A 243,793-nucleotide genomic window follows, 5' to 3' on the forward strand; every position below is an offset into this window, starting at 1 on the left:
TTCTATGTATTTTTCCGGGATAAAAAGTATCCTATTTTATGCCCAGGTTAATAAGGTATAATTATACCAAGTTTCATCGAAATCGACAGACAGACAGACATACGAAATTTTTTTTAATCACATATTTGGGTTTGGTATCGATCCAGTAACACCCCCTGCTATTTATTTTTTCAATATTTTCAATGTACAGAATTGACCCTTCTACAGATTTATTATATTATGTATATAGATTTCTACTACTATTGTTTAGCAAGGAACAGCAATTACTTATACAAAAAATAACTGGTAGGTAATACTGTCTTGTGTAATATGTGTAAATAATAATTAAATCGATCAATTCATCAAATTCTCTAGGTTGAATGTGAATGGACACCCATCTATTGAGATGATTAAACAACCACCTCTACAAAACCTTATTTCAAACGCTACATCAAAAATGTTAAAGAAAAAGGAAAAATCTTTGAAAAAAGCCTTCAATCCTATTAATCTACACTAATATTATAAAGAGGAAAACTTTGTTTGTTTGTTTGATTGTAATGAATAGGCTCATAAACTACTGGACCGATTTAAAAAATTATTTCACCATTCGAAAGCTACATTATCCACGAGTAATATATGCTAGGTTTTTCAATAAAAATATAGGCTAGCTCAAATTAATTATTTTACCGTTTGATTCTTTAGATTTATTTCTATAACTAGCTTCCGCCCGCGACTCCGTCCGCGCGGAAAAATGAAGATTTATTTTTTAATACATCTACTGTCAATAAGACATCCTAAGGCGGCCACTGAAAATCAGTGATAACACACTGAGTGGTTGGCCTAATTATGGCATACGTACTTATATCTTTTAAGTTCCTTTTTTCTTAACTAAATTGTATCTTTTTTTATGTGTCCATAATAAACTTATTTTCATTTCATTTCATTTTCATTTCATTTCATTTCATTTAATTTCATTCTACGTAATTTTCCGGGATAAAAAGTATCCTATTTTATGCCCAGGATAATAAGGTATAATTATACCAAGTTTCATCGAAATCGAACCGTTAGCTTTCACGTGATGCCTGAACATACAGACAGACAGACAGACAGACAGACAGACAAACAAAAAATTTTTTAATCACATATTTGGGTTTGGTATCGATCCAGTAACACCCCCTGCTATTTATTTTTTCAATATTTTCAATGTACAGAATTGACCCTTCTACAGATTTATTATATGTATAGAATACAGAATATAATAATCAATTCTGTACATATAAATTGACCCTTCTACAGATTTATTATATGTATAGAAGTAGTCTGTCTGTCTGTCTGTCTGTCTGTCTGTATGTGAAGGCATCACGTGAAAACTAGCGGTTCGATTTCGATGAAACTTGGTATAATTATACCTTATTATCCTGGGCGTAAAATAGGATACTTTTTATCCTGGAAAAATACGTAGAAAAAAATTTATCTTAATTTTTCAGTTTTATCCATAGACGTTGTTCCGTAGAACCGCGAACACACGTTGCGTATTATTATAGGCCTAGCCGTATTTGGGAATTGGGTCCAATAGATATTTATAAGATTTTATTGTCAGAAGTACCTACTCAAAATGGAGAAATAAACCATCCACGCGAAGACCGACATCCGCGCGGACGGAGTCGCGGGCGGAAGCTAGTAGATAATAAATTTAACTCTATGTAAATTATAAAGCAATACAATTCTCCTCGTTTCTTCCTTCCTTCCTCCCAATACCTACATTGTATATTTTTTAGAAGACATAAAATGATAAAATTTTATTAATTTCATACTCCTCTATCCGTGCAATTTTCTTACGTCACGGCATCACGCGTGAACGGGTGGACCGATTTCGATAATTCTTTTTTTATTATATTCCTTGAAGAACGAGGATGGTTCTTATGTAGAGAAAACGTAAATATGTACCACGGCGGACCGATAGTTAAGAATATAAAAGAAAAATACATGTTTCATATTAATTGAGATGCCAAAAACCACACAAATAGTTTTTTGGTTCCTGAATTATATTTAAACTAGATTTCCGCCCGCGGCTTCGCCCGCGTTTGCAAAGGAAAACCCGCTTAGTTCCCGTTCCCGTGGGATTTCCGGGATAAAAACTATCCTATGTGTTAATCGAAGTTACCCTCTATATGTGTGCTAAATTTCATTGTAATCTGTTCAGTAGTTTTTATGTGAAAGAGTAACAAACATCCATACATCCATACTTACAAACTTTTACCTTTATAATATATATTAAGATATTAAGATAGATAAATCGTGTTTCAAACGATGTTGTTTTAGCATAGTTTCATTAAATTTATACGAAGAAGCTTATTGTTATTAATGTTACGTCATTCCAATTTACATCATTAAAATAGTTAAAGGTTAATTAAACATTATCGAAACCGCATAAATTATATCAATTTATACAGTAACTAGCTTTCCACCCGCAGCTTCGCCCGCGCAGTCAAAGAAAAACCCGCATAGTTCCCGGTGTGGGATTTCCGGGATAAAACCTATCCTATTTCCCGGGGTAAAAAGTAACCTATGTATGTGTGTGTCCCTCTCGGGTATCTAAATATCTCTATACCAAACATGCAAATTAGTTCAGTAGTTAAGGCGTGATTGAGTAACAGACAGGCAGACAGAGTTACTTTCGTCGTTTCGTTATCTATTTATCCAGAACTAGCTGCTCCGCGCGGTTTCACTCCCGTGTCTCCACTCCTGTTATTCGTAGCGTGATGATATATAGCCTATAACCTTCCTCGTTAACGGGCTATCAAACACCGAAAGAATTTTTCAAATCGGTCCAGTAGTTCCCGAGATTAGCGCGTTCAAACAAACAAATAAACAAACAAACTAACAAACTCTTCAGTTTTATAATATTAGTATAGATGAGTTGAAAAAATTGCGTAATCATGACAGTTCGTAAATGGTTAATATTCTCTGTGTCTGTTTGTCATATACATGTACCTGCAGGTGAATTGATTTTGATAATCTATCACTTGTAGGTACATAATATACTAGCTGAGCCCCGCGGTTTCACCCGCGTGGCTCAGCTCCTGTTGGTCATAGCGTGATGATAATATAATATAAGCCTATAGCCTTCCTCGATAAATGAACTTTCTAACACCGAAAGAATTTTTCAAATCGAACCAGTAGTTCCTGAGATTAGAGCGTTCAAACAATCAAACAAACTCTTCAGCTTTATAATATTAGTATAGATTATAATAAACACAAATAAACTATATTTGAGTGACAAAATATGTTACTAAAATATATACAATTAATGTTAAGTTTGCGTTTATGTTATTGTTTTACTATAATTATTCACTAGCCGCATAAAAGGTTCCCAAGCTTCCCAAAAAAACTAATAAATAATCCTACATGCGAACGTTTGTATGTTTTTTTCACTGCTAAGTATTCCTTCAGGCAAAAACTGCTGAACCGATTTTCATGAAAATTTGAAACACAAATATAGAGTAAGTTGAATTAACACAACAGGAACACGGGAACGTTTTCCTTTGACTATAAAAGCTATAAATGCGCCATACCTAAAGTAATTACGCTGCTTCCTGGGTTCGATCCCGGTGGGTAAAAATGTTGTGTGGTTTTATGAAACCACGGTAAAACTGAAACTTTTTTTCACACTATAGACATTTAACTAAAAATTATCGTTCGTATCGTGCGTCACGCGACATGCGCTACACAGACCAAAAAGTTTGAAACGATGTAATAAAAGTTTCACTTTAATAAAATAAAATACGGAACAGCAAAAATCTCTTGGTCTGGCAGTATACCTAGTTGTCCGTAAAGAGAAACTGATTTACAGGATGTCCCACTGTTGGTATACTAAGCGCACAGGAATTTACAGTTATGCATACGCTGAGTATGTAAAAAATACTTATAAAATTCCAGACGCAGTTTTTTTTCAAATAGATGAATTCTTAAAACTTCTTAAATGTGTACACCCATAACAAGCAACCCGCCCCAGCTTTGCCACCAGCACGTGAGCTATCGTTTAAGATTATGTTTTCATACAAAAATGCTCACTAAGCGGTATATGCCGACTGTGCGAATCTAGAGAAAAAATCATGGATTTTCAGGAAAAATTTAGCAAATTTTTTTACATATTATATCGATCAGTGAAACATATATATATACAGGGTGTCCCACTGTTGGTATACTAAGCTCAAAGGAGGTTATAGTTATGCATACGCTGAGTACGTAAAAAATTCTTATAAAAATCCAGACGCAGTTTTTTTTTAAATACCTAGATGAGTTCTTAAAACTCTATGAGTACCTACAACCATAACAAGCAACCCGCCCAGCTTTGCCACCACCTCGATCAGGATTATGTTTTCATAGACAAAATGCTCACATTAGCAAAGCGGTATATATGCCGGCTGCGCGAAACTAGAGAAAAAAAATGTTGTGTGGTTTTATGAAACCACGGTAAAAGTGAAACTTTTTTTCACATTATAGACATTTAACCAAAAATTATCGTATTTGTACGATAATTATCGTACGGTACCGACCGTCACGCGACATGCGCTACACAGACCAAAAAGTTTGAGACGATGTAATAAAAGTTTCTCTTTAAAAACATGGATTTTCATTAAAAATTTAGCAAACATTTTTTTTATGTAAAACCCGCATACGTATAGTTCCCGTTTTCGTGGGATTTCCGGGATTAAACCTATCCTATGTCCTTTCTCGGGTATCAAAATATCTCTATACCAAATTTCATGCAAATTGGTTCAGTAGTTAAGGCGTGATCGAGTAACAGACAGACAGACAGAGTTACTTTCGCTTTTATAATATTAGTAATTAGTATGGATTTAAAGTAAATACTTATTCAACATTTAACTTTATGTTACGGTATTTGATTTGGACAATGAAATACTCAATAGACAGCCTAATTACGTATTAAGTGTAAATAATTTCAATGTAATTGTCATGTTGTTTTTTTCTGTACCTCTACCATGACTTGACCTTAGGACTTGACATAGTTAAATCGTCTAACGTAGCTACAATAAGTAAACGCGAATATAGTTCTTAACTTTCACTAGATTATTAAGAGCTAGCGCGCAAGAGCAACTTTTGTCTCCGCAACTATTTAGTCTCTCCCATCAACTCTATGGGCTAGTAAGAAAGTGCGCGCACGTAGCGACGCATCTCCCCATAGAGTTGATGGGAGAGACTCAATAGTGAAGGAGACAAAAGTTGCTCTTGCGCGCTAGCTCACCGTGAGTGTATCTATCGTCGAATAGTTATAAACTATGACAATATATTGTGTCAAAATTAGAACTCATGGTGCAAAAATTGTATGGTTACTACAGCGAGTGTAGTACCTATAGTTTAAACTCAAACTCAAACATTTATTTATTCAATTAGACTACTTTTAGTAGCACTTTCGAATCGTCATTAATCATTATATATAAGTATTTTTAACATTTACCACTGATTCGGAAAGAAGTATCTATGGAGAAGAACCGGCAAGAAACTCCATAGTTGCTCTTTTAAAATCATGTCAATATTACAATATAATAATATGTATCTTATATCTAACTACATAATATATCATACTATACGTTATCTACTGTAGTATACTATTGCACCTTATGGTAGGCTTTTTAGTTCCGCTACGGCACGCTAGGGGCGCTGTACGAAATTTTATACAAACCGCTTACTGCAATCGTTAGCGAGTATCGTGTGCGTAAGCTCATGGTAAAGCTACTGCAACTGTAGATATCGTTAGATGGGTACCTAATTTCTTCTTTTAACTATTGTATTCAAACTCATAATATAAAGACAGATTTTACATGTACAAAGTTTAATACTGAACTGGTTTTAGAATTTTAGCCTAATTCACTCCTTGGTATCTATCTGCCATTCAAAGTCGCTTATAAATCGGTCCAGGCAAGAATCGTAGGAATAAACATCTGTTTGTCTATCTATCTATGTATTGAAAAAGCATTTATTTCAATACTTAGTAGTTACAAAATAGAGTCTCCAATTGTATATATTTTTATTTGTTTATAGATAAGGCCTTATTATTTTTTTAATTTATAAAAAATAGGTTTAGATTAATGTAGTTTTGATGTTAGCAGTCACTTAATCATAATGTTAAATAGTATTATTTCTTCAGAATACTTGAGGATATCATATTATTTTCCAAAACTGATTAAGTACCTATAAGGAACTAGCTTACCGCCTGCGGCTTCGCCCGCTTTGTCTAAAACCTAATAAATTATATACTAAAACCTTCCTCTTGAATCACTCTATCTATTTAAAAAAAATTGCTTGCATCAAAATCCGTTGCGTAGTTTTAAAGATTTAAGCATACAAAGGGACATAGGGACAGAGAAAGCGACTTTGTTTTATACTATGTAGTGATAATCCATAATATATTCACAGAATTATGATGTCTTGTTACATAAGGATTAGGAAAGGAAAAGACATAATAAACACAATAAGGTTGCAGAGCTTGACCGACCATCAGTGCGTACGTCAGTCGCGCTTGTCATATGTATGGAAATTCATAAACCCGTTCATAGCTAGACCGACCATACGCACGCGTATTGTCATGCGCATTAGTGTCATAGTCATACAATTGTTGATGCGTATCGTCAGGACCGACGGTACGCACTGACGGTCGGTCAAGCTCTGCAACCAGCCTAAATTTTTTCAATACATATTTTTCAAACAAACGTCGTTGATGATATTTTTCCGATTTTCAGTACAGATGCGGGGTTTCTGAAAATTATTTTCTTAACAACCTTCTAGGTAATAAGTTTTTAACAACATACATATTTCATTCGAGACTTAATTTTTGTTATCTGGGAATCGAACCCAGGACTTCGTTGCTAATTCATTGTTTACTAGTTATGAAAATTACTATAAATTTATTGATTATATTACTGTATTTATTAATCAGGGAATAGGTTAAAAATAAAACACATTCAATTCATTAAAATTATATTTAAAAAATAATTTATTCTCCCAGTAAAAAGTTATACGTCCATTGGCAAAGAGAGGGCAAAATATCACGACTGTAAACGAACCAAATTACTGCAGTGTAGAATAAAAACTTCAGAGTTAGATCCAAGTAGAAGAATCTGAAAACAATAAAGTAAATTTTAAAAAGTATATTTCACAGGCTATCCATTGGTGAAAGCAGAATGAATATCGATGCAGTCGTTTTCGAGTTTATTGCGAAGAGACAGACAGACGCGTTTTTGTATTGTAAAACATTTTATTACAACATTATTGTATTGACACCAATAAGTACAAAGTTTTAATCCATACTAATTTTTGTATTATCAATGCGAAAGTAACTCTGTCTGTCTGTCTGTTACTCAATCACGCCTTAACTACTGAACCAATTTGCATGAAATTTAGTATAGAGATATTTTGATACCCGAGAAAGGACATATGATAGGTTTTATCCTGGAAATCCCACGGAAACGGGAACTATACGGGTTTTTCTTTGACTGCGCGGGCGATGCCGCATCTAGAAAGCTAGTAACTAATATATTTGTAAAGATATTTTACCTTTACACCTTTGATCAGTGGACAAAGTTTGAATTAAATCTGTCCGTTTAAAATGAGTCAAAATCGAGTCTAAAGGAGTCGGTTACATACAAACATACAGGTGAAGCTAATACATTATACAAGCGTGTTAAAAACTTATACTTCGGCTATAGTTTATACACTATATTTTAGTAAATAAATATTATCTACTAGCGGTCTGCCCCGGCTTCGCCCGTGGTACATATTAACATAAGAACATATAGTCCAAGATCCCAGAGCGATAAGACATAACTTATTTTCTAAAAGATGAAACTTTAAGTTCTCAGTAGTGTCTCGTGTACTTTGTATACCTGCGGGTTTGTGAAGTTTGCCCAGTGACACCTGGGCAGGTACCAGGTGAGAAAGGTGACTAAAAATAAGAGTTACTTTACTTAAATTTAGATGGCTGATTTTTAGATATATTTTATAGAATATCATTCTCAAATGGTATCGCAAGTATCAGACACTTTTCATGGACCAAAACTTTAGTCAGACGCTTTAAAGCTCCACCAAAAATAAATGAACTTTACTTATTTTTTAATGTCTGATTTTTTAATATGTTATCAACATAACTATTACAAAATTATATTTAATCAGTCAGACAAATTGGAATGACCAAAAATCCACTAAACACAAAAAATATTCAGCCGTGAGTACGAACGCGAGAGCACTATGCGCATGCGTGTCAGAGCGAAGAATGTAAATATTCCAAAAAGTACTTACTGCTTTCGATAAAATATTTCTGCATCTCTTTACAACATTAAGGTAATAATTAATAATTATTAAAATTAAAATAATTTATTGCATATATTCGGTAAATTAATTTTTAGCATAGAACCTCCACCTTTTTGTTTTAGGATGAAAAAGAAAATAGTGTGACAGGCTTATAGTGCTTGACAAAGTGGTAAAGTCACGTATCGATAAAAATACAATAACCTTGACTTGATTGACCACCGAGCGGCCCGATTGATTACGGGGGCTGAGGGAATAATTATAATATCTATCTTTTTCTTCCCTAATATTTACGCAATTATGCACATAAAACAAGATTTTTTAAGGTTTCCATTTTTTTAGATTTTTGTGCTCTTCTAGATTGCGTAAAAAATAGATGCGATCTTTAAACAGACTGGACTCCTAATAGGCTAATAGTGACTATTTGTAGCTATCATTTTGGGAGAAAATATGTCAACATAATTTAAAACTTATGCTGCCATATCTATAGAAATTTAAAAATAGTCTCTTTTTAACTTGTAGTCAGATACGGTATGTACAAATATATTTATTGAAAGGGCTACAAACTGAAACAATCGATATTTATTTAATGTGAAATGACATCACTTTAAACTTTTTTCTATACTACGTATCTTTGTTATTCAAAATCTGTGGATGTGTCACCCGCTACTATCGATCGTGCCCTCAATAGCCTGGATACTCGTAAACACGCTTGCTTGTGCGCGTGAGACATTTCGGACGTTTTGTATGAAGTTTCCTAACTGTATGTATCTGTATATTGTGTTACTATGGACGTCTCACTCGCTCTGAAACGCATGCATAATGCTCTCGCGTTCTACTCACGGCCGAATAATTTTTGTGTTTGGTGGATTTTTGGTCATTCCAATTTGTCTGACTGATTAAATATAATTTTGTAATAGTTATGTTGATAACATATTAAAAAATAAGACATTAAAAAATAAGTAAAGTTTATTTATTTTTGGTGGAGCTTTAAAGCGTCTGACTAAAGTTTTGGTCCATGAAAAGTGTCTGATACTTGCGATACCATTTGAGAATGATATTCTATAAAATATATCTAAAAATCAGCCATCTAAATTTAAGTAAAGTAACTCTTATTTTTAGTCACCTTTCTCACCTGGTACCTGCCCAGGTGTCACTGGGCAAACTTCACAAACCCGCAGGTATACAAAGTACATGAGACACTACTGAGAACTTAAAGTTTCATCTTTTAGAAAATAAGTTATGTCTTATCGCTCTGGGATCTTACTCTAATAAGAACCATCCTCATACTTCAAGGAATATAATACAAAAAGAATTAAAGAAATCGGTTCAGCTCAATGTTCAGCTGTTCTAAAGTTATGCGCTTACCAACACATTTTGGGATTCATTTTTATATTATAGATTAAAATATAGAGATTTAGCTGCTAACTAGTTTTTAAGATTTTTGAAGTGAACCTTCTTTATGCGCGTTGAGAGTAAAATTTCAAGGGGGTGTCATGGCAATACCGGCACGTGGAGTAACGCGACGATTTTGGTATCTTTGAATCTTGACAAAGAAGTTTCACTTCTGACACGTGTGCTCGGCACAAACTTTTTTTTTTGCTACTCATTTCTCGTTTCTTTGTAAATTGCAATACATATACTTTTTTCTTCTTTTTCTTTACTCACCGTTTCCAATTCTTCTTTGCCTTCGGCAAATCTTCCATTTTTTCCTTCAAAATGAATACTTTTCCAGCGATACATCCATTTTTGAAATACTGCAGTCTATCAATTGTCTCCATTTCATAGAAGAATTCTCTTTTGTCTTCTATTCTTATTTTTTCTCGTAATTGTAGAATGTTATTGTTAACGAACTTCCATTGTTGAGTTAGATAATAATTCAGAGCTATGTTTGCCGAATAGATACGCCGTTGGAGTTTTACTAGCCTGAGAAAGGAAATTATAATAAAAACTAGCTTATCGCCCGCGGCTTCGCCCGCGGCTTCGCCCGCTTTCTTTAAAACCGAATAAATTATATACTAAAACCTTCCTCTTGAATCACTCTATCTATTACAAAAAACCGCATCAAAATCCGTTGCATAGTTTTAAGTATACAAAGGGACATTTTGATGTAAGGAACCTTGTTCAAAAGATGATTTTTATTTATTTATTTTATTTATAGGGACAGAGAAAGCCACTTTGTTTTATACTATGTAGTGATGATGTAGGTACAAAAGGTTTGTTTGTATATAATTATAATCTACTTCTATACTAATATTATAAAGCTGAACAGTTTGTTTGTTTGAACGCGCTAATCTCAGGAACTATACTGTTCTTTCGGTGTTAGATAGCCCATTTATCAAGGAAGGCTATTATAGGCTCAGGGGCGTAGCTACCGCCGTATCTGCCAACGTGCGCTTTTGTGAGAAATCTTTACCCTTCCTAAGGGCACCCAAACAAATTTTTATACGGGGCCCCGCCAAGGCACGCTACGCTTCTGTATAGGCTATATGTCATCACGCTAAGACCAACAGGACCGGAACAATGCGGGTAAAACCGCGGAGCACAGCTGCTAGCACTACATATAATTGTATTACTATAATACTAAAGTAATAGTAATTTATCACTACATAGTATAAAACAAAGTCGCTTTCTCTGTCCCTATGTCCCTTTGTCCTTTTGTATATCTACTTAAATCTTTAAAACTACGAAACGGATTTTGATGCGGTTTTTTTTAATAGATAGAGTGATTCTAGAGGAAGGTTTTAGTATATAATTTATTAGGTTTTAGACAAAGCGGGGGAAACCGCGGGCGGTAAGTTTTGTAAGTTTCGATAATATGGAGCTGATTTTCATAAATTCTTTCACGATAAAAAGTTTCATTATTCTTAGTCATTGATATTATTTTTGTTATAACGATAAAAATGATTTGCTGGTGTGATAGAGTACTTTAAAAAATATACTAGAACGTATCAAGCATTGATAATAATATAACATAGTTGGAATAAAATAACAAATTCATTCTCGTATATTATATTTTAGATACTTTAAAACTTTACTTATAAAGGTTAAGGGCCGGTTTTTCAATCCTTGGTTAAAATTTATACGTCCAATTAAGTATTACACGAACATTTTAAAATGTCACCTGTAAACTGTCAAATACGGACAATTAGAATACATTTTTGAAATGGTAGTTTAATACGTTATTCGATGAATAAGTTTTATCCAAGGATTGAAAAATCAGCCCTAAAAGACAGGAATTATCGTAATGTTCCCCAAAAAAAAAAACAGAAAAATAATCTACAAAAATACTTACAGTGGTGGTTTTCCTGAAAGTGATAACAGAAAATCAACTAATAACGCCGGAAGTAAATGCAATATTATAACCTGAAAATAAATAAAACAATTAAGGGCCGATTTTTCAATGCTTGGATAAAACTTATTCGTCCAATAAAGTATTACCTACACGATATAATATTAAAATGTCACGTAAACTGTCAAATACGGGCAATTAGAATACGTTTTTAAAATGGTAGTTTTATACATTATTCGACGAATAAGTTTTATCCAAGTTTTTTTATCCAAGCATTGAAAAATCGGCCCTTAATGTAAAAAAAACATACTTGATAGTTTTAGAAGTGTAAAACTTCTTTAGTAAAATTTCAACGTCACATCACGGAGTAGGCGATTTTTGTATCTTTAAATCTTGCCAAAGAAGTTTCACTTCTGACATTTGTTCTATCCCTACTATATATATTAATATATATTAATATTAATATAATATAATAATAATATAATATTATAAATGCGAAAGTAACTCTGTCTGTCTGTTTCGCTTTCCCGCTTAAACCTCTCAACCGATTTTGATGAAATTTGGCACAGACAATCTTTAGACCCTGAGAAAGAACTTGCTACCTTTTATTGCGAAATATGTACCACGGGAAAAGCCGGGGCGGACCGCTAGTTTAAAATAAAAATATGTAAATTTTTAATATGTTCGTGTAATTGTAAAAATTGAATTGTGTGTACATTAATTAAATAATTAGATTAATTAACTTTCTTTTTTAATATTTGCACACCCAATCGATGGGTAGAATGTATTAGCCACATAATATTGTAATGAAAACATCTGTAATTTGTAACTACATTCTTGCAAATAAATATAATTTGAATTTGAATTTGAATACAAACCTTCATATAATGCACCAATCTGGACTTCGTAATCCCCCCATCACTGATCCACATCATCTTATCCAATGGTACTTCTCGAATGATCTCTTTCCCGTGATCTATGATCTCTCCGAGCGTCATAGTTTTCATGTGGCTCGTGGAACAGTGGTATACCTCTACGTCGTCAGTGGGTTCGATTCTGTTAATTACATAAATACAATACTATACAAAATTCTTTATTTAACACACACGTACAGAAAAAAATAAAAAGAAGAGACAAAAAGATATAAGATACAACATGTAAAATAGGCGGCCTTATCGCTTTTAAGCGATCTCTGCCAGGCAACCTTCGGATAGGATTAGTTTTATGAAATAGAAACCTACACTTTACGGTGCATTTACATCAAACGAGCGAATAAAATAAATAAATATTTCAAACAATTTTCACACACGGCACGATCTGATCCCATACTAAGCTTTCGCTTGTGTTATGGAAACCAGATGGCTGATAAACATACATATATAATTTAAATATATATTTATATATGCGTAGATAATTAACACCCAGACACAGAGCAAACATCTATGTTCATCACACAAATATTTCGGGTGGGAATCGAACCCACGACCTCTGGCTTGAAAGGCAGGGTGTGTGAATAGTGTGGTGAATAGCAACCAAATCAACCGGATTGGCGCGTTGAAACAAACAAATAAACTCTTCAGCTTTATAATTAATATAAGATTACTTACTTTTTAGATCCTCTCAACCAAGCACCAACTATGAACATTTTTATAGCAACATCTACCGGCATGTAGTCGGCTACTAAATCTGGATCTGAGTAGACAGATCGGAGGATACCTGGGAAAACAAAAATTTGAATTATTTATTTATTTATGAAACCTTTTTGTACAATACCAGTAATAAAAAAAAACATATATAATTTAACATGGAGAACATGAATATGGTAGGTGCACAATTGGCAGCCTTATTGCTTAAAGCAATCTCTTCTAGGCAACTGTAAAAATAAAGGACATGTACGATGGTTAAACGCACATATTATTTTGTTTACTGTGCTTTTTGAACTTAATTCGCTATTAAAATAAAATGTCTACCATAATGTTGAATAAAAAAATCAATAGGTACACCTTTAAAGTTAAATATTTTGTATGAATAAGAAGTAAAGTTCGATTAAAAGATATAATATTATGCTGCTAATATGTTTGCTTAAAAATAATCAAAGCATAAATTTCTTTGAAATCTATGGAAAAGAAAAAAATTTCCAGTATTTACTTAGAATATCCTATCCTTCCTACTAATCACTACATAGTATAAAACAAAGTCGCTTTCTCTGTTCCTATGTCCCTTTGTATGCTTAAATCTTTAAAACTACGCAACGGATTTTGATGCAGTTTCTTTTAATAGATAGAATGATTCAAGAGGAAGGTTTTAATATATAATTTATTAAGTTTTAGACAAAACGGGTGAAGCCGCGGGCGGTAAGCTAATATTATAAATGCGAAAGTTTGTGAGGATGGATGTGTGTATGATTGTTACTCTTCACGCAAATAACGCTGAACCCATTTCAATGAAATTTAGCACACGTGTAGAGTTCATCTTGGATTAACACATAGGATAGTTTTATCCCGGAAATCCCACGGGAACGGGAACTATGCCGGTTTTTCTTTGAAAACGCGTGCAAAACCACGGGTGGATTATCTAGCAAACTAGGTACCTATTTTTACTTACCTAAACCACTGGCTATAAGTAATCCGACAGGACCGTTTAGATTTTCTATCCATCCCGGGATTGGCTCACTCACACTTGATATCACTAAAAAATAATGTAATATATTACATTTAAAAAAAAACTACTCAACCATATTATCAATGTCCTATTCTAAAAATAATTTCTGGTTTATTTTCGTTTATTGTCATTTTAATAACTGATAGTTATGCCACATAATTACCATATTAGGAAAATAATATTGTAATACTGTGGTTATGCTATGAAACAATATTCGGAAATAGTGAAAATGTACACGAAACTCATAAAATGTACCTAATTTTGTATTTTTACTATAATATAAATTCTTTTAAAGTTCTTTTTCGTTTTATCAAACTTGTTTCTTGTTTTATTTTCACTTTTTATTGTTAATAGGTATATCCTCGTGATTTTTTTGATATTACTTTTCCTTAATCATCTATCTACAGAAAAAGAGATATAACTTACCAATAGACGGTCTCATTATGATAATAGGTAATTTTCCTCTTTGTTCGTATACCACATGCTCTGCAAGTTGTTTAGTGAAAACATAAGTATTTGGTAACTCTCCTAAGTACCTGAAATATTATTTTTTTATCAATTTTGTATCAATTACTTTGTATTTGTGAAAATATTTTACACATTATTATTTAAGTTTCTCAGTTTAAATTGTAAGATCATAATTAGTTAAATTGGTCCAATCATTCTCGAGTTTTAGCGAGAGAAACGCACAGAAAAAAAAAATTTGATTTAAATATTACAAACTAGATTGCAAGCTAATTAATACCCGCGACTTCACCTTTGAATATCTATAAAGTCCATCGAAATGTATACATTTGGAGATATTCAAACACGTAATAAAAATCATAATGTAGTTTTTGAGAATGAGTTATTTCACTGATGTAAATAGTTATCGCCTACGTTACTCTCTAGCTTCCTAACTATCTCTATACACAAAAATCATAATAAATAAAATTGTTGCGACGTGAAAGAAGGTCAAACAAACACCCTTACGCATTTATAATAATATTAAGTAAGTAATGATACAGATTATCAGGGCGAGCGAATTGATTACTGCAGTATCCAATAATCTGTACATTAGTTAAATAAAAAATAAAAAGGTTTTTTTTTTATCACGAGGCGGGATTTGAACCCGCGTTTTTTTTGCCAAACCGGAGCAACGCCTAGCCTCCCGTTGCTGTAGGCCGTTGATCTAGCAGTCGATATTTTTTTCTATTCTTTATCATTTAAATGCTATAAAACTCAATATTAATACACATTATTCAGTTTGGATTTAGACATAGCCGACAAATCATAATTTTTCGTGATTATCAAAAATATATTTTGTACACGTAAAAAATAGGAAAACACGTACTTAGGAGTCAAATACTTTAGCGTTGTATCGTCCATACTGTTGCAAACATCAAGTGTGTCCCTCCAGTTGGCGTGTGGAGGATATACTACTTCGTCTATACTGGCCCGGTTTGTGTTTGCGTATGACGTTGATACGTGGACTAGTACCTGCAAGTAATGTAATACTTATTAACCGAGTTCAAAAAAAGAGGGAGGTTATCAATTCGGCCGGTATATTTTTTTTACACTTTATTGTACACTTGTGACTCTCCGCTACACAGACCAAAAAGTTTGAGACGATGTAATAAAAGTTTCACTTTTATAATGAACTTACTCTAAAAATATATTTTTTTTAACTTTAATTTGACTAACAAAAATTCCCCGTTAAATGTTTTTAGAATTATCCAACCTTTTCTAGGTGCCAAATTCATATCTAACCACTTTTCATATCAAACAAGTCTGATGAAAATTAAAATATGTATATTTGCATGTGTTTTTTAACTCTATAAAATTTATAGTAAATACTTACCTCTAAATTCCTAGTTTCCTTTGCGAGTTCAATGACCTCCTTTGTTCCTCTGAGGTTGAGGTTCACAGCTACTTTGAGAGGATCATCGAATCTATAACAATTTTATTTTACTACTTATAACTTACTAGCTTGGCTCCGCTCTTGTTAGTCTTAGCGTGATGATAATATATAGCCTATAGCCTTCCTCGATAAATGGGCTAACTAACACCGAAATAATTTTTAAATCGGTCCAGTTATTTCTGAAATTAGCGCGTTCAAACAAACAAACAACTCTTCTTTTTTCTTTATAATATTAATAAAATATAGTATAGATTTCTATTGATCGGTGTGGTGTTCTGTCTCTTCTTACCAACCTCGTACTTCAAGGAATATTATATAAAAATAAATAAAGAGAGAATTAACGGAATCGATTCAGCCGTTCTCGAGTTTTGCGCTTACCAACACATTTTGCGATTCATTATGATATATAAGATATGGTGTTCGAGCAATTACATTTTATTTTCTTAATTATTTTAAATACTTGAAAGTTTTAAATATAACTCCGTAATTTAGCAGCATCCTATAATATCAATAATTTCTAAATCGTTCTGGTTCATTACATAACTAGGTCAGGTATTAAAAATGGATAATAACTGTACATTATCTATTTAAAGGAAGTAATTTTAAGATAATTCTATGAACATTAAATCAGTAAACAACTCTGTGATGTGTTAATCCAAATGACCCTCTACGTGTGTGCCAACTTTCATGAAAACTCGTCAGCAGTTTTTGTGTGAAGGAGTAACAAACATACACTTTCGCATTTATATTTTACTAGCTGTGTCCCGCGGTTTTACCCACAGTGCTCTGCTCCTGTTGGTCTTAGCGAGATGATATTATATGGCCTATAATCTTCCTCGATAAATGGGCTATATAACACCGAATGAATTTTTCAAATTGGACCAGTTGTTCCTGAGATTTGCGCGTTCAAACAAACAAACTTTTCATCTTTATAATATTGATTAAAGATAATTTTATATAGCCGGTAGGAATATGTCGTAGTAGAACTGTATAAATCGCTATATTGCATTATGGCTAGCCGTTTCCAAAACAGGACGTTTTGTATTGCGGCTAAGTGAAACTTCTTTATCGGGGTTGGAAAAAAATTTAGTGTAACATTTTTCCGTTACGCGCCATATTTTTCTTATCCCTACGACGCGTTTCGACGTATTTCTGTAAAGTTGCATATAGTAAATTATTTTTTGAAAAATAAGGTCATAAAGAAGTTTCATTTCTTACGTGTGTACTGTGTACCTACGCTAGTGCACGCACACATTTTTAAATATCGTCATATAGGTACTTTGGGTTAACGTATTCGTGCGAATATGAGATTTGGCAGTAAAGTCACAAGGTCGAATTTCGAACACCTCGGTTCAAATAATTATAATTAAACATTGTATACAATGAATGTATTAACATAATCCTATATCAACGCAATTGCATGACATTGCCAATTGGTTTTATGTTGATTTATGATTAAAATTATTTATTTATTGAAATTGGTTATTTTCTAGCGATTGATTTTACGAGTATTTTGTATACGTGCATCTAACTCTATACTAATTAATATTATAAAGCTGAAGATTTCTTTGTTTTTTTTGAACGCACTAATCTCAGGAACTACTGGTCCGATTTGAAAAATTCTTTCGGTGTTAAATAGCCCATTTATCGAGGAAAGCTATATGCTATATATCATCACGCTAAGACCAACTGCAGGAGCGGAGCACTGCGTGTACAACCGCGGAGCACAGCTAGTATTGTGTACAACTCAAAAGTGATTGACTGACTGACATAGTGATCTATCAACGCACAGCCCAAACCACTAAACGGATCGGGCTGAATTTTCGCATACAGGTAGATGTTAGGACATTGGCAGCCGCTTAAAAATGATTCTGATTAATTATACCCCCAAGATCCTACCGTTCTAATTAATAAATTGTTTATTTCCTACCCTATCTCAGCTTATATCCTGCAATTATAATTAATAAAAATCGATATTTTACCTTACACTAGCAGCCACATGGAAAAATATATGTGCTCTGTTGACAATCAATGTTCTATCCTCTTCTGACATACCTGAAAAAATAAGGATAGAATTAAAAAAATTGCTTAAAGATTAATTACTGCATTAGGACGCTTTTCCACCAATAATGTGCGCGGATATGTAACGAGGAATGTTTTTTGAAGTGAAACTTTATTATTGGGGTTGGAATAAAATTTAGTGTAACATTTTTTTCGTTACGCGTGACATATTTCCGTTACGCGCCATCTTTTTCTTATCCCTACCACGCGTGATTCGACGTATTTTTGTAAAGTTGCATAAAGTAAATTATTTTTTGAAAAATAAGGTCATAAAGAAGTTTCACTTCTTACGTGTACTAGTACACGCACACATTTTTTATTTTATTTTTTCTTTGGGCCGCTGTTTCACCTGATGGTAAGTGACATTCTGTGACAACGCGTCCTAAGTTGGAGCATGCTTACCTAGAAGGTGCCTTCACATTTGCTTTGAATAGATTAAGTAAGAAGCCGGAAAAACTGTATTCGGTAGAGTTCCAATCCTTAGATGTTCGCAAAAGAAATTCAAATTCAAATTATATTTATTTGCAAGAATGTAGTTACAAATTATAGATGTTTTAATTACAATGTTATGTGGCTAATACATTCTACCCATTGATTGGGTGTGCAATTTATTAAAAAAGAAAGTTGATTAGTCTAATTATTTAAACGTACACACAATTCAATTTTCACAATTACGCGAACGCACTACGATTTACACGATTATATCACTACACACTTCACTTATCACACACAATTCAGTTTACACTACTTCAAAGTCATAAATTCTTCAATGTCATAAAATTCTTTTACCATTAACCAGTTCGTCAGTTTATTTTTGAAAAGATTTACTGAAATGATGATGCATGATGATGATGTGTTTGTAAATCTATACTAATATTATAAAGCTGAAGAGTTTGTTTGTTTGTTTGAACGCGTTAATCTCGAGAACTACTGGTCCGATCTGAAAAATTCTTTCGGTGTTAGATAGCTCATTTATCGAGGAAGGCTATAGGCTAGGTATATATCATCAAGCATACGACTTACAGGAGAGGAGCCACGGGGGTGAAACCGCGCGGAGCAGCTAGTGAAACTTCTTTTGCAAGATACAAAGATTTTTGCAAGATGTAAAGTCATCGCCTTCCATGACGTGACGGTATTCCCATGACCTTGGAATTTTACTTTCAACGCGCATAAAGAAGTTTCACTTCTATAATATAATAAGTAATTTAAAACTTACCCAGGCCTATTTCACTGCAATCGCCGGCAATGAAGTAAACCTTAGATTCAAAGACACCAGGCTTATCCTTCTTTAGTCGAGAGAAACACTGAAATTTATAGGAAAATAGGTAATATTAATTAATCTCTCTGCCTTGATTATGGTACTTATGGTTGAATGAGAAATCCTTAATATTATAAAGCTGAAGAGTTTGTTTGTTTCGCGCTAATCTCAGGATCTACGGGTCCGATTTGAAAAATTCTTTCGGTGTTAGATAGCCCATTCATCGAGGAAGGCTATAGGCTAAATTATCACGCTAAGACTAACAGGAACGGAGCCAAGCGGGTGAAACCGCGGAGCGCAGCTAGCGAGAAAATATGGGTAAAAATAATAAGATGCTATTTCGTGGTAAAATTATAACACAATTTGCAGAATTTAGTTATTGATGCGAATACAAATCAATTTGATAACTGTATGTTTACAGAAATTGTTAACTATTCCAAGGACCTAACCTATTTCTTTTCGTCAAAAGTTTTTATTAAACAGTTATCATAACATCGAAGGAATTGGGAATGCCTACCTATCCGTACTAATACTTCTAAGGTATTACATTCAAGATGCATAGGTACAAGATCTAAAATGCATTCTTTATTAAAATCGGTTAACAACATAGGTACTTAATATTATTATGTCACGGATAAAAATCATACGTCACAATAATAACCGTGGGAACGAGTCCACATTGTTTTAAATCGATTAATTTCTTTGTATATTTACATCACTATTGCATAATGAGCGACTATGGAGTTTCTTGCCGGACGCGGTTCTTTAAACTCAAAACATTTATTTATTCAATTAGACTACTTATAAAAGCGCTTTTGAATCCTCATAATCTTTTTTATCAGTTACCACCGATTCGGAAAGCAGTATCTATGGAGAAGAACCGGCAAGAAGCTACGTAGTTTATCTTCTCCATAGATACTGATTTCCGAATCGGTGGTAAATGTAAAAAAAATCCCACCAAAACATAAATGTGAAAATTGGAGCCGAGTTCAATCGTTGACTTAATTTGCCAAAAAAAGAAATGAGATCTAAATGTTTGCCAAGTTCTGTAGACAGTTCAGAAATTTATTTACAAAGATGTATTAAGTTCTTAGGTGAACTGAAAACTCTATTGTTTTATTTTCCCTTAGAGAACAACGTTTGTTCCAAAATATGACTTTTTTAATTTGAATAATATATTTATTTATTTATTTATCACACTTTATTGTAATACAACCATTATATAACAAAAAACAATAAAAAGGAGATATATGGAACGAGAAGGACGTATTACAATTGGCGGCCTTATCACTAAGCAGTGATCTCTGCCAGGCAACCAAGCGGCAAAAAAAGCGAAATATTTAATAATAATTTTTTAATTGAGCTGAAATTGGAAAACCATAAAAAAAAAGAATAAAAAAGAGTTATACACTAAATGAAAATTATATGCACATACATAACTATACATATATGTATAAAAACTATACTATAAATAACCTAACATAATATATACAATATATTATAATAGAAAAATAAATAAATAAATGATAATACATACATAAAACATATAATTATTTTCACAAAGCAAACAACTATGGAAATGACCTATGGAACCCCATAATTTGACTTGGCTAGTTTTTAGAACCTCACAAAATATAAACAGTATGTAAAACTAGCCTCATCAAATTAATAAATCAAGTTAGAAAGTTTATGATTTTATTATTTAAAAATGCATTTTTAAGGCATATCATTGTTAGACTGTTAAAAAGTATTTATAAAAAAGTTCCTAATATAAATAAATATTTCAGGACAATTTACACACACGACACGATCTGAACCTATACTATAAGCTTTCGCTTGTGTTACGGAAACCAGATGACTGATAAACATATGTACAAATAATATTATATTTATATGGCACTATTGTTATAACAAACAAGGAATATCAACGAACAAGACTGCGTTAAAAACAAACTTCAAACTTGCACTTGCAAAATTTACAAATACAGACAAAAATGCTCATAAAATAAAAACTACTGGGCCTATCCGAATAAAAATTTTATGGGACCAATTCGACACTATCCCGCATCGAACAAAAAAAGAATCACGTAAATAGGTTCAGAAACCTCGGAGTAATCGGTGTACATACATAAAAAAAAACATACCGGCCGAATTGATAACCTCCTCCTTTTTTTTGAAGTCGGTTAAAAATACTTACTTCTGAGGCGTAAAGCTCCTTCAAGCGATCCTCTGGTTTGACTCCCTTTTTGGTTCGTAATAAAAGATAAATCCTATCCAAATTTGAGCAGGAATACAACAGCTTTTCTACCAGAACTTTGCCCATAAAACCTGAAATCATGTTTAAAATTTTAAAGATAAACATATTATAATTGTATTGTTTTAACTGGGCTGGATGTAGTCTTTAGTCTTTACTATAATAACATTTTTATTCTTTTTTTTTATTGTTTATTATTGGCTAATAATAATATGTATAGATAAGTACCTACAAAGTTTTAAAAACAATTCGAAAAGTGAATGGAGTAGAGAAACTTCCCGAATCGGCTTTAATTAACAATTATGATAATTTTTCGTCTATCTAAAAATACTTAATTATTTATTTGAGTTTAAGTTTTGCTTGAGTGTGAGTTTGAGTTTGAGTTACCTGAACCTCCAGTAATAAAGATTGTTTTCCCTTTATAATACTCTTTGATGTTTGGAAGATTACTGGTATCTACATCTTCTAGAAACCCCATCGCTCTCTGGAAAATAAAAATTAATATTATCTATCCTAATATTATAAAGCTGAAGAGTGTGTTTGTTTGAACGAGCTAATCTCAGGAACTACTGGATCGATTTGAAAAATTCTTCCGATGTAAAACAGCCCATTTACCGTGGAAGGCTATCATCACGCTAAGACCAACAGGAGCGGAGCAATGCGGGTGAAACCGCGGGGCACAGCTAGCAAGAATATAAAGTGCCTAGGTAAATAAATTTATTTATAGTGTAATACATTAATAGCTTATTTATTACATTTCTTATATAAATATATGATATAATGACGTAGGCATACTATATACTATATTTCTGTATCAACTTTTCCGTAAATAAAATCAATATTTTTGAATTATGTGGTTTTATTTCTGTTGTTTATCTTTAACCAAGGTTTAAACTAATTACTACTGTTTACCTCCTTCCTTATTTCAAATAGTAATAAACGTTTTTTATAAGTTTAAGGAAAGTATTCATGAATATAGTTTAGTTTAAGCAAGGAAATTTGTACTATATTAGATACTTATGCAGGTATTTAAGATAAGGGTACTGTCCGGACACGGTTGTTTCGGGCGGTACCTGTGCAAAGTCGCCAGACGGGAGCCGCAAATGGCTTGTCATTGGTGCGACTGTCCGGAGGACACGGCAGACCACACTCTCGCCGTGTGCCCCGCGTGGTCAGAGCCCCGTGCTCGCCTAGTCGCAGTCGTCGGCCCTGATCTCTCCCTGCCTTCCATAGTTCGCGAAATGGTTGACGGCGACAGATCGTGGTCCGCGGCTATCACATTCTGCGAGTATGTGATGTCGCAGAAGGAGGAGGCAGAGCGGGTCCGCGAGAGAAACCCTTCCTCGGATCCGATTCGGCGTCGTCGTCCTATTGGGCGTCGTCGCCGTGTCGCGGCCGCTTTACACGGTCGCGACCTGCCTCCCTAATGATGGGCACCGGATGGTGGAACGGGGATATAATCCATCATCCGGTGCGGAGAGGCGGCGTGAGAAGTGTTCCACTCACGCCGCCCCCCTAGGAAGGTAGACCTGGCGGCCTCCCGCCACATTCGCGTTGGGCCTGGAGATAGGCTGCCGCTGACGGGTCTGCGGACGCGGTTCTACCGAATACCCGCGGCCCCATCTATAAAGCGGCACGGCGGAACACAGTGGAGTTTAGTCGGTAGGTCCCTGCACTCAGCAGGGTGAGTCCGACATAACCCAGGGCTCTTTCCCCGAGTGCCCTGGGTATGCTTAAATGCATTCTCCACTATAAAAAAAAAAGGGGCCGTATTATAACCTCTTATTTACAGATAGTTTACGCCGTGAATTGAACTGACTGGCAAATTAATATAATACCATAATGAACCATGGCTGGTTATTGCGATCATAATATGAATTTGCCAGTCAGTTCAATTCACGGCGTAAACTGTCTGGAAATAAGAGTTCATAATACGGCCCCTGGTCTAAGTAATAACATAAACTGTACTATTTTAGCTACTTATCGATACTAATATTATAAATGCGAAAGTAACTCTTATCTGTCTGTTACTCAATCACGCCTTAACTACGGAACCAATTTGCATGAAATTTGGTTTAGAGACATTTTGATACCCGAGAAAGGGCATACGCTACTTTTTACCCCGGGACAAAGGATAGGTTTTATCCCGGAAATCCCACGGGAACGGGAACTATATGGGTTTTCCTTTGACTGCGCGGGCAAAGCCGTGGGCGGAAAGCTAATCTATACTAATATTATAAAGTTAGTTACGGCCCTGCCTTCACACAAAATTGCTGAATACGCCGTTCGCACGGGAATAGAATGTGGGTGCGATTTCCCTTAGTTAGCATCCAAGCTTACGTCTTTATAATTATTTTAATGTATAAATTCATTCTTTGACTCCGGTCTGCATCGTGCGGACATGGGTGTAAAGTATCATTTTAGTCATTAAATGTAGTTTCTAAGTATATCTGAGTTTCTTTTGGGGCCTCCGGCTGTGGGACATGTAATTAGCTGAAGAGTTTGTTTGTTTGTTTGTTTGTTTGTTTATTTGTTTGTTTGTTTGTTTGTTTGTTTGAACGCGCTAATCTCGGGAACTACTGGTCCGATTTGAAACATTCTTTCGGTGTTAGATAGCCCATTTATTGAGTTATAGGCTATATATCATCACGCTACGACCAACAGGGGTGGAGCCACGGGAGTGAAACCGCGCGGAGCAGCTAGTGACTAATAATTGAGTATTTATACAAAAATGCAGTCGTCATGATTTAGACTATAATTTGAAAACATCACGCAATGCAAGGTATCAAATTACGTGCATGTATGTAATTGATATTACCTAGACAAATAAGAATACGCTTAGATTAGGTACAGATGAATAAAATTATGAATTTAGGGCCGATTTTTCAATGCTTGGATAAAACTTATCCGTCCAATAAAGTATTACACGATAATATTAAAATGTCACGTAAACTGTCAAATACGGGCAATTAGAATACGTTTTTAAAATGGTAGTTTTATACATTACTAGCGGTCCGCCCCGGCTTCGCCCGTGGTACATATTTACGTTTTCTCTACATAAGAACCATCCTCGTACTTCAAGGAATATAATAAAAAAAGAATTATCGAAATCGGTTCAGCCGTTCTCGAGTTATGGAATTACAACGAAAAGTGGCATTGATTTTTATATATTAGATTCGACGAATAAGTTTTATCCAAGCATTGAAAAATTGGCCCTAGTATCTTTTCATTCCAATTATTATCTAGGTAGCTAATAATAAAAGAGAAAGGAAAGAGACCGCCACCTTGGTACAGTGGTTGACGCGTGAGCGTAGCACTGAGGGGTCCTGGGTTCGATTCCCGGTGGAGACGAAGAAAAAAAATGTATCGGTCTGGTAGAACACAGAAGGCTGATCACCTACTTGTCACTAAAGAAAATCGATCAGTGAAACAGATGAATGCATCTGCCCCTTACCCCACTAGGGGACACGGGACTTCACTTTCACTAATAATAAAAGAAACCTGATTATATTAAATATCTGTATCTATACTTATTATGTAGAGCTGAAGAGTTTGTTTGTTTGAACGCGCTAGTATCAGGAACTAATGTGTCGAATTGAAAATTCCTTTTTCGTGTTGAATTGAGCAAACAAATAGCTACTGTCATCACATCGTGTACCTATAAATGATAGAGTAACTCTCTGAAACTACTTAACCGATTTTGATAATCCTTTCATCAGTAGAAAGACGATTGCGTTTGTTATACAGGGTGTTTCAAAAGAAAGTTTATATTTTGTGGATGAATAAAAAAAAGTAAGCGGTGTATTGAAAAAATGTTTATTAATTATTAAAGTGCATAATATGGGAATTTATTTCTTAAAAATAATATCGTCCAAATGCAGTCCATTGCGTTCACGGCACTCATTTAATCGAACAGTAAAATTACAGTATTTATGACAGCTCGGCAGGTAGACACAGTGATGGCTGCCAATTCGTGCTGGATATTTTCTTTTAAATGCTCTAGAGAAGTTGGTTTGTTGGCATACACTTTAGATTTAAGATACCCCCACTGTGTCTACCGGCAGGCATCACTGTGTCTACCTGCCGAGCTGTCATAAATAATTTTAGTGTTCGATTAAATGAGTGCCGTGAACGTAATGGACTGCATTTGGACGATATTATTTTTAAGAAATAAATTCCCATATTATGCACTTTAATAATTAATAAACATTTTTTCAATACACCGCTTACTTTTTTTTTATTCATCCACAAAATATAAACTTTCTTTTGAGACACCCTGTACTTGATTAGTAGAATAATCTATTTTCTATGTAATTATAGTATTTATCTAATGAAACTCTATACAAATAACTATTAAAGAGTAATCAGGGTCAGTCAGATTTCTCATAAAATTATTTTATGTAAGTAAAATTAATAATTTAATTACTTAACAAGAATCAACGAATGACGTCATCTGCGTAATTCAATATTCTACAGTCATTAAATTTATTTATTAGCTGTTTCCTACAAAACAGGCGCCAAGTCTGATTAAAAAAAATCCTAAATATTTTTTTATTTCATGTCAAAATATGTCTATTATGGTCCCAAAATATCAAATGTATACCTAAGTTTAAAACTAATATTATTAACAAGAAAGAGACGAAGTTACGCATTTTTAGCTATTTAAAATAAAAAATATCATGATCTATCAATTTTACAAATCCCACTAAAATCAGTATTATATTTTAGAGCCTTTGGTTCCTCCTCATGGATCACGTACGTGTAGGAGAATTTTTGAAATCGGAAATAGTTCCTGAGATTAGCGCGTTCAGACACACAAACTTTACAGCTTTATAATATTAAGTTTTACTAGTTGTTTGAATTAGAATAGTTTTGGTAGTAAGATAAAAATAACTCACGTCAACAGTTATCCAACGCACACTTCACCGAATTTTACTATTAATAAAAATAAATATTATTAATAAAAAAATATCGCAATGACTGTGCGTTAATTCGTTAACAGCCAACGACTGACTAAGTACAAACGAAGGTAACAAACAATGAGGTTAGGGCTCGTTCACACAGAGTGTAGTGAAAATATTTATTTTTATTATACTAGTTGTGCACCGTGGTTTCAGCCGGGGGAGAAAACTTTCATGTTCTATTTTTATTGTTTATGATTATTGAAAAAGTAGACTTTCGCTTTTATAATATGTCTAGCTTTCCACCCGCAGCTTCGCCCGCGCAGTCAATGAAAAACCCGAATAGTTCCCGTTCCCGTGGGATTTCCAGAATAAAACCTATCCTATTTCCCGGTATAAAAAGTAGCCTATGTCCTTTCTCGGGTATCAAAATATCTCTATACCAAATTTCATGCAAATTGGTTTGAGTAACAGACAGACAAACAGAGTTACTTTCGCATTTATAATATTAGTATGGATGTATTTTCAAAACAAATTGTAATCATAATATTTTAAAGGGGAAATCTTTTTGGAAATGGGTCAAAAATATTTATTATTTTATCCCTTCATTCAACTCTTATTGTAACTTATTGTCCCTGTAAATAAAATGAAAATCCCACGGGAGCGGGAACTATGCGGGTTTTCCTTTACAAATGCGGGCGAAGCCGCGGGCGGAAATCTAGTACACAATAACAATGTAAGTAGATCGGATACTACTTCCGATCGAAAACCAAAATCAGGTTTCCATTGCCTCGAATTTTTGGATGACATTGACTAAATTGTTATGACATTTAGAATTTCATGTAGCAAACAAAGAAATATATTTTCCTCACGAAAATAAAATTCTGTGAGACTTGTATGCGACACAAAATTAAAATAAGACAAACCGTTTTGTAAGAACATTTTAATGGCTTTAGTCTTTCTCAATTTTATACTCATACTAGCTTTCTGCCCGCGGCTTCGCCCGCGTTTTCAAAGAAAAACCCGCGTAGTTCCCGCTCCCGTGGGATTTCCGGGATAAAGCCTATCCTATGTGTTAATCCAAGTTACCTTCTATTATATGTGTGCTGAATTTCATTGTAATCGGTTCAGTAGTATTTGCGTGAAAGAGTAACAAACACATACACATCCTCACAAACTTTCGCATTTATAATATTAGTAAGAGTACGAAGTAAGATAAGAAGTAAGATAACGTGGATTTCCATCAGTTTAATGATTTTAAAAATCGTTTCTGCAAATTTAGTAGATTACCCCCTACAAAGTAACAAACTTACAAATTCACAAACTAACTATATATTTAATATTATTATTACTGAACACAGACCCTTGAATCAATAGTCAGGGGATCTCCAATAAATTTGTAAATGTCTTTCCTTTTCAAAATGATTTTTATGAATAAATAATTTCATAATGATGTCCATAAATTATCCCACGTGCGTCACTAAATTGTTGGGTAATTTTTAACAAATATATTAGGTTGTAATCACTACATAGTATAAAACAAAGTCGCTTTCTCTGTCCCTATTTCCCTATGTCCCTTTGTATGCTTAAATCTTTAAAACTACGGAACGGATTTTGATGCGGTTTTTTTAATAGATAGAGTGATTCAAGATCAAGAGGAAGGTTATTATATAAATTATTAGGTTTTAGACAAAGCGGGCGAAGCCGCGGGCTATAAGCTAGTCTTTGTATAATTTTCTACAAAAAACGTCATTTTAACTCTATTTTTAATAAATGTAATCCAATACAATGCGTGGTAATTCATTATACTACTTAGATGAATGTATGGTACTCTTTTATATAAAAAGGATGATTGGATTTCAACCAAATTTCGATAGACATCAATAAAAAATATGATAAATACAAAAATATCTATCTATTACGCATTTGATGATATTTGGTACAGTCCTTAACTATGGAAAAAGAACTCAATATAAAACATTTATTTATTCAATAAGACTTCTTCTATATAGAAGCACTTTTGCAACATAAACTTTTATCACAAAAACAAAGTTGAAGGTAATACAATAATCAAAGATATCCACAATATATAATGTCAGTGTGATATGGCCTTAACGCTGCAGTCAAAGGTGCAACGTCAACCTTTCTTAAAAACCTTTAAAAACTGCATTATAAGGTTATGTCGTAAATGCAAGTGGCATTGAATGTATTCAACGTTGTATAAAAATTAATGGTAATGGTTTTAAAGATTTCAAATTTACATATTTTATCTACTTAGTTGTAAGTTAGATACTGTTTATCTGTGGTATATTGAATTCATGTCGTCGTTCGAAAGTCGTTTTAAATATGGACGTTCACCACAATAATCGAAATTTTATATAATACTAGCTTACCGCCCGCTGCTTCGCCCGCTTTGTCTAAAACCTAATAAATTATAAATACTAAAAACTTCCTCTTGAATCACTATATCTATCTATTAAAAAAACCGCATCAAAATCCGTTACGTAGTTTTGAAGATTTAAGCATACATAGGGACATAGGGACAGAGAAAGCGACTTTGTTTTATACTAGGTACTAGGTAGTAAGTACCTATGTAGTGATGAATGTTTTAATTGCAAAAAACACAGGATTTTGAAATAGCTCTAAAAATATAATATTTTTAATCGAATTATCTGGAAAGTTATAGGTTAGGCTAATTTATTAGTTTAATGTTATTGTTACACGTAGGTACCTACTATTATATATTATGTGCCTATTGGTAGGTACTTTTGGTATATTTTTAAATTACTGCCATTGTCGAACAAAGACTAATTTATTCTATACTAGCGGTCCGCCCCGGCTTCGCCCGTGGTATATGTTTACGTTTTATCTGCATAAGATCCATCCTCGTACTTCAAGGAATATAATAAAAAAAGAATTATCGAAATCGGTTCAGCCGTTCTCGAGTTATGCGCTTACCAACACATTTTGCAATTCATTTTTATATATATAAGAAGAAGATTATTTATTTCATTGTAATCGGTTCAGTAGTATTTGCGTGAAAGAGTAACAAACACACACACATCCTCACAAACTTTCGCATTTATAATAATAGTAAGTACTTACGAAGGAAGTAGGATTAGTGAAGTGTGCATAAATTGCCTGGAATTAATAATTGATTTCTGCAAATTTCTGCGTTTATTTAATTTAAATTTAAAATTAAATAAATATCATGTGCAAAGGTGCAATACATCAACTTTTTTCTAATTAAATAATTAAATTTTGTTTTAGTACTTTCATTGTAAAATCCGACTATAATATTATGTAGGTTATTTTATAAAGTCCTAGGACCTAGACCTTTATTTAGCTATTGTATGTAAAACAGATTAATTGTTTAGGTCAATGAACCCAAGGTTTTATTAAATTGTAACTTAATTTATTTTTATACGATTTATATTTTTTTGTCATTTTGTCTCTTAATTGCCATTCTTTCATAATATGTAGGTCTTCTAGATTCTTTTACATATACATAGGTACATATACATAGGTATTAGGTACATATAAATTTTAAATAATAGATTATTTAGATTACGCATAAATATAGCCTTAAAGATTATTAAAGTATTTTAGTTATAGTTATAGATTAAGTTATAGTAAAAAGATTTATTATTATAAAGGTTTACAGCGTATAAAAAATACCTTTTAGCTACATTTTTGCATGATATTTGTAAGGAATAAATAAAAAAAAACGTTCCAACTGTTTCTTATTGTAACGAGGTCTTTCTGAGATATTTATTTATTCGGAATGATTAAATGTTAAAACTATCATTTTAATATTAGATGAAGTCGATCCACCTAAAATCTATACTTAATATTATAAAGCTGAAGAGTTTGTTTGAACGCGCTTATCACAGGAACTACTGGTCCGATTTGAAAAATTATTTCGGTGTTACATAGCCCATTTACCGACGAAGACTATATGCTATATATCAAACCCAAACTCAAACATTTATTTATTAAATAAGAGTTCTTCGAGAAGCACTTTTGACACGTCATATTTTTTACATTTACCACCGTTTCGGAAAGCAGTATCTATGGAGAAGAACCGGCAAGAAACTCCATAGCTGCTCTTTTAAATCATGTCAGTTTTACAATTTAATCTTACAAAATATGTAACTGTATATTATCATAATAATATCATCACGCTAAGACCAACGAGAGAGGAACAATGCGGGTAAAAGCGCGGGGCACAGCTAGTCCTTCATATACCTACAACATCGAATAAAAAAAAACAACAAACAGTTTTAGTATCTTAAAATCAAAATCGTTAGTATATAATCTACTAGACGTCCGCCCCGGCTTCGCCCGTGGTACATATTTCGCAATAAAAGGTAGCCTATGTCCTTTCTCGGGTATCAAAATATCTCCATACCAAATTTCATGCAAATTGGTTCAGTAGTTTAGGCGTGATTGAGTAACAGACAGACAGACAGACAGAGTTTACTTTCGCATTTATAATATTAGTATGGATTAATTATTCAATACGTAACAAAAGGGAACATTTAAATTGTTAAATGAATTTTATTTCCAGAATACATAATAAAATTGTTCTAATTTTATTCTGGAACATTCTTCAATACATTTTAAGTTCTTAGTATGCTTACATTGTTATTTTTGGTAGATTTTATAAGTGAAACTTCTTTATCGGGGTTGGAAAGAAATTTAGTGTAACATTTTTCATTTTGCCGTTGGGCGCCATCTTTTTCTTATCCCTATCACGCGTGATTCGACGTATTTCTGTAAATTTACTTATAGCCTATTTTTTTTAATAAGGTCATAAAGAAGTTTCACTTCTTACGTGTGTACACTAGTACACGCACACATTTTTTATAGTTTAAACTATCTAGTTGTAAGAATCTATTAAAATTATTATTATAGGTACAGGTAAATTTTGTATGGGCCCTGGAGAGAAATTACTTGAAATACTGGAGATAGCAAATTTTGATGAAACGAAACATTCCTTTGTTTTTAAGATGTAATAGAACTGCAATTTGATTTTTGAAAAAACACGTCACAACCATTGAGATATTATTACTACGTATGGAGACGACACCGCCTACATCACTTATGTTCCATAGGTCATATGGCTTATCTGCACTCAGTCGTTTGCTCGCTAATTGGCGAGAATGTCATGCTCATTTTTTGTTTGTTTTAAAGTGAAACTCATCAAATACTCCTTCGTGTGTGTAACGATATTGCAAAAATAATACAAATAATACGGAAAAGTGCAAAGGAATAACTTTTCATCGGTAAGTACCTAACTAGATAATAATTTTTAAAACTTGGTTCGAGCAAAAATTGTTATTTCATTACTCAAGTAAATAATGTTAATTAACAATTGCACGTATTCGAATGTTGTGCATAAATAATACAAAGTTAAACTAATGAATTTATAAATTTTTACAGACTCAGTTCGACGATGACCTAATTCAAAGAAATGCTGAATAATACGACGCAATTGAATAAATTAAATTAAAATTAAAATTGATAAAAATCAAACAATGTAAAGTTCCATATTTCAAACAATTGGTAATTTGTTGGGTAAGCAATGTAGCGCGCAGCCAGTGTATGGATGGGTAACCACATAGTTGCAATATTATATTTGTCACTAGCTTACCGCCCGCGGTTTCGCCCGCTTTGTCTAAAACCTAATAAATTATATACTAAAACCTTCCTCTTGAATCACTCTATCTATTAAAAAAAACTGCATCAAAATCCGATGCGTAGTTTTAAAGATTTAAGCATACAAAGGGACATAGGGACAGAGAAAGCGACTTTGTTTTATATACTATGTAGGTATTAGTAGATAGAATCAGCGAATCAGCATCACTCCAAAAAGGTAGAAAAATAATGTGTGCGTGTACTAGTGTACACACGTAAGAAGTGAAACTTCTTTATGACCTTATTTTTCAAAAAATAATTGCATATATGCAACTTTACAGAAATACGTCGAATCACGCGTGGTAGGGATAAGAAAAAGATGGCGCGTAACGGAAAAATGTCACGCGTAACGGAAAAATGTTACACTAATTTTTTTTCCAACCCCGTTATAGAACTTTTACTTCAAAAAAGTAACGTATTCTTGGCGCAGTCTATCTGTCAAATTGACAGCTGCGTGACGTTCAGAATTTTGAACAGAGAATTCGCGCCAAAACGCACGATTCGATTTGTAAAAATCAAAATGCCATTATTTTATACAGATAAGATATGATCACAGATAGTTTCGCATGAATAATACAGATAAGATAAAGAATTAACGTATTTAATATTTTAATTTTTATCATAATAGTTATGTCGCGTGCGGTGTCAACTTCTCTTTGATATTCGCGAAAACTGTTCTACGATGTGTTTTTGTAAGCAATGTGTTTGTTTATGTGTCGATACGGAATGATTTGGCAAATAATGTAAGTGTGTTTGACGTCATCACTACATAGTAGAAACAATGTCGCTTTCGCTGTCTCTATGTCCCTGTGTATGTTTAAATCTTTAAAAATACGCAACGGATTTTAATGCGGTTTTTTTTGTAATAAATAGAGTGATTCAAGAGGACAGTTTTTGTATATAATTTACTAGCTTTGCTCCGCGGTCACACCCGCATTGCTCCGCTCCTGTTGGTCTTAGCGTGATGATATAATATTATAGCATTCCTCGATAAATGGGCTATTTAACACCGAAATAATCTTTCAAATCGGACATGAAGTTCCTGAGATTAGCGCGTTCAAACAAACAAACTCTTCACCTTTATAATATTAGTATAGATTAGGTTTTAGACAAAGCGGGCGAAGCCGCAGATGGAAAGGTAATTTTGTATAAATTGTATGCGTTCAATGTTCACAAAATATTAGATCGATTCTTTGAAATATATTTAATGTTTACTGGATACAGGTGTATATTATGTAATTTTATCGGGAAGGAATTATAAAAAAGACAATCGTGTACATATCGTGTAGGGAATGTTATTTTTTGATAAAATATTATGAACGTGAAGTTAAAATAATTACGATTCTTACTATAGAATATTCTTATAATTTATTTTGTACATGTATTTTACAATACAGAAATAGATTTGAGAATAAAACTTTTAAATAAGTGCACGCTATTTATTTATTGATTCATAAAATCACAATTTAACACTATTTATAAATAACACCTATATCTGTAATTGCTAAAGATAAACATAAAATAATAAGGAAATAGATAAATTATGATACGATTTAATAAAGTAGTTATGTCTTAGAATGCAAATCAAGATAATAATATGTAGGTATTTTATCAAAATAAATAATGCTAATCACTATCATCACTGCATAGTATAAAACAAAGTCGCTTTCTCTGTCCCTATGTCCCTTTGTATGCTTAAATCTTTAAAACTACGCAACGGATTTTGATGCGGTTTTTTTAATAGATAGAGTGATTCAAGAGGAAGGTTTTAGTATATAATTTATTAGGTTTTAGACAAAGCGGGCGAAGCTGCGGGCGGTAAGCTAGTATTAACAAAGCAATTTCTGATGGGATCACGGGTGGCCGAGTGATTCGCCAAGGCGGAAGACCGTCCGATTCCCGCCTAGTGGTTTTTTTTCCCATTGTTTAAAAATGTATATTTATAAAGCGTTTGTGTATTATAAAATTATAATATCAAATTGAACTTTAATAGTTCATTGAAAAGTAATATTGAGCACACCCCGGACACTACATACATACAAAATTATCGTTTTGACAGTCACACTGTAGAGACTGCAAATGTGTGTGTTAACGCTTTGTGGTTGGCACATTTGTGACTAGCGTAAAAAAAATCGCGTTTTTCTGATGAAATACATCCGTAAACAGCACAATATCTAACCATTTTCTACGAAAAACGATAATCACAAATCCAAAATAATAATATTACTTTAAGTCAATTTGATTAATGTTGTCAATCTTCGTTGCGTATCGTCCTTGCAGAAAAATACGGACCATTTTCAGGCTGATCGTGCGGGGTGAGGTAAGTGTTTAATTTTGGCGGGAGGAGGAGAGTGTCCGTTCTGTAGCGTTTAGCTACTATTATGTATTCTGTGCTACAAGTTTGTGGGGTCATGACACTTGTTCCGTCATTTTGAATCTACATCTTCTAATATATAAAAATCAATGCCACTTTTCGTTGTAATTCCATAACTCGAGAACGGCTGAACCGATTTCGATAATTCTTTTTTTATTATATTCCTTGAAGTACGAGGATGGTTCTTATGTAGAGAAAACGTTAATATGTACCACGGGCGAAGCCGGGGCGGACCGCTAGTTATATAATATACTAGCTATGCCGCGCGGTTTCACCCGCGTGGCTCCGCTCCTGTTGGTCTTAGCGTGTTAATATATAGCCTATATTACTCGTGGATAATGTAGCTTTCGAATGGTGAAATAAATTTTAAAATCGGTCCATTAGTTTATGAGCCTATTCATTAAAAACAAACAAACAAAGTTTTCCTCTTTATAATATTAGTGTAGATAAAAATGAAACCCGTTTCGCGTTGTCACGGCATCACGCGTGAACGGGTGGGCCGCGGGCGGAAAGCAAGTACACTGTACAATTACTAAAATAATTTTTTTATTGTTTAGATATCAACCAACTACAAATGTCATGTTTTTTTATCTGTCGATACACACGATGTGTAATAGCTGAATTGATTTTAATTAATTTATGGCCTGCAGAAGCCTACTTTACTACATAAACTGCATTGTAAAACAAAGTCTATACCATGTCTCTCTGTTCCCGTTACATTCAAAAACAACTGCACCGATTTTCATTCTATTTTCATCTATGGATAGCGAGGTTTTCGATGTTCATTAGGTACACAAATATTTTCCCCGGGTGGGAATCGTACCCAGGACCTTTGGCTTGGAAGGCAAGGTCCAGCCAAGCCAACCGGTCAGTAATATCTTTATGTATCGTGTTAAAAAATAGTCTGTATTGAGATGAGTCACAATACGCGAAATAAAGATAAATCTTAGATAAATATATGTATTCATAAAATATAAACATCTTATTAGTCATATTCGCAATGTATTATACTCTGTAGCTTAGCAAAGATATCAGTCTGGAACTCTCCAATCTATACTAATATTATAAAGAGGAAGGGTATGTATGTATGTATGGTTTTCAAGCATAAACTACTGAACCGATTATAATGAAATGTAGCACACACATAGAGGGTAACTTGGATTAACACATAGGATACGTTTTATTTCGATTTATTTAATTTTTGAATTCGAACAAGTTGTTTCCGATATAAGCGAATTACTTAATACATACCCATTTAACTCAAGTACTAGTGAACCAATTTCAAAAATTCTTTCACCACCAGAAAAATACAGTATATATCCTTCTTAATATAATGTTTATTATTTTATTTTAGTTATTATTTATTTACAGTTTAACCTACATTCTTCACATACAAATAACCGATGGCCGTACAAGCGAATTCAGAGGTATCCGGGAGAGAGAGCGGCAACAATGCCTCACTGGGTACATGACTGATGTGCAGTCGTGGGTCACGTCGGATGGCAGATTGAATGTTGCGTTGAGTAAGTTTAACACATGTAGATAGATTGTCAGATATAGTTATATTTCCATATACAATAGAAGAAAGAAGAAGAAAAAATAGGCAATAGGCATCTCCACGTACAAGAACTTCGATTGCGAATCCGCTCACAATGCAAATCATAGGAATATACATTTTTACTTATTTTTATATCAAAAAGTGATCAGACCTACATTCAACGTCCGATAAAAGAGGATCAGGCATGATTATATATCTCGCATAAATCCGTTCTGAGTTGGTACACTTCCTTTTCACTATTAAAGAAAGTTTATACAAGTTTTTAATCCTAGTAGTTTGCTTTGTTATATCAGTCAGTCCCTTTGTGTAATTAGATATGATTTTATACATAATCCACCTCAATTAATTTCCAGAGGAAGGAGTGGTGGATCTATCTAGTAGAAGTGATGCAACACCAGCTTTGAAAAACTTGCTAAGACTGCAAAGTAGGAACAACGGAGTCATCAAATACCTGAGCATGGCCAGGTGTGGTTTTCGACAAGTTCCATCGGTATAATTTTTATTTATTAATACCTTTTATCGATCCCTTAACTGATAACTTATGAGAGGCCCATGTCCCTGCAGTGGGAACATATAGTATGGGTTGAGGATGTATCCATTTATTGATCGCTTATGGGAGGCTCGTTTCCCTGCAGTAGGATCATATTATATGGCCTATTATTTTACCTTTTCACTCATACTCGAAATATTTGCATGTGCTATTTCACTTGCATCATGCAACATGTTTTATTCCATTGATTAAAGGAAGGCTTTGTTCTTTCCCAAAGTTTATTCTATATCAGAAAGTTAAACAGACATATCCGCAATTAAAATATTATTATTAGCAGCACTAATTGTATTTTATTTTTTCATAGAATCCATTTAACTATCGCTCTTTGTATTTATTTAAAGTAGGAAATACTTAGTGTGGTTTTTCAACGTCCGCGTCGTCCCATTTAATAGAAGTAGGCTTATTCTACACCATGAAATATATTTAGAAATCTTTATCCACATTACCAATATTTTTCTTTATAATCTTAACACAGTTTACCATAATTCCGAATATCAGGGTCTGAACAAAAATAAATTATTTTATTACCTAATCATTATTTTCAGGTAGTTTACTTGCGTGATAGTTCTATGGATCTAGCGGCTTCAGTCGAATATATAACATTTTACGGCAACAATTTTGGACAATTTCTAATCACTGCAGAGAGATATGACTCCATATTGAATACGACGAACGCTAAAGAAGTCTATCTGGGCCCTGAGAGCGTGCAGAGTAAGATGATGGTTAATTTTGTTGTTCATCGATTTATCTGTCACTTCTAAAATACTTCTCTGTTCCTTATTTAGATTTAAGTATCTTTTTTTCAAGTTATGTCTTTATTTCAGGGAAATCAACATGGTCGGTGGGACTGCTAAGCGCTTCTTTCCCCAAACTTAAAGAATTAGATTTACGAGCTTGCCAAATCGAAGTACTGGACGCCTTCATTTTCCAAGGGATGCCATCTTTAACTTCTTTATACCTCGGCGAGAATTACATAAGTTTAGTAGACGCTCATGCGTTCGTTGGTCTGACCAGTCTACGGCATTTGGACTTAAGTAGGAATAGAGAAGACGATCTGAAAAGAATTATGTTTTTCGAATCTTCGGACACTCTCCGACGTCTGAACTTAACATCCTTAGACCTTTCCTTTTCAGCGGTTGGTGCTCGTATTTTAGGAAACTTTGGATCCAAATTGGAAAGACTCTCTCTATGTTACACAGGACTTTTTTCATTACAGCGAAACACATTCGCCAACACGTCACTAAAATACTTAGACTTGTCTGGTAATCCCGAGGTTTTGCTCGAGAATGGCGTGCTTAACGGACTAGAAAAATCACTGAGAGTCCTTTACGTAAAATCATCACAAGTAAAGTCATTAGATTTTATTAAGGACTTCACAGAACTGGAGGTACTTAAGGCGTCACAAAATGAAATAACAACCATATCGCAAAATGTGATGAGAACGATGAAGAGTTTACAAATTCTAGATTTGCGCAGTAACAGAGTGTCCTCATGGTTCACAAATATTATATCTACAATGCCTAAACTGAAAGTACTAATCTTGGTTGATAATAACATGAATATAGTAACGGATCGTATGATCGCTGATGTAGCAAACGTGAAATATGTGGCGATATCCAAAAATTTAATGATATGCTATTGCTACGTTAGGGACATGTATGAAATTGCGTTTCGAAATGAATTCAGGCTTAAAGATAAATTTATAACAAGCAATTTTATGGAAGACGACGCACTCATGTTCCACACTGGATTCTCTGATTATAACAATATTATAAGAATCCGAAGAAACGTGTCAGAATCGTGTTTTAAATTACACAACTCGACGGACGTGTTTAATTGTTTCGCTGGAGGTTTCAGTACAAATTTAACTGGTAACTTCTTGTATTTGGACTACGTTGAAAGAGATTACCACTGTTACTCCATGTCTCAGGGTAAAAATATTTCGTATGGTGAAGCAGTACCCTGTCAAGACCACGATCGACGCGATTTAAGACCGGAACTAAAATTAAAACGCAGCCGTAACAGCTTATATTTTTCTTTTATGCCGTTAGTGCTGTTACCAATTTTAGTTTTCATCTACATATTTAGAAGAAACTTCAGATATTTCCTGATAACCATGAGAAATTCTGCAATGCTGAGTTTGATTAATGAGAAGAATGTAGTCGACGGTAAGATTTTTTACACTATCATTGTTATCCAAAAACAAAAGTTATTTAGACTAGCGATCCGCTCCGGCTTCGCCCGTGGTACATATTTCGCAATAAAAGGTAGCCTATGTACTTTCTCAGGGTCTAAATATTTGTCTGTGTCAAATTTCATCAAAATCGGTCCAGTAGTTTATTTGGAAAACCATACATACATAATTACAAACCTTTCCTCTTTATAATATTAGTATAGATTATAATCTTTAGCTTGATAAGCGTACCTGCAATATTACTTAAACAAGATTTGATTATGGTTAGGGAGCCAGGTGCAAATTTGGTTAATTATTTCCTCTCAAGAGATAATTCGTCAGACGCATCAGAGTATAGTATTATAAAGCGTCGTGAACGTCAGCTGGCGCTCGGTTGGGGGGGTGAGCGGTTGTAGCCTCCCACGCACGTAGGAAAAAAAATACATTCATTCATTTCCTCTCAGCTAAAAATTTGTCAAATTGTAGCTAACCCAATATCTCAACGAAAAAAAATAATCAGCTGGTTACAACATGGTGTATTATACGTCAGCTGGTGTCTCGAACATGAAAAAAATAAAATTATTTTCCGTGATTTCCTCTCAAACTAAAATTTACCTGATGATAGCTTATATGTAACTGTGGATATATATATAGGTCAGCTAGCTGTATCTGGGTGGAAAAACCGTCAGCTGATACTTTGAAAGTTATTACATAGGAGTTAGACAGAAGCATCTATTGCCAATTTATATGCATCAACTTACTAGGTTTTCCTAGAATTATTGCTAGCTGATTTTTTTTTATTTATCGCATCAGTATATTAACAATCAGCTCACAAATTTTCATCTGAGATGAAATGACGTATCTTTAATTATTATCGTTATTTTTAAAAATTCAAGCAACACACGCTAGCATAATATAGACAGTAATAAGGTACTTGGAGGTGGTTAGTTGTGCACATGATTACACTACGTACATTCAGCCACATCGGTAAACATGTTTTTACAAATATTATAAACTGCATTTAAAAATAACTATCATAATAATTATCATCAAATTCACATAACTACCTAAAAGTGTAACAAATATGAAATAACCCACTAAAAACATTAGTTAACTATAATTATTAAAAAAATAATAGTATAATATATAATTAATAAAGTTATTACTTATATTTTACGGGGACTTATGTTGATGGAATTCCACGTATCTCGATGATTTGGTTAATGTCTCATTATATTCGAGACACCAGCTGACGCATAATACACCATGCTGTAACCAGCTGATTATTATTTTTCGTTGAGATATTGGGTTAGCTACAATTTGACAAATTTTTAGCTGAGAGGAAATGACTGAATATACTTTTTTTTCTTACGTGCGTGGGAGGCTACAACCACTCACCCCCCCAACCGAGCTCCAGCTGACGTTCACGAGGCTTCATAATACTATATTTTGATGCATTTTACTAATTACCGCTTGAGAGGAACTTGGTCATAAAATATGCTTCTGGCTCCCGGACCATTACACTATTTGCTATTTTTCCATCTAAAAGTCTTCTCAAGTAAATGACATCTAAACTCATTAATGAATATAATATTTTTATTAATTCTAGAGACGAAAATCTTCAATTACGACGTGTTCGTATCATATTGCAATGAAGACAGAGCCTGGGTATTGGACCAGCTCTTGCCACATGTGGAGAAAGATTGCCGTATTAGTGTTTGCTTGCATGAACGAGATTTTCAGGTATTTTATAATAACTATAACGCACATATATTAATACTAGCTGTTGCCCGCAGCTTCGCTTGCGTGGAAATGATAAATTTTCATGGTATAAGTTTTCATCGCCTATTTTACTCCTTTAGGGGATGAATTTTCTAAAATCCTTTCTTAGGGGACGCCTACGTTATGACATCTACCTGCATGCCAAATTTCAGCCCGATACGTCCATTGGTTTGGGCTGTGCGTTGATAGATCACTATATCACCTTTGAGTTTTATTTATATAGAAGATAGATAGGTAGATACACGCATCCATACACAAACACATCATACACTGAAAACTGCTACTATAGACTTTGAACAATTCTGCTACGAAATAAGATATTAATTTCAACGAATGTCTTACATACATTAGGCGATTGTAATGGCATTTTTCCTGGGCATGAAGCTTGAGCATGAGGCTTGAACATGAGGCATGAGCATGAGGCTTGAGCTTGAAGCATGAGCATGCAGCTTGTGCATGCAGCTTGAGCATGCAGCTTGTGCATTCAACTTGAACATGCGGCTTGTGCATGCGGCTTGTGCATGCGGCTTGTGCATGCAGCTTGAGCTTGTGCATGCAGCTTGCGCAGGTGGCATGAGCATGCGGCTTGAGCCTACCATAGTAATTCCTGAATTAATGTCAAATATAATCTACCGGTATTTTGTTATGTTGATGTAAGACGATTTTATTTCAGGTGGGTCTATCGATACTAGAGAACATAGTGTCGTGCATGGATCGCTCCCGCTTCATCATGCTTATCATCTCACGGCGCTTCCTCTTGAGCCAGTGGTGCCAGTTTGAGATGCATCTCGCACAACACAGGTATCTTTTAATATGCTGTTTATTTAAGTAAAAATATTCTGCAAATGATTGACTGACTGGAGCTGGATCCACAAGGATCCGTTTGTCCAAACTAAAAATATTGGATAACGAATTCTCGACATATTGTGCATATTACAAAACAGCGATATTATACGATTTGCCATGGCAGGCATGTGTGTGTCACCGTCATCTAGTTGAATCTGCTATTTGGTTGAATTACGAGCGTTATATCCGCTCTGTTCAAAGGGCTATGTAATATGTTACAATCCGTAAACTAGTTGGACGATGATAGACGGTTGTTAAATCAACGTTCGACTAGTCATTCAATTAAATATCGTCAGTGAACGCGCCAATCTTTCAATCAAATAGCAGATTCAACCAGATGACTGTGACATGTACATGACGTAACGTAAACCCGCCCCTATCCCCAGGCTACTAGACATTCTCCTATCCAATAAAGACACTTGCCAAATAAAACTCGCCTCTGTCCTAATGGACATTTCTACTAAGACAGATCCTACAATAGCCCCTACCAAATACATGCCAAATAAAAAGCGCCCCTATTACCATGCTACTAGAGATTTGACTCACGATACTACTATATAAGCTCCTGTGCCATAATCACACTTGCCAAACAAAACCCGTCCCTATCCCCAGGCTGCTAGAGACGCGTCGCGAGGACCTGCTGCTCGTGCTGCTGGAGGAGATCCCGCGCAGCCTGCGCCCCAACACGCTGCACTACCTGATGCTCACCAAGACCTACATCGTGTGGCCCGCGGACGGACACACTGACTTCTGGCGACGGCTCAAGAGGTCGCTTATTACGCAGAAGATGAAGACCACGGAAAATGACTCCTTGGCATAAAAGCTAAATTCGTGATGTAGTACTCTAATAAAAACGCACTCGACGCTACCTGATGATAATCATAGAGACCACACATCGAAATTCGTGTCATGGCTCTAATGAAACTATAATGTAATCAAAGAAGCAAATTAATTAATTACCTTGTGACGATCACAGGAAGACCATAAAGCGAAATTTATGAATATACAATAGCGACTTTTATTGTAACAGCTTGTGCTTGTTATTAAGAACGTTTGCATTACAGCCACTACACGAAATTCGTGTTATGGCTCATTTACAATGACCTATTCGCATTGTTAGCAGATTTTTCTCGTTAATGTGTGATTTCTGTCTTTAATAGTACCAAAGAATATATGAAAATTCATATAGAAGCGACAATCCGTCCGCAAGTTCGAACAACCCCAACCCGCATAAATTTTTAGTTATAAAGTTTATTTTGAGCACGAGAGCGAAGCTGCGGGCAACAGCTAGTTACATATATTTTAGGTTAATTTATAATTAAATTTAGTATAATTATTTGAATAATTCCTGACAATGCAGTATTTTTATTTTTATTGAATAAAATATTGTGTATGAAACGGAAATGTGTGAATTAATTGTAAGAGAAATATACACTTTGCTTTACATTTGGTTTTATTTATATTATAGATTCCGATAGACATCTTATAAAATATGTATAATAATGGTGGAGATTTAAACTACGATGAAAGAGATTACAACTATTAAGTACTCCATGTCTCATGGTAGAAGTATTTCGTATGGTGAAGTTGATCCCATACGAAATACTTCTACCATGAGACCCTGTCATGATCGACGCGATTTTTTTGAGCATGCGGCTTGTGCATGTGGCTTGTGCATGCAGCTTGTGCATGCGTCTTGTGCATGCAGCTTGAGCACGCGGCTTGTGCATGCGGCTTGTGCATGCGGCTTGTGCATGCAGCTTGTGCATGCAGCTTGAGCATGCAGCTTGGTGCAGCTTGATTATTGTATATAAAACGCAAATTTGTGAAGAGACAAATAAAACTGGTAAAATATCCAGCTGCTGTGCGGTTTCTCTCGCAGACGAAGCAGAATAGCTTAAAGAGTTAATGGACTATTTTTAATTATTTAAAATAATAATTTAAAAAATATATCCATGAGTTTTCAATCTATAGTGGTTTAAAGTTAACTCAAAAATGGAGCATTTTCGTAAATTTTCTAAAAAATCTTAGAGAAAGTGTAAGAAATGTTATAGTATGCTATATATTCGTGATTTACTCAATAAGCTCTTTCATTTGATACCACACACGACATGTTTTGGAAATTTTTATTTTTTTCTTTGTATGCCATATTTAATTACCGGGGTGGGGAGAGGGGGACCACAAAACTGGTTGGCAACATCTGTCTATAGGATGTCTGGGATCTATACAATATATATCAGAAGTCAGATTTAGGTCCGCTATTTTTGCAAACGAACATCTCCTTGGAGCCTGCTCTATAGTAGTACATCCTTATAAATAAAATGTATAGAATAAATTGTTGTATTTTAAGTATAATATAATAATTCAAAGGGGAGTAAGGGGAGAACGGTTACTAACATCAATACGCCGGCCCTAATGTCAACCTCACCTGCACGCGCTGATAGATAGATAGCGGCGACAACCAGAGGAGTCGTGGTGCTCCCTGCTAGATAACGAACGAGGCTCTGGCGACCGAGCTGTGGCGGGATAACCACTCACCTTCTTGGGCGACCGAGAAGAAGAGGCTCCAGCGGCCTTGAGAATTAAATAACCTCTAAAATGTCTGGCGCAGAAGGCAAGGGGAAACCACTGCGGCTACATTCCCAAGAAAGTCACATGAGAGTACAAATAAATGAGACACGATCGCCCTGCGAACCGATTAGCGACCGGCGCTGCGCTGCGTCCGGGGTGCGCGGTGTGAAGTTGGCTACCGGCCATGGCGGGGTAGGAGACCAGGCCCCCTATGGAAATTCTGCTACTGGAAACTCTATCAAGCTACGACACCTCCAAACGATAGGAACTTGGAATGTGCGCGGTTTAAATCAAGTAGGAAAACTCACCATACTGGAACGAGAAGTGGTAAGAGCCGGTATAAACATCTGTGGTATAAGCGAAACACATTGGAAAGGCAGCGGACACTTATTAACAGACCACCACGTCGTTTACTTCTCTGGCAACGACGTTAGCAGCAGCAACGGTGTAGCATTTTTACTACCTGTTCACCGGAAAAACTGCGTGATGGGATACGAACCAGTAAGCGATCGGATTATCAGCATTAAGATAAAAGCCTCGCCGATGAATCTTAACATTGTCCAAGTTTATGCCCCAACCTCTACCGCAAGTGACGACGCAATCGAGAAGTTTTACTCTGAACTAGAACGTACAATAGCGAAGGTACCAAACAGAGAGCTATTAGTCATCCTAGGAGACTTGAACGCTAAGATCGGGGAAAACGCTCATCAGCTGGGCAAATGCGCGGGGAGATTTGGACTCGGTAAGCGGAACGAACGAGGCGAACGCTTACTGCAATTTGCTTCCGAAAACGACCTGCTGATTGTTAATAGCCTCTTCCAACACCACCCTCGAAGGCTGTATACTTGGGTATCACCCGATGGAAAGACTCGCAACCAAATAGATTACATAATGACTCGTTCGCGATGGAGATCATGTGTAACCAATGCCCATACGTTACCTGGAGCTGACTGCGGGTCTGATCACCAGCTTTTGATCTCTAAACTAAAGCTCAAGCTGACAGCAGCCCGATACATCAAAAAGCCGAGGAAGCTAGAGGTGAAAGATGGTCAGAAATTTCGTTCGATTGTCGAACAGAACTGGTCACAGTGGTCGGAAGCAGATCTGATTAACGAAGCACCTGATTCACTTTGGGATCGAGCGAAGACACTCATCACCACAGCCGTGGTGGAAACTGCACAACCAACCACAACCCACAAAAGACAGCACTGGATGACTGACGAAACCTTCAAACTCGTTGAAGAACGCCGGAATATGAAAGCAGCGGGAGCCGATGTAAAGGAACTCAATAAGATCTCGGCACGAATACAATGTCAATGCAGACAAGATCATAATGCATACCTACGCAATATGTGTAAGGAAGTTGAAGCTCATGCAGATAGATATGAGTCAAGGGATTTGCATCACAAGATTCGTCTCATTACTAAAACGCTGCCGTCAAAGACCTGGGCCATAGAAGATCAGAATGGCCAAGTGGTCACTGAACTGGACAAAATATCGGAAGTTTGGAGAAACTATTGTCAGTCCTTGTTTGAAGACCCTCAGTCGCAAAATTTTACATCTACAGAGCCTGCGAGTGATATGCTGGAGCCGGATATTCTTGAGTCAGAAGTGAGAGCCGCTATTCAACATCTTAAGAATGGGAAAGCCACAGGAAAAGATGCGATCCCTATTGAAACAATTAGGGCATTAGGAGATCGGGGCGTTCATATCTTCCACATCATCTGCAACAAGATATGGCTCACAGGCAAATGGCCCTCTGAATGGGCTCATACAGTTTTCACTCCTCTTCATAAAAAAGGTTCCACTAAGAAGTGTAGCAATTTTCGACTTATAGCTCTAATTACACATGCCAGCAAAATTATGCTACACATCATCAACGAACGACTAAAAGCTTATTTGTCCAGAGAAATTGCGCCTGAACAAGCCGGTTTTGTGAAAGGAAAAGGAACCCGTGAACAAATTCTCATCGTTCGTCAGATCATTGAGAAAGCTCGAGAATTCAACAAGCCTACATATATATGCTTTGTGGATTTCTCCAAAGCGTTTGACTCGGTGCTATGGCCAACGTTGTGGAAAACATTACTGGACATGGGCACACCACAACACCTTGTGCACCTGCTAAGGCAGCTCTACGAAGGGGGCACAGCTTCAGTGCGGACAGATGACCTCCTCTCAGATAGCTTCCATCCAAGTGCGGGCGTCCGACAGGGATGCATAATATCACCTTTACTTTTTAACGTCTACACCGAACTTGTAATGCGAATCACTCTCGAGGACTGGGACGATGGTGTTGTGATTGGTGGACACAAAATTGCAAACTTGCGGTACGCAGATGACACTACCTTGTTTTCAAGTAACGCAGACCGTATGAAGGAATTGCTTCTCAAAATGGAGCGCGTATGCCGTACGTTTGGGTTAAAGATAAACCGTTCTAAGACCAAAATTATGATTGTAGACCGCGCCAACGACAATTCGCCCGAAGTGACACAGATTGCGAACTGCAACGTGGTTTCGACCTATGTATACCTTGGTGCTTTGATCTCAAACAACGGCGGCTGCGTAGATGAAGTAAAAAGACGTATGGCCATAACCAGAACTGCGATGGAGAAGTTGAGAAAAGTGTGGAGGAATCGTAATATCACTAAAGCCACAAAAGTCAAGCTCGTACAAACACTCGTATTCCCCATTTTTCTTTACGCGGCAGAAACGTGGACAGTGCGCGAGTTGGAAAAAGGGAAGATAAATGCTCTAGAAATGTGGTGCTGGAGGAAGATGCTGGGGATATCGTGGACAGAGTTTCGCACCAACGAGTCCATACTCCAAGAGCTCGGCATCAAACAGCGTTTATCGACCGTAGTACAGTCGCGCATACTGCAATACTTTGGACACGTGTCTAGGCGAGATAACAACTCCATTGAGCGGCTAGTGGTACAAGGAAAGGTGGAAGGAATCAGATCGCGCGGCAGGTCACCAATGCGCTGGACCGACCAAGTGAAATCTGCTGTAGGAATTCGCGTATCAGACTGCGCCAGACAGTCTAGTAACAGGAAGAGATGGCGGGAGATCGTGCGGAAAGCTGTGTCCGCCTCTACCACCGATGTGGACGTCTCAACGTGACCACGACCACTCTGCCAAGAGTGAATCGACAAAGAAAGAAGAATAATAATTCATAATACTTACCGAACGTTAGAGAACTTAGAAAATGACAATTACTGTTACCACCACAGGTTAGGTACCACCTTAGATTACAAAATAAAGTACAGATGGAGCATGACAACCGCCCGTCGCCCTTGTCAAAGAAAATACGAAATCAAAAACAAATACGTCGCTGCACCAGTGCTATAGCGCATATAGTGTCATGCAATACGTCAAAAAGGGTTTGCAATTTTAGTAAAAAAATGCCGTCTTGTGATAATAAAACGCTGTAAAATTTGTTCCCGAAAACAAAAAAAAAGATAAAACATCGTTTCACAGGTTTTCTGTAGATTATTTGGCTGATTTATTTCTTTAATACGAATAATAATTTTACAGATATGAAGGAATACAAAACTTCAACGTATGTTGCCAGTATTTTGAAAATGAATTTGCCATTTTTATTGGTAAAACGGTAAAATGGTTAAAGGATCTTCAGGGTAATGCTGTTGGATTTTTCGATCGTGAATGTGATTATTTGTATAGTGCACTAAAGGTTCATGATAATTATTAGATTATTTTAATAAGCATAATACATTATTTTGTTACTTTTATAAAGCTTAAAAACGTCATAGTCGTTTTCGCTAGCGATTTAATTTATGTGAACTCCATGATGGATATGATGAAAATAAAGTGTCCCGTATTCTCGACTAAAAACTACCGCTATTCGTATTCATATATTATGAAAAATAAAAAATAATATAATTATTATAGTTAATATTGAAACTTTTTTTATGTAATTTATTTAATAAAAAATTGAATACAATTTTTTTGTCCATATATAACTTTAGTAGGCTTTAGTACTTTATGTAATAAAAGAATTTAAATAAAAATTAAAACTTGACTTCTCATTTATGTATATAGCCTACGTCACTACCGCCACTAACATAATAATTCAGATCATTGCAATGAAACCTCACAACTCAAAATCGGTCCAACGGTCTATACTGCAGGGCGTGTCCAAGAAATATTATACATACATCCATAAACTCGAAAAACATAACCCTCTTTTTTGCGTGGTCGGGGAAAAATTTGGGAAATTTTTCAATATCTGGCAACATTACACGCACACAGAAGCACCGTGTACGTACAGTGCAGCGGCGAAATGACAGCACACATAGCTTTATTGAAAATGACGATAAACTATTCGGTTTAGTTCGGCAACGCTCCATCTGTCTTTTATTTTGTAATCTAAGGGTACCACATTTAAAATTGTTTAACTTTACGCCTTTAGTACACCGACGCGTTCGCGTGCGGCAGCGAATCTCTGCGAAACTACAGCGTAGCGAAATATCAGCGAAACGTTAGTACACAGCAATGTTTCGCAACTTTTTCGCATTGATATGCCATTGTCATTTTTGACGACTGCAGGTGCAGACGTAATTTCAGAATGTCATCTCAGTCAATGTCATTTTTAGCAACTGGTGACACATATACAACAATATATTTTTCTTATCGTTTGGGTGAATGCACCGTTTCAAAGATAGTAACTCAAGTATGCGAACAAATTTGGAAAATACTACAGCCAGAGTACATCCCGGTTCCTTCTACTTAAACATGATTGGAAATAATAATGGGGTTTTCCTAATTGCCTCGGGAGTATTGACGGCAAGCATATTGTTATTAAATTTCCACCTAACAGCGGCTCACTGTTCTATTGCTATAAAAAACGATTTTCTACTGTGTTATTGGCAATAGTTGATCCACATTACAAATTTACTTACATAGATGTAGGATCATAATTATGGTAAAGATTCCGATACTACAATATTTGAGAACTCATCATTTTATCAGCTTTTAAAAAGTGGACGGTATCTGAATTTGCCAGCTCCAAAACCTTTGCCAGGTTTCAAACAGACTACACCACATGTATTCATTGAAGATTTAAATTAGAAACCTTTCTAATGAGACAAGAGACGCAGCAATGAATGACAATGATAAAAAAAGATTTAATAAATCATTAAGTAGGGCACGAGTAGTAGTAAAATGTGCGTTTGGCATTTTAGCACAAAAATTTAGAATATTCTTGAGGCCCTTTGAAACAGATTTGAATAATACTATTAAAATTGTTAAAGCTGCAGTATACACATACGAAAATAAACAATTTTCGGACACTTTAGGAGCATTCGTACCAATGCATGCCAATAGACATAGGGTAGACTTAGCAGCGCTTAATGTTCGATCACAATTTGTAAATTATTTCAAAGAAAATTAAAAACATAAAATGTATGAAATATAAACAATAAATTTTTTACCATCTATCAGAGTCTTTTCTTGAAGTTTTCTCCATGCTACCTCTTTTTTGTACGTATTTTTATAATCTGCGTGTCCAATTGCGTATAATACGGGATAATCTCGAATAGAATGCAAAAATAATTCAGTATTTTCGGCATCCATGGCCAATGATATTTTATGTATAGATACGTTATTATAATACTCACAAATCACAATATAGTATATAAATAAACAAATAGTTGCCATGGCAATTGGCATTTTGGCACGTTGGTGGCGTATCTAGGTACCTCTTGTCTATATCTAGTATACATATAATAAATCTGTAGAAGGGTAAATTCTGTACATTGAAAATATTGAAAAAATAAATAGCAGGGGGTGTTACTGGATCGATACCAAACCCAAATATGTGATTAAAAAAATTTTTGTCTGTCTGTCTGTCTGTCTGTCTGTCTGTATGTGAAGGCATCACGTGAAAACTAGCGGTTCGATTTCGATGAAACTTGGTATAATTATACCTTATTATCCTGGGCGTAAAATAGGATACTTTTTATCCTGGAAAAATACGTAGAAAAAAAATAATCTTCATTTTTCAGTTTTATCCATAGACGTTGTTCCGTAGAACCGCGAACACACGTTGCGTATTATTATAGGCCTAGCCGTATTTGGGAATTGGGTCCAATAGATATTTATAAGATGTTATTGTCAGAGGTATTCAAAATGGATAAATAAACCATCCACGCGAAGACCGACATCCGCGCGGACGGAGTCGCGGGCGGAAGCTAGTATATATTATTTCTATATCACTTCTATATAATATCATTGTCCATGGACGCGAAAATCTGTCCTCACCGACAGAATGCGAGCGGACGCTATGCGATGCGAAACTCACGCGAAACTTCACTAGCGAAACTTATGCGTCTGTGTAATGGCCATTTCGCAGTTCCTTGCGAAACAATACTGACAAGGACGCAACTATTTCATCTATCTATGTGCTAGAGTGAGACATATCATATGCGAAAACCTTCCATACTACTGACAGATTTTTCGTTTTTTCGCTGCCGCTCGCGAATGCGTCGGTGTACCAAAAAGGCGTAGTACACAGCAATGTTTTCGCAACTGTTTCGCAATGCGTCTGTGTAATGGCCATTTCGCAGTTCCTTGCGAAACTATACTGACAAGGACGCAACTATTTCATCTATCTATGTGCTAGAGTGAGACATATCATAATATGCGAAATCCTGCCATAGTACTGACAGATTTTTCGATGTTTCGCTGCCGCACGCGAACGCGTCGGTGTACTAAAGGCGTAAAATTCATTTTATAAAAAGAAAACAAAAACACAGTTGACAGATAATAATATAGACTACGTACAAAAAGAACTAATTCTTCCGCGCGTAAAACGAATTTTCAAATTTGTCTTCCATTTTTTTTTTTTAGGAAAGTACTGACTATTCACGCTCCGACGTTTAGTTCATAAAAAAAACATTGACGAAAATTTTTCATAATTACAAAAAATTCTTTCAAAAAACATGTTATATGTATATTATTACCTACTTTAATAGTAGAGAATCCTTGTTTTTTTTTCTGTAGAAAAAACAAGAGTACCTATATTTTTAAAAAACATTTAATTTAACAATCAGTTTTAAAGTTCTGTGGTTTTAATCACAGCAATATTATATTATTGATTACTTAAAACAATAACGTTAAATTCAACAAAATTGAACAAACAAACCTTGGAATACAATTAATATTTAGTTACTAGAATAATAAATTATTTAAAAAAAAAAGTCATTATACATGCGTTTTGAGTACAATAGTCAAATTTCAAAGGTCACTGGTCACTATAATGAATTATTAAAATAAAAAAAAAACAACTACGCCGCCATTATAATTATGCGGCATTCATGGTTCATTGACATTTTTGTTGACATTTTGGAAATTAAATAAATTGTACGAAAGTTTTACAATGGCAAAGAAAGATAAAAAGAAAAAGGTATTTTTATTGTTTTATTAATAGATTAATACAATTAAGTTTTATAAGAAACAGTAAAGAACGAAAATTGTGCATCGTATGAAATTAAATGATACAATAATACTAAACTTACTGTAGGTACATAATGCAAAATGAAAAATAATTAATAAACAGAAAAACACATTTAGGTATAGTAGGTACATTGTTCATGGAAAATAACTTTTTGATATATAATATATAGATATTGTTACTTTTCTATAGTATTCTTTTATTTTCAGGATGAAGAACCAGCAGGTGAGTGCTATCATAAATACTGTCTTAACCCCTTACAATAAGAACTATATTTATACTTATTTATTACTAAACAATGAAAATCGGATTAAAATTAATGCAGTCGTTTAAATTATGGACAAACTGGAAAATTTTCATGAAGAGAATCGTATTCTGGTATCCCGACGTTCGATATTCGAATATTCGAATACTAAAATTAGTTTATTTTTATGAAATTGATTTTTTTTTTATTTTGCCGCCTTTTTATTGTGTTATAAAATTATTACTTTGTATATAGGTAAGTATACTTTTCTTGCAGTAATTTTCTCTATTAGTGCTTCTTTAATATTATTTACTTACTGCTATTCTACCTAAATTTGAAAGGTTGTGAGAATGGATGTATGATTGTTCCTCTTTCACGTGAAAACCACTGAACGAATGTAAATGAATCCATACTAATATTATAAATGCGAATGTAACTCTGTCTGTCTGTATGTTACTCAATCACGCCTTAACTACTGAACCAATTTTCATGAAATTTGGTAGAGATATTTTGATACCCGAGAAAGGACATAGGCTACTTTTATTCCGGGAAATAGGATAGGTTTTATCCCGGAAATCCCACGGGAACGGGAACTATGCGGGTTTTTCTTTGACTGCGCGGGCGAAGCTGCGGGTGGAAAGCTAGTAATACATAAGGCATAGAAATACATGCTTTTTTATTGAATTCAATAGCCATCTTCACAAAGGGCAGCGTTGGGCGAGTAGAGGCAATCACGATTGGCCTAAATGGCTATGATCGGCCGTCATGTTTATTCATAATCGCCGTAATGTAATAACATCGACGATCATTTGTTGGGCCAACGCTGCCCATAGTGATGAGGGCCCATATATTGTTTTGCTGTTAAGTTACGATTAGTGGCCATCTTATAAATAAACAAATCGTCACAAACATGGTATTACAGAAGTTGAGATCCAAGAGGAAGTCATGGAGGTCACAGATCTGGAGCCAGAGCCTGAAGAAATCCAGTATACCGATACGTCATACACCAGCGCTTCTTTTGAAAGCCTACCTCCTGTTATTGAAGGTGAGTTAAAAGTTTGTGAAGTGAGAGATATACAGTAAAAAAAAATACGCGGAATGAAAATATAAAATCAATATGATTGGTTGCCATAGTAACCTTAATTCAATGCAGGAAAATATTCTACTGTAGTAAACTGTGTTTTTTATGGTAAGTGTTGAATATAGATTAGGAATTTGATTTTTTTTAGGGTTCTCTAACAAATAAAATGTAGATAAGCTTCTATTATTTTTAAATTTAGAAAATGGAATTAACATGACGTGTAATTAAAAGAATCACTTGTCGTCATAGTATAATAAAATATTGTTTCCAGAACCAAAGCCCAAAAAGAAGAAAGGCAAGAAAAAGGCAGAAGAAGTAAGTACAATGAAATTATTGTCTAAAATATATCGTGAAAATACAAGTAAAATTATTAAAGCGTAATAATAAATTAGTAATTCTTCGTACATTTATGTACGAAGAATTATTTTTTTATATAAAAAAACTAATTTCATTTTAATTTTCTGATAAGGAGTACATAAGTATGTATAGATATGGTTTATTTCTATACACCAATTAACAATAAATTACTTTAATAATTATACAATAGTTGAAGTAATTTATTTTACTTTTAAGGTAGTTGAAGTTGTGAAAAAGACGAGCAGCGAATTATTTCAGTGGTCTGAGGAATCTATAGTTGGAGGTGAGTAAAACTAATAATAATTAATTATAAATATTAAAAACACATTAAAATTTAGTAACTTACGATTCGATTAATTTTCTTGCTAAATCCTAACGTCTTACCGTTAAAAACATATTTAATGACATAATATCGTTAACAATTTCATAAAATATTGTTAACATTACAGAAGAACAGCAGAAAGTGGAAGAAGAAGAACCAGAGACAAAAAAGAAGAAAGGCAAGAAAGGAAAGAAGGAAAAGGAAAAAGAAGAAATACCCGTTTTCGAAAAGGTAACAGAAGTTTCAATGTTACTACATATATTTTTAGATGTGCTCCGCGAAAGAATTTTTCAAATCAGACCAGGTAGTTCCCGAGATTAGCGCGTTCAAACAAACAAACAAACTTCAGCTTTATAATATTAGTATAGATTTAACTAAAGACGTAGGTACAAAAACTTGACAAAATATAAAATTATTTCTTTTTCAAATAAAAAACGTAATATTCTTTAGAAAGATGCAATATCTTTTCAAATGTGATACCCGAAGAAATAAAATTCCATTATTATGTACTATTAGCATGCTATCATATATTTGTTTTGTTTTTCTGCACCTTAGTAACAAGTCAGTATAGAAAAGTTATAGGAATAGGAAGTACAAGTGTATACTTAATAAAAAAATACGTGTGGCACTCGAGGACTGCCGCGGTAAAGCATCGCATCGCTGTGCCGGTTGGAGTGGGGGGTGTTAGGTTTTTTCGTTACGGAATTTTTACATTCGGTCGCCGCGCTCAGTCTGAGCTACAAGCTATGCAATATCTTAATAAATATTTAGTAATGAGAAGTGGATAGAAAAACTTTGTAAGCTTAAAATGGGCAAAATTATAGAGTGTTTTTCCAAACTTCTGAAACAAGCAATTCCAAGATATAAGGAGTTTATAAATTGATTTATATTTATGGCAAATCATCAATTATTGGTAATTGGTTAATAACACGTATAAGTTGACCAGATACGTAAAAAATACCACTTTCTAAAGTAACTTCTGCAAAAAGAACCATCAAAGTTATTCTAGAAATCTCTAAAGATTTTGGGTAACAGCCAAAAAATTGGAAAAGTATGAACAAGAAGGAGAGAGAAGCCTGGATGCAGGCGAGGATTGACGAATGGAGGGCGGAGAAAGAGGCTGAAAAGTTAGTTTTTATAGTCTAGATATAAAAAACAAAGACGTTTAATGCAGTTTAGTTTTATCAATAGAGAGACACATAAAAACTGAAAGAAAAGAATAAATTCGATCGCTCTGTCGGGTCACGAGTGCCTGAATTGGTCAAGCATCCGCCCCGGATTGGCGAGAAAGGATGCGGGTTCGAGTCCTGACTCGTGATCGATTTTTTTCTATTCTTTACAAATTTATGAGCAGCAAGACGTTTGGAAAACTATTTTGCTAAGTTATGTAGTTAAATCGGAACTTTGATTTAGAATCACAAAGTGTATTCTCGTAATTCTACAAAATAAACTAGACTTCATTTAATATACCCCAAAAGTATTATTATTATGTATTATGTATTACATCTTATGGTATACTAGCAACATCCCTATCAACATCTTTATCAAATAAGAGACCAAGATTACCTAAATTTTCGACTTTCGTAGTGATAAGTCATTTTTATTTATGTATAATATTGCTTAAATTACCTATTTGCGTACTGATAATTGATTTCCTATCTATACCTACTATCATAGAAAAACCTTTAAAAAAACTAGATTTCAAACATTTCGCCCGCAGACAAGCAATTCTAGCAGGTGCTAAAGAAAAACGAGCAAACCTGGCTAGAGAAAGAGCTGAGTTAATGGCCAAAGATCACGCGGAACAAGATATACGAAGGGACATACTGGCAAAAACGTGCGCTCTGTTTCATAGTGAGTGAAGCTATGGCCACAGTAAATAGAATATGAACAGTATGGAAACTATATAGAAAACGTTCGAAACCGAACATTCGTACAAACATGTATAATCGAACCAATAAAATACAATACTTTTTGAAACGAAAATTTTCATATCTACCCTCTTCCAATAATGTACGAAAAATTTCGTTTAACCTAAGAATATTATTATATTATTTGTGGTTCAATTTACAGATAAGGATGTCATAACAAGTTAAAAAATTACAAAATTATTGCTCAATGACAACATTATTGCTTAAAGACTCAGTTGCCTTACTGTTCGTATTCTATTAAGGCGCGCCGCACACCAGGCATACATTTGTATCTCGATAATTGTGGCGCCACATTTGAAACGCGACACATTTATCGCCCCCATATATTTGTACGCGAGCACGCACACCGAGGAAACATTTGTAGCGGGCGCACTTTGTGGCGAGACGTTGTCCGCGCTACACGAATTCAAGATGGAACACGTTCGTTATTTGTGGCGCCACACCAAGAAATCGTCGTCATCAGACGATGATGTCGACATTCTCAAAGCGGTGCCACGCTACAACTGTGCTTCCGATGTGCGCATATACAATACATTTGTAGCAAGCTGAATTGTAGTGCATTGATTGTGGCGACGTAAATGTTCGATGCATGTAGCATGTGGCGCTGGTGTGCGGCGCGCCTAAGGCGCTGTGGCAAATCTACTATATTAACCCTAGATCACTACCCTTCGTCGATTCGACGACGAGTCACCAAAAAAATAGCTATAACTTTTACGCGCGCGACCGTATGGTTTTCTGACTTCAGCTAATCTTAGCCAACCCGTTGCGCTTGCGATGGACGGTAGTGCTTTGTACGTGGAAGGTCCACACGCGCTGTTCCAGCAACCATGGCTCGTCACATCGACGAAGGTTAGTATTAACGTAACTTTTCGTACTATTTAGTTAAGTTAAAATTACGTTATTTTATCTTTTATAATGGTGCCTATTATTTTATTTTTTAGACACGATTCATACGTTATTTTTAGAAGTTGAAAGCGATGAGGAAAATTCATCTGCGAGAGAGCCTGAAGACCACATTGAGGCTGAAGAGGCATGAAACGGAGGGTGATGATGAAGTTTTTACTGTCAATAAAGAGCAATTTCCAGATCAAGATTATGAGGCAAGTAGTAATACATCTCCCCACATTCTATTGAAGATGAGACACTTAGCACTACAGCTGACCCTAGCGATTTGATTATAAGACCATCGCGTACCATTCTTCGTGGGAAAGACAAACACATATTATGGTCATCACAACAGTCAAGGTCACAAAGCAGAAGACCTTCAAAGAACATAGATATATAGTACGTGGGCCTGTACGCTTTTTTCAAGATATTTTAGATCCTCAATGTTTTTCAAGTATAATTACTGGTGACATTACTGATACTCTGCGGAACTCAATCACATAAATTTTAAACATGCCAGGAAGAAACAATGTGAAAGTTATAAATGAGACTGAGCAAAGTAATGCTGCTAATGTACCTCCATAACAAAATAAAATAAACATATATGCTATATGTCCCTCCGTATAGCAAAGGTAGACCAAAAATAGGTGCACTAGGTGCAAAAAATCGTTGTGTGGGGAACACAAACTTGATGTGTGTCACAAATGTTTTAGATCCTAAGCTATTATCAAAATTATATTTTTAATTAATTTTCCAGACATTATTTTTGTAATTAATAGTTTATTTCGAGCAATTTAGAGGTATATATTATATGTACGGAATTTTTCAAAAAAATTAAGAATGTTCATAAAGCGTGTAAACTGTGATCTCATTTTGATGACTATTTGAATTAAAACTATGTTAAAATAAATATTTTAATATTTTTATATGTAGATTAATACATTATGCTTAAAATAAAACATAACTACAAATATTTTTTTTTAATTAAACCCTTAAATCCCCTCCAATAAACAGCGTAGTCGAAACGACGAAGGTTAGTATTAAACGTCGAAAAATAAGGTTAGTGTTCTAGGGTTAAAATACGTCACGTATTTAAAAGTTTATTTAATAAAATTAAGGCCCGATTTCTCAATCCTTGGTTAAAATTTATCCGTCCGATAACGTATTACACGAACATTTTAAAATGTCACCTCTTTAATGTCATATACGGACAATTAGAATACATTTTTGAAATGGTAGTTTATTAGGATATTCGATGAATAAGTATTAACCAACGATTAAAAATCAGCCCTAAATACTGTAACATAAATTTTGAGAACATAATAATTTTATTAATCCTTTTCAGAATTTGAAAAACAGAAAATCGATTATGCCAGGACAAAACAGTTGGAAGCAGAGGTACTTATGTCACAGATTAGAGACTAGCATATGTTAAGTTTTATTACACTACTAGATGTGTCCTTTAAATCTTACAATATTATAATAATTTAATAGACGCCTAGTTATTATTTTGTTGGTGTTTTTCACTATGAATTATCCTATAGTGTTGTTATCGTTAGTCAGTAAAACTATAAAGATACCCTGTATCAATGACCTATTATACTAGTAGACGCGGCATACGCCAACATCATTGCACTAAAAAACAGCGTAATTAATACATACCTACTTACTAACGCATTATCACCAATACAGTTGTTCTCCCTTTCACTCTCACGCACGAGACATAATACATGTCTCACTCATGTACTTCGTAATAACAACTGCCGATTAAAATATAAAAAGAACGTCCAGCCACGACGCTAAATGGTGCGTGACTAAGTGAAACTCGGGCACTTAGCTGAGTTTTTTCTTGCCAAAATAGAGAGCGGGTAACGTATCTAGCTATTTTATATATCATAGGCCTGTATAATGTTATGTTAATAAGAATAGAAAATATTACAGTATAGTAGGTACTAGCTGTTCCGCCAAACTTGAACTACAAACACGAAAATTTTATACATATATTTGTAGATTACAGTAAATATTATAATTTATTAGTTACTAGCGGTCCGCCCCGGCTTCGCCCGTGGTACATATTTCGCAATAAAAGGTAGCCTATGTTCTTTCTCAGGATCTTAAGATTGTCTGTGCCAAATTTCATGAAAATCGGTTGAGAGGTTTATGCGTGAAAACCATACATACTTATATAATTACAAACATTTCCTCTTTATAATATTAGCATAGATAAGGATAGTAAGTATAACCTTCATCACCAATTTTATCACCAGTGGCAACAATACCTCCGTTGCGACGGTCTCCCCGATCCCAGGGTGGTGACACAGATGAACACATATCTTCACCTATGGAGGATCAATTCCAAGTGTGATGATGATGAACTGGATGTCAGGTGTCGGGATGCACTGCCGGTAAGAAATGGTATGATAAAAAATGTGGGGTAGAATGATGATGATAATGGTGATGATATGAGATATTTTCGCTAGTGCCTATGCTTTAAAAAAGTTCACTGGCCAGAAATAACGCAAAGTTTAACTTAACATATAAACACATACCTTCATCTGTGGAGGATCAACGCGAAGTGTGATGATGATGAACTGGATGTAAGGTGTCGCGATGCACTGCCGGTAAGAAATGGTATGATAAAATAAAAATGTGGAGCTAGAATGATGATAATGATTGTATGATGGTTGGTGATGATGATGATGTTAATTATGGTTGATAAGACGATGATGTTATAATGATGATGATGAAATGTGGTATTTTGGCTAGTATTTATGGAATGATATCTAGGTAAATAGTTTATTGGCACAGCGTAGTGCTTCAGTTTAATTTGAATTGTGAACCTTTTTCTGTGGAGGATCTACTCCAAGTGTGATGATGATGAACTAGATGTGAGGTGTTGAAATGAGCTGTCAGTAAGGAATGGTATAGAGTATGGATGGTAATGAGGATGAAGGTGATGATGATGATGAAAGTATAATGATGATGATTATTAAGCTAGATTTTCAGTAATCTGGGTATTTTACTTTTAAAATTATTTTCTGGCTCTAAACAGATAAAGGCTATAAATTCAAAATGTCATGTAGAAAGTATTAGCAGTATTGAGCAATTTAACATTTGGAAAAATTCGCATGTCTAATTATTGACATGTTCTGAATTATCCTTTTAGATGCTGGCAATGCTGGAAGAGTTTGTGGCTAACTCAAGACAATATACGGCTTTACAAGCGCAGTCATATAATGAGGTAAGTTATTTAGTTTTTTGTTTTTGCACGCCTCATAAGCGAAGCGTTGAGGTGGGTACTACTGTCACTTCGCGCAAAACATCTGATTTTTCAAACTTAAAATGTCTTTATGTATCATACATTGCACTTGTAAGATAATACATACACACATTAAGAAAAAACACTATTTTTAACATTCATGATATTTTTGATGTCATTTTTGTTATTTAAACTAGTTAAAAAACAGTTTAAAAAAGTTCTGTCTTGGACGTCCGTGTGTCTGTATGTGCGGAGGATTTTCTTGTTAACACGATAGCGACCGAAATACTTTACTAATCGAGTCTTTTTTTTCTCTTACGCTTGAGTATGCTCAGGAATAGAACCCTTTCATTTTTCAGAGTCTGATTCGATGTGGTTTAATTGTTATTAAATAAACAAAAAAAAATATCGACTGTTCTCCATAATTTTAGTACTTATATCTGTATATTGTGTGTATATTATATTCTTTATTTTTTTTTTATATTTATAGTGTACTCAAAATTCACCATTATAAACTCGATTCTTTATACTATAAGCCAAGGTTTAAAAAAATTAGTTGGTAGTCAGTCCCTTAAACCTGCGCAGTTTCACATCTAGGTGGGGCCACAAGAAAAATAGCTCAATTATTACGGTACCGCTTTCTTTACTTTTCCAACTGTTTTATTTTATTTCTTTTTTATATTTATAGTGTACTCTTTATAAATAATCAATTTTATTGTAAAGGATGAGATTATGAGGCGTGCACTTTTGGATTTTCCAAACTATTTTTTATTTTACGGTGATCAAATTAAGATTAAAAAAAATATGGGTCTAGCTTCCTATATAAATAAATATGTAGCTGTTAATATTTCGATAGTGATACTGAGTACGAATTTTTGTCGTGTTTTATTTTGAATTTTGTTATCGTCTGCAAAATTGTTTTACATGAAGGAGATTAATAAGATATCGGTAAATTTTGATCAACATTGAAGTGAAACTAGTAATCCTATATATCGTTATATTATTTTAGTTTTTTTATATTATTGAAGTGAAACTTCTTTATCGGAAGGGGAAAAAAATGTAGTGTAAAATTTTTTCGTTACGCGTGACATTTTTCCGTTACGTGCCATCTTTTTCTTATCCCTACCACGCGTGATTCGACGAATTTCTGTAAAGTGGCATACATTAAATTATTTTTTGAAAAATAAGGTCATAAAGTTTCACTTCTTACGTGTGTACACTAGTACACGCATACATTTTTTACACTGTAGAATAATATATTGTTTTCTTATCACCATTTTAAACAGGTCCGCCTAGCCCTTCGAGAACAACTATCGCACGCTATACAATGTGCCTCGTACACAATTCTCCGCGACTTGGAACACAAACTGGTTTGGGATTCCATCAGATTGGCCACTTATGGGAGAGAATTTAATGGATTACGTTTAAATATATGGGTTGCTATACCGCTGCCGACGAGAAGATTGAAGCCGGTTGAACCGGAGAGGTATCAAAATTATAATCATCATCATCATCATCTTCATCGTCGTCATCGACGCTATTCTTTTCATCATCATCATCTTCATCGTCATCATCTTCTCTGTCATTTTAATCTGCCCACTAGAAGATTGAAGCCGGTTGAGCTAGAAAGGTGTGAAAAATCGTCGTCAACATCATAACCATCGTCATTGTCATTGTCATCATCATCGTCACCGTCACCATTCTTATCATCTTTGTCGTCATCATCATCATTATGTGCATTTCATTACTACACTACATTTTTTTTATTAAAATGTTATATTATATTGTACTCTCACTCACTCACAAAAAATTTCAAACTCAAAATTTCAGAGAGCCAGTTGAACTATCGTTCCCATCTATGCGTGTAGGCGTCAAACTACCAAAGATTATAGACGGTACGAACGTGTGCGTTCGCGCAGCTAGATCTATGGTAGATCTATTAAGCGAGAGTTCTAGATCCTTCGCGTTAGCTGCAGAAATGCCGAACCGATATGAGGGTAATTTGATGTTTTAGACAAATTGAAAGCTTGTGGTTTTTTAAGGTATTCTAAAATTTTCTGTGTATGCATTTATTAGATGTTAGTAAATAAACGTTTATTTCTTTTAAAATTACCCTATCGCATTACTGGGTAGTGCCTTACAACTCAGAATAAGTTAGGCTGTATGTTATGTAGGTATGTACGATTTTATCGATGATGAAAATAACATTTTATTGCCTGAATCTCTGCAAAATGTGTCAAACTTTTAATATGTAAACGCTTTAAACTTAAAATATTATTAATTGGTTTGAAATCACAGCTATGACGTCATAATAAGAGCTCTATTCCGTTCATGCTTTCATAGCGATTAAGAAATCTAAAAAAACGACATGTGTCATTCGGGGACTGCCGCGGTAAAGCTATTGCATGCTATGCCTTCAACTTTCAAGCCACACCTCCGCCCGTCGGAGTGGGGAGCGTGAGGTTTTTTCGTTACGGAATTTCTCGATTCGGTCCCCGCGCTCAAGGCCCGCTATGTAATAGCTTAAAAATAATCTATTTAAATTTATTCATTCTTTCTATAATTCCTTTACATTTACAGACCTCTTCATATTCAACGTAAAAGAGCACGTGGCTACTTACAAACTCAAAAAGGAACAAGACGACATACGGAACAAGTTTTACAAAGAAATAGGGCAGAAGATAAAGGAAGTCGAAACATTTTTAAAGGCTAATCCGTTAGTACATGTTCTAAACATGTTTTGCATCATGCCTCATGCTCAAGCCCCACGCTCAAGCCTCATGCTCAAGTCTCATGTTCAAGCCTCATGCTCAAGCTTTATGCTCAAGCTTCGTGCTCAAGCCCCACGCTCAAGCCTCATGCTCAAGTCTCATGCTCAAGCCTCATGCTCAAGCTTCATGCTCAAGCTTCATGCTCAAGCCTCATGATCTAGCCTCATGCTCAAGCCTCATGCTCAAGCCTCATGCTCAAGCTTCATGCTCAAGTCTCATGCTCAAGCTTCATGCTCAAGCCTCATGCTCAAGCCTCATGCTCAAGCCCCATGCACAAGCTTCATGCTCAAGCTTCATGCTCAAGCTTCATGCTCTAGCCCCATGCACAAGCTTCATGCTCAAGCTTCATGCTCTAGCCTCATGCTCAAGCCTCATGCTCAAGCTTTATGGTCATGCCTCATACTCAAGCTTCTTGCTCAAGCCTCATGCTCAAGCTTCATGAGCAAGCCTCATGCTCAAGCTTCATGCTCAAGCCTCATGCTCAAGCCTCATGCTCAAGCTTCATGCTCAAGCCTCATGCTCAAGCTTCATGCTCAAGCTTCATGCTCAAGCCTCATGCTCGAGCCTCATGCTCAAGTCTCATGATCAAGACTCATGCTCAAGCCTCATGCTCAAGCTTCAAGCTCATGCTTTGCCATTTTCTATTTTAGTGTTATCCTTTCTCTATTTCTAGTAAAACATATAAAATTTAGATTACCCGTATATATTAAATGTCTGCAAAAAATATTCTCAAAAAAATAACCAAATCAAAATACAGTTTGTATAATAATAATATATTATGAATATTTTTAATGACTATTTTGACAGTTTTTACTTTTTAACTGTATTTGAATGTAAACCGGTTTGGGTACTTTACAGACTGTTTACAAATATCTTATTCTGGCTACAATCGTTTCAGATATACAAAGAATGAGAAAGAAAAAGAAGAATTGGATAACTTGAACATGGCCGAGCCGCCGTTCTTGCCCGATCCTAGAACTTTTATTGGCGAACAAAATGGTAATATTTTGAAATTATCAGAAAATCAGAAATAAAGCTTATATAATTGGAATCATCAAAATCAGTCCGCTCAGTCGAAAGTATTGAGCTAACAAACTAAAAAAGAAATTAAAAGTTGAATTTATGGATAAGGCCATCCGCCATATCCATAATATATTGCAAATTATTTTAATTAACACTTGAATTTGACTTCTTCAATTACCTATACATAGATATTTTCCAAATTGCAGAACTCATCTTTGCGAAATATCTGAAAACTTGCATGACACGCACACGCACCGGTGAAATCAATTTGAGGAAATACAGGTAAAAAACAGCGTGTGCGCCGAGCACACGTGTCAGAAGTGAAACTTCTTTAGCAAGATTCAAAGATTCCAAAATCGTCGCCTTACTCCATGACGTGGCGGTATTGCCATGACGCGACTGCAATTTTACTCTCCACGCGCGTAAAGAAGTTTCACTTCACTTCTCTAGTTTAGGAGTCAGCGTACATATTTTTGTAAAATTAATTTTTTTGGCAATTAAAGATTTATTTATTTATTTATTATTAAAAAGAATTACAGATAAAGACTTTTCATTTCAATAATTTATTTCAGAATATGCAATGGAGTACTAAATCTAGACTTGTTAACAACACCGCCTCAACCTAAACGTATGCTGGGCGGCGTAGTGCTTACTGCATGTAAGTTAACAAACTGTTTTAATAAATAGGTACTAGCTTTCCGCCCGTGGCTTCGCCCGCGTTTTCAAAGAAAAACCCGCATAGTTCCCGTTCCCGTGGGATTTCCGGGATAAAACCTAGCCTATATTACTCACGGATAATGTAGCTTTCGAATGGTGAAAGAATTTTTGAAATCGGTCCAGTAGTTTATGAGCCTATTCATTACAATCTAACAAATAAACAAAAAAAACTAAGTTTTCCTCTTTATAATATTAGTGTAGATGTCGTGGTCATATCGTAGATTTGATCATTTCATGATATGAGTGGCCATTTCACGAAATGGTCGCATATCGTGAAATGGCCAATTTAGTTTGGCCACATCATGATGTGGTTTGGGCAGATCAATGAAAAGAAATCGTTTCACGATATGGCCAATTAACGCACGGTTTTTTCATGAAATGATCAAAATTATTTGATCATATCGTAAAATAGTTACATTAATCGTTGGTAGAGGTGCTGCAAGCTCTGTGTTTATGTGATAAGATGGCGGCCGCTGGCGAAAATTAAATTTTTCGCAGTTAAAAACTTCATAATTCGTTTAATAACAATATTATGAAGAAAGTCATAGCAAAGAATTTACGTCGAAGAGGTACGAGTACTATGGAAAATGTGGATATCTTATATGTATTTAAGAAAAAATGCGACTTAAATAAAATAATTGAAGAAACTACTATTATTATAATTGTTTGTTTTATAAAAAGCGATCCGCTTCTGGCACTCGCCGGCCGCTGCCGCGGCACGCTCGCTTTGCTCGCTCGGCTCGTGCGTTGTTTATCAAAGTCTAACCTAACCTAACCTAACTGTTTTCTATTGCAAAAAACGATTCGCTTCTGGCATTCGCCGGCCGCTGCCGCGGCACTAACTTAGATGACATTAAACAAGTTTTTAGAATATAGTTATTCTGAAATTTTTTAATATTTTATGGACTCTTTATATTTTATACGATCTGGCCAAATGTGGATGACCAAATCGTGAAACGTTGACGATTTAACGATCTGATCAAACTATGTTGGCCATTTCACGATATGCGACCATTTCGTGAAATGGCCACTCATATCATGAAATGATCAAATCTACGATATGACCACGACATAGATACAAGGTGTCCCACCATAGGTATACTAAGCTCAAAAGAGGTTATAGTTTTGCATACGCTGAGTACGTAAAAAATACTTAATAAATTCCAGACGCATTTTTTTTTCAAATAGATGAATTCTTAAAACTGTGTACACTCCTAACAAGAAACCCGTCCAACTTTGTCACCCGCATGTGTGTTTTCATAGAAAAAGTGCTCACATTAGCGAAGCGGTATATGCCGGCTGCGCAAAGCTAGAGAAGAAAACATAAATTTTAAGAAAAATTTAGCAAAAAATTTTTGACGTAATTTTGTTGTTTTAGTATTTTTTACGTTATCATTGTATGCAAAAACTACACTAGTGTGACAGCCTGTATATATTAGCAATTTAACAATAATTAATTATTTTTTTATATTTAAAATTTGCTAGCTGCTTGTGATTCTATCATGCTTTTATTTTTACACTAGAATACTAGATGTTAGAGCCCGTGACTTCGCCCGTGTTGTCAAAGAAAAATAAAAATAAAAAAAGACGTGTGGCACTCGGGGACTGCCGCTGTAAAGTTATTGCATGCTATGCCTTCAAGCCACACCTCCGCCCGTCGGAGTGGGGAGCGTGAGGTTTTTTCGTTACGGAATTTCTCGATTCGGTCCCAGCGCTCAAGGCCCGCGATAAAAGCTATGCAATGGTTTAAAAGATATTTATAAAAGAATTCAATAACATACGAAATTTCATAGATCTTTCCATGGGAATGATATTCGTTTACGTGTCATCAAAAACATTTAAATATTTTTTTTTTAAATAAAACAAAAAAATTTAAATCAAAATATATTTGTCGTAAAATTACCTTATACCTACTTACATTAGCACTTATTTATACCTTTATTTATTAAATAAAAATATAATAACTTAAAATATTTAATTTAACTGTATAAAACGCAACAACCCGTGTTCCCTTGTTGGTAATTATCCTATTTGATAGGCAAAAGAAATAATAGTTACCTAAAAACCTAATTAATATAAACATTGGTTGGGTACAGTAAATAAATAAATAGCCTTATATTTAAGAGAGCCCTCATTGTAGATATACAGGGTGTAATCGTTAAGTGTGCACAGGCGATTTTTCCCTAACTATTACAGATAACAAAAAACTTTAAACTGATATCGAAGGTACTTAACCTAATGAGTAAAATGGCCGCAATAAATTTTTAAAAATAGAACGAGAAATATTAAAAAAATTATCTTTAAACCCTCCCATACATTTAGTATGTGATATGAATATCCCATGTACATTTAATATGAAAGATTTTAACTTTATCTTTCTTTTTTTTGGTTTTCTGCTTTAATTACTAATTCGCAAATTTGAAGGGAAGTTCATTTAGAAACTTTAAATAGAGCTCCTCATTGTATTGCACAATGAGGACGTCATTTCGAAAATCTGCTATGAATACAAAATGTATGGGAAATCAAATGTATGGCAGCGTTTAATGTAACATTTTCGGATATTTCTCGTTTTATTTTTAAAAATTTATTATGGCCATTTTACTCATTAGGTTAGGTACTTTCGATCTCAGTTTAAAGTTTTTAGATATCTGCAATAGTTACGGAATAATCGCTTGTGCACACTTAACCATTACACCCTGTATATAAGATTTATTTTACACAATTCAAAAATATAGGCATAAGATACTATTCACTTTTGTTAACTTAAAATTAATGTCCCAATACCTATAATAATGAACAAATCTTAAATATACAGGGTGTCCCACTATCGGTATACTAAGCGCGAAGGGACTTGTAGTTTTGCATACACTGACCACGTAAAAAATCGATCAAAATTACGTCAAAAATTTTTTATGAATTTTTTCCTCAAACTCCATGTTTTCTTCTCTAGGTTCGCGCAGCCGGCATATACCGCTTCTCTAATGTGAGCATTTTGTCTATGAAAACATAATCTTAAACGATAGCTCACGTGCTGGTGGCAAAGTTGGGCGGGTTGCTTGTTATGGGTATACACATAGAATTTTAAGAATTCATCTATTTGAAACTGCGTTTGGAATTTTAATAAGTATTTATTACGTACTCAGCGTATGCAAGACCTCCTTTGAGCTTAGTATACCAACAGTGGGACACCCTGTATATATACATAATATATTGTTTAATTCATATACATATTGTGGTATCTTTGAATCTTGCCAAAGAAGTTTTACTTCTAACACGTGTGCTCGGCACACACCCTTAAAATCTCTGTTCTGTATGGTCAAATTAGTTTTGACTACATTTCGTTTCCCTTGAAATTGTTCCCTTTATACTATTACTAGCTAACCGCCCGCGGCTTCGCCCGCTTTTGCTAAAACCTAATAAATTATATACCTTTCTCTTGAATCACTCTATCTATTAAAAAAACCGCATCAAAATCCGTTGCGTAGTTTTAAAGATTTAAGCATACAAAGGGACATAGGGACAGAGAAATCGACTTTGTGTTATACTATGTAGTGATACCAGATAACATTACCAAAGATACGTATTCTTTAGTATTGTTATGTGGCATAATTTAATCATGCCAGCGAATCGTTTTCCGTGTTCTTCATCGTCCTCGTAACGAGCGACCTCTTGAGCCGTCGCCAGAAGTCACTGTGTCCGTCTGCGGGCCACATGATGTAGGTCTTGGTGAGCATCAGGTAGTGCTATGTAACATTCTAGTTTCATTAGAGCCATAAAACGAATTTCGCTATGTGGTCTCTCTTATGATTGTCACATCGAGAGCGTTTTTATTTGATTAATATCACGAATTTTACTATGTATTACTATAACATTTATGCCAACGAATCATTTTCCGTGTTCTTCATCGTCCTAGTAACAAGGGACCTCTTGAGCCGTCGCCAGAAGTCAGTGTGTCCGTCCGCGGGCCACACGATGTAGGTCTTGGTGAGCATCAGGTAGTGCAGCGTGTTGGGGCGCAGGCTGCGCGGGATCTCCTCCAGCAGCACGAGCAGCAGGTCCTCGCGACGCGTCTCTAGCAGCCTGGGGATAGGGGCGGGTTTTGTTTGGCAAGTGTGATTATGGCATAGGAGCTTTTATAGTAGTATCGTGAGTCAAATCTCTAGTAGCATGGTAATAGGGGTGCTTTTTATTTGGCATGTATTTGGTAGGGGCTATTGTAGGATCTGTCTTAGAGGAAATGTCCATTAGGACAGAGGCGGGTTTTATTTGGCAAGTGTCTTTATTGGATAGGAGAATGACTAGTAGCCTGGGGATAGGGGCGGGTTTACGTTACGTCATGTACACAGTACATGTCACAGTCATCTGGTTGAATCTGCTATTCGATTGAATGAATAGCGCGTTTACTGACGATATTTAATTGAATGATTAGTCGAACGTTGACTTAACAACCGTCTATTAACGTCCAACTAGTTAACGGTTTGTAACATAGCCCTTTGAACAGAGCGGATATAACGCTCGTAATTCAATCAAATAGCAGATTCAACTAGATGACGGTGACACATACATGCCTGCCATGGCAAATTGTATAATATCGCTGTTTTGAAATATGCACAATATGTCGAGAATTCGTTATCAGATATTTTTAGTTTGGACACACGGATCTTTGTAGATCCGGCTCCATAGTCAGTCAACCATTTGCAGAATATTCTTACTTAAATAAAAATATTATAAAAAGATACCTGTGTTGTGCGAGATGCATCTCAAACTGGCACCACCGGCTCAAGAGGAAGCGCCGCGAGATGATAAGCATGATGAAGCGGGAGCGGTCCATGCACGACACTATGTTCTCTAATATCGATAAGCCCACCTGAAATATGATAAATCGTACTTTTATTAATCTTTCCTGTATATCTATACTAATATTATAAAGCTGAAGAGTTTGTATGTTTGTTTGTTTGAACGCGCTAATCTCAGGAACTACTGGTCTTATTTGAAAAATTCTTTCAGTGTTAGATAGCCCATTTATTGAGGAAGGCTTAAGGCTATATATTATCACGCAAAGACCAACAGTAGCGGAGCTATGTAGGTGAAACCGCGCGTTACAGCTAGTAGATAATATTATAAAGCTGATGAGTTTGTTTGTATGTTTGTTTAAACGCGCTAATCTCAGGTCTTGAGATTAGCGCGAACTAGATATGGATGAATCGGTATTACGCGGCAATAACAATACAAAGGTAGAAATAGAAAATGATTGAAGTCCTATTTCACGGCTTCCTGGTAAATTAAAATTTATTGACAGCGAAAGCATAACGCGTATATTTGCATTATTAATTTATTAGCATACCATTATCGGTATTTGAGTTTAAACATTAACTGTCTTATCACAAAAATCTTCAGACAGGGTTTAACTTTAAGCGCGGGTTCTCTTAAATCTGGTTTTGTCATATTTCAAATAGACAACTATTAAAGTGACAGATTGGTTGGTTTAAAGATAAACTGTGTTTAAATTGTTTTGTGTTAAAATCAAAGGTTACCTGAAAGTCTCGTTCATGTAGGCATACACTAATATTGCAATCTTTCTCTACATGTGGCAAGAGCTGGTCCAACACCCAGGCTCTGTCTTCATTGCAATATGATACGAACACGTCGTAATTGAAGATTTTCGTCTCTGGGATAAAAAAAATATATATTCAAACATGTCCACAGTCTCATAAATCTAATTTACAAAATAGTTTAGTAAAGAAGAAAGGAAGAAAATATTAAAAAAGAGTAGTAAGAGAAGAGATCAGTTTTAATACAAAATATTAATTTAGTTTCACAATTGCACAAGAGATTAAAAATCTAGAGGCCAATACATATATTATATAGTATTTACTTTTTCTTAAATAACAGATTTTAAAAGACTATATTGATCTTACCATCTACTACATTCCTCTCATTAATCAAACTCAGCATTGCAGAATTTCTCAAAGTAATCAAAAAGTATCTAAAGTTTCTCCTAAACGCGTAGATGAAAACTAAAATTGGTAACGTTATCAAAGGTATACACAAAAGTAGTAAATTGTTACGACCCTTAATCAACATGAATTCCGGCCTCAAATCTCGTAGGTCATGACCACACGGTGTAACATCACCATAGGAAATGCTTCCACTGTGAGAAATTGAGAAGCAATCGTAATTCTTTTCATCGTAGTCCAAATATAAGAAGTTACCAGTCAGATTTGTACTAAAACCTCCCGCGAAACAATAAGATACGTCTGTCGAGTTGTTCAACTCAAAGCACGACTCTGACACGTTCTTTCTCCTGTTTATAATTTTGTTATAATCATAGAATCCAGTGTGGAACATGAGTGCGTTGTCTTCCATAAAGTTGCCTGTTATATTGGTATCTTTGAATCTGAATTCATTTTGGAATGCGATTTCATACATGTCCCTGACGTAACAATAGCATACCATTAAATTTTTGGACATCGCCACGTATTTTACGTTAGCTATATCAACGATCACCTCTTCAGTAATTACATTAATGTTATTATTAATGATGGTTAGTAATTTCAATTCAGGCATTGTAGATATAATGCTTGTAAACCATGCAGAAATTCTATTACTGTCCAAATCTAAAATCTGCAAGCTCCTCAATGTGCTCATCACATCTGGCGATAGAGCTGTTATTTCGTTTTGTGATGCTTTAAGTACTTCCAATTCTGTGAAACCTTTAATGAAATCGAGTGATTTAATAGCAACCGAGTTAGCATAAAGAACTCTTAGTGATTTTTCTAGTCCGCTAAGTACGCCCTTTTCGTGCAAAATCTCGGGAATACCAGACAGGTCTAAATATTTCATCGCTGTGTTGTTGAATGCGTTTGGCCTTAATCGGTAAAGACCCGTGTAGCATAGAGACAATCTCTCCAAATTTGGACCAAAGTTTCCTAAAACACGAGTTCCAACCGGTGTGAAGGATAGGTCCAAAGATGTAATGTTCAGACGTAGGAGAGTATCCGCGGATTCGAAAAACAGAATTCTCTTAGGGTCATCTTCGTGTGGATATGTATTACCACTTATGTCCAAATGCCGTAGACTGGTCAGACCAACGAACGCATGAGCGTCTACAAAGCTTATGAAGTTCTCGCCGAGGTATAAAGAAGTTAGAGATGGCATCCCTTGGAAAATAAATGCGTCGAGAATTTCAATCTCGCACGCTCGTAAATCGAATTCTTTTAGTTTGGGAAAATAGGCACTCTCCAGTCCCGCCGACCATATTGATTTTTCTGTAATAACAAATTAAAAAGTAGACAATCAAATGACTTTAAAATCATAATACATACATGTTTGCATGTGGTCGTACAGTAGATATTTATAGAAAATATTTGAGATAAGTTACTTTACATAATGATGAATCGGCAACGATTGTACTTTTGATAAAATTTGTCAAAAATCAGGTGATATGTTATGTCTTTTTAATTAATATATACGAGCACTATTTAAACTATTGGATGTTGACAGGCGTGTTTTTAGACTTACAATCCCCGTACCTACAAATGTTTTATGATGTTTTTATTTATTATTTAGTTTTAACTAGCTTTCCGCCCCCGTTTTCTCCCGCTATGTCTAAAACCTAATAAATTTTAAACTGCCAAAACCTTTCTATACAATCACTCTATCTATAAAAAAAAACACATCAAAATCCGTAACGTAGTTTTAAATCATACAAAGGGATAGCGAAAGCGACTTTGTTTTATACTATGTATTTACTGTACTTTTTTCAATCGACTTCAAACAACCGTTCTGATAATCTGAAAGCGGTTAAGTTCATAAATAATTATTATTAGATACTAGCGGTCCGCCCCGGCTTCGCCCGTGGTACATATTCACGTTTTCTCTACATAAGAACCATCCTCGTACTTCAAGGAATATAATAAAAAAGGATAAAAGAAATCGGTTCAGCTGTTCTAAAGTTATGCGCTTACCAACACATTTTGGGATTCATTTTTATATTATAGAGATTAATTGAGGATTTAAAATACCCCCTAACCTGTGTGATAAAGAGATTTTACAATCCATATTTTCAAGCATTTTATATTCAAAAGATATCGGAATAGATAATTTCGTTTTATCCATCGAAATGTGCTGTAAAACTGTAGTGTAATACTTTTAAAAGATAAAAACATATTGTACTGTTATCTATCGGATGTGAAATAAAAAGATTGAATACTATCTCATGAATATCACGAGATATAAGTATCCAATATGAATGCAGATAACTGCCATTTTTTGCTCATTATATTAGCCAACATTGCATGCATGTCCGAGCAGCGTTGTAAAAAAAACATTCATTGAAATTAACACCTTATTACGTAGCAATAATGTTCAAAATTTATTGTAACGCTGAAAAGTCTGCCTGACAGATGCGTAAGCTATGTATGTTTCGGACAATTTTGTCCTTCAATAACTAATTGTTAATTGATGACTAGTTGTTTTTTTCTATTTCAATAAATAAATGAAAGATAATAATCTTACTCTGCACGTTCATAGATTCCAAAGATACTTCTTTAGCGTTTGTCGCATTCAATAAGGAGTCATATTTCTCTGGTGTTATTTGAAATTGGCCAAAGTTGTTACCATAAAATGTCATGTATTCGACCGTTTCTGCTGGATTCTCATACGGACCAGATGGACTCAAGAAAACTACCTGAAAATACAGATTAGAACACGCTTTATCAGCTTCACCTGTATGTATGTAACCGACTCCTTTAGACTCGAATTTGACTCACTAGACGGACAGATTTAATTCATACTTTCTCTAATCTAAGATCGGTGACAATACAATAATATTATGAGATTATTGAATTAAAGCGTATTTTTGTTTTACGGAATAATATTTTCCCAATTTGAACAACGTACAACTGTATATACATATAAAAAGAAATCGACATCAGTGACACCGTCACCGGGTCAGATAAGTTTGTGGCACTATACAATGTTTTGATTGCAAATAAATTCATAATCTGATTTCCGGTTACATGCCTCACGCGAATCTTAAAAATTCAGAAGCTAACAAAACAACATTTATACAAAGCTCTCTCTCCCCATATCAATTTTGCAGCATAACTGAGATGATTGACAATAACTATTATTGTTAGTTCCTTGTGTTTGCTCTTTAGAAATATACTTTCAGATTTAAAATTAAGAACGCTCGTCATTATGATAAATCCATCTTATAAATCAAGAATATTATGAAAAAATCAGAATGTGTAAGGTAATAATAGTACATATTATAATATATTTTCTGAATTCAGATTCTGAATTAAGGGTCTGAATCCAGATGTATTCCTATGTGACTATAACAAAACTTTATACTAGTGAAGAACTATTAGTTTACAAGCAACTACCTGTGTGTCTTTTGCAAAATCAAGTACAAATACCTATTTCTACTGTAAAGTTTCATCAAAATTCGTCCAGTCATGTTTTCGTATAGGTACATACATCTATCCTCACAAACGTTCGCATTTATAATATTAGTAGGATAATAAGAGTATACATACCGTTGGAAATTTCCGTAAACCACACTTGGCCATGCTCAGATATTTGATAGAGTCATTGTTCTTGGACTGAAGTTTTAGAAAAGTTGTCAACGCTTTTGCAGCAACGCTTCTATTTGATAAGTCTGCTACTCCTTCTTCTGGAAATTGAGAGAATTTCATGTATGAGATAATAATATATCAACACAAACTACTACTACCTATGTGCCCTTAAATAAACTTACTCAACGCGACAGTCAGTCTACCATCCCATGTGACCCACGACTGCATGTCAGTCATGTACCCAGTGAGGCATTGCAGCCGCTCCCTGTCCTTCAGGTTATCTTTGTGTCTGTCTTGCAACCCATCGGCTGCTTGTATGTGGAGTATGTAGATTAAACTGCAAAATATATCGGAGTTAATAACCAGATGGATGGCGGAACATGGTCAGCTCGTAAAAGAAATATTATTTCAATTTTTCCCAACTTTTCAACCAACTTCAAAAAAAGGAGGACGTTCTCAATTCGTCTTTTTGTCATTGTTACCTTAGAACTTTTGATTGAATGAACCGATTTTAATGATTCTTTTTTATATGAAAGCTGTTGCCTTTTCTTTAGTTCCTAGATAATATCAAATATGAACGTGGTTTAGTTGTTTTATTTTTTAAGAATTATTTGTCGATGTTACTGCTCTTTTGATAGTAAAGTATAGTTCCTGAGATTAGCACTTTTAATGATACAAACAAACAAACATGCTAATTATAGAATACATCTATAGTTCAAACGCAATCACGTGATTTTTTTAATAATAGGTATGTTTTATCTGTATTTCGACACTCATCTCAAAAGAGACTATCTTACATGAGATATTATAATAGATAAATTTATTATTATTTCTATAAATAAACCAATTATATAATATTACTAGCCATCCGCCCGCAGCTTTACCCGTGATTTCAAAGAAAAAATCTCATAGTTTCTGTTCCTATGGGATTTCCGGCAAAAAACCAATCCTGTGTGTTAATCTAAATTACCCTCAATTTGTGTGTGCTAAATTTCATGAAAATCGGTTCAGCGCTTGCTCCTTAATAAAATGTAGGCCATTCCGCTCCTGTTGGTCTTAGCGTGATGATATATTATTATTAATTAGAGGTATAAAAGCCTGCCTCAATCTATAGGCTATCTAATATTGAAAGAATTTTTCAAATCGTACCAGTAGTTCCTCAGATTTGCTCTTTCAAACAAACAAACTTTGGAGCTTTATAAAAGATGTCAATAATGTACATAATTTTATCAACAAAAAATGGCTTGTAACTCTTAAATCTAAAAATAAGTATATGTAGTTTTACTAACACTAGAATAAGTACTACTAACAATATATGGGCAATGCTGCCTGATATAAATAAATAAATAAAAAATGTGTGCGTGTACTAGTGTACACACGTAAGAAGTGAAACTTCTTTATGACCTTATTTTTCAAAAAATAATTTACTAGATGCAACTTTACAGAAATACGTCGAATCACGCGTGGTAGGGATAAGAAAAAGATGGCGCGTAACGGAAAAATGTCACGCGTAACGAAAAAACGTTACACTAAATTTTTTCCAACCCCGATAAAGAAGTTTCACTTCAATAATATTAGTACAGATAAATTCATTGATCAATAATCAATGACAAATAAATCTTACATAAGATAATACGTATACTACATAAATAATCTTATTTGTGGTCCTTGACAGTATTTACTATCTAATGAAATGATCTATCTCGATTCGCGCCACATGTTATGTATCGTATATAGATTTATCTATTTCCTATTAATAAAAAGTAGAACAAAAAAAGACGTGAGGCACTGCCTCGGGGACTGCTGTTAAAGCTATTGCATAGCATGCCTTAAACTTTAAAGAGTTTAAAGCCACACCGCCGTGCCCGTACCCGTGAGGGAGGGGGGGAGCGTGAGGTTTGTTTTCGTTACGGAATTTCTAGATTCGTAACGAAAACAAACCTTCCCCGCGCTCAAGGCCCGCGAAAGAAGCTATGCAATAGCTTTAAAAAAATATCACTCTGTGGGATTCGAACCCACGTCTTTCGCCTTGCCAGGCGAGGCGCGACAGGTGACTTCTCAGCCACCCGTGATCCCACCAGAGCAATCAAATTTATTCTTACTTTTTCGGTTCTATGTGCCTAATAAATCTATCTGCGTTTAAGGCCAGTTCAACTCTAATCTCGTACCGATCGGCTGTTCGCTACCGTACTCGGATCGGTACGCAATTTATTTATTTAAATTAAATACACATAACAGGTCACAATCTTGCCGGGTCCACAGGCGCCACATTAATTTCACGAGCAGATCGCAACCCAACAAAATGTGATATATAACAAAATGTGATATAAATACAATGAGATACAGCTTACAGTTATCTAAAGCGTATTACAATAAATTCATATTTAAAAATTCGATAATTTAATATCTATATATTATATAAAATATAAAACTCAAAGGTGATCGATCTATCTGAAATTGATCTATCAACGCACAGCCCAAACCACTGGACGTATCGGGCTGAAATTTGGCATGCAGGTAGATTTCATAACGTAGACGTCCCCTAAGAAAGGATCTTAGAAATGGATTGGATTGGATTGGATTTTTTTTTCATCCCCTAAAGGGGTAAAATAGGGGATGAAAACTTATACCAAGAAAATTTATCTTTTCCACGCAAGCGAAGCTGCGGGCAACAGCTAGTTAGATATAAATAAAAGACAATTATAATAATGGTTTCCTATACAATAACAACAAGACTAGGACATCATTTCAATGCGATTAGTCTCTATAATATACTACGTAAGATGTATTTTAATCGCGTGCCCATCGGGATACCACTACCCATGGCGGTAGCGGATACCGCTGTAGTTTGAACAGGCCTTAAATTAATAGGTTTTCTGTAACTATTATTAAATATTGTTTATTATATTTGAGATAAAGATGTAGTAAAAAATAAATATGTGGATTACGATTTATATCGTTTATGAAAATTGTTATCAATTTTATTTATTAAACGTAATAAATAATATGTAATCCGGAGGAAAATTAATGTCTTAGTTATAAAGTTGAAAATAAAATGTTATGTTCTTTACGATATGAGATAAACAGAAAAATACTTAAATGTACTTTTTGTGTGAACATTTGCATCATGTTATTTTATTGTAATTTTACAATCATGTATGTATTCATATATATTTTAGTGCCACGCGGGTGAAAAAAATAGTAAAACATAATATTATACCTAAACTATCCAGTCAGTTGGATGTGTTTTATTTTATATATGTATTTTATTCGTATATAGAATCGATATCATTATTCTGAAAGTTAACGGTCTTATAATACGTCTAAAAATGTTAAAAATTACCTACAGCAATACACCTAAAACTCTATAAAACATATCATGGATTTGTTTATCTTCTATAATCCATTTAAACCAATATAATACCATATATCTACTAGCTATAAGGTATTTAATAAATTAATCTACAACCTAATTAACAAAGCACATCACTATTCAGAACATACGACTTACATAGTTTGCCAAATCATTCCGTATCGACACATAAACAAACACATTGCTTACAAAAACACATGGTAGAACAGTTTTCGCGAATAACAAAGCGAACTTAACACAGCACGCGACATAACTGTTATGATAGTTATACCTACAATATCATTATCTTATCTGTGATATTCCTGCGAAATTATCTTTCATATTATATCTAATCTGTTTTATTGGCGTTTTGTTTGTGTCAAACGAATCGTGCGTTTTGGCGCGAATTCCCTGTTCAAAATTGTGGAAACGTCAGTGAACTGTCAAATTGACAGATGAAAGCGCGCCTTGAACTATTTAAATGTACGATACTGTTTATTGTGCCATAAATCAAAAAAAGTATTCACGTTTGCTTGTTCTGACGTAACTACGTACAAAACATATTTATACAAATATATCTTTTGTGCATGAAAAATATTTTATCGAAACATGACGATATAAGCTATTAGCAATACGGTCTATCATTCCTATGTAGATGAAGCCGCGGGCATCTTCTAGTAATTACCAAAACATTCTGCAAAAACAACTTATTTATTTTATATGATGCCTCTATTCGAACAAACTATTAATGGTGATAGTTTTTTATCACGAACAGATAGACGGGCTGAAAGACGTTTTTTATACTATGTAATAATTGTTTTCCTACCCTCCTCAATAAAACAACAACAGTACAGCTACCAAAGCAATTGCAACCGATGAAGTACCAAGTGCAGTACCGGGCGCCCTCTCCCCCCGCGCCGGGGGTCACGCGCACCCCGGAGGAGATTGAGGCCGAGCTGAAGAGGATAGAGGCGGAGTACGAAAAACTGGCGCTCGTGTTTATTGAGTGAGTATTGAGTCTGATGTGATCAGTGAGCGAGTGCGTTGTTTACGATCACTCACCAAATGTTGTGCTACACTTGTAGATTTGCGTGCGTGCGAATATGAGGGACCAGCATTACGAGTAGGATTCAAAGTGGTCATTGAGTGAGTGTGGTGTAGGTAATGTGAAAGATCAAAGAACTATATTGTACTGGTTTTTCACATTTTAATTATAATTTGTGCATGCACTACATCACTGCTATTGATTCATCATTCAACATCCGTTGAATGAAAATATGATTTTAGTGTTATGCCGGGTCCAGACTGGTGAAACGTAACATGCAATGTAACATTCTGCCTTTCATTGCATGTTCGCTGCTGGTGTGGACGCATAGCGCGCTCATAACGCGCATTCACTACGAACATCCCGCGTTCGTCTGTTTCCGCCATTCTGCCGCGAACACGGCCCTTCGATACACGTTTTTTTCGTGCGCGTCAAACCGGTAGATCACACGAAGCATGGAGTCCGAAGACCACGTTCTTGCTATGACGATTATCAGTACTTCATTATTAATAATACCAAACATAAATTAACCAATCAAAATATACCAAACAAAAATTCCACGCAGTCTCGTCCTCCATGTTCGTTGCGTTCTCAAACGACCGTCCACATTGGCTGCTCTGCGCACACTACGCGCCCCTTTGTGTTCGTCGAAAAACCGACAAATTTCGGATCGCTCCGCGCGTGGCTTGTAATGCTCGTAGCATGCGCGTGTAATGCACAATTCGCGCGCGCAAGACGTCCAAACTATGAGAAATTGTTACAAAGTGTGTTACCTTTCATGATACATTGCAGCAATGTGGACGGTGAATTCTTTCATTGCATGTTACATTGCATGTTACGTTTCACCAGTCTGGACCCGGCATTACTCGCTAAACACTGTAATAATAAAACTTCTCACTTCGTTACAGTAACATAACAGTGTATGGAAATAACAAATTACTCATATTTGCATTACTATTTTCTATCGTGGTTTCACGGACTTTTTGGAAATCGTTAATAAAGACAATATTTTTTAATTGCACTACACCACAGAATAAATAGACTACACATCAAATTGTGACCACATTTATATCCTATTCAAAAAACGAGTTTTAAACTTGTGTAGAAAGTAATTAATTCGTAAATAAATTAGTTAATGCTAACAGATTACCGCAAGACATTATGTGGACGGAGCCGCCGGTCATGTGCCAGTGGCAGGAACAGAGAAAGCTATGGACCAGCAACTATGTGAATGATTATAAATTCAATGAGGACAAACTTACCATACAATTTAGGACTGGTGTTTTATGTGAGCATATTGAAAAGCTTATTTTCATACTTAAATTAGTCAGTATATCATAATATTATGTCATTAATGTTGTTATTGAGATGTATATATAATATAATCTATAGATAAATAAGATTACCTGAAAGAAGAAAAAGTCCTAGTAGAAAATATGATTTTATATAGTAAGCATAATATAGTACATGTATGCACAGACAAATTTTTGAAATAAATGTAGCATGTTTTCAAAAAGAAATTCGAAATAAAACACTTTTAACGTATTTTAAAAATCTTTAATGTCTTATATTCGCATAAAATCGAACACAATAAATACAATACAAGATATCTTTTTTCTGTATTCATACATACATTTAACATAAAAAAAATGAAGATGATGTTTATAATGACTATCTTTACAATTTTTTAAGTGTAACTTCTTTATGCGCGATGAAAGTGAAATTTCAAGGTTGCGTTACGGCAATATCGTCACGTCACGGAGTAAGGCGACGATTTTGGTATCTTTATGATACAAAGATGCCAAAATCGTATACAGATACAAAGGCAAATGGCAAGCCAAAGAAGTTTCACTTCTGACACGTGTGCTCGTCACACACGCTCTTTCTTTCATTGTTTATTCATTTACAGGGCCAATAGGTATAGCAACATTACGGTACGGTAACATGCCGTACCAGGGGTGGGATCTAAGACCGGATCCTAATGGGTAAATAATGTTTTCATAAGATTCATTACTTAATATTTGAAAATCATTATAACGACTAGCGACCCAAGATGCCTTTGTAAATAAATTGTTCTTAATAGATATTTAAGTATAGTAAATAGAAAGCCATATAATTATTTCTTAACGTTTATCCAATTACTTTTCTATCTATTGGAAATTAATAAAGAATCTGTGTTCTTCTACTGTATGCTCATTTATTTACAATTCATGACTTAATACTTTTTTTACGTATAAACAAAAATATTCCTTTCCCTTCCTCGTTTTCTTTCTTGCTTTCTTTTACTTATCTTTTATTCCAGCAAGGGCGTCATCATAACCGTCACAGGCGTATCTATAACAGTCACATGGGTGTGTCTCGGAAATACTGTTAAATTAAAGTGGATAGCTAACGCGACCACTTCTGCGTTGAAGCAACACTTCAATAAGCCGTATAGCGTTAAAAAGATGATACAGGTATAAACTCACACACACTCAAATTGAAACTCACTCATGTTCGCATCCACTCACTGACTTACACACTCAGTCAGTACTTTTTTATGCCACGGTTTTTCATTTACAACAACTTCTTCACAATTATCATGCAATTATATTATACCTAGGTACATATTAAAAAATAATATTTCGGTTTTCAAATATTCATGCTAAGATTTTTTTGTATTTTTGTCGTAATTCAATTAATTAATAAGACAAGATTTTGGAGTGAAACTTCTTTAGGCGCATTGAAAGTAAAATTTCGAGGTCGCGTCATGGCAATACCGTCATGTCATACATATACACATGCTTTTTTTTCATAATTGAAGTAGTTTTGCCTTTTTTATACTCTTCGTGTTTTAACTATCTATCTATCTTTTTTGCGTACCTATTTATCTTAAAAAAAAACTCTAATAGATAATGCGCGAAGCTGCTTGCGACTTTTTTCCCGACTTTGACGGGCACAACCACGTGGAGGGCACTTGCCCCAAGGAATGGGTCGCCGAGAGGCATAACTATCACGCGATGGCCTTCCTCTCGAGGGCATACAACTTTCAGTGGAGTCGGTGAGTTGGAACAAGAAATGTATGGAGTGGGTTGGTAGTAAAAAATTGTGGAGTAGGTGTTAAAAATATATTTCAGTAGAAAATATGTTTTATTTATAAGATTATCATGCTTTATTGTACAAACTAAAACAGAAACAATGCTTTAGTGGAATAGTCGAGTAATTTAAGAAAGAGTTAACATTAATTTGTAATTTAGTTTTTCAATATACAATTAAAAATACAATAGTTGATTGAAATACTTGGTAGTTCAAAATTTATATTGAGTTTATGATTTTTTATGCATACAGTCCGTTCATTTGCAATATTTAAATTTTAACCCCATCATTGAGAACTGTAGGTATAAGTTACCTACATTCCATGTTGCTTTTTTGCGAGATGCCTGTTCAAAGTAATAAAGTTTCACTTCTTACGTGTGTACACTAAGTACACGCACACATTTTTTTATTATTATTTATTGCTCATTATGTTGAGTAGATTTTTTTCTTAAATAGCTGGAACGTATCAGCCGGCAGTCGGAATATCATTATGCAGTTGCGGGAAGCTGTGGATAAGAAAAGAGAGGTATTATAATTGACAAAATTATACAATATCTTACTTATTTACTAATATTACTTTTTCACCATCATCTTCATCATCATCATCATCATCATCATCATCATCATCTTCATCTTCATCTTCAATTTAGTATCATCCTCGGCTGTATATTTGTTTCATACACTCATAATATTCTACTTAGAAAGTTATACTTCATTTTGAATTTTCGGGTGGTGACGTTAAAACTTCAACTGTTAGTTTAATGCATGTGCATAAACTATTTGTTTACTAGGTCAGGCTTAACAGCTCGACTGAAATGAATAGAACTTTAGCTCGCTGATAGTGGATGGTTTTATTACTATCCAAGTTAAATAATATTATGTGTGCACGAGAAGAATATTTAGCCGCGGGTGATGTTAATATTGATCGTGGTGGTGAAATTGATGATGATGATGAAAATGATGAAGTTAATGGTGATGATGATGATGGTGATTACAGGGTAAATTTCAATTACTGCACGTAACACCGCAAAAAGCGTGTATACTGAAATGCAACGAGCTATCTCAAGAATTTAACACGGATCCTTCTGTTGGTATGCAGGTAAATAATAATATTAAAAAATTAATTATAAATAAATATTAATAAATTCTTCACTACATAGTATAAAACAAAGTCACTTTCTCTGTCCCTATGTATGCTTAAATCTTTAAAACTACGCAATGGATTTTTTAATAGATAGAGTGATTCAACAGGAACGTTTTAGTATACAGGGTTATTTGTAAAACACCGGCAACCTCGCAGGACAAGATAGCTAACATCATAAGTAACAACATTTGTTCTACGACTTTTGGCATAACGCAATAAATTATTTTTAAATGATTTTTTAAGCTTTTATTGTACTCTCCTAACATTTGTAAGTCTATGTTCTATTCATTATCGAAAGGACGACGCGACGCCCCCTTTCCCCTCCCGTTCGCTTCTTGTTTACGTAATGTTTGGAATGCGCGTAGAGTTTATAATATTCAAACGGAAAATTAAGTGAATATTTATTTTTGTATGAAAATAAAATCTAACAAATTATCAAAAGTCGTAGAACAAATGTTATTACTTATGATGTTGGCTATCTTGTCCTGCGAGGTTGCCGGTGTTTTACAAGTAACCCTGTATAATGTATCAGTTTGTAGACAAAGCGGGCGAAGCCGCGCGTGGAAAGCCAGTTTTAGATATATTATTTAATTTTAAATTATTATTAGGTATTTACACTCAAAACACATAATATTATAACTGTTTAGACGCTATGTTCTAAGATTTTTTTTAGAAACAAAGTCAAATAGTACGGATTTAATTAAACACGCTTTTATTAGCATTACCTGTATGTTTGTATGTAACTTGCTCCTTTAGACTCGATGTTGACCCACTTTAAACGGACAGATAGAGGTAGCGCGCACGAGCAACTATGTGTCCGCAACTATTTTGTCTCTCCCACCCATGGGCTAGTATGAAAGTGCGCGCACGTAGCGACGCAACTCTCCATACAATTGATGGGAGAGACAAAATAGTTGCGGAGACAAAGTTGCTCGTGCACGCTGTCTCTTAATTCAAACTTTGTACACTTATCAAGGATCGGTGACAATACAAATCATTTATTTATCTTATTAAAGCGTGTTTTTTTACCTCTTTTCCAGTTTTATCCAGATCTATTCACACTAAACATGTCATATGGTTCAGTGGACGCTCGACGAACAACTTTCAACATGAAGTATCGTCTGGTTGAAACTGTCTTTGAAATGCTCCAAGAGTTGAAATTGTCGAGTTATTCGTGATTTTGGTACAAAATTGTTGTTAATAAATTGTAAATTTAATGTGTTTTTTATTTGTATGTGTACTGAAAAATGATATCATCATGTGAATAAGAAATATATTGTGTAATTTGGTAATGTTAATAAAAATTAAACCGATTTCGTTAATTCTTTTTTATAATATTTCTTGAAGTATTATAAAAAAGATGGTTCTAATGGAGAGAAAACTTAAACATGTACCACGGGCGAAGCCGGGGCGGACCGCTAGTTAACAATAAAGACATTCTAACATCAGACCAAAATACTACTAACCACTAATCTTAATCTTACAAAAGTGTACAGAGTCAGTTTAGTTCAAAAAATTAAATGCCTGTATTCCTTAACTAATACAAAATTATGCTTTATACATATAGTCATTCAGTATATTGTACTAAATATATTGTTTTAATTAAATAATTCACGTCTATTATCCACAAGACCCAATTTCTTGGCAGTTGTGCCCCATTAAAATACCTAACAATTAGGATACTTAACTTTCAGGACTTTTTATTCTATTCTAGTAACTTGTAAGTACTATTGTTCGCTAATCTCCGTCTAATGTTTCCAAAACATTCAAACCATTCTTCAACACAACAGCAATGACTTTAGAACTCCAAAGAAATTTTTAAAATCAATTTACTCTTAATTTTCTTTAAAATATTTTTTACTAGTTCTTTTTTTCAATGTCTCGTTTCGACTATGACACTATTTTTTATAGAGTTTTCTGTGCTACCATCTTGGGTATTGCTTTTACGTTTACAGTTATTTTAACTAATGTTTTCATTGATATAGATGGATTGTTATCTAAAAAAGATGGTGAGTAAATTGTTCAAGTAATTATCATAATGTGTGGTAGAGATAATTAGGATTCATTAATTAACATCGGCTTGTTGTTACCTGGGTCAACTGGATTAATCTATACTAATATTATTTTAAAGCTGAAGAGTTTGTTTGTTTGAACGCGCTAATCTCGGGAACTACGGGTCCGATTTGAAAAATTCTTTCAGTGTTAGATAGCCCATGTATCGAGGAAGGCTTTATAGGCTATTTTTAGGCTATATATCATCTCGCTAAGACCAACAGGAGCGGAGCATTGTAGGTAAAACCGCGGAGCACAGCTAGTAAAATATAATTTTCTAGGTAAATGTACCTTTCTAAAACAAGAATATAAATTGTTCGGGTTATTTTTAACTAATTTACTAATCTTTACCAAAGATGTCCCCATAGACACTTGTAGAATGTAGATACAATATGTGTTATGATAATGAGGAAGAAAGAGGCAAGAAGATTAAAAAAAATAACAATACATATACATTGGGCATAGCAAAAACAAATTAATAGCACTAATTATTATTATAATTTTAGATAACAGTCCACACTCCACACCAAATATCTTGGAAGATAAACCAATGGAAAGTAATAAAAATGAAATCGAATATTATAATGAAGAACAAAATTATGTGGATGATTCTGATTCCTACAGGGCTAAACGTTCTATAGGTAAGACTATTTAGGTGAAAGAATATTCAAAATTAATTATTCTACACTAATTAAGCTACGTATAATATATCATATTTTAATTTGACTATGTTTCAAACAGAAACATTCGTTAGCCGTTTGATTAAAAAGTGAAATCCAATTTTTTTACTAAAGTTCTCAGATTTTATTGTAAGACGTTACTCATTTCAAATTTAACATTATCCTCTCAATTTTATCATTTATTTAACTACGTTAATATTAACTATACTGTACTTAGTTTCAATAAAAATTCTTGCAGAGCCAAACGATTTCGTATTCCAAGTAAAAAATCCAAACATGAAGAAGATTTTAACAAAAAAATTAGCAACACTGCTCGAAGAAATGGATCAAGAAGAAACAGCGAAAGGTGCTGTGAAACCAGATGAAAAAGAAACTAGAAGGAAAAAAGAATTAGACGAAGCAGGGAACGATAATATGTTACATTTAGCAATGCATAACATTTTGTTACAAGGTATAATTGGTCATATGGACTTAAACGATGTGTATAAAAAGGTTCATTTGCTGATCAGAAACTTTTATGATGGCAAAAATTCTGGTAATTAATTTTTCAATAAATATGTCTTTAAAATAATATATTATGTAGTTACTTAAAATGGTTGTTTACTATAATATATTTTACCTCATAAACCTTAATTATTTTGTAGAAAACCCTCAAAAGCAAGGAATAAAACAAGCATCTGGTACAGAAGAACAAAAATTCTTCGAAGAACTGTTAAAATGTAAATCATTACAAAACCAATTAGCTGAAGAGACGAAGAATGAGAGTCAAAAACCTAATTTAAAGCATAAAGGTAAATTTTGATTTTATACTTTATACATTTTGTTGAATTGTGTGTGATTACCATAAACTAGTGATTATTTTTTTCAGAAACTAAGCTCTTCATAAAAACAGTCATTGAAATAAATGAAAATAGAAAATTCAATAAGGAAAACGATTCGTAAGAAAACTTTTGCCAATTTAGGTACAGTTTAAAAAAAAATTGTCAAATCTATTAAAACTTAATTTCTTTTTCAGACAAAACAAAGATATAATTGGACTTATTAAATTAATATACAATGGTAAATCTATTAAATTTCAAAAGATGGATGATGAAGAAGCGTTCCCAGTTAATCAAAAATCACCAAATGAAAAATACAAAACTTCCAAAAAACATTCAGAATTTCAAATGCATAATAATGAAGACATTGCAGAAAGTACTACTGTACAAACAATGGATGAAAATTTTATGTCAAACCCTGCATTCCATAAAATTATCGAGTCGTATTTGAAACAATATCCTATGGGTAATCCGTCACAAAGAGATGTTGATAAAAAAGCAACTGCCAATCGTTTAAAAAGGCAAATAAAAATACACTACGTTGATAAAGCTTCAACACATAAACCTAAGCCAGCTCATGATAAAATTAAAAAAGTCGACGAAGAATTGTACATTGAAATAGAAACGCATTTCGATGGAAAGGGCAGTAAAGGCGAAAAGAAGAAAAAAATGGTTCGTAACCTCATTGACAAAATACAAAAGGCTATCAATGAAGATAGTAATCATGAGAAAAAAGCAAGTTTCAAACATATTAAAGTTAAAAAACGAAATCAAGATCCTATCAAGCCCAAACATGATAATTTCTTTAGCAAAATAGTGCCTTCTCTTCTTAATATTGATCGCAGAGAAGTGGATCCTATTGGCAAAATATTACCACATGTGGATGATATTTTAGACTATCGTGGTGATAACTGGAAACGTAAGAACTTTGGTCCTGCCTTTTTGACGTCCTCAAAATCAGTGAATTCTGCTGAAATGGGCGAACTAGTTATTCATTATGATAGTATGTTGAATGATGACATCCCCAAACGAATACAAAAACCAATAACTATCGAACAAGATAATCTCAAAGCAGATAATACTAATAATGTTACATTTTATTTGAAAGACATAGATGGATCTGGATTTTCAGTAGGTTTCAATCAATATGTTGATGAACCACCAGATGCTGATAGTCTTAAATTGTTTAATGGTCTAGAAAATCTTATAAAGGAATATCATAAAAGCTATGACACTGAAGACGTTAATATTATGGATAAAGTTGGTAATTTTGTAGAAGAACAACAATATCCTAAAAGAGAGCAAGAAAGCATAAAAAATAGTCATGAAATAATCAGGCGATCAGTAAATATGGATAAAAATTCAAACTATAAATCATTATTTAAACGATTGATTATTCCTTTTTCTTTTCGTAAAAACTTAATCGGTAGTACGAAGTCTTATAAGGTTTTAACAAAAGATCAAAACACAAAAAGTAACTATCGGATATATCCTCGTAATATTAATCTAATATCAAAACCAATTCGAATCAAAGATTTATCGATCGCAGTTAACAACAACTATTACAATTATTTAAACCCAAATAAACAAATAGATCGTACATTGAACAGACAAAAACGTTCTGTATCGGTACAAAAGATTTCAAACATCAAAACAAAGATAAAATTAAATAAATTTCTCAACACTAAAACAATGATGAAAAAGCGATTGTTTTTGAATAATAAGAGGAATAAGAGGGAGGTAAATAAAATAAGAATTATAGCTAGAGAACGTTCATCTCGACCCGAAAAAAGATCAAATGAAAATGTATATTTATTATCCCCAGAAAATGCAGATTTGAATAGAAAATCTGCTATAAAAGACACAGAAATACCTGACACTATGGCAGATGAAGAAGTACAAAATAGTGATTTATTACCTCTGTCAGATTTTCTAGATATAAACTATCCTAATCAACCAGTTTCACCTCTAGAAGATGGCCGTAATTTAGAACAAGCTGTACTCATGTCAAAATACCCGCATATATTTTTCGAAGAGGTTCCCAAATCTAAAGAATATTCCTCCGAAGAAAAACCACAAATTCAACCGTATAGAATACAAGCAAGAACTCGTAATGTACAACCAAAAGTCAACTCTAATGCATTTGGAAACTTACCAGATAATGTTCAAATACCTGGCGTTGAAGATATAGTTAATGCAATACTACCTCACTCAAAATCTAACTTTAAAATCACTGTTAAAATATCCCCCAAAAACATTTCTAACGATTTACATTCAGGTTTTAAAGAAATACACACTAGTGTTAACAAAAGTTATGATAAAAACGGTCTTAGATATTTTTCAACACTAAATGTATCACAAATATCAAAAATAGAGAATCTCAATGATAGTACACATGTTAAAAATGAATCGAATACAAGTCGAAAGTTTATGCCTGAAATAGTAATAAATAAAGAAGAAACAGAAAGAGATAATCAAATGAAACTACTTTTTGAACAACATAAGAAAAGAATTGATGAACAGTTGGACAATTTAAAAAGGGAACGAGTATATTTAGAAAACTTATTGGATAACAAAAAGGACTTTAGTCCGAGCCCTTTCTTCGATGCCAAAGACAATTTGTACAGACAAGATTATGTCACCGAATTAACCCATAAAACTGAACCTATAACAACTACTATTAAAACAACAACAACGAAAACTACAACAAGTTCTCCATTAACAACAACACATGCTATAACTACATCAAAACCAATTCAAGACCAAGAAAAGGAATTACTTATAACAACTATAAAACACAATAAGGATACTACAAATGAAATATTACAAAAAATAAACGAAAATACGAATTTGTTAAAAACATTTCTAAACAAATTATCAAAACACTTAGAAAATACGGAGAAAACAACAGAAATAGATACAAATAAATCTAATAAAGATACTATGGATTGGAAGAACTTTGCACCGAATAATCAGCTTTTTCGACAAGTATCCGAATTTCATAACAGTACCCATACTATTCCCTATATTTATACCTTCCAACCAGTTGATGAAAATCCTTCATTAAATACAGTCTACGACACTCATATTAAAACAAATAAATTGGATATTCCAAAACCAATGAAAGCAGTTCATAATTTTATAAGACAAAACCAATCGAGGTTTTTTATTGATGAATTGGAGAACATAAACCCTGATGTTTCAGCTACTATTAAAATTAATACAACCCATGCGTTAACATAAGAATGTTTTCATTTGATTAAACTATATTATTTTAAGGTTTAAAAATAATTAAAATTAACTTTAAGTACCTCTATATCGAAGTATTGTATAAGTCAATTCTCTTTAGTATAAACTGTGTGTAATAATATAAGTATTTTTTACTTCACAATAAATTATTCAATATTTAAAATTTTACTCGTTTATTTCTTTACCCTTTTAACTATAAAGCCTTTCAACACATCTTAATACTATTATAAAGGCGAAAGTTTGTAAGTATGGATGTATGGATGTTTGTTACTCTTTCACGTAAAAACTACTGAATGGATTTGAATGAAATTTAGCACACATATAGAGGGTAACTTGGATTAACACATAGGATAGGTTTTATCCCGGAAATCCCACGGGAACTAGGCGGGTTTTCATTTGAAAACGCGGGCGAAGCCGCGGGCGGAAATCTAGTATTATTATACTAGCTTTCCGCCCGCGGCTGCGCCCGCGTTTTCAAAGAAAAACCATTGTAATCGGTTCAGTAGTATTTGCGTGAAAGAGTAACACACACACACACACACACACACACATCCTCACCAACTTTCGCATTTATAATATTAGTAGGATAACACATAATTATATTGTAATTAATAGTTTTATTATTAAACACCAAATTCATTCATAAGGGTTAGAAAAATGAGAAGTTAATAGGAAACAATTTTTTTTTTTATAAAACGGTGCATTTATAATAGGTCAAACGAGCGAATGCTCATTCTAAGCCCACTATGTCAAATTATTTTAGTGTAAACAGGCGTAGAGCATGTTTTCGTTGTTCTTAGTGCGTTCAAAATGATTCTATATAATGTTGTAATACTGAACAGCACTGAATACCAGTCTTCGTTTACACCAAAAGATCACGAAAGAATGCTCTTTCTCTAGTTCTAGCTCTATGTTCGTTTGGTCTATATGCACCGTAAGGTAAACATACCTTTTACCTACATAAATGCATCCTTTATGCAGGGTGTCCCACTATTGGTATACTAAGCGCGAAGGAACTTGTTGTTTTGCATATACACTGATCACGTAAAAAATACTTAAACGTGACTTAAACAAAAAAAATTAAATTAAAAATTTTTTTGCTAAATTTTTCCTTAAAATCCACGTTTTCTTCTCTAACTTCGCGCAGCCGGCATAAGTATACCGCTTCGCTAATGTGAGCATTTTAATATCATGAAAACATAATCTTAAAAGATAGCTCACGTGCGGGTGGCAAAGTTGGGCGGGTTGCTTGTTAGAGGTACACAGAGTACATAGAGTTTTAAGAATTCATCTATTTGAAAAAAAAATGCGTCTGGAATTTTATAAGTGTTTTTTACGTACTCAGCATATGCAAAACTATAACCTCCTTTGAGTTTAGTATACCGAGGGTGGAACACCCTGCATAATTTATTGTATAATTTATTATGTATTAAAGAGAAATACTAAGTACAATTTTGTTTGTTTTTGGCATATAAACTGAAACTACTGGATTGTTTTTAAAATTATTTCACCACTTAAATGCTACAGTATTCCTGAGTTAAATCGAATACATGTTTTTACTTTCTATATATTTAGCTACAAAGAGCGTATCCGAGCTAGTAAAAACAACGTATACGAAAATGAAATTTGCATCAAGTAGTTAAAATAAGGTTGTACAATCAATGTACATATTTATTATTTATAGCTGTTGCCCGCGATTTCACCTGCATTGCTCCGCTCCTGTTGGTCTTAGCGTGATCATACCTGGCCTATAGCCTTCCTCAATAAATGGGCTATCTAACACCGAAAGAATTTTTCAAATCGGACCAGTAGTTCCCGAGATAAGCGCGTTCAAACAAACAAACTCTTCAGCTTTATAATATTAGTATAGATTTATTGATTGAAATCCCATTTCCTTTGTAGTTTGCTATACTCCAATGATATTAGCCATATGAATATATTACATAATATTATATTTAGTAAAATAACCAGTATTTACCTGACAACTAACGCCTTTCTTTAAACATAGATATTAGATATATAAGCAAACTGATGTATCTCATAGTAAACTCACCAAACAATTAAAACATAATATAGGTAACTAGCTTACCGCCCGCGGCTTCGCCCGCTTTGTCTAAAACCTAATAAATTATATACTAAAACCTTCCTCTTGAATCACTCTATCTATTAAAAAAAACCGCATCAAAATCCGTTGCGTAGTTTTAAAGATTTAAGCATACAAAGGGACATAGGGACAGAGAAAGCGACTTTGTTTTATATTATGTAGTGATTAATAATATCTAAGTTAACACCTGTGGTCATTATTTTCACAATAACGACCTCACGTACAAATTTATCTTTCAATATAAGATACAGATAAAAGATCATTTAAGATAAAATTCACCTTTTGAAAGATAAAAAAACTATTAGTTTTATATAAAAATGCTGGATTTGTGTTTGTATGTCATAGTGCTCTATCGCATCTACACTTGTAGTGACAAGATGTATTATTTTAAGGTAAGCTTTTAATTAATTTGATATTTATTACCATTTTATTAAAATTGATTTAAGATATTGAACCTCAAGCATAATAAAACACTAAATGCCGGTTACACCCCTTGATAATCTCACTGATATCCTATTTAACACTTTTAAATATAATTAATAAAGTTTTATCATTTTAAGAGCTAGCACGCAAGAGCAACTTTTGTCTCGTTCACTATTTAGTCTCTCCCATCAACTGTACGGGGAGTTGCGTCGCTACGTGCGTGCACTTTCTTACTAGCCCATAGAGTTGATGGGAGAGACTAAATAGTGAAGGAGACAAAAGTTGCTCTTGCGCGCTAGCTCGCTTAAGTAAGCTAAAAGACACATAATATCCAGAAGTTGTGATACTGATAATGGTTGAATTAAAATCGTAATTAAGTCGTTAATTTGACGAATGATTTGTGCTAACGTATAACCTTTCATTGTTTTCATATTAAGAAATAATGTATCAATAGAGTTTACATGAAATCTCATACTTACACTTAATTGTACTGACATATTTTTGTATAATTCATTTATTTATTCATAGAAAATATATTATGAATCAAAATAAAAAAGTACTTATTTTTAAAATCTTTTTATTTCAGTTTGTATTCGTCCTCTTGCTGTTTGAGCCTCATTCCATATTCACTCATACGATTCCTAAACCAGAGGTAAGTGAATTTTTTTTAAATGTTTATAAACCGTGAACCTGGCTAAATGGCATCTACGTAAATCTGTTCAGTTGTTTTTGCGAAATTGATATGCAAACATACAATAATATTCAAATGAATCGCTGTGAATTTGTAATAATTATTATTTCAAAATTACATTACTTAAATGTTTATCAGCCATAAAATATTTTGATATACAACATTATAGATATAAATGTAAAATTAATAGCTTTACACAATTTTATTTATATTAAAACATACCTAAAATTTAATATCTATCTGTATCTATCTATTTTTTATTCCAGGCCTCCAATGACACCGATGTGTTTGAGGTTAAACCTCTCCCAGATAATGGATTACAGATAATAGATAACAATGCAAAGAAACCGTCTTTATTTGAGATTATCTATTACCATATTATAAGGAAACCGTTCGAACAGGTAAGCAATTTTTAAGTGATCTATATAGAAAAAGATTTTTTTCAAGGAAGGTTAGACGTTTTTCTTTGAAATGTTATTTCTTATTGTCTTAATTCTAGTAAATATCTGTTCTTTCAAAAATTTACAATCTCTAAAACTAATAGCGTAGAAATCATTATTAATACTCATTATGCAACCATTTTTTTTTTAATTAGTTAGTATCACTAGTTTATTAATAACAAGATGACCCGGTTAATGCGTATCACCTACATAAATTGATCTTTTTTTTTTCATCTTTACTAATATTATAAAGCTGAAGAGTTTGTTTGTTTGTTTGAATTTTTGTTTGAACGCGCTAATCTCAGAAACTACTGGTCCGATTTGAAAAATTCTTTCGGTGTTAGATAGCCCATTTATCGAGGAAGGTTATAGGCTATGTATCATCACGCTAAAACTTACAGGAGCGGAGCAATGCGGGTGAAACCGCGGGTAAGAGCTAGTTACTTATAATTTACGTATCTACCTATGCCTAAACTTTCCAATTTCGTCCACAAATCAAAATCTAAAGAAGCCAAATCTGTCCAACCATTATCAAGTTTCAACAACAGAACAATTGATTTTTAAGACCATTTAACTAGAGAAAATATATTAAAAACAACCCCAATATAAAATTGCAGGACCAAGCCAATAACGAAACACCAAAACGTCTTGATTTCGATCAGTCCGTCAGACCATTTACAAATGGTCAGGGTTATCAATTCGTGGAATGGAAACCAGAAGTACGTAGTAATTGATTATTCCAAAAATAAGTTGAACAAAATTTGAATTCATATCCTAATATTTTTATTATTATGAAAATTATAAATTCTCTGATAAGCGGTTTTATACTATTACGCTATGCAAGAGCCAGCTTTTAGATTAATATGTCCTAAAAAATCCCGACTTTTTAACCGATAGCAAACTGAGCCAAATTGTCCGTTTATCGACATCTCCATATAAAAATTACGAGCTTTAAAATATTATGATACACGAATTATTAATAAGAATACTTGTTTGAAAATATGACGTTAATTTCAACCAATTTTAGGAAGTGCACCCTATCGAACCTGTAGAAGACAAAAAAGACGAAAATAAGAAATCAGTAGAAAATGATTCGGAAGAAAAGCCAGCAAGTGCTGAAGATGCTAAAAAGACTGATAAAGATGGTGAAGACAAGAAAAATGATAAATCTGATTATGATGATGAGGTAATTTTTATAGAATACGTAAATCAATTGATATGAGAACATAATTATTAATTTGCAAGTAAACTTAATTTCAGCTGGAAAAAATATTCAATTATTAAAAACATTATTTTTAGTCGGAGTTGAAACTAAAGCAGTTTATGATTTTTACTAACAATATGCTCTACTTCGAATTTTATTTGCTTCTAAATTAAGCGATGAACATAACAACGAATAATAGTAGAGCTTCAGTTCATATATCTTTAGACTCTACATTCAATTATTTATCTATTTATTTTTACAGGATCAGTCTGCACATGACAGGAGAAAGAGAGAAATAAACGACGAGGTAAGTTTAACATTATTTTTTCTAGAATCATCAAGATACGAATTTATCGTATGAAAATAAATAAAAATGTTGTGTGGTTTTATGAAACCACGGCAAAAGTGAAACTTTTTTTCACACTATCGACATTTAACTAAAAATTATCGTATTTGTACGATAATTATCGTACGTATCGTGCGTCACGCGACATGCGCTACACAGACCAAAAAGTTTGAGACGATGTAATAAAAGTTTTACTTTAAAAAAACAACACGCATCGTTTTTAACATAGAGATCCTTTAGTTTCTGTGATCTGTGGTTTTTAAGATTGCTTAAAAATAACCTTTTTTTCCAATCTTAAAATGAAAGATATAAAAAAGGTCTTATCAAAGGTATATTTTGATACTTATATATTTAAATACTTAAAGGATACTGTGTTTTATAAAGGAACATGGAACTATTGAATTTTTATGTTGGTTTTTTTTTTAAGTATTTTAATCTTATATTTGAAAATTGTAAATTAATTGCCGATTTTATCTTAACTTGAATATTTACATTGTTTAAATAGATATTTTGTCTGTCGAACTTTATTTTTATGTAGATATTATATTATATTATTTTTATTATAAAAAAATGAATTTTTATGTTGGTTTTTAACTTTTTATGTATTTTCATTTAATATTTTAAAATTGTAATTTTTGTATGCCGATTTTATTTTAATATGACTGACATTAGTTTTTAAATACTATTTTATTAATAATTGTTAAACGTTATCTTGTGTAGGTATTTATCAGTTTTTTTTTTTTAATGCTCATAACTCATAACCGTTTTCAAAGGCATGTGGTGTTAGCCTGTAAGTAATTGTTACACTTGATACGTTAAATTGTATTTTTCCTTTTATGCCATATATAGTGTAAACAATTGTTGGCTATCCTTTGTAAATAAATAAATAAATAAAATAAAAAACATGAGTTCAATTTAATTAAAATTTTACTAACTAATTATTATTTTCAGAATATTCCAGCAGCGCCAACTCTACCCGATCTTAATTTAAATGAATTACCAAGCGACGTTCGAAAAATCTATGAAAACTCCCCGGTAAGTATATAAAAATATCTTATATTTTAATTTTATAAAAGAAAAAGCTTTAAAAACATCTAAACTGTTATGGATGTTCTCATAATATCAGAGTGTGTTTAAAATTATTTATTTTTTCATTTATATTTAACTATTTTTCTTTTCTTCAGGATTTTGCCAAATTCTTCGGTGGTAGTGATGAAAATAACGATTCTGCTCCCAAAGAAAATGAAAACGTAAGTATTAAAATATATTATAATAAGTTTATCTTATTGCCATAAAAAATTGTAAGAACAATTAAAATCCTAATCTCTATTATGTAATATTAAAACAATATGTAAGTTAACCAGTAGTGTCTCCTCCTAAAACCTAAAATTTCAAAATATATTATTTTGATTTCTTTATCACGAATTATCAAAACTTAGCACTATTTTCAGGAAATCTCCGCAAAAAAGAGTAACCACTTACCGCAAAACCAAATCTACACGAACAATCCTGAAAAAGAATTAATACCTGAAAAGGAAACAGTATATGAAAATAAACCTAAAGAAGGTTTTAAAGACAGAGCAATGGATATGTTCGATGAAATTCCAAGTGTTAACAGGCATAAGGGTAAAACTTATGGTATGGATTTAACAGGAAACCATGGAACTGTTTGGAACGTAAGTAGATTATTAATTGCAATAGTTTTATAAAATAGCATCATAATTTATTCGCTTCGCCCACTTTGTCTTAAACCTAATAAATTATATACCTATATATATCTCTTGAATCACTTTATCTAGTAAAAAAACCGCATAAAAATCTGTAGCGTAGTTTAAAGATTTAAGCATACAAAGGGACAGAGAAAGGGCCTTTGTTTCATACTATGTAGTGATAAAAGACACAGCTTCCGAATCCGCTAATATAAATATATTAACAATAAGTAAAGATAAAAATAATAATTTTATAATATTGAAACTAGAGAAAATAACTTAACAGTTTCGTTAAATTGATTAGATTATGACTACAATATCTAATTTTATTCCAAGTGATAATTAAACTAAACAATAAATAATAATTAATTTAGTTGACACATAGAAATCTCAAAAATACCATATAAATCCGGCTACGCACCTACCTGCAGCAGGGGCAATATTGGAATTGCACCCTTAATTGGCTCCTTAATTGTGATATGTATAATTGTATAGGCAAGCAGGTGCAATTTCGAGAACATCTGAAATTGCTCCGACCGCTGACCAACCGAGATTATTACAATATTACCCCTGCGGCATGTGCGTGAGTAGCCGGCTTTAAACAACCCACTAAATAACTTAGACATTAATCTTATTTATTAAATTACAGGACTTAAGTGAAACCCCAGTTGGCATCGATTCCAATCAAGGACCTAATTCTGTATCAATCGATTCCAATGAAAACAAACTTAACAAAGACAATCAAGGCAATATTTGGAGTGGTAGTAACGAAGTGCAACCTGTATCTAACGAGAAGATTATTCTTACTCCTGTGACTGATGACGGAGTGGTATGGCATTTATTTCTTATTACAATAGAACAAATTAATTAATATTTGATATAGTTTTAGAAGTGCAACTTCTTTGGGCGCGTTGAGAGTAAAATTTCAAGGTCGCATCGTGGCAATATTGTCACGTCATTGAGTAAGGCGACAATTTTGGTATCTTTGAATCTTGAGAAGTTTCACTTCTGACACTAGTGCTCAGCACATACGCTCTTTTTTATATTTATTTCTTAGGAACTTAAATAACTATTTTTTTGGTAATTCTTTTTCATGATAATAATTATTCATAGTGCAAGAGTGTAACATATTATATTTGTTTAGGAAATACCGCCAGCGCCTAAGATTGTGGAACAAAGACCTGATGAGGAAGAACCTGCCGATAGTGCTATCACTAGTGTCATAGTAGCAAAACCAGCTGTAAAATCTACTGAAGAAGAAAATGTACCTATACATCATACCAATGTCATAGTACAACAACCTGTTATAATTGTACCTTCTAATCTCGACAATGTTATAAAAAATAGCAATGAAGATGATAATACTAAACCTTTGGTTAATAATGCAAATAGTGAAGAACCTCTGGACGATTTTAAAGATAAAGCAATCGCCATGTTTAACAAAATGCCAAACGATTTTGCAAATAAAGAGGAAAAGCCAAAAACGTATGGAATGGATTTAAAAGGAAATAAGGGAGTTGTATGGAATGTGAGTATATTTTGTGAAATAATTGTAAAAAGCAACTTAGTTATATTTCATTTATATACGATAATTTGGTATTTTTTTTGGTTTTATAGCATTTAAATGCTTTATAACCTTGTGATCGATTTTTTTCTATTCTTTAAAAATGTATACTCGATAAACTTAATTTTACATTTTTAATTAAAGCGATCCAGATTATACTTTAAACTAAACTATTTATTTTACAGGATTTGGACGAAACCCCCGTGGGAAGTGATGATGTAGGAGTACCGAGCGTTAACACATATAAACCTCAAGAAACTGAAGAAAATAATAAACCTTCAAAAAATATCATATATGAGTATCCTAAGGAGAGCGATAGTGCAATACCCGTAGTAACAAAAGAGGTTTGTTCGTATTATTTTATTGAAGTGAAACTTCTTTAGGCGCGTTGAGAGTAAAATTTCAAGGTCACGTCATAGAAATATCGTCTAGTCATGAAGTAAGGCGACGATTTTGGTACCTTTGAATCTTGTCGAAGAAGTTTCACGTCTGACACGTGTGCTCGCCACACACGCCCTTTTTTATTTATTTGTGAGCTTTTATGATTAGATTTTGATTTAACATTATTTGTATATAATATACAATATGTCTTTTAACATTTTAGGTGACACAGCGTCCCGTGGTAGTTTACGTAGACAAAGTGCCAGAAAGTAAAAAACCCGTTGAAATTGATTCCGTTGAAGAACCTTCTCAACCAGTCATAATCGCACCGAAACCAGAACCAATTAATTACGTCGTGGAAAAACCTGAGCCAGATTATAACAGCTATGAAAACACAATTGATGAACCCAAAAACAACGAACCAGACAGTAATGTTCTGAAACAATCATTTGATAATCTCCTTAAGCAGATTCCACCTTTTAAACCGTTAAGACCACAGGCAGTTTATAAACCAAAAGTTGAAAATCGTCCTTCTTTTGTTAAACCAGCTCCAAATAATAATGTAATTATAGTACCGGTTCAAACTGAGCATCATAACACATATGTATATAAGCCTAGAAAGGAAAGCCATCCTTTTGTATATCACAGGGCTACTAGAAAACCTTACAAACCCACATACATTGTAAAACCTCATTATACACATGAAAGAAAACCGTTAAAGAAATATAGAGAAAGATCTCATAAACCAATGTATGATGAAGACAAGCTTAGGAAATCGTTTGCGAATCTTAATAATCAGTTAAATAATATGCAGTCGAAATCTAAGCCCGTCCAGGAACTACCAGGAACATATGGAATGAATCTACATAACGATAAAGGATACATGTGGAATGTAAGTCTTTAGAGAATATTAATATATTTTGTTAATTTTACCAAATGTTAGTATTAAAGCAATTCCCTTACGAAATTTTTTTTTCAGGACTTGAATCCGCCACAAGATACAGTTGTTAATGTTGGTGAAGGTGAACATAAGGTGAGAGAATAATATGTAATTGCATTTTATAATTGTTATTCCAAATGTATTATATTCAACCGTAATTATTGTATAATATTCAACCGCACTGAATAATAATTTTAATTCTTTATTATTTAAAGAATAAACCAGCACACGAAGGTAATTACGTGGTACCGGAATCTACTGAAGCAACCGAGCCAACATCACAGTCAGCCGAACCCAACAGTTCTGCAGAATCTCAATCAAACGAGCAACCATCTTCATCAAATGAGCAACCATCTTCGTCTTATGAACAACCATCTTCGTCAAATGAACAACCAGATTCATCAAATGAACAACCTTCTTCATCAAAGGAACAACAATCTTCGTCAAATGAGCAACCCTCATCATCAAATGAAGAACCATCTTCATCAAATGAGCAACCCTCATCATCAAATGAAGAACCATCTTCATCAAATGAGCAACCGTCTTCGTCAAATGAACAACCATCTTCGTCAAACGAGCAACCCTCATCATCAAATGAAGAACCATCTTCATCAAATGAGCAACCGTCTTCGTCAAATGAGCAACCCTCATCATCAAATGAACAACCATCTTCGTCAAATGAGCAACCCTCATCATCAAATGAAGAACCATCTTCGTCAAATGAACAACCATCTTCGTCAAATGAGCAACCCTCATCATCAAATGAACAACCATCTTCGTCAAATGAGCAACCCTCATCATCAAATGAAGAACCATCTTCATCAAATGAGCAACTGTCTTCGTCAAATGAACAAACATCTTCGTCAAATGAGCAACCCTCATCATCAAATGAAGAATCATCTTCATCAAATAAGCAACCATCTGAAGCGCATAAAAAACCATCTCCGTCACATAACCGCCATAAACCATCTCACCCGCATAAGAGACCATCGCACACACATGAAGCGACTAAGAAACCTGCTACAGAGAAACCGAAAGAGGAACCTTCAAACAAATCAAAACCAAAAAGGAACACTGAGAAAAATTACAAAAAAGACAAAAACAGTCCAGCTGAAAAATCAAGCGAACCGAAGGCTAATAAAAATACTTCCAGTAATTCAAAACGCAAACAGAAGAGCAACAAACCTGCACATAAGTCCCCTGCAAGTAGTAATGAAGATAAGGAAAAACCTTTGGAATCAAATGGTCCATCAAATAATAATAACACCTCAGTTAATGTACACGCTGGCACAATCTACGGAAACACAGTGGGCAAGGATCATATTAAAAATGTATTTAATTTCTATAATGGCCATGGTACTAATGGAAATGAAGGTGCAAGTAATAATAAACCCGCAAACGATAATTCAAACGGCGATGAAAATAAAAAAGCAGATAATTCAAAAGAGGAGAAACCATCTAGTGAAGAATCAAATAAAAAAGACAACGATTCTAATGAAAAAATGAAGCCAAAATCAAAATCTTTACCTACTGATGACAATTCATCGGATGAAAATTCTGATGAAAATGATAAGAAAGCAAGCAAGGAATCCAAAGCTCCACACAGAAGTGAATCAAGTCCAGAAAATGAAAGAGACGACGAGAACAATAGTTCACCAGATGAAAATTCTACAGAATCGAATGAAAAACCAAACAAAAAATCCAAACCTGAAAATAAGGCATCAGCCGATAAAAAAAGAGAACCAAAAGAAAAGAAAAACGATAGTATAGATAATAATTCATCTAATGATTCATCTGCTGAAGCTAGTAACGAATCTAAAAAGAAACCTGAAACAAATCCCGAAAGCAAAGAAAAACCAAGATCTGAACATAAAAAAGACAAAGCAGAAAAACCTGAATCAAATACTGAACCATCTAGTGAAGAATCTAATAAAAAAGACAACGATTCTAATGAAAAAATGAAGCCAAAATCAAAATCTTTACCTACTGATGACAATTCAATGGATGAAAATAATAAGAAACCAAGCAAAGAATCCAAAGCTCCACACAAAAGTGAATCAAGTCCAGAAAATGAAAGAGATGACGAGAACAAAAGTTCACCAGATGAAAATTCTACAGAATCGAATGAAAAACCAAACAAAAAATCCAAACCTGAAAATAAGGCATCAGCCGATAAAAAAAGAGAACCAAAAGAAAAGAAAAACGATAGTGTAAATAATAATTCATCTAATGAATCATCTGCTGAAGCTAGTAACGAATCTAATAAGAAACCTGAAACAAAGCCCGATAGCAAAGAAAATCCAAGATCTGAAAATAAAAAAGACAAAGCAGAAAAACCTGAATCGAATACTGAACCAAGTAAAGAAAAAGAGCCTAAAAGTGACAAGTCAGAAGCTGACGAGAAAAAACCTAATGAAAAACCAAATAAAAAATCCAAACCTGAAAATAAAGCATCAACCGATAAAAAAAGAGAACCAAAAGAAAAGAAACACGAAAGTGTAGATAATAATTCATCTAATGAATCATCTGCTGAAGCTAGTAACGAATCTATTAAGAAACCTGAAACAAAGTCTGATAGCAAAGAAAAACCAAGATCTGAAAATAAAAAAGACAAAGCAGAAAAACCTGAATCGAATACTGAACCAAGTAAAGAAAAAGAGCCTAAAAGTGACAAGTCAGAAGCTGACAAGAAAAAACCTAATGAAAAACCAAATAAAAAATCCAAACCTGAAAATAAGGCATCAGCCGATAAGAAAAGAGAACCAGAAGAAAAGAAAAACGATAGTGTAGATAATAATTCATCTAATGAATCATCTGCTGAAGCTAGTAAAGAATCTAATAAGAAACCTGAAACAAAGTCCGATAGCAAAGAAAAACCAAGATCTGAAAATAAAAAAGACAAAGCAAAAAAACCTGAATCGAATACTGAATCAAGTAAAGAAAAAGAGCCTAAAAGTGACAAGTCACAAGCTGACAAGAAAAAACCTGAAGCGCAGAAAGAAAAGCCGAAAGAATCTTCAGACTCTAAGAAAGCGGCTGAACCTAAAAAATCTAAACCGACTGAAGAAAAAAAGCCTTCGAAACCTGAAGAATCAAAATCTGCTAATGGAAAAAAACCTTCAAAATCTAAAGAATCAAAACCAGACAATAAACCATCCAAATCTAAAGAATTGAAACCCGCTACAGAAAAGAAACCTTCAAAATCTACAGAATCGAAACCCGCTACAGAAAAGAAACCATCCAAATCTAAAGAATTAAAACCCGCTACGGAAAAGAAACCTTCAATATCTAAAGAATCGAAACCCGCTACAGAAAAGAAACCATCCGAATCGAAAGAATCGAAACCCGCTACAGAAAAGAAACCATCCGAATCTAAAGAATCGAAACCCGCCACAGAAAAGAAACCATCCAAATCTAAAGAAATAAAACCCGCTACAGAAAAGAAACCTTCAAAATCTGAAGAATCGAAACCCGCTACAGAAAAGAAACCATCCGAATCTAAAGAATCGAAACCCGCTACAGAAAAGAAACCATCCAAATCTAAAAAATTAAAACCCGCTACAGAAAAGAAACCTTCCAAATCTAAAGAATCGAAACCCGCTACAGAAAAGAAACCATCCGAATCTAAAGAATCGAAACCCGCTACAGAAAAGAAACCATCCAAATCTAAAGAATTAAAACCCGCTACAGAAAAGAAACCTTCAAAATCTAAAGAATCGAAACCCGCTACAGAAAAGAAACCATCCGAATCTAAAGAATCGAAACCCGCTACAGAAAAGAAACCTTCAAAATCTGAAGACGAAAAGAAATCTCCATAACCTAAAGAATCTAAAATACTTAAAGAAACCAGCAAGCAAAAGAGCATAATCGTCTACCGGACCTCAAAGTGAAACAACTACAGATTCAACGGAAGCTCCAACAACTTCTGGCAACAGTTCTGAAGAAACAACAACTGATTCTTGTAACACAGAACAACCAGCAAGCACTACCGTAGATCGTACCGTAAATCGAGTTAGCATTTTCAATAATAGTAATTAGTATAGAGTTAGTTATAAGGAAAATTAATTTAATATCATTGATTTGTTGTTAATGAGTTTGCGAATTAGTCATTAAAGCAGTTAATTTACAAACAAATATTTATTTTATTTATTGTCCTAGCTTTCCGTGTGCCATAGTTCCCGTTCCCATAGTATTTCCGGGATAAAACCTATCCTATGTGTTAATCTAAAATGTGTGCTAAATTTAATTGTATTCAGTTGAGTAGTAGGTACATATTTTGCGTGAAAGAGTAACAATCATACGCACACATACACAATACACATACATCCATCCTCACAAACTTTCGCATTTAAAATATTAGGAGGATTCACTGATAGATTCATTCACAAATTATTAGCGTTTCTCGTTTTATTTTTAAAAATTTATTATGGCCATTTTACTCATTCCGTTAAGTACTTTCGATATCAGTTTAAAGTTTTTTGATATCGGTAATAGTTACGGAATAATCGCCTGTGCACACTTAACGATTACACCTGTATATGTTAGAAGTGCAACTCCAGCATCTGTGGTTGAGCACCCCTTTGTGAAACCAAACTGTTTGGTGTGCAGTAAACTAGTAACTAATGCGGAAGAATACTTGAAGAGAGAATGCTTCAAAAAGAAACAACCTTTTGGGTGTGATCATTGCCCTTTTTATTTCATTTATATTCATATTTTCCCTCTTAAGCCACTTAAGCTTAACACACAGATCGCACAGAATTTACGACTTTTTTGCCTTGTTGGTCGTCCATCCTGAGTTAACAAATGAACTTAACTACTAAATACGTTTGGATAGCTAGGTACTTAAATATTAGTCACTTAAAATTAAGTTAAAATTTAGTTACCTACATATTTATTTATTTGAGTAACACCACATCAATACGAAACATTACAAGAATAATCATTGAACATGAGATGTATGACAGATATACGGCGTACATAACTTTATCTGTAACATTATATATTTTTTAACGAATATTACAATTAAAAATACTGAAAGCAGGTTCTTTACGAAAACTGCATAACAAAATTTGATAATAATATAGGTATATATATATGCTAAAATTAAATTTTGGAAAAAAAACTAAGGTAAAACTGTATTATCAACTAGGTAATTTATTTCTGTGAGTACGTAAGAATTTAAAAACATATCTTTTAAATAGAGATAGCTGGCTACCGAATATATCAAGACCATTGATTTTATTGTATTCCTTAAGAATATGTTCTGTGGGTACGCAGCTCTTAATAAAAGTCGCTTGTAACAACTTATGAATCAAGTTTAAGGAATATAGTCTATGTGTGACAAAGATATGGCTTTCCAATTATTGTAATACAATTTTTATTATCGATCGAATAATTTTTGAGTTCAATCGTCACAAACAAACAAAAAATCAAATATTTTTCTTATACCTGATGCTCGCTATTTTCTCTATATATTTTTCCTATAATAATAAGCAGAGACAAACTTTTGAGTCAATAGAATAGAATAAAATATGAAACTTAAAACGAATACATACCTACTCAAATACCTACCTAAAATCTTTCAGCAGAATAAAACTCACAACTCCGTGACATAAAATTTATACCCATGAACATAATATAAAACTAGCTTACCGGCCGCGGCTTCGCCCGCTTTCTCTAAAACGATTTGAGATTTAAACTATCCTATCTCTCAAGTTGGATCGAACTGCACATGGTGTGCGAATTTTATTATAATCGGTTAAGTGGCTTAGGAGCCCATTGAGGACAAACATTGTGACACGAGATTTATATATATTAAAGATTACCTACTAATTTTTATACGACTCAAAGACAATGAAGGAAATAGCGTTAGAGGATTTGAAAGGGAAAATGGATTTGTGTCGTCATGTTCCTTTTAATTATTGTCGTTTCCTGATTTATAGATATTTAATTAACTATGTTATAATATATTATTAAGTCAAATGAACCTAGAAAAAAATAATTTTAAATCAATTCCGTAGTTCTAGTTATAAATACTTTCTTTTCATAAATAAGTGTTTTTATAAATGAACAGAAGGTAAAAATAAGGATAATAATAATAAAAAAAACACATTTACGTTTGAACACATTTATTTGCTAAATTACTAATTAACAAATTCAATTTAATGGCACTTAAATCAAACCGAATAGATAATTTCTAAAAGCATAACAATTAGGTAACGATTTTCGTGGGACTTACCTCCGCCGTACGGACTACTGATATCAACTTAATGATGGCATGTTTATCTGAACGCAAAAAGTGTGGTAGTCACTTCCTAGGGGTATGAAGGGGGTAGGGTATTTTAAGTGACTTATATTTAAGTAGCTGTCCAAACGTAAAGTAGTTAAGTTCATTTGTTAACTCAGGATGGACGACCAATAAGGCAAAAAAGTCGTTAAATACAACATATTTTGGATTAACGCATAGGATAGGTTTTATCCCGGAAATACTACGGAAACGGGAACTATGCGGGTTTGCGAAGCCGCGCTCGGAAAGCTAGGACAATAAATAAAATAAATATTTTTGGTAAATTCAGTTAATTTTAATTACTTTAATTTTTTTTCAGTTAATTACTTTATTGACTAATTCGCAAACTCGTAAAAAATAAATCAATGATATTATATTATAACATAATATTAGGTACAGTATAGAATATATTAATTTTCCTTATATAAATCTATACTAATTATTGAAAATGCTAACTCGATTTACTATCTACGGTAGTTGTTTCACTTTTGAGGTTCGGGAGACGATTCTGCTCTTTTGCTTGCTGGTTTCTTTAGGTATTTTAGATTCTTTAGGTTATGGAGATTTCTTTTCGTCTTCAGATTTTGAAGGTTTCTTACTGGTTTTGATTCTTTATATTTTGAAGGTTTCTTTTCTATAACGGGTTTCAATTCTTTAGATTTGGATGGTTTCTTTTCTGTCGACGGTTTTGATTCTTTAGGTCTTGATGGTTTTTTTCCATTAGCAGATTTTGATTCTTCAGGTTTCGAATGCTTCTTTTCTTCCGTTGGTTTAGATTTTTTAGGTACCGCAGCTTTCTTAGATTCTGAAGATTCTTTCGGCTTTTCTTTCCGTGCTTCAGGTTTTTTCCTATCAGCTTCTGACTTGTCACTTTTAGGCTCTTTTTCTTTAATTGGTTCAGTATTCGATTCAGGTTTTTCTGCTTTGTCTTTTTTATTTGGTTTTTCATTAGATTCTGTAGAATTTTCATCTGGTGAATTTTTATTGTCATCAGTAGGTAAAGATTTTGATTTTGGCTTCATTTTTTCATTAGAATCGTTGTCTTTTTTATTAGATTCTTCACTAGATGGTTTCTCTTCTTTAGAATTATCTGCTTTTCTATTTTCATTACCGTTTGAATTATCGTTTGCGGGTTTATTATTACTTGCACCTTCATTTCCAGTACCATTGCCATTATAGAAAACAAATACATTTGTAATATGATCCTTGCCCACTGTGTTTCCGTAGATCGTGCCAGCGTGTACATCAACTGAGGTGTTATTATTATTTGATGGACCATTTGATTCCGAAGGTTTTTCTTTGTCTTCATTACTACTTGCAGGGGACTTATGTGCAGGTTTGTTGCTCTTCGTTTCGGGGTTTGAATTACTGGAAGTATTTTTATTTTTAGGTTTATCACTATTATTTGCATTTGATTCGCTTGATTTTACAGCTGGACTGTTCTTGTCTTTTTTGTCATTTTTCTCAGTGTTCCTTTTTGGTTTTGATTTGTTTGAAGGTTCCTCTTTATTTTTCTTGGTGTCATCAGAATTGCTTGAAGGTTTTTCTTTTCTGCTGTTTTCAACTTTTGGTTTTTCTTTTGTCTGGTTATCTTTGTCGTGAGCGTTGTTTTTATTATCAGTTTCAGGATTTTGGTGCGTAGCTTTCTGTAATTGATTAGCAACTTCCCGTTTGACCATATCTTTCAAACGCTGTAACAAAAATTAGATAATATTTATTATATTATTTAGAAAAACAAAATCAAGTTTAAATTGAAGGTAAATAGTAATAATTTACCTTATTTAATAAATCCATATATTTTTTCGTCCATCCAGCAAGCCAGTCCCAAAATTGCTTCTGTAATAAAAAAAATAAATAAATATTCCACTAACTAAATAATTAAATGTTGATATTTTTGAAACTTATGATATTTAGGTTTCGTTTTCATTATACATATTATGTGATTATTGATTATTTAAAAAGCATACCTTGTTCAAAAGATTGTCGAGATCCTTTTTGGTGAAATCATCTGGTTTCTTCTCATTCGGTTTCTTCTGAAAAGTGGATATTATGTGAATTTGTTATTTTCTCTACATAAGAACCATCCTCGTACTTCAAGGAATATAATAAAAAAATAATTATCGAAATCGGTTCAGCCGATCTCGAGTTATGCGCTTACCAACATATTTTGCGATTCATTTTTATATATAGCTATAAGTTATTTTAATATGATATGTACCTGTGGGTTTTTCTCTTGATTTTCAGGCTTTTCTTTCTTTGTAGGTTCGTGTTTACTTTCTTTAGGTTTTTCAGTAGGTTTCTGATGTTCTTGCTTATGTTTAGTTGGGTAATGTTTTTCTGGTTGACGATGTTCCTCCTTCGGTTTCTCTGTAGCAGGATTCTTAGTCGCTTCACTTGTGTGCGATGGTCTCTTATGCGGGTGAGATGGTTTTCCATATGACGGAGATGGTTTTTTATGCGCTTCAGATGGTTGCTCATTTGATGATGAAGGTTGCTGATTTGACGAAGATGGTTGCTCATTTGATTGAGATTCTGCAGAACTGTTGGGTTCGGCTGACTGTGATGTTGGCTCGGTTGCTTCAGTAGATTCCGGTGCCACGTAATTACCTTCGTGTGCTGGTTTATTCTATAAATAATAAAGAATTAAAATTATTCAGTGCGGTTGAATAATATCACATTTGGAATAACAATTATAAAATGCAATTACATATTCTCTTACCTTAGGTTCACCTTCACCAAAATTAACAACTGTATCTTGTGGCGGATTCAAGTCCTGAAAAAAACAATTTTTCGTAGGAGAATTGGTTTAATACTAACATTTGGTAAAATTAATAAAATATAATATTATCTAAAGACTTACATTCCACATGTATCCTTTATCGTTATGTAGATTCATTCCATATGTTCCTGGTAGTTCCTGGACGGGCTTAGATTTCGACTGCATATTATTTAACTGATTATTAAGGTTCGCAAAAGATCTCCTAAGCTTGTCTTCATCATACATTGGTTTATGAGATCTTTCTCTATACTTCTTTACCGGTTTTCTTTCATGTGTATAATGAGGTTTTACAATGTATGTGGGTTTGTAAGGTTTTCTAGTAGCCCTGTGATATACAATAGGATGGCTTTCCTTTCTAGGCTTATAAACATATGTGTTTTGATGCTCAGGTTGAACCGGTACTATAATAACATTATTAGTTGGAGCTGGTTTAACATAAGAAGGACGATTTTGAACCTTTGGTTTATAAACTGCCTGTGGTTTAAACGGTTTAAATGGAGGAATCTGTTTAAGGAGATTATCAAATGATTGTTTCAGAACATTACTGTTTGGTTCGTTGTTTTTGGATTTATCAATTGTGTTTTCATAGCTATTATAATCTGGCTTAGGTTTTTCCACGACGTAATTAATTGGTTCTGGCTTCGCTTCGATTATGACTGGCTGAGCCTCAACCTTTGGTTTATAAACTGCCTGTGGTCTAAACGGTTTGACGGGAGGAATCTGTTTAAGGAGATTATCAAATGATTGTTTCAGAACATTACTGTCTGGTTCGTTGTTTTTGGGTTTAACAATTGTGTTTTCATAGCTATTATAATCTGGCTTAGGTTTCTCCACGACGTAATTAATTGGTTCTGGCTTCGGTTCGATTATGACTGGCTGAGCCTCAACCTTTGGTTTATAAACTGCCTGTGGTCTAAACGGTTTGACGGGAGGAATCTGTTTAAGGAGATTATCAAATGATTGTTTCAGAACATTACTGTCTGGTTCGTTGTTTTTGGGTTTAACAATTGTGTTTTCATAGCTGTTATAATCTGGCTCAGGTTTTTCCACGACGTAATTAATTGGTTCTGGCTTCGGTTCGATTACGACTGGCTGAGAAGGTTCTACAACGGAATCAATTTCAACGGGTTTTTTACTTTCTGGTACTTTATCTACGTAAACTACCACGGGACGCTGTGTCACCTAAAATGTTAAAAGACATATTGTATTTATACAAATAATGTTAAATCAAAATCTAATCATAAAAGCTCACAAATAAATAATAAAGAGCGTGTGTGGCGAGCACACGTGTCAGAAGTGAAACTTCTTCGACAAGATTCGAAGATAACAAAATCGTCGCCTTACTTCATTACGTGACGGTATTGTCATGGCGTTCTTGAAATTTTACTCTCAACGCGCCTAAAGAAGTTTCACTTCAATAAAATAATAAGGACATACCTCTTTTGTTACTACGGGTATTGCACTATCGCTTTCCTTAGGATACTCATATATAATATTTTTTGAAGTTTTATTATTTTCTTCAGTTTCTTGAGGTTTATATGTGTTAACGCTCGGTACACCTACATTGTCGGTTCCAACGGGAGTTTCGTCCAAATCCTGTAAAATAAATAGTTGTTAAAAGGTAATCTAGATATTTTTAATTAAAAATGTAAAATTAAGTTTATCGTCTATACGTTTTTAAAGAATAGAAAATATCGATCGCGAAGTTGCATTGGAATCCGCGCCTTCCGCCTTTATAAAGCATTTGAATGCCATTAAACAAAAACAATATCAAATTATCGTGTATAAATTTAATATAACTAAAGTTAACTAAGCTGCTTTTTAAAATTATTTCCCAAAATATACTCACATTCCATACAACTCCCTTATTTCCTACTAAATCCATTCCATACGTTTTTGGCTTTTCCTCTTTATTTGGCATTTTGTTAAACATGGCGATTGCTTTATTTTTAAAATCGTCCAGAGGTTCTCCACTATTTGCATTATTAACAAAAGGTTTAGAATTACTGTCATCTTCATTGCTATTTTTTATAACATTGACGAGATTAGGAGGTTCAATTATAACAGGTTGTTGTACTATGACATTGGTATGATGTATAGGTACATTTTCTTCTTCAGTAGATTTTACAGCTGGTTTTGCTACTATGACACTAGTGATAGCACTATCGGCAGGTTCTTCCTCATCAGGTCTTTGTTCCACAATCTTAGGGGCTGGCGGTATTTCCTAAAGAAATATAATATGTTACACTTATGCTGTATGAATTACTATCATGAAAAAGTTAGTTATTTTTGTTTCTAAGATATTAAAAAAGCACACGTGTACCGAGCACACGTGTCAGAAGTGAAAGTTCATTGGCAAGATTCAAAGATACCAAAATCTCATACTCCATGACGAGACATTATTGCCATGACGAGAAATTTTACTCTCAACGCGCCTAAAGAAGTTTCACTTCAAAAACAATCTTTCAAAAATTAGGTAACTTTGTTCTTTAAATGTCGTATCTATACAACTACATATATATACTGTACATTGTAATGTTAAATGTTGTGGTACAATAAATGGAAGGAAGGAAGGAATTAATTCTTTTTCAGAATTGCTTGTGTAGATTTGGTTTTGTGGTAAGTGATTACTGTGTTTTGCGGAGATTTGCTGAAAGTAATATTAAGTTATGACAATTCGTAATGAAGAAATCAAATAGGTATATTTGAAGATTTATTTTTTTGGTAATCAAGACACAAACATTTAGGTAATAATTTACGTATTGTTTTACAATCACGTATTCTTAGTAAAGATGAGGGTTTTAATTGTACTATAGATTTTTTAAGACAATAAACTTACGATTTCTAATGATAATTAGATAAATTTATTTTAATATATTTTAATACTTACGTTATTATTTTCTTTGGGAACAGCAGAATCGTCATTGTCATCACTTCCTCCGAAAAATTTGGCAAAATCCTGAAGTAAATAAAAATAATTTAATATAAATTAAAAAATAAATAAATATTACACACACGTAATAATATAAGAACATCCATAAGAGTAAAGGTCATTTTTAAAGCTTTTTCTTTTGAACGTAATCCATACTAATATTATAAATGCGAAAGTAACTCTGTCTGTCTGTCTGTTACTCAATCACGCCTAAAGCACTGAACCAATTTTCATGAAATTTGGTATGGAGATATTTTGATACCCGAGAAAGGACATAGGCTACTTTTTATCCCGGTAAAATGACGCAATCCCGGAAATCCCACGGGAACGCGAACTATGCGGGTTTTCCTTTGACTGCGGGGGCGAAGCCGCGGGCAGAAACCTAGTAAATATATTTAATAATATATACTTACTGGGGAGTTTTCATAGATTTTTCGAACGTCGCTGGGTAATTCATTTAAATTAAGATCGGGTAGAGTTGGCGCTGCTGGAATATTCTGAAAATAATAATTAGTTAGTAAATTGATAATGCAAGCAAGCCTACAGTAAAATAAAAACTTCAGTAAAATAAAAAAAATAATTTCCTTGAAGTAGATATTTCAATATCTTACGATAAAAATACACCCATGAAAAAACTTTCATACTTATTTTTTTTAAAAATATGCTTAGGTAATCTTACAAAAATACAGATTTATACAGAACGAAAAATAACAATAACAAAAATAATTTGTTATTCTATTAATTAATGTTTCTTATATAATTAAAGTAAAATAAAACTTAAACTTACCACATCATTTATTTCTCTCTTTCTCCTGTCATGTGCAGACTGATCCTGTAAAAATAAATAGATAAATAATTGAATGTAGAGTCTAAAGATATATGAACTGAAGCTCTAATATTATTTGTTGTTATGTTCATTGCTTAATTTAGAAGCAAGTAAAATTCGAAGTAGAGCATATTGTTAGTAAAAATCATAGACTACTTTAGATACAACTCTGACTAAAAATTAATGTTTTAATAGACGTTAAAACTTAAAAGCTACCCAAGAGCGATATCGTAGTTAACGTTACCAAAAATATTCTTAATCTTACGAAAATGCTGTATTTTTTTAATTTCGTTAGAAATATTCGAAAAGCTTTTTGCTAGTTTATTGCAAAGAAGCACATTTTTAAATATATGTTTGTAGTTTTGCATAAAGTACATTATTCCTCCAATATTTTTTAACTCTTGTATATAAAATATTAACTTACCTCTGGCTTAGCAATGGTATGAGAGAAGATGGACTGAGGCTCAAACAGCAAGAGGACGAATACAAACTGAAATAAAGAAAATATTTATAAGTATGAATGACCGATCGACCGCCTTCTTGGTACAGTGGTTGACGCGTGAGCATAGAACCGTCCTGCGTTCGGTTCCCGGTGGAGACGAAGAAAAAAAAATGCCTCGGTCTGTCAGGACACGGAAAGCTTATTACCTACTTGTCTCTACAGAAAATCGATCAGTGAAATGCATCTCCCCCTTAATACTCCACTTGGGGACACGAGACTTCACTTTTATAAATGACCAAGATATATTTGAATAAAACACATACCTATACCTACAATTATTAGCTAAATCTATGAAAAAAAATATCTACTGTAGTTACAAATATTACAGGGAAGTATGTGGAGAGCTTTTCGAAACTCCCTTAAAAATTATATTTTTTACACGTGTAAAACGTAAAAATTGACGTAAAGAAAAGATAATAGAGATTTTGATGAGTAAAGTTAAGTCATTAGGCAAAAATTAACGACTTAATTACAAATTCATTTTCGAATTAAATACCATTTAATTTGTTTGGATGTAAAGATTTTAAATTGTTTACAGTTATTTAAAATTTTTATGTACATTTATATTAAAATATGTATGATTTGGACCGTTTCGTAATTTTTAGGAAAATGTATTACGTCAAGGAAAGAATTGTAGCTTTTAAGGGTCGATTTCGCAACTTTTGGATAGGTCAATTAAAATTGCAAACATGTATGAAAATATGTTTAAAAGTATTTAATAAGCTATCAGGGACATTACCGAGGGGTTTAACAGTTGCTTAGTTTTTATTGTATTAAGTTTTTGAGTTTAAAAATACAAATTATTTTTACAATAAAAATCAATAAGTACTTAAGTTGTAATAAAATATATAAAATTAAATTAATTGAAAACTCACCTTAAAATAATACATCTTGTCACTCCAATTTGAGATGCAATAGATCACTATGACATACAAACACAAATCTCGCATTTTTATATAAATACTAATAGATTTTTTATCTTTCAAAAGGTGAATTTTATCTTAAACGATCTTTTATCTGAGAGATAAAGTGAGATAGCACGATTGAATATATTAAAACTGTTTATTGTTGTGATAATGAAATAAAGTAAAGAAATCACATTGCTATTTTATAAACAAAAAAAAAATGCTTTTTATTGGCAGCATATCATAAATACATTAAATAAGTTAAAAATTGAAAATAAACACTAAAAAGTGTTCATATGGCAGCTTATCACAATTTATTTAACTGGCCGGTTGGCTTGGTTGGTAGTGGCCCTGCCTTCCAAGTCACTGGTCGTGGGTTCGATTCCCACCCGGGGCAACGTAGATGTTTGCTCTGTGTCTGGGTGTTAATTATCTATACAGGGTGTAATCGTTAAGTGTGCACAAGCGATTATTCCGTAACTATTGCAGATACCAAAAAACTTTAAACTGATATCGAAAGTACTTAACCTAATGAGTAAAATGGCCATAATAAATTTTTAAAAATAAAACGAGAAATATCCAAAAATGTTACATTAAACGCTCCCATACATTTTATTTCCCATACATTTTGTATTCATAGCAGATAATCGAAGTGATGTCCTCATTGTGCAATACAATGAGGAGCTCTATTTACAGTTTCTAAATGAACTTCCCTTCAAATTTGCGAAGTAATTAAAGCAGAAAACCAAAAAAAGAAAGAAAAAGCTAAAATCTTTCATATTAAATGTACTAGGTTGATCCAAAAGTAATGATAATTGGGTATTTCCTGTGCACATAAAAATATAAAATAAATGTTTTTTGCTTGCTCATGTATTCACTAAGTAATCACAAAAAAATCATAACAAACAGGCCACGTTTCCAATTATTTACATTAATTTGAATGTGAACCGTGCCTGCCAGAATGTTTCCGGACGAAAAGAAGAAACAACGATTCGACATGTAGAGGGTAAATTTCTAAATTTTTAATGATATCAGGATAATTTTTTGTCACGTTTTGTGATCATGGACGTTACCCGAGTTTACCATATTTATGCTGAAACCAAAAAACAATCAATGTCCTGGATGCGAGCTTCCAAAGTGACGATGAAGAAATTCAAAGTGAAAATCAGTAGGTTAGATTAAAGCGGTAGTTTTTTGGGATGCTGAAGGAATAATTATGGTGGAATATTTTAAAAAGGTAGCCACTTTATTGGGCTCTTACTAAACAGACCAAATTAAAATATTGCGGTAGGTTAGTAAGGAAAAGAGACATGGCAAACTGCGGACCTGAACGCTGTTTCACCAAGACAACGCACCAGATCACAAAGCGTCAGTTGCGATGGCTGCCATTCAAAAATCGGCATTCCAAATGCTTGAACATCTACCCTATTTTTAGATCTAGCTCTTATTTACTTTTATCTCTTTCCTCGGCACAGGAAACACTTTCTTAGCAATAAATTATTTTAAGACGACAGCGAAGTGATGGCCGCGTGGAGGGGGTTTTGCGGATGAAGTCAAAGTTTTTTTTTTAAGTTTAGGAAAAAAAATATTGAAGTATATTTTCTAGTTAGAAGACTATCTAGAGAACTACATAATTATTATAACTGTAATGACCTTGTTTAATATTGATTATCATTACTTTTGGATCAACCCATGTACATTAGATATTCGTATCTCATACTAAATGTATGGGAGGGTTTCAAGTTAATTTTTTAGATATTTCTCGTTTTATTTTTAAAAATTTATTATGACCATTTTACTCATTAGGTTAAATACTTTCGATATCTGTTTAAAGTTTTTTGATATCTATAATAGTTACGGAATAATCGCCTGTGCACACTTAACGATTACACCCTGTATAAGTATTTATTTAATCTTCTTATATATAAAAATGAATCCCAAAATGTGTTGGTAAGCGCATAACTTGAGAACGGCTTAACCGTTTTCGTTAATTCTTTTTTTATAATATTCCTTGAAGTTTTCTTATGTAGAGAAAACGTGAATATGTACGACGGGCGAAGCCGGGGCGGACCGCTAGTATTATATATGTATGTTTATCAGCCGTCTGGTTTCCATAACACAAGCGAAAGCTTAGTATGGGATCAGATCGTGCCGTGTGTGAAAATAGTCCCGAAATATTTATTTATTTATTTATTAATCTTAATATATATAAATCTCGTGTCACAATGTTTGTCCTCAATGGACTCCTAAATCACTTAACCGATTATAATAAAATTCGCACACCATGTGCAGTTCGATCCAACTTGAGAGATAGGATAGTTTTTATGAAAAAAAAACATAAACATGTAGGTACCGCGGGCGAAGCCGGGGCGAACCGCTAGTTTATTTATAAAAATGAATGAAATATATAAGAATGTGATAAATATGTATACAGGGTGTCCCACTGTTGGTATACTAAGCTCAAAGGAGGTTATAGTTTTGCATACGCTGAGAACGTAAAAAATGCTTATAAAATTCCAGACGCATTTTTTTTTTCAAATGGAACTTCTGAATTCTTATAACTCTATGTGTACACCCATAACAAGCAACCCGCCCAACTTTGCCACCAGCACGTGAGCTATCGTTTAAGATTATGTTTTCATAGACAAAATGCTCACATTCGAGAAGCGGTATATGCCGGCGGCGCGAAGCTAGAGAAAAAAACATGGATTTTCAGGAAAAATTTAGCAAAATTTTTTTGTGTAATTTTGTTGTTTAAGTATTTTTTACGTGATAAATGAATGCAAAACTACAATTCCCTTCGTGCTAAGTATACTTACCAATAGTGGGACACCCTGTATATGTAGTTGTATAGATACGACATAATATCATAGATATAATAATATATAAAAGAACAAAGTTACCTAATTTTTGAAAGATTGTTTTTGAAGTGAAACTTCTTTAGGCGCGTTGAGAGTAAAATTTCACGTCATGGCAATAATGTCTCGTCATGGAGTATCATTTGGTATCTTTGAATCTTGCCAATGAATTTTCACTTCTGACACGTGTGCTCTGTACACATGCCCTTTTTTAATATTTATTTCTTAGAAACAAAAATAACTAACTTTTTCATGATAGTAATTCACAGTGCATAAGTGTAACATATTATATTTCTTTAGGAAATACCGCCAGCCCCTAAGACTGATAAATTATTTGTAACTAGCTTCCGCCCGCGACTCCGTCCGCGCGGATGTCGGTCTTCGCGTGGATGGTTTATTTCTCCATTTTGAGTAAATCTGACAATTACATCTTATAAATATCTATTGGACCCAAATACGGATAGGCTTATAATAATACGCAACGTGTGTTCGCGGTTCTACAGAACAACGTCTATGGATAACTGAAAAATTAAGATTATTTTTTTTTTCTACGTATTTTTCTAGGATAAAAAGTATCCTATTTTACGCCCAGGATAATAAGGTATAATTATACCAAGTTAGGTAGTTTTCACGTGATGTCTTCACATACAGACAGACAGACAGACAAAAATTTTTTTAATCACATATTTGGGTTTGGTATCGATCCAGTAACACCCCCTGCTATTTATTTTTTCAATATTTTCGATGTACAGAATTGACCCTTCTACAGATTTATTATATGTATAGATGTATGTATAGAAGATTTTGTAAATATTAAGTATGGGAAATAAAACAAAACCCGTCAAGAGGACTAAAATCTGTCTAAAATCTAAAATCGTGATCTCCGATGACCGTCGTCGATCGTGTTAATGTGTGCGCGAGTCACTCAAGTTCAGATAGCTCTTGTAGTCTCTTAAAATCAATGCCATCGTTCTTGAGTTCTAAATATTGTAACTAACGCTTTCTTTTCATAATGAAGAGTTTTATAATTGAACGTAGAAGGGTAAAAATAAGGATAATAATAAAAAAAAAAACACATTTAAGTTTGAACACATTTATTTGCTAAATTACTAAATAAAAAATTCAATTTTATGGCACTTAAATCAAACCGAATACATAATTTCTAAAAGCATAACCTAATATTACTCTTTATAAAAATATATTCTATAAAAATAATTCTAACATAAAATATTATACTTTAAAACTAGTAACATAATTGAATAACCTGCCTAGGAAGATAAAATAATATGTTGGCTAATAACTATTGCTCACAAACACAAAAAGAAATACATGCAAATGTAAATATAGCTGCCACCAATTATAAGTAAAACGGTGCAGACAATAATTTTGCCAATTAATTGTGGCCAATTAGCCACATTATTCGTCTCTTTCTCGCTCACGATAGTTGAATCATGCCATCTCACTTTGACGTCTAATCGTTTGTGCGTTAGTGTGCCGTGTTTGAAGATCGAATGTTGTCTTGGTAACCTATTTACACCTTTTTACATAAATACATATTATTTGGCATTTTTTATCAATTTTATTATGGCAGTTTGACAATTTTCTTAGCATTAATACTAAATACAACCTAAACTTAAAAATAGCTATTAAAATTCATATGAAAATATTATGTATCGTAAAATATGTGTTTTACTAATATAGAATTTCATCTGCATATTATCTAAAGGGGTAAGTAGACATAAAAGATATTTCATATTAAATAATAACAACGAATTTATATAAAAATGGCCACTAAAATGTGGTACGATGAACTATTTTTTTTTTGTATATAAATTGTTTTTAAAGGAATCTCAGATTTAAATATCTATAATATAAAAATGAAATGAAATGAAATGAAATGAAAATAAATGAAATGAAATGAAAAATGAATCCCAAAATGTGTTGGTAAGCGCATAACTTGAGAACGGCTTAACCGATTTCGTTAATTCTTTTTTTATTATATTCCTTGAAGTACGAGGATGGTTCTTATGTAGAGAAAACGTAAATATGTACCACGGGCGAAGCCGGGGCGGACTGCTAGTTATATAAAATGGAATATATAATAGAATTAATACTTTTCTGTGAGTATTTTAAAGAGGTAATGGTTGTAATAGGAACTGTAAAATGGACTGGAGATTTTAAATAATTTTTAAATATATAATTTTTTTTATAAAAATTTTATTACACACGAAAAATATTGAAAATATATTCTGTAAAGGCAAGAGGGTTTTGGCAATAGATTTATAAATAATATAATATTATAAAGAGGAAAACTTTGTTTGTTTGTTTGATTGTAATGAATAGGCTCATAAACTACGGGACCGATTTTTAAAATTCTTTCACCATTCGAAAGCTACATTATCCACGAGTAATAAAGGTTATATAATAACACGCTAAGACCAACAGGAGCGGAGCCACGCGGGTGAAATCGCGCGGCACAGATAGTAAATAATATAATAAAAATATTTTTTTTTTTGTATATTTTTGAAAGTATTAAATATTAATGTTCGTCTTGTGTACATATCATTTTATGTAATTTAATATAATTATCTTAAAAATATAATGGATTAGGGATATTGCTTCGTTTATACTTAAATTACTAGGGGCCGATTTTTCAATCCTTAGTTAAAATTTATCCGTAAAATGTCACCTGTAAACTGTCAAATACGGACAATTACAATACATTTTTGAAATGGTAGTTTAATACGTTATTCGATGAATAAGTTTTAACCAAGGATTGAAAAATCAGCCCTAAATCTATAACGAAATAAATATTCTACTTGTAACAGTGTTGCCTAAATAAATAAGAAGGCAAGCTATATAAAATCATGAAAACCTCTGAAATAATAATGGTATTTATTTTTGAATACCAAATTTAGAAATTTTTCATATTACCAAAGAGAGCTCTGAAACATCATTATTTTTATAAATGATATTTCTTTTATTAGTGTTTATTTTTAACTTGTGTAAGTTTTTGCCTTGTTTTATATTTTTTAAAGACGCTAAAATTCATCAGTACATAAAAGTCGAATTTTTATGATTATTTGATTTCATATAGTATAAATAATATACATATTTATTACTTTCTTATATATTATATTACATTCATTTTTATAAATAAATTATGATAAGCTGCCATAAGAACACTTTTTAGTGTTTATTTTCATTTATAAATTATTTAATTTATTTATGATATTATGCTGCCATTAAAAAGCATACTTTTTTAATATATATACAAATCTCGTGTCACAATGTTTGTCTTCAATGGACTCCTAAACCACATAACCGATTATATTAAAATTCGCACACCATGTGTAGTTCGATCCAACTTGAGAGATAGGATAGTTTAAATTTCAAATAGTTTTAGAGAAAGCGGGCGAAGCAGCGGGCGGTAAGCTAGTTTTTTTATAAAATAACAAATGTGATTTTTTGTATTCTTTACTTTTATTTCATTATCACAACAATAAACGATTTTAAAATTCTCATGCTATCTCACTTACACGTTAGTGAATGTTCACATGTTGTCTTTCTCACACGCTTTATTGAAGTGAAACTTCTTTATCGGGGTTGGAAAAAAATTTAGTGTTACATTTTTTCGTTACGCGTGACATTTTTCTGTTACGCGCCATCTTTTTCTTATCCCTACCACGCGTGATTCGACGTATATATTATTTTTTGAAAAATAAGGTCATAAAGAAGTTTCACTTCTTACGTGTATACGTACACACATACATTTTTTTATTGGCACAGGTTATATAAAAAAAGTTAATTAATAAAATGGAAGGAGCATTTCTTTTCATATAGGAACAAATACATTGTATGACGTCACCAAACTTTAAGAAACCGATAAAGTACTTTTCGGTAAATATATTTTTAGATCTGAATTTAAATATAAACCAAAATTAATATATTTATAATAAATATAATGGTTGTTTATCTGAAACAATATAATATGCCATAGATCTTATATCATATATTATATCCTTTAAAACCATATAAAATATAATATATTTTTAAAGTGAAACTTCTTTAGGCGCGTTGAGAGTAAAATTTCAAGGTCGCGCCATGGCAATACCGACGTCATGGAGTAAGACGACGATTTTAGTATCTTTGAACATTGCCAAAGAAGTTTCACTTCTGACACGTGTGCCATTTTTTTTTATTTAATTATCTGTAATCCTCAATTCAGCTAATTCCTTTTCCTCGTCCACTTCATCCTCATCTTCAGAGCCATGGACGGAAGCGGCTGGTGTTGTTGCTCCTAGAAATAAAAATAAATTTAAGTATATGTTATTATTTATTTATAAGATTTATGGTCGGTTTTTGCAAATTAATTTTTAGTTAAAATGAATAAGGAAGAAAATATACGCAAAAAAGTGTCAAATATGTCATCAGCAACTGGAGAAGTCGGTCTTTAGATTTTTTGCTTTTTTTTCACATTAAACCTTATTAAACTATTTTTAAATAGTGTGTTAGTGTCTTTTTCAAACTGTGCCGTATACACTACAAATTCACACAATCTTGTATAATGTGCGATATTATGAAACGGTGAAAAATTGTGTTTCTCTATATTTCACAATCTCACGAAAACTTTATAAAATAATTTTATGTACAATTCCAAAATTAACTAAACATACTTTGCATAAAATTCTGTTAACAGTGCTTTTGAACTCACACAATTTTAGTGCCCTAAAACTATCTAGACCTAATAATTACTGTTGACAATAATTGTTTATTTTTTTAAACAACCATACACACAATCACGTATTAAAAAGTCGTCAAGAAATATCTTAGTGGAGTTGTATGACATTCATTGAAAGTAAAACCTTACTTCGTGGCATTATTGTTCAAAGTCTATTTTGTCGTTCATTAGAAAACTCTGTCTTATTCATGAGTAGGCAGAGTTTTGTTACAGACACTTTATAAGTGCAAAAGCGAGTCTAGTTGTTTATTCTACGTCAATCAAATCTTCAAAAACCTTTGTTTACCAAAGTCCAGGTTATAAAATTTTGTGTCCAAAATACTACCAAAACGTTTTCAACAACAACCAAGTGACATTAGAATTATCTACAAAATTCTACAAAACCATTCAAAATCTATCATTTCAAACCTATTTTCTTTCCACACAGTCACTTAATTTTGCAATAAGTTGGTCTATATGTTCCGCGACCACCGCATTGATCGGCTCCAAGAAGTCTTCACACGCCAGCGCTTTCTCAAATCTAACTTCTATATCTTTGGAAATCTCTAGATCCGTTAATTCCAATATTTCTAGCGATTTCTGTATTTTCGTTTTCTCGTCAATTTCTTCGGATAGACTCGTTTGGATTTCCTCGTCTTTAGTTTCTTTGTGTTGTTCTATTTCCTTGTGGTAGGAGGCCGTCAGCCATGATGATTCGTGTTGTGGTGATAGCACTATGTAATGTGTGTTTGTTTGATTATATCTATGTATTAAATGTAATACTCTGTATTTACAGAATAATAAACTACCGTCTGTATAAGGATGATATTATGAGAACGAATATTATGATTAAAATAATAATAGTTTAAAAAAACTAAAAAACACGCTTTTTATAGAAAACTGAACTAAAAAATAGACAATTTTATCAAATTAGTGTATTGTCATCGGTCCTCAATAAATCTACAAAGTTTGAACGAAATCTGGCCGTTTAAAGTGGGTCAAAATCGCGCCCAAAGAAGTCGGTTACAAACATACAGGTGAAGCTAATATAAAGCGTGTAAAAAGAATCTGGGTGTAACAATATGGCAATGATTATTAGATTTTTTTTTAGATTTTTTGTCTTTCTGTTGGTCAGTGACAAATCAATATTTAGTTAGAGACATGCAAGGTTCAGTACCTAAATTTAATTTATTTAATTTAATTTAATTTTTAATTTATTTATTTTTACCTAATTTTTAAGTTAATGCGAAAAACACAAACTCAATTTAAATATAATTAAAACTTAACAAAACTTTATTAGAACATGCAAATGAGATTGTAAAAGAATAACTAGAAAATCGTACCAAACGATACCACAATTTAGTTTAAAACAGAAAAGACAGAGATATTCTTTATTATAATACATCTATCAATCAAAGAGCCGCAAAACATGCAAAATAACTGCTCAATTACAAAAAACACTAACAATTCATGTCAAAAGACCACAAATTAAAAAAAAAAAACCTAAATATTTTTCAAAAAAATCACAAAAAATATGTCAAAAACGGTTAAACCGAAAATAATGCTACTCACGGGAATGTGTAGGGCTCGGCGGCTCAGAGATCGGTCGCGGATAGTTGAAACGTTTGCCCAGTTCCATGTGCATACGATCTACATAGTCTGGATATACAATTTTCAATGCTTCGGCTCTTGCTTGACGGTAGTACTGAAAACAAGTGATAACTGCGTTAAAAACAACCGACTTCAAACTTGCACTTGCAACATTTACAAATACAGACAAAAATGCTCATAAAATAAAAACTACTGGGCCTATCCGAATAAAAATTTTATGGGACCAATTCGACACCATCCCGCATCGAACAAAAAAAGAATCACGTAAATCGGTTCAGAAACCTCGGATTAATCGGTGTACATACATAAAAAAAAACATACCGGCCGAATTGATAACCTCCTCCTTTTTTTTGAAGTCGGTTAATAAATAATAAATAAAATAAATATTTCAGGATCCCATATTAAACTTTTCACTTATGTAAAAATGTTGTGTGGTTTTATGAAACCACGGTAAAAGTGAAACTTTTTTTCACACTATAGACATTTAACTAAAAATTATCGTGTTTGTACGATAATTATCGTACGTATCGTGCGTCACGCGACATGCGCTACACAGACCAAAAAGTTTGAGACGATGTAATAAAACTTATATAGATAATTAACACCCAGACACAGAGCAAAGATCTATGTTCATCACACAAATATTTGTCCTGGGTGGGAATCGAACCCACGACCAGGAAGATAATTTTAAGAAAATTTGATTTAATAAATCATCTATGCTAATATTATAAAGCTGCAGAGTTTGTTTGTTTGAACGCGCTAACCTCAGGAACTACTTGTCCGATTTTAAAAATTCTTTCGGTGTTAGATCAAAGAAAGAAAGTCAATTATCGAGGAAGGCTGGCTATATATCATCCCGCTAAGACCAACAGGAGCGGAGCAATGCGGGTAAAACCGCGGGGCACAGCTAGTATTTAAAAACTTACAATGCCCAAATTTCTCCAATCAAGTAAATCGCTCAATCTCTCAGTTCTATTTCTTTGTATGATACGTTGTCTTCGCGTCAATCTGGAAGAGAAATTAATATATGAAATAACTAATTAAAACCCGTGGTTTTACTTGTATTTTATCGGTATAAAAAAATCTATCTATATATAAAAATCAATCGCAAAATGTGTTGGTAAGCGCATTACTCGAGAACGGCTGAACCGATTTCGATAATTCTTTTTTTATTATATTTCTTGAAGTACGAGGATGGATCTTATGTAGAGAAAACGTAAACATGTACCACGGGCGAAGCCGGGGCGGACCGCTAGTATAATATATAAATCTCGTGTCACAATGGTTTAAACCACTTAACCGATTATAATAAAATTCGCACACCATGTGCAGTTCGATCCAACTTGAGAGATAGGATAGTTTAAATCTCAAATCGTTTTAGAGAAAGCGGGCGAAGCCGCGGGCGGTAAGCTAGTATCTTATATGTTAATCTGGGAATGATGTATCTGTACATGAAATTTCAGATAATTCGGTTCAGTTTTTTCTTTTTGTAGTGAAACTTCTTTAGGCGCGTTGAGAGTAAAATTTCAAGTCGCGTCATGGCAATACCGTCACGTCATGAAGCAAAGCGATTTTGGTATCTTTGAATCTTGCCAAAGTTTCACTTCTGACACGTGTGTTTGGGACACACGCTTTTTTTCTTATTAAAGATGTTTATTCGTGTTTAATATTATTTTTTTTGGGTTTTTTTGTGATACTCACTTAGTAAAATCGAACATATACTGCGCCAATTGTTGCACGGAACCCTCTAATGAAATATATCTTCTATCGACTACATATATGCCGTACGACATCGGATCGGCTATGTGGTCTTGCATGAAGCAGCCGAAACCTGGAAACAGGGTATGTATGTTTATTTTGATGCGATTTTTGTTAAAAAATAGAGTAGATGTATTTATTTTTGGTCGTTGTCATCACATGTTTAGCCGTTTATATTATAGATACTACCTTTCGCCCGCGGCTTCGCCCGCTTTGTCTAAAACCTAATAAATTATATACTAAAACCTTCCTCTTGAATCACTCTATCTATTAAAAACCGCATCAAAATCAGATTTCAGATTATTACCAGATTTATCTATACTAATATTATAAAGCTGAAGAGTATGTGTGTTTGTTTGTTTGAACGCGCTAATCTCAGGAATTACTGGTCCGATTTGAAAAATTCTTTCAGTGTTAGATAGCAGATTTATCGAGGAAGGCTATAGGTTATATATCATCACGCTTAGACCAACAGGAGCGAAGCAATGCGGGTGAAACCGCGGGGCACAGCTAGTTACAGGTATTGATATAGATATATGTGTAAATTACTTACTTGTTTACTAAATTACTTACTTATAGATATATGTGTTAATTACTTGTTATTATGAAATAAATAAATAAATATAGGTATGGTTACTGGTATAGTTATGGATATTTTTATCAGTATGGTTATTGGTATAACCAATTATTTTTAGGCATATTTTATTTATTATTAGGTATATTATATTACCTGACAAATTAGTAGTAATACTGGGTATACCCATGACAGTACACTCAGCCGGGGTATACCCCCAAGGTTCGTAGTACGACCGAAATACACCCAAGAGACAACCAAACAAGATATAGATAGATATAGGTAACAGTATGATTATAGGTATGGGTATAGGTATCGTTATTAGTTCGGTAATAGATACCGATGCAGAAATGGTTATGGGTATCTTTATAGGTACTGGTATTGATATAGGTATATGTGTAAGTATGGGTATGATTACTGGTATAGTTATAGGTATTTTTATCAGAATGGGTATAAAATCATTTATTAGTGGGTATGAATATATACATGGGTATAAATTCATTTAGGTATAATCTTTTTTATTTTTAAGTATATTCTATTTATTATTAAGTATATTATTACCTGACAAATTAGTAGTAATACTGGGTATACCCATAACTGTACACTCAGCCGGGGTATACCCCCAAGGTTCGTAGTACGACGGAAATACACCCAAGTGACAGCCGCGTACGAATTCTTCGTAATCCAAACCGAATAGAGGATTCGTGGATGTTAGAAACTCGGGATGGAATATTACCTGAAAAAAAAAAGAACTTTTATTAAATTATTGACGAGAAACTTCTTTATCTGGGTTGGAAAAAAATGTAGTGCAACATTTTTTCGTTACGCGCCATCTTTTTCTTATCCCTACCACGCGTGATTCGACGTATTTCTGTTAAGTTGCATATAGTAAATTATTTTTTGAAAAATAAGGTCATAAATAAGTTTCACTTCTTTAACGTGTGTACACTAGTAGGTACACGTACACATTTTCTTTCCATTTGTTTCAAACAAGCGAACGCGTCATATGTATATTATGTTTTTATTACCTGATTAGAATAGGTAAAAACGACAAATAAACTTGAAACATATTTTCAATTTACCAAAAAAAAAATGTAACTTTTTGAACTTTGACTAGATTTAAGATTACTATTAAGTAGCAAACTGGGCGAACTCCGTTTCGCCACCAAAGACACCTTTGCTATAGACCTCACGGAGCCCGAGACCTTTCCAACGAATGCAAAACCGTGGAAATCGGTTCGTGCGTTCTGGAGTTATAGCGTCAGGAAGGAAAACCCGACTTATTTTTATATAGTAGACTAGCTTACCGCTCACGGCTTCACCCGCTTTCTCTAAAACGATTTGAGATTTAAACTATCCTATATCTCAAGTTGGATCGAACTGCACATGGCGTGCGAATGTTATTATAATCGGATAAGTGGTTTAGGAGTCCATTGAGGACAAACATTGTGACACGAGATTTATATATATTAAGATATAAGATAAGATAAGATAAGATAAGATTATGTTGCTTACTTTAACTTTGTCATTGACAGTGTTGAACAGTTGACATCTACGGATGGAATTCAACACTGGATCGCTCCAATCGTCCACCTGAAAAAAGGGATAAATTCCCAGTTCAAATGGTACCGTTCAAAATTTCAGCAATTTGCGGTAGTTTTTGAGTTATCTACAGGGTGTCACACTGTTGGTATACTAAGCTCAAAGGAGTATATAGTTTTGCATACGCTGAGTTCGTAAAAAATACTTATAAAATTCCAGACGCAGTTTTTTTTCAAATAGATGAATTCTTAGAGCTAGCGTGCAAGAGCAACTTTTGTCTCGTTCACTATTTAGTCTCTCCCATCAACTCTATGGGCTAGTAAGAAAGTGCGCGCACGTAGCGACGCAACTCCCCATACAGTTGATGGGAGAGACTAAATAGTGAAGGAGACAAAACTACCACAGGCTTTAATTTCCCCAAATTTTAACTGTATTATTAAAAATTTTCAATAAAGTTTTTTTCTATTCTATTATATTCTATTAACAAATACTCACAACATTATGCGTGGTGACTGGTGGCAAGCCATCTCTTTGTAGCGCGTATATACAACGCTTCAGACGAACTGTATCATCTTTGTGTAGTAAATCTGACGCGTCCGGGAGGTGGCCTCTGTAAAATATTATTTAAATGTACAAACAAACAAAAATACTTTATTGTGCAACACAGAGAAAAGTACAAGTAAGGACACAAAACATAAATTAATAAAATATCACAACAGGCGGTCTTATCGCTCAGACAGCGATCTCTTCCAGACAACCTGGTGGACAAGGAGACGCAGTGCAAAAGTAACAAAAAAATGTAGTCATTTTAAGGGCAAAAAGGGATCTTTTAAAAAATATAAAAATTGCATGGAGCTATATCTTATATTCTACTGGCCAAAATCGCGGGTAAAAGTTAGATTCCTTATATTTTTGGACAAAAAACACGGGTAAAAGCTAGATTTCTTATATTTTTGGGCAAAAATCGCGGGTAAAAGCTTGATTTTTTATATTTTTTGACCATATCGCGGGTAAAAGCTTGATTTGAAATTTTTGACCCGCGATTTGGTCAAAAAGTTATACTTTTTGACCAAATCGCGGGTCAAAAATTTAATAAACTTACCTTAAACAAATGTCATACATCCTTTGTCCAATCTTTTGCTGAACATCCTGTATAGTGTCCCTTAGAGCTTTAGTAACCGCGTGGCCTCGGAGACTCTCTACATTGAAGTTGTTCGTTTTGGCGGGAAATATCAAAAACGCAACTACCGTCATTTCTGAACCGGACGACTGGAATATAAATTTGTATCTATATTAACATTATAAAGATGAAGAGTTTGTTTGAAAGCGCTAATCTCAGGAACGAGATAGCCGAGAGATATCGAGGAAGGCTATAGGCTATATAATAATTATTATCTTTACGCAAAGACCAACTTAAAAACACATTTTCATTAATTTGTGTTAAATTTCACAGATTAAAATTATTAATGGTCTTGATTTATATTGTAAAGGATTTGTAAGGTTGTTTGTTGATTTATAAGGAAAGGTTTGTATGTATGTATGGTTTTCACGCTTAAACTACTGAAGCGATTATAATGAACTTTAGCACACATATAGAGGGCAACTTGGATTAACACACAGAATAGGTTTTATCCCGGAAATTTCACGGGAACGGGAACTATGCGGGTTTTCCTTTGAAAACGCAGGCGAAAAGCTAGTTTATAATAAAAACGTCAATGCGACAAAATATTATTTTTCATATTGATAACTACCTTCAAATAATGATTAAGTCGTGCCAAAGCTTCGACGAATATATCCGCTCCTTTGTTACCAAATTCGTATCTACCCGCAATGAAGAAGTATAGCGTCTTGTCGAGGTCGAAGTTGAAATGCCTGGAAATAAATAGATTATATGTATATATAAAACTCAAAGGTGACTTGTATAGTGATCTATCAATGCACAGCCCAAACCACTGGACGTATCGGGCTGAAATTTGGCATGCAGGTAGATGTTAGGACGTAGGCATCCGCTAAGAAATGATTTCCCGAAATACTTGCGGGAACGGGGAAAAACGGGGATGCACGTACAAAGTCGTGGGCGGAAGCTAGTTTGAATATGATTTTGAATTAATAACACTTTATTACCCATAAAAATGTCCTCTAGCGAACTCGTTTATCTTTTCCTTGGCTAACGCGTGTAAATTCTGAAATTCGTGTAGTGCCGAGAATTTCTTTACGTTCAAACCGTTTGGTGTAATGAAGTCCGGCTTTCTGCGTAAAAGGTGTTCAGCTTCGAATCCTGTAAAATACATAAATAAATATATTTTTTAAGTTATTGCAAAGCTTCTATCACGGGCCTTGAGCGCGGGGACCGAATCGAGAAATTCCGTAACGAAAAAACCTCACGCTCCCCGCGGGGACGGGCGGAGGTGTGGCTTGAAGGCATAGCATGCAATAGCGCAACCGCCCCAGTCCCCGAGTGACACACGTCGTTTTTTTTTGCAATAGAAACTCATTTTGAAAATAGATAATGGAAAACATTACAAATTGAAATTAAGTGTCTTCAAATGGAAAAGAAAATTTACATTTTTATTTATTTCTTATAATATTGTAATACGCTGGTTATTCGCTATATACTAGAGCTAGTTATTATAAATTAATATTATAATTAATATAACTCCGTTTGATTTTACTCCCAGAAAATTGCTCTTACTTTAGTAAAAAAGTTTATTTGACTTTGCAGCATTACAATTTTATTGAGTAAATTTAAAACATACGGTTAATCATATAAATAAGAAACTACGCTTCGTGCTTGGAAAGTGACTAAATCCAATTTTACAAAGAGATAATTTGATAAATTTTTACAGTATATTTCACTTCTAAATATCTATTTTCAATATATCTTATATACTAGCCCTGCGGTTTTACTTGCAATAGCTGTCCAGTAGTTCCTGAGATTAGCGCGTTCAAACAAATAAACTCTTTAGCTTTATATATATTTTTAACTTCAGTACTAATGTTTACTAGTATAAAAAAATCAAGGCCAACACACGCTTAACCGCAGGTATGTTACCTGTAATATCCGAAACGGTAGTAAAAGTGTGCGTCATATGAGCAGCAGCCCGTTCCATACAATAGCGGTGGTATATCTGTCTCTTTCCCGCTTCCTCGTCCACTGAGAACTAGAAAGAGATGGCTATATATTTAATGGTGTGTTTGTATTGTTATAGTTATTTTTTATTTTATAGCATTCAAATGTTTTATTGATGAGAAATTTTTAAATGTTGTAGTTATATTTGGTAATACATATTATTACACGCAATTATAATTTTTAGTGAATGTTCTAATAAAAAAGAGAAAAAATAATTTTCATTGTTACGATTAAACTTAAAAATCTCATACGACGAATTTCTTTGAAACTTCGTTAAAATATTTAACATGAATTTATATTGATCTATTTAATAGATCAAATGCAAATTTTATCAAATATGATTCAGTTGTTAAAAATTTTTACCAGATAGTTTCTTACAAATATTATTGTATAATATAGGTATATAAATGGTTTATTTTTCATCAACAATAACTCAAGTGTAATATAGTGTAATTTAAAGTCAAGTTCAATATTAACAATTAATTTTTAACCGACTTCAAAAAAAGGAGGAGGTTATCAATTCGGCAGGTATGTTTTTTTTATGTATGTACATCGATTACTCCGAGGTTTCTAAACCGATTTACGTGATTCTTTTTTTGTTCGATGCGGGGTGGTGTCGAATTGGTCCCATAAAAATTTTATTCGGATAGGCCCAGTAGTTTTTATTTTATGAGCATTTTTGTCTGTATATGTAAATGTTGCAAGTGCAACTTTCAAGTCGGTTGTTTTTAACGCAGTTATTAAACTGCAAATATCTATGTATATCGTAAAACTTACCTTATCCAAATTATTGTAGAAATCAGTGTTGCCTGCACACAGATATCTTCCCAATAGAGTAGCATGGGTTGTGAATACAGTTGCCACATCTACATGTCGCACTCTGGAATTAATTTATTCGTATTTTTTGTACTCTTCCAACTTTTTCATGTGAGAAGAAGATATATGAGAGAAAGAGATAATTATATTGCACTTATTGGCTATAGTTTTTTTGTAATGGCTGAAGTTTTAGTAAATTGAAAATTGTTGCCGAAAAAAAACATATTTTTTAAAAAACTTTTCTACAAATATTAAGGTCAATTGAATAAAAAGTATTACAATATGTTGCTATAGTATGTTTATGTTATTTCTAAATATTAGATTACCACTTCAGAGTATCATTTTAATAAATAGTAAATCTAATAAAATCATCCTTTCTTTCCTAGTTTAGATTTTGTTTTACTTTTTTTTCCCCTAAAGCAGTTGGATCAATGCAAGAAGATAATAAATAACGTTATAACTAAGTAATTAATACCAAATTAGTCTACTTTATTTATATATCTATTTGTTCGAGTTAAATATCGTAGTTAAGTCTAACCTCAAAACAATTAAACCAGTGCCAGCCTGCCATTCGTGGAAATGTGCGACCACCCGCGGCGGTGTGTCACTGTAGTTCTCGGCTGCTTTGCGAAACTGTAAAATAATAATATAAAAATATTTATTTAATTATATGTAAATAATTTATTTTATACATACTTATACAATCATATTTTTAGAGAGAAAAATGTTGAACGACCAAATAACATGATATTTTTTTTTCTTCCAAAACTAGTTTTTAACCATATCTGTCAACTGTGTTTTAACCGACCTAAAAATTCAGCTGATGTATTTTTTTTTTTATGATTTTCGTATTGAAATGAGCATAAGAAATAGTGATTGATAATTTAGTGCTGAAAATCAACATTAAAACTATACGAAATAATCTACATTGAACATTCTCAACTCATATATTCTATATCAATTAACACCCTGTATAACACAACCCAAGTATGGGATTCCATGGAGCATGTATCCCATAATTCGCGTTTGTTACACACATTGAGATAATATTACTACGTATGGAGGAGACACCACGAACAAAATCTGTGCGCCATTTTTTTGCTCTAACTAAGTTTTAAAAATTATTATCTAGTTAGGTACTTACGGATGAAAGTTATTCCTTTGCTCTTTTTCGTATTATTTGTATTATTTGTGCAATATCGTAACACACACGAAGGCATATTTGATGCGTTTCACTTTAAAACAAATAAAAAATGAGCGTGAAGTTAAGCCATAAGCCATGGCTTATGTTGAGCGGAACATAAGTGATGTGGGCGGTGTCGTCTCCATATGTATATCTCAATGGTTACACCCTGTATAACTCACCTCGGTGATAAACTGTGCGACCATGAAGCCCAGTATCACCGCGTCATTCGCCTCAACGTCCAAGTGTGGGATTCCAATGGAGCATGTATCCCATAATTCTTGTTTGTATGTATCGAGCTGCCAAGCGGCTGAACCGATGTCGAAGAGAATTATTTGTGGGTTGCCGTCTACTAGCCAAGTGCCGGTGTGGAGCTGAAATGATGGGATTGTATTTGTATGTAAATTTATTTATTCACAAAAAATATCTGAAGTGAAACTTCTTTATCGGGGTTGAAAAAAAATTTAGTGTAACATTTTTTCGTTACGCGTGACATTTTTCCGTTACGCGCCATCTTTTTCTTATCCCTACCACGCGTGATTCGACGTATTTCTGTAAAGTTGCATATGCAATACAATTATTTGTGGCTATGAACATTGTGAACACTGACATAAAATTCAACTTACACATTTATAAACTTCTTTAGGATTTCATCTCGACAATTATATTTCATAACAATATTGCAAAACAAGTGATAACTGCGTTAAAAACAACCGACTTCAAACTTGCACTTGCAAAATTTACAAATACCTACAGACAAAAATGCTCATAAAATAAAAACTACTGGGCCTATCCGAATAAAATTTTTATGGGACCAATTCGACACCATCCCGCATCGAACAAAAAAAGAATCACGTAAATCGGTTCAGAAACCTCGGAGTAATCGGTGTACATACATAAAAAAATATATATATATAATATATACCGGCCGAATTGATAACCTCCTCCTTTTTTTTGAAGTCGGTTAAAAAAGATTTCTTCAAGACTATTTTTGAATTACATTTTAATAATTAAATACACACCTTATACCCCTGACTCCTCATAGCATTAACGGCTATAGTAAGGGGAGAGTTTTGGGGAAAATCTGCCTCCTCCACCTCCTGCCTTGCACATGACTCTTTGTATGGCCCTGAGATAATATACATATGTATATGGATAAATATTGCCAAGGTATTATTATATTTTTATAATTAGCTGCATATAGTCATTTTAAATAATAACTAACTAGCTTTCCGCCCGCGGCTTCGCCCGCGTTTTCAGAGAAAACCCCGCATAGTTCCCTTTCCCGTGGGATTTCCGGGATAAAACCTATCCTATCTCTCAAGTTGGATCGAACTGCACATGGTGTGCGAATTTTATTATAATCGGTTAAGTGGTTTAGGAGTCCATTGAGGACAAACATTGTGACACGAGATTTATATATAAAGACTAGTGGTTCGCCCCGGCTTCGCCCGTGGTACCCACATGTTTAAACTATCCTATCTCTCAAGTTGGATCGAACTGCACATGGTGTGCGAATTTTATTATAATCGGTTAAGGCGACTACACCACCGAAACTAGCGCCCCCCCAACATTTTATTTTTTTACTCCTAAACCAGATCAAATTTAAAAAATGTAGCTCGGTACTTTGCTAGTATATTACTTGTAGTATTTTTGGTATTACTTTTCATTATTTTGCATTCGGTAAATTAGGAGAACTTTTGATTACCGCCAAAAGTGGCCACTTTTGGCGGTAATCAAAAGTTCTCTAGAATAATGAACAGTTAGAATAGTGAAAAGTAATACCAAAAATACTACAAGTAATATACTAGCAAAGTACCGAGCTAGATTTTTTAAATTTGATCTGGTTTAGGAGTAAAAAAATAAAATGTTGGGGGGGCGCTAGTTTCGGTGGTGTAGGCCTCTTAAGTGGTTTAGGAGTCCATTGAGGACAAACATTGTGACACGAGATTTATATATATTAAGATTTGCAGAAATTTTAAATTCTTTGGTATAATAGATTAAGAGATTTATATGTGAGTATAGAATATTCGTAAAGTAGTAGTGAGTATAGAAGATTAGTAATCTATACTATGTATCTATAAATAATATTATAATATTATAAAGAAGAGTTTGTTTATTTGAACGCGCTAATCTCATTTGTAATTTAACTACTAGTCCGATTTGAAAAATTATTTCGGTGTTAGATAGCCCATTTATCGATTAAGGCTATGTATCATCTCGCTAAGATCAACAGGAGCGGAGCACTGCGGGTATAACCGCGGAGCACAGCTAGTTTATTATAAACAAAATTAATGGTATTTTCATGTACTTTATGTGCAAAATGTTTATTAAAAGATCACAGTCAAGGCAATTTGAATCAATGGGAAAACTATAAATAGTTATGAATGAATAAACGTACCCAAAAGACAGTAATTATCACCCATTTCCTCAGTAGAAACATAAGCTTTCGATCGTATGACCGTGTAAATTCCACCAACTGAAAAACGAAAAATGTACATATTATGTTGACATATTTCTACTTTATTAACCGACTTCAAAAAAAAGGAGGAGGTTATCAATTCGGCCGGTATATTTTTTTTTTTTTTTTATGTATGTACACCGATTACTCCGAGGTTTCTGAACCGATTTACGTGATTCTTTTTTTGTTCGATGCGGGATGGTGTCGAATTGGTCCCATAAAAATTTTATTCGGATAGGCCTAGTAGGTTTTATTTTATAAGCATTTTTGTCTGTAGGTATTTGTAAATTTTGCAAGTGCAAGTTTGAAGTCGGTTGTTTTTAACGCAGTTATCACTTGTCTATAGGAAAATTATCATAAGTGAGTTAAAATTGTAACAAGGGGATTGCTTTATTTATTAAAAAAAATAACATGAATTAATCTATCCTTCTAATATTTTACACGCGAAAGTTTTTAATGAATAATCTTCTTTCACGCGAAAACCACTGAACGTATTTTGTTGATACTTGGCTGTGTTTGGCTTGTTAATTCGATAGGTTACCTACTATAGATTTCTTCTTCATCATCATCATCATCATCAGCCCATATACGTTCCCACTGCTGGGACACGGGCCTCCTATGAGGGTACAGGCCATAATCCACCACGCTGGCCAAGTGCGGGTTGGCGGATATTTTTCTTATTATTAAGCTATTGCATAGCTTCTATCGCGGGCCTTGAGCGCGGGGACCGAATCGAGAAATTCCGTAACGAAAAACCTCACGCTCCCCACTCCGATGGGCTCGGAGGTGTGGCTTGAAGGCATGCTAATAGCTTTACCGCGGCAGTCCCCCAGTACCACACGTCTTTTTTTCTACTTTTGGTACATTCATATGATATTTTAAGGTTTAAAGACATTTATTCCCATTAAGACATTAAGTCACTTACATGAGAAACTTAAATTTTAAACATAGGTATTTATAAAAAATATCATTCGTTAGTTAAAAATTTAGAGTAAGTTACATACTATAAACATAAGTTTGGGTTAGGTACTCATTCATTGCATTCAAAGTTTAAGCGTGTGGTCTTCCAGGATGTGTTTCGCTAATTGTTTTTTGAATACAATGAATGAGTTTACACTTTTTAATTTGCTTGGCAATCCGTTATAGAAACGTGCTCCCTCGTATGTTGCCGTTCGCCTTCCATAATTTTATAAAAGCATACTTTCTATGTCCGAATCCCGAGACATAATAGGTGTTTCTTATTCTCAAAAAACATTTTAGCATACATTCATAAGACTGTCTACTCTTTACACTATTTCCACAAAAAAGGCGTATCTAGATATCTCAAATACAAAGTGATTCAATAAGCCTACACTCCAGATTAAGATCTATTGTAACGTAAGTAACCACAATGACCCATTGTACTAGATCAGGGCTGGAACCAAACGGGACTAACCCGTTGTAGGTCCAATGTTAACACATAATATACCTAGGTGAGAATGTGTTTAATGAGTACTGAATATAATAAAGACTGTTGTTGATATATGTATAAAGAACAGTTTTCTAATCAATCAAACTTTCTTCAAATCTTCCGAATCAATAAAATGCGAAAGTTTGTGAGGATAGATGTATGTGTATTGTGTATGTTTGTTATACTCTTTCACGCCAATACTACTGAGCCGATTACAATGAAATTTAGCACACATATAGAGGGAGGTGTTTTAATTTTTGAATGACAATATCAAATGGAAGGCCACTTCCTGCGGGCATAACACATATCAAAAAATACTCTACATAAAATATACAAAAAACTGAGATAAGTTCCTTTTGCGTCGGGACTGGGGTAATTTTGGATGGAGCTTGGGTGTTCTCCTTTACTCTTATAACTATTGAGGTATTATTACTACGTATAGAGAGGACACGACGAACAAAATTTGTGCGACAAGCGCGGCGGCGCGTTGCGGCTAGTGAGTCATACACTTTGTAGATATTCTACCTCTTAATACTTATAAATTCAAACCAATGTAACAAAAAAAAATGTTTTGAGACGATTGACTCTAACTCGTGTTACAAATAGTATAGTAACGATGTCCTCTCTAGTACGTAGTACATAGTAACTCAATGCATATAACATATTTGCATACTAGGTATACCTTTATTAGCAGCCTCCCATGCTGTTTCAAATGTCCACCTGTTCTCATCATTAGCGGCCTGACCCTTATCCATGTAGGATAAAAGATCGTGGGTAGAATCCGACCTGTAAAAGCGTCGGGAAGAGCGGTCGCGGGACATGTTGGCTGAAAAATGAAATGGAGTTAATAGTTAGGTAGATAGGTAGTAAGGTATTAGATAAGTTAACTATGCAACTGAATTGAAGAGTTTGGTTGTCTGTTGTTTTATGAAATTCATAGTTCGAAAGTCAATACAATAATGAATCGATACAACCAATCTATTAATCTCTTCAAAATTGTAGGTATATAGAGGAAACCTAATAATCAATTCGAATAAAAACATACCTATTTATAATAATTGACGAAATTGTTTGTTTGAATGAGAATAATTTGAAGTTGTTACATTATAAGGTCAATAGATCTTAATAATAATATAATGAATCGTGAATCATAAAACATACGGTGTAAGTTAAAGGGGAAGAAATAACCTAATTTCACTGGAGAATGCCCTATATACTAGTTTCCTGACATCTTTCTACAATGTACCCAGTACCTATCCACGTCACTAAACGTGAAACTGCAAATATATTTGGCGGGCACCCAATGTCAGTCATTGAACAATTTATGTAAATTAGCAAAAATAAATTATGTAAGTTTGTTTTGCATCATCCAACATTGACAACTTTACTTTGTCTGTGATATTTTGGGATTAAAGAATGCACTGAAAACATAGTAAGTATAGAGAACAAGTAGGTCGAGTCCCGGGGTCGCGGAAGAATTCTAACAAATACCCGCGGCCCCATCATTAAAGCGGCTCGACGGAACACAGTGGGGTTTTAGTCGGTAAGAATCCGACATAACCCACGGCTCCTTCCTCGGGGGCCGTGGGTATCTTTGGAAGATTTCCCCACTATAAAAAAAAAGGTCGAGTCCCGGCGTTTCGACTTATAAACTGCAAGAAATGCGATACTATTTCTCTCACGATTAAATCAAACAGTCACATCCGAATCGAATTATCTCGTATTAGCTACTATTAAGTATTCTGTGAACTGAGTAAAGAAATAACTCCCCGTGCGGAGCCGGGAGCGATCATCAATTTAAAATTAAAAAAAAGACAACAAACAATAAAATAATTATAGTTAAACACGTATTTAATATTTATATACTTACGCAACCCTATAAATATTTTAACCGATCTACAATTAGCGGCAAAATCGATACTCATACAAAAACAGCAACACAGCACCACCCTTTTTAAAGTCGGTAAATGACATACCATGCCTTCTACATTCGGGGCCACGCGCCACGCACCCCTAGCTATCTGACCCTGACTTTGCGTGATCAATCATAATAATTAATCATTTACTTATCTACTTTCGTACTACAATACGTGATCAGTATGGACGCATTTTTATGTTCCCACATGGATATTTAGATAAGAATTATTGTAATTTGTAGACATTTAATATTGATATTCGTTTTTCGATTTCTCTCAATTTTTTAATTGGTGTTCGATAATATAATAACATAATCTATAATAAATATAATTAGGTATAATGATTAAAAAGTTGATGAGTTTGTTTGTTTGAACGCGCTAATCTAAGGAATTACAGAACTGTTTTCAAAAATTCTCTCAACGCCAACGTTGAAAATCTATTTACATATCCAAATATGTACATAGATTTTATGTCTTAATATATAAGAATAATTAACATCGTTAGAAAACAATTGTTTTGTCTATGGATAACACCTAAGGGTAAAACAATATACTTAGACAATTACATAAATAAATTATCTAATGTTTTACAAAAAAAACATGCATTTCTTCAATTTTAATTTAGCAGTTTCATCCCGAGACTTAAAACTTTCAATTAACTGTCTGAGTTAAATCACAGGCAGTTAACTAATATTATAAATTAAAGAAAACATAATATGATTCACATTCTTAACTACAAGATGATATTTTTTCACAAATGACAGCAAATTATATTATAATGACCATATAAAGATAAGATATAATATCTCATTATGTAATAACATCACAACAAGACAAGTTATTCTATAAATATGTTTTTAATTGTCTGTGAAGGGCATTTATTAGATCTGTATAAAAAATGGTTATGTCAATGTACTTAACATTACTCCTGTGTACATATTATAGTAGCTGTGCTCTGCGGTTTTACCCGCATTGCTCAGCTCCTGTTGGTCTTAGCGTGATGATATATTGCCTATAGCCTTCCTCGATAAATGGGCTATCTTATACCAAAAGAATTTTGAAAAACGGACCAGTAGTTCCTGAAATTACCGCTTTGTAATAAACATTTAAAGGTATATTTAGGTTGGCTGGAAGAGATCACTCTTAAGTGATAAGGCCACCTTCTGTGCTGGACTAGATATAAGTTTAAATTTTAAGAATTTATTTGTATGCCAGCACAATAAAGTGTCAATAGTTAAATAAAATAAATAAACTCTTCAGAAGAAATATGTATTGATAACTAGCTTTCCACCCGCAGCTTCGCCCGCGAAGTCAAAGAAAAACCCGCATAGTTCCCGTTCCCGTGGGATTTCCGGGATAAAACCTATCCTATTTCCCGGGGTAAAAAGTAGCCTATGTCCTTTCTCGGGTATCAAAATATCTCTATACTAAATTTCATGCAAATTGGTTCAGTAGTTATGGCGTGATTGAGTAACAGACAGACAGACAGTTACTTTCGCATTTATAATATTAGTATGGATGAATAAACAATCAATTTTTTGTTTGAAATGTTTAGTTTGCGTTTGATTGTAGAACCAAAGGTAGTATTTGAAGGTGACAAAAACACAAATGGTTGCAGATAAGACACAGAAGTTTCTGTTGAACAAATATATTTAATATTTATTCAATTTAAATTTAAACTTATTTCAATTTCTTTTTACAATTTACTACAATATAAAATTTACATTCATGTAAAAGTATAGAAATATAGTTCAATAATTAATTAATGTTCTAATGAATGTTCCATTTCTATAATATTTTCTTTTATAGTCGGTATGTTTTAATATTGTATAATAAATATTTATCGAAAGGTATTTATCGAAAGCTCAATTATCTTTCTATTATAAAATTTTAAGAAGTTAAGAGCATCATGTAGACATAATATTTTGTTATTTTATATTTTATCGAATTATGTATTAAAAGAATTCTTACGATGAATATTCATGAATTATTAAATAGTATTCATGAATATAAATTACTTTAATTCCAATAATTAATTACAAATCCCAAACTTGAAACATTATTAGAATTCATATTGTAATTTATTAGAAAATTGAGAAAGTACCTATGTTCAAAGCCGCATTCGCCGGCATTTATAATTTAGTTTACACGCGTACAATTCAATGAATTCGTAAAATAAACATCGTCATTTATTAACGAGTATCTACACGCTACGGCAACGATTAAAAGAGATAAAAATTATTTATAGATCACTGAATGAAGCGACGTAGCTAAGAATACTTAGTAAAGTTTACTTACATTTTAAATAAGACGATTGCCCAGAATCTCGTAGAACAGGTTTATCACTGAAAACTTCACTGAATACGTGGCACAATGGGGTCTATATGTCGATCAAGTTGCCCCGAACTTATTGCGATATGAATTAAATAAATCGCATGTCTACGCGGGTAGGAAATTCAAATAAAATGAATTTTCGCGAGTTAACAAACGTCAAACTAGCCGAATTTGAAGGTCACCTTGAAGTGACAACAACGTAAAAATGTTGCAACACTCGCAAGATTTGACAGATTTTAGATAATTCAAAAATTAATTGAACAAAAATAAAATTATGATTGTGAAGTAGATAACGACACGTTTTGTTTACAACGGCGGTGCAAACGTAAGGTAAGACAAATAGCAATTAATGTTAAGCTTACAATTTTCATACGTACGTTTCTCATGCGTTTTATACGCATTAAATGGATTAAATAATATCTCCATCTTTTGATGTAGTTCGGCGATAATAAATCTCTGATTACACTTTATTATAATTTTTGTTGTATAATGTAGTACAATGCACAGTTGATTGCAGTAATTTAATTTCGCTAAATCTACAATGTAGGTACTAGGTAGGTATATGAAATGACGGCATACCATTTAGGCATTCGGAAAAAAGTTTATTACAAGTCTCCACAGAAAAATTTCAAGAAAAATGATACTCAAATTTATGTTATGTAAATTAGATAAAGGTCTTTTATTTTTTAATGAGTAATGACATAAAAACGCGGTTATTTTGTGGCAATTTCATTGATAGTGTTGCCCTCTATTAGATTGAAAATCTACACTTTTTATTAAAAAGTTGTTTGTTGGTTGTTTTTTTAATAACCAGAATCAAATATAATTTTATAATCACTGTCTAAAATGAAAATAATTAAATTACATATATTTTGCATTTCTTACAATATGAAAGTATCTTTGTACTACCGTCTTCTAGCCGTCTCAAACCATTCTTAAAAGTCAAAATTTTATATAAATAAAACACAGTATTTATATATCAAAGTTATTTATTTTTAATTTCACATAAATATCTAATTAATAATCAACACTTATACGGTATTATTAAATATAAGGCACCTCGAAAACGAATTCAAAATATGTTTCTAAAACTACAAGTTTTTCGGCACTCACAATAATTATAACCCATTTAAAATATACATCATCATATTAATGTCATCACACGTTTATCAATACTGTTCAAGATGGAACAGACTTGTTAGGGCATATAACACCATTCTAAAACTATAATCTATACATATAATAAATCTGTAGAAGGGTCAATTCTGTACATTGAAAATATTGAAAAAATAACTAGCAGGGGGTGTTACTGGATCGATACCAAACCCAAATATGTGATTAAAAAAATTTTTGTCTGTCTGTCTGTCTGTCTGTCTGTATGGGAAGACATCACGTGAAAACTACCGGTTCGATTTCGATGAAACTTGGTATAATTATACCTTATTATCCTGGGCGTAAAATAGGATACTTTTTATCCTGGAAAAATACGTAGAAAAAAAATTAATCTCAATTTTTCAGTTATCCATAGACGTTGTTCTGTAGTAGTACCGCGAACACACGTTGCGTATTATTATAGACCTAGCCGTATTTGGGTCCAATAGATATTTATAAGATGTCATTGTCCGAGTTACTCAAAATGGAGAAATAAACCATCCACGCAAAGACCGACATCCGCGCGGACGGAGTCGCGGGCGGAAGCTAGTTATTTATAAAACAGGTACAGGAACTAAATACATACTTTAACATGTTCTGGCATAGATATCTTCCAATGAATATTATTTATAGCGGTAATTATAAAACTATTAAAATTCCAAATGCGCAGTTTTGAACAACACAATTTGCGAAATGAATAAATTTTCTGCACCATATGCAATCTATATATGTATATACAAATGAAAGTTTGTCTGTATGTCCTTTATAGAATCGTAAACTATGCATTTGATCTTGTAATGATCTTAAGCAATGTACAAGTACAATGTACAGTAAACAAGCGTACAAATGTTGGTTCGACAATGTACAGACGAAGCGAAATTATAATTAATCTAAACTTAAAGGCGGACTGGCATCAAATTCCTCTGCAAAAGGATCGATTGTGTTTTCTTGTTTTTCACTTATTTCATCATTATTAAAGTTTAATTTCACTGGATTCACGCTAATTATCCTTTTTACAACGTTTCTACCCGTAGACAATACTGGACTACAGTCCAAATTCGAATTTTCTTTATCTGTGCGTAAAGGTGTTGAAATATCTTTACTGGCAACATTTAAACTGTCATTTTTTGACGTTAACGGACTTTTGAAGGCATTTGTAACATTTTTCGACAAATTAATTATGTTCATTGGACTCAAGGGAGGTGGTTCACCGTAATATTTTAATTTGGATATCTTTTCGTTGATTTTCTTCTTACGTAGTAACTTGCTAGGAGACATTTTGTGTGTGTCTGTTTGTTTGAAAGTCGACTCAAAATCTGAGCTGCTTAAGTTCAAAATTGCGTCTCTGGCTATTGGTGAATCAATAAAGTTTTTATTCTTGGCAATATTGTAATCACTATTATTCAATCTATACGGAGATACGTCTGGTAAACGATGATTTGTATTTGCATTATTATTCTTTATAGCAACACAATCAAGACAGAATTTTCTCCTATCCAACCCAGAGAATACTTTTATTAATTCCATACACAATTTTCTTAAACAATCATATTTTGGTGTTTTGGTAAAATACGAAAATTCAGTAGCACGATACTGCGGTATGTTTCTCATGGTGTTGCCAGATCGTTTTTGTAAATTTACACAGGCGATAACTTGACCAGTGTCAAGTATATTTTCGAAACCAAACTTCTTAATCCCGCCCCAAAAGTTGATACATATTAAATTTTTATTTTCATCTGCTAAATAAATATTTTGATATAGCTGTTTGGAATTTTCAAAATCTTTATTTGAAGGTTCGATTGATATAATAAAACCGACTGTATCGACTTCATTATTTTCTGTACATAAATTTGAATTTCGAATATCTTTTATCTGGTAACACTGTCGTTTTAGATAATCTGTGCATGAAGTAATTTTCTCGGATTGTGTGACTTTTGATTTTTGAAATATAGAGTTTCTGTTTGCTGATAGCTGTATTTCTGAGTTCCTGAAAGAATTAAACTGAATTATGGCACAAATTCTAAGAGCTAGCACGCATGCGCAACTTTGTCTCCGCAACTATTTAGTCTCTCCCATCAACTCTATGGGCTAGTAAGAAAGTGCGCGCACGTAGCGACGCAACTCCTCATACAGTTGATGGGAGAGACTAAATAGTGAAGGAGACAAAGTTGCTCGTGCGCGCTACCTCTAAGACTAACGATAATCAACGGTTACATTATAGGCTTTAAACGTTAGTACATTACAAGAGAAATATGCAAACATTAATAATTTCATATTCACAATATGAAGAACTAAGAAAATTTAGTAAATATACTGCTTCATAATTTCACCTTACAACTGCACTCAGTTTCCAATTATCAAATAAGAAGGCTCTAAAATAATCTTTGTTAGAAATTATTCAGTTAAAAAAATGACCATTATATTACTGCATTCATAAATTTAAGAGACCATAAAATAATCATACCCTAAAAGAAATATTTATAAATAAATATTTCAGGACAATTCTCACACACGGCACGATCTCATCCCATACTAAGCTTTCGCTTGTGTTATAGAAACCAGATGGCTGATAAACATACATATATAGTTTTAAATAAATACTTACATAGATAATTATTTATAATATCTTTCTCTATGGTAAACATCATGCCATCTCACTCGCACATTATCTGTCTCGCTCACACTTAATATCTTACCGAATAGCTGTAGGAACAACATTATACACATCTATCCATGTATTTTCAGTGATCACTTCTTGGAGGGCTTCATTTGGCCGCCATATTGAGAGCATTCCTTAAAAATAAGACATAAAAATATTTCCAATTTTATTTATTTATTTATGCTTTATTGCTCAAGATAAATTACAAAATAAGACTTAGCCTAGGATACATTATAACAAATAATTATTATTAATTTTGTTTATAAACGAAAAAAATAAATTTACTACAAGGAATTTTTTACGTTATTATAAAAATATACACCAAAAGGGATAAAACTAAAACAATATATTCTATACCATTCAAGAATCATGTGATTTTTGTAATGCTTAAAGTATTTTCAAAATCGGTTAAGTATTTTTTGAGGTTATCAATTAAAATGTTAAGAATGAGTGTATTAAATCAAGAGAGTTCGATATCTAATGAGCTATTATATAACTTTGAAATAGCATAGAATGCTTATCATTTACATACCAATAAACAAAAATCAACTAATCAAATTGAAAAGGTGTTAAAAGTGCTTCTAAAAGAAGTTTAAATACAACAAAATACATTATGCACCTACTAAATACAAGAGCTTTAACTAAAAAAAATTTCCATACCTATTAAGGGTCATCATTTAAATTAAAACTCACCTTTACAAACCCTACATTCATTTTCCACACTGGCAACCCTGATCTTCAACAATGGCACCACACTCCTGGCAACACCGAGCGAACTGTTCTTTATTCTCTCTCTTACTTTCTCTTGCATTATTTCTATTTGTTTATCTTTACGTTTCACTGTGTATTCTTGTAAGAGATTTAATTGGGATTCTGTTAAATTTGCCTGTAGAAAAAGATTTTTTTTACTTATTTATCTTAATATCTGGTGTCACAATGTTTGTCCTCAATGGACTCCTAAGCCACTTAACCGATTATAATAAAATTCGCACACCATGTGCAGTTCGATCCAACTTGAGAGATAGGATAGTTTAAATCTCAAATCGTTTTAGAGAAAGCGGGCGAAGCCGCGAGCGGTAAGCTAGTGTAGTATATAGTTTAAAACAAACAATGGAAATTATTAGATTAAAACAAAACAGCAAATTCTTATAAAAATTATGCAATTTCAGACTTTAAAGTCTCTTAAAAAATCAACTTTTTCATAGACTCATAAAATGGAAGAATAATTTGTTTGATTGTTTAAAAAGCAAAGCCAAACCATAAAGCATTTTCCCATCAATAGTCTGGCCGCATCGTGTGTTGCTTAACCTTTATATCATTAATTATCTACTAGTTTTAAAAGTTATGATTATATTAAAATAAGTACTTACCCTAAATTCAGCAGGGTCCCTGTGTTTCTTCATGATTTTCGCAATTTGCGAACCGGACTCAAATTTTCCACTATCCATATAGTTTTCTGAATCTTGCGACTCCTAGAAATAATTTTCAATATAATAATAGTCCAAATATAATTCATTCTTATTAATTCGACAGTATATTCAAACTCAAACATTTATTTATTCAATTAGACTTCTTTTAGAAGCACTTTCGAATCGTCATAACATATTTTTAACATTTACCATCCCTTCGGAAAGCAGTATCCATGGAGAAGAACCGGCAAGTAACTCCATAGTTAAATTAGTATAAGGATGTTAAATATGTGTATCTTTTTTTTTGGAAACTTCTCGATCGCGCAGTATGTTTGTAGTAGATATATTTATATATTATTATTATCTATCAGCTATGGACATGTTCATCTTTTACAAACATCCTACTAAAAATTTATAGAAAAAAAAGACGTGTATCACTCGGAGACTGCCGCGGTTGCGCTATTGCATGCTATGCCTTCAAGCCACACCTCCACCCGTCGGAGTGGGGAGCGTGAGGTTTTTTCGTTACGGAATTTCTCGATTCGGTCCCCGCGCTCACGGCCCGCGATAGAAGCTATGCAATAGCTTAATAAATCAAGGATTTTCGTAAGCACGTCACGCATATAAATACAATAATTAATTAGATAGACCATTTACCTGATCACAAAATTCCTTCCCTACATCTTCATAGATTTTCTCCAAAATCAACTGTCGATCATTTTCATATTTCATTTGAAATAAGTTTTCCAATCTTTCTGAACGTGTAACTGTAATAAAATTAAAAACATGCTAACAAAAATTAGAGTTTTCAGGTATTCTTCTGATTTTTACTTGAATTTTTTCCTACGTTAATCTTAAATGAGACAATTATAAAAATAAGAATTAAGAATGCATCTATTATCATTGAGATATACATATTATGGAGACGACACCGCCTACATCACTTATGTTCCGCTGAACATACGCCATATGGCGTAACTGCACGCTCATTTTTTATTTGTTTTAAAGTGAAACGCATCAAATATGCCTTCGTGTGTGTTACGATATTGCAAAAATAATACAAATAATACAGAAAAGTGCAAAGGAATTACTTTCATCGGTAAATACCTAACTAGATAATAATTTTTAAAACTTAGTTAGAGCAAAAAAATGGCGCACAGATTTTGTTCGTGGTGTGTCCTCCATATGAAGTAATATTATCTCAATGTCTATTACAAGTTTTAAAAATAACGTAAAATTACTTTCAAATACCTACCAGTGCTGCCATCCTCAAACTTCTCTATATACAACATAGGATAAACTCTGGTAACAAAAACGTGCAACTTCGACACTTTCCCGCCTTCCGGCCTGACAGTTGACAGGTGGGACAACATGGCCGCGTTGCCATGGTAACCGAGCCGCGCGTCCCAGCGGGCTCTACGTGTCGAATTTCCGGAGATTTTTAAACGCACGGATGATGTGTCCTGAAGAAAAAAAAATAAATGTTGATTAAATTTATAAATAATAGTACGGTCTACTGATTAAAATAAAGGTTAACTCTATCTCGAAACATTAATTCAATCAATTAAACTTCTAGAAGCACTTTTGAATTGCCATAACAGGTTTACCATTTACCACCGATTCGGAAAGCAGTTTCTACGGAAAAGAACTGGCAAGAAACTACATAGTTTAAATACAAAATATGTTATTCTACTAATTACTAAAACGCGTGACTTCTTGAATTGATTGTGATTCAACATTATGCAATAAATTATTTTAAATTTGAATTACATACTTTTCAAACTCAAACATTGATTTATTCAATTAGACTTCTTCTAGAAGCACTTTTGAATCGTCATTGCATATTTTACCATTTACCACCGATTCGGAAAGCATTGTTTCAGTCATTTTCGTAATAAAACTTACTTAAATATTATATCTCACCTCCCAAGGTGCTACACCTTGTTCACAATTGACCAACTCAGCCCCATGAATGAAAAGTTTCATGCCCACAGATATTTTCCCGTCGTAAACGAGTTTAGAAATATATTTGTCTATGCTCGCTTTTAGGCAATACCAGCCATCTGTCAATAGTAGCTCTATGGTATCTGTCAAACTGGTAACACTGAAAAAATAGACAAGCAATAAACAACAGTGCAAAAAATAGACAACAATAGATATTTGGAAATAAGTCTATTCAAATTTTGTGTACCTAATTTTCGAAATTCACATAAATGCTAGGCAATTTGTAAGCGTCAATAAAAAAAAGAAAAATTCTAAGAGATGATTTCATGCTTATAAAATTGATTCAGCAGTTTTGAATTTTTCATTAATAAATATTTATACGAAAAGTCATGCTATTTTACCTTCACCTACAATTTATGTAATAATGTCACTTGTACTATTTGAAACTTCACACATGCATAGTTTATGAATAACATAATTAATACAGATATTGCATTTTTTATCTTTGAACTTTGACAACAGCAAGGACAAAAGGTTACTTAATAATTTTAATAAAATTTAGTCAAATATATTATATCTTACCTGCTCACATACACACCATCTACATAGACCCCAACAACACCTAAAACCATAGATTTACTAGCAACATCATCCCTTTCTAGAATCTTCCTTAAAGCTGGCCTTTGCACATTATATAACTCTCTGTCATATCTATATTTTAACTGTTCAAGCACATTTTTCACAGTACATATTCTTTCGAAGCAATGGGGAAATCTTATTTCGTATGAAATCAACTTCCAAATTATCAATTTTAAGTGATTTTCTATCCAGCCTAACGGTATTATTTTATTATTAACAAATTCCGAAAAAACCTCTTTTATTTTATCGGTAGACCATATGTCATTTGTCACTTCATTTCTCTCTGGTTTAAATTTGTAATCTAACATATTTTCGTAGTTAAAATTAAGTATATAATCTTCTATTCTTGGAATATCATTATTTTTAATGTTATCTAAGTCTTTTAATGAGAGCTTCTTTGTTTTCTTATAACTGTCGTCAAATGCGTAAATTTTATCGGTCTTCGTTTGACAGGTGTCAATTTTCGCGCTCAAAATATTTCTGACAACGCTGGCGGGAGCTTGAAATTTCCGCTTTTTGGACTTAGGACAAGAGACAATAGGACTTCCCGATCTTTTACATTGCACAGGCGTTCTTTCTTTTAAGAAATCTTCTGTGTATAGCGTATTTTCAAAGTTAGTTACCACTTGAGTGTTGAATATATCTTTCATGTTGATTTCGTCACAGTCATTGTTAATAGACTTTTTTTCTTCAACATTTACACTCTTGGGACCAAATTGATTTGTCTTTTTGGGTGCTTTTGAATCCGACGTATGTATAGACAAATTATCTTTTGGCATTTGGTCAGGATGTAAATCTATATCATTGTATATTTTCTTACTTTTTGCAAGTGCTTCTTTTGATACTTTTACTGTTTTATTACTTGCAGTTTGAAATCCTTGTAATTTAGGTATGTTTTCTATATTATCATTTAATAATTTCTGACTAGCAATAATTGCTTCTTCAGAGATATCAACTGTTTTACGATTGGCTGTTTGAAATTGAAATTTTATAGAAGTTACTTTTTGTTCAGGTTTTACTTCACCTGTATCTAAATTACTTTCAGTATCAATATCTATATCATTCAAAATATTCTTAGTTCTAGCCAGAGCTTCTTTAGATATTTTGACTGGTCTATTGCTGGCTGTTTGAAAGCCTTTAAAATTACTTGACGATTTTTCTATTGGATCATTCAGTAATACAGGATTAGCTAAGGCATCCTCAGTTATATCAACTTTATTTATATTATTAGTTACTGTATTAGGTTTATCTGTTTCTTTAGCTTCTTGAACAAAGTCATTTTTCAATTCAGTGTCTATATCATCAAACATTGTTTTATATTTATCCAGAGTTTCTTTTGAAATTGCTATACTTTTTTTACTAGCTGTTTGGAATCCTTGGAATTTAGGTATGGAAGTATGAACTTTCTCATCATGGAACAATTTTTGACTGGCAATAATTGCTTCTTCAGAGATGTGAACAGGTTTATTATTAGCTGTCTGAAATTGAAATTTCACTGAAGAAACTTCTTTCTCAGGTTTAACTTTAGGTATCCCTAAATTACTTTCAATATTAATATCTATATCACTAAAAATATTCTTTGTTCTAGCTAGAGCTTCTTTTGATATACTGACTGGTCTATTGCTTGCTGTTTTAAAGCCTTTAAAATTACTCGAAGATTTTTCAATCGGATCTAGTAATACAGAATTAGCCAAAATTGCATCTTTAGATGTATCAACTGCTTGTTTAGTATTTCGACATGCTGACGTTGTTCGTTCATGATTAGGATTGAATTCTTTTAGAAAATCGTTCCCCATATCTGCATCTATGTTATCAAATATTGTTTTATATTTTTCTAAAGTTTGTTTCGAAACTATTATATTCTTATTACTAGCTGTTTGAAATCCTTTGAAATTCTGCATTTCTGTATTTTCCTTTGAGCGTTGTTTTGTTTCGCTTTTAATCTTTTTTATATGTATTTCTTCATCAACATCTGATTCAATATCAGCAAATATTCTTTTGCTTCTTGCAAGTGTTTCTTTCGATATATTTATTTGCTTATTACTTGCGGTCTGGAAACCCTTAAAAGTAAAGTCACGTATTTTATTACTACTATCCATACCAGATTTTTTTAGCAACATTTGGCTAGATATCAACGATTCTTCCGATACCTCAACAATTTTTTCATTTGCTGTTTTGAAGGAGAACTTTGTATTTGTGTTATGATTATTGTTCTTTTCAAACTTCAAACCTTTCTCTTTACATTCACTTTTATCAGTTTTATCAATTGTTTTTGCTTGTGGTTTGATTTTAGTTTGATGTGAGTTTTCATGTGGTTGATTTTCAGTGCCATCAATTATATCATGAAAAATATTTTTATATTTTGCCAACGTTTTTGAAGATACTTTTATCGGATTATTGTTTGCAGTTTTGAATCCACCAAACTTGTTATTTCTTATTTCATTGTCATTTAATTGTTTTACTGGGATATAAAAATCGTTAGGAATATCACTTTTACTTTCTTTAGCCATAGAAGTAACTTCTCTTTCATTGTGTTCAATATTTTCACTTGTCTTCAAATCTTTATTAATATCTTCAAATATAATTTTACTTTTTAATAAGGCTGTTTTAGATATTTTTATTTCTTTATTACTAGCTGTTGAAAATCCTACACAATTAGGCACACCATGTATACCATCAGACTTAATGCTACTCTGCAAAATGTTTGGAAAATTATTATCAGTATCATTATCAATGTTGTCAAATATTTTCCTTGTCTTTAAAAGTGCCTGATCCGTAATTTTTATCGGTTTTAAACTAGCTGTTTTAAATCCTTGAAAATCGTGTTGTAATATAGATTTCTCAGATGTTTGAAATTGCTTATTTAATACAATAGGATCATCTTGCTCCTCATTTAACATACTATTTTCAAATTCTTGTAATATAATGTCATCATTTATTTTATTGGGTTCGTCAATGCCATCATTCTCAATTTTCTTATTAAATATTTCGTGTGTATCATCTCTAACATATTTAGGACTTTTTAAATCTCTTACTTCTATTTTATTTACCACCAATTTACTTTCTTTCTCAAATTCTAGTTCTACATTGTAGTCAATCAAATTTTTTTGCACATCTTCAAGAAAAAGCTCACTTTTTCGTAAAGCCTGGTCAGATATTTCAATAGATTTGCCATTTGCTGTTTCAAATTGAACTTTACCTATATCTGTTGCAACAGATTTTTCAATAGTAGTTAGCCTTGTTGCTTCCAGGACATTTTGTTCATTAATGTTTGCTTCTGATGATGCTAATTTAGAAGGTTCAATAAATGTACCATCAAATACATTAACAAGATCCTTTATATCAACATCACTGTCTTCTAAAACGTTTTTCGCGTTCACAAAAGAGTCTGTATGTATTTGTATAGACTTGTTGCTTGCTGTTTGAAATCCGACATACATTGTTTTATCAAGAATACCAGTTTGATTATAAAAGGAAGTCTCTAAAGCACAAGTTAGAGGTAAATCGTCTATTTCTCTTGCTGGTTCGTAGTTTTCTTCATCACTACTAAATAGTATTTCATCTTCTATAATACTTTTATTTTCAATACTTTGTTGATCGTCTTTTGTCATAGATCTTGTATCACTATTTCTTCTTTTGACTTTAACTTCGAAAACAGGGCTTTTAGATGATTCCCTATATTGTAGGGTAGGATTTTTATGGCTTTGTATACATAATTCTCCATTAACAAGCTGTGAATTTATTATTTTCTTTGCTATTCGTAAATCAGCATTTTCTTCTATAACTGGTAATGCAAGAGCTTCAAACTTTTCAAAGGATTCTAAATTGTACACTAATGGCTTTGGTGTGTTTCTTATTACTATTGGTTTTACTTTATTTAAAATAGGACTTTTAGTATTATCTTCTAATGGTTCGAAAATTGTTAAATTATCTTCAGTATCTGAATTATCAAAGATATCACAGATCTCTTGCTCATAATCATTAATAATATTTTTACTCCGTTTGTGTGGTGTATGTGCTGTATGAATTTCATTGGATTTCTCTTTAATTGGTTCATCTTGCATACATTCTTCTTTGTCTTTTACAGTTTCTATTAAATCAATACATTGCCCAGTATCTACTAATTCTTTATTTACATTTACATCAGCTTTACAACGAAATGTAGTATCAAATTCCTGTGTTACACCACTTTGACCTAATGTTTCTGCATTTTGTTCATCTCTTATGAATTCAGCTTCATTTTTAACAGATTCTTTTTTATCTGTACTTTGCCCTGTATCTATTAATTTTTTAGCAACACTTTTATCAGTTTTATGACAAAATGTTGTTTCAAATTCTTGTGTGATACCAGTTTGAGCAGCTAAAGTTTCTGCATTATCAACTAAATTTATCAATTGTGTATCTGTAACACATTGTGTTTCGAATTTATTCTGTATCTCTTGTTTTTGTACCTGGAAGTTAAAAAGAAATGAATTAAGCACATGAAATTATAATAGATGTGAGAGTATTGGTATTAATTTATTACTCTTTAATAAAACTACACATGGGAAACTTATTGCTAATTTATACTAAACAAAAAAAAACCATTATAGTTTATTAGGCGGCCTTATCACCTAGCAACCTGGGTAAAAGGTAGCAAGCTTACTAAAATTACGATATTGGTGTAATATATAAGCAACATATTTTTTTTTTTGCAACGAGGCTGCAGCTTTTGCATAGAAAGTTAGTTCTTGAAGGAACTATAAGTACTTACTACTTTTTTGATAAAACTATTTGAGTTGATTAAAATATATTCAGACATTGCTATTTCATTATATTATTATGAGTGACGTTTAATAATTACGAAAATCTAAATTCTGATTAATTTTGGACAATCGATAAAATTAGGATTATTAGTGCGCTTCAAGCAAACTTAAGTTGAAATTACATTTCATCTCCAATTACTTAGAATTTTTATTATTTATCATTCACTCTAAACTTGATAATATGAGATCCAAGCATCCATTTGCCTTCTCATCACTTACTCACACTAAATTTTGACATAACATCTCCGAGATACATACATATAATAACACAATAAAAAACAATATAAAACATCTACATTTAGCCAGTGTGAAGGAGTATGGTCAAAAAATTAACCCATCGAGTCCCGAGCGGCCCGATCGGGCTACAACACAATATAATATTTTCTATTGTGTCTGTGATTCCGGGGGCTGAGTTATTAAAACTAAAATAAAGCTGTGTTCTCACAGTGGATATAAAATTGACAAAGGAAGTAATTTGATCTAACCATACCTAACATCAGAAATTGCAAATCATGTATATGTAATCATGTATCTATTTTATAAATTGAAATAAAGGCAATGATATTAAACCCTACTTATGCATAATGTTAAATTAAATGATGATATGATATCTAAAAGATAAATAGGAATATCAAGAAACTTAAACATTGACAAAAAAAATACTTAAATTCATATAGACATAGTTTATGAAACGTAAATTTCGAATAAAGCTAAATGAAGACATTAAAATGAAGATACATGCAGGAAAGTAAAGTTATGAAATTTAAGCGCGTAAATGTACCTTATCTGACAGTACGTTTAGTGGTAAAAATTCCGATTGTTTTATTAAATTTGATTTTTCTAATTGTCTTGGCACCTTTTTCACTAAATCTGCCTTTTGTATTGCTTTTATTTGCTTAGAAACATCCGAAATAACATCCTCTATTTTACATGTATTTGGTAATATTCTTGTTTTATCGTATAATAATGTAAACTTATGACCACTTCTTTTGTTTAACGCCTGTTCAAAGTTTAATATATCATTATTGTGTTTATCCATAACTGATTTATCACATTAGCACATTAAACAGAAATATGTTGGTTTATTCTTTCACTTCGTTTTTAGTTTTTACTTTTACTTCAACTCATTACTCATGTTGTTTACAAAACTGACGTTCGTGAATCACTGAATCGTGACAAATGTGAAATGACATAAGGCCTAGTGCTTTGGCCTAATGTCAAATTTTATAGGGTAGATTAAAAATTACAGTACATTTCTCTGTAAAAAAAAGATACCTTCACGATTCCTTCCATTGAAAAAAATATGTATAAATAAAAATATTACTTATTACTTATGAATTATTACTACTGGTATAACTACGTATAAAACTGGAAGCTGAACATTCATCGCAAAATGTCATACAAACCATACAAACTGTGCATACAAACCTTTTCTATGTGTGGACCACTGTGGACACACTTCTATGCTCGCTTCTATGTGTTAAGAATTGATTCTCGCACATTTGATATGGGTCTAACATTTATTTTCTTCTAATAATATGATAACTACCAATCTATAATATCAAAATTAATCCCAAAATGTTTTGATAACTCGAAAACGGCTGAACCGATTTCGTTATGTTTTTTTTAATAATATTCCTTGGAGTACGAGGGTGGTTTCACAATGGTTCTTATATTATGGAGAGAAAACGTAAACATGTACCACGGGCGAAGCCGGGGCGGACCGCTAGTATAATATAAAATTCTCGTTCATTCATATTTTCTTAACTTTGCTACCTCAGATTCTTCAAATAAGTGAACCGATTTTGATATTTTTTTTATTTGAAAGCTGGTGCCTCCCGTGTATTCCCATTTTATTATAGTTCGGACATTTTGAAGACGTTTTATCTATTTTTTAACAATAATTCAATAATTAAGTAACTATCTTAACTCCTCTTTATTGCAATAATATATCAAACCTTACTATTGCAATATATAGTTAACATGTTAATCTACCTACAGTACATCAACATCATAATATAAAACTTTAAAAACAGTGTAAGTTTATTCTTTAGAGTATATTCGCCAGTTTATGGGGCACTAATTTAAAAAAAAATATACTCAAAACGGAATATTATCCCCATTTGTCCTTTCACACGGAATGCTTCCAATAGGTAACTGAATTATTCTCGTCGAAATAATAAAAAAACATAAACATACCTACAATACAGGAATTTGTTCTGTATGTACAAAGTCTTGTGTGTCGCGTGATGATAATATATTTATATTATATTTTTATATTATAGCGCCTTCCAAATAAATGGGCTCTCTAAGTTATCTAACACCGTAAGAATTTTTCAAATCGGACAAGTAGTTCCTGAGATTAGCGCGTTCAAACAAACAAAATAAACTCTTCACCTTTATAATATTATATTGTATACGTAGTATATTATTATTAGTCTGTGATATTACTATTAGTATAAGTACCTAGATAGGTATACATGTTATTTTTTTTTTATTTGATGTGACACTTTTAGTTATCATATAAATAAATTTGATAGAGTAATAAATACAATCACTCGTTATTATTTTTTTAATAAAATTATATACCGTAACTAGTTATAATATGTAAATACCCACTTCAATTATTTAAGAACTAGTAAAAAAAATTTAATTTGAGAGATACGGTTAACTGTTATAAGTTAGTTACCTATATTATCACCTGTATTATTATATTGTATCCTAAATTGATAAAATTCTTCTGATAAGAAAACAACTATACCAACATATACCTACTACCTATTGTAACCATAATTTTGGTATTTTTCGCAGTGATATTATTATTTATGTAAACTATTTCCAACTAAATTACACTAGTAATATTTTTATCGCAGTAAATCATAATTTTAATGAGATACAATGCTCGACTACTGCTCAGGAAATATTGATCCAAATATAGTCTCCTATTATATTATGATTGGCATAAACATCATATCAGTAGGCATGAGTTCAAAAAGATCGTACGATAGTTCTATAAAATTCCATTGAAAAAAGCGCTGCAAACCGCTCTATATATTTTTTGTACGATTGGACGTCCAATCAGTCTCAAGGATAACCTCGCTTTATTTTTTAAATAACGAAACATTAACCATGCTGTCAAACGCGACTCGCGAAGTCGCGAGTCCGCGTGAATGAAGCATGCTTGTCAGCCTGTTTTCGAACAAATTCATCGTAAAATAAAATGATGCGCACTTGATCATCACTAATTAATAATTACAGTAACGTTTAATCGCGATGTTATGACGTTTGGAATGGATTTTATTAGCGCTCTCTTGACATCGACTACCTGATTAATTCCTAGGGAACACTCGTCGGCTAAATAGTTGGCGGGAAGACGTGCATTTTTGAATTTTTTTTCAATGGCTGTGTTGTGTTGTGTTCAGTTTTTTTTTAATTGATGTTAATCATTGCGTTTTTTGTTGGAGTTGTATTCATTTGTTATGTTATAAAATCACTAATTAAGGAGCGTGAGGAATTTATTAAACGTGAGTAATGTTATATTTTCTTATTTAATTAATTTTAATAAAATTGAGTATTATTATACTCATTATGTACCTATTAATTCGTATAAAATTTATTTTATTTTGTATTTATGTCGCAAACCACTGGAATTTGATATTTTCCAGTAACTTTTCTGTTTGAAAATTCCAATTTTAATTCAAAATTTACCGCGAATTATAAAATGAACATTGAATGTATTAACTATTAATATTTTATTAGCGACAATAAGGTGCCTACATTATTTTATAAATTATTATACAAGAGAATATTGATCAGATTTTACGTCTATATAATTTGCATAAAATACCTACTTATATCAACAAAATTTATTCAATCAGATTATGGTTCCTCATTAAAATCGGATATTCTGTGATACATTAAATGCTTTAAAGTTTATTTGCATAGGTGCCTACCTTATAGCTTTTATTGAGCGCGGCGACGGAATGTAATATTTTATGTAAACTTACACTAACTATGTATATAAAAAATGTAAAAGTAAATGATAGATTTTCCGCCTGTAGTTTCCTATACTAAAACCACAGACTAATAATAATATTATACTACGTATTCTTGGAATAAATTACTTAGTATGTAATATTAGTTTATAGTTACTTTTACATACCTATGGTATGACCACATATTACTAAATAGGTATGACTCCCATGTCCCTTGTAGGGGCAAGGGACATGGGAGTCATATGGGGCAGAATAATTTCACATCTGTTTCTCTGATCGATTTTTTTACTGGTAAGTAGGTTATTAGGCTTCTGTAACACGAACCGTAGACTCCCTGGTTTGCCAAAAGAGATTGTTTATTGAGATTTTATTGGTTTGTTTTCTGTTTATACACAAGGTTAGTACCTATTTGTTTGTTTTACAATAGATAAATGATTAGATTATAAAAAATTGTTTACAATAATTATTATAGATTCTCACGATAAAGATTAAAGATATCGTGACTCATTGATATTATTTTATTTCACAATAGAGTAGTTATAAGTAAATAAAAAAAGAGTGTGTGTACTTATGTACACGCTTTAGAAGAAGTTATACTTCTATACAACTTGAACACCTAGAACTAACTTCACATTGTTAAATTTAGGTGTCGGTGTGCGCGCGCATCGTAAAAATTCACTCTCATCATTTTTCTCCATCGCGCCAAAAAAATTATAACTTCAAAAAAAATTATTACAAAAAACTAAACTACCTTCAAATTGTCAGTATAGTGAGCAACCGAAAGGCATTACTAGCTTTCAAAGAAAACGCAACAAACCCACAAAATACAATCTATTTGAAAACCTCCTTTAACAAAATTCTTGTTAATAATTATTGGAATAAAGTAAAAAAAAAAAAAAAAACTCCAAATTAAAATCAAAACTGTAACAGTAAGTATTAAGTACTTACGTGTTACTTTGAACTGTTGACGGCATTGTCACTATATTTACATTGAATGATCCATAAATTAGATTAGGGACTTCGTTTATTATACATTTTCTACAAAAGTAACGTATTATATTATGTACTACTATGTACTTACTTATATACTTATGCGAAAATAGCAAGTCACGTGTGCTAATTGTTTCAAAATTTTTAAGTGCCTATCTAACTACCTACCTACCACATTTTTGTATTAAAATATGCACATAGTTTTTGTGGCATGCTGTTTCGCGACGAAACAACGGGCGAATTCAAGTGTTTATATTATAGTTAGCTCATGTGTTATTCTGATGTATGACCTATAATATTACCTACCTACTGTGAAGTTTCATCCAAATCTGTCGAGTAGTTTTTCGTAAAAGTAACAAACATTCACACAAATACGATGTAATTTGTATTATCACCAGCTGATAATAAATTCTCACACGTGGTCCACACGCAACGCTAGGTCACTTTTGATTTATTTAAAGAAGATTTATTTTTTTCTTCTTTATCTCTATCTTTATTTACGGCCAGAATTTGCTAGTGGACACAATAACACAATTTGGAAAGTATTAAGTTTTAGAAGACGTGTTTGAACTTTTCTAGAAAATTTCCGACGGTATCGGCTTTATGAATGAAAAGTAAGGAAATATAGGTAGATCGTAACAAGAATGAAGACGAGTAAGGAAATCACCTATTATAATCAAAATATCTTCTCTATATACTTAACTTAGTTTTAGCAAAAAAAACATGATACAATAAAAGCTAAAAGATCTCATAAACGAATGAAAATTGTTGTACGTAAATAAAACTATACAAAAAGTTTAAAACTAGAAAGATTTGTGTAAAAGGTAACTACTGGCTAGGCCACAGATTACTACGGCTAGACGTTGTGTGATTGTTTTTAATAAAATATTTTTTATTAATTTTTAAAGTACTTAGGTAGTATTCAGAAATTTAGATGTCACTAATGCACCTACACAAAATGCATGCAAAACATAATATGTGCTGTACTTTTCTTATCACTTATCAACAAAGTATTTTTCACCGATCTCCCTTGACCTGTGATAAGCAAAACGAGATGTAACTACCTAATCATTCAAGTTCTTCATTCATTCAAGTAAAATCCTTCTTTTGACTTCACACATCCTGACCTCTGTTTAAGATGTTCATTCGTTATTGGTCATTGACTGTATTCAACATACCTACTTGACCGAAACATGGGAAAATATTTATTGACTAGGTACCAAAAGTGGGAAGCTGGACCAAAAAAAATTAAACTGATTTTTTTTTTAATTTTCTGCACAATGTTGACGTATGAAGATATGGCATACTAGGATAGTGGCCACAGATCCAATTGCTAAAGAAATAATTTTAACCAAATAGTTAGATGATATTATTTTGATAGGTAGGTTCACATAATATTATGGTAAGGTTGCTGGATTATGGCCTAAAGTCTAAACCGTCATAGGTAGGAGGCCTGATTCCATGTAGTCATAGGCAAAATATGCTCAAGAATATAACGTAAATAAAAACACCACTTAATGTGTTAAAAAAACATTACCTAACTGTTTTAAATTCCTAATAAAATATACACGTGTTTTAATTACTACTAAACTTGCAATAAAATTATACCAATGCCGCCGAATCAAGTTTTTAATATGTTTATTTTGATTTTGTATTATCTACCTTTTGTACCAAGGAATAGTGAAGAAATTCGATCTTCAAGTAAAAAACCATAATAAAAAGAATATCGGTAAAGTTCGTGTCGGACCCGTAAAACCAAGGTTCCGTACAATTAGGCTGAAGAGCAACTGCAAAAAAATAGCCAACCAATAATTTATGGCTGTGCTAAGCGTTTATTTTCTAAGCTCGATTGTTTATATTTTATTGTTGTTAAAGCAGCAGCAGAAATAAATAATCTTTGTAAATTTCAACTGTATTACGGCTCATGAGATGCAGCCTGTTGAGGTGGACATATAGACAGACAGATAGCGAATTTTCAGTAATAAGGTCCCATTTTTACCCTTTGGATGCGGAACACTACAAACATCACCAGAACATTATTATTGAGAGGCAATAGGCTCATTTTATTCATTATGATAATTTCTCAGTCCATCAAACTTGCAAATACTTCCTCGTTGGTAAAATCCGGCCTATTCATTCCGCATAATTTTATAGAATTACAAGTTACGACATATTATTTAAAATAAATAATTTGTGTAAACAAAAATATATTGACTTGGCCCTCGAATTCTAGTTTCAAGGAAGAGCGGAAGTTTCTGACTCAGGGCATACCTATAACTAACTAGCTTAACGCCCGCTTTGTTTAAAATTTAACAAATATATACTACCTAAAACCTTCCCAAATAAATTTTCTATCTATTAAAAAAAACCGCATCAAAATCCGTTGCGCAGTTTTAAGGATTCAAGCATGCATTATAGACGGACGGACAGATAAGTACAGCAACTTTGTTTAACTATTACTACATACTACATACTTTATAGGGATATGCTTTATACCTGCTATATACATAAGTGCTAACTATATTTTTTATGAAAATAAAATATTTTTTCATCTATAGGTACCTATGCCTCAGCCCCCGGAATCACAGACACAATAGAAAATCTATTGTGTCTATTCCCGATCGGGCCGCTCGGTGGTCAATGGGCTGAAGCTGAATATAAAGCTGAAGAGTTTGTTTGTTTGAACGCGCTTAGCTCAGGAACTACGTACTGGTCCGATTTGAAAAATTATTTCGGTGTTATATAGCCCATTTTATCGAGGAAGGTTATAGGATATATCATCATGCTAAAACCAACAGGAGCTGAAAAATGCGGGTGAAACCGCGGAGCACAGCTAGTAACCTATATAACTCAAGACCTAATTAAATTGAAGAATACCTTCATGATAATAAGATAGGTATTAAGTATTATGTAGATATAGCAAGTAAAAAGTTAATGTCCTAAGCCATTATGTTTTTACCTGCAATGTTATGTTAATTTGTTACACGTCATGATACGAAATAATAATTTTATCCTGGATCTCAGGAACAATTACTGTTTTCATTGCAAATCTACATGCTATAAATTGAATTTCTTCTGCTCTTTCGCTTTTGAGTACCTGTAGGAAATTGAAACACTATCTACAAAATGATTTTAAAAGTATTTACTTAGTCATCCCAATTTCACGGAAACATTTCTTGTTAAAAAAATATATCTAAAACTATAAATAATTATAACAGAATACATCTTTGTTTGAAGTCCGTATAACTCAACGACTTTCTTAAACCATTCAAGTGCATAAAACAGCTATAAACAAGTACTTATATTATTATCTCCATGTGATCGTTAGGAACGACCTATATGTAGATTACGTATGTGTAGATGCAACATTATTGTCTTAATGTTTCTGGTAGTAACATTGATGAATTGTAACTAGTTCTATCCGGGTTACTTAAAGGTAAGGCTACTTTAAATATTTTTCCATCCCATCCCTTATAATATATTTTGAGATATTAGTTATTGATTTCACTTGTCAATAGAAACAGCATTACGATAGGTTTTGAAAGAAATAAATTTCCAATTTAGTAACTATCTTGTATTTAAAAAAATGTAGGTAACTACTCCAATTTAGAATGTAAAAATCATACATTTTAGGTAGGTACGTACTACGTACAAACAATACGTATGCACTCGAAAAACTTGGGTTAAGTTTTATAGATCAGTCGGATAAAATTAGCAACTAGTTACCTACTTTTTATTCTAATCAATTCTAAAACTATACTGTATAATATAATAAGCATGCTGCAAGTATCACTCCAAAATTGCCAGACCATTGAAAAAATCAGTTTCACTTCTCGTAGCCAATTTAAGAATAGTAAAATACGGTAAAAACCTTAACTGTCACTACTCATATGGAAAAACGTTCTGTTAACCACAATTTTATATATGGATTTTAAAACTGTGGTTTTAACCAAAAATAGAGAATAGGTATGCTAATTATAATATATTTTAATGTGTAGTGTATTTTAATATGTAAATTTTCACTACGCGTCAAGATATTATATACAGGATATATATTATCAGTGTTTAGCTGATGTACCTAGTTCAACATAAAAATTAAAAATAACGTAAAATACCTTTTATTACCCGACTGCGTAGTCAGTTCTTTAACTGTCTTGTAAAAATTGGTCGTTTTCTGAAATCTATGATGTCATAAGTGTAAGAACTAATACATTTTTTATAAGCCTATGTTATACGTATGTATAATACAATAAAAACATATAGTAGGTTAGCATAAATGCTAGCAAAACGGTAACGTAATTAAAGAGATTAATATGAGATTGTGTTGATTATAACAGGTAAAGCTCATAATTCATAACGATATAAGCTTCTTGTTCATAACATACACTGTAGAAGCGTTTTGACGTATCCTTGCCTTGGTTAAAATCCGTCCAATAAAGTATTACACGAACATATTAAAATGTCACCTGTAAACTGTCAAATACGGACAATTATAACACATTTTTGAAATGGTAGTTTAATACGTTATTCGATGTATAAGTTTTAACCAAGGATTGTTAAATCAGCCCTAAGCGTACGGCGCGGCCGCGGCGTACGGAAATAATAATACTGCTACGTCTTATGGCAGTATTACTTCTAGAGTGGAAAAATAACAGCGCTATATAGGTCATCTAGCGCCATCACTTTCTCACACTGGGAATAAAACTGCTTTAAGACATCATTCTAACCTGTGATGCTAACCCTAAATTGCTGGTGTATTTTTTTCAAATGACGTCTCAAATGAAAACGGAATATCGTAACGTATTTCCTTTATAAATTACACGAATAACAGGTTACTATTACGTCAATAACTCGTTCCTAAGATATTTATTTTGTTTTCACTCAAGGTTGAATTAATTTGTGGCAGTTTATATGCAAAATGCTTAGCATCAAAGTATAACGATTGTATAATGTATAACGATGATCGAGCAGCGTAAGATTTTGTTGTCTATTTTCTAAGTGTAAATTCTTAAATTCACTGGGGGTCAAGTGTAAAAGGATTATTTAATCACAAACGCCAACATATAGGTACTTATTCATTCAATTAGACTTCTTGTAGAAGAAGTTTTAATCACATAGCAGTCATAGCATAGATTAGTATTTAACATTACTCTAATATTTTACATTTTTTTAATCCAACTCAACACTTATTTTACGCATCAGAATTTGGCGCAATCTATACTTTCGTCAGTCACAACTCACAACCTTGCTTATAATTCAAAATTATTAAAAAAAACCGGTGATGTATACTCTTCTGGCTTCTTAAGGGTCCAACAGACCCTGATCGATAGAAATACAAACATTTTTCAACTCGAAAATTTGCACAATTTTTTTAAATAGTACTGAAGTGTTATTTGTACTATAACCATAGAATATAATATACCTACTTGCTATAACATAGATAAATTCTTCTAGTTGAAGGGTTTATAAATTATGCTTGAAGTACGTAGATACTTTATTATCTAGCAATAGTAGTACCTATTAATATGAAAGACAATGATTTCCACTCCAGATGATTATGTTTTGTGTTAAACAATCTACTCGAAATCAAAAGTACTTCAAGCCTTCCTGCCCAGACATTAATTTTGAATGGCATCCGAAACTTTTATGAACATCAAATTATTTTAAATTAATGCACGGGCTACTTACCATCAAACTTAACGCGAGGTATTTCAACGCGAGGCAAGATTGGAGGTGAGGTGTGCGGGGCCGTTCGCGTGACACGCGCTCCTCGCGCTCCTCGCGTCGTTTGTTTTTCGTAACGTTAGCGCTATGCCACAGTGTAAAATACTTATATCAAAAGTAAATTGTGATCAATTTTTATTATGTAAGCAATGTAAAAGTGTTTGTGTCAGATTGTAAATATAAAAGTAAATAAAGAAATCATTTACAACTTTATAAACTGAGATAAGTAGGTACTAGGAATTAATTAATTAGCACAACATAATTATGGAAGTACTTGGTGTAACTAATAAATATTACTTGCTGCTACCAGTAGAAGCTTAGAGTATTATATTAGAATAGTATAGAGCGCGTGTATTACAATATAACTACAATACTACAACAATCTACAAAAATGGTCTGATATTATTTCTTCGTAAAATTATAAAAAAAAAAAGTTTTATTGAAAAATATAAATATCGCTAATTTCTGAACATTTTCACTCATAACATTTTTATTTATAGTTCTATGACAAAAAGTTACTGGACCAAAATTGTAGAAAATTTAATTTGCAACAAATAATGTTGACAATTTTTTTTTATCAGATTAATAGTTTAAGAGATATATCATAAAAACCATATTAAGCGCTATTTTTAAGATGGCGGCCGTGGGACAAGGGTGGCGACCCCACAAACTTGGTGATAGCTTCACACTAACCCCCCCTACACATCAAAAAAATAAAATGCGTCCTCCTAAAAAACGCAACCCCAAATGTAACTTTTCAATGAACTATAATAACAATGATTATGAACTAACTATTATCATCTATTATACAGTAAAAGTTCCTTATTCGCGCTTCCTTTATTCGCGTTTTCACTATTCGGGAATTAAAAAAATGCGACCCAATTTCTATATTCGCGACTAAAAATTTTTTTATTCGCGGATTTAATAAGTACATACATAATAATAAAATTATTCCAATAGGTATCTAACACAATATCCTTGTCAAATGGACTAATAAGAAAGTAAAATAGATCTTATTACAAGTTAGCCTAAAGTACATAATATTATGTTGTTAATTAATGATATCGCCGAGGCCTTTGACCCAAGCCGCCTTTGTCGCAAGCCGCCTTTGCCGCGATTGATGTTTTTGAGAATGTAAATAAACAGAATGGAAGCAACCTTATAACTCAATAAATAAAGTATATTTTTAAATGTAGTTCCGTTTATAGTAAAAGCCGCTTTGCGTGTTTTATAGGTTTCGTCTTTCACATTCGTTACAAAAATAATTGTGATCGAGTAACGTCTACTGCACTCTTCCTAGTTTATAAATTTATAATGTCAACTAAAAAAAATGAGACACGAAAAAAATCTCAATCGTCACCTAGGAACGTATAACGTAGAACCTATAATCCCATATAATAATTACCATTCCGTATTCACGGTTTCTGTATTCGAGGCATATATTTTATGGAACATATACCCCGCCAATAAGGAACTTTTACTGTAGTGATTAATAATTATTATTAGTCAATAATCATTATTATTTGACTATTATCAATTATTTTTTAACAAATAATCATTATTGTTTTTTTCCTTAAAATAAACAACTGTAATTAATAATTATACCCCAAAATTATGCAAATAATACACCAATTACGTAATAATAATCCATACTAATATTATAAATGCGAACGTAACTCTGTCTGTCTGTCTGTTACTCAATCACGCCTAAACTACTGAACCAATTTGCATGAAATTTGGTATAGAGATATTTTGATACCCGAGAAAAGGCATAGGCTACCTTTTATTGCGAAATATGTACCACGGGCGAAGCCGGGGCGGACCACTAGTATTATATATATAAAACAAATTATTATAAACTAAACTCTTATTTCACAGTAACGCAGCTTTTATCGTTTTGAAATAAAAGCATACGAGGTGAAACTTTATGACCAACTGATATTTTTATTCTGTGGCATCAAGTAACTACGTTTTTATCATATTACTCAATTTACATACTAGTTCTCTTTTCCTGTCCTTTTTTGTGATACTGACACTGCTTTCTTCCGAATTTTGTTTGTTTTGTTACCCATTTTCAATAATTTATCTTTACTCAAAACTTAAAATCGAGCGGAGATAATTTGACACAGGTCCTACGTTAGCAAGCGCCTGATCAGGACTGGCGGGGTAGCGGGCAGCGCGGTTTGTAAAGAAAACGCTGGGCAACGTTAAGTTCTGAGATATAATATGTATTTAATAATTACAGGGCTTCAGTAGAAAACCAAAATTTAGCACGTTTTCTGCAGTACATCAAAATACATATCCTTATATAAAAATTATTTCCAAAATCAGAAATTTCATTAATAAATAATTCGTTTTCGATCTTTATTTTAGCCTATTTTTATGATTTTATATGATCGAACAAAATACACGTGGTTGTGTAACAAATTAGCACACTTTTTAGGAAATATCTTGAAGTGTATTGATTATTTTTTCTAGAAGCGTCATATAATTGCAAATACATGAAAAATTTGATCTTGCAAACCAATTTTACTCCGCTTCGCTGAAAGGACTCCCCTTAACAAATGAAATAGTGGAAACAGGGGTAGCAAATTAGTAGGTACGGAGAAAATTGCTCGTGGGACTTTTAACATGTTGTTGTAATTGAAAACAACACACAAGGAAAGCCACCATCGTCATGCTAGATCAATTTCTACTTGCAAAGAGCAGTTTTATTATTTTAAATATGCAAAGAATAAACTGAAACATAAGGACTTATTTCAAAAATTCTTTCACAAGCAGAAAGCTCGATTTCTCAGTGACGTGGCCCATATTTTCAACCGACGTTTCTAAAAAATGAGTTTTCAATTAGACTGTATTTTTTTTTCGATAACTCCGTAGATTTTAATTATTTGACGTGATTCTTTCTATATTTAATTGGAAATTGCTGTCATTTGGTCTCATTAAATAGTTTGGAGTAGCACCTCCCTCTCCAGGAACATCGACCTTTTATGTAGAAAATAATTATTTTATTTTCCGGGACGTGGTAATAAGTTTCCATAGCATGCATATGGTTACATGTGGTTACAGTTTACATGCGTAACTTATCTGGGTTCAGATGTCAATGCGGTGAAGCGTGAAGGTGAAATAGGACAAACTTTATCTTACCAAGGAAGTGTAGGGGTCAATTGAAGTGTATGCTTATGTAAAATGTTACTAGCTTTCCTATCTTAACTGTGTAAATTGTAATTCATATTGGTCTATTTCTCCAACATAAGGTCAGCTTAAGATCAGCTGCTGATTTCAATGACCTTTTGATAAGTAGGTATTCTAATGCTTTGTATCTAAGAATGTTAAAAGAAAATAATCCTACTAATATAACAAGCGTGAAGGTTTGTAATAATGTATGGATGTTTGTTACTCTTTGGCGAAAAACCTAGTGGACGGATTTGGATAAAACTTTACAGTAATATACATCAGAATAACATACGAGTTACAGAAATACTTGATTTTGCATGCGGGTTTGTCTGGCAGCTAGTAATAAATAAATGTACTGGAGAATTGGAAAAATTCAGAACTTTCCAATCGTAAACACGTGCGCGTTTGACGGGTTAGGAAATTAACAAGTTTATAAAAAATATACTAGCTTTTATCCGCGGCAAAACTGCTGACCACAACATATTTTCACACGTTTGTTTTTATTGTCCCATTTTATAATATTGTCTTGGCTCGAATATTCACTGTCGAATGTAGGTATTGATCTATACTCATTAGTTAAGTACTATAGTTATGAAGTGGAGTCTTCCTTCTTAAAACACATTTACATCATTCAATGTTTAATTACAATCTGGCAAAAACTTAAGGTACAACTGTATTCATGTCTAATATTGATTACTGACTAAATTACACCCTCTACATACCTGTACCTATACGTTATATAACAAATACCAAGAAAATACCTCGATTCAATAAGAAAGGAATCCTAAACCTTCATTTCTATCGCCCGGTATAATCAATTGCATTCCTTGCCTCCATGAAATGTATTGGAAATAATAGAGTTATCCAAGTAATTGAATTCCTTCAAAATCTAAACGCCTAACGCAATTTAAAAGCAATTTATTTTAGTGCGCCTGCCGTATTTATCATAGCAAGTTTGTATCTAAGAAAATAATACTGCAAGTTTGCAAAGGAGAAACGTTTAGTTTTTTTAGATCTAATCTGCATTTAAAATTAACTAGGTAGCTAATTTTATTATATTTTTCGCTACATGTAACACAATACGTCGAAATCGCAATGAGATATTTAAATTACAATTTTATAAACTTTTGATAAATATGTTCAGAAACAAGTTTTTGTTGGAATTGAACGCTATTTTTTTCTGTTTTATTATATCGACGGGAGTTTAAATATTTTAGTTACTGTTACGATGTCTTTGGCTGATGTTTTTGGATTGTTCCGTGGTGGAGAATTAAAGAAATTAAGTGTACCAAGATGTTTAAATTTGCTTGCAGGGAATATGGCGGACCAGGATAAGGAGCAGGTTCGATGCTCGTCGAGTGAAAGTGATAATTTTGAAAAGATCGACTCGGAAGAGGCTAGAGGCGATGTAAGTACTTATTTTCATTAAAATTATGAAACTAACATTTACGTAGAGCTTTTTCTAAGGCAAGATTTTTGGTGTTTGAAGTGGTAGATTTAGTTATGGGATAACGAGAATTTTTATATATTTTTTTGTGAATTGAGATATTAAATATATTGATGAGTTTTTTTCTCGGTGACAGCTTTTTTTAGTTCGTGTTTTTAATAATTTCACCTCAGCTAAAAGTAGCAAGGTTACAGCGACCATGTAGTATTTTTTTCCGGATCGATTTTTTACTTTTGAATTTTTTATCCCTTTCTATCGAATTAACATCTAATATATAAAAATCAATGCCACTTTTCGTTGTAATTCCATAACTCGAGAACGGCTGAACCGATTTCGATAATTCTTTTTTTATTATATTCCTTGAAGTACGAGGATGGTTCTTATGTAGAGAAAACGTTAATATGTACCACGGGCGAAGCCGGGGCGGACCGCTAGTACTGTATAATATATCGCACATCCGGAGAAATAACGTCATAAATGTCATAAACCACTTTTTACAGGGCAGAGATTTAAAAGTTTGCTTTGTTATTCATGGGCCCAGTTTATACATAAGAAAAATTATTTAATTGATTATGTTGGTGAATATATTCAACTTCGAATATATAGCATTTTCAGGGAGGCTGAAATAACTAGATAAGACTTATTTTACTTTTTTTAAGGATGGTACTACATTTATGACATTATGGCCCTGGGATTCAAAGTATACTAAATCTATTATGTCAAATTTAGTAGGTAGGTATGAAAAAAATATCACTTCTACAGAGAAAAACATATTTATTGTAACATTTTAATTAATTTGGAATAACGGCGTTGGTGTAAGTCTATCAAACCTGATATTTTTGTGTTGGTGACGGTTTACGCGAAGTTTGTTTTAATTTCTAGTAGATATTATTTAAATCGTGGAGGTATCACCTCCTGATCCCCCTCCCCCTCCTGAGACTATGATTGATGATGTGCCCCGTCCAAGGCCAAACCGTCATCTTGACCAGGATGTTGGTGATGATATTAGAAGCAAGACAAAGAAATCTTCTATATGCGACTGTCCTAACTCTATTTACATAAATACCGTTAATAAGCATCCCCCCTTCTAGAAGGCCCTTTTCGACAGTATTCTGTAACTGACTGGACCTTACATTGTACATTGCAGTAAGATAGAAAATAACCCCACATCAGGCACCTCGATCCGGGCCATCAAAATCGGTCAACTACTTGTAAGAAATGGCATCAAAAATATTTGCAGATTGCATTAAGAATAGGCCGCAATAGGGTTGCTATCGAATTTTAAGTGGTGAAGATGCCAATGTGTTTATTGGTCATCCAATATTGGCCCAGCACAACCTGAGCACAATTATCCCCTTATACAATTATTCACGGAAGGGAATTGTAAGAGGAGTGCCCACTGACATTTCTACGCAGGAATTTGTTGCCAATTTGGAAATCCCTGCGGGCTTTGGGTATATCTTAAAAGCACGTAGGTTAAATAGAAAACATCGTACGACGGTGAGCACTGAATGGATTCCCACAAACTCCCTGGTCCTCACATTCCTAGGGCAGAAGCTGCCTGAAAAGGTCTTCCTTTACAAATCATCCTTAACAGTAGAGCTTTATAGACTGCCAACAATCCAGTGCCTGAAATGCTGTAGGTTTGGCCACATAAAAACCAGTGTAGGTCGAACCCCCGATGTTTTAAATGAACACGAGAGCCTACAAGAAGCTGTACATGCCGAACCTATTATTTTAGCTCTCATAATTTGACACTTTTTACTGAAACATATCCTTTGCCCGAGACTAAGTTGTTTCGCTATCTATTTTACCTTTTTTCTGTGTCGAAGTAGTTTCTTTTCGAAGATTGTTTGGGGTTTCCTTCTCACTTGTACCTACTATTTACAGTTTCAGAAATTGCAACTTATTCTACAAAAGGTCTATTGACAGGGTTTGCAGTAGATTCTACTTCTGAATCTTCGCTAGATGAAGAAGAATCAGAACTTGAACTTCTAGAGGAACTAGAGCTTGAAGATTCAGTAGGCCGATATTCATCACTGTCACTATCAGGTGAAAAATCCCCGCTGCGAGTACTCTCACCTTTAAAAGTATTGTAATAAATAAGGTTTAAAGACATTTATTCCCATTAAGACATAAAGTCACTTACATGAGAAACTTAAATTTTAAAAATAGGTATTTATAAAAAATATCATTCGTTAGATAAAAATTTAGAGTAAGTTACATACTATAAACATAAGTTTAGGTTAGGTACTCATTCATTGCATTCAAAGTTTGAGCGTGTGGTCTTCCAGGATGTGTTTCGCTAATTGTTTTTTGAATACAATGAATGAGTTTACACTTTTTAATTTGCTTGGCAATCCGTTATAGAAACGTGCTCCCTCGTATGTTGCCGTTCGCCTTCCATAATTCGTTCGGATCTTCGGGAGGGCAAGATAGCTAGCTCGTCTATTAGGATAGTGGCGATTTGATGTTGAGAATATTATATTTGTATTTATGTTTTTATGTAGCGCTTTGTGGATGAACATACACGTATTATAAAAGTATAATTGTTTTAAATTCATTATTTTAGTATCGTCGTAGATTTTATTTGTAGAAGTTAAAAAAGGATATTTAAAAATGGTTTTAATAATTTTATTTTGTAAAATTTGTAGTGGCGCTAATTTATTTTTGTAAGCGCTACCCCATACTTCTATTAAATACATTAGGTGAGGTTTGACTAACGTGTTGTAGATGGTGTGGCGTAATTTATGAGGAATGCAAGAAGTGATATTACGCAGAGATCTAAGAAGTGCTGATAATTTATTTTTTTTAGGTGGTCGATGTGATAATTCCATTTTAGAGAGCTGTCGATTCGCAAACCTAGGTATTTCTCGTGGGTTTTATGTTCTAATACAACACCATTAATTTTAAGTGGAGCGTGTGGTGGAATAATTTTGTTCTGAGCTTTGAATTTAATATAACACGTTTTAGATATATTTATTGTTAGTAGATTGTATTGAAACCATTTATTTAATTTATTTAAATCATTTTGTGCTTGCTTTATCATGTCATGTATAGAGGGGCCAAAATAAAACAGACAGGTGTCATCCGCATAAAGTGTTAGATGACCATTTAGTTTTAAATCTTGTAAATTATTAATATAAATTAAAAATAAATTAAAAAAAGCAATGGGCCTAAAATCGAACCTTGTGGTATGCCACACGTAATTGGTAAGGGAATGCTATTGTAGTTTTCTATTTTAACGATTTGTGATCGATTTTTTAAATATGATTTCAGCATGTCTAGTGCTTTACCAGTAATGTTAATGGATGCTAATTTCTTTATTAAAAGTTCGTGAGAAACGGTATCGAAGGCCTTTTGTAGGTCAATAAATACTCCCAAAACTAAATTTTTTGCGTCAATGTTCTGTTTTATTTTAGTAGTCAGGTCTATAGTCGCTGACAGAGTGTTACTTTTTGGCTTAAAACCGTATTGACGCACTGATATAAAATTAAATGAGTCTAAATATTTTTCTAATCTCGTGTGTAAAATTTTCTCTAATATTTTTGACAACACTGGCAACACCGAAATTGGCCTATAGTTACCAGGTTCAAATTTTGAACCACTCTTATAGATAGGAGTTACCTTCGCTATTTTCAACGAATCCGGAAAACGTCCTTGACTTATAGCTTGGTTGTTATATGATTTAACTTTTCTTTAATGCATTTAATTGCTTTTGTGGTAATACCATCAAGACCTGTACTACAGTTTGAATTAAGGTTATTTATAATTTTTAAAATTTCATTAGGTGTACAGGGATCAAAAGTGGATAATTCGTACTTTTTTGATGGTGATTTAGGTAAGGTTGAGGAAGAGTTGGTTTGATATTGTAGGGGTATTAAATTTGCTAGACGAGATCCTATTGTAGAAAAATATTGATTAAATATCTGGCATATTTCATTTGGCTCGGTAATATATTCAGAATTTATAAGTAATTTAGTAGGTAAAGTACATTTTACAGTTTTGTTATTAGCTAATTTATTTACTAAAGTCCATAATTTCTTGGGTTTTTTTATATTCCTTGTAAATTCTTGGTAATAGTAAGAATCTTTTGTGTCTTGAATAAATTTTTTTACCTTTATTTTTTGAGTGTTAAATTTTATTTGAAGGTTTTTATTTTTAGGGTTGTTTTTTAGTTGAGACCATAATAAATTTCTTTCGTTAATTTCTGTTAAAATTGCTTTGTTTATCCAGTCTTTTCGGGGCAGATTTAGAAATTTAGTTTTAGTAATCTTACTTTTATCTATAATAGATTTAATTTTATTTTCTAATATTGTATAATCTTTGTTTATTTCAGTATCAACTATGGAGTCAGACAGGGATGATAATCTTTCGTAATTAATTGCTTTATATTGAGTTTTAACACTTTTTGGGGGTAAATATTTTTTTAATTCTACGTATATGTGCTTATGGTCGGAAATACATGAGTTTATTATTGCGAAATGAAAATTATCATTTTGAAGGTTCGTACTTACATGGTCAATGATAGATTTTTTTGAGGAGTCTCTTGTGCTGTATTTTTTAGTTAGTTTATTGAGTAATATATGTCCATTACACTTAAGAGTATATTTGTATAGTTTGGTATTTTTATCTTTTGTTAACAAGTCGATATTAAAATCTCCAAATATAATAGCTCTGTGCCTTTGTTGTAATTGCGATTCATACATTTCAAGGAATTTTTGACAGTTAGTATAGCCCGGTTTATAGATAACGCCTACATCAATTTTACATCGTTCTAAACTTATCCATAAGTAATTGTTCCCTTCCTCGTATCGTGATTCAATAAGATTGTGTTTTAAATCGTTGTGGATGTATGCTGAGACTCCACCTCCTCTTGCGTCAGTCCGGTAGTTAAAATAATGTGTGTAATTATCAATATTTAATTCTGAAGCTTGCGCATCAGAATTTATCCAAGTTTCAGTAATTAGAATTACGTGGATAGGTTTTATTAATGAGCTCAGGATACATTTTACTTCATCTAGTTTACCTTTTTTTCTTATGCTTCGCGCATTGAAGTATATAAATCTAAGCCTGGATCGGGAGAGTTGCAAATTTTCATAGCTGTCTAGTATTTCGTAGGAGTTGATATTTTGGTTGTTTGTCTTTAAATTTATTTCTAGTTTTTTGACATAATTTTCTTTATAGTAGGCATTCCGTTAACGTATTTTATTGTGAGATCTGTTTCTCCTTCACCAATGCGACGGTTTAGTTCATCCTGTAAACTTTTAAGATATTTTTCCTGAGCTGGCGTTTGATCACTAAAAGCTTTAATATTGTTGGGTAGTTTATTTTTGTTACGTAGGATTATTTTAGCAGATTCAATTGTGTCATAGCAAACCTTTATTCTACGATTTTTCCCCGGTGAATACTTGCCAATTCTATATATCTTTACTGGCTTCGGTAGGTCTGAACTTATTAGCGAGGTAATTTTTAAAATTTCGTAGTTGTCTTTAGATATCCTCTCCTCTGAGTTATGATGAGATGTCGATTCTGGGAAACCAGCAAAAATTACATTTTTTTCGCGGCTTTTTCTGTCTCGTAGTTCCTTGATTAAGTGTTCATTTATATGTAGTTGATTTTTAGACGTAAAACCCGATGGATTGGATGACTGATTTATTGATTGAAGATTTAACTCCAGTGATTTTATTTTACTCTCACCCTGGTTGATCTGGGATTCTAATTGAGAAATAGTACTCTTCAATATGTTTTGTTCAGTAATTATCATACATGCTGATGACTTAATTTCACTGATTTGATTCGTATTTTGGCGAATTAAATTCAAGGATTGTTCGTTGGACGATTTAATTTCGGTAATTTGTGTTTTTACCTCAGAAATGTTTTCATGAATTTTGTTTATTATTTGTTCGTTTGAGCAAACATATTTTTCAAGTAATGTACTAATACGGCTCAACTCCGAGCGAATTTCCTTCATATCATCACTACATCTGCAATCTTGTTCTAGCGGTTGTTTCCGTTTTCTGTAAGTGATTTGAGTATCAGTTGGCGTAGAACTCGTTGAAAACGAACTTAGCTTCGATAGATCGGGATGCGATCCACCGGCAGTACCCACTGCACCACTGCTGGTTAAACGTGTTGGCGATCTGCGTACACTCATATTTACTCCGCAATGGATAATTTGTGCACGAATATGAGTCGTTCTACGGTGCGTGCAGGACAAAAAATTGCAATTGTCTTGCTCCCGCTTGAAACGCTCGCTGTGTTTCGAACGTAAGTTGAAATGATATAAATACCAAACACTAATTATGCAACTTGAATTCTTATTATCATGTAAATAATTATTAAAATCGCAAAGCACTTTATAGTAAAAAGTAATACACGTCTATTCTGATTCACTAACGAACGATGACTGAAATAAAAATTAAAACGAAATTATGTAATTATATAACACGTATTGAAAAGTAATAAGTATGTATAACTATAGGTAAACCAGAATCTGATGGCAATTAGGGAAATCAAAATTTTGAGTGTGCAACACTAGGGAAAATGGACTGAACGATCTTGATACTGCTTATTTTTTATTTTGTCCTCAATATATATAGTCACATTACATAAGTGGACAATACTGTACTTAATAATGAGATATCCACTTAATATTATGTAGGTACATACTTACATATATAATATACAATAATTATTATACATATTACTTTTATACAGGTATTACATATTATTACTTACACATACCTATATTTGTATATTCATTACCAGTATGCCATGTGAAAATATCGATATAATGATAATGTAGATCAAAACTGCTTATAATTTTTTATAAAATAAAATAAAACTATGTTTATTTTCGTAAGTATTAACAGATACACACATTATAAAATTGACTTGGACAGCTTGGACTTGAAGAATAGCCGTATTGGAAACTCCTGTAATAAGTTTTCATAAAATTATATTGTAATCAACGAACAATATTATAGTTACCTACATATAATATTTTTTAATTTAAAGTATCAAAACGGGTAAGTCAAATTTACCAATAAAATCTTCAAAATTGAAAATTGTGATGTGTTTGACCCTTCTTCATCGAATGTTTTTCTATACACATTATAAACAACACATCTTGCTTGTGATCGCAGCGGCTTTTTCGACATTTTCGAAGATTTTTTATACAAAATCCTAAAAATTATTCATCAACTACAAAAAAGACAAATAATTTGACAACCAATTTGATAGTTGTCAAATAAGTTGCCACATGAAAATCTTTTATTTCTCAAATATAAATATGCCATCAGATTCTGGTAGACCTATACTTTTATACAGGTAATACATATTATTAGTATTTACACATAACTATTATTTGTATATTCATTACCAGTATGCCATATGAAAATATTGATATAATGATAATGTAGATCAAAACTGCTTATAATTTTTTATAAAATAAAATAAAACTATGTTTATTTTCGTAAGTATTAACAGAAACACACATTATAAAATTGACTTGGACAACTTGGACTTAACGAATAGCCGTATTGTAAGCTCCTGTAATAAGTTTTCATAAAATTATATTCTAATCAACAAACAATATTTTAGTTACTTACATATAATATTTTTTAATTTAAAGTATCAAAACGGGTAAGTCCAATTTACCAATAAAATCTTCAAAATTGAAAATTGTGATGTGTTTGACCCTTCTTCATCGAATGTTTTTCTATACACATTATAAACAACACCTCTTGCTTGTGATCGCAGCGGCTTTTTCGACATTTTCGAAGATTTTTTAGACAAAATCCTAAAAATTATTCATCAACTGCAAAAAAGACAAATAATTTGACAACCAATTTGATAGTTGTCAAATAAGTTGCCACATGAAAATCTTTTATTTCTTAAATATAAATATGCCATCAGATTCTGGTAGACCTATATCATAACTCAAATCGTTACCTATATAGCTGAACATCCAATTTTGGGACGGTTTTGTCACAACTGTACATAAAATAACAATATTACATTAAGCCACATAGCTGAATATCCAATAGTTTGGTGCGTTATTGTCATAATTGTTTTATACCGTACAGTTATGACATATATAGCCACTAGAATCAAATAACTAATCAATAAATCGAGAGCGCTTTTGTCACAATTGTTTAGAAAAATACAGTTGTGACAATTATCTACCAAAAGCTTATTTAGTAAATGTCATAATTACCTTATGTGACAACGCAGCTCCAAACACATTTACTCCGCTCGGATGGCCGGACGCAAGTACGCAACTGACTAATAAGACATCGTGCCGCCAGAATGGGCCAATAACATGTCAAAACCGCGACGTCATAATCGACCTCTATGACATTAAGACCCGATTTCACCAATATTTTTTAAATCAGAGATTTATTAATCGAGCTTCAAAATAAACATGTATTTTAACATCGTTGTCAACTCTTCAGGTCCCAAGAAGGAAATCTAACAGCCGTTTATCAAATCAACCTTTAACTGAGCGACTCACGAATCATTCATTCGTATTTTAAACCGCCCGAAACAAAATGTCATAGTTGACAATGCCATAGTTTCGCACATTAGGGCTATTTGTTCTAGTTGTATAATAACTGTCATGTTTGGTAATTCGACTAAATCGAGATGTTCTGATACAGTATAAAATTTAATAATCATGTAGTAACTTTTACGTTTACTGGTTTATATGTCAAACGATTTGGTCGTTACCATGGTTACAAATGTTTGATGTTATTTGGAGATTGTTTTGTTGTGATTTTTCTTGTGTTATTTTAATTTTATTTTGAGTTGAATAAATACAATAATGTTGAAGAAAAATCGCGGTTCAATTTCACTTGGTAGAAGGTAAACTGGATCTAGTTGAAATTACGAAAAAAAATTCGGAGTCCGAAGGAAAGTGGAGAGATATCTCATACTAGAAGAGCAATTAACAAGAAAAATAAAGACAAAGATAAAAGAAAGCAGTAAATTAATAGTAAATTCTTGTTCGTAATAACCTAGTATCTAGTTGTTATAACCAATTTATTGAATGATGTTGATAGGTACAATCTAAGGGTACAATAAAAATGTTTTATAAAAACACAAGTTTTATTTATTTAGGTAACTAACTACTACTACTTAACTAACTAACATGAAAAATTACATATTTCTATAACAATGTCACATTTAAATTAAATTAGGGTCATCATCATCGTCAGCCCATATACGTTCTCACTGCTGGGACATGGGATTGGTAGTGCTAACTTAAACTTAAACACGGTAAGGGATTATCCACCACGCTATCTTATGATATGTCGGTTTCCTCACAATGTTTTTCACCACTGAGCCATCACTGCACTGCACTACAATAAGCAGTTGGTCTGTAGGTGAAACTGATTGATTCCTAAAACAGAATTTAAAATTAAGATAAGTAGGTACATTTCATAATCATGAGGAGGCCTGAGCCTTACCTGAGTAGTGGTGAAGTTTACATTTGAAGTACCTATATTGGTATTCAATACTAGATTTGACATGACTCACAGGATTATTATGGTTTAATTGAAAATAATACAGTATGTAGGAAGGAACCTTTTATGCACATAAATATAAATATTACCTCACGAGATAGTTTTACTTACAGATCCGACGGTTATTCGAGTTTATCTTCAATTAATTGCAATACTTCCAAAACCGATTGTTTTGATAAACGAAATCTTGTACTAAAATCAACATCATCATATTCTACGAAACAATGACGACCTCTTTATAAATTCTGGGCCGTCGCGTTCGCACTATATAATCCAAATTATACAAATCATCCAACACATCTTCATTTTCAAAAATAAAATAGCTTAAAATAGTATGCAGAGTCCTTAGGCAGAGTCCATCTTGACAGCAAGAAAACATCAAATCATTTTTTCTAATCGCTTGTTAAAAATTTAAAGAGCCTCTATGCCAGTAATTAAATATGATGCCGTGTTAAGGAAACTAAACCTCGATTAGGTCATGGTGGGACACTCTCTTACATTGATGTCCCGTTAAAAGAGTTAACAACGTGTTAAACTAACTAACAGAGCTTGGTGAAACTGGGCCTAATTCCCTGAATACTAAACCATAAAAGGAAACGTTTTTGACATAAAACTCATTTTTGAAAAAAATGCAGTTGTGACGTTATTTCTCCGGATGTGCGATATGACACTAGAGTGAGATGCATTTTTTTACCTTGAAGGTAATGGGTAATTTTTTTAAACCTTGGCTAACATAATTTTTAAGGTAGGTCTTATTTAATGTAATAACAAGTGTGTAAGTAAAGTCTATGCGATTCAGTTATTTTAATGTACCTAATTAAAAAAGCATTAGGTGCATAATTACAGATTATGAATGCTATACTTGCTATGCTAGGTTTTTACATCATTTTTTTAATCAGTTAAGGTACCTACATATTCACAGTATTATAATATTATCTGTATTATATACGCATTCCTTCACCATATAAAAATTAAAAATATTATACAGAATAACGCTTAACTCAAAGACTTATTTTTATTCTTTCTTCTTATATTTGCCTGGCCGAGATCACTGCATAGTAATAAGGCCGCTTGGTAAACTATAATGTGTTTTGCAACCGGGGCAAAAACTATTACAAAGGAAATAAATATTATGTAAACGTGTAGCAACTAGCATTTTCGTTGTGTCCGAAATACCGTAGGTCTATGAAAGACCAGCCCCTCTAGACAAGTGGCTTTCTATTATCGTAACGTTTGATAGAATAGATTATGAATGTATGAGATTGACGTAAGCTGTCGATACATTTATCTACAGCTTATGTCAATCTCATACATTAATAATCTATTCTATCAAACGTTACGCTAAACGAAAGCCACTTGTCTAACCCCTCTGTAGTACAGATAAAATTAAATCAATAAAATTGATAGGTCAAAAAAGACATGCTATATTCATTACAAACATTGTATTACAGGGGGAAACGCACTTCCAAGTGGGCGATGAGTCCCCAGAAGATGATGACGGTCCAGCCCACGAAGGGGGGGATTTCTTTCCCAATGCCCCACCACCTAACATTCGGAGAATGCTCACACCTGCTCAGCAATTTGCGTTGGCTGAGAAGAGAAGCAAGTTGAGGTATGTTTAAAACTTTTTTGAACCAGTGGGTTGCTTTTTGGGCCACGGTGAAACCGCGCGGTGCAGCTAGTATTAGCATAGATTTTAGGTAACTACGCAATAAACTAATGTAAATAAGAAATTAATCTTATGAAAATTAGTTAATTTTTAAGTAAAATAAGTTAATCTTAAAATAAGTTAATAAGTCTTAACTGCGGAAGTATATTAGCTGCATATTACGTTAAAATTAAATTCTGTTTGCACTACCACGGTGGGATTGAAATTTGAACCATAGGGCTTGATGATATAATAGTCATTTTAATAATTACTATTATTAAAATTACTTCGGATGAAACAGTCGTAGCGTTAGCTACTATTAAGTATTCTGTGGCAGTAGATAAAATTTAACAATATACCAATATTATATGTATTTTAATACGCCTTTCAAAAGTATTCGAAAATCGTCGCTGTAATAAATGACGGTCTAAAAAGGGTAAAGTTAAATAGAAGGCGCTTAAAATTTTCATGCTTTTTTGAATTTTTACCTAGTTATTGAATTTAATCTTATATATAAAAATGAATCGCAAAATGTGTTGGTAAGCGCATAACTCGAGAACGGCTGAACCGATTTCGAAAATTCTTTTTTTATTATATTCCTTGAAGTACGAGGATGGTTCTTAATTCTTATGTAGAGAAAACGTAAACATGTACCAAGGGCGAAGCCGGGGCGGACCGCTAGTTATTTATAAAAGTCAATCTCTTACGTCTCGTACCTACTTAGTACTACAAAATACAAATTGTACTATGAATTTCTTTATTAGGTATAAGTACATAATTACAAAATGTTATGTTAATACATACTCGTATTATTTGATGTAATTGTTTTATATTTTGCATTATTATTTATTCTTTGCAATGATTCTTTGGTAATAAGTATGCAAAATACTTGCCACTTTTGCACGGCATAATATAACAAATAGATATTTGCCACGTATTATAACAAAATATAGATATTTGTTTCTTTACACATTACACACTATAAATGTATTAACATTATCAATAGCATTTTGTCCTTCCACAAACCGTAACCTTATGGACACAATGGACTTGTATTTCCATAAACAATTTTCCGCAAAAGGCGGGAAAAACTGAAAAAAATCTAGAACTTCTCAAACTTATAAATCATCAGTGATCAGCTGTAGTCTTCCAATGCGTTTCACGGCAAACGCACGCGTTCGAAATCGGCGGGAAATTTTGAGCGCGAAACGAAAGTTTGACATTTACGTATCTAAATACGTTTTGGTATGCCAGTGTTCTTATAATTTAAAATAGTGATGTTCCAATCAATAGAAAGTTTCGATAATTCTTAGTAATATTATTGCGATTCATTGTACTTATTTTTTGGCGTTATATTTAGTATAAGGGTAATTATCAGATAGCATATTTTTAAAATTAAATTATATTAAGCGAGTTTTGTAAATTTACACAGTATTTTATATTTTAAATACATAATTACACGTTAAGTAGGAAGAAAATCGAGTTGTTAACCTAGACCTAAAGAGCGACAAGTTGTTTACCGAGTAATATTTTATCATTACGCAAACCGTTTCTTTTTGAAATAAAAATTGATTGATATAATAATTACTTTAATTCAAATATTTTAGCTTAATATTATTATTTAGAAATTAGTTGCCCCCACAGTGATCTTAAATTAGTACCTAATTAGAATTATATTATCGTTAACTTTAGAAAAAAACCATGACGCCACAACTTCACCCATTATTTGATTGCATTGCATATGATCAACAAGCCTTGATGTTGGATTGTCGAGGTTAATATTAAAAGTAATATTTAATTGTACTTGTTAAGTAAAAACGTGCTGTTATAACAATTTCATAATGTAATAATTTATGGACGTAGTTTTTGCCATGGTAATACGTGATTTGATTTATAACTTATACTCATTGGCTTAAGTTTTAATTGGGTATTACTTATGATCATATTTTAAAGTGATGTTAAAAAGTGAACTTGCTTGTAAGCATATTTAAAAATTTGTGAACTCGTATCTTGTCACTAAAATAATCCTATTTGAGGAATAAATGGCTAGATAAACAATAGTTAAAAAACAATTATCTTTTTATAACGATTTTTGTTAACAACGTTCGTTTGTTCATAATTTAAGCTCATAGGTGCGAAATCCAAATAAAGCATTGACACATACATCAATATTAGGCACTAGCATCATAATATAATTCAGTCATACAGACTAACTTACCTTGACTTGACTTACTATAGTACATTTGTGTTGTTAAAAAAACAACCTGAAAAATTAACTAATAAAGAAAACATAGTTAAAAAACTTATATGGTGAGTTAGTAGCAAATTTCGCTCAATTAATTGAATTTATTTGATAACTAGCGGTCCGCCCCGGCTTCGCCCGTGGTACTTTTTTACGTTTTCTCTCCATAAGAACCATCCTCGTACTTCAAGAAATGTAATAAAAAAAGAATTAACGAAATTTGTTCAGTTGTTCTCGAATTATGCGCTTACCAACACATTTTGCGATTCATTTTTATATTATAGATTAATGGGGAAAATACGTAAAAAATAGAAATAGTACACATTCCAAACATTAAGAGTAATTTAATTTTGTGCGTATGTTACGTGTACATGCTAATAGCCACTTGACTCTAAGTTATTATTACAAGCAGCTAGACACTTGCATGCATTGAATATTAACACTTACATAATTATTGCTAGGTAGCATAAAATATAAATTTCTAAGCCATAGAATTCATATCGATAAGTGTAAATACAAAGTAAAACGATTGTAGTTTACGTAAAAAGTGTTGTTTGAGAGTTTACTATACTAATATGTAATTTGTACTTTATCGAGTTGCAACGAGTCGTCACCTGATACATCACCGATAAATGTTATTAGAGAAAAATTAAAAAGATTGCAATTTATTCAAAATATAACGCATTTTAAAAAAGAAATTTCAATCTTATGATCTCATTATTGTAATCGTTCATTTTGTCTGCAGGAACCTAATAGGTAAATGATATAAATGTTGTATAAATGCACTGTAGCATGTTCAGGATTCTAAATATTAACTGATTTATCCTACTTAAAACATTTATCTGTAGTTACGTAAGTTTAGAAGGAAGAATAATAATTCAAGTTTCCTTGTTTGTTCAAGTTTATTAAATCCCGGTAAACCTTAAATGAGGACAAATTCTTGTTTACAAAGATGGTATGGAGCAAAAATATATTGGCAATTAATTTTAATTTTAAGCGATTGAGAGAATCTATGCTTAGAACTATTTGATACACATACTTATTACCTCTGTATCAGAAGTAAAATATTTAAGTACGTTTGACAATGATGATTAACTTAAAAAGAACCGGACCGATTCCGTCCGTCGAAATCCGTCACGATCAAATAGCTACCCGAAGTGACAGGCTATATTTTTTTATTTTATTTGATCAGAACTGGGGCGAAGGCTAGTGTAAAAAAATATAATGAACTCTAGGTAACATTTCAGTTTTAACTAGCGTACTAATGTGATTTTTAATTTTTATATCATTCAAATGATTTATAACATATATTTTAATGTTTAATCACACGAAAATTTTAGTTGAGCGCCTACATAATCACAATTATTTGTACCTATTTGATTCAAAACACAAATCAAAAAATCAATGTAACTTAAAATTTTTGTAAAAAATTCCAATTACGCAATTATCGATATATCGTTTTTTTACGTATGTAATACAACACTGAAGGTCGGTTATTAAATATTTACTTTTCACAGTATTGTTTAATATTATAAGGGGTTTTAAAGATTTCTGACGTAAATAAGAATAAATAATTTTTGATTTTGTCAGCAGTTTTAAACGATGAGAATATTTTATACGATCATATCATAGGTATATATATATAGTATGCGGTAAAAACTTATACATTGTGTGACCTCATAATGAACTACCTAAATCAGATTAATCCGGTACAAAATAATATTATTAAACAATTATCTATCTCTGTAGTCTGTACTAAATTTCATTTAGATCCGATCTATTTTGCGTGAAAACTTAAACAATTTACTAACCATGATGATATACTATTATTCATATAGGGATGTTTTGTAATAGTATCGATATTATTATCTATCGTGCACCATTTGAAAATAAATGTAAAATTAAAATACAATAGGTACTGAAAATAAATAGTTTCATGTTGTCATAAAGCCATTACAATAGTTCTCAATCGTGGTTCAATTGAAGTCGATTAGCAACTAGAGGTAGGTGTAATGAATATGTATATATATTGAAATTTAAATTAACTAAAACTGGTTCGTAATCTTCATTATACGTCATACTTGCCCAAATAATGCATGAAATTCATTTTTGAATCGGACTATTAGTTTGTAATTTTTAAACGATTAATCAACTTAATGTTGAATGTAGGATGAGTAATTGTTAGTAACGATTAAACAGTTTCAATCAGATAAAATTAATTAAGTACCGTAGCAATTATTTATCCATTTTAGATGCTAAACAACAAAAGTTCATAATTATTAATACATCAGAGGTTGTTTTCAGAAAAAGATTGAGACTTGAGGCTACACTTACAAAATAAGGAAATGAAAAAAAATGTTGTAAAACAAAACATCGTAGTTTCTGTATCTAAAATTTGTAAATTTTTAAAACCTTCACATCAATTATACACCTTTTCAATGTCAGGTAATTAATCAACTGCTGAATTTTGTTTTTTTTCTTTCTTCTCATTAGAAATTGCAATAGTTTAAGCGAAAATCTTTGGAAAAACCACAATAAAGTTTTTACAAAGATTTTTGGTAATCAAAGTCTTAAGATTACATCACTGTTATTTATTAGATATCTTATGAATAAAAGACAGTTTTGCCGTTGATAATGTGATTGTAGATTTCAAATAAAAAGCATTAAATATATAAATAAATATTATATTTAAATTTAGTTGTTAATTTGTACGACCTAGACATGAACAGATGCAGTTTTATTTTGATCACCACAGACCACTAGATAAAAATAAACGTATTCGCACGTGCGTTTTATCTATAAATAGGATTTGTTTACTTCGCAATATTTATGTTTTTGATGTGTAACATTGTACTATCCGACAGGTATCACATAATGGTTTAGTTGTTAACCTAGTATAACAGAAGGAAGTCTCTTTGACTTTGTTAATGAAAAACGTTATTTTAATTAGAAATGAATTAGATTCAACTCGCCGTTTATTTTCGTAGTTGCGTACAACAATGAGTGTATTTCCTTTTGGACAGTGCTATTAAAAACAATATTATGTTCATTAGAAAAAAGCCATTTAATGAGGAAATTCAATAAATCAAATAAATTACCCTAAGGCCTTACGAATAATCCTTCTTTAGTTTTCCGCTGCCCTCCAGTGGATACTGTCGTGTGAATTGTGGGAGACAGTGGAAATAATAGTGATGGTGCAGTGATTCGATACCTTGCATGGACTATAGAATTTTGGTGACATCGTTTGCGAAAATAGCTAATTATTTGAGTAACTTATTCACGATGCTCAAGCGAAGGACTTCAAAGCGTTTTGTACTCGGGGATACGTCTGCTGATGATACAAATTATGATGGCGAGGAAACGGACGTGATGCCTAGTGAACTGTTGCAAAAATTTCAAATGACCCTGCAAAATACGGAGCCTGAAATCAAGAGCGAGGAAAGCGATGAACAACCAAAACAACAGGATAATAGATTGCTACGTTTGCCTAGAGGAACGTTACAGTGAGTATTTTTATTAATTAATATGCCTATTACTGTGAAGAATTAACGCTCTTTGCTTCATCAGTAATCTAGATAGACGAGATAAATACGTCACTTATACAGAAATCGAAAAAATATTTACTCAATTTTGTGATAATAGTCTATGATTGAGAAATTATAAGTGCCTTATTAATTTGGAAATCTGATGAAGCGTCAATAAATCTTCTATTTACGACATTAAACTTTACCTTGAAATTGCCTTTAGTGGTCAATTGCTAGATTATTTACGTTGTAATCTGCTTTATTGACTGTAACATAATAATATTCACGTCGAATGAAACAACCGGTTTGTGATGGAAATCCATTGTGTACACATTCGTTTTTAATCTCAAGGTATCAAGTTCAAAGTAAATTTTTTTTAATTCGTTAGTGGACATTGCCTCTTATTTCGAGTTAAATTTTCTACATATAATATAATAACCACTATGGACTATTATCACAAAAAATATGGAAAAACCAAATTATGTTAATGAAGTTTGTTTATTCATTTTTGGGCGACTTTTATTATTTGCAATTTATCGTCACTTTTCTCAGCGTAAAACTTTATTTATACAATTTATTAATCCTCAAAAAGTAGAGCATTTTATTAATTACCGGTATCAACATTGAAACACTCACTTCACTCCGAGAACATGCAGTTAAGACCTTTTCATTCTATGCATTAAAATTTCGCAAAAAATAATGCAATTATGACGTTGAACATAAACTGTATTAACCGCTATTACTAACACTTATTTAATTGACAGGTCTAACCAGGATCAAAAACAGGAAATTAGCAATTGGTAATATACCTACGTATTATTATGCCTCTATGTGTTTAATAGATTGCGTCATATTGGTTATTTGGTTAAACAAGCGTAGTTAATTGATTTGGTTTTATATTTTGTAATGTGTAAGCTACGTTCCTTTTCTGAATTATTGTTTTTTTGCGAGTTATAAGACGAACAATAATTAAAATAATTTTCAGATCATTCATTATAGGTACGCGCGCAAAATACGGTTCCTTGTTTATATTACAAATTTTAGCATGAAGTTGCAATTAATAATTTTGTAGTGCGCTATTTTTTATATAAATAATAAATACTTATATATTATTTCTTGAATATTATTCCTTTAATTTACGACACGCGTTAATCTTACACTTGTTTTTGTTTTTGTTGCATTAGAAATTATCGATATGCATAGTGATTGACCTCATCACTATTATAAACAACGTCCGGAAAACAGATTTTCAAGAAGCCTACAATATTTGCAGTTATTTTACGGCAGATCTAATTAAATTCGCACGTCCTTGTTACTCTTATCCGATTTTTTAAGAGAGAGCGAGAGAACCATATCGTATGATCCGTCATACGAACTTCATTGGCGTTGCAAACGTCAAACCATAAACGTAGTGATAAAAACAAAACTGTATTAGTCGATCGGCGAAGAAATGTTGAATTTTTGTTGTTTTTACACCTTATTAAATAATATTAGCACGTGTTAATAATACTATAGTGTTTACAAAATAAGTGATAAGTGAAGAATGTATCCTGCGATGAATGGATTGTATTCTGAAGGCCCTTACAGGTTAGATTTCTTATTGGGAATATGTTTTTAATTTAAAAACTTTGTATCTTATTGACTATTTATTGTATACGCAAGCAAAACTATAATATAATGAATATTTCTCAATAACAAATAATTGAATTGTAAATTTCTTATTGATATTTACACACTATTTGCGATAACTTTCCTTTTTTCTATACACTTTTACAAGTTGTAAGTAATTTAAAAGGTTTAAATGAAATAATATACAAATAATTTTTTACCATCAATATAACAGCAATACGATTTATTGTAACTTTATATCCAAAAATTTTAAGACATTACAAGAAAAAATGTATATTTTTCAAAAAATTACAAGTTAAGTCGTTTATTAATTTGGTATGACTTTTTGCTTCAATTTATTATTTTAATTTCTCTCTGTATACTTAAAAGGTTAAATATGTAAGAATTATAATTTATACTCTATCATTTATTTCCTACTAAAGAAAAAAATTACATAAAAAGCAATATACACAGATGATGCTGATACACAGTACAGTTTATTCCATTCTGTTCTTACATTTATGAATAGGAATTTTTAAGTTATTAAGTATAATATAAACTTCAGTTATTAACTTCTTAGATAATATTTAATTTAGTGAAACCACACAGGCAAAGCTAGGACAAGAAACTAGTAAATAAAATAAATATAAAGAGTGTGAAGTTTACATACTTCTTATTAATAAACTAGCTGTGCTGCCCGGTTTCACCTGCATTGCTCCGCTCCTGTTGGTCTTAGCATGATGATATGTAGCCTATAGCCTTCCTCGATAAATGGGCTATCTTAATCTTGAAAGAATTTTTCAAATCGGACTAGTAGTTCCTGAGATTAGCACGTTCAAACAAACAAAATCTTCAGCTTTATAATATTGGTATAGATTACTACTATAAATTTAAATCAAATTTTTTCTACGTGAAAATTTAATTGTATGACATTTTATGTGGGACATTGTAACCCTGAAGATAATATTAATTGTTTCTATAGAACTATATTTTATAAAATTATTTTTGTATTTCCTTTGTGTTTTAAATTATTATTTATTTATTCTTATGTCCCTTTTTTACCATCATTATAATATGACCTCCGCTATAAATTAAGGATAATTATTTCTCCATTTTATGTTTAAACAAATTTAAAGGTTTTTCAGAAAATAACTCGTAAAATTCTTAGCTTATTGTTTGATATTGCTATTTTTCGTACTGTTGTGCAAATGCAGCTAGATTAGTCTTTACTAATATTATAAAGCTGAAGAGTTTATTTGTTTGAATGCACTAATCTCAGCAACTACTGGTCCGATTTGAAAAATTAATTAAATCAAATCTATGAGCTAACATGTTTTATTCTTTTTTTATAACAAACAAACACATTTCCCCTTCATCTATAATATAAAAATGAATCGCAAGATGTGTTGGTAAGCGCATAACTCGAGAATGGCTGAACAAATTTTGTTAATTCTTTTTTTATAATATTCCTTGAAGTACGAGAATGGTACGGAGAGTAAACGTAAACATGTACTTCGGGAGAAGCCAGGGTGGACTGCTAGTTGGTCAAAATTATATGTAAAAAGATAAGATTTGGTTATGTGTCTAATTATGAGTCCATTAAGAGTTTAACTATAATAGAGCATTGTATTATGAAGATAACAGTAGTAAAAGAATAGTAGAATTGTTGTAGTTAATTTAGGTATGTCCAAAAGTAACATTTTTATCTCAATAGTTTATTAAATGCTTATGAGTTTATGGTGGAATTGACGTGTGCATTTTTTCTAAATATAACTTTTTAGTACAATAATATTTTATACAATGACCTAGTTTATGAGTTTATAAAGAAACTTGAGGATTTTACCATTTTTTTAAAGATAATGACGTCAAATGGATTTTACAGTATATTTTATACTTATCAGTTATAACTGATAAGGGTACAGTTAAGCAGTTTTATTTACTTTTAATTGACATAATCTCCATCATTTATCCGTCATTTCAAGATGAAAATGCGTTTATTTCTATATCTATTGTGTCCTATATATAGGTACTAGCTTAAATAAGTTTGCATGTTGTGTTTTCTGTTTAAACAGAACTAGTTGTTATATTATGATAATCCTTTTTGTTTTTGATAGCTCAAATCTTGAGGAAAATATACCATTTAACATTACTTTGTTTGTCACAGTTAATGGGCTTCATAGTTGTACAGTTTATGATTTAAACATTGTATTTATTTTCTTTAGGATTATTATTTGTGTTTATCCTTAATTAGTTTTACGACTTATGAGCAACTAGTCGTCCTCCTCGGCTTCGCCCGTGGTAGATATTTCACAATAAAAAGTAGCCTATGTCCTTTCTCGGGTATCAAAATATCTCCATACCAAATTTCATGCAAATTGGTTAACTATGTAGTTTAGGCGTGATTGAGTAACAGACAGACAGACAGAGTTACTTTCGCAATAATAATATTAGTATGGATTATTCTGATGCATGATAAAATAGGGTTTTTTTACTGTTAACTAGAGAAAATACGTAATTTAAACGCATGCATATGAAATAGTTACTATAAATCACTACATAGTATAAAATAAAGTCGCTTTCTCTGTCCCTATTTCCCTTTATATGCCTTAATCTTTAAAACTACGCAACGGATTTTGATGCGTTTTTTTTAATAGATAGAGTGATTCAAGAGGAAGGTTTAAGTATATAATTTATTAGGTTTTAGACAAAGCCTGCGAAGCCGCGGGCGGTAAGCTAGTAAGTACTTTATATTACTCAATTCAAGCCTTTGTCGGTTATAGCACAGATTAGTACTAAATAGATTTATAGGCCCAATTGTAAAACCATTTGTATCACTATGTATCTCAATGTAAGAAGCATTCATTTAATTCAGGTATGTCTCTGCAATGTTATCTTTGTACACATATTATGCAAATAAGGACATATTATTATTATTTATGAATTTAAAAATAACAGAGGTTTTTTTATGTGTCCAGTGAATTTTAACTAAATAAATTATTTTTTTTCGTTTACCAATACATAATTTTAATTATCTCTTTGAATGAATAATATTGCTTTATACCCCCACATAATACTGAATTACTCTGCATCTGTTTTAATTATTTATTATATTATTTTTTAATTAATTATTATATTAAATAATATATTAAATTTGAACATTATTGACCCTAGAAGAGCACCTTAATAATAACTTCTCCCGAAAACTGCTAGCAAGCTAAACTGCAACTTAATTTCTATAATATATTAAAATAATTATTATCATCCCATTTCAGGCCATCTATGTCCCAAGGTACCGTGATACACAGTCAACGCTTTCAAGAGAAAGATTTCACGGTCGCCACTCCGGAGGAGTTCGTTCGCAAGTTTCAGGGCACAAAGGCTATTAATAAGGTAAGATTTTAAATATTTATTAGCATTCAAATTCTTTGTAAATGAGAAATTTTTAAATAGAATAAAATTCGATCACAAGCGGGATTTGAACCCGCGTCTTTTTGCAATACCGGGGCAACGCCTAGCCTCTCGGCCACCCGTGATATCAAATTAAACTAAAAGGCTGCGTTCCATCGTAACAATTTTGTACTGATTGAATTGTAACGATATCGATACAAACAATGTTTCGTATTGGTTAAAATGGTGGACTGAGAGGTCAGAGTCAGTTCATGGCGAAAAACGCGGGTTCGAATCCCGCTTCGAGATTGAACTTTTTCCATTCTTTAAAAATAATTATGTAACCGACACTATATTAATTATTTATTGTTATCCTTTTACAGGTGTTGATCGCAAATAACGGTATAGGAGCTGTAAAATGTATGAGATCTATACGAAGATGGTCCTACGAGATGTTCAAGAACGAGCGGGCTGTGCGGTTTGTTGTTATGGTAAGTTATTCTATACTTAAATATAGATTACTAGCTGTGCTCCGCTCCTGTTGGTCTTAGCGTGATGATATTATTTATAGCCTATAGCCTTCCTCGATAAATAGGCTATCTAACACAGAAATAATTTTTCAAATCGGACCAGTAGTTCCTTCAAACAATCAAACAAACAAGCAAACAAACTCTTCAGCTTTATAATATTAGTATAGATTACATATATAGATGACTTCATTATCTTATTGGTATAGTTCTGTTTATAAGGCGATTAACGGATCTGCTTTCTATACATGATATTTTTTTCGTCAAACCCTTATAAGCCAGTGTTCCTTAAATACAATAAGTTAAATTAATTATTTATCTTCTTAACTTTTATAATTTTCTGAGTTAGTAGATCTTTTTTATTTTCAATCTATTGCTGATTTTAAATGTCCCTTCTTTAAACTGACTAGGAACTTAATTTTGTTGCGAAAAATCTATGTGGTGTCAGAAGTGGGATCACAAATTAACTCATAACTTCTAACAATACATTCAAAGCACTTCCAAATAATTCCTACATATAAAATTTGGCTTTAAAGAATCTTTTCCCCATTACAGGTGACACCAGAAGATCTAAAAGCAAACGCGGAATATATAAAAATGGCTGACCACTATGTACCCGTGCCGGGCGGTTCGAATAATAATAATTATGCTAATGTGGAGCTGATTGTGGATATTGCTACGCGTACGCAAGTGCAGGTGAGATTTTATATATTTATAATTATAAATACCTACATAGTAAAAAACAGCGAGTGTGCTGAGCACACGTGTCAGAAGTGAAACTTCTTTGGCAAGATTCAAAGATAACTAAATCGTCGCCTTATGCCATGACGTGACGGTATTGCCTTGACGCCACCTTAAAATTTTACCCTCAACGCGCCTAAAGAAGTTTCACTTCAATAAAGACTTTAATAAAGTGGATGGACTATTGTGATTCATAATGTTGAATATTGCATATAGATACTTATGTAAAATTTATACATTAATTTTTTTTAATTTAAAATTGACTTTCTTGTTTTTTCTCGTGTGAAAAAACAACAACTTTTTTTACATTTTTCTCTCTCTTTTCTCTACATTTTGAAGTTTTTCTTTCTCTGTCTCTTTGTCTCTTAACCCAGGGTGATATTTATTGAAAAAATTGAAGAAATATGTTTTTATCCACTCCTTTCTTCAATTTCAGGCGGTCTGGGCAGGTTGGGGGCACGCGTCCGAGAACCCGAAACTGCCAGAACTATTGCACAGGGCAGGCGTTGTGTTCATAGGGCCCCCGGAGAAGGCCATGTGGGCCCTGGGGGATAAAATAGCGTCGTCTATTGTGGCCCAAACAGCTGATATACCGACTTTGCCATGGAGTGGAAGCGGTAAGTATTATATGAATGTCTAGCTGTGCCCCGCGGTTTTAACCGCGTTGCTCCGCTCCTGTTGCGTGAGCGTGACGATATACAGCTTATAGTCTTCCTCGATAAATGGGCTATCTAACACCGAAAGAATTTTTCAAATCGGAACAGTAGTACCTGAGATTAGCGCGTTCAAACAAACTCTTCAGCTTTATAATATTAAGTATAGATATTTTCGATTTTTTTTTATACTTAGCGAGATTTTTGAAGAAATTTTGCATATTTCGTTGTTAATAGCAACAAAGAAGCCAAAAGTATTGTTGTAGGTCTATGTATGCAATTATAATTACTCATTTTTTGACAGTTAATATTGTAAAAATATGAAAATTAACAAGAACAAATAGTTAAGTGCTTAATTTGAAAATAGATCTGTTATATGTATCTGTTGTTTTTCGAAATTAAGTTCTAATAACGAAAATTTCCAAAAAAATCGTAATTTTATTTATCATTAACGTTGTCTATCAATTATTTCAGATCTAAAAGCAGAATACAACAGCAAGAAAATAAAGATATCATCGGAACTATTTTCAAGAGGTTGCGTATCTTCTCCAGAGCAGGGATTGCAAGCTGCTACAAAAATTGGTAAGAAATATATGTTTTTTTATGTATTTTGACTTTTTTTGACGGTATTAAAACATGATTTAAGATTTTTTGGTCACTTTTTCGATTTCTATACTACTAACAAAGTTATAACTGATAAAAAAAAGTTTATTTTCTTTCTTGCTTTCTAAAAATGAAAGCATTTGAATGTAATAAAACTTAATATAAAAAAAATACTACTTTGAATGCATGTTGTTACATATTTTTTAATGTAACTTTCCAATTTATCAAGTTTGCTATGATTAGGTTATTCTCGTAAATTTGCCTTGAGTATTTATGAAATTTCACTATAATTATTATAGAAGCAATTTGTATAATCGAGTTTATTTTTACAGGTTTTCCGGTCATGATTAAGGCATCAGAAGGTGGCGGTGGTAAAGGTATCCGTAAAGTGGAAAACCCAGACGATTTCAACAACATGTTCCGACAGGTTTGTAGCGTTTTTACTAGTTTTTAGTACAAAATGTTACTGGGGTGTCACAGGGTTCACATTTGGGTCCATTGTTCTTCCTTACTTATGTTAATGGCGTTTGTCGCGTAATGTTAAACTGATGCGTGGAGATTGTACTTATAGCTATGTTGTTTGATAAAGTTGTGTATTATTAATACTACTGGAAGATTAATTGGAATTAAAAGCAATTTTATAAAATTCCACGTTTAATATGGGATAAGAATAAGGTTTTTACTAAATATGATAAGTTATTATTTCATTTATTTAATAAACAAATATAATATTTTATTTTAGGTACAAGCCGAAGTGCCCGGTTCACCTATATTCGTGATGAAGCTCGCTAAATCCGCAAGGCATTTGGAAGTGCAACTTCTAGCTGATCAATATGGTAATTTGTTTCTTTTTATTTAAAAGTAGTGACGTCTTTAACATTTTGTTGAATTTGATATTTTTGGTTTTAATGGCATCTATTGAGATGATTAATAACCATCTGAACCAATATGAAATACTTTTCAGTGAATACAATATTGTAACCTTTTGTTATCCAAGAACATGTTCGTTTGAATCTATATTGATATTATTTATTCCGCTACAATTATTGTACTACCATAGGTTCGGACTGCTATAAATATAGTTTATAGCATATGTTTTAAACGTCTGTCAATATCTAAAATTGCTCTATACAGGCTGTACCACTATCGGTATACTAAGCGCGGAGGAACTTATAGTCTTGCATACACTGATCACGTAAAAAATACTCAAATAACAAAATTACGTCAAAATTTTTTTATATTTTTCATATACCGCTTCGCTAATGACGTGAGCATTTTGTCTGTGAAAACATAATCTTAAACGATAGCTCACGTGCTAGTGGCAACGTTGGATGGGTTTGCTTGTTATGGTTATATATTGTTGGGTGTACACATAGAGTTTTAAGAATTCATGTATTTGAAAAAAAATGCGTCTGGAATTTTATAAGTATTTTTTACGTACTCAGCGTATGCAAAACTACAAGTTCCTTCGCGCTTAATATACCAATAGTGGGACACCCTGTATATTTGAAAAACTCAAAACTTCCTAACAGTCTAAATTTGTTCACCATTAAAAACCTACATTATGTGTGTTATTCTTAAATTCTCTTTTACTTTTAAGATATGGCTTAATTTTTCCCTCATTTTTACTTCAAACAAACCAGAAAATTCTATACTTTTTACCCTAAACTATAAAAAGCTCGTATTTATTACAGGCAACGCAATATCCCTATTCGGCCGCGATTGTTCAATCCAACGTCGCCATCAAAAGATCATAGAAGAAGCGCCCGCTGCTATAGCGAAACCGGACGTTTTTATTGAGATGGAAAAGGTAATTTTTTTTTGTGATAAATATATTATTTTTTTGTGTAAAAATATATTTTTTTTAGTAGAGCTAGGTTTTTTTTAATAGAAGAATAGGTGAAATTTTAAGTGGGTAAACATGTTTTTAAGAGGGGATATTTTTTTATAATTTTTAAAATTGTATAGATGGAGATAGATAAAACAGATTTTAAACTACGTTTATTCATATTACATTATGTTTTATTGAGCGGGGAATTTTTTTAATAGCTTTTACAACGGTTTTTATTTCCGTTAAATTTTTTTCATTTTACGTTTAACCTTATTCAAATTATTTAGTACTAGCTGTGCTCCGCGGTTTTACCCGCAGTGCTCCGATCCTGTTGGTTTTAGCGAGACGATATATATAGCCTATAGCCTTTCTCGATAAATGGGCTATCTAACACCGAAAAAATTTTTCAAATTGGACCAGTAGTTCCCGAGATTGGCGCGTTCAAAGGAACAAACAAACTCTATAATTTTTTTTCCTTACAATAAAAAATACTTCCAGGCGGCCGTACGTCTAGCTAAAATGGTCGGCTATGTCAGTGCCGGCACGGTGGAGTATCTCTACGACCCGGCCACTGGACAATACTACTTCCTGGAATTGAACCCGAGACTGCAGGTCGAACATCCTTGCACGGAGATGGTGGCTGATGTTAATCTGCCGGCTGCGCAGTTACAGGTGAGTTTTGGGGGAAAGAGTGATTTTTAAAGAGACTCCAAATTCAAATTCCTTACAGCGTTTAAATTCGTTACAAATTATTATAAAAATTGTTTTATTTATTTAGCACATTATAAAAAAAAATAAACAAAAAATAAAAAAACAGCGTGTATGCCGAGCACACGTGTCAGAAGTGAAACTTTGACAAGATACAAAAATTCGTCACCTTACTCAATGACGTTGGTATTGCCATGACGCGACCTTGAAATTTCAATCTCAACGCGCCTAAAGAAGGTTCAATTCAAAAATAATGAAAGATAAAATATGCTGTTAAATAATATCTTTTCTATATTTCCAGATTGCAATGGGTCTGCCCCTATACCACATCAAAGACATACGTTTGCTCTACGGGGAATCCCCATGGGGCAGTTCTCCATTGGATTTCGACGAACCGGCTCAAAGACCTTCCCCCTGGGGGCACGTTATAGCCGCGAGAATCACTTCGGAGAACCCGGATGAAGGTATGTGCCCCTAAAATTGCCCCTAGATGTGTAGGCAAGTTGAAAAAATAGTTGGAAACGGCATAAGATGACAGAAAAATCTCGGAATAATCGAAAGATTGGTATAATTTGACTGTGTTTTATATGGAACCAAGTGTGGAAAAATACTTGTTAGGGGCACGAGATATTTCTGCCCCTATACCACATAAATTTTCATATCATTTAATACCTTTAATACAAATGAAATACTATTATAGTTGAAATTACTCGTATCGGTCATTATTATAATAAACATGTAATTGTGCAAATCTAACAAAAATAAAAATATATTATTTTACGGCCGCCGTTACAAGGTTACGTTGTTGAATTTTTATTAAGTGTCAAATGTTACCTGTTAAAATGACTTTACTATAACTATGTTTTAATTCATACAAATAAATATTGTATGTCTATATTCTATACTAATATTATAAAGTTGAAGAGTTTGTTTGTTTGTCTGTTTGAACGCGCTAATCTCAGGAACTACTGGTCCGATTTGAATCCGGTGTTAAATAGGTCCATTTATCGAGGAATGCTATAGGCTATATATCATCACACATTGACCAACAGAAGCGGAGAATGCGGGTGAAACACTATATGATATTGTTAGACGTAACTTTTGATTTAATATTTTTGTGGATGAATAGTTGTCACTATTTCCTGTCAAAACATGTTTAGCTGACGAAAATTATAGTTCAGGATACATCGCCCATTTTTGCAAGTGACTACTATCAAGCTAATTTTCCGTTTGTAGCTTTATTTTGATGAGGCGCCCAATAATTTCGTGTACGAAAGTCTCGATTGTGGTAGCTAACAGAGATAACAAGGATAAAAATTTTTGATTTGATGGTTCTCAAATATTTATTACTAACTGAATGAATTTTTTTTTGTTCAATCTCAAGATAATTACCTAAATTATTCGAAAAAATATTTGTCCTACAAAATCTATGGTTTGTTCAAAGAGTCCCCCTTTCCAAAGTGTATCGATAACGAGGTCATCATAAATGATTACTAACAAGCTGATTTTTTTGTTTTAACTTAGTTAATGTTTATATAATTCAACAGACATATTGTCCTACAAATTGCGTAATAAATATTTGAGAACCATCAAATCAAAAAATTTTATCCTTGTTATCTCTGTTAGCTACCACAATCGAGAGTTTCGTACACGAAATTATTCGGTGTCTCATCAAAATAAAGCTACAAACGGAAAATCAGCTTGATAGTAGTTACTTGCAAAAATGGGCGATGTATCCTGTACTATTATAAATTTCTGCTTTCCTTTGAATCGGCGCGTATTCTAATAGTCGTTGACTTGCTGCGATTCGTTATCAACTACCTACATCAATTAGGTAGCTGTGTAGAATCGCAGTACATTCTTATTACATTCTAATATTTCTAATATTTAACCCGGCCTCGCGTGTAAATTCTTACAATATATATTTTTTTCGAACCATTTATTTCATCACGCAGGTTTCAAACCCTCCTCCGGCACGGTGCAAGAACTAAACTTCCGTTCGTCAAAGAACGTTTGGGGCTACTTCAGTGTGGCCGCGTCTGGTGGTCTACATGAGTTCGCCGATTCCCAGTTTGGGCACTGCTTCTCCTGGGGGGAGACCAGGGAACAGGCTAGAGAGTGAGTTGAACTATGTTAAGCTATTGCATAGCTTCTATCGCGGGCCTTGAGCGCGGAGACCGAATCGAGAAATTCCGTAACGAAAAACCTCACGCTCCCCACGGGGACGGGCGGAGGTGTGGCTTGAAGGCATAGCATGCAATAGCGCAACCGCCCCAGTCCCCGAGTGACACACGTCGTTTTTATTTGTTAATTTGTACTTATCAAAACTGTAGGGTATGGGTTAGAGAGTAAGATAAACTATGTTTTATAACTAGCATTCCGCCCGCGGCTTCGCCCGCTTTAACTAAAACAATTTAAATTATATACTAAAAACCTTCCTCTTGAATCACTCTATCTATTTAAAAATTTAAATCTGTTGCGTAGTTTTAAAGATTTAAGCATACAAAGGGACATAGGGACAGAGAAAGCGACTTTGTTTTATACTATGTAGTGATTAAAATCAATCGAACTATGTTAAATTAATTGGTGCATTTTATAGCAAAATTGAATTATCTTTTTATACAAAGTTACAGATGCGACTTCTATTTTAAAATAATTGAAAAGATTCGATAATTTTAATGTTTTGTTATAGCAAGTAGCGTTATAAACATATTTCTTTTTACAGGAATCTAGTGATAGCTCTAAAAGAGCTCAGCATTCGCGGTGATTTCCGTACAACAGTGGAGTATCTCATCACATTACTGGAGACACCGTCGTTCCAAGACAATAATATAGATACCTCGTGGTTGGACGCGCTGATCGCTGAACGGGTGGGTTTGATTTCAATTTGATTTGAATTAATTTGATTTGATTTGTACCTATTTGATTTGATTTAATTTGATTTGTACCTATTTGATTTGATTTGAGTTGTACCTATTTGATTTGAATTGATTTCATTTGTACCTATTTGATTTGATTTTGTGTTTGATTTGATTAAGGTGATTAAACGAAATTTTAGTATGTTATAATGTTATAGTCATCTAACTTATCACAATGGTGGATTCGTGGACACACATGTATTTGGCACTTAAATAAAAATACAGTAATGAAGAACTATAACTTTTTGTAGTAGTAGATAGATTGTAGATAACTGATGTTATTTTTTAAAAAATCACTAATCACGTTGAATGTAACTATTTTGTTATTAAAGTTCTTATCAAATAGGTAATATCACAATTTAGTAGATTACTTAAATTATTTTTAAACAATCACTAATCACTTTGAATGTAACTATTTTTAACCGACTTCTAGGCCCAGTAGTTTTTATTTTATGAGCATTTTTGTCTGTAGGTATTTGTGAATTTTGCAAGTGCAAGTTTGAAGTCGGTTGTTTTTAACGCAGTTATTACTTGTGTTATTAAAGTTCTTATCAAATAGGTAATATCACAATTTATACCTTATTCCACAGTTATTAAAGCCTATATTTCGTAATTTTTTATACTCTGCAACTGTTGATTTTCAAACCAATTTATACCCTATTCTACAGTTATTAAAACCTATATTTCCTTGTTTTTTAACTCTCATAACGATTTTCAAATTTGTACCTTATTCCATACCCATTAAGGTCTATATTTCATTGTTTTTTCATAGGTACAATCAGAGAAACCGGATATAATGCTAGGCGTGTTGTGCGGTTCGATTCTCATCGCAGATAGCATTATAACTACGCACTTCCAGGAGTTTAAGAGCGCTTTGGAAAAGTAAGTTTTTTTACCATATTATATTAATAAATGCTTATAAAATTTTACATGAATAAAAAAGTTTTTCAGTTTTAAGACAAGAATCGGAGTTTAGATTTTTTAGAAAGGTAAGATATTATTATTATTGATTGTTCAATTTCACATTTAAACTGGTTAAATAATTTGCGGCCTCGCCCGCGTTTTCAAAGGAAAACCCGCATAGTTCCCGTTCCCGTGGGATTTCCGGGATAAAACCTACCCTATATGTTAATCCAAGTTACCTTCTATATGTGTGCTAAATTTCATTGTAATCGGTTCAGTAGTATTTGCGTGAAAGAGTAACAAACACACACACACACACACATCCTCACAAACTTTCGCATTTATAATATTAGTAGGATTTAAACTGCTTTTTAAATTCTCTCTCTGATTATATTTTTTAATTTATCTATCAAATTAAATACTTAATTATACATATTACCTTCACAATCGCCTAACAACGGTTTAGAGCAATCTTCCGTATCCTCTCCCATCTCACGAACCCGTTATATTAAGTTCTCTTCTGAATTATTTCTGAGAAACACGAAATATAAGGTTATTTATTATGCATACCATGTTTAAATATAAATTTATAGTTGAATCGTTTCTATCGCCTTAAATACGTATTTAATCATAATTTATCTATAATATTATTTTTATTGTCTTATCGAAATTTTCCTGACTTATAGAAATTTTCCCCACAAAGAAAAATTTGACGTATGAAACGACGCGGACGTCTGACGTATAGAAATTCTTCTGTCTTATCGTAATTTTCCCGACTTATAGATTTTTCCTGGTGTATAGAAATTTTCCTGCCTTATCGAAATTTTCCTGGCGTATAGAAATTTTCCTGACGTATAGAAATTTTCCTGACGTATAAAAATTTTCCTGGCGTATAGAAATTTTCCTGACGTATAGAAATTTTCCTGACGTATTGACATTTTCCTGACGTATAAAAATTTTCCTGGCGTATAGAAATTTTCCTGGCGTATAGAAATTTTCCTGGCGTATAGAAATTTTCCTAGTTTATAGAGATTTTCCTGGCGTATAGAAATTTTCCGGGCTTATAAACATTTTCCTGACTTATACAAATTTTCCTTATCTATATAAATTTTCCTAGTTTATAGAAATTTTCCTGGCGTATAGAAATTTTCGTGGCGTATAGAAATTTTCCTGGCGTATAGAAATTTTCCTAGTTTATAGAGATTTTCCTGGCGTATAGAAATTTTCCGGGCTTATAAACATTTTCCTGACTTATACAAATTTTCCTTATCTATATAAATTTTCCTAGTTTATAGAAATTTTCCTGGCGTATAGAAATTTTCCTTTCTTATGGAAATTTTCCAGCTTATAGAAATTTTCCCGACTTATGGAAATTTTCCTGATTTATAGAATTTTTTCCTGACTTATCGTAATTTTTATGGCAACAACACAACAAAGTAAACATTATGGCTAAAAACTATAAACTTTATATAAAGAAGGAAGAGGCTGGATTTAAACCTCAATCTCGAAAAACCTTAAGAAAGAAAATAACTCTTCTATTTATGTATTTACCAAATAAAAACCCGCATAGTTCCCGTTCCCGTGGGATTTCCGGGATAAAACCTATCCTATGTCCTTTCTCGGGTACCTATCAAAATATCTATATACCAAATTTCATGCAAATTGGTTCAGTAGTTAAGGCGTGATTGAGTAACAGACAGACAGACAGAGTTACTTTAGCATTTATAATATTAGTATGGATGTATATTGTATATATTACTTAATAAAAATAATTAATTTCTCACCATCTTTCCAGGGGACAGATCCAAAGCTCGAGCCAACTTTCCAATTCCGTCGAAGTTGAGTTAATACACAGCGGACTCAAGTATAAAGTGCAAGTGACCAGATCTGGACCAACTAGTTACTTTATAGCTATGAACGGCAGCTTTAAAGAGCTGGACGTACATAAATTGGCTGATGGAGGTGGGTTTTTGTTTTAGAATTTAACTAGCCTACCGCCCGCGGCTTCGCCCGCTTTGTCTTAAACCTAATAAATTATATACTAAAACCTTCCTCTTGAATCACTCTATCTATTAAAAAAAAACCGTAGTTTTAAAGATTTAAGCATACAAAGGGACATAGGGACAGAGAAAGCGACTTTGTTTTATACTATGTAGTGATATTAGTAACAAAGAAGTTTTTGACAACGGGGAAAAAATCATGTCTTAACACCAAAAGTTATGCTATTAAAACCTAAAATAGCTGCAGAATATTGGTATTTTTATATCAATAATGGATGTATCTCTATTTTTGTTTTAACTATTAAATAAGTTCTATTAATAGTTTTTTAATCACATATTTATCACTTAAATGAAGGCATTTACCTCCAACCCGAGATGAAAACTTGTTTAAAAGAAATAAACATTTTTTTTTTATAATTTATAATAATAGTTGAGTAGGTAGTTCTACAGTCATAGCATAATTGTGTAAAATGTTTGTAAAATCTGTATTTTATTGTTTAGTAATTTTTTGGTGTTGCCTGGCCAAAAGAGTCCTTTACATACCAAAATAAGGATGATTCTCGCATGACATAGAGAAAGTCGCGAATAATTAGTCATTTAAGAGTATATTCTACTTCTAAATTTCTCAATTATACTCCCTCTTCACTCCTATCTCAACCAATTTCCAAAAAACAACAAAAAATTCTCAATCCATAAATTTTTTCAACTAATAACTTTTTTCTCAGGTACACTACTATCCGTTGAAGGGGCATCCTACACAACATATCTAAAGGACGAAGTGGACAAATATCGTATAGTTATCGGAAATCAAACGGTCGTCTTCGATAAGGAAAAGGACCCTTCTAAATTAAGGGCTCCATCGGCTGGGAAGTTAATTAACTGCCTGGTGGAGGATGGCGGCCACGTTGATAAGGGACAGCCGTACGCTGAGATTGAGGTTTGTGTGTTTGTTCGTTTATGGTGTGAAGTGTAAATCTCTATATAAAACTAGCTATCCTGTATGTATGTATATTGTATAGTATATGTATATAGGGGGCAATAGATGACTAGTATAGATGACATATATCTAGTGTACGAGAAGAAAATTAAATCTACTTATAATAATTCTTGTTTTAAATGTTAATGTTAGACTTTGAAATTGTGATTATATTTTCAGCGTGTTTAAAAAAAAGTGACATTAAATATACACTAAAAATTATTTGTTTCTACGATATTTCTTTGTTTGGTACATAAAAATGTTCTTTCTTGCATATATATATATATCGTTTCTTGCATAAAAACAACATTATAGTAATCATTTATTTGTTTCCTACCCCGCGGTAATGAGAATGGAATTTATTTAAATAGTGATGTCACTTACTGTTCAGTTACAAAAAGTGACACAAAATGTATTTTTTTTTTGATTACAGGTGATGAAAATGGTGATGACACTAGCCGCGCCTGAGGCGGGTGTTGTGACTTGGTGTATGCGACCTGGTGCCGTTTTAGATATGGGATCACTTATGGGGACACTTGGTAAGTTTATTATTTTTTAAATATAATTTTTTTAGCATATATTGTCTTCTTTACATTGACTATAATATAACAAAACCACAAACATGCCTGGAAGAGATCACTCTTAAGTGATAAGGTCACCCTTTGTGCTAGTCTACTATAAGTTTTATTATACTAGCACGGTAAAGAGTATAAAATAAATAAAAAGAGCCAAAAACTGTCCAAAGCAAAACTCTGCCTACGCGTGTATTAGGCAGAGTTTTCGAATGACATGAATGAATACAATAGACTTTGAAGATTACTGCCACGAAATAAGGCGCTACTTTTAAATATTTTTTTGTAAAGTGACATTTTTAACCGACTTCAAAAAAAAGGAGGAGGTTATCAATTCGGCCGGTATATTTTTTTTTATGTATGTACACCGATTACTCCGAGGTTTCTGAACCGATTTACGTGATTCTTTTTTTGTTCGATGCGGGATGGTGTCGAATTGGTCCCATAAAAATTTTATTCGGATAGGCCCAGTAGTTTTTATTTTATGAGCATTTTTGTCTGTAGGTATTTGTAAATTTTGCAAGTGCAAGTTTGAAGTCGGTTGTTTTTAACGGAGTTATCACTTGTTTATGATCTTTTTTCAAGGCAATTATGAATTAATTCCCCTTATATACTAGATTGATCGTTTCAACTCAGTTGAATTAAGGAATTTTACACTACACTAGAATAATCTAACCACCATTTTACAATTCCACAGAACTAGACGACCCGTCGCTAGTCACAACGGCTCAACCGTACAAGGGCCAGTTTCCACTCGGTGATAGTGCATCGTCCGTGTCTGATAAACTGAATCATGCGCACAATAAATATAGAGCTATATTGGAGAATACGCTGGCTGGTGAGTTATTTTATTTAATGAGGGTAGATTTAAAAAAATAGGTGGGTAGTTTAATATAATCATAATGTGTATGGATTTTTAGGGTATTCTAATATGTGTAAGTTACTATGTAACATGTATATAAGTTACTAAGCGATTTTTTTCCGCTTCTTTAAGTTAAAATATGATAAAATCAACTTTTATAAAAATCTGTTTAGCAGTTTAAGAATATCAATGAAAATTGTGAGCTGTTCTTGTTGTAAGTATTTATTACTAGCTTTTCCCCGCGGTTTCACTCGCATTGATCCGCTCGTGTTGGTCTTAGCGTGATGACATATAGCCTATAGCCGTCCTCGATGGATGGGCTATCTTACACATAAAGAATTTTTCAAATCGGACCAGTAGTTCCTGAGATTAGCTCGTTCAAACAAACAAACTATTTTCAGCTTTATAATATTAGTATTGCCATTTTCTTATATTTTTACAGGTTACTGCCTCCCAGATCCATACAACACGCCTCGTCTTCGGGAAGTGGTTGAGAAATTCATGCAGAGTCTACGGGACCCTTCGTTGCCTTTATTGGAATTGCAGGAGGTAAATATTATATTTAAAAAGTAATTTAATGCAATATATAAATATTATAAAAAAAGTGTGCGTGTACTAGTTGTACACACGTAAGAAGTGAAACTTCTTTATGACCTTATTTTTCAAAAAATAATTTACTATATGCAACTTTACAGAAATACGTCGAATCACGCGTGGTAGGGATAAGAAAATGATGGCGAGCAACGGAAAAATGTCACGCGTAACGAAGAAATGTTACACTAAATTTTTTTCCAACCCCGATAAAGAAGTTTCACTTAAAAAAAAACAAATATTAATATTTTTTACCTATTTCCCAGGTATTGTCATCAACGTCAGGCAGAATACCGCTCTCAGTCGAGAAGAAAGTGCGCAAATTGATGGCGCTTTACGAGAGAAATATTACCAGTGTGCTTGCGCAGTTCCCGAGCCAGCAAATAGCTAGTGTTATTGATCAGTATGTATTTATTTTGTATGTTTGTCTTTTAAATTATAAACCTAAGGAATTGATATTTTTGGTTTTATGGCATTCTAATGCTTTATCATAAATTCGAACTCGAACCCGCAATGGCGCGAAAGGATGCGGGTTCGAGTCCCGCCTCGTGATCGAATTTTTTCTTTATTTATTTATTTATTTATTTATTAATTTATACCAGAAATTACAAAAAAAAATAGATCGAAAAAAAGAGCGTGTGTGTCGAGCAAACGTATCAAACGCGAAACTTCTTTGGCAGGATTCAAAGATACCAGAATCGTCGCCTTACTCCATGACGTGTATTGCCATGACGCGACCTTAAAATTTTACTCTCAACGCGCCTAAAGAAGTTTCACTTCAATAGAGATGAGGAATTATTATTAACAAAACCGAAAACTCGACTGCTAATTTATGTAGCCTATAATTTCTATGATTTAAATATTTTTAAGTATGTATTTGATCCATTGACGTACTATAAACAACTAGACTCAAAATCGACTATTAAGAGGTAGTCAAAAATGTCCGAGCGGTGATGTATGAAAAATTCATTGAAATTAACACCTTATTTCGTGGCAGTAATGTTCAAAGTCTATTGTATCGGTCATTAGAAAACTTTGCCTAATACACGAGTAAGCAGAGTTTTGCTTTGGACAATTTTGTGCCATTAAGGGCTGATTTTTCAATCGTTGGTTAAAACTTATTCATCGAATAACGTATTAAACTACCATTTCAAAAATGTATTTTAATTGTCCGTATTTGACAGTTTACAGGTGACATTTTAAATGTTCGTGTAATACTTTATTGGACGGATAAATTTTAACCAAGGATTGAAAAATCGGCCCTAAATGAATAAGCTACCCAATGATTAAAAAAATGATATAATAATAAAATAAAACATTTTTCTTTAAACTTAATTATTCTCGAAATTTTTATTAAAAATATTTTTTTTTTTGCAGCCATGCAGCCTCTCTATCGAAACGTGCTGACAGAGATGTGTTCTTTATGAGTACACAAGCTCTTGTTGTCTTAGTACAGCGATATAGGTAAGTTATTTATATTTATATATTATGTGAAATCAATATAAAACTCAAACATTTATTTATTCAATTAGACTTCTTCTAGATGCACTTTTGAATCGTCATAACATATTTTTAACATTTACCACCGATTCGGAAAGCAGTATCTGTGGAGTAGAACCGGCAAGAAACTCCATAGTTGGTCTTTTAAAATCATGTCAATATAACAATTTGATTTCATTTCACTATCTCTAGCTTTATTATAGTAAAGCCATTTTAATAGGCAACATTTGACAGTTCAACAAAATTCAACAACGTAACCTAGTAACGACGACATATTATAATAACATGATATTTCGTTTTGTTAGAACTGCACAATTGGTTAACTTTTTTCTATTACAATTACATATTTATAATAATAATGACCGATACAAGTAATTTTAAGATTTCATTTTACTGATAAACCATACCAAACATAATAAACAATTTCTGAATTGAAGAACTGACGTCGCTACAATTTTATGTCAATAAACCTTTTTTCTTTTTAAATACCAGAGACGTTACTGTTCTAAAAATCGAAATCTGACATCTAGAATCTTTTTTTTTTTTTTTTTTTTTTTATTTATTCATCATCGCAATCTATCACATTTTGGATATTCAGCGATATTTTAAGAATTTAAAGGTTGTTTTGTACGGAAGTCGTCCAGTGACTACTCCGTTTATGGGTGATTATATTATCTTGTTTAATTTATTTACTTTACTTTTATATCAAATCCTGAGGTATCATTCTTTTGAGTCTCCTGGTGGTGTTCATAAGGTTTACAGCCAGCTGGTTTGGGTGGTGGATAATACGCTCTTTATATGATTTTGTTCTCTCAAATATTTCTTCCTTAACCGTGCTTATGCAGAGGTCGTGGTGTAATCTATCATTGGACACATACCAAGGTGCACCTGTTACTAATCTTAGCATTTTTGACTGAAATCTTTGAACTATGTCCACATTAGATTTTGCTGCTGATCCCCATAGCTGCAGGCCATATGTCCATATAGGCTTTATAATACATTTGTATAATAACAATTTATTATCTATGGAAAGGGGCGATTTTCTGTTTAGCAGCCAGAACAATGCGCGTAATTTTTGACTCATTGCCAATCGTTTTGTGAAGATGTGCTTCTTCCACGTTAGACGTCTGTCTAGATATATTCCTAGATACCTTACGTGGTCGTGTTGCGGAAGTTCTGTGCCATTAAGAGTGACAGGTGGGCAAGTCTCTTTTTTGTAAGTGAAAGTTACCTGAACGGATTTACACTCGTTTGCTCTAATACGCCAGTCTTTGAGCCATTGAGATATTTGGTCGAGGCTGGATTGGAGCTTTTGTGAAGCAACGGCTGGTGAGTTATCTGATACTAAGATTGCTGTATCGTCTGCAAATGTTCCAGTGATTGCTCCGTCGATCGAAGGAAGATCTGCAGTAAATAACAGGTAAAGAGTAGGACCCATGACACTACCTTGTGGGACTCCTGCTTGGATGCTTTTTAGTTCCGTTGTTTCTTCCGCCTGTTTTACAAAAAAGTATCTATCACTTAAGTATGACTTTATGAGGCTGTAGAAGTTAGAAGAAAGATTTTTTTTTACTTTAAATAGTAATCCATCATGCCACACGCGGTCAAAGGCTTGAGATATGTCTAGGAAGGCACCAGTACAGTACTTTTTTTCCTCGTAGGTTACGTTAATATGTTCTACTAATCGGTGTACTTGCTCTATAGTCCCATGTCTTTGGCGAAATCCGAACTGATGATCAGGCAGAAGTTTCTTCTCAGAGATAATTGGGGTCAATCTACGTAGGATAAGAATTTCCAATATCTTTGATGGTATAGGAAGTAGGCTTATAGGTCGGTACGATTGAGCCTCAACGGGATTTTTTCCTGGTTTAGCAATCATGATAACTTGGGCTACTTTCCATTGAGGTGGAAACGCACTATTTTTTATGATAGCATTGTACAGGAATGTTAGAAATTTGATGCCTTCCTTTGGAAGTTCCTTAAGGATTTTTCCTGTAATTAGATCGTATCCTGGGGCTTTATTAGAATCTAGGTTTTTGATGACAGTTCTAACTTCATTTATAGTGATCTTTTTCATGGGAGGATTACAAACTTTGATACTTTGATCTAATAATAGGGCGACTTCTTGGGTTTTTAAAGAGCCCATATCTGGATTGGGTGTGAAGACTTGCTCAAGATGTTCAGCGAATGTATCCGCTTTTTGTGCGTCACTAGAAGCCCATTCAGTGTTACCTTTACGTATCGGGGGATTGTTTGAAACGGGCTGATTAAGTTTCTTTGAGGCTTTCCATAGAGAAAAGTTTGTTTCTGCTGTTGCGTCCATTTTTTCTAGGAATGTCTGGATGTTTTGGTTATCTATACTATGAAGAAGTGTTTTGAGTTTCATTTGTAGGTAATTCAAGTGCTTTTTATCCACAGGGAAACCCGTACTTTGCCATCGTTTCCGAGCTTTACGTTTTTCTGCCAATAACTCTCGAACAGATTTTGGGCAAGTCTCTTTACGAAAAGATTCTCCGATAGATGGAGTAGCGTTCCAAGCAGACTGTTGGATACAGTTATTGAAGTGTTCAATAGCTTCTACTATATCAGCTTCAGATTTTAATTGAATATTCAATTCCAGCTTTTCTGCTACGAGCTGCCTAAACAGTTCCCAATTAGTTCTATTTGAGTGTAATCTGCATGGCTTCGGTGTTTCTGCTATTGACCTTCTTAGTGTTAATTCCACAGGAGAGTGATCAGAGGATAAATCTGTGCTTGTTTTACAGGTTATAAACTTAGGTGATAACCCTCTTATTACATAAAAGTCTAGCAGATCTGGTATTTTACTACTATCCGTAGGCCAGTAGGTTGGCTTGCCAGCTGAAACAACGCCGAGTTTTAATTTATCTATAGCCATTAATAGTTGTCTTCCTTTAGTTGTTATTGTACGCGAACCCCAAAAGTGATGCTTGGCATTATAATCGCCTCCAGCGATAAATCTGGTATCAAAAGAGGAGAAGAACTTTTCGTAGTCTTCACATTTTAAATGATGTTTTGGTGGACTATAAACTGCAGATATTATAAATGGTCCAACCCAATCTTCAATAACGACATTAGTTGCTTGAATTTGTTCAGTGCAGTAATGAATTCTTTCATGGTGTTTAATATTTTGTCTTATGAGCACCGCACTTCCTCCATGTGCGGTACCGTCAGGGTGCATTGTATGGTATATTTTGTAATTTGGGATGCTGAAATGACTTTTCTTCGTAAAGTGTGTTTCTGTGATCAGTAAAATGTCTATCTTTTGTGTCTCGAGATATGCCTTAACCTCAAGGGTATGTTGTGACAGCCCATTGGCATTCCATAGGGCGATTTTCAAGCAGTCGAAGGTGACAGCTTGGTTGTTAGGGCTATTATAAGGTTTGTCAGTGTAGTAAGTTGTTGCATCATTTGTTTCATCAGACTCATTATTTCGTGAATACCGTTTTGATTAATCAGTTGTGTAGCTTCTGTTGTTGAGTTCACCGGTTGTGGTTTATTTGTTACAGCATCTTTGTATGAATATGGGTGATTTTGCTTTTCTTTATTTAAAGAGTTGTGACTTCCTCTAGTAGCATTCGAATCTTTTGTAGATAAGTAGTTTTTCCTGCGTTCTGCGGTCTTAGGAAACTTGAGGTTTTGGAGTTCACGATAAATTTTACAGCCTTTGTAATTTGCTGGATGGTTGCCATCACAAAGGACACATTTGACACTGTCTGATCTTGTTTTCCTTAGACAATCGCTGGATAGGTGGTCACCAGCGCATTTAATACATTTAGGGCTACGGCGGCAGTAGGTTTTGGTGTGTCCGTATTGTTGGCATTTTGCGCATTGAGGAAGCTCACGTTTCGGCCGGGGAGGTTCAAAAGATACGATGCAGTTCATTAGGGTTTTTACTTCATAAATGTGCTTGTTGTTGGGTTTAGTTTTTAGTTCAATTATGAACAATGGTAATGGTTTCTTTGTCACTTTTTGCTTTATATTCCATATGTTTGTGCTGGTGTGCCCTATGTCTTCCAGAGCCTCTTTAATATCCTCTGGGTCTGCTGAAGGATGCATCTTCTTAAGTACCACTTTAAAACCCCGTTCGTTCTTAGGTTTGTATGTAAAAAACTCTGTATTTCTAAGTTCTAATTGGTGAACAATAGTTCTATAAGTCTCAGAGTCTTTGGGTTGTATTTTAACTTGATTGTTAGTGAGAACTTTTAGGGTGAACATATCGTGCACATGTTCATTAAGGGTCTTTAAAAGGGGTTGAATATTTTCAACTTTGTCAACAAATATTGGTGGTGGTTTATTGGTCTTATTAGGAGTAGTATTATTATTTTCTGCCTGCTCGTTATCAACTTCTAAGCTAGAGAATCTGTTTGTTGTAGGTGTTTGATGGCTATGAGATAGCCAATATGAGTCTAATTTGGTTTGCTTTTGGGCTCCATTGTTTTCAGGACTTGAGTTTGGCCTCTTTTTTCTAGTAACTTCTTTCCAGTTGTCATGTTCACTTCCATCACTTGGTTCAGTAAGTATGATTTGAGAACTTTGATTAGGATCCGTGTTTGGATAGTCTCCAAGAGATAATGTTCTGGATCTATTTTCAAACATACCTTTGTGGAATATTTGTTGTGTTAGGGTCTTATTGTTAGTATCATTCATAATATCTTTTTGGTTAGCAACTACCTATGCGGTATATCTTTTTGGTTAGCAACTATGCGGTAACGAGGACATCTAGAATCGAATGCATTGATTACTTGTGAATAAAAATCATCATAAATTAATAAATTCGATTGACAAATGTTTCAAATCCGTATCGATTAATTCACTTTAATCGATGTTTTTAAGCAGGTTACCTCTCTTCGAAGATAAAATTGATAGACGTCAAATGTTGCCTATTAAATTGGCTCGACTATAGATCCATAAAAAATACTTTAAAATATGTTATTAATACATATCATATATTTACATAAACAATTGAGTATTTGAATAAAATTTTTTTTTGTGCTAAATGAAAAGATTATATATTAGTTTTATAACAAAACTATTTTTTTAAATTTTTTTTTGCAATAATTCAAAAGTTATTTCAAAATAAAAATTAGTCTTTGAATCCAGTACCGAAAACACACCGACAACTCCCGAAACGTCACCCGGACGCGTGTGACGTCATAATGTCAGTTTTCACACATTGCAGTTGATACAAAAACGTATACAACTATAACATTTTGACGTCACATCTATGGTGACCAGTCATGGCGCGTTTATAGTCACGTGATTTTAATTTAAATTTCATCAATTTTTAATTGCTTATAATTAATTGAAAAACATTTTTTTTGAGTTTTTTGCATTAAATATCAATATTATTAATAATAAAGTTTTAAAATACATGAAAAAATCAATAATTTTTTTTAATTCAAATACTCAATTGTTAACTCTTACTTACTTACTAATTCAACACCTATGACGTCACATAATACGCCATAGTATAGATATGATACAGTAGATAAATAACAATTGTTTTTGTTACAGAAATGGTATAAGAGGCAGAATGAAGGCGGCCGTACACGATTTGCTCAAACAATACTTCCAAGTAGAGAGTAATTTCCAACTAGGTGAGTTAATTTAACGGGTTTAAAACTTGTTTAATTTCTGAATTAAATAGTATAAAAAAGAGTGTGCCGAGCGCACGTGACAGAAGTGAAACTTCTTTGGCAAGATTCCAAGATACTAAAATTGTTGCCTTACTCCATGACGTGACGGTATTATCATGATGCGACCTTTAAATTTTACTCTCAACGCGCCCACAGAAGTTTCACTTCAAAAATGGGTCGTTGTTTTTGATTTCAAATCGTTTATTTTTTGCATATATACTTATAATTAGAAAAATTTGAACAACAAAATCTGTTTCAGCGTACACACATTAAAATCTTTCTTTGTGTGTATTGATAGTTAAATTATAAAAAAAATATATATGTATATCGAAATATTTAGAAATTAATGTCTATTTAACGTATTTTAATCGCGATTTATTCCGTGAAACAGTCGTAAATTTCCAGCTATGTTATGAACAACATTAAACCTATTTTTCTTATTAAGATTTTCATACAAAAAAATAATTTATTTATTAAATTTACAGGCTCGTACGACAAATGCGTGATGGCATTACGCGACCGTTACAAGGAAGACATGCAATCTGTGGCCAATATTATATTCTCACATAATCAAGTGGCTAAGAAGAATCTTTTGGTGAGCAAAAGTTTATTTTTTACTAGCTGCGCCCTGCGGTTTCACCCGCGTGTATCCGCTCCTGTTGGTCTTAGCGTGATGATATATAGCCTTCCTCGATGAATGAAATGATGTTTTTACTAATGATGATGATAATTATTTTATGTTATTTTATAAATAATAGAAAAAAATCGATCACTCAGCGGGACTCGAACCCGCATCCTTTCGCGCCATTCCGGGGCGGATGCCTGACCAACTCGGCCACTCGTGACCCGCCTGAGCGATCGAATTTATTCTATCCTTTCAGTTTTATGTGTTATTTTGTGTTCTTAATAATAACTAGCTTACCGCCCGCGGCTTCGCCCGCTTTCTCTAAAACGGTTTAAGATTTAAACTATCCTATCTCTCAAGTTGGATCGAACTGCACATGGTGTGCGAATTTTATTATAATCGGTTAAGTGGTTTAGGAGTCTATTGAGGACAAACATTGTGACACGAGATTTATATATATTAAGATTATTTTGTGTTGTTGTTATTACTAATGATGATGTCCAGGTGACGATGCGAATTGACCACCTCACTTTAACCTTTTCTTAATACATCTATAAATTATTTAATATTGTTATTGATGATGATGATGACTTACAGGTGACAATGCTAATAGACCACCTATGGTCCAACGAGCCGGGTCTAACAGACGAACTGGCGGCCATACTGAACGAGCTCACATCGCTACATCGAGCTGAGCACAGCCGCGTGGCGTTGCGGGCTAGGCAGGTGATTAAATGACGAACGTACATAAAAAGCAAAATTTTTTTGCTAATGAGCTAACTGTTAGCAAAAATCTGCGACAGGGGCAAAAACAACTATATGTACACTCAAGAACTTAATTTTTTGTTATTTCTTCCCCCAAAAATACCAAATAACTTTATTTTTTTTTTTTTTTTTACCGAAAAATACCAAATAACCTGTATTAAATCTCTCATTAATACATTACTGTTTTTTTTCCATTTAACTTTTATTATTATTTACTTTTAATTGTTTCTGTTTCTTTTTTTCTAAATGTATCCCTACCATGTTATATGATATTGACAATAAATGTGTTTTATTTATTAAACCATATTATATAAGATATATTGATTAACAATGTATGAGAAAATAAATAATTAATTTTAATATATTACAGGTGTTAATAGCAGCTCACCAACCAGCCTACGAATTACGTCACAATCAAATGGAGTCGATATTCCTGTCAGCAGTCGATATGTACGGGCACGACTTTCACCCGGAGAATCTGCAGAAACTCATCCTTTCTGAGACATCCATTTTCGATATATTGCACGACTTCTTCTATCACACTAATGCGGCGGTGAGTTTTCTTTATTTTTTACATAAAAAATGCTCAAAATAAACAATGTTTTATGTTAAAAATGTGTGTATTATAGAAATGGTAAAAAATAAATCAAATGAAAAAAAAGTGGGCGAGTTGTCTGGCAGAAATCGCTTACAGCGATAAGACCGCCCTCTGTTCATTTTGTTATTTGTATAGCTCTTAGTGTCTAATCCTGTATTTAGTGTGCAATAAATAATTTTTCATTAATTTATTCAAAGTAAAACGGAATGTGTTTGTATTTTTTATTTTCATCTAGTTCACAAAAAGTAATTGGCAAAAACAAACATATGGACTAAGTTTTAATGACTGATTTTGAACATTATGTCTGGTTTTTTGTGCATGCATTTTTTTTTCATTCACCGGCCATACATTAGCCTTAATAGCGTAAAAAAAACTTAATTTGAATTCGATTTCTTAATATTTATGAACGTAATAAAGTGTACATTGAATATGAAGTTTGCAGAATCTGAAACAAAATAATATTTGTAAAAAATGTCAACTTAAATTGACTAAATTTTTTTTTATTAAATATTTTATTACAAAAAACTTACGGATACAAAGAGATCCATGTCGAATATTAGTTTGTTAAACGCTGTTATTTCGAGTGGTATCTAAAAAGTAAATTAATATTAATAAATACTAAAGTTATATATTATATTCAATCTTACCAACTATTTAGGACTACCTTTTCGCCCGCGGCGTCGTCCGCGTTTTCAAAGAAAAACCCGCATTCCGTTCCTATGGGATTTCCGGGATACAACCTATCCTATGTGTTAATCCAAGTTGCCCTCTATATGTGTGCTAAATTTCATTCTAATCGTTTCAGTAGTATTTGCATGAAAGAGTACCAAACACACATACACATTCATCAATCCTCACAAACTTTCGCATTTACAATATTAGTAGGGTAGGATGAGAAAGCATTAATACTGTAGAATAAGCTACTTAGCCAACCAGACCTGAATTCAGAGAAAAAAGGAAAATCCAAAAAAAAAAAAAATAATCTAACTTATTGAAATTACATATTCAGTCTCTCAAATGTTGATGTCAAAGTAATTAAATCACGATTTAAATCCGTTAAAAATTACTCAAACTAAACATAAAGGTATTTTACATTACCTGCGCTCGGGCTATCATGAAAAGTACCATTTTTCGAATCGACATAATGCTGACTCGCTCCCAGTTTGCGCAGTATATTAGTGTAGCTGTTTCTAATGACTGTAATAAAAATAAAAAAAGACGTGTGTCACTCGGGGACTGGGGCGGTTGCGCTATTGCATGCTATGCCTTCAAGCCACACCTCCGCCCGTCCCCGTGGGGAGCGTGAGGTTTTTTCGTTACGGAATTTCTCGATTCGTAATCGGCCTTAATAAACCGGCCTTAATCTTGAAACATTAAGGCCGGTTGCAGAGCTTCACCGACCATCAGTGCGTACGTCAGTCGCGCTTGTCATTTGTATGGAAATACATAAAACCGACCATACGCACGCGTATTTCCATACATATGACAAGCGCGACTGACGTACACACTGATGGTCGGTGAAGCTCTGCAACCGGCCTTAATGTTTCAAGATTTAATAATAAAAAATATACATACCATGTGCTGTAGTTTAGCGGAATAACGACATGGCAGATAGATGTGCACTATGGTTCCAATTATGAATATAATGTACCGTAGATCGAGCTCGTATCCCTGAAAAATAACTTGTTTTACATACATAATATAATATGATAGATATGAGTAGGTTAAGGAAATTAATTATTTTGCTGTCTCTTTTCGTCTCTTGTTATTTTTCCTTTTTGTGTCTCTTAAAACTCAAAGAATACGTAACTACTTTTTTATAAAAATTCTTATGAATATTATAGAAGGCAAATTGTGTTTTTTTGTTTGTCGTTCTTATACGTCGCAATGGAGCAATTTTGTGATAATATTTAATGTCTGGATATAGTTAGGAGGCTGGAGGGACTGGCATAGGCTATTTACCGGAATAAAATATATCATAATATTGGAATTTCTTTGACTACGCGGGTAAAACTGTGATTGAGCTAGTAATTCATAATAACTGAATAGAACCCGACTTTGTATACCCCCCCTTCTCTTTCTCACACTCTATCTCTTTCTTTCTCTATCTTTTCCATTTTAATATCTTTACAGAATACGTACCTCAGTAATATGATACATACAGTTGCATATTTGTATCATGGTGGCAATGAGAATTATACCCAACCAAATGTTGAAGGTTTCTTGTATGAGTTCTACATATCTGTAATGATATCAATATCAATGTTTTTATTTAAATAATAATACACTCGATATATTCGATAGATATACATACATCTTAAGGCTTTCTTATATAATTTACTAAACTGTAGTTTCTCAACTTAATATAACACACTATTTATAATATTTTTGTTATAAAGTTTCTAAAGACTCATGAATCTTCAAATTAAAAAAAAATACAAATACACGATCAAATAAAATGATACCCACTTGAAAAGTCGATTCTGCTCCCTAATAACACCAACAATTTTGGCATGCATCTCCTCATAACTCTTCGCTCTCAACGCATCCTCAAAAGCCTTGCAATACAACTCCATTTTCAAACAAGCATGATTAATACTCAAGCCAAAGAAACCATCATACCCCGTAAAATTAATAACATATAGAATAGCGCAGTAGAACATGTACACAAACATGATTTCAAAGTACGGAGAGTTGAACCTATCTTCTGGGTCACCATACGGTTTCTGTAAATCGTGTATCATATACTTTGTAGGCTCGGATTTAAAGGTAAAATTGTATATGTTTAAAGTGATCGCCATTATTGGAAACGTCATAACGCAAGACACGACGGTGATGGCCCAGCATTTTTCGCTGTATTTTAAATTGTTTTTTATGCTAGCGTCTATGATGGTCTGGTAGTGGTCAGGCATGGAGTTGTAGGTATGGTAGTCGCGGTTTATTTCATCGATTATTTGCATGCCTGTTATCTGTTTCATGTGCATTATTATTTGCTAGAAAGAGGAATTTATTAATATTGTAGGATGGTTGAATGATAGATTTATGATATTCTATAATCTTTGTTTGGACTGCGGGTACTAGACAATTGAAAATAAATTTTAAAGTGTTTATTTTATTTTAAGTATGATAAATAAATATTCTTTTGTCGAGTTCGACTATTTTTATTTCCTTATTTTCTTTTTATTCCTATATCTATATATTTTTACCTAATACTGCAAATACAACTGAAAATTAATAAATATTGTCGAAATAACTTCAAAAAACAAATCATTAAGTTATTATTATACTTAATAATTAATTATAATTAAAAAAATACCTTCAAAAAAGTCCCTAGAAAAGGTCCAACGACAGTGCTATGGCGTATGATGTTCACAAAATCACGTCGCATAAAACATTTGTAAATGTCGATAAATATTAGCAATGATACAGGGGCTATTGATAGTAGGAGTGCAACTGTAAAAAATAGTGGAAAGAAATCATTAAATGTGAAAGTAACTCTGTCTGTCTGTCTGTTACTCAATCACGCCTAAACTACTGAACCAATTTTCATTAAATTTGGTATGGAGATATTTTGATACCCGAGAAAGGACATAGGCTACTTTTTATCCCGGGAAAATTGACGCAATCTCGGAAACCCTACGGGAACGGGAACTATGGGGGCTTTGCTTTGACTGCGTGGGCAAAGCCGCGGACGGAAACCTAGTATGTTTATATGATGAAAAATTATTCCATAGTATCATGTTGTCTTCAAAATTTTAGTCTATGTGAAAAAAAAATCCAATTTCGGTTGGCCTTATTATTATCTAAAAAGTAGTTGTTTTTTTATATTTGTTTTTTATATCAGTTAGAATATAGTTTCTTATTTAAGTAATTTATTTTTGTATATTTCACTAAAAACACAGTTGACAGATATATACTACGTACATACTAAAAACCTGAGACTCGCTCCTATTTTTACGATGACTATTTTTTTTTTAATTTTGTTATTCCCTGTGAAATTTAAAATAATTTAATTAAATCTTCACAAGATATCGATATACTTACAAACAGCTACAACTCGAATATTACTCAACTTAGGGTTGGGATACACGAACCCAACTACCATCATGAAGGATATTATCCTATACGTCGAGGAAAATGTTTTGTATTTATACCCATCGTTTGCTAAAACAAGACAAATTTACCATAAATAAATTAATATGAGTATATACCTCAAACACTAAAAATTTTAGTTGGAAAAAAAAGTCTTGAAAACAAACGCGAGACTTAAAAATAAAACTTTTTTTAAATGTATGTATGTGTATACAATAAGCTTATTTTTTATAATAATTCTACTTTGTTTCGTTATAGTACTCACATGGAATAAAATCTTTTATTTCTGACATTTTATTTAAAAAAATCAGGCAGAAAAAATGTGTAAAAAGAAAAAGTTTAACCGTGAAAGTGTCTTTATATTATATTCGCAGACATATTGAGGAAATAATAAAAAAATATATAGTACAAGGAATAATTACGTAATGACCGAATTAATTCAATTACTGTATAATCATTGAACTTAATTTCGTAGTCAATTTGTACTTATTGAAGTGAAAACTTCTTTAGCGGCGTTGAGCACTTTTTCTGTTATGGGTATAAAATCTTAAACTCGCGTCAGGACACGTGACCTGATCGAAAAAGCGTAAGACGGATGGAGAGTAGACAGCTACTACAACTCAACGTTAATAATCAAGTTTTCACTTCTGCCGGCACTCCCGGAGTGCAACCCGTCTTTTTTATATCTATATGCCTCTATGTGTAGAGGTTTTACTATTGTTAAAAGTTATTGTTTCTATCTATCTAGGTAAGAAACTAAAGTATAAAAATATTTTTCATAAAATAAAAATGCTGTAATTCAATACGAACAACTTTATTTTAAGTAATCTATACACAGATCTCCAATTTGGTCAGTGCTACGACGTCATTAAGTGTTTGATTTGGTACCTTATAAATATACAAATTGTAAAATGAGAATATTTTTTATTTTCCTTGTTAACAGAACCTTAAAATGACTTTAATACATAAAAAATCATGGTGGTATTACCCCGTGCAAAATTATGCAACGCATCATTCCATTGCACACATGATTGTATATAATTAATAATTATTAAAGGAAAAAGTGCCTTGATCGACCAATTTTCAACTTGTCGTAATTAATCTGAATTGTTCTTGAATTACTACTTATTGATACCACTAGTTAATGCTTGTGACTTTGTTCATGAGAATTACAATACATATACTGCAATTCCTATAAAACGTTGAGGGATTACTCGAACAGACATTTTTAATACATTTTTTATAATTGAGTATACGTAGTACCTACTTACAACGATGTACCCACATTTTCAAGACAGTTCTTTCAGCTGCCATCATTTTCATAACTTATTAGTAGCATAATGCTATTTAACATTGCCTACGAAATGACATTCTTATCACAAAACGATCTAGGTACCTTTTTTTCATAACTTCATCCTCAACAAAATAAAAATTAAAAATATTTCCGTACAGGTATGCAACGCATCGCTAGAAGTGTACATGTGTCGTGCTTACACGTCGTACGACATTACTTACTAGCAACATTAATTTATATTAAGTTATTTGACATTCTTATTAAATTGATACAATGAAAACATCCAAAATAACTTATTTATACATATACGAAATATAAATCAAACACATTCTCGTACAGGTATGCAACGCATCGCTGGAAGTGTACGTACGTCGTGCGTACACGTCGTACGACATCACGTGCTTGCAGCATTTGGCTTTGTCTGGTGAATTGGGAGTCGTACATTTCCAGTTTGTACTGCCCACTGGACATCCTAATAGGTGAGTGTGTAAGGTAGTATATAGTTTAAACTTTGTGTATAGAACATTGTTATGTAGGAAAGTTAAAATGTATGTGTGACCATAATCATATTTTTTTATTATTTTGAATTTTGTACATTTCATTCGTGTACATTTTTTTTTTTGTATTTGTTATTCGTATACAATGTTCATACTAAAATTTAATGTCTCTTCTTTTGCACAATATAAACCAGCCAATCTGAAGTCACTTCGACGTACGCACTTAATTCTAAAATGAAACGGCCGATCTCTTACAGAATTTTCATGAGGCTATTAGAGATCACTTCCCATATCTCACGTAATTTATTCTAAAATAAGCGCATCTAGCGTAATTTGTTCTTAAATTAAACGTCGTTTTCTTACCTAATTTCCATTAAACAATCAGAGATCACTTCGCATGTCTTACTTACTTCTTCTTTCTTAAATTTAACGCCTCTACAGGATACCAATCAGCCAATCAGAGATCACTTCACACGTCTTACTTCTTCTTTCTATAATTTAACGCCTCTACAGGATACCAATCAGCCAATCAGAGATCACTTCACACGTCTTACTTCTTCTTTCTATAATTTAACGCCTCTACAGGATACCAATCAGCCAATCAGAGATCACTTCACACGTCTTACTTCTTCTTTCTATAATTTAACGCCTCTACAGGATACCAATCAGCCAATCAGAGATCACTTCACACGTCTTACTTCTTCTTTCTATAATTTAACGCCTCTACAGGATACCAATCAGCCAATCAGAGATCACTTCACACGTCTTACTTCTTCTTTCTATAATTTAACGCCTCTACAGGATACCAATCAGCCAATCAGAGATCACTTCACACGTCTTACTTCTTCTTTCTATAATGTAACGCCTCTACAGGATACCAATCAGCCAATCAGAGATCACTTCACACGTCTTACTTCTTCTTTCTATAATTTAACGCCTCTACAGGATACCAATCAGCCAATCAGAGATCGAGCTCGCATCCGCGGCAGACGCGGAAGGAGTTCCCGCGGAACTATCCACCGCCGCACAACGCAAGTGCCACCATCGCACCGGTGCTTTAGCCGCGTTCGATTCGTTCGAACACTTTGTTGAGTATGCGGATGAGCTGCTAGACCTGGTGCACGACTTCGCCAGCACGGCTAGTGTGAGGCGCGAGGTTAGTGTTGTACACACATACGGACACATGTATACACACTTATGCACACATACACGCACGTAATCGCACGTACGTACGCACACATGCACGCATGCACGCACACACACGCACGCACTATACGCAAAATATACAAAATATAAAAATTAAATATTGTAATGTATTAAATGACGGTAAAGATTCTTTACGAAAAGGTCAATCTGACAATTTCTAATTAAATTTACAATTTAAGTTATTTATTGAATATCGCCACACAACCTCAATAAATTTTAAGAATAAAGTGAACCCTTTATAAATTTTTAAAGCATAAAATTCGATCACAAGGCGATTCGAAAAATTTATATTTATAAAATACTAGCGGTTCGCCCCGGCTTCGCCCGTGGTACCTACATGTTTACGTTTTTGTTCATAAAAACTATCCTATCTCTCAAGTTGGATGGAACTGCACATGGTGTGCGAATTTTATTATAATCGGTTAAGTGGTTTAGGAATCCATTGAGGACAAACATTGTGACACGAGATTTTTATATATTAAGATTGAATTGCTGGTTCCCATAACACAAGCGAAAGCTTAGTATGGGATCAGATCGTGCCGTCTGTGAAAATTGTCCCGAAATATTTATTATTTACTTTAAAACCAAAATATCAAATTCAAGATATTTATCTGTTTTCAGGACTTACAAGCGCTCCAAGATGGCAGTGAAAGTCGAGACAGTACTAGTATCAATGTCGGCACTGATTATAATAAAATCGTCGAAGATGATGTGGTGAGTAAAATTATATTAAAATTTTTGTATGTAATAGAAATGTATGGAAAAAAAAACAAGATTCAAATTTTAAATTTCTATATTAGGTGAAATACAGTTGAACTACTGGAGGTATGTTTTAATAGTTGTTAAGTTTCTGAACTCAAAATTAAATTGTTTGATAGCACTTTTGCTCTGGAAGTGATTCTAATTCATTGTTTTAGTTTTGAGTGAGATCTCTATTTTTGTGATAAGTGCATGGTGTTTTCAATTTAATAGCAAAAATGATGCACTACTAAAACACAAATATGACAATGTGTCTTTATTTATTTATATTAAAATTATAAGTTTGTTAAAAGTGTTCCTTACTTAATGTTTACTTTTTAACATTGACCTCCTATAAACAAATAGTCTTATAAGATTTAGAAATTGAAAATAAGCCATTTCTTAATTAAAATAAGGTTCAATATACAACTGTCACATCAAGGATCGGTGACAATATAATAATTTCATGAGTTTAAGCTTGTTTTTTTAATTTTTATAACTAAAATATTTTACAAACGTTCTCTTTTATGGGTCTAGCTACTCTACTTACTCTATCTATTAAAAAAATAACATCAAAATCCGTTGCGTTGTTTTAAAGTGAGTGCCCAAGTTCTAGGCAGGCATGCCCATTCATAGACTGCATCACTTACCATCAGGTAGGATGCAGTCAAATGCCTGGCTATCTTTAATAAAAAAAAAAAAAAAAATGTTTCATCATACATAGGGATATAGCCTATAGGGACAGAGAAAGCGACTTTGTTTTATGCTATGTAGTGAAATTACGTATAAATATGTATTGTTGGTGTAATTTGTTTTTCTTTCTTTCGTTCTGTTAATTTTTTGACGTGACAACGTCTTATAATTCGATAGAGCCGGTTGCACGCACGAAAAAACATGATCGTGTTTTTTTTTCTCTAGCCCCTCGAACCGATACACATATTAATGATCGGTATTCGAGACACGGGTGAAACGGACGACGGTGCGGTTTCCCGCCGTTTTGGCCATTTCTGTAGAGTTCATGCGCGTGAATTGCATCAGAAGAGGATACGCAGGATCACCTTCATGTTGCTTATCAAGTGAGTATACCTAATGTGGCCAATTAGCCATAATTGACTTTGTCACTTCTGTCGCGCGCACGCGCCTACAATAAATCAGTATCGATTTGTTTATTATGTCTACAGTGGACCAATCAAACTTAAAATTACTAATTTCGGTCATTATTACAATAAATATTTAATCGTTTTGTTAGAACTGTACAATCGATCAATTGTACAGTTCTAACAAAACGAAATACTATATTATTTTATGCCCGTCGTTACAAGGTTACGTTGTTGAATTTTGGTAAATTGTCAAATATAACCTATTAAAATTGCTCCAGTTGGCATTTCTAATTGTTTTAAACAAACATCTTATTTTGTTGTTTGTTAATTTCACATCGTTCATGAAATTAGTACGCAATCTTTAACTTGACTATTCTTGATACCATTTTTAACTATCGCAGACGTCAATTCCCGAAATTCTTCACGTACCGCGCGCGGAACGAGTTCAAAGAGGACACGATATACCGTCACCTGGAACCGGCCTCCGCGTTCCAGCTGGAGCTGTACCGCATGAGGAGCTACGAGCTGGAGGCGCTGCCCACCAGCAACCAGAAGATGCATTTGTACTTGGGCAAGGCCAAGGTGAGTAGCTGGAGTAATTGCTCCTGGAGTAATTGCACCTGGAGTAATTGCTCCTGGAATAATTGCTCCTGGTGAAATTGCTCCAAAACCAACAGCATTAGATACAGAAGAAACTGCATCAGGACCAACTGCAGCTGGAGTAATTGCTCCAAGATCAACTGCTCTGTGTACAGAAGCAATTGTACCAGGAGCTACTGCAGCTGGATTGGATGCACTGGGAATAAGTGCTCCTGGAGCAATTGTACCTGGATTAATTGCTCATGAAAAAATGCATCGGGAAAAGTTACTCCTGAAATAACTGCCCCTCGAACAACTCGATTTGGAGCATACAATAAATAATAATAAACAATCGCAATGGCATATTGAAAGGTCGTCAAAAATATCCCAGTGGTGATTGTATAAAACATTCATGGAAATTAACACCTTATTTCGTAGCGGTAGTGTTCAAAGTCTATTGTATCGCTCATTAGAAAACTCTGCCTTATACACACAGGCAGAGTTTAGCTTCGGACATTTTTTGAGCGTCATTTTGAGTCTAGTTGCTTATTAATCTAGTCAAGGAATTAGAGATTAATTATTATTAGATCCCATAGGAACAATATCTAAATTGATTTTCATAATTTCGTTAATTATTTTACCTACAGAATAATGTACTAAATAGGACATTATACAAGTTTTTACTTGTTTTTAATAGAAATTAAAAATTTTAACGGATTTAAAAGCGATTTATTCATTACCTTATTAATTATGTAATGAATGAATCGGTTAAAATCTTTAAATTTTAAATACTCGGGTAAAATACACAGAAAATTTAGTTATTTATTATTATTAATTTCTTCTCAACAGGTAAAGAAAGGCCAGGAAGTGACCGACTATCGATTCTTCATACGTTCCATCATCAGGCACCAAGATCTGATCACGAAGGAAGCAAGTTTTGAATATCTGCAGAATGAGGGAGAGAGGTAATATAGTTATATTATTTAGTTTAAATTGGAAGAATAAAATGGTGCTATTTTTTATATTTTGAGTACTTTTGCATTGGTATTTTCTGATGATAAGATTTTTTTTTAAAAGGGAGGTAGAAATATTTTTAAACATACATGTTATATGATCATATTTTTGGGAAAAGTATGACTTTTACGTACTGATTTTTAGTAAAAGCGAACGTAGAAAAGATTAACCATCGAAAAGAGAATCGATAGAAAAGAGAACCCATTTTGAAATTGTTATTTTATAAAAATTTACCGCTATATAGAAATATAGAGTAAGTTATAGCTTTTCCTAAAATAATAATAGTTTTAAAAAACTAAAAAACACGCTTTTTATAGAAAACCGAACTAAAAAATAGAAAATTTTATCAAATTAGTATATTGTCATCGGTCCTCAATAAATCTACAAAGATTGAACGAAATCTGGCCGTTTAAAGTGGGTCAAAATCGCGCCCAAAGAAGTCGGTTACAAACATACAAACATACATGTGAAGCTAATATAAAGCGTGTAAATAGAGATAACCAAATCTTATACTTAATCTTATAAAGCTGAAGAGTTTGTTTGTTTGTTTGAACGCGCTAATCTCGGGAACTACTGGTCCGATTTGAAAAATTCTTTCGGTGTATATTATCACGCTTAGACCAACAGGAGCGGAGCCACGCGGGTAAAACCGCGGAGCACAGCTATTTATAATATTTGACTTTTATTTCAGAGTGCTCTTGGAGGCAATGGACGAGCTTGAAGTGGCTTTCTCACACCATTTGGCGAAACGAACGGACTGTAACCACATTTTCTTAAATTTCGGACCAACTATACTTATTGATCCGGCTAAGGTCAGTTTAAATATTTATTATACTGACAATTGCTTATCTTAATATATATAAATCTCGTGTCACAGTGTTTGTCCTCAATGAACTCCTAAACCACTTAACCGATTATAATAAAATTCGAACACCATGTGCAGTTTGATCCAACTTGAGAGATAGGGTAGTTTAAATCTCAAATCGTTTTAGAGAAAGCGGGCGAAGCCGCGGGCGGTAAGCTAGTGTAAATATATGATATTTATTTCCATCATATTTCAAACTATTTTAAATGTAGCATTTTAAAAATAAAAACTGCAATGTATTGGCACTCAGTAAAATAAATAAAACAATAGTTATTGTAAGTTTTATAATAAACTAGCGGTCCGCCCCGGCTTCGCCCGTGGTACATATTGACGTTTTCTCTACATAAGAACCATCCTCGTACTTCAAGGAATATAATAAAAAAAGAATTAACGAAATCGGTTCAGCTGTTCTAAAGTTATGCGCTTACCAACACATTTTGGGATTCATTTTTATATTATAGATAATTTCTTAATTTTTTATGTTTTTTAAATATTCAAAATCTTAAATTATAAATCGTGTAAGACGACTAATATTTGGTAAACGTTGTAAAAATTATTTCTGTTTTAAAAATACAATAATATTAACAATAAATTTATGTTTTTAGATTGAAGAATCCGTCCTCGGCATGGTGATGAGGTACGGTCCAAGGTTGTGGAAACTTAGAGTTTTACAAGCCGAAATTAGATTCACTTTGAGAGTTGGTAAGTTTTTATTTTCATAATAAGTAATTTTATCTGAACTAGCTGTGCCCCGCGGTTTTACCCGCGTTGCTCCGCTCCTGTTGGCCTTAGCGTGATAATATATAGCCTAGAGCCTTCCTCGATAAATGGACTATCTAACACCGAAAGAATTTTACAAATCAGACCAGTAGTTTCTGAGATTAGCTCGTTCAAACAAACAAACTCTTCAGCTATATAATGTACTAGATTTCCGCCCGCGGCTTCGCCCGCGGCTTCGCCCGCGTTTTCAAAGGAAAATCCGCATATTTCCCGATCCCGTGAGATTTCCGAGATAAAACCTATCCTATGTGTTAATCCAAGTTACCCTCTATATGTGTGCTAAATTTCATTGTAATCGGTTCAGTAGTACTTGCGTGAAAGAGTAACAAACACACACACACATCCTCACAAACTTTCGCATTTATAATATTAGTATGATTTACATTAAAATTCAGGTCCTGGACTACCAACGAAGAATATTCGACTCTGCCTGGCCAACGGTTCCGGGTATACACTGGACATATCTACATATGAGGAGGTTTCCGATCCTAAGACTGGTGTGGTGAGTTTAATTTTATGTATTTTATAATAGTAATAATATCACTAGGTAATTATACTAGGTGGATGCCCCGGGTTTGCTTGGGTTGAAATTTTATGCTATAATTCAAACAAACCTTCTCCTGACTTTAATGAATTTTTTATTCATTTATATACATTCGTTCTATGCATTCGATCTTTATAAATGCGTGAGAAATACTTAATATGAGGTTTGTAGTATGTTGATTTGTACTGAAAAAAAAATATTTTAAGATCGTTTTTTTCTATATAAATATTACTAGCGGTCCGCCCCGGCTTCGCCCGTGGTACATATATACGCTTTCTCTACAGAAGAACCATCCTCGTACTTCAAGGAATATAATAAAAAAAGAAATATCGAAATCGGTCCACCCGTTCACGCGTGATGCCGTGACAACGCGAAACGGGTTTAATTAATGTTCTTTCTCTATTCCTCTCTTATCTTTATTAATCTAAGGGCTGATTTTTCAATCCTTGGTTAAAACTTATTCATCGAATAACGTATTAAACTACCATTTCAAAAATGTATTGTAATTGTCCGTATTTGACAATTTACAGGTGACATTTTAAAATGTTCGTGTAATACTTTATTGGACGGATAAATTTTAACCAAGGATTGAAAAATCGGCCCTAAATCAATTATTCTATATTCTATATTATTTTAATAAATTTGCAGATAATATTCCAATCATACGGTCCGAAACAGGGACCAATGCACGGATTGCCGATATCAACTCCATATGTAACTAAGGATTACTTGCAGCAAAAGAGGTTTTTGGTAAGTATTTTTTGTATGTATGTTCTGTTTGACCTCAGAAAGGAGTGGATCAAAATGTGTGAATTTTATTTCCTGAGGAGGCTAATAAAATTTTCTTGGTGTAAATAAGTAATATTCAAATGTGTTGTTTTTCACAACAAGGGTTATTTTTTAAAACTTATTTTTAACATGGAATTAAATTCAAAATACCCAGTTTATCTAATGGCGTAATAACTTTATATCTGCTATTTCTAACCGACTTCAAAAGAAGAGAGAGAGGTGGTTCTCAATTCGGCCGGTATATTTTTTTGCTTTTATTTTTTTTAGAGGAAAACCATGTCTCTTTTATATACTGTTGCCGTCCTTTTCTATATTTATAAAAACATCAATATTTTTATTTATTTTTTCTAACAGGCAACATCGCAAGGCACAACATACGTGTACGACATTCCAGACATGTTCCGACAGGCGGTTGAAAAGCAATGGAAGGAATATATCGAAGAGGGCATGGTTGATGGTAAGTTTGGAACAAAAATATTATATTCACTGGCCAATAGAAAGAAAAGAAATAAAGATACAAACAAACAAACAAAAATACTTTATTGTGCACCAATAAATAAAAATATTACAAGAGTAAATATATAAAATAAATAGACACAGTTGAGCACAACAGGCGGTCTTATCGCTAAGACAGCGATGTCTTCCAGACAACCTGGTGGTCAAGGAAAAACAGTGTAAGTATTCGTTTATGGGCAAGAGGTGCATTTATAAAGTTTAAAATACATAAATAAAATAGTATAAACACAGAGAACATATATACATCCATAATGTATCTACATACATATACATACATACATAAACCTACATACACATACATACATATACATACATACATAAAAGTAGTATACGTAGATAAAATAATATAAATACAAAGTACATATATACATCCCTATTATATACATACATATATACACATACATACACATAGAAATGAGCTACTTACTAGTTGAAAAACAGACACATACAACAATATAACAATATTATCTATATTATATACAGCATCAATATAACAATATTGATGCTGTCACCGTAAGATACATTTATTTTATAATTGCAAAAAAGTAGTAGGTAATGTATATCAAAAAATGCAGAAAGATCAGTACATATCTGTTTGGGAGGTTAATTTACAATAAGAAAATAAAGTAAAATAAATGATGTAATGTAACTCATTATGGTTACAATTAGCAAAAAAAAGAGCGTGTTTTGCAAAAAAATGAGCATGTGTGCCGAGCACACGTATCAGAAGTGAAACTTCTTTGGCAAGATACCTAAACCGTCGACTTACTCCATGACGTGTGGTATTGCCCCGACACTGCTTTGAAATTTTACTCTCAACGCGCCTAAAGAAGTTTCAATTCAACAAACTGACAAACAAACAGATTTAAACTATTATATACATTTTAGGACCACAACCAGACAACGTTATGAGTCTAGTCGAGCTAGTTTTGGATAATGATGGCGAGAGACGACTGGTGGAGGTCACTAGGTTACCGGGACAGAATACTGTAAGTATATACAGGGTTACTTGTAAAACACCAGCAACCTCACAGGACAAGATAGCTAACATCGTAAGTAACAACATTTGTTCTACGACTTTTGGCATAACGCAATAAATTATTTTTAAATGATTTTTTAAACTTTTATTGCACTCTCCTAACATTTGTAAGTCTATGTTCTATTCATTATCGGTTGGACGACGCGACACCCCCTTCCCCCTCTCGTTCGCTTCCTGTTTACGTAATTCTTGGGAGGCGTAGAGTTTATAATATTCAAACGGAAAATTAAATGAATATTTATTTTTGTATGAAAATAAAATCTAACAAATTATCAAAAGTCGTAGAACAAATGTTGTTGCTTATGATGTTAGCTATCTTGTCCTGCGAGGTTGCCGGTGTTTTACAAGTAACCCTGTATATGTTTATTTTTATTTATTTATTTTTCGTTTAAAATACGTGTATATACGCACGTACGCACGTGGTAATTATTGGAATTTGAATGTAATATAATGTATTTTGTAGATAAGGAAAACAAGAATTTGACAATTATTTTAAACTAGATTTCCGCCCGCGGCTTCGCCCGCGTTTACAAAGGAAAACCCGCATAGTTCCCGTTCCCGTGGGATTTCCGGGATAAAAACTATCCTATGTGTTAATCCAAGTTACCCTCTATATGTGTGCTAAATTTCATTGTAATCGGTTCAGTAGTTTTTACGTGAAAGAGTAACAAACATCCATACATCCATACAAACTTTCGCCTTTATAATATATATTTTAAATAATAACAACAATAAATCGTTACTAGTACAAAATAATTATTTATATCTCACAAGAGACGTAAAATTCATTATTATTTACATATTATGCGCACTTAGACGTTCGATACAACAAATCAAACTACACATCAAAGCTGTTTTATTAACCACTAGCGGTCCGCCCCGGCTTCGCCCGTGGTACATACTTACGTTTTCACTCCATAAGAACCATCCTCGTACTTCAAGGAATATTATAAAAAATAATTAACGTAATCGGTTCAGCCGTTCTCGAGTTATGCGCTTGCTTATAGATTATTGTGTCACATTTAACACTCAATCTTATTGAGGACTAGCTTTCCGCCCGCGGCTTCGCCCGCATTTTGAAAGATAAATCCGCATAGTTCCCGTTCCCGTGGGATTTCCGGGATAAAACCTATCCTATGTGTTAATCCAAGTTACCATCTATATGTGTGATAAATTTCATTGTAATCGGTTCAGTAGTATTTGCGTGAAAGAGTAACAAACACACACACACACACACACACACATATCCTCACAAACTTTCGCATTAATAATATTAGTAGGATTGATGAATGTATTTTTTTTTACTTTTCTTATAATTCTTTGTTATATTTTTTATTTATCTAAACTTATTAATATAATTTTTATTAATCCAATATTTTTTTTATTTCCAGGTGGGCATGGTAGCATGGCGGTTAACCCTTTTCACGCCGGAATACCCGGATGGTCGAGATATTATCCTCATAGCCAACGACCTTACACATTACATGGGGTCGTTTGGACCCCTGGAAGACTGGGTTTACTTTAGGGCGTCTGAATATGCTAGGGAGTTGAAGATACCTAGGGTAAGTTGTAGAATTGAAAAATAAGTTGTATGGTTGTTAGTTTGTCCGTATTACAATCTCTATAAGTTTGTTCAGTTAAAATGGTTCAATCTTGCCACACTCAATCTTATTTTATGAATAGTTTGCCAGACTAATATATTATATTTTGCCATTATTATGTTTGTTTTATCAAGCACATTTTTTTTTTTCTTATTTCAACTAGATAACAATTATTAACAGCTGTTTTGGAGATAAATTGCAATACAGTCTTTTTTTTATTTTATTTAAAAAAGACTAATGCAATTTATCTCACAAAATATACACGTTTAATTTGCACAGATTATTATACAGATATATTCCTAATAAGAATAGATTATAAACGAAACGAAAGAAACGAGTTTGCTGCTGTAAACTCAATTTAAACATAAACTATCATATTCTATCGCATAATTTTATATTTATACTTGCAAAAAATATTAATATTAACTTTAATTACAGATATACGTGAGCGTTAACTCCGGGGCCCGTATCGGAGTCGCCGAAGAAGTAAAGGCCGAGTTCAAAGTAGCGTGGGTCGACGCTGAGAGGCCCGAGCGGGGCTTCCGGTACTTGTACCTGAGCCCCGAAGCGTTTTCCCGCTTGGGGCCCCAGGGCTCCGTGAAAACGCAGCTTATGGATGACGAAGGGGAGGCGCGGTATATGATCACGGATATTATTGGTGAGTTTGGGGCCCTAGCTTAATCGGGCGCTTCAATACGGGGCCCCGGGCCCCGATCAACTACTTTTTTAGATTTAGTTAAAGAATCCTGGTTTTACTGAAGCCCTAACTTAATCAGGCGCTTCAAGACGGATCCCCGGGCCCTGATTAACTACTTTTTTTAGATTTAGTTAAAGAATCCTGGCTTTACTGATTGATTTTCTTGTTTGAACAATTTTAATTTAACGCATATTATGTTTTAAAGATCAACTCTAGAAGATAAGACTTTGGGTGCATCAATTTTACCGAAAAAAAATGTCATAATCATACAGTGTGACATAGCAAAGGCATTAGACATGAACAGTAATTTATTTCAATCAGACAACAGTCAGTTACATCTTGTAAACAATATTATACTTAATCGGTAACCCTGTAAAAAAAAATTAAAGAATATAAAAAAGTCGATCACGTGTCCCCGTCAAGGCGAAAGACGCGGGTTCAAATCCCACCTCTTGGTCGAAGTATTTATATTCTTTAAAATTTACCCGCAGCTGAAATAAAAATGAAAGAAAAACCCGCATAGTTCCCGTTCCCGTGGGATTTCCGGGATAAAACCTATCCTATTTCCCGGGGTAAAAAGTAGCCTTCCTTTCTCGGGTATCAAAATATATGGCAAATTTTATGCAAATTGGTTCAGTAGTTAAGGCGTGATTGAGTAACAGACAGACCGACAGAGTTACTTTCGCATTTATAATATTAAGTATGGATTTGAATGCTTTAATTCGCTTATTAATTATTTTTAAACTAATATTATAATATAATGTTACAGGTAAAGAAGACGGTCTGGGCGTGGAATGTCTCCGAGACGCGGGTCTCATAGCGGGCGAAACTGCGCAGGCGTACGAGGATATAGTCACTATGTCCGTGGTCACTTGTAGGGCTATCGGCATCGGGTCCTATGTTGTTAGGTATGTATATATAAACTAGTTATCACCTCGCAGGTTTGTCTGCGTAGTTAAAAATAGCAGCAGTTTTCATGGCACATCACTACATAGTATAAAACAAAGTCGCTTTCTCTGTCCCTATGTCCCTTTGTATGCTTAAATCTTTAAAAGAACGCAACGGATTTTGATGTGTTTTTTTTAATAGATAGAGTGATTCAAGAGGAAGGTTTTAGTATATAATTTATTAGGTTTTAGACAAAGTGGGCGAAGCCGCGGGCGGTAAGCTAGTTTTTAATATGGCGCCATCTATGAAAAGGATTAAAATGCGTATCATGATGAACTTTTCCACGGGAAAGAGTAACCTGATTATTACAGGCACATGTCATATTTTTTTAAAACAGCGCTATCTATCGGAATTTGTTAATTTCAAAGTGATTCCATGCGAGTGGGATTTAAATGTAATATATGTCACTCTCTAGCTTCACAAAAAATTTCTAGGTGTTTGTGAAATAATTATTCAAATTGATTAATATTATTTGGTGACATCAAAACATGTTTATTTATTACAGAAATTTCTCAGATAAACAAAATAACAATAAGCATTAATTTTTAATGGAACAGACCTTTCCTTACCTTTAATAAAATTAATAATTTCAATTATTCTCCTGACATACAGGTTTTGACCTAGTTTGGGAGTCAGAGACTTATATATTTCAAAATGTAAAATCTTTTGTCAATAAAGAATTTTTATCTTTTATTATTAATTATAATTGTCTTCCTACAGGCTTGGTCACCGCGTGATCCAAGTGGAGTCCTCCTACATTATTCTCACGGGATATATGGCACTAAACAAAGTGCTCGGTAAACCGGTGTACGCTAGTAATAACCAACTGGGTGGTGTTCAAATAATGCACAACAATGGTGTCTCTCATGCTGTGGCTCCTACCGACTTGGAGGCTATAAGGAGGACTGTTAAATGGCTCTCTTATATACCTAAGGTAAGGAAATATATCGATTATTAGGGCAAAAATAGGTTAATTGTCTTTAGGAAGACCCTTTGGGGTGACTAAGCAAATGACAACGCTCAATTTAGAGGCCAAATCAAGTTAAGGTAAGGAAATTGTTAAATAAATGTTCTTTATTGTAATATTTTATGGTATGACACTAAACAAAGTGAGTACACTTAACTGGGTCTTTAGGGAGACACTTTAAAGTGACAATAAGCAAGGGACAACACTTAATTTACTGGCCAAATAGATCTAAGGTAAGGAAATTTTTAGATAAGTGTTCTTTAATTTCACACTTTGTGGTAGACACTAAATAAAGTGACTACACTTAACTGGACGGTGTTCAAATAATGCACAATAATGGTGTCTCTCATGCTGTGGCTCCTACCGACTTGGAGGCTATAAGGAAGACTGTTAAATGGCTCTCTTATATACCTAAGGTAAGGAATAAAGATTAGTATTTTATGGGTAAATAATTTGGCAACATATTTGGTGTAGAAGTTTTATATTATACAATTAATCCTATTTCATATTGGTCCTATCAATAACCGTCTTGCGGACGTAAACTTAAATCTGGTTTTGAATACAAATTCAATACAGTATTATTATCGAATTACTATTTTTGACCATTTTTACAGCGTTTATGTTATATTAATTTCGAAAAATCACTGGATATGCGTGTAAAACTTCAAATAGGCCATCAGGGATGTTATCAGCTAGTATTTATGTACCAATCCTGTAAACATTTAATAAATTTATTACAATCTTTCACAGGACAAACTCAGCATGGTACCAATAATACGTCCAGCAGACCCAATAGACCGTCCAGTAGAATGGTATCCTCCACGTACGGCGTACGACCCCCGTCTGTTGCTGACCGGCGAGCCGGGAAAGCCGGGATTCTTCGATGTGGGCTCGTTCGATGAGCTGATGAAGCCCTGGGCACAGACTGTGGTCACTGGTGAGTGCTAAAAATAAATGTAAACACGCGACACCACGCCGGTTCGATTCCCACCCGGGGCAAATATTTGTGTGATGAACATAGATGTTTGCTCTGTGTCTGGGTGTTAATTATCTATACAAGTATTTATTTAAAATTATATATGTATGTTTATCAGCCATCTGGTTTCCATAATACAAGCGAAAGCTTAGCATGGGATGAGATCGTGCCGTGTGTGAAAATTGTCCTGAAATATTTATTTATTTATTTTATATCAGGCTGCACTATAACAGGTTATATTATAACACGCTACACTATCACATACTGAACTATAACCAGCTGTGTTATAGCATATTGTATAACACGATGCACTATTTCACGCTACTCTACACTACGTTACATTATATCAAGCTACACTACACCACGCTACACTACACCACGCTACACTACACCACGCTACACTACACCACACTACACTACAACACGCTACACTACACCACGCTACACTACACCACACTACACTACAACACGCTACACTACACCACGCTACACTACACCACGCTACACTACACCACGCTACACTACACCACACTACACTACAACACGCTACACTACACCACGCTACACTACACCACGCTACACTACACCACGCTACACTACACCACGCTACACTACACCACGCTACACTACACCACGCTACACTACACCACGCTACACTACACCACGCTACACTACACCACACTACACTACAACACGCTACACTACACCACGCTACACTACAACACGCTACACTACAACACGCTAAACTACTACACAATACACTATAACAAGCTGAAAACCAAAATTCAAATTCAAATCATTTACTGCATACATACATTTTTACATACATATTAGCAACCTTGTGCAGGTATTGCAATACTATCATATTATATTTTATTAAATTACATCATATTATCACATACATTTAAATTTTACAATAATTAGATTAAAAAATAACAATAATATTTAATTAAAACACTATTTCGTCCCAGGTCGTGCCCGTCTCGGCGGTATACCGGTGGGAGTGATAGCAGTAGAGACACGCACAGTGGAATTCACTTTACCCGCAGATCCGGCTAATTTGGACTCGGAATCGAAAACTTTGCAACAGGCTGGACAGGTAAATTTTTAATAAGGGTTTTTTTTAAGTAAAACTTCTTTAGGCGCGTTGAGGATAAAATTTTAATGTCAGCGTATAAACAGTTAAATCTATATTTCAATTGGAATATATATGTCGCAGGCAAATTGTATAATCTCGCAGTTTACAAAAGTTCGGCGTTTTGTAATATGTCCAGAATTCGTAATGAGAAGTTTTTCGTTTGGATAAGGGCTAACCCTTATTCTTTATTCTTTATTCTTTATTATATTTATAAGGGCTATTATTCTTATAAGGGCTAACCTAAGTTAGGTTCGTGTTTTTAAAACTACATAGAAATAGGAGCCCCGTGAAGTGGGGCTGCATCGGCTCGCGACCGTCTTTTTGTAGAATTTTGGAAAAAGTAAATCCTCAGCATTTTACAAAATGCCGAACATTTGTAAACGACGAAATTATACAATTTTCCTGCGACATATTAATCACATTTAGGCTATATTTCTCCACTAGAAATTTAAAAATCTTGATAATTATGATGATGATAGATGATAATAATAATTATATGTATTATTTTATAATAATTATTGATATTAAAATGTAAATAAATAATAATGACGATGATGATGAAATGTCCCAGGTTTGGTTCCCGGACTCAGCGTACAAAACGTCGCAAGCAATAAACGACTTCTCCCGGGAAAATCTGCCCATCTTCATATTCGCCAATTGGCGAGGTTTCAGCGGTGGTCAGAAAGGTTTGTATAGTCTGTGGTGATTTGTATCTGTTATTTTTTATCTGTCTTTTGTTACTTTTTTTTCTACATAGGTATATGTGCATTTTTGTAACTCTGCTTCTTTATATGTAGTGCATTTTATCAATTAATTTTTACAATTACCTGTGTGTTTTGCCTTTATTAGAATTAAGAGTGTTTTAGCTTAAAGAGCTCGTTAATATTAAGTAATAGTTTCTTTCTGTATTTTGAGATTCCCCTTAGTTGAATATAACTAAAACAAGACAATTCAATCAAAGATCAAAATTCGGTCATATATTACTTTAAAAAAAGACAATTGAGTACGCATTTTAAGCATAATATCAACATTTTTGACAATTTTTCTATTGATTTCTTAATAATCACTTATATTTTCAATGACCACCTCCTTGGTACAGTGGTTGACGCGTGAGCGTAGGATCGAGGGGTCCTGGGTTCGATTCCCGGTGGAGACGAAGAATAAAAAATGTCTCGGTCTGGCAGGACACAGAAGGCTGATCACCTACTTGTCTCTAAAGAAAATCGATCAGTGAAACAGATGTGTGCATAATGCATCTGCCCCTTACCCCACTCGGGGACATGGGACTTCACTTATTATTATATTTTCACTCATTTTTATTAGATATGTACGAGCAAATACTCAAGTTCGGCGCGGAAATAGTTCGCGCTCTACGCAATGCGACCGCCCCGGTCATAGTGTACATACCCCCGGGGGCAGAACTGCGCGGTGGGGCATGGGCCGTGGTCGATCCCAGCGTGAACAGCGCTAAAATGGAGATGTACGCTGATACTGAGGCCAAGTAAGTGAATCAAGTATAATCGACGCATAAATCAAGCAAAAGTCACCATGAATCACGCAAAAGTCACCATGAATCACACAAAAGTCAAGATAAATCACGCAAAAATCATGATAAATCATGTACAAGTCGCACATAAATCACGTAGTAAATCACACTACGCAATGTAACCGTCCCAGTCATAGTGTACATACCCCCGGGGGCGGAACTGCGTGGTGGGACATGGGCCGCGGTTGGAGATGAAGTGACGCAGTCACGCAAACGCAACAAAACACGCAAATCAAACGCTATTGTTTTCCCGTTATTAAACTAGATTTTTTTATTCAGAATCATAAAGTAATAGACCTGGAGATACTGACACAAAATTTCGAGTCATTTGTAACAGGATGGCGGTTCTACAGGGGTCTTAGTACGCAATGACAAAAAGAAAAACGATGGTGTGAACGCTGGTACTAATGGCAAATCGTTTGACTTTCGCTATTTTTCCGACGAGTTCGACTAACGCCCACGCGACTAAGCCGCCGGTACCAGCGTTCACACCATCGTTTTTCTTTTTGTCATTGCGTACTAAGACCCCTGTAGAACCGCCATCCTGTTACAAATGACTCGAAATTTTGTGTCAGTATCTCCCGGTCTATAAATGAAAGGAGTATGAAACTTTCCGCCCCTTTGTGAAATTTTTAGAGATGAAATTGTATTTCTGTTTATATCAAGAGGTTAAGCAACGCCTGGGTACCATCGTAAATTGGATGGGTGATCAATTTATTTTTTTTGCAGCTGCTTTTTTAACGGAAGCAATGGCGTCGCGAGTCTGACTTGACTGATTTTTTTATTAAAACTGTAATAGTTTTAAATTATTATAATTTTACAGGGGTGGTGTGCTAGAACCGGAGGGTATAGTCGAGGTGAAATTCAAACAGAGGGACATATTGAAAACTATGCACCGTTTGGATCCAGAATTATTAAGATTGGACGCAAGGATAGCTGGTAAATATGAATGAATGAATGAATGAATGAATATACTTTATTGCTTATAAATAGATAAATACAAGTGGAAAAGCACACAACACATAACATAAAATAAGCAAAAGGCGGCCTTATCGCTAGTTAGCGATCTCTACCAGGCAACCCTTCATATAAAGGAAATACACAAAACAAAAGTGGGTGAGCAAAAACAAGGCAAACTGGAAAAAAAAAATTCTATTACACTTAAATATATTGTTTTATGCCTAGTATATTAAAAAACCTGCCTCCTTGGTACAGTGGTTGACGCGTGAGTGTAGCACCGAGGGGTCCTGGGTTCGATTCCCGGTGGAGACGAAGAAAAAAATGTCTCGGTCTGGCAGGACACAGAAGGCTGATCACCTACTTGTCCCTAAAGAAAATCGATCAGTGAAACAGATGTATAATGCATCTGACCCTTACCCCACTTTTATATTTAAAAAAAAATAGTAGAATTTTTAAATACTTTTTTTAACAGGTAATGTGGAAAATGTGTCAAGGAGATGTTAATTTTTTAAACATATTATGTATTATATAGAATTTATAAATAAAGAATGTGTGTATGTATGATTTACGATATTTAAAATTTAAATTTCACTTTTAAAGTATCAAATATGTTTTTAATATTTAAATTTGTTATTACAGAAATTAAGGAGCAAATAAAAGAGTTATCAAAGAATTTAGATAGAAGAGGGTCTATAGATGATGTTCTTATAAGGACAGACGCGGGTGGACAGGGTAATGTATAATCCATACTATTAATATTATAAATGCGAAAGTAACTCTGTCTGTCTGTCTGTCTGTTACTCAATCACGCCTAAACTAGTGAACCAATTTTCATAAAATTTGGTATGGAGATATTTTGATACCCGAGAAAGGACATAGGCTACTTTTTATCCCGGGAAAATGACGCAATCCCGGAAATCCCACGGGAACGGGAACTATGCGGGTTTTTCTTTGACTGAGCGGGCGAGTCCGCGGGCGGAAGCCTTGTATTATTATAAAAGAAATTAATCTATTTATTATTTAAAAAAAAAATATAACAAAAATCTCAACCAGCTTCAAATTTTCAGAACTAGACAAATTTTTAAATGGAACCAACTGGAATAAACCAGCTATCATATAAAAAAAAGAATCACCAAAATCGGTTTACACAGTTAAAAGTACTGTGGTTACAAATCCAAAAAATTCAGTTAAATTGAGAACCTCCTCCTTATTTTGAAGTCGGTTGAAAAACTTACATTGATATGCAAATTCAACAGATTGCAACAATTTTTAATAATTTTAAAATAAATAATAATATGTTTCTAATAGAATTAATGTTTTTTTCTCAGCTGAAACTAAAATAAGGGAATTGGATAGTGATTTACAAGCGGCCGAGAAGAAGGTTAAGGCTAGGGAAAAGGAATTGGCTCCTGTTTACCACCAGGTAAGTTATTTATACAAATAAATGGGAAAGTTTGTGAGTATGTATTTATGTATGTCTGTTACTCTTTCACGGAAAACCTCTGAACGGATTAGTATATTAAAAGTTGTTTTTTGCAAATTTTTTTTTCAGACTGTAAAGTAATAAGATACAGAAATTTTGTATGTAATAATAAACTAACTCTAATTTGTTTTTTGCTGAAATAAAGTCCCCACCTGTCACAAATTTATTTTCTTTACGGACAAATAGGTGATCAGCCTTCTGTGTCCTGCCAGAAAAGTGTATTTTTTTGTCCCCACTCAGAATCGAACCCAGGACATATCCCCTCTCAAATCAATTTAACGCTCATAAATTTACCACAATACTAAGACTGTCGGCATTCGTTTTCCTAAGGCTTTCCATATTTGGTGTTACCTGGCATTTAGTTGACATAATTTGGTTCATATAATGTCATTGTTACCTTAGTTTCCATTGTGGTTTCAATCATATACTTCAAAGAGAATTATTTCAATACCGTTAGCGGTAAAAGATATTCTAAAACTAATGTTGTAAAACAAATATAGTACAAGATTGAAGTTTTGCTTTTATTAATGTTTTGTGATGATTGTGTCTTACTGATTGCCAAATAAACGTATTTTCTTTATTAATTACTACGTATGGAGGAGACACCACGAACAAAATCTGTGCGCCATTTTTTTTGCTCTAAGTTTTAAAAATTATTATCTAGTTAGGTACTTACCGACGAAAGTTATTCCTTTGCACTTTTCCGTATTATTTGTGCATTATCGTAACACACACGAAGGCATATTTGATGCGTTTCACTTTAAAACAAATAAAAAAAATTGGTTGCCTGTAAAGTCGGTATACGGGCGAAAGTTTTACGTGACAACGACTTTTTATGTCTGTCTCTCTCGCTCTTAGGCGGGCTAACCATGCCCGCGTGCCTCTTTCGGTGACTCATCGTAACGTTACCGAGCGTTACACTTTTTCATAAGTGACTCCCAGCCGCAACCTAATTTAAGACGTTGTCACGTCAAAATGAGCGTGCAGTTACGCCATATGGCGTATGTTGAGCGGAACATAAGTGATGTAGGCGGTGTCGTCTCCATATGTATATCTCAATGATTTTCTATGTTTGAACAGATCGCGGTGCAGTTCGCGTCGCTGCACGACACAGCCGAGCGCATGCTCGAGAAGGGCTGCATCGCGGACGTGGTGCCGTGGCGCGGGGCCCGCTGCGCGCTGCACTGGCGCCTGCGCAGGCGGCTGCTGCAGGCCGCGCAGGAGCGCCGGTTGGAGGCCGCTGGCCAGGGCGCCGCGGCCGCCACGCTGAGGCGCTGGTTCGGGGAGGACCGCGGGGAAGCGCACGCGCACCGCTGGGAGCACGACAACGAGGCAGTGTGCGGATGGCTCGAGCGGCAGGTGAGAATATGGAAAATGACAATATATCTAATCTATATATATAAAACTCAAAGGTGACTGATATAGTGATCTATCAATGCACAGCCCAAACCACTGGACGTATCGGGCTGAAATTTGGCATGCAGGTAGATGTCATAACGTAGGCGTCCCCTAAGAAAGGATTTCCTGAAATTCGTGCGGGAACGGGGAAAAACGGGGATGCACGTACAAAGTCGTGGGCGGAAGCTAGTCTAATATATATTTAGATATTAAAGACTTTTTAACGGATTTTATACGCGATTTATTCATTATATCATGTTCACGGGGAGACAGTCCAGTCAGTCTCCCCGTGACTACGCTCGCTGTAGAGTGTTCGAAACGTCGGGAAAATAATATAATGAATAAATCGCGTTTAAAATCCGTTAAAAAGTCTTTAATTTCTAAATGTATAATGCTCGCGTAAAATAAAACCCTAGAAAATACTAATATACATTATAAAGGCGAAAGTTTGTATGGATGTTTGTTACTCTTTCACGTTAAAACTACTGAATGGATTTAAATGAAATTTAGCACACATATAGAGGGTAACTTGGATTAACACATAGGATAGGTTTTATCCCGGAAATCCCACGGAAACGGGAACTATGCGGGTTTCCCTTTGCAAACGCGGGCGAAGCCGCGAGCGGAAAGCTAGTTTATTTATAAACCAAAATGTTTTTACACAGATACACTTAGATTGACGTTGCTCGCTTAACACATATTGGCTTCTATGTTTATTAAATAGGATTCCCTATAGTACCCACACTTGGCAAGCCTGTATCGTGGGCACTAAGACGATTTTACCGAAAAAACAAAATAAGATGTCCTCTGTATGATCAACGCTTATAATAACACGTTTTTACATCGTCTCAAACTTTGGTCTGTGTAGCGCATGTCGCGTGACGCACGATACGTACGATAATTATCGTACAAATACGATAATTTTTAGTTAAATGTCTATAGTGTGACAAAAAGCTTCACTTTTGCCGTGGTTTCATAAAAACACACAACTTTTTTTTTTTGGAGCGCTTGATCGTAAGCGAGTCCACCGTCCATATTCATCTACAGAGGTTTCTGTAGTTGCGTTGCCGACTTTTTGAGATGTATGTATGTCGTGGTCATATCGTAGATTTGATCATTTCATGATATGAGTGGCCATTTCACGAAATGGTCGCATATCGTGAAATGGCCAACATAGTTTGATCAGATCGTTAAATCGTCAACGTTTCACGATTTGGTCATCCACATTTGGCCAGATCGTATAAAATATAAAGAGTCCATAAAATATTAAAAAAATTCAGAATAACTATATTCTAAAAACTTGTTTTATGTCATTTAAGTTAGTGCCGCGGCAGCGGCCGGCGAATGCCAGAAGCGAATCGTTTTTGCAATAGAAAACAGTTAGGTTAGGTTAGGTTAGACTTTGATAAACAACGCACGAGCCGAGCGAGCAAAGCGAGCGTGCCGCGGCAGCGGCCGGCGAGTGCCAGAAGCGGATCGCTTTTTAAAAAACAAACAATTATAATAATATAGCAGTAGTTTCTTAAATTATTTTATTTAAGTCACATTTTTTCTTAAATACATATAAGATATCCACATTTTCCATAGTACTCGTACCTCTTCGTCGTAAATTCTTTGCTATGACTTTCTTCATAATATTGTTATTAAACGAATTATGAAGTTTTTAACTGCGAATAATTTAATTTTCGCCAGCGGCCGCCATCTTATCACATGAACACAGAGTTTGCAGCGCCTCTACCAACGATTAATGTAACTATTTTACGATATGATCAAATAATTTTGATCATTTCATGAAAAAACCGTGCGTTAATTGGCCATATCGTGAAACGATTTCTTATCATTGATCTGCCCAAACCACATCATGATGTGGCCAAACTAAATTGGCCATTTCACGATATGCGACCATTTCGTGAAATGGCCACTCATATCATGAAATGATCAAATCTACGATATGACCACGACATGTACACTCTCTTCTTGAAGACACTCAAGTTGTAGACATTAGAGAATGTCGCTGCAGGGCTATTCCATAATTTGGTAGTGCGTGGTAAAAAAAAACGTTCAAAACACCTACACTTTGTGCGTGAACTTGTCCATTCAAAGCGACAGGTCTACGCATAAGGTGCTTCATCAACTGACAATAATTAGTATATTTTAATATTTATTAACATTATTGGAACTCTTTTATCTAATTGTTTAAATAAATAAATAAATAAATGTGTGCGTGTACTAGAGTACACACGTAAGAAGTGAAACTTAGGGATAAGAAAAAGTTGGCGCGTAACGCAAAAATGTCACGCCTACGGCGTAACGCAAAAATGTCACGCCTACAGCGTTACGCAAAAATGTTACACACAATTTTTGTCCAACCCCGATAAAGAAGTTTCACTTAAATAAATAAATGAAACATTTATACACAGGTTGCGGATGGGGACTCGGTGTTGGAGCGCAACCTGCGCTGTGTGCGGCGAGATGCCGCGTTACGAGCTGTGGCCGCGTTACTGCGCGAGCTGGCCCCGCCCGCACGCACAGAGCTGCTGCGGGAGCTGGCCCAGCTTGATCCGCTAAACCTGCCCGAGTAGACCGCACAATATATACTATTTATGTTATGATGGTGTTTTATTTGTTCCCTTTCCTATCCCCGAGTAATCATATACTAAATAAATAAATAAATAAATTTCTTTATTTGCATAATGTGTGTAAGTTCAAAGATAACAAAATTACATTATAGGTCGAATCAACACATTAGCCATAAATGGCGTGCAAATTAGGTATATCAACTCCGCAACATTACATAATTTATATAAAAAGTACATTATTTCATTGTCACATCATAAAGGGTACACATTATATAGCTGCGATGCGAGCTGTGGCCGCGTTACTGCGCGAGCTGGCCCCGCCCGCACGGCAAGAGCTGTTGCGCGAGCTGGCCCAGCTTGATCCGCTAAACCTGCCCGAGTAGACCGCACAATATATACTATTTGTGTTTTGATGTTGTTTTATTTGTTCCCTTTCCTTCCTATCCCCGAGTAGACGTGTAATATATTTACTACTAGCTTTCCGCCGGCGGCTCCGCCCGCGGTTTCAAAGAAAAACTCGCATAGTTCCCGTTCCCGTGGAATTTCCGGGATAAAACCTAACCTATATTACTCGTGGATAATGTAACTTTTCGAATGGTGAAAGAATTTTTAAAATCGGTCCAGTAATTTATGATTCATTACAATCAAACAAACAAAGTTTTCCTCTAATATTAGTGTAGACTAGCCGCGCTTCGCGGTTTTACCCGCTTTACTCCGCTCCTGTTGGTCTTAGCGTGATGATATATAGCCTATAACGTTCCTCAATAAATGGGCTATCTAACACCGAAAGAATTTTTCAAATCGGACCAGTAGATCCTGGATTAGCGCGTTCAAACAAACAAACTCTACAGCTTTATAATATTAGTATAGATTTGTATAAGAGCTGAAATATATTTACTATTTATATAAAAAATGTTTTATTTGGTCACCCTTTCCTTTCCCATCCTATGAAGTTCTTGTTAAGACATAATTCGAAAACTACTTAACAGATTTGAAAAATTCAGTATTTTAGTTTGTCTGTTTATTATTTATGCATAAATCATATGAAACTGAGTAAAATGTGACAATTTTTTTACATAGTGATACTGAATATAGGTTCCACTTATTTATTCACCCTTTCGTTATTCGTTATCGTTAGGTTTTGAACCAAAAATACGTTCGTGTCGACTAGTTTTTCTTTGTTACGATCTAACTCGAATGCTTACTTGAAAGATTTGATAAATTCTGTGTTTTAATCACATAAATATCGTAAACAATAGCATATTATAATATATGTATTTCACAAAACCAGCGCGAATTCATATATTCGATATGAAACTGTGTAAAGCAAAAAATTGTTATATATATAAGTTAATAATAATAAATCTGTAGAAGGGTCAATTCTGTACATTGAAAATATTGAAAAAATAAATACCAGGGGGTGTTACTGGATCGACACCAAACCCAAATATGTGATTAAAAAAATTTTTGTCTGTCTGTCTGTCTGTCTGTATGTGAAGGCATCACGTGAAAACTAACGGTTCGATTTCGATGAAACTTGGTATAATTATACCTTATTATCCTGGTCATAAAATAGGATACTTTTTATCCCGGAAAAATACGTAGAAAAAAATTAATCTTAATTTTTCTTAATTTATCCGCGCGGACGGAGTCGCGGGCGGAAGCTAGTAAGTTAATAAAAAACTAATGACACACTAATTTTCTTTTAATTGTGATGTACCCAGTATGACTCTCACGACGAAGACGAATTTATGTTTTGGCTCTATGACGTGCCAAAGAAATATACATACATACACTCGAAAAAGATAACGCTCCTTCGGTCGTAGTCGGGTATTAACGTCATGTTTAAAGCACGTCACACACGGTGAAGATACTATAATATTCTCTAATATAAAACGTTATAGTAT

The 243,793-nt window shown here is 33.2% G+C and overlaps 13 protein-coding genes across 19 annotated transcripts; 6 read left to right on the forward strand and 7 right to left on the reverse strand.

Annotated features, from left to right (window-relative positions):
• Positions 1-6,968: 6,968 nt before the first annotated feature.
• On the reverse strand, positions 6,969-26,745 carry LOC123704399 (putative fatty acyl-CoA reductase CG5065). The gene is made up of 14 exons (XM_045652761.1): positions 26,632-26,745; positions 22,121-22,217; positions 21,677-21,807; positions 19,438-19,525; positions 18,143-18,215; positions 16,101-16,191; positions 15,594-15,739; positions 14,687-14,796; positions 14,204-14,287; positions 13,207-13,315; positions 12,478-12,655; positions 11,603-11,673; positions 9,976-10,233; positions 6,969-7,121 (listed from the first exon to the last, which is right to left on the reverse strand). Exons 2-14 carry the CDS (start codon positions 22,209-22,211, stop codon positions 6,998-7,000), a joined length of 1,554 nt encoding a protein of 517 aa, XP_045508717.1. The 5' UTR covers positions 22,212-22,217; positions 26,632-26,745; the 3' UTR covers positions 6,969-6,997.
• A 5,448-nt stretch (positions 26,746-32,193) lies between these two features.
• On the forward strand, positions 32,194-42,901 carry LOC123704461 (toll-like receptor 13). 2 transcript variants are annotated; one of them, XM_045652855.1, is made up of 8 exons: positions 32,194-32,214; positions 36,080-36,231; positions 36,620-36,756; positions 37,362-37,527; positions 37,641-38,984; positions 40,599-40,732; positions 41,445-41,572; positions 42,230-42,901. In XM_045652855.1, exons 2-8 carry the CDS (start codon positions 36,177-36,179, stop codon positions 42,435-42,437), a joined length of 2,172 nt encoding a protein of 723 aa, XP_045508811.1. In that variant the 5' UTR covers positions 32,194-32,214; positions 36,080-36,176; the 3' UTR covers positions 42,438-42,901. The 2 variants fall into 2 exon arrangements, with proteins under 2 accessions (XP_045508811.1, XP_045508810.1); XM_045652854.1 differs by lacking the exon at positions 32,194-32,214 and adding an exon at positions 32,985-33,077.
• Positions 42,902-51,875: 8,974 nt separating this feature from the next.
• On the forward strand, positions 51,876-83,663 carry LOC123704303 (dynein axonemal intermediate chain 7-like). The gene is made up of 24 exons (XM_045652627.1): positions 51,876-51,884; positions 52,826-52,948; positions 53,256-53,299; positions 53,558-53,624; positions 53,791-53,894; positions 54,699-54,790; positions 55,384-55,517; positions 57,825-57,877; positions 58,747-58,884; positions 59,646-59,720; positions 61,025-61,224; positions 61,569-61,735; positions 62,319-62,454; positions 63,408-63,508; positions 63,739-63,814; positions 64,105-64,190; positions 78,032-78,188; positions 79,373-79,515; positions 80,137-80,212; positions 80,530-80,683; positions 81,119-81,267; positions 81,759-81,828; positions 82,300-82,401; positions 83,487-83,663. Exons 2-24 carry the CDS (start codon positions 52,849-52,851, stop codon positions 83,622-83,624), a joined length of 2,562 nt encoding a protein of 853 aa, XP_045508583.1. The 5' UTR covers positions 51,876-51,884; positions 52,826-52,848; the 3' UTR covers positions 83,625-83,663.
• LOC123704304 (toll-like receptor 3) lies at positions 67,717-77,440 on the reverse strand. Its single transcript, XM_045652628.1, has 8 exons — positions 77,342-77,440; positions 74,013-74,167; positions 73,792-73,928; positions 72,767-72,938; positions 70,168-71,517; positions 69,784-69,917; positions 68,989-69,116; positions 67,717-68,329 (listed from the first exon to the last, which is right to left on the reverse strand). The coding sequence occupies exons 1-8, from the start codon at positions 77,383-77,385 to the stop codon at positions 68,122-68,124; spliced, it is 2,328 nt and encodes a 775-aa protein (XP_045508584.1). The 5' UTR covers positions 77,386-77,440; the 3' UTR covers positions 67,717-68,121.
• Positions 83,664-84,217: 554 nt separating the features above from the next.
• On the forward strand, positions 84,218-89,303 carry LOC123704261. The gene is made up of 7 exons (XM_045652571.1): positions 84,218-84,455; positions 85,005-85,139; positions 85,417-85,713; positions 85,823-85,969; positions 86,047-86,116; positions 86,194-88,807; positions 88,859-89,303. Exons 1-7 carry the CDS (start codon positions 84,323-84,325, stop codon positions 89,237-89,239), a joined length of 3,777 nt encoding a protein of 1,258 aa, XP_045508527.1. The 5' UTR covers positions 84,218-84,322; the 3' UTR covers positions 89,240-89,303.
• Positions 89,304-91,626: 2,323 nt separating this feature from the next.
• LOC123704262 (midasin-like) lies at positions 91,627-98,764 on the forward strand. Its single transcript, XM_045652572.1, has 13 exons — positions 91,627-91,741; positions 92,359-92,424; positions 92,730-92,864; positions 93,931-94,089; positions 94,370-94,414; positions 95,405-95,488; positions 95,638-95,703; positions 95,905-96,129; positions 96,812-96,991; positions 97,307-97,690; positions 97,912-98,070; positions 98,331-98,669; positions 98,756-98,764. Exons 1-13 carry the CDS (start codon positions 91,667-91,669, stop codon positions 98,762-98,764), a joined length of 1,926 nt encoding a protein of 641 aa, XP_045508528.1. The 5' UTR covers positions 91,627-91,666.
• Positions 98,012-103,058, forward strand: LOC123704458 (uncharacterized protein DDB_G0290685-like). Its single transcript, XM_045652847.1, has 4 exons — positions 98,012-98,070; positions 98,331-98,999; positions 99,087-99,140; positions 99,263-103,058. Exons 2-4 carry the CDS (start codon positions 98,856-98,858, stop codon positions 102,863-102,865), a joined length of 3,801 nt encoding a protein of 1,266 aa, XP_045508803.1. The 5' UTR covers positions 98,012-98,070; positions 98,331-98,855; the 3' UTR covers positions 102,866-103,058.
• Positions 103,059-105,815: 2,757 nt separating this feature from the next.
• On the reverse strand, positions 105,816-107,012 carry LOC123704263 (myb-like protein X). The gene has a single exon (XM_045652573.1). The coding sequence runs from the start codon at positions 107,010-107,012 to the stop codon at positions 105,816-105,818; it is 1,197 nt and encodes a 398-aa protein (XP_045508529.1).
• Positions 107,013-107,530: 518 nt separating this feature from the next.
• LOC123704264 (proline-rich extensin-like protein EPR1) lies at positions 107,531-113,275 on the reverse strand. Its single transcript, XM_045652574.1, has 10 exons — positions 113,248-113,275; positions 112,295-112,360; positions 111,832-111,876; positions 111,458-111,541; positions 111,003-111,071; positions 109,962-110,336; positions 109,550-109,708; positions 108,194-109,294; positions 108,053-108,106; positions 107,531-107,959 (listed from the first exon to the last, which is right to left on the reverse strand). The coding sequence occupies exons 1-10, from the start codon at positions 113,260-113,262 to the stop codon at positions 107,531-107,533; spliced, it is 2,397 nt and encodes a 798-aa protein (XP_045508530.1). The 5' UTR covers positions 113,263-113,275.
• Positions 113,276-120,219: 6,944 nt separating this feature from the next.
• Positions 120,220-139,817, reverse strand: LOC123704299 (glycogen [starch] synthase). 2 transcript variants are annotated; one of them, XM_045652619.1, is made up of 19 exons: positions 139,595-139,817; positions 136,063-136,206; positions 133,871-133,948; positions 132,492-132,598; positions 131,652-131,843; positions 130,825-130,919; positions 130,248-130,350; positions 129,393-129,501; positions 128,465-128,618; positions 128,092-128,212; positions 127,443-127,609; positions 126,836-126,950; positions 126,314-126,391; positions 125,360-125,534; positions 124,168-124,297; positions 123,393-123,474; positions 122,428-122,560; positions 121,285-121,589; positions 120,321-120,435 (listed from the first exon to the last, which is right to left on the reverse strand). In XM_045652619.1, the coding sequence occupies exons 2-18, from the start codon at positions 136,199-136,201 to the stop codon at positions 121,285-121,287; spliced, it is 2,283 nt and encodes a 760-aa protein (XP_045508575.1). In that variant the 5' UTR covers positions 136,202-136,206; positions 139,595-139,817; the 3' UTR covers positions 120,321-120,435. The 2 variants fall into 2 exon arrangements, with proteins under 2 accessions (XP_045508576.1, XP_045508575.1); XM_045652620.1 differs by lacking the exon at positions 121,285-121,589 and having other exon boundaries at positions 120,220-120,435; positions 139,595-139,814.
• A 124-nt stretch (positions 139,818-139,941) lies between these two features.
• On the forward strand, positions 139,942-241,916 carry LOC123704297 (acetyl-CoA carboxylase). Of its 5 annotated transcripts, none has more exons than XM_045652616.1 (52): positions 139,942-139,960; positions 167,438-167,532; positions 178,553-178,713; positions 189,396-189,513; positions 189,894-190,001; positions 190,593-190,733; positions 191,215-191,395; positions 191,906-192,013; positions 192,367-192,461; positions 192,777-192,870; positions 193,729-193,844; positions 194,364-194,537; positions 194,875-195,037; positions 196,529-196,691; positions 197,299-197,443; positions 198,264-198,373; positions 200,190-200,356; positions 201,120-201,331; positions 201,804-201,909; positions 202,640-202,780; positions 203,247-203,353; positions 203,662-203,798; positions 204,773-204,859; positions 210,431-210,513; positions 211,038-211,147; positions 211,775-211,903; positions 212,313-212,495; positions 218,266-218,405; positions 219,369-219,579; positions 220,251-220,343; positions 221,286-221,443; positions 221,869-222,049; positions 222,896-223,011; positions 223,752-223,872; positions 224,531-224,627; positions 225,101-225,207; positions 225,898-225,999; positions 226,393-226,495; positions 227,443-227,543; positions 228,985-229,155; positions 229,633-229,852; positions 230,661-230,799; positions 231,560-231,773; positions 232,557-232,743; positions 233,754-233,881; positions 234,492-234,606; positions 235,244-235,421; positions 236,290-236,405; positions 237,066-237,158; positions 237,755-237,849; positions 238,990-239,268; positions 241,728-241,916. In XM_045652616.1, the coding sequence occupies exons 2-52, from the start codon at positions 167,443-167,445 to the stop codon at positions 241,887-241,889; spliced, it is 7,056 nt and encodes a 2,351-aa protein (XP_045508572.1). In that variant the 5' UTR covers positions 139,942-139,960; positions 167,438-167,442; the 3' UTR covers positions 241,890-241,916. The 5 variants fall into 5 exon arrangements, with proteins under 5 accessions (XP_045508572.1, XP_045508568.1, XP_045508571.1 ...); XM_045652612.1 differs by lacking the exon at positions 139,942-139,960 and adding an exon at positions 155,402-155,762; XM_045652615.1 differs by lacking the exons at positions 139,942-139,960; positions 167,438-167,532; positions 178,553-178,713 and adding exons at positions 179,902-179,994; positions 184,120-184,494.
• Positions 141,642-153,311, reverse strand: LOC123704298 (breast cancer type 2 susceptibility protein homolog). Its single transcript, XM_045652618.1, has 9 exons — positions 153,020-153,311; positions 147,377-151,884; positions 146,774-146,954; positions 146,106-146,313; positions 145,508-145,617; positions 144,812-144,913; positions 144,135-144,327; positions 143,479-143,575; positions 141,642-142,769 (listed from the first exon to the last, which is right to left on the reverse strand). Exons 1-9 carry the CDS (start codon positions 153,275-153,277, stop codon positions 141,668-141,670), a joined length of 6,759 nt encoding a protein of 2,252 aa, XP_045508574.1. The 5' UTR covers positions 153,278-153,311; the 3' UTR covers positions 141,642-141,667.
• LOC123704300 (odorant receptor 13a-like) lies at positions 212,941-215,284 on the reverse strand. The gene is made up of 5 exons (XM_045652621.1): positions 215,010-215,284; positions 214,683-214,782; positions 213,639-213,737; positions 213,071-213,130; positions 212,941-212,985 (listed from the first exon to the last, which is right to left on the reverse strand). Exons 1-5 carry the CDS (start codon positions 215,282-215,284, stop codon positions 212,941-212,943), a joined length of 579 nt encoding a protein of 192 aa, XP_045508577.1.
• Positions 241,917-243,793: the final 1,877 nt, after the last annotated feature.

The sequence above is a fragment of the Colias croceus genome, chromosome 29 (assembly GCF_905220415.1).
Source record: "Colias croceus chromosome 29, ilColCroc2.1".
In the NCBI taxonomy this organism is placed as follows: domain Eukaryota; kingdom Metazoa; phylum Arthropoda; class Insecta; order Lepidoptera; family Pieridae; genus Colias; species Colias croceus.

Coding starts and splice junctions, on each gene's coding strand:
- LOC123704299 (XM_045652619.1), bottom strand. CDS start 136,201: ATGTCCCGCGACCGCTCTTCCCGACGCTTTTACAGGTCGGATTCTACC. Junction 131,844..132,491: donor TGAGGAGTCAGGGGTATAAG/GTGTGTATTTAA, acceptor CCATCATTTCAG/CTCCACACCGGCACTTGGCT. Junction 125,535..126,313: donor CTGTCAATGACAAAGTTAAA/GTAAGCAACATA, acceptor TTTTTTTTTCAG/GTAATATTCCATCCCGAGTT.
- LOC123704261 (XM_045652571.1), top strand. CDS start 84,323: ATGTCTCGTTTCGACTATGACACTATTTTTTATAGAGTTTTCTGTGCT. Junction 85,970..86,046: donor ACCTAATTTAAAGCATAAAG/GTAAATTTTGAT, acceptor TATTTTTTTCAG/AAACTAAGCTCTTCATAAAA. Junction 86,117..86,193: donor TTCAATAAGGAAAACGATTC/GTAAGAAAACTT, acceptor TTTCTTTTTCAG/ACAAAACAAAGATATAATTG.
- LOC123704304 (XM_045652628.1), bottom strand. CDS start 77,385: ATGTGTTTGTTTATGTGTCGATACGGAATGATTTGGCAAACTAT. Junction 74,168..77,341: donor GGAATGATTTGGCAAACTAT/GTAAGTCGTATG, acceptor TATATTTTGCAG/TTTAATCTACATACTCCACA. Junction 68,330..68,988: donor ATGCATCTCGCACAACACAG/GTATCTTTTTAT, acceptor CCCTATCCCCAG/GCTGCTAGAGACGCGTCGCG.
- LOC123704262 (XM_045652572.1), top strand. CDS start 91,667: ATGCTGGATTTGTGTTTGTATGTCATAGTGCTCTATCGCATCTACACT. Junction 95,489..95,637: donor AAATCTATGAAAACTCCCCG/GTAAGTATATAA, acceptor TCTTTTCTTCAG/GATTTTGCCAAATTCTTCGG. Junction 96,130..96,811: donor ACCATGGAACTGTTTGGAAC/GTAAGTAGATTA, acceptor ATTAAATTACAG/GACTTAAGTGAAACCCCAGT.
- LOC123704264 (XM_045652574.1), bottom strand. Junction 111,877..112,294: donor ATACCATTGCTAAGCCAGAG/GTAAGTTAATAT, acceptor TTATTTTTACAG/GATCAGTCTGCACATGACAG. Junction 109,295..109,549: donor TACCCGTAGTAACAAAAGAG/GTATGTCCTTAT, acceptor TTAACATTTTAG/GTGACACAGCGTCCCGTGGT.
- LOC123704263 (XM_045652573.1), bottom strand. CDS start 107,012: ATGGTCAAACGGGAAGTTGCTAATCAATTACAGAAAGCTACGCACCAA.
- LOC123704303 (XM_045652627.1), top strand. CDS start 52,849: ATGGAGGTCACAGATCTGGAGCCAGAGCCTGAAGAAATCCAGTATACC. Junction 53,625..53,790: donor TGAGGAATCTATAGTTGGAG/GTGAGTAAAACT, acceptor TTAACATTACAG/AAGAACAGCAGAAAGTGGAA. Junction 54,791..55,383: donor GCGGAGAAAGAGGCTGAAAA/GTTAGTTTTTAT, acceptor TTTCGCCCGCAG/ACAAGCAATTCTAGCAGGTG.
- LOC123704399 (XM_045652761.1), bottom strand. CDS start 22,211: ATGGGGTTTCTAGAAGATGTAGATACCAGTAATCTTCCAAACATCAAA. Junction 11,674..12,477: donor GATTGGTGCATTATATGAAG/GTTTGTATTCAA, acceptor ATTTATTTTCAG/GTTATAATATTGCATTTACT. Junction 10,234..11,602: donor CTTTCAGGAAAACCACCACT/GTAAGTATTTTT, acceptor TTCCTTTCTCAG/GCTAGTAAAACTCCAACGGC.
- LOC123704461 (XM_045652854.1), top strand. CDS start 33,034: ATGTGTTTGTTTATGTGTCGATACGGAATGATTTGGCAAATAAT. Junction 33,078..36,079: donor GGAATGATTTGGCAAATAAT/GTAAGTGTGTTT, acceptor ATTTATTTACAG/TTTAACCTACATTCTTCACA. Junction 37,528..37,640: donor GGGCCCTGAGAGCGTGCAGA/GTAAGATGATGG, acceptor TCTTTATTTCAG/GGAAATCAACATGGTCGGTG.
- LOC123704298 (XM_045652618.1), bottom strand. CDS start 153,277: ATGGATAAACACAATAATGATATATTAAACTTTGAACAGGCGTTAAAC. Junction 146,955..147,376: donor GATGGTGTGTATGTGAGCAG/GTAAGATATAAT, acceptor CTATTTTTTCAG/TGTTACCAGTTTGACAGATA. Junction 143,576..144,134: donor TGAATGTAGGGTTTGTAAAG/GTGAGTTTTAAT, acceptor CTTATTTTTAAG/GAATGCTCTCAATATGGCGG.
- LOC123704458 (XM_045652847.1), top strand. CDS start 98,856: ATGTATGATGAAGACAAGCTTAGGAAATCGTTTGCGAATCTTAATAAT. Junction 99,000..99,086: donor ATAAAGGATACATGTGGAAT/GTAAGTCTTTAG, acceptor TTTTTTTTTCAG/GACTTGAATCCGCCACAAGA. Junction 99,141..99,262: donor TTGGTGAAGGTGAACATAAG/GTGAGAGAATAA, acceptor TATTATTTAAAG/AATAAACCAGCACACGAAGG.
- LOC123704297 (XM_045652612.1), top strand. CDS start 155,675: ATGTTAATCATTGCGTTTTTTGTTGGAGTTGTATTCATTTGTTATGTT. Junction 190,002..190,592: donor CTGTGCGGTTTGTTGTTATG/GTAAGTTATTCT, acceptor TCCCCATTACAG/GTGACACCAGAAGATCTAAA. Junction 211,148..211,774: donor TGGCTAAGAAGAATCTTTTG/GTGAGCAAAAGT, acceptor GATGACTTACAG/GTGACAATGCTAATAGACCA.
- LOC123704300 (XM_045652621.1), bottom strand. CDS start 215,284: ATGATACACGATTTACAGAAACCGTATGGTGACCCAGAAGATAGGTTC. Junction 213,131..213,638: donor TCATGATAGCCCGAGCGCAG/GTAATGTAAAAT, acceptor TTTACTTTTTAG/ATACCACTCGAAATAACAGC. Junction 212,986..213,070: donor ACATGGATCTCTTTGTATCC/GTAAGTTTTTTG, acceptor ATTTTGTTTCAG/ATTCTGCAAACTTCATATTC.